At 35.4% G+C, this 252,855-nt stretch overlaps 13 protein-coding genes, 2 long non-coding RNA genes and 2 pseudogenes across 41 annotated transcripts; 8 read left to right on the plus strand and 9 right to left on the minus strand.

The window, feature by feature from the left end:
• The first annotated feature begins 6,944 nt into the window (after positions 1–6,944).
• On the plus strand, positions 6,945–8,040 carry LOC126699743 (disease resistance protein RPM1-like; annotated as a pseudogene).
• Positions 8,041–14,363: 6,323 nt separating this feature from the next.
• Positions 14,364–64,848, plus strand: LOC126700175 (disease resistance protein RPM1-like). Of its 5 annotated transcripts, none has more exons than XM_050398211.1 (5): positions 14,364–14,893; positions 15,770–15,849; positions 19,754–22,591; positions 22,995–23,088; positions 23,818–24,068. In XM_050398211.1, exon 3 carries the CDS (start codon positions 19,891–19,893, stop codon positions 22,570–22,572), a length of 2,682 nt encoding a protein of 893 aa, XP_050254168.1. In that variant the 5' UTR covers positions 14,364–14,893; positions 15,770–15,849; positions 19,754–19,890; the 3' UTR covers positions 22,573–22,591; positions 22,995–23,088; positions 23,818–24,068. The 5 variants fall into 5 exon arrangements, with proteins under 5 accessions (XP_050254168.1, XP_050254169.1, XP_050254167.1 ...); XM_050398212.1 differs by having other exon boundaries at positions 23,040–23,088; XM_050398210.1 differs by lacking the exon at positions 23,818–24,068 and adding an exon at positions 64,817–64,848 and having other exon boundaries at positions 14,365–14,893; positions 23,032–23,088.
• Positions 24,911–25,707, minus strand: LOC126700192 (uncharacterized). Its single transcript, XR_007647068.1, has 4 exons — positions 25,571–25,707; positions 25,417–25,489; positions 25,217–25,338; positions 24,911–24,990 (listed from the first exon to the last, which is right to left on the minus strand). It is a non-coding gene; the product is annotated as an uncharacterized LOC126700192 (long non-coding RNA).
• Positions 27,251–32,182, minus strand: LOC126700191 (uncharacterized). Its single transcript, XR_007647067.1, has 3 exons — positions 32,146–32,182; positions 27,768–27,833; positions 27,251–27,670 (listed from the first exon to the last, which is right to left on the minus strand). It is a non-coding gene; the product is annotated as an uncharacterized LOC126700191 (long non-coding RNA).
• On the plus strand, positions 47,995–50,695 carry LOC126700178 (disease resistance protein RPM1-like; annotated as a pseudogene).
• LOC126699745 (disease resistance protein RPM1-like) lies at positions 60,884–63,574 on the plus strand. Its single transcript, XM_050397713.1, has one exon. The coding sequence runs from the start codon at positions 60,884–60,886 to the stop codon at positions 63,572–63,574; it is 2,691 nt and encodes an 896-aa protein (XP_050253670.1).
• Positions 64,849–71,808: 6,960 nt separating the features above from the next.
• On the minus strand, positions 71,809–188,138 carry LOC126700170 (phospholipase SGR2). 18 transcript variants are annotated; one of them, XR_007647061.1, is made up of 22 exons: positions 187,494–188,133; positions 185,573–185,673; positions 185,155–185,346; positions 183,290–183,445; positions 182,811–182,882; positions 182,569–182,721; positions 182,130–182,180; positions 180,287–180,457; positions 179,000–179,149; positions 176,971–177,036; positions 176,316–176,873; positions 176,162–176,234; positions 175,961–176,082; positions 175,662–175,734; positions 174,905–175,007; positions 174,008–174,101; positions 173,862–173,924; positions 170,128–170,176; positions 169,599–169,702; positions 137,934–137,980; positions 135,883–136,551; positions 71,809–71,958 (listed from the first exon to the last, which is right to left on the minus strand). XR_007647061.1 is itself a non-coding variant. In XM_050398190.1 (22 exons), exons 1-22 carry the CDS (start codon positions 187,669–187,671, stop codon positions 136,311–136,313), a joined length of 2,817 nt encoding a protein of 938 aa, XP_050254147.1. In that variant the 5' UTR covers positions 187,672–188,135; the 3' UTR covers positions 135,871–136,310. The 18 variants fall into 18 exon arrangements, 16 of the variants coding, with proteins under 16 accessions (XP_050254160.1, XP_050254159.1, XP_050254147.1 ...); XR_007647062.1 differs by lacking the exons at positions 71,809–71,958; positions 137,934–137,980 and adding exons at positions 166,858–167,441; positions 168,813–168,859 and having other exon boundaries at positions 135,871–135,970; positions 187,494–188,135; XM_050398190.1 differs by lacking the exons at positions 71,809–71,958; positions 169,599–169,702; positions 170,128–170,176; ... (4 more) ...; positions 175,961–176,082; positions 176,162–176,234 and adding exons at positions 138,704–138,807; positions 139,240–139,288; positions 141,748–141,810; ... (4 more) ...; positions 144,012–144,084; positions 144,166–144,353 and having other exon boundaries at positions 135,871–136,551; positions 176,504–176,873; positions 187,494–188,135.
• Positions 72,085–81,634, minus strand: LOC126699746 (uncharacterized). The gene is made up of 5 exons (XM_050397714.1): positions 80,446–81,634; positions 77,443–78,899; positions 75,089–75,230; positions 74,656–74,759; positions 72,085–72,249 (listed from the first exon to the last, which is right to left on the minus strand). Exons 1-5 carry the CDS (start codon positions 81,632–81,634, stop codon positions 72,085–72,087), a joined length of 3,057 nt encoding a protein of 1,018 aa, XP_050253671.1.
• On the plus strand, positions 105,628–163,862 carry LOC126700172 (disease resistance protein RPM1-like). Of its 4 annotated transcripts, XM_050398206.1 has the most exons (7): positions 105,628–105,994; positions 106,108–106,189; positions 116,325–116,471; positions 122,738–124,518; positions 124,909–125,594; positions 127,076–127,133; positions 127,857–128,120. In XM_050398206.1, exons 4-7 carry the CDS (start codon positions 122,889–122,891, stop codon positions 127,865–127,867), a joined length of 2,385 nt encoding a protein of 794 aa, XP_050254163.1. In that variant the 5' UTR covers positions 105,628–105,994; positions 106,108–106,189; positions 116,325–116,471; positions 122,738–122,888; the 3' UTR covers positions 127,868–128,120. The 4 variants fall into 4 exon arrangements, 3 of the variants coding, with proteins under 3 accessions (XP_050254163.1, XP_050254161.1, XP_050254162.1); XM_050398204.1 differs by having other exon boundaries at positions 122,738–125,594; XM_050398205.1 differs by having other exon boundaries at positions 106,140–106,189; positions 122,738–125,594.
• Positions 113,284–116,490, minus strand: LOC126699749 (ethylene-responsive transcription factor 12-like). Its single transcript, XM_050397718.1, has 2 exons — positions 116,323–116,490; positions 113,284–113,870 (listed from the first exon to the last, which is right to left on the minus strand). The coding sequence occupies exons 1-2, from the start codon at positions 116,488–116,490 to the stop codon at positions 113,427–113,429; spliced, it is 612 nt and encodes a 203-aa protein (XP_050253675.1). The 3' UTR covers positions 113,284–113,426.
• A 1,124-nt stretch (positions 188,139–189,262) lies between the features above and the next one.
• LOC126699281 (uncharacterized) lies at positions 189,263–196,024 on the plus strand. Of its 2 annotated transcripts, none has more exons than XM_050397009.1 (7): positions 189,263–189,674; positions 190,176–190,486; positions 190,581–190,766; positions 190,896–190,997; positions 191,082–191,156; positions 191,257–191,373; positions 194,476–196,024. In XM_050397009.1, exons 1-7 carry the CDS (start codon positions 189,401–189,403, stop codon positions 195,724–195,726), a joined length of 2,316 nt encoding a protein of 771 aa, XP_050252966.1. In that variant the 5' UTR covers positions 189,263–189,400; the 3' UTR covers positions 195,727–196,024. The 2 variants fall into 2 exon arrangements, with proteins under 2 accessions (XP_050252966.1, XP_050252967.1); XM_050397010.1 differs by having other exon boundaries at positions 191,082–191,153.
• A 2,081-nt stretch (positions 196,025–198,105) lies between these two features.
• LOC126699098 (tubulin-folding cofactor E) lies at positions 198,106–207,372 on the minus strand. Of its 2 annotated transcripts, XM_050396676.1 has the most exons (16): positions 206,946–207,372; positions 203,986–204,156; positions 203,089–203,135; positions 202,704–202,850; positions 202,368–202,442; positions 201,982–202,091; positions 201,686–201,825; positions 201,535–201,596; positions 200,404–200,511; positions 200,286–200,320; positions 199,636–199,698; positions 199,066–199,157; positions 198,907–198,983; positions 198,746–198,823; positions 198,394–198,499; positions 198,106–198,263 (listed from the first exon to the last, which is right to left on the minus strand). In XM_050396676.1, exons 1-15 carry the CDS (start codon positions 207,256–207,258, stop codon positions 198,401–198,403), a joined length of 1,617 nt encoding a protein of 538 aa, XP_050252633.1. In that variant the 5' UTR covers positions 207,259–207,372; the 3' UTR covers positions 198,106–198,263; positions 198,394–198,400. The 2 variants fall into 2 exon arrangements, with proteins under 2 accessions (XP_050252633.1, XP_050252632.1); XM_050396675.1 differs by having other exon boundaries at positions 198,106–198,499.
• Positions 207,373–208,040: 668 nt separating this feature from the next.
• Positions 208,041–218,279, minus strand: LOC126700327 (uncharacterized). Its single transcript, XM_050398422.1, has 21 exons — positions 218,121–218,279; positions 217,610–217,725; positions 217,120–217,187; positions 216,690–216,794; positions 216,100–216,156; positions 215,941–216,011; positions 215,593–215,692; positions 214,901–214,971; positions 214,687–214,787; positions 214,497–214,600; positions 214,356–214,409; positions 213,696–213,751; positions 213,462–213,500; positions 213,188–213,332; positions 212,213–212,391; positions 212,058–212,125; positions 211,519–211,591; positions 211,369–211,430; positions 210,366–211,293; positions 208,921–209,211; positions 208,041–208,513 (listed from the first exon to the last, which is right to left on the minus strand). Exons 3-21 carry the CDS (start codon positions 217,180–217,182, stop codon positions 208,249–208,251), a joined length of 2,832 nt encoding a protein of 943 aa, XP_050254379.1. The 5' UTR covers positions 217,183–217,187; positions 217,610–217,725; positions 218,121–218,279; the 3' UTR covers positions 208,041–208,248.
• A 17,090-nt stretch (positions 218,280–235,369) lies between these two features.
• LOC126699750 (probable serine/threonine-protein kinase WNK11) lies at positions 235,370–236,269 on the minus strand. Its single transcript, XM_050397719.1, has one exon. It carries the CDS (start codon positions 236,267–236,269, stop codon positions 235,370–235,372), a length of 900 nt encoding a protein of 299 aa, XP_050253676.1.
• A 1,568-nt stretch (positions 236,270–237,837) lies between these two features.
• Positions 237,838–238,221, plus strand: LOC126699751 (uncharacterized). The gene has a single exon (XM_050397720.1). It carries the CDS (start codon positions 237,838–237,840, stop codon positions 238,219–238,221), a length of 384 nt encoding a protein of 127 aa, XP_050253677.1.
• Positions 238,222–242,601: 4,380 nt separating this feature from the next.
• Positions 242,602–244,578, minus strand: LOC126699753 (uncharacterized). The gene is made up of 4 exons (XM_050397722.1): positions 243,970–244,578; positions 243,701–243,856; positions 243,048–243,086; positions 242,602–242,889 (listed from the first exon to the last, which is right to left on the minus strand). The coding sequence occupies exons 1-4, from the start codon at positions 244,576–244,578 to the stop codon at positions 242,602–242,604; spliced, it is 1,092 nt and encodes a 363-aa protein (XP_050253679.1).
• Positions 244,579–246,862: 2,284 nt separating this feature from the next.
• LOC126699754 (bZIP transcription factor 53-like) lies at positions 246,863–247,222 on the plus strand. The gene has a single exon (XM_050397723.1). The coding sequence runs from the start codon at positions 246,863–246,865 to the stop codon at positions 247,220–247,222; it is 360 nt and encodes a 119-aa protein (XP_050253680.1).
• The last annotated feature ends 5,633 nt before the right edge of the window (positions 247,223–252,855 follow it).

The following is a 252,855-nucleotide window of genomic DNA, read 5'->3' on the forward strand; positions in this document are numbered from 1 at the left end:
GTTCACATAGCTGATTACAATTTGCCTTTATCTCTATCTAAATGATGAGCCTTATCATTATCATGATGGTGTGCTGCATTATCCTTATCAATAGGGGTGTTCACCAAATCGCATAAACCACACAAAACGCAAAAACTGCCTGCAAAATGGCATAATTGCACCGCACCACAAGTAATAATGCATCACACCGCATGGTGTGGTACAGTTTGTGATTTTATAATAAGAAAACCGCACCGCACCGCACTCTCTCTATATATTAATATATTTATTTTTTTAATATTAATTATATAATTAATAGTTTAATAACCATAGTTTTCAAAAAAAAAAAAAAAAGTTTAACAACCCTAACAAGTGTTGATTAGGAAAGCCAACTCAAAATAAAGAAAAACTAGCACAATAGTTTAAAACTTTGCCCAAAACAAAGGAAAAAATTAGTTTTGGGCTGGGCAAGAAAAACCCAAAATTTGAAAAATTGACTGGCTTCAAACTATTCAAACTGAATCTTATATAACTCACCACACATGTGATTGCAAAAATGAAGTGCAGTATAATTATGGTTTTAGCTAAACCGTACCACACCGCACCGTACCACGAACACCCCTACTCATCAATAAGTAAGCATTCCCAACAATGCTTGCTATTGCTTGATTGCTTGGAGTTTGATTTAGTTTCCATCTTGGCATAAACACATCAAGTTTCTTGAAATAGAATGAATTAGCTTCTGGGTCCTCTCTCAAAATACTATGTTTTATATGTATTTTGGTGTGTGCATGTATGAATGTGTGTTTGTAGGCGTGTTCTGTATGTGGGCAATGCTTGCCATATGTGCTAGGAAAGTCCTCTATGAATGATGTGTGATTGGGAGAGATAAAAGATGGTGACTTATGTAACCCCAACTTTTTTTGGATTTTTTCATTATATGTCCTTCATGCATGTCAATAATCCAAATCTTTGATAATTTTCAACTGTATGTATAGAGGTTTCTTAGTTTTGGTTTGGTTAGGATGTCTTATTCGTGATTTGGAAATGATTTTGTCTGTTTTAATAAGCCACATGTTAGCCCATATTATTTATATATATAAGTTTTACTAAAAAGTTTTATATGTCTGTGAAATGCTAGATATATACATTGTTAGACCACTTTATAATATCATAATTTTTTATGAGTGAACCTTGACAAAATGTACCATCTCTCTATTTTTTTTGTTTTATTAGTGGCAGAATCATGCTGAAGATTATGAGTTTGCCTTGTTTGCTTCAAAAAGATATTATTTTGTTTGGAGTTCCAATTCTAAGTATCATTTGGATATTATGTTTTATTGTTCAATAAATTAATACTCAAGACTTTCTTTCTAAATTGTTTGTAACAAATTTAAAAGTTTGAACTCTAAGATACCTTAGTGGCAAAGTTGTTAGAAGATTCTTATTGGTTCAATGGTGGAATTTGCTCCTCTTCACTGTGTTGTATGTAATTTAGCTTGCGAAAATGATTAACATCCCTATTAATTGTTTTCTATTGTTCTAGTGAGTTTTGTAGTTCTTCTGTTCATTTTTCTTTGATGTGTGTGTAGATTAAATCCACCAACTCTATGAACCCGATCCAACCCAATCTAAACCAACGCCTAGGGTTGGTATTTTATGGGTTGAAGGGTTTGGTTGGGCTTTTTAGTTTAGAAACTTGGGTTGGATCAGCTTTGAGTTGGCAAAAATTTCAGGCCAAGTAAATCCAATTCATGCTCTTACTTAATAGTTAAAAAAACATATTTAGTTTAAATTTGTTATTTTAAATTATTTTGATTTTTGTAACTAGTTTAGATGAAATTGTAATTCTTTATTTGAAAGTGGGCTTAAATTGTAGAGTGAAAACCAAATTTTTTTTACTAGGCCTGGCAAAATTATTTCAACCCAATAACCTGACTCAACCCATCGTGTTTCTTACAGATCAAGATGGGTGGTCTTTATAGAACTACATGAGTTTAGTTAGGTTTGGAGATTTCTCAATATGTGAAATTTATGTTGGATTGAAAAATACCCTAAACCCCTAATCCGTCCTCATTTATGATTATAATTAAGTGGAAATTACATTTGGTCTAATGATTATTTAACACCCTATCTTCCTCACCCCAAGCCAAACTATTCAAATGAATTGAATAATACTTTTCGTGAACCCATTTTCATTACCCTGAGAGTGAGTGAGCCAAGCCATAAAGGGATTATGTGCTGCCACTACTTATGCTTCAAAGTATTACATCTCATTACTATTTTACACTCTTGTAGTCTTCTAGATGTACTCCTTTCCTCATATAAACTTCCATACTGAGATTAAATTATGGGGAAAAGAAGTTTGAGTGGATATGTTAATGGCATTGACTTCCTTGACAAATTCAATGAGGAAGACAGAGCCGCCATGATTATTCTTCACATAAAGCATGCCAAGCTGGATGAAAAAATTGCCATAGCTTTGCAAGAAATCAAAAACCAAAGAATTAGGCATAACCAACATGTAGCAAATATAGCAAGCCATAACCTATCGGCCTCATAGGAGCATGTTTTAAGGCCTTTGAGAAGCAGTTGATATCTAGCGATGTAAGGGGTGACCAAAGCAAGCTGTCTCTGAACAAACTAGGTGTGGAAAACTTTCTCTTGCCATTGCTAAACAAGATTGAATTTGTTGATAATGGAATTCCTGTCACTGTGTGTGACGTGACATAAAAGGTAGACAATACCCAATGGCATTCAAGTTTTGGGGGTCTAAGGTATTCAACAATGTGGCTGCATTAATCAATAACATTGTTGAATTTAATTGTCATCAAAGGAAGATAGCACATTTGAGCTACATTAGTTAATATAGTAACATAGTTGAATTTAAATAGAGAACTTAAGGTACAACATATAAAGAATTGTATTTAAATATTAATTATAATCCCTACATATTAATCAATATTAGCTAGATATTTTTAGTGCTAGGAAAGGGAGTTTGCATTAAGTATTATATTAGCTAGATATTATATTCTTCTACTTCTTCTTCTTCTTCTCTTCTTTTTTATTTTTTTATTTATTTTTATTTGGCAGTAGTAAACTAGTAAGTACTGGAAAGAAGTGGATTTGACAACATTTTATTTTTTTTTATGAAAATGTGGGTTTGACAACATTGCAATAGTACATTTTGGAATGATAATAAACTCTTTTTTTCGTTTGAACCATGATTGTTATTCTCATGACTTGACCATGATTTTGGAATGCACAAATCGGCCTCAGTGGGTTCGTAGCTAGGATTTATACCTAATTGCCATTTACCAATCATCTTACGCAACAACTTGCTAAACCTTATTTATCAATCTGTTGGCTTGTAGCAAAATATCAATATGATTAAATAGTATTTCAATATAATGAATTGATTGTGAAGTTACACTCCGCTTCAATTTTCCATTTGATAGCTAACAAAATCACCACAAAAGTTATAATTTTATACAATAAAGCTAAACATTTACACCATCTTTTGCAATTCTTATCACCCAAAGAGAGAGAGAGTTCCATTAACACTTTTCTATATCATTCTCTTGTGTCTACATGTTTCTTGAACAACACTGTACACTATTTGTATATTTCAAAGTTTGAAATAGTGATTTATTTCCTTGTAAATTGTGATATGCGGTATAACGTTGAGGACAAGAGCATCAGTGGGATATAAACGCTGTCGTATTTAAAAGGACTGAAGAATAGGAAATTAACTTAAGCTTGCTTTCCTCACACGATTAGCACGTGTTGTATTTAAATATTTGTTAGCTTAGCTGTACTATAAATATTTGTAGCCTATTATAATTGTGATTTTACTTGCGCAATATACAATCAACAGTTCCACTCATTTCCTCTCAAATTTTCTCTCTAGAATTCCAGTCCAGATTACTCCGTTCTGTTCTTTCTTTTTCAAAACAGAGTAATTATTCATTCTTTTTTTCAAGATTGAAGGTCTTCTGAATCTGTAGCTTGATCAATACACTAGACTTCGCTTCCTTCTGATAAGGAGCGACAGTGGCTTTATTCAAAGCGCCATAAAATCTTGTTCCATAGCGTTGAAAACTGTGTTTGTTTAAAGCAAATTGTTTTAGCTACCATCTTGTCATAAACACATCAAATTCCTTAGAAATAGAACAAATCAGTTTTTGGGTCAGACTCAAAATTCTGTGTTTGTATGTATTTAGGTGTGTATGCATGCATGAATGTGTGGCTTGTATGCGGGTAAATCAAGCTCACCATATGTTTGAGGAAAGTCCTCGATGGACTTTACTGGATTATCTAAGCTTGCATGTGGTTTTCAATTGTATGTACATAGTTTTCTTAGATTTGATTTGGTTATGATGCCTTATTTGTGGTTTAGAACATGTGTTTGTCTGTTGTAATTTATTTATAAATATTTGTGTTTCCCACTTCTAATTGCTTACTTTGCTTCTTGAATCAATCATCATGAAAAGGGTTGACTAAAAAGAGCAATTGGTCACAATATCTCACATTGGTCGAAGTTTCACATGATGATTAATTATCAAATTAAACCAAAATTAAAGTGTGTTTTTTATTTTTTATACTTTCAACCAAAATTAAAGCAGATCCAAAATATTTTCATTATTAATAAAGGATGAGTTATTGTTGGGTAAGGCTTGGTCAATTAATTAACATCCAAAATGTATACTTTAACCAATAAGCTACAGTTTATCTAAATTTTCTGTGTTTTATGCTGCTAACAATTGTTGACTACATCTCATCTTCTAACAGATTTGAAAATATATATCTTGGATGTTAATTGAGGAAGTCTTACCTGACTAATAGTAAATAAGCTACACCCTTTTTGAGAAGGTGAATAGCTTCATGCGTTATACTTCCTCCAATAAGTCATAGCATCCATTCTATTTCTCTTCATTTCAGCAGTACTTATATTTAGAGAATAAGAAAGAAATGGGATATTAGAAAGGACGTGAACCTCAAAATCCAGCAACAGGACATGTTTTATTTCATTTTTTCATATGCAAATGATGTAAGATAGAGCCAAAGTTTAATTTCAAAGTATTTGGGATACATCCATGCTCGAAATTTTGATTTTATTTAATAAGTTGATATCAGAGCAATCTCTCTATGTTCATTAGCTATATAATTTTTTTAAGAATCATTTGATGTTATGGGCTAATCATGTTACTGAACTATCACATTTAAGGTTTGCTCTCCCGTTTAAGCTTAGATGATTGGTATATTTCACTTTACTTAAGAAAACCCATTCTATATAATTTTACATTTGCTAAATCCATGAAGATATACTAGTGAAGGAAATTAAAAGTCCTACGTGAAGTAAAAATAACAGAATTTGAAGAATTAACATAACATATTTGGGTCCAAACACATTTTAACCTTTCAGTTTAAGTGGTGTTTCTATATCTTATATTAAGGTTTCGGAGTTAATAAAAATAAATTGGTCCCTCATTCAAACTTTATTTAATCCTAACAATGAATCAAGAAAAGTTATAAAACAGATCCATTTAACTTAGTCTTGTTAATGGTTTAATTTCAACTCAAACTACTCCTTTATGCAAAAATTTATATTTTGATGGTGTGTTTTAATAGCTTTGTAATTGTTTGTTAATGACAGATTTAATTGGGGATTTGAATGAACTCAAGTTCACCTGTGTAGTGCCATTGGACCATAAAGCTCTTGAGTCTTGAAGAAAAATTGTGAACTCAAACATAGCTGATTTGTACTGCTACACATTTTTGAGAATAAAAATACCTTCATCCAATATATCTCTCACCTTTATTCTGATTGTGTAGGTCTCCTATGAACAACAGTCGAGCAACAAGTCAAAAAGCCTATCATTTTCTTTCCCTTCTTTCCATTAATCCATTTTGATATTGTAAATACATGATTGGAAGAAAGGGAGAGTAAAACTCAGTGACAAAGCCAGAAGGAAATTTAAAGGCAAAAATGGATTCGGCTGTAGTAAAATATTTGATTAACAATATCCTTTCAGTGCTTGCAACTGAAGCATCATTGTTATGGGGGGTTCGTGATGCAATTGGCGATGTCAAGGACGAGTTGATAAGTATGCAATCTTTTTTAGTAGATGCTGATAAGAAGGGAACAAGCAATGAAGGAGAGAAAACTTGGGTGGCAAATGTGAGAGGCTTGGCATATGAGGTTGAAGATGTTATTGATCGGTTCATGTATCACATCATTAGCCAACAAACTGGAGGTCGATCTGCCAGGTTCCTTCACCAAAATATTTATTTTCCAAAGAATCTATGGGTGAGACATCAAGCCACCACCAAGTTACAGAAAATCAATAAGGCAATCAAGACCATTGCAGAAATGAACCAGAGATATGGTGTTAATCATATAGAGGGTACAAGTTCTAATGATAATCATAAATGGATCATGCGTCGTGGTGAATCTTCTTTGTTTCTTAAAGAAGATGAACTTGTAGGGATTGAAAATAAAAGGCAATTGATAATGGGTTGGTTCATGGATGGAGAACCTCATCAAACTGTCATTTCGATAGTCGGGATGGGAGGTTCAAGCAAGACCGCACTAGTTGCCAACACCTACAACAATGATGATGTAAAGAAGCATTTTGACTTTTTTGCATGGATCACAGTTTCCCAAGCATATGAATTAGAAGACTTATTGAGGAGCTTGATTGGAATTCTATGAGTCTAGGAAGCAAGCAAATCTTTTTTTTTTTTTTTTTTTGAGAAACCACCCCAGAAAGAGGGGGGAAGAGACAATTCATTAAGTAATTTCATCAGAGTACACAGATACAATCTCAAGAGGAGTTTCCTCCATCCAGACCTGGAAAGGCGGAAAATTACAAGCTGATCTAGCTAAACTGTGCGCTACCCTGTTTCCTTGTCTCCGAGTATGACAAAAAGATACACAATGAAAGGCTGAGGAAAGTGCTATGATGTCCTGGATGATATGCCCGAAACTTGAGGAGCTCATACCACCTTTAGAAAGAGCCTTGAAAATAATCTCCGAATCACCTTCGACTTGCACCTGGTTCAGACATAGTTCATGCGCAAGACCAATGGCACTGCGTGAAGCCAACACTTCCACCATCTCTACTGATGTAGGCAGAAGCAAGCAAATCTAGTAGACTTGAGTTCCATGAACTACAGATTATTAGTAAAAACACTGGTGAACTATTTAGAGAAGAAAATGTATCTACTTGTCCTAGATGATATTTGGGAGACAAACTTGTTGGATGAAATAAAAGTATTACTTCAAGATAGCTGTCTTGGGAGTAGAATCATCCTTACAACTCAAAGGAAGATGTAGCTTGCTATCATTTGGGGGGTAAACATCACATTCATCATATTCAACTCCTGCAAAAGGAAGAGGCTTGGGAACTCTTTTGCAAGAAAGCATTCTCAAGCCGTCCCAATGGAAGTTGTCCATTGGAGTTTAAATCTTTTGCTCAAACACTTGTGGGAAAATGTGAAGGCCTACCTCTTGCAATTATAGCTTCAGGAAGTCTTATGTACTCCAAGAATTTGTCTCAATGGAACAAAATTTACAGCAACTTGAATTGGAGTCTAAGTAAAAATCCTAAGCTAGAAGCAGTGAACAAGATTTTGTTGCTTAGTTTCATTGATTTACCATATCATTTGAAGCATTGTTTCTTGTATTGCTCCCTTTTCCCAGAAGATCATGAGATTTGAAGAAAAAGGCTCATTAAGCTTTGGATGGCTGAAGGATTTGTAAAACCGATTAAAGGGTGCACTCTAGAAGAAGTAGTAGAAAGCTATCTAGTAGAACTCAATTTCTGTAACATGCTTCTAGTTATAAAGAGGAACGAATATGGAAGGCCAAGGACATGTAAAATGCATGATCTTCTACAGGAGCTTGCTCTATCTTTATCAAACAAAGAAAAGTTTGCTGCTGTACATGGTGATGGAGGAGAAATGAAAGAATGCAAAGCACGACACATTTCAATTCACAAAACCCATGGAGAACTTGAACCATTTACAAGTATGTCAAAGCTTCATTCTTTTCTTGTTTTTAACAAATCGTTGAAAACATTGCCTTCCGGAAGTAAAATGTTAAGGGTCCTAAATTTGGAGGTCGCCCCCATTGATGAATTTCCTGATGAACTATTCAAATTATTCAACTTAATATATTTGAATTTAAGGGGAACTTTAGTAAAGAAGCTTCCAAATTCCATAGGGAGGCTCCTTCATCTTCAAACCTTGGATATTAGGCACACACAAATAGAGGCCCTTCCTCATGGAATAGGAAATTTGGAAAACTTGCGGCATCAAATTATGTATCGCTACACTGGGAATTGGAATGACTTCAAATATTTATAGGGATGCAAGCGCCATCAAATATCAGGCGGTTAAAGAATTTGCAAACTATATGCACTATTGAGGCAAAAGGTGGCTTGGTAAGACAAATTCGTAGCATGACCCAACTCACCTCGATTGGTATAGGCAACGTGAAAGAAGCAGACGAGATGGACTTATGTGTCTCAATTCAAAACATGCCACATCTTAGGCTCATGTCAATCGAGGTAAATAATGAGGAGGAAACTCTCCAAATGGATGCTCTCTCATCCCCTCCTCCAAACTTCAAAAGCTTTATTTGAATGGAAAACTGGAGAAGGTGCCACAGTTTTTATGTTCACTTCAAAGCCTCAAAGATTTGCAATTGCATTGGTCAAGGATGGAAGAAGATCTACTCCCTTACATTGCTGCTTTGCCCATTTTGGGACGTCTTTCACTTATTAAAGCCTATGTTGGAAAACAGCTATGTTTCATTACAGGCTTTCCCAAGCTCACAGAATTGAGGATCCGTAATTTCCCTCAGTTGAATGAGATAATAATAGAAAAGGGAGTAATGCCAAGTGCGCAATTTCTATGGATTGACAGCTGCATGGAGTTAAAGACAGTGCCTAAGGGCATTGAATACCTTAATCTCCAAAAACTATTTTGGACATATGCCTCAATGGAACTTAAAAGTTGCATTGAAGGAGAAGGTAGCATGGATTTTCCAAAGGTGCGGAACATCCCAAAGATCTACATAAGGTTGTAATTCGGAATGCTTCATGAAGGTGGTTTTTTAATTATCTGTTTTCCTTCTTTTAATAGTCAAATGAATGGTCATTGCACTCATTTTATCTGTCATCTTTAAAAAACAAAAAAATTGCATCATTTAAGCTATTTCACTAATAAATTTATATATGCCTGTAACATGCTTGATTTATATTATTAATTCACTTTGAAATGGCTTATGTTTTTGGAACTAATGTTTTCTAACATGATAAATAAGTAATCTTTTCTAACGGTTAATTTTACTTTACCATATCAATTTTTTTTTTCTTACTTGTGGTAGAATCAGGCTCACTAATGCTTTCTACTGCTTGATTGCTTGTAGACTTGTACTTTGTTTTAGCTACCATTTTGGCATAAGCACATCAATTTTCTCGAAATAGATCAAATTAGTTTCTGGGTCTGACTCATAATGCTGTGTTTATATATGTATTTAGGTGTGTATGCATGTATGTTTGTGTGTTTGTTGGTGTGTTCTGTATGTGGGTATGTCAAGCCCAAGATATGTTTGAAGAAAGTCATCTGTGGACATTATGTGATTGGAAGATACAAGATGGTGACTTATGTAACCCCACGAATTTTGCTGGATTTTTTCATTATGTGTCTTTCATGCGTGTTGATTGTCCTAAGCTTGCATATGATTTTCAATTGTATGTACAAAGGTTTCTTAGATTTGGTTTGGATATGATGTCTTATTTGTGGTTTGGAACATGTATTGGTCTGTTTTTATAAGCCACATGTTAGCCTGCAATTTGTTTATATATAAATATTTGTGTTCCAAACTTATAAGTGTTTACTTGCTTCTTGTATAATATGAGAACTAGTCCTCGTGAGAAACTTTGATTAATAATTGCTTTTTTTTTCTTTTTTTTTAATGACATTGACACTAGGATGTTTGAATGCTCAGTGCTCACATTGTTAGTCTCCCACACTATGGTGGTAGGTTTATTGTCTAATTTAAGATAGGATGTCTTTTGTACTTGCAATTTAGCTTGACACAAGCTGCAAGTGTCTTTTCATTGATGCCCTTTTACATACTATTATTTTATCCATTTGAGAAGCAGCATTTAGGTTCAGAAATAATTTTCTTGACTTTATAAATGTTTTCCCCTCATATTTTCCTCACAGGTGTTCCCCTCGCATTTATGCTGAGGCATTGTTGTTTTGAGGAGATCATGTATGGGAGGGGGGACTAGTGCCTTGTTTCTGGGAAGATGCTCTTATGTTGTACTTTCTTTTTACATTGTCTCTTAGCCTTAGAACCCAAGAGATGCACAAACTACTATCCAGAAGATGCACAATTCCCATCCATTTCTATACCCATGCCTGAAAAAGTGGTTGTATCAGGTTAAGAAAAACGTTTTCAGTTTTTGTTTTACACCCTATGCTCTTTAATTTGCAATTCCTTTGTAAATGAGGTGTGATTAAGGTTTATTTATACATACAAGCAATGTGATTAAGGTTTATTTATTTTTGGAAAGTATTATCATAGTTTAGTTAGTTGTACTTTATTGAGCACCTTTGGCTATTAACCTATGGTTCTTGAGTCTTAGTTAAAAATCTTTGACTTGCATAAAAATTCTTAAATGAGGTTTCCAGTAGAATTTTTTTTTTTTTTTCCTTCTCTTGGGTATCAACTATCAAATCTCTTGCTTTAAACTGTATTTTTACCGCATTCCTTATTTCTTAGGTTGTCTCATGAAGAGAAATTAGTGCTCAAAGTCATGATATCCAAGTACTAAGCGATGAGGGTTAGCAAAAAAAAAGTACTACATGTTGAACATTTTTGTCTGTCTTCTTTTTTGTGATTAGAAATGCAACTTGATAATTTGTGTTACCTAAGTTAACAATATCTACTTGAATTTGTGAACATAATAATCTTAGTCATAACTCATAAGTTGCTCTCTTGTCATTCGTTGTTGGACATGTATATACTAATGTAATAGCCTCTTTGTGCAGTTTTTCTCCTCTATCATATGCAACTCTTTCTATCTTGTAATCATTTTACAAAGGAAGAAGAACTGATGTCTTTTCTTTTTGCTTTCAAACATGATTGCCTTTTTGTTTACTCAAAATGTAGTTATGGTTAATTTTGTTTAAGTTTTACAAATAAATAGTGTTTTATATTGCTTTGCAGTGTGAGTGAAGAAACTTCATAAATTCCTTTTCTGACTGTTCAGAAAGCATATCTAATTTCAAAATTAATGAGAAAATGCTATGGGAACCTCTAGCAGTCCAAGGCTTTCTGGAATGCAGAAGCAAGTACTTGAGTCTATATAGAGGTTTTTTGTGAGCAGCTCATTCCAAATCTGCTAAAGATCGACATAAGATTGAATCAATTGGGTCAGCTGAGTTATGTTGTAATTCCAAGCAAGTAAATTGTGTACTTATTTCTCCAAGGTAAGAAACAGTTGGATCAGCTTAACAGTCCTGATTTAATTGGGTTGTCGTCATTAAATGCCAGTGTCTTTGAAACCATAAATCCTAAGCCTTGAACAAAGACATTTATTTAATTCTTATTCTGTTTTGAAGCTGAAATTTGTTTTATTCACTAGTTAAATGATTATTTGATGAAAAGGATATCTTGCTTTTTGTATTTTTTTTTTTTTTTTTTTTTTTTTTTTTTTTTTTTTTTTGCAAATATACTAACTTAGCTTTTTTTGAAATAAACTAATTTTCAGCTTTTTTTTTTTTACACATTTAACATAAATTGATAAAAGTTTTCAAAAAATACATTTTTTATTAAACACCACAAATAAATTACTGAAAATAAGCTATTCTAAGATGGACATCAAAACTTCTAAACTTGTTGGGATACAAGTTGGAAGCTGTAAAAGCTATTTTTGTTTGAAATACCAAACATTGCCTCGTATTGGCTGATCTGATGATGCAGATTCAAAATCAATTGTTCAGTCCGAGTGATCAATACCAAACCTTCGTCAAAAAAGCCAAGATTCAATCACAATTATTTTAAAAGTCTCATGCGAAAAGTAATATAGGATATAATTGTCTACGTTTAAGTGGGAACGTGGTGACATGTTTCTCAACATTATAATATGATGGCTATTGAAGACTATCTCAAATGGTAAAAGGCAAGTGGACCTATTATCTTTTTCCTAAATAAATGTAAAAATAAAATGTGAAGCACTAATCCAAAATTTAATATAAAAAAAGCTGCGTGACAACTATAAATCAAAAGGCTGCAGACAATCCATTTGGGAGATTAAAATTTAAAAGAATAAGAGGAAAGCGAGAGGAAAAAGCCAAGTGAAAACAAAAGAAGAAGAGTGTTCGACAAGGGCTACTTCAAGTCTGTAAAGGTCTACTCATTTTCTGTTTTGCTGAGAAGAAGGAAAAGTCTTGGGTATCAATTTCAAGCAGTGGAGAGTGGAAGTTGGATTTCATTTATTTATTAATTTATTTTATTAATTTGAAGATTGTAAATTGTTGTTCAATTCTACTTATCTCTATATCATATGTTTATTCTCTATTAATTATTGAGAACACACTGAAATTTTATCAATTACTTATGTGAGTATTTCATGAGGAATAAATAACGGTGTTCTATTTTTTTTTTTTCACTGGGGGAAATCACTTGATTTTATGTATTACCATTTTATATTCTATCTGTTGGTCACCTATCTGACCGTGTTGGTTGTATTTGCAAACTGCAATGCTTTTATAGTTTTATTATCAAAGAAACATATTGTTTGAAAAGAAAAAAGGCCAAACTCTTTGATCAATTAATGATACAGAGGAATATTGTGGAACACTCGAAACAAATTGGTCCCTAATGGAAACATGACTATGGTTTTTTTAATATAGAAAAAATTAGATGTAATCCTCATGGAAAATTAAAATGTAAATTGTAAAGAATCTCTTAAAGACTTAAACATGTCAAATTAATAAAAAATGTCAAAATTTTGGTTCATAAACTATATAATTTTTAATAATTCTTTTGATCAAATATCGGTTAATTCATTGTAGTCCTTAAATCTTTATAAACATTTATTGGTACCCTTGCCTTCCCTTACCATTATTATGCAATAATAAAAAATAAAAAGAAGAAGCCTAATGTAAAAGACATGCACCCATCCTTCCAATGTTGACCAGACAAATTAGACAACGAGTTGGTCATAACTCATAAATACAAACTATATTGAGAAGATGATATTTTAATTATTGAAAATGTCGTCAGCAACAAATAGAACAATAATATTTCTCATTGTTGAAATATATTTTTCCTAAAAAAAAAAAAATCTATTTTTTTGAGAAAGAAAAGAAAAGAAAAAATCATTGTTTAATTTAGATAAATACAGAGACCATAGTATTTATGGAATTCTGATACTTATGACATTTGCTAATTAAGTAAAGTCAACGCTGATGAACGAAATCTATGCTGATGTATTCCAAAAAATCTTTGGGTGAGGTGTCAAACCACCACCAAGATACAAAAAATTAACGGGAAAATCAAGGGCACCATACCAAAGAGAAACCAAAGATATGGTATTGATCGTATGATATCCTTATGATACACATTTAGCCTATCTAAATCGAACTTAAGAGTGTATATAATTTTATTTATTTATCTTCAATTTGTGGAAATTCGAGGCTGGGCTCGATCCGTGAGAATTGAAGCCCCGGAGAGACTGAGCAAAAACCAAAAACAAAAGCTTTTATTAACTTTAACGTATTGAGTATCAACTGAGAATTGCTCGATTTTTTAAAAATGAGTTCAATAATGAAGGTTTCATGCATTTTTTCTTTACCTTTTAACCAATTATTATTAAAAAGAAAAAGAAAAAAAAAAAGAGGATTTGAACCCATTAAAGTTTCTGTTGGAAATATTAGTTTTGCCTTTGGAAATTGTTGAGAAAAGTTTTGCTTTTTTGCTTTTTGTCTCATTTTTTTTTTTCAAATATTCTAACTTTTAGATTTTTTGAAATAAACTAGTTTTTATTTTTTTTGTAACATATTTAACATAAAAATTACTAAAAATAATATCTTTTGATAAACATTAAAAAAAGAGTTACTGATAATAAGCTATTTCCATACGAACATAAGAACTTCTGAACTTGTTGGGATACGAGTTGAAAGTTACAAAAGTTATTTTTGTTGGAGATACCAAACATTACCTCATATTCGCTGATCTAATAATGCAGATTCAAAATCAATTGTTCGGTCCAAGTGATCAATAATTCAATACCAAACCTTCATCGAAAAAGCCAAGACAATTATTTCAAAAGTCTCGTACGAAAAAGAATATAGTGGATAATTGTCCATGTTTAGTGTGAACATGGTGACAATCTTTCTCAACATTATAATATGATGACTATTGAAGACTCTCTCAAATGGTAAAGCAAGTGAGCTGTTATCTTTTTCCTAAATAAATGTAAAAATAATATAAAAGGAGCTGTGTGACAACAATAATTCAAAAGGCAGACAAGTAGTTGAAGCAAAAGTCATAAAGTGAAGCAAAAATCATAAAGTGAAGATTCCTCAGACCATGAAAATCCATTTGGGAATAAAATTACAAGAGGAAACAGCCAAGTGAAAACAGAAGAAGTAGAAAGTGGTCAACAAAGGGCTACTTCAGGTCTATCAAAGGCTTCTCATTCTCTGTTTTGCTGAGAAGAAAAATAAAAGGCTACTCATTCTCAAGTGAAAAACAGAGGGGAGAAAAACCATCTTGATATTATTTCTCATTTGCAATCCTCCCTATTTGTTATTCTTTATCCCCTTCAATTGTAAACTCCCCTTGTAAGCTCTCGAAGTATACAATTCTTCTGAAGAAAATATTCAAGTAAGTTTATTCTTTAAATATTTCTCATTTTTCACCACTGTATTTGCATATTTTAAATATTCAAGTTTAATTTTCAAGTGAGTTTATTCTATTAGCATTTGTTTCAATATTTGATGATTTGTTCTTTTGGATCTCCTAGTTTCCTACATCTATCTTCAAGTTGAATATCATATGGTGTAAATCTTGGGTATCAATTTGGAGTAGTGGATTCAGGACTAGAGGTTGGAGTTGAAATTTTTATTTTTTATTTTATTAATTTGAATATTGTAAATTGTAGTTCAATTCTACTTATGTTTATATCATATATAAATATATATATATATATATATATATATAAAAGCTGAAATATGGCATTTATTATTGCTACGTTCCTGTTAAGCTATCTCATCCTGCACGTCATTGCTACGCCATTATTGTTTTCTATATTTATTTTTTACCTTAATTTTTTTTTACAATATTAAATATATAATTATATTGACTTTACAAATTCATTTTAAGTGGTTTTAACATTATATATTCACCAACTTTAATTTTGATGTTATAACTAAGTATTGTCTATACATATTCCTCTTAGACAGTTTTAACTTTATATATAATTTTGCACATTTATCTTCCTTTATTTTGGTTCTTCTTATTCTCATTCTTTTACTATAAATTTGTCACTCTCCCATTTTATTCATATTATTCCCACACAAAAAGGTTATTTCTCGCTCTCTCTCTCTCTCTCTCTCTCACATTTTTTATTGGATTTTTTTATGAAGTTTGTACTCCCATTTTTTTATCATTTAATTTACAACACAAAATAGTCTTAATGTTGTTGACCAAATTTAGAGAAAAATCATATTATAATATGTCAATATTTTGTGTTGTTGTCAGGTTTTAGTTTATTTGGAAAACAGCAAGATAATCTGAACAATACGATGAAGAACAGTTAATGCAATTGATCGAAGAAAATGGTATTTGTGCAGTTTCCTTTCACTTTTTGTAAATATTTTGTTTAACAAACTAGCAGCAAAATATTATGTCTTTATTATATGATATTTTTAGATACTTGAGTAATTGTTTTAAGCATTTACGAATATTTTGTATTTCTCATTTCCTTATCTCATTTGTGTATTATTTGAGATTTTTAAGAAAGCAAATTCAATTTTATGTTTAAAATTATTTATTTATCTATTCATTTTTCATATGTTGGATTAGATGTTAGATGAGATTATGATAATAATAACACAATACTTTTTTTTTTTAATCTCTAAATTTTTCCCCTTTGTACTCTTGGTTACAATCATTACATATAAAGTTATAACCAACACATTTTTCTTAGGAATATTGACATATTTCTATTGCGTCACTTCAAAACCTTATTAAAAATTTTGAATTTGATTATGCATTGGATATTTGGCTTGATCACATCACATTAAAATTTTTTTACATATTCAGAAGAAGAAGTTTGACTTTGATGTGATTTTTATTTTTCCTTTTCTTTTTTTAAATTGTAGTTTTTATTGATTTTTTTTAATACGTTTTTTGGTGTTTTAGATTGTACAGTAGATACAATTGGATTTGAAAAAGTTTGTTTAAAAATAAAAAATAAAAAATTCAAATTTTATACATTTTTTAATGATACAAAAAAAGTTATAAATAATTTTTATTAAAAAAATTAATATTTTTGCTACCTTTTGAATTCTTGAGAAAAATTGTATTGTTTTCATTTTGGTACGACAAAAATTTTATATATTACATTTATGATTGTTCCTATAATAAATGAAAATATGATTATAAAATACATTACTATTTATTAAATTAGTCCAAATTGCAAAAAATAAATTTAATGGGACTATCCTAAAAATATTATCACGTACAACGCACGAGTTCGCGACTAGTTCTTTATTAATTATTGAGACCACACTTCATGAGGTTAGGGTTGTTCATGGGTTGGGCTGGGTTGGGTTTGTGCCCAACCCAGACTTGACTCGACATTATCGGTTGGGGAAGATTTCAACCCGCTACCGACCCGAATGAAGTTTTAGATTATCTAGGTTGAGTCATATCGGTTTTCGGGTGTGAATCGGTCGGTTTCGATTTTTCCAATATTGCCAGATTTTGGCCAAAATCTGGCCGGATCTCGTCAAATCTGGTCGGATCTAACAAGATTTGGCCGATATTCCTTCAAATCTATGGAAATCTAGCCGAGATTTAAGAATATCGACAAAGTTAGAGTCAGGCTTACTGAAGTTTTAGTTGAATTTGAGTAGATATAAGCAAGATCCAACCAAATATTGCCGGATTTAAGCATATTTGAGTGAGGAAAAGAGTAGATTTTGGCTGGATTTGAGCGAATTTGAGTAAAGGAAGGCCAAACGTGGCCAGATCGGAGCTGAGGAGTGCTAGATCGTAGCCAGATCTAGGTAATTTTCGGCCTTCTTTGAGTTTTTGTCGGGTAGGTTGGGTGGCTCGGGTTTTTGAGGATGAAACCCGCCACTCGACTCACCAAAGTTGGTTTCTAAGGGTTGAAACCTGTCACCAACTATCAGAGGTGTTAGATCTGGCTGTGACGGGTCGGTTCTGGTCGGGTTGGTCGGTTTTGTTGGGTCTCCGGTTTGCATGGACACCCTTACATGAGGTTGAGGTTAAGGTTGGGTTAGTTTGAATTTTTAATTTTTTTTTATGGGAGTTTGAATTTCTAATTGTTCTGCTTTTAATCAATTAGTTTGTCCTTTTATTAGTAATTTTTTTTTTGTAAGTGTGGCCTTGTGGGGCTATTTCATGAGGAATTAAATAAGGGTTTTATATCTTTGTAGTTGGTGGAATCACTTCATTTTATGTATTAATATTTTTTATTCTCTCTCGTTGGTCACGTATTGTCTAACTGTATTTGGTTTAAATTGCAAATTGCAATGCTTTTATTATCAATGAAACTTATCGGTTTGAAAAAAAAAGAAAAAGAAAAAAAGGCCAAATTGTTTGATCAATTAATGATAAAGAGGAATAAAAACCCTCGATCATGTTTTGGGTATTCCATTTTATGTTCCACCAATTACATACTATAACATGGTTTTTTTTCCCCTCTCATTTTCAAGTAACCAAAGTATATTGTTTTAAAAATAAAAAATCAAACACATTACATATTATAATTGATGAAGTATAAACTATAAAGTGAAACACTAGAGTAGGACATGAGACTTTTGTTTAAGAATAAGAAGATTCAAAACAATTAAAATAAATTGGTCCCTTATGGAAACATGACTCTATGGTTTATTAATATAGAAATAATAGATCAAGGAAAATTGAAATGTAAATTGTAAAGCATCTCTTAAACATGGCAAATCAAACAAATGTGTTAAATTTTTCTCCAAAAAAAAAAAAAAAACCAAATGTGTTAAGCTTCATCTCTTATTAATGATTTAATTGTCACTTGAACAAGTTTAATATGTGAAAATTTATATTTTTGTTGATGTCTTTTACTGTCTTCACCTGAGAATAAATGTAATTATTATCATGTAATAATTTGTTTAATAGTTTTAATTTTTGTAATAAGATAAGAATGATATTTTAGAAAGACTCAATTATTTTGTTTTCTAAAGAAATAAAATTTTTTTTTTTTAAAAAGTCAAAATTTTGGCCCATAAATTATATAATTTTTTAATTCTTTTATCAAATTATCGTTATTTCATTTTAGTCCTTACATATTTTTTTTTAATTTTTTTTTTGAGAATCTTACTCCTTAAATCTTTATAAACATTTATTGGTACCTTGCCTTCCCTTGCCATTATTATGCAATTAAAAAAAAAATCTAATGTAAAGATTAATGTACACATCTTTTTTTTTTTTTTTTTAAGTTCATGAATCACATCCTTCTAGCATTGACCAGACATATTAGATATCTGGTGTCATAAATACAAACTGTAGGGTCACGTTTTTCAGGCCAAGCCCATGATGCATGTGACCTTAGACTAGTGAGCCCGATACAATGAATTTGTAGAGAGTGGGCCAAAGAGCTGGGCTTTAGTGTATGGACAATGATCATCACGGTGTTCCTCATGGGCAGTGTTTACCAAACAAATTTGGTCCTCGGCATGATCTGAGGAGCTTTTCTTGGCCTCCCTAGTACGTTGGGAGGGGGAGGATCCCTTTTCTATTTCTCTTTATCCCCTTTTATAGTCGTTTCCTTTCTCCTGAATGGGGTCCCTAGGGTATGTACTTGTTCCATCAGCCTCTCCCTTCAGTTGTTGGGAGTGGTTGTAAGGTCAGAGAAGTATGGCTCTGTCAGGCACAAGGCACTGAATGCAATAGTGGCAGCCTTTCCCTTAGACGTTTTCGTTTTCTCTGTTATCTTTTTCTGCTTTAGTGCTTTTCCTGCCTTGTGAAACGATCTGAAGTGTCGTTACTGGTGTTCTGTTGCCTCTTTTACCCTAGGTTATATCTCAGCCAAGGAGGATTCTCCCATGGCCGAGGAGGGGTCTTCCTTGGGCCGGGCCCCTAGCCCAATGTAGACATCTACGTGGGCCTATTAGTCTTTTACCCACCCCCCCCCCCCCCCCACAAACCATATGGAAACAATGATATTTTAATTATTGAAATGTTCTGTTTAAAAAAAATGAAAATGTTGCGAGCGACAAATAGAAATATTTCTCCGTTTAATTTAGATAAATACAACTATCATTGTTTAATTTAAATAAATATAAAAATCATTGTATCTACACCACTTATCCCCCACCCCCCCCCCCCCCTCCCCCCCTCCCCCCCCCCCAAAAAAAAAAAAAAATCATTCTGCAACTTAACTGACGTACTGGTACACTTATTGAGAATTAGAATACTTTCTTGCATTATGTTTCTCACCTCTATTCTGTGGTTGTGTAGGTCTCCTAGCTAGGATCGGTGGGCAACAAGTCAAAGCATTCACCCTCTTTCTCACTGATGTGATAGAATTGGAAGAAGGGGAGCCTAAAAACTTGGTCACTATGCTAGAAGCAGGAGTTTGAACTGTGAAGTTAAAAATGGATCAGGCTGTAGTGAAACTCTTGACTGACAATATCATTTCAATTCTTTCAACTGAAGCATCGTTGTTATGGGGGACTCGTGATGCAATTGAAGATATCAAAGATGAGTTGTTAAGCATGCAATCGTTCTTACTAGATGCTGATAGGAAGGGAGTAGGGAGTGAAGGAGAGAAAACTTGGGTGGCAAATGTGAGAGACATGGCGTATGATGTTGAAGACATTATTGATAAGTTCATGTATCACATGAATCTCCAACGAATTGGGGGTCGATCTTCTTGGATCCTTAACCACACCATTTACTTTCCAAAAAATCTCTGGGTGAGGCGTCAAACAGCCACCAAGATACAAAAAATTAATGGGAAAATCAAGGGCGTACCAGAGAGGAAGCAAAGATATCGTACAGAGGGAACTAGTTCTAAAGATAATCAGAAACGAGTGGTGCAGCATGCTGAATTATCTCTTCTTTTTAAGGAAGACGAACTTGTAGGGATTGAAGAGAAAAGGCAATTGTTAATGGGTTGGTTGATGGATGGAGAACAACACCAAACTGTCATTTCGATAGTTGGGATGGGAGGTTCAGGCAAGACCACACTAGCTGCCAACACCTACAACAATGATGATGTAAAGAAACATTTCAACTACTGTTGTGCATGGATCACAATTTCCCAAGCATATGACATAGAAGATTTATTGAGGAGCATGATTAATCGATTTTACAGGTCAATGAAGGAAGTGGATCCTACAAACTTGAGTTCCGTGAATCACATAGAGCTAGTGAAAATGCTGGTGGGCTTTTTAAAGGATAAAATGTATCTACTTGTCTTGGATGACGTGTGGGACACAAATCTCTTGGATGAAATAAATGTATTACTTCAACATAGTAGTCTTGGGAGCAGAATCATCATTACAACTCAAAAAGAAGATGTAGCTTGCTATCATTTAGGAGGTAAACATTATATTCATCATATTCAATTGCTGCAAAATGAAGAAGCCTGGGAACTCTTTTGCAAGAAAGCATTTGCAAGTAGTCCTAATGGAAGTTGTCCACCGGAGCTTAAATCTTTTGCTCAGGAACTTGTGGGAAAATGTAAAGGCCTACCTCTTGCAATTGCAGCTTTGGGCCGTCTTATGTATTCCAAGAATATGTCTCAGTGGAACGAAATTCACAACAACTTGAACTGGAGTCTAAGTAAAAATCCTAAGCTAAAAGCAGTGGAGAGCATTTTGATGTTTAGTTTCAACGATTTACCATATCAGTTGAAGCATTGTTTCTTATATTGCTCTCTTTTCCCAGAAGATCATGAGATTCGAAGAAAAAGGCTCATTAAGCTATGGATGGCAGAAGGATTTGTAGAACAAGATAAAAGCTACTTGCCAGAGGAAGTAGCAGAGAGCTATCTATTAGAACTCATTTTACGAAGCATGCTTCAAGTTGTAGAGAGGAATGAATTTGGAAGGCCAAGGAGATTCAAAATGCATGATCTTCTGCGGGATTTTGCTTTATCAATATCAGAGAGAGAGAAGTTTGGTGTTGTACATGATGGAAGAGAAGAAATGGAAGAATGCAAAGCACGCCGCATTTCAATTCACAAAACCAATAAAGAACTCAAATCATGTACAATTATGTCAAAGCTTCGTTGTTTTCTTGTTTTTGACAAGACACTGAAATCATTGCCTTCAGGAAGTAAATTGTTAAGGGTTCTAGATTTGGAGGATGCCCCCATTGATGAATTGCCTGATGAAGTATTCAAATTATTCAACTTAAGATATTTGAATTTAAGGAGAACTTTACTTAAGAAGCTCCCAAATTCCATAGGGAGGCTCCTTAATCTTCAAACCTTAGATATCTTTGGCACACAAATAGAGACCCTTCCTCATGGAATAGGAAAGTTGCAAAACTTGCGATACCTATTTATGTTTCGATTCACTGGAAATTGGAATGACTTCAATTATTATATAGCAACGCAGACACCATCAAATATTGTACGTTTAAAGAATTTGCAAGCTGTGTGTTCTATTGAAGCAAACGATGACTTGGTATTACAAATTCGGAGCATGACTCAACTAACCACAATTGGTATTTCAAATGTGAAAGCAGCAGATGAGACGGACTTATGCATCTCAATTCAAAACATGAGACTTCTTAGGATCTTGTCTATCAAGGTAACTGATGAGGAGGAAACTCTCCGAATGGATGCACTCTCGTCTCCTCCTCCCAACCTTCAAAAGCTTCTTTTGACTGGAAAACTGGAGAAGGTGCCACAGTGGTTTCGTTCACTTCAAAGCCTCACATATTTGTATTTGCATTGGTCGAGACTGGAAGAAGATCTACTCCCTCACATCGCTGCTTTGCCCCATCTGGGACGTCTTAAACTTACTAATGCCTATGTTGGAAAACAGCTACGTTTCGTTACAGGCTTTCTTAAGCTTACAGTGTTGTGGATTTGTAATTTCCCTCAATTGGACGAGATAATAATAGAAAAGGAGGTGATGCCAAATCTGAAATCCCTATGGATTGACAGCTGCATGGAGTTAAAGACTGTGCCCATGGGCATTGAATACCTTCAAAATCTCCAACAACTGGATTTGACATCTGCCTCAGGGGAACTTAAAAATCGCATTCGCAACGAGGATATTCTAAAGGTGCAGCACATCCCAAAGAGGTACATCTGGAAGTAATTCAGAATGTTTCACAAAGGTAGCTTCTCAGTTCTATCTATTTTTTCTTCCACTTTTAACCTTTAAATGAATGGTTGCATTCATTTTATCATTTAAGCTATTTCTTTGAACGAATGGTTTCTGACATTATAAATAAGTAATCTATTCTAAGCTTGCATATAATTTTCGATTCTATGCATAGAGGTTTCTTAGATTTGGTTTGGTTGTGATGTCTTATTTGTGGTTTGGACCACGTATTGTTTGTTTTAGTAAGCCACATGTTAGCTTATGATTTGTTTATATATCAAAATTTGTGTTTCAAACTTCCAAGTGCATACTTTGCTTCTTATATAATTTGAGAACTAGTCATCATGAAATACATTGACCAATAATAGCTTCTTCTTTTTATCATTTTACTTTTATTCTTTTTCCCTTGATAATAGGATGTTTTAGCTCTTAAGTGTTCACATTGTTATCCAGTGTTGCAGTGCATCCAAAGATCTACATCTGGTAGTAATTTGAGAATGTTTCATGAAGGTAGCTTCTCAATTCTCTCTGTTTTTCTTCTTCTTTTTATCTTTTTTCATGAATGGTTATTGCATTTAGTTTTATCTTTCATCTAACCCACCCCACCCCCCCCCCCCCCAAAAAAAAAAAAAAAAAAGCTTTGCTTCATCTAAGTTATTTCACTAACAAATTTATCTATGCTCGACTTATATTATTTATCCACTTTGTAATAGCTTAAGTTTTTGAAACTAACGGTTTCTGACATGATAAATACGTAACCATGTTCATGCCCAACAATGCTTGCTATTGCTTGATTGCTTGGAGTTTGATTTAGTTACCATCTTGACATAAACTGATAAACACGTCAAATTCTTTGAAATAGAATAAATTAGCTTCTGGAACCTGTGTCAAAAATACTATTTTTAATATGTATTTTGGTGTGTATGCATGTGTGAATGTGTGTTTGTAGGCGTGTTCTGTATGTGAGTAATGCCCACCATATGTTCCCAGAAAGCCCTCTATGAATGATGTGTGATTGGAAGATACAAGATTGTGACTTATGTAACACTGACTTTTTTTGGGTTTTTTCATTATGTGTCCTCCATGCATGTCAATAATCATAATTTTGCTTGTGATTTTCCATTGTATGTACTGAGGTTTTTTAGATTTGGTTTGGCTATGATGTCTTATTATTTGTGGTGTTGGAACATGAATTTGTCAGTTTTAATAAGCCATATCTTTTTTTTTTACTCTTGGTAGAATGATGCTGAAGATTATGAGTTTGCCTTATTTGCTTCAAAAGGATTCTATTTTGTTTGGAGCTCTAATTCTAAGTATTGTTTGTGTATTCTTGTTGTTGTTCAGTAAATTAATTCTCAAGACTTTGTTTCCTATTTTTCTGTAATAAATGTAAAAGTTTGAACTTCAAGATGCCTTTGTGGCAGTTTGTTGGAAAATTGTCACTAGTTCAACCGTGGATTGTAATTTGTAGGTAATTTAGCTTGTGTAAACCATTAACATCCTTGTGAATGTTTTTCTATTGTTTTTGAGTTTTATAGTTCTTTTGTTTATTCTTCTTTAACAACTTGATGAACCTGATCCAAACCAACATCAGGGTTTGTTTTTTGTGGGTTGAAGGGTTTGGTTGGGTCCTTATATTTTTGAAATTTGAATTGGATGGGGTTGAAAAGTTGACAAAATTTTCAATCCAAATAACCCGATCCAACCCCGCTATTAATTAATACTTTAAAAAAATATAAATGTATAAACTCTTTAATTTAATTTATTTTAGATTTTATATACCTATCAAAAAAATTTAATTTATTTTAGACTTTATAACTTACTTTAAATTTGTTAGTTCAGACTATCTTAGTATTTTGAGATTTATTTTAGATGAAATTTTAATTATTTATTAAAAAAAATGGGTTTAAATTGTTGAATAAAAACCAAATTTTTTTATTAGGCCTGACAAAATAGTTCCAACAACCCAACCCAACCCTACATGTTCCCTATGAATCAGGTTGAGTTGAACATTTCTCAACATGTGAAATTGTTGGCTTTTAAAAAAACACAATGCAAAATCCAACCTATTCCAATGCATTCGCACCTCTATTTTCTTTTTTCATAAACAATTTTGCTCTTGCAACTCTATACATCTTATGATTGATGATAATAATAAAATAAAGTTTTCATTTTATCTAAAAATTATTTAACACCCTACCACCCCTCTTCATAGCAAAATTGTTAAAATGAATTAAATAATATTTTTGGAGAACCCACAAATTTTTTCATGGATACAATAGTGAGCACACAATTTGAATAATATTCATGCACCCATACATATACATATTAACTCTTACCAATGCCAATACGAATATTACGAAGGGCGAGGAATACTCCAAGAGGCGATCCAACTGCAAAGAATGTGTCAACCTGATGTAAAAGATTTTAGTCATATGAGAAAATATACCCATTCCAAAATATGAGCAGATCTGATTTGCAACTAAACATAGAACCAATTTCATTCTTCTTCAGAGATGCAAGCATTTACTTTTGAAAATCCACAAGCACTAGATAAAGTAAAGAACAAGGTACTCCATTATGCAGAAAGGAAAAAAGAAATTGCACAATAAAGGATCCAGAAATGTCCCTTCTTTACCTTAAATTCAAGCTTCGTGTACTTAATATATGGGGTGTAATTCATTGGTGCATCATCTTGCCCAGATGGCAGCTTCTCATCTATGTGTTTCTCTTGAATAGTTGTAAGATCCTCCTTAGTTCCTGTATATTTTACACATCAAAACTCAGACATATAAACACAAAAAAGGGGGAAATTTTTATGTGAAGATTGGAGGTCACCTTGATGCAACCTTGTATCTCCACCACCACATTGCTTTTCCAATTCCACTATTTTGGTCTTTAACGAATCAATCTGAAGCAGCAAATATTACATGTTATACAAAAGGTTCCATAGAAACCCATGAAGAAAAATGATCATTTTTTATAGTCACACCTCTTTCTTCAGCAATTTGATTGCTTTTTTTTTTTATTGCCTTCATCTTCACACATGTCCTCAGTCATTTTCTCCAAACCCTCAATCTGGATGCCAGAATCCATGTTCGTAGTTTCACTCAAGGTATCCCTCTTCTGAAAAAGCAGGGGCCGGAGCTGTGTTGAAGGGTGGGGGGCCATGGCCCCCCCAAAATTTTGAATATATATATATATATATATATATAAATATATAATCATTTTAATGTTTTCAAAATTTAGTCTATAAAAATAAGAGTTCCCCCCAAATATTTGAATTAGTCCAATGATACTCTTAAAAAAAATAATTGGTCTAATATATATATATATATATATATATAATGATAGGTAAAGCATAAAGAAAATCCAATTAAATTTCTAATTTTACGCCATATGTCTCATCTAATCTAAATGTTAGAATTTTGTGCCAAATGAGTTAATTTAGGTAAAAATTGAATTTCAATTACAGTTTAATTTTGCACCACGTGTCCTATCTAATCTAAATTTTTAAATTTTTGTGCCAAATTAGTTAATTTAATGTAAAAAACGAGGAGTCCAATTTAATAAACCATAAAAAACATAATCATATAACTAAAAAAATTCAAATTTATAAGTCATATATATATATATATATATTAATAGCTAAAGTAGAGAGAAAATTTAATTAAATTCTAAATTGGAGTCTAATTTTGTGTCACGTGTCATTTAATTTTTAAATTTTTGTGTCAAGTAAATTATTAGGTGCAAAAAACAAAAGGTCTAAATTCAATTAGATTTTAGATTGAATTTTAATTGGAGTTCAATTTTGCGTCATGTGTCCCATCTAATTTGTTAATTTTTGTGGCAAGTGAATTATTGGGGGTAACAACCGAAGAGTCTAGATCCAATTAGATTTCAAATTATATATATATATATATATGTAATTACGATTGTTTTTAAATGTACTCGTGTATTTGCACGGGGTTACACACTAGTAGTAATAAAGATATAACTTTATTTTTCGCAATTTTATTTTTTATTGTAAAATGTGCTCTTATATCTGTTAAATATTTGATAAAGTTTGACATCAAACATGTTTGAATTTATCTTTTTTAACCCGTTATGTGACGATTAACAAGTCATTGACTCATTAAAAAAAAGTTGTCATTAAAACTATACATGAAATGTGTCTTTAGTTGCCACATAATAGGTTAGAGCAAGGTAGCTTCAAATATGTTTGGAGACTAATTTAGTCCTCCAAGTATTGGATCATTCGTATTTTTGAAAATTTCATTAGTTCAATTGAAAGATTTTTTACTTACTTTAGTATAAAATTTGATAATTTGTATTTAAAATGAAATTTTCTAAGAATTTCACTATGAAAATGGAAAAAATGAATTTCATTTTATGAAAGATCACCATCAAACATAATTTTGATTGAAAATACTAAACTCTATTTTTTTTTTTTTTTGCTTGGTGTGTGTATATATATAACTTATCAAGTAAAAAAGTGTGTGTATATATATATATATATATATGTGTGTGTGTGTGTGTGTGTGTATAATTAAAAAAAAAAACCGTGTGTGTATATATATATGTATGTATATATGTGGGGTTGTCTTGATAAATATATTAGTGCCGCAACTTGGCCCCCTTCAAACAAAAATTCCTGACCCCGCCCCTGAAAAAGTATGTCACTAGAATCACAAAGTAATTCATCAACATCTTTCTCACCACCTGGTTGCTTGGAGTCCATAGCCTTTGCAGTAAGTTCATCTAAATCTGAAGTGATAGGACCCACAATTATTGAGGAATCTGCAGCATCTCCTTCCTCGTTTTCAGCATCTAAATCTGTTTGTGAAGTAATCTTGTCCTCAAAGTGATCCACCCTGTCCTCAGTTTCATTAACAACCGAGAAATCTTTATCCTCCAGCTTTGTCATAGAGTCACACAGAGAAGACTGGTTGTTCACATCAGGAGATGATTCTTCATTTCAAGCATGTTCTTTGTATATCCAATCCATTGGAAATTGGGAGGATAAATTCTCCTGATGACAGAGAATATCATAGGAAAGGACACTTCCCAACGAATGCCCATATATTGAAACCTATATAAATGTTAGCATGATTCATATCATTCTATGCACATAACTTATATTTCATTTTAAAAAATTAGAAAAACCAGGGATGCATTCCGCTGCAAACCTTTCCATCATAGCCTGGATTCCTCTTCAGAAACTTCAAGTATAACCGATTTAATTGGATGGATACCTGGAGGAGGAAGTATTTTTATCAATTCAAGCACTAATCATGCTGTTACCTCCAATGTCCTTAATAGCTTGAGTTGGTCAAATTTAATTTTTCAAAGCAACAGCTAAAGTTGCTGAGGAAGAAAATAAATAGTTATAAAATATTTAATACAAATATATCTATTAATTTCATTTCAAAAAAGACTACAAATCAATGTAATCTTATATGCTCAAGATATCTCCAACAAAAGGTAATGCATGAAGAATTCCTTAATCAATAACTATGATCAGCAAATCCCTTGCAACTGTTGCATATGTATACATATGTAGGCATAAGAATCCTCTAATGATCCTCTCATTGATCATAACCAAATTCCTATGAGAACAAACCCAGAGCACATCTTCAGTGTACACCTTTTACCCAAAAAAATCCTACATGGCTGAAAAAAAAAAAAAAAAAAAAAAAAAAAAAAACAAACAAACAAACAAACTTTTTATTAGTCTTCTAAGCGCCTGATGAACACAGTTTTTTTCTTTTTTCATATGATATCTGAAATTTAAGACTTAAAAAATCTCTTGTGCCTCTAGAGCCTAGAGACCCAAACTCTTATACCTCTCCCTACCTTTTGCTATAATCTGTTTCTTTATTGTAAATCTGCCTCGTCATGACTGGTATTGCATCAGCTTTATGCTGCACCAGCCAGTTCTTTCTTTCTTTCTAATCTTATTTACCTACAGTCATATGGTGCAATTGATACCCATTTGACACTTGGATGTTAGAATATCATGAATACTCTTAAATTGATTTTAATCTGATCACTGTCCCACTTGGATGTTAGAATATCATGAATATCACTCTTAAATTGATTTGACACTTGGATGTTAGAATATCATGCATATCAGAGCATCCACACTAGATGTGCCAAATGTGCCAAATATTTGGCATCTGGCATATTTAGCACATCAAACACCAAAAAACCCCATTTATCAGATGTACCAAATCTCATAAATTATGCAACATGCTACAGTATCCTCACAAATTTGCCACGGTACGGACGAAATGTGGCATATGATTTTTTATTTTTTTATTCGACTTTTCTCTCTCCTCTAACTTCTTTAATTGATTTTTTCTCTCTCCTCACAATCTGTCTCTCACTCCCAACTGATGTTCTTTCCTCAAATCGAACCCAAAAACCTTCTTTCTTCTCTCTTTGCACCTCAAATCAAACTCCAATTCCCAGTTCAAAACGAAACCCAGAAATGGAATCATCATAAACCCAGAAAGAACAAAGGAATCGGCGATGGAGGCGAGGTAGAGCTTGGTGCCAGGGACGGCGAAGCCATGAAGATTGGCTTGCAAGCAGTAAGCGAGGTTCGTGAGGACGAGGTCCGCCGCCAGAGTATTCGTCACGATCATGGGATCGGAATCGACGTGGGCATCGACGTTGAGGTGAGATCGGAATCGATGTTGAGGTGAGATCGGAGTGTTTGTCACTATCGTGGGCATTAACGTTGAGGTGAGATCAAAATCGTGGGTTGCCGATGCTAGTGGGTTTTGGTTGCCAGTGCAAGTGGATTCATGGCTTTGGGTTGGCGGTGCTAGTAGTTTCGTGGGTTTGGGTTGCCGGTGCTAGTGGGTTTTGGTTGTGTTTTCTGGGTTTGAGTTGCTGTGTTTTCTGGGTTTGGTTAAGTGTGTTTTAATGGGTTTTGTGGTGGGTTGTTGATGACGGTGGTTGTGGTGGTGGTTTTGTTTTCAGTTTTTTTGTTTTGTAATGGATTGTGGCTGCCACGGTGGTGGTGGCGGCGGCGGCAGTGACAGCTGCAGCAATGTTGTGGTTGTTATTGATTGTGTTAGATATATTATTTTATTGTGTTGTTTATATTATTTTAATGTATAGTAAATATTATTTTAATGTATATAATTGAATGATAAAACATCTGATAAATGGGATGTTGTAAAATGATGTGGTAAAATAATAAAGTAGGTCTTTGGTGTGGCAAAATGGCATAAATTATACCACAGTTGTTGTAGATGCTCTCATGAATACCCATTCCCAAACAGTTTTTTTGTGACTACAGCTTTGGTGGTGTTGTTATTTTAAGAAAGCCCTAACATTTGTTTATCATGGTATTGTAGAACTTGCTGTATGATAATGTAGACCAACCTTCCTTAGAGCATCCACATCAGTCCGTTTAAATTTTCTGTCTATTTTACACGAAAAAACCTACTTTTTCTATTTTACACATCCACTTTTACAAAACACCCACATTAGTTTATCTATTCTACATATTTATTCAATAAAATATTCATTCTTTTACTATTTTTTATTATTTTCTTCACATCCCTCTCACTCACTGCCTATCTCTCTCTCACAGACCAACCGCCATCACCAAGCAACCAACCTCCACCATCATCAACCCATCCAGCCAAACATCATCAACTCACCCGGCCATATCGACCCACATACCCGAAACCCCATTCAACCCAAAAGAAAGCCAAATCAACCTAAATACCCGAAATCCCATTCAACCCAAACGAAAGCCAAATCAACCCCATTCAACTCGAAACTCACTGATCAAACAACCAGAAATAAAGGAAAGCAATCAGATCGGTGGAGCAATCAGCAATCGGTGGTGGTGGCAATCAGTTGGTTCGCTGTTTTGATCTGATGGAGAAAACGAAAGAGGGTGAGAGACAAATAGATCGAAGTTGGTCGACTCGATTGGAGGGTATGATGAAGCATCTTCGCTCATGGCGGCAAGTGTGATGGACTTGACCGGCGGCAGTGGAGGGTTTGATGATCGGTGGCATTGGAGGCATGGTTTGACCGGGGGCATTGGAGGCATGGTTTGACCGACGACAGTGGTGAAAGTGAAAGCAAATGAGGAAAATGGGGAGTAAGGTGAGGTGAGAGCAAAGACAAGGAGAGAGTCAGGTGAGAGTGAGAGTGAGAGTGAGAGCAGAGACGAGAGAGAGAGAAAACTATTAAAAAATTAAATACACATGCTACAGTGTCCGTGTAAATTTACACGGGTACTGTAGCTCGTTGAAAAATTTAAAAGACTTTACACATTTTTAAAGGGACTGATGTGGGTGTTTTTTGGTTCAAAATGTGTAAAAGTTGTACTTTTTTCTATTTTAGAAGACTATAAACGGACTGATGTGGATGCTCTTAATAGTCTAATAATAAAGGAATATAAGGTTTCAATTTTTTCATTTTTTTTTATAGGTAATGTTTCATTATTTTCATGGAATGAAATTTCCTCCTCTCCCCCTACTTAAATAAGAATAATTGCCCAAACATTAGGGTTTTTTTTTTTTTTTTTTTTTAAGGAAACCCCAACAGTTGTTTATCATGGTATTTTAGTTTTTTTTTTTTTTTTTGAGAGAGTTTCAACCTATGGCGTTTGCTCTTGATGATAGCTCTTTATCATCAGACCAAAACACCAATCAGTTTTTGGTGTAGGCAGGGATTCAATCCCAGATCTCTTATTCAACCATCAAAGTTCTTACCAGTTGAGCTAACTGGAACCCACTGTTATTTTAGTTCTTGATGTATGATCATGTACGCTAACCTTCCTTTTAATAAAAGAACTAGTCAATAACCCATGTAATGTAGAGAAAAATAAAACAAAATATAATTCTCTCTCTCTCTCTCTCTCTCTCTCTCTCTTTTCACTAACTATGAAATTTGATATTTATGGTAGCTATTAATAGGAATTTATTAGTATGGTGTTTCTATATAGAACTATATTATACTATTTAAAGAAAATATAATGTGGCAAGATTTTACGGAGGATGTAAATAAAGAAGGTTTGTAAAATTTAAATTCAATTTAAAATATATATTAGAATAATGACAGTGAAAAAAATGTAGACTTTCAAAAGTTTGAGTTTCATTATTTCCATATAATGAAATCCCCCCCCCCCCCCCAACAATTAAAATGAAGTAAGGAACTAAGTTAATGTACCTATGTATTAATATACTAATGAATTAACCTTCCTTGTACTGTTTTAGAATATTAATGTACTAATGAATTAAGCCTCCAACAACTTAACTCAATACATGAATTCCTATGATATAGACAGATTAATAGAAATAAAATATCCCTGATAAAATATGTATTATGAAGATGCTTAAGAATTGCCAACAGTAAACATGATATCTCCAACAGAATATTATAAAATGGACGGATAGTTAGAAGTGCGGAGTTGAAAAAATCCTTTTCCAATAAGTGATGATCTCACTAAAATTAAATAGATTCAACCTAATTATACATAAAGAACTAAAAAATAGAAACAGAAATGACTACAAGAGTACGCAGGAGCCAAACCGAGTCAATAATATCCTGTCAATAAACGGGGCTCATGTAATATAAGACATCATGAACAGTTGCACTAAACGTGACACGCAAACCTTGAACTCCATCTAAAGTAATTTTGTCAACTGCAGCTTCATCACTAAGGCCATGTTTGGATGCATATTTTTCATCACTCAATTTCTGTCACTCATCACTTTAAAATACTACACCCGTTTGGCACCATCACTCAATATTTTTCACACATTTATGGGCCCCATACCTATCACTCGGTGCAGCTTTTTTTTTTTTTTTTGTATCACCGAACCCAGTAAAAAAAAATTAAAAAAAAAACATCAAATCAGATCACCGAACCCAGTGAAAGAAGAAGAAGCCACCTAGTGTGAAAGGAAAAAGAAAAAAAAGAAGATGAAGAAACGCACGCACTGAACCCAGTGAAGAAAAAAAAAAGATGGTCAAAAGTTGCGGCTAAAGTCTGACAGTGGGTCCCTCCATGTTGTGTTATTTACGAAATATTTAAAGTCTGACAGTGGGTCCCTCCATCATTTTTGAGTTATAAGTTATGGAAACAGAGATATAAGTTATGGAAATTGATGAACCAAACACCCACTAAGCTTTAAACCCTTTCTCCACTAGAATACAAATACCATCAAGTTAGTTAGAGTACATACAAACACCAAATACTCCAATTAACAAGATATACACCCCAACCCAAGCACTCAAATCTTTCAAAAAAAGAGACAGAAGAACCATTATCCTTTTTGAAAACAATTTGAATTCCTTACAACTTGCACCACTTAATATAGGGTACTATTCTGTTAACAACTTTATTTAAAGAACTTTTCTTGCTTTAAAACATTGCAAATTCTTTCCTCCAAAGATTTGTTTAAAAGCAAACCCAAAAATACTTTCAGCTTCAATCTACTTCTTGTGCTGCTTCTATATTTTAGAAAATTGTTTAAACATGCTTACACCAATAGATTGCTAGGACCATTGTTATCAATGTTTGCTACAATCAATGAATCAATTTTTTTTCCTTACAGGAATAGCTTAAATATTTAGGGACCATGTTTTCTATTAATTGCATAGTCATCTCTATGAAAATAGACAACTAATGGTGAATCTGTTGACGGCATAAATCTCTACAATAAATTTAAAAAACAATGCCCAAGACAAATTGTAGAATACTACAGAGCAATAACAAGTGACCTATAATAGAATTTGCAGCTTAAGAAACCCTTATAATTTGATGATAAATGTGCTATAATGCTCTAAGTTGAACTAGAGTGCTTCCACTTTTTCAATGGCATAATAGTTTGAGAAGATTATAAGCACATTCACTCCCCATTCATCTTTTTTATTTTGAGAGTCCACTCCCCATTCATCTCAAATTACATGACTGATTCAATATAGTCTTAACATTATGATAATCTCACATTTACCCACCAAAGAAAGAAAGAAAGAGAGAGAGAGAAATTGAACAGCTTTGGCTCAAATTGCACATCCTCCTCCACAAGAATGGGTGGACTGGAGGGTGAGTTTGTGAATTCAAAATCCACAGGGTTTTAAATTACCAATAAAAAAATTTTGAAAAAAGAAAAAGAAAGGAGAAAGATAGTTATCACTATAACAAATAGCTTGTCTAGCCTCATCCATACATTCATATTTTCTATATCCTATTTTCATCAAATAAACATAGCTTGATCTTGTCAATATCACAAGAAACTAAGGGGCATTTGGTACATGTGTTTAAACTTTAAACACATGTTTTCAGTTTTTAAATAACACTAGTCGCTAACCCGTGCGATGCACTAGATATTTGAACGAAAGTTATACACATTCACTTTTATTGGTGAAACCAATCAAATTTGATAATTCTAATTCAAGACAATCATTGAAAATATGTATAAATAGATTAGTCAAATAAACAACATTAATCTAAAAGCCACAATGATATGGTTCAAGCATGTTCCAATAAAAAACCATTTCAAATAATTACAACATATCAATTTCTAGAATGAAACCTCGTCCCCAAGAAATAATGAGCTATCCACATCAAACATTGTAATACTTTCTCTTTTTAAAATTATCCAGATAAAAAGAAAAAAAAAAGAAGCAAACTCCATACTACCTAGAAATTATTACTAATTATCACAATAAAAAATGATATGACTGAAAATAATGGTGGATAAATACTAACAAAATTATATAAATCACAACAATGAGCTATTATACATTTATAGGATTTGAATACAACATGATTTAAAAAGAGGTTGAATTTAAGAGTAAAGTAATGATCCTAGACCAATTAAATATTTTATTAAGCCACTCTACCACTCTCTATGTCCTCAAATTACAAACAAAGTCCAATAAACACTCAATTCAAATTCACTAATTCCAAAGAATTTCCAAGTATTATTTTCTATACTACAAGCAACATGTAACGTCTTATCTACTTTTGACTTCCATCAAGTGTAACAATTTGTATTTTGATAATTACTGAACAAGTGCAACAGAATCAAATTTTACAAAAATATTTCTTCTTGATAAATCTTTTGATATTTATTCCTTTTAATACAATGCAAACTATTAGGCTCTCTTAATTGTTAGACAATATGCCTTGAATTTAACTTGTGTAAAGATTCTAGTTCCACACGACATGTGTTTATTTAACACAAAAATTATAGACAACTTTTAGCCTATGAACACGACATCACCTATTCTCATCCAAAATATATGTATGTCCATAGTCTTGGCATAAATTACAAACAACTTTTAACCTTTGAACACAACATCATCTAATGTTAGTTGGTACGAGAGAAGTCTTTTTCTTCAAGAATACAATCGACAAAAAAAAAAAAAAAAAAAAAAAAAAAAAAAAAAAAAAAAAATTCCCACACAAAGCATAAGTCTTGAAATAATCAATTATATGTTGAAGAAAATGCAATCACTCATTTTTCTTGTTTTATCGCAACTCTCACCTCCAAGAAATAGATGTTGGACCAAATGATCTAGATGAATGTCATATTTCCATTTTCCTTGTCTTTTTGTTTTTCTCTTGTCAACTATCATTTGGCCAACCCTCACAATTTGAGTTACTTCCCTAGTCACCTCTTTCCCTTTTTATCATAGTTTAAATTAAGATTATATTATATTTACAATGGGAAAAAAATTAAAGATTATATAATATTTACAAAGGGAAAAAAATCATATAATGAGCCAATGAGGTTTAGGCTTTAGCTCAAATGACACTTCCTCTTCTAGTAAAAGCAAGGTGATGCAAATGGAAATTAAATAAAGAACTTGAAAAATATTGATTCTTTTTATGAAGAGAAAAATTTTCATTTATGTTAAATAGAGTTCAATACAACAGTGGCAGTTGGAGTTGGAGAAGAATTTTCAATTATGTTGCTCTCTTTGCATCTCGGATAATTACTCCAAGACTTCCTTAAAGAACACTGCACATTAAAGTTTGCTTTTACAACATTGAATTTATAAGTTTTCCAACTCAAATTGAACTCAATTTTTAAATGTATGATACTATTGATATATAATAAATTAGACATTACATGATTTTTTTTTCTCTTGTGAAGTGTGAAATTGCCTAGAAAATATTTAAACCATTTAATCATCTGCTTCAATTAAATTTAGAGAGTTAGAAAAAAATTAAATAAATAAATAAAAGGAAACATTTTGAGAAGATTTTTTGCTTCAGCTTTTCTTTGAGTCAATAACCTATTGCCTTATATCACAAAACAACAAAGGCAAAATTTTAATAAATAAAGTAAGAATATATAGCTACAAACATTGAGAGAAAATATGAGTTTCAATTTTAATATATATTTTTCAAGAATGTAGTTTTACTGTTTTAGACAACGCTAATGAGCTAAATCATATAATAACAGGCATAATGCATAACCTTATCATTGTCAACATTATAATAAAATTAATAAATTTTTTAATTAAGATGGATAAGAGGAAGCTTGACTAAGTTCTGCCTAAAAGCTCTCTAGCTTCAAATTTTACATGCCAATTCAGGAAGAGAAATTAATGGGTTGATAGAAAAACAAAGAATCAAGTCAACCCATCAATTGACTTCAAAGGGGGGAAAAATAAAAGGCTGAAGAATTGGAGTTTAATAAAATATAATGCGAAAGGATGCTCGTAAAACTATTAAAGAATGATCATTTGAAACATAACTCCTACAAAATAATATTAAAATTTTACGTTTAGTAATATCGGAATTGATGCATTGTTGAAAAGAATAATATATATATATATATATATATATATAAGCATGGAGGTGAAAGCTTTGAACTACATATTATATTAAACCTTTCTTTTTTATTTATTGAAAATGATAGATTTTTATTATGTAAATAACAATGTACAATGGTTCAAACAAATGTGCTAAGAAAGGAGGGCAACCCATCCAAACACCCTCCACTTTGTCAACCATATTTGCGCTTAACCTGAAGATGTATACAAAAGCAAAAGTTCTAAACTGAGAATTGAACAACCAAACCAAGGTAAGTGAGATTCGGGAGATTGCTATCGAAAGCCTGAACTACTCTTTGATTATCACCTTTATAATAATGTTCCTTAGCCCAGTTCAGATTGCCAATTGAGCTACTTCCCTCATCACCCACCCAGTTGCCATCACTGCTTCTATTTTCCCTAGAAGAGCTTTGTTTATGGGAAATAAAACACACCAGAGTGATCCTTGGCCACGATTCCTATTATAGTCCATTTTTACCACATTAGTGACACATCAGAATGACATATTTGATGGTTCCAATATTCTAGTAGGTCCTTAGAGTACGTAGGGGTTATTTCATTGATGGTTGTAGGTCAACACTCTTCCCCTGCATATGCAAGGATGCAAAGTTTTTTTTTAAAAAAAAAATCAATCTAGAGGTAGATCTTCATATCTATATAGATATAACAACCATCATTAATTAACCAAATCAACTAACATGTGTAACCCAATTCACGAAGGCCCCTTGCTTATGAAAAAGGTGGGGTTGAATACCTAATCTTCTTGCAATAATTGTTTCTCTGGTGTATTAGTGATTCAATTGGAACAATTTTGACTTTCCATGCTTAATTTATTTCAATATGGGAACATTGTATTTTGGGAAAATGAAAAAGAAGGAAACAAAAAATAGAGGAAATCTTACTACACAAATGGTGGTAAGCTTTTCACACCATGCAAATCTCTTAGAGGCCTTTGGTCAAAGACAACAGATATAGCCATTTGATTTTCTACACAATCTTTTTGCACAAATGGGGTAAGTTTTTAACACCTACAATCCATGAACTATGGCATAACAATTAAATTGAAAAGGTTAAATGATAATGTTAAAAAAAAAAAAAAAATGATGTTTGGAGCTTTATACAGCAAATTGAACATTAAGTTGTAAGTCTTCTCCAACATGCCACTCCAAAATCCCAACTACTGTCTTTAAGCTTCTCTTCTCCTACGTTATGTTCTGTTCTTCCTGATCAATTCCACCCACTTCTTTCTGTGAACTCGAGTTCAATAGATTTCTAAATATAATATACTGATTGAAAGTGGAACAATACCATGTTTGTGCTGCAATTATGGGAGATGGACACAAACTGTCTCTAAATTACTTCAAAAGTAACTTTCATCTGAAACTCTCTGTCATAACATTGAATTTTCTATGGTTCTACACTTTCAAATTGATTTATTTAGTAACAGAAACTTAAGGGCAAACATCAGGACAAGGAAGGACACTGAAAAGGCACAATTAATACTAAATAGAGAGATAGAGAAAACAAAAAGTCCAAGTTGATTCGTTGAATTTGAGGTAAAGAAAGAGGGAAAAAAGAAAAGAAAAAAGAAGTATGATAGGGTTGCTGATGTGGCTCAACAGGAATGTAACAACAATAAATACTCCACTTCAGCTTTATATATATATATATATATATAAATGGAATTCAATTTTAGTTCTTTTATTGGACAGGTCGGGTTGAGTTTATTGGAAATTTGGAGCCCATATTAAAATAAATAAATAAATATTCTTTTTAAAAACCCTCACTGTTTAATGAGCGGGACTTAAATGAGATATTTACTGACTTAAAAATTCTTGCACAGTGACTTGAGTTTCACGAATTTGATAAAAGAAATTCACAAATTCTTAAAATTAAAACCATGAATATTAAACTATGTCTAAACCAAAGACCATGATAAACACAATTATGCAGAAAAATTACTGCAGAAAATTCAAACACCAGGAAAACAATTTTCTTTGATTCTAAAACCTAATCAATATGTTATACAATCATGATATTGAATTAGGCTTTGATACTAATTGTTGGTTTCGCATCTCATACCAAACAAACAATGGAAGCAAACACCACAGCACTACACTAATAAATCAGAGTCACACTAAGTCGAAATCACACACGATAAGACCCAACAATCAAAAATTCAACACATTAAGAAAAATGACTTATAAAGTAATTAAATTCAACATAACAATCATCCACACCACAGCACGAAAGAGGCAGTAAAAAGGAAAAAGAAAAAAAAAACATCATGCAAAAGAATAGAGCACAAAAGAAACTTGGATTTAGAGATACCTCAATTGAATCGTCTAGCTGCTGTCAGTATTTATATATTGTAAGGAGAGGAAGACAGGAAGGAAAACAGAGAGGCTGCCGTTAGAAGGGAGAGAGGCTGGTGATGATTAAATGTGAAACCGTAGAACAGAGAAGGTGGGGAAGGGGAAAGAACTAAAACGTGAGAGACAGGAAATTAAAATCGTGTGCAACAAAAGGAAAGGAAAAACAAAAAAGTTGAAACCGTGAAAGCAAAGGGTTTAAGTTGAAAAGGCTTTGGGTTTGGGCTTTATGGATATTAAATTTGTAAGAAGTGGGCATTATGGTGAAGATAGGGATGATAATTATTTTATAATTATCTGTATTTAGAATTGATAAAAACTATTTTAAAATTGTAAGACAAATTTAGAAAAGATGATAGAAATGACATGGTTGCTGATGTGGCTCAATGTAAGAGTAGTAACATTAAATGCTACGCTTCAACTTTTAGTAATATATAGATATAGATTACACTTATTTTTACACACTTTTTCACCCACATATATTTCTAAAAAATACAAATAACATTACTAGTATAACGTTACCAAACGGTCCTAAATGCGTAGGAATTCTTTATTCATGTAACAAAAAAATATCCACAAAATAAATTGGCAGCATTTACCCGGCATGGGATGAAAAGGACTCTCTGAGTGCCACGTTGGTGTGAAGTAAGGTGCCGTTCAGCAAGACTTGATGTGACATGGCGAAAATTAGTAACATCATCAACCAAATTAGACTTCTCCAACCTTTGACCAATACCATGAATCATAAAAACTAAGGTCAGTTTAGTAAAGGAGTTTGAGTAATGTTGTTTGGGTGTTTTTGATATACGTATGGGTAAAAAAATGTGTTGAAATGTGTGTAAGGTTATTTAAAATGTGAAAATATGTGTTAGAACTTGCTCACCAACACTCATTATTCCCATTAATCCCAACACTCATCTTTGGAGTCTTCTTATAATTTTTAATCTCATTGGACTTCTTCTTACAGGTACTGTTTGGTAATATTATTTTAGTGACATGGTTTGTATTTTTAGAAAATATGTAGAGATAAAAAAATGTGTAAAAATACATGTAACGCTGAGCTTTGTGGAGCCTAATTTTGTTTGATCCATTTCAACAACTCGACCTGACCTGAATAATATTGTGTAATTTTTAATGGGAGATTTACTGAGGCTTAGTCCATGGAGCGAAGGCTTGGGCCGATAGGCCTAAGCCGGAGCACTTATGGATTAGGGTTTGATTAGGGTTTTATTGGCCCATTTTATATAATAGAAACCGACTTTGATTAGGGTTTTATTGTGGGTTGGTTGCCGTGTTTTTATAGAGAGAAAATATTGTAGCCGCATGTTGTACTCTGTATTCTTCCCTAATAATAGTGATATCCCTGCAACTCCATGGATGTAGGCAAATTTCCGAATCACGTAAATACTGTCTTGTGCGTGTGATTGTTTTTCTTTGGTGTGTGTTTTCTTTATTTTTTTTGTTTCTCACAAATTGGGAATTTCGGCTTAATTCCCTACATGTAATATTCTTTAAATATTGTTGATCATTTCAAATACACTTTTGAGCATTTTAAACAACATTTCACACATTTTTACACATTTTTTTACCCATACATATATCAAAAATTCCCAAACAATATTACTCAAACTCTTCTACCAAACACCCCTTAAAAAATGTTGTTTAAAATACACTACCAAACAGAACAAGGTTGCTCGTTGCTATGTTGAGTTTTCTCTCTAGGAAAACTTCCTCCAGAACGTAGCATTGTCATCCCTTCCCCGGAAGGTGAGTGTGTCCCTTGTAGTAACCCTGTTACTGCAAGGCCAATGGTTTGTTTTTTAGGGACTTAGGAAACACTCAGTTAGCATTTAGGATTCTGTTCTTAGCATGGAAGACCTGACAAAACATTGGAGTTCGCTATCTCTTTCGGAGTTAGAGGGCCCTGGTCTAAGTCTGAGAAGCGACCAAGCCATCATTGAACATGGTATCGCCGCAAGATTCCTAACCAAACATCTGTTAAATATAGAAGCCATCGCCAATACTTTCACCCCGCTCTGGAGATCCAAATCGAGCTTCAAGATCAAAAATATTGGCGACCATCTTATCCTTTTTTTGTTTGATAGTAAGTCAAAAGTAGAACATATTCTCTCCGCGAAGCCATGGAGCTTCGATAAGCACATTATGGTTCTCGCACGTTACAACAAGGACATCACGATCAAAGCTTCTGAATTAACAAAGGTTCCTTTTTGGATCCAAATTTTTGACATCCCACTATGCTTTAGGCACAAGGAGATTGCAGAACAAACCTGCCAGCCTTTAGGAACGATTCTCCCTCCTAACGAAACGATGGAGTATTACAGCGGCAGCTTCATACGAGTCCGAGTGTTGCTGGACATTTCTCAGCCTTTCTGCAGAGGTAGGCTCATTACACTGGAAGATGGTAAGAATCATTGGGTTTCTTTCAAATACGAAAGGCTCCCCAATCTCTGCTATTGGTGTGGTTGTCTCACACATGGAGACAGAGATTGTGCAACCTAGATCGAAAGCGAGGGAGGCCTTAACTCCGAAGATCAGCAATTTGGTTCTTGGCTCTGAGCTTCTCCCTACAACTCAGTAAGGAAGAAAGTGGTCTCTATCCCTAGTTTTTTTTGCAAAGAAGAAGGCGACCAATCCCACCACTCCTATCACAGACCCACCTCCCAACCCACCAGTGACGGTGCACCTAGCCACATTGGGACTCAATCCTCCTTCCCCAAAAGCATTAAATGAGAACCCTAGGAATCAAGGGATAGAATCTGTCAGAGTATCAATCCCCATTCACCAAGATGCTTTACAAAAATCTGAGAAGGGTTTAGCGCCGATTTCCTCGAAACCTAGTGACTTTCAGAAGACACTTCAAGATTTGGATAGAGATATTCACGGTTTTGAAAAAGGCACGGAAGATAATTTGATTTCAAAAGACTTTCTTCCCACTACTGTCCAAACCCACTCGGCCCAAACATCTCTAATATCTGGCCCAAGTTCTAGGACCCCCCCAGTTCAGCTCACTAAGCCCATCCCACTTAATGACCGATCAAATATGGTCTTGGATCACAATGACTTCAAAGCCCAATCCGAAGGTAAATGGCTTAGAATTCAAAGGCCTATCCACTCCAATGAAAATAATATCTCTGAAGTTGTCTTAGGTAAACGCTCTCCACTCATCTCTCTAGAATCATCCACTCCATCTAAACGTAGAGCCCTCACTAGCGCTGCTCAAAATGAAAATGATCCACCATCAGCGAAGGATGTTCTTCAGCCCCGCCGGGGAAGATGAGTTGGCTCTATTGGAATGTGCGTGGGCTTGGGAACTTGCACACACTCCGAGAGCTCGAGGTAGTGACTCAAGCATAAGACCCCGCTGCCATGTTCCTAGCCGAAACATGGGCAGAAGATGCTAGGCTTCGTTGGTTGTGTGCTGATCTGAAATTTGATCACTGCTGGGTTGGTCCAAGCGCGGGGAAAATGGGTTGTCTAGTTTTGTTGTGGAAAAGCTCAGTATGTGTTAATGTTGTTTCGTCATCTCCGAACCACATCGACACCTTAGTTGGTGTTAACCCAATTGACCAGTGGAGATTCACAGGGCTTTATGGCTTTGCGGATTCTTCTAGGAAACTTGAAACATGGTCTCTTCTCCGCAGCCTTCACCATAGGTCCTCCCTGCCTTGGATGTGTGTCGGTGACTTTAACGAGCTTCTTTGGGCTCATGAAAAGCTCGGCCTAGCTCCTAGACAGGATTGTAAGATGAAAGAATTTCATGACGTATTAGATGAATATGGCCTCATAGACCTCGGATATGTTGGGGATAAATTCAATTGGCGGGGTAAAAGAGATGGAGGTCTAGTTTTGGAAAGACTTGACAGGGCGATTACCTCCAATGGGTGGTTCTCTCACTTCCCAGGCTCTAAGGTCCAACACCTCTGCACCCACTCCTATGACCATAAGGCTAATCTAGTCAAACCGGATGGTATATCTCCTAGGCCAAACCGCCCTTTCAAATTTGAACAAATGTGGCTTAGGGAGGGTAGTTGTAGTGACACGATGGTTAAGTCGTGGGGATCATCTTCCCATAGTGCAGATATGCTTCAGGTTGTTGGGAAAATTCAAGCTTGCGGGGAGAAGCTCACAGCTTGGAGCCAGCAGTCTTTTGGCAGCATTAAGCATCAAGTTGAAAAGAAAAGTAAGCTTCTCTCCAAAGCCGAATTTGATGCTACAATTGGGAAACTCGACTATGAGTAGGTCAAAGTTCTAAGAACAAAGGTTAACGATCTCCTGGACAAGGAAAGCCAAATGTGGCAGCAAAGGTCCAGAGCCCTTTTCCTCAAATGTGGGGATCGAAATACAAGCTATTTTCACAGCAAGGCTTCCCACAGATTTCGTAGAAATAGAATCTCAGGTTTGAGAGACTCTTCCAATTTGTGGTGCACTAAGGAAAACATGATTAAAAATATTGCGTGTGATTACTACCAATCCCTATTCACTTCATCCCAGCCTTTGGATTTTACAGGGGTCTTGGATGCTATCAAACCTTCGGTTTCTAAGGAGATGGATGCCCAGGTTCTTAGACCTTTTCTCAAAGAAGAGGTGGAGGTGGCTATCAAGCAAATGAAACCTATCTCTGCCCCGGGCCCTGACTGTATGCCTCCCTTGTTCTATCAATCTTTCTGGTCTTTAATTGATGAGGATATTTGCTCTGCTGTGCTAGATTGTCTAAATAACTGTAAAATTCCTCTAGAAATTAACAGTACCAATATCACCCTGATTCCTAAGGTTAAATCCCCTGAGCTTATCACGGACTTTAGGCCGATCAGCCTATGTAATGTTGTGTACAAAATAGTATCAAAAGTCCTTGCCAATAGACTTCGAAATGTTCTCCCCTCGATAATTTCTGAGAACCAGAGTGCCTTCCAGGCTGGTAGGGTCATCACTAACAATATCCTAATGGCCTTTGAAATGCTCCATTACATGAAACACCATCAATACGGCAAATCTGGCTCCATGGCCCTGAAATTAGACATGAGCAAGGCCTATGACGGGGTTGAATGGGCTTATTTAGAGGCGATTATAAAGAAAATGGGATTTGATGTAAAATGGGTTAATCTTATCATGGAGTGCATTACAACTATCAGTTATTCCATCGATATCAATGGCGAACCCTCTCCGATCATTCATCCTTCTAGAGGCCTTCGACAGGGTGACCTACTGTCACCTTATTTATTCCTCATATGCTCTGAGGGTCTCCACAACCTTTTACAGTAGGCAGCCAAGGCCAATCAGATCCAAGGTGTGTCTATTTGCAAGAAGGGCCCTCGTTTGACCCATCTATTTTTTGCTGATGATAACGTGATTTTTTGAAGAGCTTCCCTTGTTGAATGCCGTAGAATTCAAGAGTTATTGGAGTGCTATGAGAAGGCATCGAGGCAGCAGCTGAATCGCAGTAAAACCGGCCTTTTTTTCAGCAAATCAATGCCCCCACTCATCACAGAACAGATCAAAGTTGCTTTGGGTGTCCAGGAGATAAAACAGTACGAAAAGTACCTTGGCCTTCCTTCCCTAGTAGGCAAAAATAAGAAAGCAGGTTTACTCTACATCAAAGAAAGGGTCGAGGCTAAGCTCCAAGGCTGGAAAGAATAGCTTCTCTCCCAAGCGGGTCGTGAATTCTCCTCAAAGTTGTGATTCAGGCAATCCCCACTTTCGCCATGAGTTGCTTCAAGCTCCCAACCACTCTTTGCAATGATATTGAGGTCCTGATTAGGAAGTTTTGGTGGGGTCAGAGAGGTAATCAAAGAAAGATACACTAGACCAAATGAAGCTCTCTTTGCCATCCAAAAAGCCTGGGGGGTATGGGTTTTAAAGAACTTCAGAAGTTTAATGATGCCATGCTAGCTAAACAAGTTTGGCGGCTGCTGGACAATAAAACCTCTCTATTTCATAGGTTTTTTAAAGCAAAATTCTTTCCAAACGGATCCATTCTTGATGCCAAAGAAGGCAATGGTTCTTTCGCCTGGAAGAGCATTTTGAAGGGTAGAGAGGTGATCAAGAAAGGTGTGCAATGGAGAATGGGTACTGGGTCCTTGATTCGGATTTACCATGAAAACTGGCTCCCTGACCTTTATAACAAAAGTGTGGCATCTCCCTTGGCAATGATGCAAGGTCTCTGTGCTAATTGATAAGGATCATTGTTGCTAGATGAAAGAAACAATTGATAACATATTCTTGCCCCACAAAGCTGCGTTAATCCTATCAATTCCACTCAGCCTTAGAACTTGTGAGGATCAGTTCTTTTGGCTGCATAACCCAGATGGCTCTTACTCTGTCAAGTCAGGGTATAGATGGCTCATGGAGGAAGAGCTGAAAGAAGAGCCATCAACCTCAGATTTGACAATGTAAGGTTGAATTTAATCAACCATCTTGTTGGCTTTATTCCGTGCCAAATTTGCTTGTACTTCAGCATTTAGTAACCCTATATTTAGGTGGGATTGTTGTAAGGATGGTGAGTGAGATAGAGTGTTGAAATGCTCAAGAGTGTGCAAGAAAACAGAGGCTCACGACTTGATCTCGCGGGTGACTCGCAGTTTTAAGCCGCCAGAAGTAGCACACGTGCCAAGCATGCTAGAAGTTGAAGCGTCATGCTAGCTGGAGCACTACAGGACAAAATAGGACAACTGGCCGTTCTGTTATCGCGGGGCTGGATCTCGTGACTCAGTCAAGCCGCGAGGCCAAGCTGCGAGTCACCCCTGTTTTGAAAAACCTGACTCTTCACATTCCATTCTCACCCCAGTATAAATACCCCTTATACCCACATAAGAAAGAGAGCTTCTAGAAAGAATTTTGAGAGAGAAACCCTAGAGTAAAACAAGATTGATTCATCTACAATCTTTACATAAGAGTCTATTCAAATTCCTCAACTCTCTTCCTCTCCATTGCTAAACCCTTAAGAGGTCTTTTTACCAAAACCTTTTCTCACCATATCCATTACTGTAAGGGGGCTGTTTGGTGTTCTGGGAAGCAGTTAGGAAGGAACCAATCTACATTGGTTGATGCTATGGTCAAGTAGCGGAATTCGAGAAGTTAGAAAAGAAATAGGTTCGGTGCAACCTCGTTGGAGCAAGAAGCTTGGAGGGCTTAGGTACACCGGGTAGATTAGGCTTGGAGGTTCTATTACTGTTCATGTATCCCAACTATATTTTCTAGTGGATTACTTACCGCTTGGAGGGCGGCGGAGAGGTTTTACGCCGAGCACTTCGGTTTCCTCTTCGATAACATATCGAGGGTTATCTTTGCGTTTGCATCTTCCTTCCCTCTATCTTTGTCTTTTATTTTCTTTTTTGGATGTGATTTATAATTGGCTTAGATTGATTTCCAATTCTGTTTATAGCTTATGTTCATTTTCCGCACACTAGTTGTTTGTTATAAAGCTTGAATTGGTTATTTTGTATTTGGGGGTCTAAACATTCAAGGGTGTTTTATACACTATTTGAACTTTCAATTGGTATCAGAGCGGGTACACTTATAGTGGGTTTATTACCATAGTGTGATCCTTGACTCCCTATTGAGATGGATCGGTTACAATCCCTAAATGCACCTCTATATTTTGATGGTAGTAATTATGCTTTTTGGAAGGTTCGCATGAGAGCATTTCTATGTTCCATTGATGAATCAGTTTGGGATGATGTTGGTATAGGTTGGACTAGGCCTGAGGAAGCCAAATCCACATGGGATAAGGCAGCACTCGCTGCATCTAATGCTAATAGTAAAGCACTTAATGCAATTTTTTGTGGTGTGTCTCCAGATGAGTTTCATAGGATTTCTCACATTACCGTTGCCAAAGAAGCATGGGAGATATTGGAAACCACCTATGAAGGAACGAAGAAAGTGAAAGATACCAAGCTGCAGATGCTGACCACTTGGTTTGAGGAGCTAAAAATGAGTGAGGATGAGTCATTTGACTCTTTCTATAGCAAGCTGAATGAGGTGGTTGTAAGCAAGTTCAATTTGGGAGAGAAAACGGAGGATTCTAAAATTGTAAGGAAGATTCTTCGATCATTGTCGGAAAGCTTTCATGCCAGAGTGACAGCGATTGAAGAGAGCAAAGACTTTGATGACATCAAAGTCCAAGAGCTGGTTGGTTCTCTTCAGACTTATGAAATGTCGCTGCCCAATCAACGGAAGAGCAAATCTCTTGCTCTTAAGATCATTAATGAGAAGGTGGAGGTTCATGACTCATCGGATGAAGATGTGGTTGACAAAGATGTTGCATATCTTGTGAAAAACTTCAGAAAATTCTTGAAATTCAAGAATAATGGTAAATTTAGTGATAAAGGAAAATTCCAAAGTTCAAGAAGGGAGAAAAGGGAATTCAAAAAAAAAAGATGGAAAAGAATCCCAATCTACACAAGGTGTCACTTGTTTTGAATGCAACGAGCATAGACACTTTAAGAAACAATGTCTGAATTATTAGAAATCGAAAGGCAAAGTGTATGCCATGACATTGAGTGACTCAGATTCATCCGACTTAGATTTTGAGGAAAGCTGTGACGGAGAAGGGAATTACTCAGCTTTTATGATTATTGCCCATGTTGAGTCTTCAGATGAGTTGAATTTGCTTGTACGAGAACTTGGAGAACATAGTGATGAAGAATCATTGGGAGTTGTTGAAGAATCAGATGCTGAAGAAGATGAAAGCGCGGCCAATCTTCAAGAGAATTATAACTCACTCCTAGAGAAGTCGGGTGAGTACACAAGGGTGACCAAGGCAGCTGTGAGAAAAATGAATTCTTTTTTAAATGAAAATGTTGCCAATGACAAATAGAAATATTTCTCACTGTTCAATTTAGATAAATACAACGATCATTGTTTACCACTTATCCCCAAAAACAAAATCATTCTTCTACTAAACTGACATACTGGTACACGTTTTGAGCATTAGAATACTTTCATGCATTATGTTTCTCACCTCTATTCTTTCTTTTTCTTTTTTTGTGCAGGTCTCCTAGGACCGGGAAGCAACAAGTCAAAGCATGGCATTCTCTTTCTCTTTGGATGTGATGTAATTGGAAGAAAGGGAGCCTAAAAACTTGGTGACTAAAGCTAGGAGGGAGTTTGAATTGTGAAGTTAAAAATGGATCAGGCTGTAGTGGAACTCTTGACTGAAAATATCATTTTAATCCTTTCAAATGAGGCATCTTTGTTATGGGGGCTCGTGATGCAATTGAAGATATCAAAGATGAGTTGAAAAGCATGCGATCGTTCTTAGTAGATGCTGATAGAAAAGGAGTAGGGAGTGAAGGAGAGAAAACTTGGGTGGCAAATGTGAGAGACATGGCATATGATGTTGAAGACATTATTGACAACTTCATGTATCACATGAATCACCAACGAATTGGGGGTCGATCTTCCTGGATCCTTCACCACACCATTTACTTTCCAAAAAATCTCTGGGTGAGGCGTCAAACAGCCACCAAGATACAAAAAATTAATGGGAAAATCAAGGGCGCCATACCAGAGAGGAACCAAAGATATGGTATTGATCGTATAGAGGGAACTAGTTCTAAAGATAATCAGAAAATGGGTGGTGAGTCATGCTGAATCATCTCCTTTTTTTGAAGAAGACGAACTTGTAGGGATTGAAAAGAAAAGGCAATTGATAATGGATTGGTTGATGGATGGAGAACCAAACCTGACTGTCATTTCGATAGTCGGGATGGGAGGTTCAGGCAAGACCACACTAGCTGCCAACACCTACAACAATGAAGACGTAAAGAAACATTTTAACTGTTGTGCATGGATCTCAATTTCCCAAGCATATGAATTAGAAGACATATTGAGGAGCTTGATTAAGGAGTTCCACGAGTCAACGGAGGAAACAAATCCAGCAGACTTGAATTCCATGAACTACAGACTGTTAGTAAAAACACTGGTGAATTATTTAGAGGAGAAAAGGTATCTACTTGTCCTAGATGATGTTTGGGACACAAACCTCTTAGATGAAATAAAGGTATCACTTCGAGATAGTTGTTTTGGGAGTAGAATCATCCTTACAACTCGAAAAGAAGATGATGTAGCTTGCCATCAAATGGGAGGTAAACATCACATTCATAAAATGGAATTGTTGCTAACGGAAGAGGCTTGGGAACTCTTTTGCAAGAAAGCATTCTCAAGCAGTCCTAATGGAAGTTGTCCACCGGAGCTTAAATCTTTTGCTCAGGAACTTGTGGGAAAATGTGATGGCCTACCTCTAGCAATTGCGGCTTTGGGCAGTCTTATGTACTCCAGGAATATGTCTGAGTGGAACGAAATTTACAATAGCTTGAATTGGAGTTAAGTAAAAATCCTAAGCTAGAAGCAGTGAAGAGCATTTTGTTGCTTAGATTCAACGATTTACCATATCAATTGAAGCATTGTTTCCTATATTGCTCTCTTTTCCCAGAAGATCATGAGATTCGAAGAAAGAGGCTCATAAAGCTATGGATGGCAGAAGGATTTGTAGAACAAGATAAAAGGTCCATGCCAGAGGAAGTAGCAGAGAGCTACCTATTAGAACTCATTTTTCGAAGCATGCTTCAAGTTGTAGAAAGGAATGAATTTGGAAGGCCAAAGAGATGTAAAATGCATGATATTCTGCGGGAGCTTGCTCTGTCAATATCAGAGAGAGAGAAGATTGGTGTTGTACATGTTGGAAGACAAGAAATGACAGAATGCGAAGCACGCCGCATTTCAATTCACAAAACTGATAGAGAAGTCAAATCATTTACGAGTATGTCAAAGCTCCGTTCTTTTCTTGTTTTTAACAAGATGTTGAAAACATTTCCTTTTGGAAGTAAAATGTTAAGGGTCCTAGATTTGGAAGATGCCCCTATTGATGACTTGCCTGATGAACTATTCAAATTATTTAACTTAAGATATTTGAATTTAAGGGGAACTTTAGTTAAGGAGCTTCCAAAATCTGTAGGACGGCTCCAAAACCTTCAAACCTTGGACATCCGAGACACAAAAGTAGAGATCCTTCCTTGTGAAATAGGAGAGTTGCAAAACTTGCGGCATCTAATTCTACACCAATACACTGGAAATTGGAATGATTTCAAATTTGTTAGTGGGCCGCGAACACCATCAAATATCTGTAGATTAAAAAATTTGCAAGTCGTGACATATTTAGAAATAAAAGGTGACTTGTTGAAACAAATTCGGAGCATGACTCAGCTTACCACAATCGTTCTTTCAAATGTGAAAGCAGCAGATGAGGTGGACTTATGTGATTCAATTCATAACATGAAGCTTATGCGCTACTTGTGTATGGATGCACTTTCATCTCCTCCTACCAACCTTCAAAAGCTTGTTTTGGTTGGAAAACTAGAAAAGGTGCCACAGTGGTTTCATTCACTTCAAAGCCTCACAGTTTTGTATCTGCATTGGTCGAGACTGGAAGAAGATTTACTCCCTCACATTGCTGCTTTGCCCCATTTGGGACGTCTTGAACTTACTAATGTCTATGTTGGAAAACAGCTATGTTTCAGTACAGGCTTTCTTAAGCTTACAAGATTGAGTATTAGTAATTTCCCTCAATTGAATGAGATAATAATAGAAAAGGGGGTGATGCCAAATCTGAAAACCCTACAGATTGACAGCTGCATGGAGTTAAAGACAGTGCCCAAGGGCATTGAATACCTTAAAAATCTCCAACAACTGTATTTGGAATCTGTTTCAATGGAACTTCAAAATAGCATTGAGGGAGAAGGTAGCGTACATTTCCCAAAGGTGCGGCACATCCCAAACATCCGCATCTGGTAGTAATTTGAAATGTTTAATGAAGGTAGCTTCTCAATTGTATCTGTTCTTCATCTTCCTTTTATCTTTAAATGAATGGTCATTGCATTCATTTTATATTTTATCCTAAAAAAGAAAAAAAAAATTGCATCATTTAAGCTATTTCACCAATAAATTTATATAAGTGCGTAACATGCTTGATTTATATTTTATTATTAATTCACTTTGAAATGGTTTATGGTTTTGGAACTAATGCTTTCTGACATGATGAATTAGTAATGTTTTCTAATGATTAATTTGACTTTACTGAATCTTTGTTTTTTGGTTTTACCCGTGGTAGAATCAGGCCAACTAATGCTTTCTACCGCTAGATTTATTGTAGTTTGTTTTAGCCACCATCTTGACATAAGCACTTCAATTTCCTTGAAATAGATCAAATTAGTTTTTGGGTCTGACCCATAATGCTGTGTTTATATATGTATTTAGGTGTGCATGCTTGATTGCTAGTGTGTTTGTGAGTGTGTTCTGTATATGGGTATGTCAAGCCCACCATATATTTGAGGAAAGTCCTCTGTGGAGGTTGTCTGATTGGAAGATACAAGATGGGTGACTTAGGTACCCCAAGACTTTAGTTTTTTGGATTTTTCATTATGTCTTTCATGCATGTCGATTATTTTTGAGCTTGCAACATTCAATTGTATGAACAACGGCTTCTTAGATTTGGTTGGGTTATGATATCTATTTGTGGTCTGTGGAACATGCGTTTGTTTTAATAAGCCACGTGTTAGCCCATGATTTGTTTATATATATATATATATATATTTGTGTTTCTAAGTGCTTTTTAGCTTCTTGTATCTGAGAACTAGTCATAATGAGAAACTTTGATTAATAGTAGGGTTTTTTTTTTTTTTTTTTTTTTTTCAGAAAATTTATTGATGAATAAACACATTACAAATAAAGAGCAAAAGCTCACAGCTAGCAGAGTACAACCACTCTGATACACACAAAAAGTCCTTCATAGACCACCTAACTGAGATCTGAGATTGCTAGCCTACAAATCAACAAGACTAACAATTTGACACCAATACTATTAAAGCCAGGCTATAGACAGGGATAGTTTCTAGGATCTGCCAATGACAGTTCCACCGGATTGGAAACATCTTAGGGCCTAATTAACACCAACTGCTTTCAACATAGAGCAGCACCTGAGGCAATCATCAACTTCAACCAACCATCTTTGAATATTCTTGAGCTGGACAGATTCCTTCATGTCCCAGTTACATCATAATACTCGATATTGGATAGAATCATAGTTGGAGCCTTTGCTTTCAACTCTAGGCCTGGCATCCTTGTTAGCAAATTTGACTATCTGTTCTAATAGCTTTTTTCCTTTACATTGATAATAAGATGTTCGATTGCTTAGTGGTCACGTTGTTTGTGTTACACACTGTTTATAGATTTATGGTCTAATTTTAGACAGAATATTAGACTTGTCTTCTGCACTTGCATATCAGCTTGGCACGTGCTGCCTGTGTTTTATCATTGAGACCCCTGTACGTACTGCTATCCATTTGAGATGCATTATATAAGACCAAAAATAAATTTCTTGATTTATACTGGTATTTCCCTCATATTTAAGCTGAGACGTGGTTATTTTGAGGAGCATATTCACTAGTGCCTTGTTTCTAGGAAGATGCTCAGAGGTTGAACCTTCTTTTTGCATCCTCTTAACCTTAGTACCCAGTAGGTGCATCAACGATTAGCCAAAAGATTCTTTCCCCTTCCATTTCTGTATTAGCACATGAAAAGTGTTTGTGTCAAGTTAGGAAAAAAAGGTTCCCAGTTTCTGTATTACACATTATGCTGTTTAGTTCACAATTCATATATAAATGAGATGTGATTAAGGTTTATTTATTTTTGGATAAGTATAATCAGAGTCTTATTATTTTAACTTTATTAATGCATCTTTGGCCATTAACATATGGTTCTTGAGTCTTACTTTTAAAAATCTTTGACTTACATATAAATTCTAAATAAGATTTCCAGTAGTCCTTTTTTTTCCCCCTCTGTTTTTTCCAATTATTCTTTTGGGTAGAAAGTTCTTGCTTTAAACTGTATTTTCACTGCATTCCTCATGTTCGGTTGTCTTAAGCTCATGAAGAGAAATTAGTGCTCAAAGTCATAATATCCAAGTACTACCTGTTGAAAAATTTTGTGTGTCTTCTTTTATGTTATTGGGAACGCGACTTGATCATTTATGTTACCTAAGTTAGCAATATCTATTTAAATTTGGGATTGTACTCATATAGTCATGACTCATAAGTTACTCTTTTGTTATTCACTGTTGCATGTCCATATACTTATACAATAGCACTTTATGTAGTTTTTCTCCTCTATCATATGTGTGGAGGGACGAACCTCTCCCTTAGAAGGTATTGTCCGCTTTGGGTGAAGACTCTCACGGATTTGATCAATCCCACATCGGGGAGAGACGCCTCCAACCTTCAGCTTATAAGCGTTGGGCCTAAGTGAAGGTGTACTATCGTGTGTGTGAAAGCAGTAGATGAGATGGAATTATGTGACTCAATTCAAAACATGAAACTATTTCACTACTTGTTTATCATGACAACTAATGTTTTGTGAAGGTAGCTTCTCAATTCTGTGTTTTTCTTCTTCTTTTTATCTTCTTTCATGAATGTTTATTTCATTCATTTTTATCTTATATCCTTCTAAAAAAAGAAACTTGGAATAAACACACCAAGTTCTGGGTCTGACTCAAAATGTTGTTTTTATATTTGTATTTAGGTATGTATCAGTGTATGCATGAATGCTAGTATGTTTGTAGGTGTGTTCTGTATGTGGGTAAGTAAAACCCATGATATGTTTGAGGAAAGTTCTCCGTGGATGTTGTGTGATTGGAAGATATAAGATGGTGACTTATGTAACCCCAAGACTTTTGCTGGATTTTTCATTATGTCTTTCATGCATGTTGATTATCCTAAGCATGCATATGATTTTCAATTGTATGTACATATGTTTATTAGATTTGGTTGGATATGATGTCTTATTTGTAGTTTGGAACATGTATTGGTCTGTTTTAATAAGCCACATACTTGCTCTTTTTTTTATACACATAAATATCTGTGTTTCACACTTCCAAGTGCTTACTTTGCTTCTTGTATAATTTGACAACTAGTCATCGTGAGAAAAATTGATTAATAATAGGTTGGTACATACATGCATACTGTGTCTTTTCATTGATTCCCTTGTGCATGCTTCTAGCCATTTGAGAAGCAACATGTAAGTTCAGAAATAAATTTGTCAACTTTATACATGTTGTCCCTCATATTTTCCTCACAGATATTCCCCTCCCGAAGCTGAGACATGGTTGTTTTTACTTTTTAGGAGATTTAAGTGTGGGGGACTAGTCCCTTGTTTAAATGAGATGTGATTAAGGCCTATTTACTTATTGATTAGTATAATCATATTTTAATTTCTTCCCTTTAATAATGCATCTTTGACCATTAATCTATGGTTCGAGTCCTCATTAAAAATCTTTCACTTACATATAAATTCTTAATGAGATTTCCCTTTTTTTTTCCTCTGTTTTTTTCCAATTCTTCTTTTGGGTAGCAAGTCTCTTGCTTTAAACTGTATTTTTACTACATTCCTCATTGTTAGGTTGTCTGCTCATGATGAGAAATTAGTGCTCAAAGTCATAATATGAAACTAATACATTTTGGAACAATTTTGTTTCAGTCTTCTATTATGTGATCAGAACTGCAACTTGATACTGTGTGCTCCCTAAGTTAGCAATCTCTATTTGAATTTGTAATTATACTCTTAGTCATGCCTCATAAGTTACCATTTTATTATTCATTGTTGCATGTGCATATACTAATTTAACAGCCACTTTGTGTAGTTTTTCTCCTCTATCAGACGCATCTCTTTCTTTTTTGGTAATCATTTTGATAGTAAGAACTAAGAAGTAAGATGTCTCTTCTCTTTTCTTACAAATATGCTTTCCTTCTTGTTTTCCTTATAATGTATTTATGGTTATTTTTGTTTAAACTTTATAAGCCATGCGGTGTGGGTGTAGGAAGTTAATAGATTCCTTTTCTTGCTGTTCAGAAAGCATATCTAATTGCATACTGAATGAGAAGATGCTATGGGAGCCTGGTCCAAGGCTTTCTGAAATGCAGAAGCAAGTACTTTAGACTATATAGAGGGAATTTGAATGCAGCTTGTTCCAAATCTGCTGAAGATTGATGTAAGATTCAATCAACTGTGTCAGCTGAGTTCTGCGTAATTCCGAGCAAGTGGTAGATTGGGAAATTTTCTTCTACATTGAGTACTTACTTCACCATGGTAAGAAATAACCGGATCAGCTCAGGAGCCCTGATACAATTGGGTGGTTGTCATTCAAAGTCAGTGTCTAAAATCATAAATCCTAAGCCTTGAACTAAGACATTTATTTGATTCCTATTCTGTTTTAGAGCTGAAATTTGTTTCTTTCATTAGTTAAATCTCCTGTCCCAAATTCTTAGTATTTGTAAATTAAGATATGGTATACTGCTTTAACAGTTGCAAATCTTTTTTACTAGCGATTTCCCTTTCCTCTTCATGGTTGGCATATATTATAGATGAACGTTATTACTTATACCAGTTCTTTTTTTTTTATGGTTCCCTGTTTTGGCATTGGTAAATATTGCCACTTATTGCCTGTTCGTGCTCTTCAACACATGCTTACTTCAAACCTAGATGTCCAATGCTTTTCCTTTGTGTTGCTTATGACATGATAGACAATTTGCCATTCAGCCCTTTTTTTCTATTTTTTAAGGCTTAAATATATTGTTGGTCTCTAAAATTTAGCATTAGTGATTTTAGTACCCAAATTTTGAAGTAATTGTTTTTACTTTTTAGTCCCTTGAATGATATGGCCAAACTAGAGAGTAGAGACTAATATGTCATCTCTCCATAGGGACTAAATGCGATCACTTTAACTTTATTAGGCACTAAAATAGATCACTTAAATTAAGTTTTTTAAGGACTCAAAATTATCACTTCGAGTTTATTAGCGACCAATAGTTATCACAACTTTAGGGACTAAAATGACTCATGATTTAAAAGTTTAGAGACCAACAATTTATTTTGGTCTTTTTTTAAATAAAATAAAAATAAACGGTAAATTCCACAAACCACCCTTGAGGTTTGTGATAATACCAACTAAGTTCATAACATTTTAAAACCTACCAATTTCATCCAAAAAGACAAGTTTGTCCCTGAACTTAAAAAAAACCTAAACACCGTTACTTTTTTTTTTTTTTTTTTAATTTCCTCAATTTCCACTCCCCTTCTCTTCTCTGAGTTTCTCTATCTCAAAACCCTCTCTCTCCACAATGCCAAGGTCGTGAAGGACCTCCAATCAAAGTCAAGCTCGAGGCACTGTGGACCGAACCACGACCTCCATGGTGAACGGGCTGAGGAAGAAGCTGAAGGATTCGATTGAGAGTTTCAATAATCTCCGGCAACAGATCTCGTCGGAGTATCGGGAGATTGTACAACGTCAGTACTTCACCGTCACCGGCAAAAATCCCGACGACAAAACCGTTGACCTTCTTATTTCCACAGGTCACCTTTTGTTTTAGACACATTTCGAATTTTCTGTTGAGATTTTTAGGAGATTTCATTGGGAATTTTCAAAGGGATTTATGTGTGTTGTTTGGTTTTTTTTGCTTTTTTTTTTTTTTTTTTGGGGGGGGTGGGGGTGGGGGGGCGGTTTCTATTGGTTTTGAAAGAGATTTTTATTGGTGGTGTTGTTGATGCTCATGACCAAGTCATGGGCTTCACCGTGGCTAAGGTTCCATTACAGATAGAGTTCTGAGATGGAGAACTCAGAGAAGAGAGGGGGAGAGGAAATAAAAAAAAGTAAGGCGTTTATTTATTTATTTTTTTTAAGTTCAGGGACAAAATTGTCTTTTTGGATGAAATTAGTAGGTTTTAAAATGTTTTAGACTTAGTTGGATATTATCACAAACCTCAGGGGTAGTTTGTGGAATTTACCCTAAAATAAAATAATAGAAGGCAATAAGAAAGAAATATGAGGGACTCTCCAACTACATCATTGCCAGTTCAGTCTCATTAGCAACCCAACAAAGACTGGGGATCAAATCCCATTTCTTATTTGAAAAGCCAAGAGACAATGTCCAATGACAATTACTTACTGATGCCTCCAAAAAAGAAAAAATATAGGAGATTATTGCTAAATGCCGTCTCAACAACTCAACGTTGGTGTAGACCGTGACATCTTTCTCAATATAATATGATGATGGCTATTGAACACTAATTAAAAGGGTCAATTGTTTGGGCCTGTCATATTTTTTTCTAATAAATATACAAATGTGCAGTAATAATCCAAAACAAGCCATGTCACAGCAATAATTAAAAAAAAAAGCAGGTACTTTCTCTCAACTTTGTCCATTTTTCTCTTTTATTGTGTAGTTTATATTATTTTATTGTATTGAAAGTTAAAATAAAACCATTAATATTGAGTGTTTGGTAAAGTAAGAAGGTAAAATAAATAAAATAGCTTTTTGTGGTGCCAAATAGCTAAATTTATAGCTCCCCCAATTTGGATACTCTAACTAGCCAATCATTCATTTCCTTAGTAACCACTTTTGGTATATGTGCAATAACTTGTTCAATTGCACTCGGGTTTGAAGATTGGAAAAGTGCAAAAATTATTGGGTAATCACCCTCTAAATATCACTTTGTAATGGTGCTCATTGATTTTCTGAATCATAGTGAAAAATAGAAAAGCTGGCTAGCTATTCTATCATGCTTTGAGTCACTATTAATCTTCTGTTGCCCAAAAAAACCAATATTACAAAGGAGATAATATATCATCTATTGAGTGGACCGTCCGCTAATGGATACTATAATTTCACCAATACAATGGATCAATTGCCTACTGCATTAAAAATCAAACGAGTAACGAAGTAGTGATCAAGCTAGCAATCACCTTTCTCTGTTTTTCATTAATAAAATTTAGTTTTTTTTTGGGAAGTAAAATTCAGAATATTGAAAAACACCATGTCATAAAACTAAACCAAATTAAATTAAAGCATTAATATAGATCCAAAATATTTTTATGATAAATAAAGGATGAGTTGTTGTTAGGTAAGGCTTGGTCAATTAATTAACATCCAAGATGTATACTTTAACCAATATGCTACAGTTTATTTAAATTTTTTGTTTTATGCTGCTAACAATTGTTGAATACAGCTCGTCTTTATTAGTTATGAAGTACATATTACATGAATTGTTTTCTGCAATAAAAAGAAACAGAGAAAAAAAAAAAAAAAAAAAAAAAACGAAGTCAATGATTACTACAGCTCATTTTCAATCATTTCTGAAAATATATATCTTGGATGTTAAGTTGTTAACTGAGGAACTCTTACCTGACTCGAAGTAAAATAAGCTATACCAGTTTTGAGAAAGTCATAGCAGCCACTCTATTTCTTTTCATTTCAGATGTCCGGATCCTTACAGTGTTCAGCTTAATTTCAGGTATATTAAAAAAGGTTTTGCTTTCTGCTTTCTCTATTTTGCTGAGAAGAAAGAAAAGACTACTCATTCTCATCAGTGTTCAGCTTAGTATTATTTCTCATTTGCAATCCTCCCTATTTGTAAACTCTCTTTTAAGCTCTCGAAGTCTACAAGTTTACTGAAGAATATATTCAAGTGTAATTTTCAAGTAAGTTTATGTTTTAAAATATTTCACCACTTTATTTTGCCCATTTTAAATATGTTAAAGCAATAATTTGTATTTGTTTCTATATTTGATAGTTTGTTCTTTTGGTTCTCCTAGGTTCCTACATATATCTTCAAATTGAATACCATGGTGCAAGTCTTGGATACCGATTTCGAGTAATGGAGGTTGGAATTGAAAACTTTTATTTATTATTTTATAAATTTGAAGATTGTAAATTGTTGTTCAATTATACTTGTGTCTATGTCATATATTTATTCTTTATTAAATATTGAGACCACACTTCATGAGGTTGAAGTTGAGGTTGGTTCAGTTTGAATTTCTAATTGTTCTGCTTTTTAATCAATTAGTTTGTCCTTGTAGTGTGGGGGTATTTCATTAGGAATAAATAAAGGGTTTTCTATCTTTTCACTTGGTGGAATCACTTCATTTTATGTATTACCTTTTCTATTCTCTCTCATTGGTCACCTAATTATACGGCAACTGTATTGGTTTAAATTACAAATTGCAATGCTTTTATTATTAATGAAACATATAGTTTGAGAATAATCAAAAAGGTCAAATATTCAGTAAAAAAAAAAGGTCAAATTGTTTGACCAATTAATGATAAAGAGGAATGAAAGTCCACAATAATGCTTTGAGTGTTTCCACTTTATGCTCTACCAATTACACTATCACACATTTTTCTCCCACTCATTTTTAAGTAACCAAAGTATATTGTTTTAAAAATAAAAAATCAAATACGTTATATATTATAAATGATGAAGTATAAAATGAAACACTAGAGTAGACATGAGATTTTACATGAGATTCTTGTTTAAGAGGGAGAGCATTGAAAACAATTAAAATAAATTGGTCCCTTAAGAAAACATGATTCTTTCTTTATTAATTATTGAGACCACACTTCATGAGGTTGAGGTTGGGTCAATTTGAATTTCCATTTTTTTTTAATGGCATTTTGAATTTCTAATTGTTCTGCTTTTAATCAATTAGTTTTTCCTTTTGTTAGTAAATTTCATTTGTAAGTGTGAGGGTATTTCATAAGGAATAAATAAGGGTTTTCTGTCTTTTTAGTTGGTGGAATGACTGAAATCACTTCATTTTATGTATTAATATTTTCTATTCTCTCTCACTGGTCATCTATTGTCTAACTGTATTGGTTTAAATTGCAAATTGCGATGCTTTTATTATCAATGAAACTTATCGTTTGAAAAGAAAAAAGGCCAAATTTTCTAATCAATTAATGATAAAGAGGAATAAAAATGGTTATGTTTTGGGTGTTCCACTTTATGTTCCACCAATTACATACTATCACATGGTTTTTTTCCCTCTCATTTTCAAGTAACCAAAGTATATTGTTTTAAAAATAAAAAATCAAACACATTACTTTTTTTTTTTTTTGATAAGCCAAACACATTACATATTATAATTGATGAAGTATAAACCGTAGACATGAGACTTTTGGTTGAGAAGGAGAAGATTCAAAACAATTAAATAAATTGGTCCCCTTATGGAAACATGACTCTATGGTTTATTAATATATAGAAATAATAGGTCAAGGAAAACTGAAATGTAAATTGTAAAGCATCTCTTAAACATGGAAAATCAAACAAATGTGTTAAACTTCATCTCTTATTAATGATTTAATTTTTCATTTGAACAAGTTTAATATGTGAAAATTTATATTTTTTTCGGTGTCTTTTACTGTTTTTACTTGAGAATAAATGCAATTATTATCATGTAATGATTTGTTTAAAAGTTTTAAATTTCGTAATAAGATAAGAATAATATTTTAGAAAGACTCAATTATTTTGTTTTGAAAGAAATTTTTTTTTTTTTAAAAAGTCAAAATTTTGGTCCATAAATTATATAATTCTTTTATCAAATTATTGTTATTTCATTTTAGTCCTTAAGTCTTTTTTTTTTTTTTTTTGAGAATCTTACTCCTTAAATCTTTATAAACATTTATTGGTACCTCGCCTTCCCTTGCCATTTCATTCTAGTCTTCTTTTTTTTTTTCTTTTTTCTTTTTTTAAAAGTTTACGAATCACATCCTTCTAGCGTTGACCAGAAATATTAGACATCTGGTGTCATAAATACAAACCAAATGGAAACGATGATATTTTAATTATAAAAAAGTTCTGTTTAAAAAAAATGAAAATGTTGCCAGCGACAAATAGAAATATTTCTCTGTTTAATTTAGATAAATACAATGATCATTGTTTAATTTAAATAAATATAAAAATCATTGTATCTACACCACTTATCCCCCCCCCCCCCCCCCCCCAAAAAAAAAAAAAGAAAAAAAAAAATCATTCTTCAACTTAACTGACGTACTGGCACACTTCTTGAGAATTAGAATACTTTCATGCATTAGAATGACAATTATGAATTATTCTTCGGTTGTGTAGGTCTCCTAGCTAGGACGGGTGGGCAACAAGTCAAAGCATGCACTCTCTTTCTCATTGATGTGATATAATTGGAAGAAGAGGAGACTAAAAACTTGGTCACTATGCTAGAAGCAGGAGTTTGAATTGTGAAGTTAAAAATGGATCAGGCTGTAGTGAAGCTCTTGACTGACAATATCATTTCAATTCTTTCAACTGAAGTATCGTTGTTATGGGGGACTCGTGACGCAATTGAAGATATCAAGGATGAGTTGATAAGCATGCAGTTGTTCTTAGTAGATGCTGATAGAAAGGGAGTAGGGAGTGAAGGAGAGAAAAATTGGGTGGCAAATGTGAGAGACATGGCGTATGATGTTGAAGACGTTATTGATAAGTTCATGTATCACATGAATCGCCAACAAATCGGGTGTCGATCTTCCTGGATCCTTCACCACACCATTTACTTTCCAAAAAATCTCTGGGTGAGGCGTCAAACAGCCACCAAGATACAAAAAATTAATGGGAAAATCAAGGGTGCCATACCAGAGAGGAAGCAAAGATATGGTATTGATCATATAGAGGGAACTAGCTCTAAAGATAAACAGAAACGGGTGGTGCATCATGCTGAATCATCTCTTTTTTTTACAGAAGACGAACTTGTAGGGATTGAAAAGAAAAGGCAATTGATAATGGATTGGTTGATGGATGGAGAACCACATCAGACTGTAATTTCGATAGTCGGGATGGGAGGTTCAGGCAAGACCACACTAGCTGCCAACACCTACAACAACGATGATGTAAAGAAACATTTTGACTGTTTTGCATGGATCACAATTTCCCAAGCATATGAATTAGAAGACATATTGAGGAGCTTGATTAAGGAATTCCATGAGTCAAGGAAGGAAACAGAACCAGCAGACTTGAATTCCATGAACTACAGATTGTTAGTAAAAACATTGGTAAATTATTTAGAGAAGAAAAGGTATCTTCTTGTCCTAGATGATGTTTGGGATACAAATCTCTTGGATGAAATAAAGGTATCACTTCAAGATAGTTGTATCGGGAGTAGAATTATTCTTACAACTCGAAAAGAAGATGTAGCTTGCTATCATTTGGGAGGAAAACATCATTTTCATCACATTCAATTGCTACAACACGAAGAGACCTGGGAACTCTTTTGCAAGAAAGCATTCACAAATTGTCCCAATGGAAGTTGTCCATTGGAGCTTAAATCTTTTGGTGAAGAACTTGTAAGAAAATGCGGAGGCCTACCACTTGCAATTGCAGCTTTGGGCAGTCTTATGTACTTCAAGAATATGTCTCAATGGAATGAAATTAAGAGCAACGTGAATTGGAGTCCAAGTAACAATCCTAAGCTAGAAGGACTGAAGAGCATTTTGTTGCTTAGTTTCAACGATTTACTATATCAGTTGAAGCATTGTTTCTTATATTGCTCTCTTTTCCCAGAAGATCATGAGATTCGAAGAAAAAGGCTCATTAAGCTGTGGATGGCAGAAGGATTTGTAGAACAAGTAAAAGGGTCCACTCTAGAAGAAGTAGCAAATAGGTATCTGGTAGAACTCACTTTCCGGAATATGCTTCAAGTTGCAGAGAGGAATGAATTTGGAAGGCCAAAGAGATGTAAAATGCATGATCTTCTACGGGAGCTTGCTCTATCAATATCGGTCAAAGAAAATTTTGGTGTTGTACATGGTGGAGGAGAAGAAATGAAAGAATGCAAAGCACGCCGCATTTCAATTCCCAAAACTGATGGAGAACTCAAATCATTTATGGGTATGTCAAAGATTCGTTCTTTTCTAGTTTTCAACAAGACGTTAAAAACATTGTCTTTAGGTAGTAAAATGTTAAGGGTTCTAGATTTGGAGGATGCCCCCATTGATGAATTGCCTGATGAAGTATTCAAATTATTCAACTTAAGATATTTGAATTTAAGGGGAACTTTACTTAAGAAGCTCCCAAATTCCATAGGGAGGCTTCTTAATCTTCAAACCTTGGACCTGAAGAACACACAGATAGAGGCGCTTCCTCTAGGAATAGGAAAGTTGGAAAACTTGCGGCATCTAATTATGTATCGCTATACTGGAAATTGGAATGATTTTAGCTATTATATAGGGATACGAGCACCGTCAAATATCGCTCGATTAAAGAATTTGCAAGCTGTGTGTTCTATTGAAGCAAACGATGACTTGATTAGACAGATTCAGAGCATGACCCAACTGACCTCAATCAGTATTTCAAATGTGAAAGCAGCAAATGAGACTGATTTATGTATCTCAATTCAAAACATGAGACTTCTTAGGATCTTGTCTATCAAGGTAACTAATGAGGAGGAAAATCTCCAAATGGATGCACTCTCGTCTCCTCCTCCCAACCTTCGAAATCTTCTTTTGACTGGAAAACTAGAGAAGGTGCCACAGTGGTTCCATTCACTTCAAAGCCTCACATTTTTGTCTCTGCATTGGTCGAAGCTAGAAGAAGATCCACTCCCTCACATCGCTACTTTGCCCCATCTGGGACGTCTTTTTCTTCTTAATGCCTATGTTGGAAAACAGCTATGTTTCAATACCAACTTTCTTAAGCTTACAAGATTGACGATTCGTAATTTCCCCCAATTGAATGAAATAATAATAGAAAAGGCGGTGATGCCAAATCTAAAATCCCTACTTATTATTAGCTGCATGGAGTTAAAGACAGTTCCCATGGGCATTGAATACCTTCAAAACCTCCAAGAACTGTATTTGATATCTATCTCAATGGAACTTAAGAATCGCATTCGCAACGTGGATTTTCTAAAGATGCAGCACATCCCAAAGAGGTACATCAGGATGTAATTCAGAATGTTCCACGAAGGTAGCTTCTCAGTTCTATCTATTTTTTCTTCCACTTTTAATCTTTAAATGAATGGTTGCATTCATTTTATCATTTAAGCTATTTCTATGAACTAATGGTTTCTGACATCATAAATAAGTAATATGTTCTAATCGTATCTCTATTTTTTTACCCATGGCAGAATCATGCTTAATATTGCTTGGAGTTTGTTTTATCTACCATCTGAGAAAAAAAAAAAAATACTCGCAATAGATAAAATTAGTTTCTGGGCTAGACTCAAAATACTGTTTATATATATATATATATATATATATGTATTTAGGTGTATTCTTTTTATGGTATGTCAAGCACACCATATGTGATTGGAACTGCAACTTGATACTTTGTATTATCTAAGTTAGCAATATCTATTTGAATTTGTTATCATGCTCTTAGTCATAACTCATAAGTTACTCTTTGTTATTCAGGTTTGCGGTGCATCCCAAAGAGCTACATTTGGTAATGATTCAAGAATGTTTCATGAAGGTAGCTTCTCAATTCTCTCTAATTTTCTTCTTCTTTTTATCTTTTTTTTTTATGAATGGTTATCACATTCATTTTTATCTTCCATCTAAACCCCCCCCCCCCCAACCCCCCCCCCCCCCCCAAAAAAAAAGACTTTTCTTCATTCAAGTTATTTCACTAACAATTTATGTACGTAACGTGCTCTACTGATATAATTTATCCACTTTATAATAGCTTAATTTTTTGGAACTAATGATTTCTGACATGATAAATAAGTAATCACATGCATGCCCAACAATGCTTGTTATTGCTTGATTACTTGGAGTTTGATTTAGTTACCATCTAGACATAAACACATGAAATTCCTTGAAATAGAATGAATTAGCTTTTGGGTCCGACCTCAAAATACTGTATTTTGGTGTGTATGCATGTACGAATGTGTGTTTGTAGGCGTGTTCTATATGTGGGCAATGCCCACCATATGTTCCAGGAAATTCCTCTATGAATGATGTGTAATTGGAAGATACAAGATGGTGACTTATGTAACCCTAACTTTTTCTAGGTTTTTCATTGTGTCTTCATGCGTATTAATAATCCTAATCTTGCTTGTGATTTTTAATTGTATGTACAGAGATTTCTTAGATTTGGTTTGTCTATGATGTCTTATTATTTGTGGTTTGGAACATGAATTTGTCAGTTTTAATAAGCCATATCTCTGTGGTTTTTTTTACTCGTGGCAGAATGATGCTGAAGATTATGAGTTTGCCTTGTTTACTTAGGATCCTGATTTGTTTGGAGCTCCAATTCTAAGTATTATTTGGGTTTTCTAGTTATTGTTAAATAAATTAATACTCGAGACTTTATTTCTTCATTGTTTGTAATAAATGTGAGAGTTTGAACTCCAAGATGTCTTTGTGGCGTTTTGTTGGAAGATTGCTACTAGTTCAACCATGGATTTGCTCGTTCTTTTATGTGTTGTATGTAATTTAGCTTGTGTAATCCATTAACATCTGTGTTAATTGTTTTCTATTGTTTCTATGAGTTTTATAGTTCTTTTGTTTATTCTTCTATAACAAATTGATGAACCTGATCCAAACCAACGTCAGGTTTTTTTTTTTTTGTGGGTTGAAGGGTTTGGCTAGGGCCTTATTTTTTTTTTTTTGAAATTTGGTTGAATCAGATTGAAGTTGACAAAAATTTCAATTCAAATAACCCGATCCAACCCCACTATTATTTAATACTTTAAAAAATATGTATTTTAAACTCTTTAATTTAATATATTTTAGATTTTATATACCTATCAAAAAATTTTAATTTATTTTAGATTTTATAACTTAGTTTAAATTTGTTAGTTCATACTATTTTAGTATTTTGAGATTTAGTTTAGATGAAATTGTAATAATTTGTTTTTCAAAAATGGGTTTAAATTGGTGATTGAAAACCACCATTTTTTATTTGGCCTGATAAAATAGTTCTAACGACCCGACCCAACCCTACATGTTCCCTATGGATCAAGTTGAGAGTTGAAAATTTCTCAACATGTGAAATTGTTGCCTTTTAAAAATAAAAACATAAAAAATAAAAAATAAAAATCCAACCTATTCCAATGCATTCACACCTCTATTTTCTTTTTTTATTAACAATTATGCTCTTGCAACTATGTACGTCTTATGATTGATGATAATAATAAAATAAAATTTCCATTTCATCTAAAAATTATTTAACACCCTACCTTCCCTCTTCACAGCCAGATTGTTCAAATGAATTTAATAATATTTTTGGAGAACCCACAAATTTTTTTAATGGATATAATAGTGAACACACAATTTGAATAATAGTTTGATGAACCCTTTTTCATCCTATTACTATATTACACTCTTGTAGTCTTGTAGACGTACTCCTTTTGTTATATAAACTTCCATACTGAGGCTCTAAAAAAAAAAACTTCCATACTGAAATTAAATTATGGGGAAAATAAGGTTGAGTGGATACATTAATGGCAATGACTTCTTTCACAAATTCAATGAGGAGGACAAAGCTGCCATGATTCTTCTTCACGTTAAGCATGCCAATTGCTGGATAAGAAATTTGCCATAGCTTTGCATGAAATCAAAAACCAAAGAATTAGGCATAAGAAACATGTAGCAAATACTAGCAAGCCAAAACCCATTCAATGTTTCTAAAGAAAACCATGGTTATTAAGCCTGTCCATGAAAGCCTATTCCTGCAAGTCCCTGGATATCCTACCATTCCCACGCCTCAACAGCCTCATAGGAGCATGCTCTAAGCCTTTTGAGAAGCAATTTACATCTAGTTATGTTAGGGGTGACCAAAGCAGGCTATCCCTAAACAAACTAGATCTTGAAAACTTTCTCTTACAATTGCTAAACAAGAACGAAGTCATTGATAATGGAATTCCTGTCATTGTGTATGACATAAAAGGTAAGGAATACTCAATGACATTCAAGCTTTGGTAGTCTAGGGATTATGTTGTTAAGGAAGGGTGGAACACATTTTGCCAAAAACATAGCCTGCGTGAGCATGAAGATTTTGTGATAGTGTTGATGTTCCACCATGTTCAAACTAGGGAACTATGCTTTTCCATCTCTTCGAGAAGATTTAAGTTAAATAGTTGATTTTTTTTTTTTTTTTTTTTTTTTGAGAAGAAGTTACATGGTTAAATTTAATTGTTATCAAAAGAAGACACATCTTACAATATCTAATGAATTGTATTTAAGTCTTAAATATGAACCCTAAAAATCAATCAATATTAGCTAGATTTTTTTAGTGTTAGGAGGGAGTTTGTATTGAGTGTAGAACTGTTAGCTATAGTACGAAGGTTTAGCAAAAAAATTTCCACTTTGTCAGTAGGAAGTACAGTTCATAACAGCCAATATTGGAAGGCTATGGCTTGATTGCTTGGAGTTTGTTTTATCTACCATCTTGGCATAGAAAAAGAAAAATCCTCGCAATAGACAAAATTAGTTTCTAGGCCCGACTCAAAATACTATATATGTATGTATGTATGTATTTAGGTTTGTATGCATGTATGAATAAGTGTTTGTAGGTGTATTCTGTATGTGGGTATGTCCAACCCACCAAATGTTTGAGGGAAGTCATCTATGGATGTTGTGTGATTGGAAGATACAAGATGTTGACTTATGTAACCCCATGACTTTTGCTAGATTTTTCATTATGCATCTTTCATAGGTGTTGATTATCCTAAGCTTGCATATAATTTTCAATTCTATGTATAGAGATTTCTTAGCTTTGGTTTGATTATGTTGTCTTATTTGTGGTTTGGACCACATATTGGTCCGTTTTAGTAAGCCACATGTTAGCCTGTGATTTGTTTATATATAAATCTTTGTGTTTCAAATTTCTAAGTTATTATTTTCTTTTTATTTTTTTCCATTGATAATAGGATGTTTTAACTCTTAAGTGCTCACATTGTTAATTTGCCACACCGAGGTCATAGATTTATAGTCTAATTCAAGATAGGATGTTGTCGAGGACATTTTTGCAACAAGGGTCGAAAATGCAAGAACGGCCCAAATCTCTCCTTGGGTTCTTTAGAAGTGTTTATTGTGGAGAATCAAGCCCAAAATTCCAAATGTATAATGAACAAAAGGCTAATGGTGCTTTAACAAGAGAGAAATCAAAATGCCATAATTTGAAATACAAGAAAAATGCAGAAAGAGTATACAAGTCCTAAATTTCGACCCACAGTCAGTGAGAAGAGAAATTGAGAGAAGTTATGAGGAAGAGAGGGAAGGTTCTCCTGTACCCATATTTCCACCCCTATGCTTTAGAATTGCGAGAATGTTAGCTGGCTGAATGGGCTTAACAAAAGTGCAGAAAAAGCATGAAAACATAATAGGTTTGAAAGTTCGACCCATAGTCAACAACAAGAGGAAATTGAGAAAGGTTGTGAGGAAGAGAGAGAAGGTTCCCATGTACCCAAATTTCTACCCCTAAGGTTCAAAATTGTGAGAATGTTTCTTGGCTTAGTGGGCTTTCGCTCTCAAGTTTCAGCTCTATGGGGAAAACGTGGTTGGTTTTGTTTTGAACTGAAGAGAGAGTTTTATATAGAATTTAGGGTGTTGCTAATGACTGGTTTTCGAGTAGTGGAAGAGGCTTTTATCCCCTATGATACTAATTTGGTGTTTTGGCTTGGGTTGCTTTTGTTTAGGGAAGACTTTGGTATCCTCACCTAAGTGAGGGCTAGTAGATGGAGTTGGCCAATGAGAGCCAACTGATAGGCCAAAAAACATATCAACCCCTTGTATTAAATTAATTGGAACTACAACTTGATACTTTGTGTTACCTAAGTTAGCAATATCTATTTGAATTTTTTATCATACTCTTAGACATAACTCATAAGTTACTCTTTGTTATTTAGTGTTGCGGTGAATCCCAAAGATCTACATCTGGTAGTAATTCGAGAATGTTTCATGAAGGTAGCTTCTCAATTCTCTATGTTTTTCTTCTTCTTCTTCTTCTTCTTCTTCTTCTTCTTCTTTTTCTTTTTTCATGAATCGTTATTGCATGCATTTCTATCTTTCATCTAAACTCCCCTCCCCCACCCCCCCCCCCTAAAAAAAAAGCTTTGCTTCATCTAAGTTATTTCACTAACAAATTTATGTATGCTTGACTTATATTATTTATCCACTTTGTAATAGCTTAAGTTTTTGAAACTAATGGTTTCTGACATGATAAATAAGTAACCATGTTCATGCCTAACAATGCTTGCTATTGCTTGATTGCTTGGAGTTTGATTTAGTTACCATCTTGGCATAAACTGATAAATACATCAAATTCTTTGAAATAGAATGAATTAGCTTCTGGATCCTGTGTCAAAATACTGTTTTTAATATGTATTTTGGTGTGTATGCATGTGTGAATGTGTGTTTGTAGGCATGTTTTGTATGTGAGTAATGCCCATCATATGTTCCAGGAAAGTCCTCTATGAATGATGTGTGATCGGAAGATACAAGATTGTGAATTATGTAACGCTGACTTTTTCTGGGTTTTTTCATTATGTGTCCTCCATGCATGTCAATAATCCTAATCTTGCTTGTGATTTTCAATTGTATGTACAGAGCTTTCTTAGATTTGGTTTGGCTATGATGTCTTATTATTTTTGGTTTGGAACATGAATTTGTCAGTTTTAATAAGCCATGCCTCTGTTTTTTTTTTTTTTTTTTTTTTGTTTTTACTCGTGACAGAATGATGCTAAAGATTATAAGTTTGCCTTGTTTGACTCAAAAGGATTATGTTTTGTTGGGAGCTCCAATTCTAAATATTGTTTGGGTATTCTGGTTATTGTTCAATATATTAATACTCAAGACTTTGTTTCTTATTTGTTTGTAATAAATGTAAAAGTTTGAACTCCAAGATGCCTTTGTGGCAGTTTGTTGGAAGATTGCTACTGGTTCAACCATGGATTTGCTCATCTTTTGTGTTCTAATTTGTATGTAATTTAGCTTGTGTAAAACATTAACATCCGTGTGAATTGTTTTCTATTATTTTTGAGTTTTATAGTTCTTTTGTTTATTCTTCTTTAACAACTTGATGAACCTGATCCAAACCAACATCAGGGTTTGATTTTTGTGGGTTGAAGGGTTTGGTTGGGTCCTTATTTTTTGAAACTTGAGTTGGATCAGGTTGAAAAGTTGACAAAAATTTCAATCCAAATAACCTGATCCAACCCGCTATTAATTAATAATTTAAAAAACAATATATGTATAAACTCTTTAATTCATTTTATTTTAGATTTTATATACCTATCAATTTTTTTTTTTTTTTTTTGAAAATAATAAGTGTTTTAACACATACACATGGAGAGAGGGGAGAAGGTCTTAAAGAAACTGATGGTGGTGTATATCCAAAATAACCTAACTCTTGGATACATAGTACAGATTTTAAACCTCTTTAGACTTTATAACTTACTTTAAATTTGTTAGTTTGGACTATCTTAGTATTTTGAGATTTATTTTAGATGAAATTGTAATTATTTATTTAAAAAATGGGTTTAAATTGGTGAATGAAAACCAAAATTTTTATTAGGCCAAACAAAATGGTTCTAACGAACCGACCCAACCCTACATGTTCCCTATGAATCAAGTTGAGTTGAACTTTTCTCAACATGTGAAATTGTTGGCTTTTAAAAAAACACAAAACAAAATCCAACCTATTCCAATGCATTCACACCTCTATTTTCTTTTTTCATAAACAATTATGCTCTTGTAACTCTGTACATCTTATGATTGATGATAATAATAAATAAAGTTTCCATTTTATCTAAAAATTATTTAACATCCTACCGCCCCTCTTCATAGCAAAATTGTTAAAACGAATTAAATAATATTTTTGGAGAACCCACAAATTTTTTTAATGGATACAATATAGTGAGCACACAATTTGAATAATAGCTTGATGAACCCTTTTTCATCCTATTACTATATTAGACTTGTAGACGTACTCCTTTCCTCATATAAACTTAGATCCTGAAATAAATTATGGGGAAAATAAGGTTGAGTGGATATGTTAATGGCAATGACTTTCTTCACATATTCAATGAGGAAGACAAAGCTACCATGATTCTTCATCACATAAAGCATGCCAATTACTGGATAAGAAATTTGCCATAGCTTTGCATGAAATCAAAAACCAAAGAATTAGGCATAAGCAACATGTAGCAAATACTAGCAAGCTAGAACCCATTCAATGTTTCAGAAGAAAACCATGATTATTAACCCCGTCCATGAAAGCCTATTCTTGCAAGCCCCCAGATATCCCACCATTCCCATGCCTCAACAGCCTCATAGAAGCATGCTCTAAGCCTTTTGAGAAGCAATTGATATTCAGTTACGTAAGGGGTGACCAAAGCAGGCTGTCCTTGAACAAACTTGTCGAAAACTCTCTTACCATTGCTAAACAAGAACGAATTTGTTGATAATGGAATTCCTATCATTATGTATGACATAAAAGGTAAGGAACACTCAATGACGTTCAAACTTTGGGAGTCCAGAGTTTATGTTCTCAAGGAAGGGTGGAACACGTTTTGCCAAAATCATAGTTTGCGTGAGCATGAAGATTTCGTGACACTATGGATGTTCCGCCATGTTCAAACTATGCCTTTCCATCTTTTCAAGAAGACTAAGTTACACAGTTGATTTTTTTTTTTTTTTTTTTTTTTTTGAGAATCTAGTTACATGGTTAAATTTAATTGTTATCAAAAGAAGATGACACATTTTACAATATCTAAAGAATTGTATTTAAGTCTTAAATACAAACCTTACATATCAATCAATATTAGCTAGATGTTTTTAATGTTAGGAGGGAGTTTGTGTTAAGTGTAGGTATTAACTATTACTGTTAGCTAGAGAAGGGAGGTTTAGCAAAAAGATTTTCAATTTGTCAGTAGGAAGTACAGGACATAACATAACGCCCATGTTGGAGGGTTTGACAACATTATAATAGTACATTTTTGGAATGATAATAAACCTTTTTTTTTTTTTTTGTTTGCACCATGGATGTTATTCCCATGACTTGATCTCTTTGCAATGATTTTGTAATGCACAAATCGGTCTTGGTGGGTTCGTAGCTAGGATTTATACCACTACTAGTTACTAGTCATCTTAAGCAACAATTTGCTCAACCTCATTTATCAATCTGTCGGCTTGTAGCAAAATATCAATATGATTAAATAGTATTTCAATATAGTGAATTGATTTTTAAAGTTACACACCACAACAGTTTTCCATTTGATCACCACAAAAGGAGTAATTTTATACAATAAAGCTACAAATTTACACCATCTTTTGCAATTCTCATCACCCAAAGAGAGAGAGAGAGAGAGAGATAGTTCCATTAACACCTTTCTATATCATTCTATTGTGTGCCACTGTCTACATGTTTTTTTGAACAACACTATACACTATTTCTATATGTCCATTTGATTTCACCTAAATCCCATAGGGATTAGTTTCAATTATACATCCACTTAACCAACTGCTACTCTGCTACATAGCACAACTAACCCACTCCCATCATTCTCAATCAACATTTCAAGGGTGAGCCCTGGTGTGGACAATGGCATATCCTTTTCATTGTAACTTTGACTATCATTCCCATCGCAGCATGACACAATCATAAATTTCAGGACTTTCTGCAATGTTAAAAGTATGAGATAATTTGGCCTAGAATGCAGTGATATGATAATAACAAAAATTGCTTCCATTGTCATCAATTGCACTTGCATGATGCATCTAAAGGCGTGTCGCAAGAATTTGAATATTGCTGCTATCATCAGCGCTTCCTCTAAATCTTCTTGGCTTTTCTTGAAAAATTTCTAACCATAACTATGTTAGAGAATGTTAATGGAAGTTCTTCATCAACAATCTCGATACAAGTGTTTTAATATGAAAAGAGCGGTATCATGATCCCTCCAATAGTTTCTGTATACCAAGATTCACAAATTAAAAGAAGATCAAGGTACAAAAGCAACACAACATGTAGACTCAAGTTACTTGTCTGTTACTATATTCCCCACTACAAAGAATGGGGATAAAAGAGAAGAAAACTATTAAATTTTTAAACCCCACAATCAAACCCCCAAATCAAACTCAAAAGGCCCAAAGTTTAAAGTGATATCATTTTAAAAGTCCAGAGTTCAATTTGAAACTAACAAACCTATAAGTTTTAATTTGTAACAATCTTAAACTTCACGATTTAAATTGAAACTTTTGAAATTATAGGATTTATTTTGAAACCACAATTATTGGGTTTGATTTGAAAGAACCCCGGAAATATATGGTGTAAAATGTAATTATCCCTAATCTTTTTCTCCAATTCTGCAACTTAATCTCTTTCTTTCTTACTGAAATTATGCATTTGCGACAATTTTTGTTGCCTACGGATTTTGCTGTTGTATTCATGTTATTAATTCAAGCCGGTGCTGCATCTGTTCTTTGTAGTGTTATTAATTCAGTTTCTTTAGTCATAAAACAAGATTATTATTAGAAGTATATAGTTAAGTGATTAAATTTACCATATCCTAATAGCTTAATCTTTTCGGACAATCGGTAATTTAACATGGTATCAAAGTGGGAAGTCCTAAGTTTGATCTCTGTCTCCACCATTCTATCTCCGATTTAAATTACCATGTGTTGGGCCTCACCTATTAAAAGGTAGTTTCGGCCCACACGTGAAGCGGAGTGTTAGAGAAGTATATAATTAAATGATTAAATCTACCATATCTTAATAACTTAAGCTTTTGGAACAATCAGTAATTTAAAAATTACAAACAGATGAAAAAGATTAGTGTAATTTACCAAATGATTACGAACAAATGAAAATAAAAAGTTCTAAGAACATAAATATCCTAAACTCAATCCGACATTTTGTTAAAATATTTTAACCCTTATGTGGTGTAAGAATAAGAAAGAGAAACGAAAAAAGAAAACTTTTTAGCAACTGCAAGTATATAGTAATCATTGACATTGTGAAAACCTTATGGTTGGCAGAAACAGATTATAAGATAAAAACCAAATAGGATAGCTTGAAAAAATGCAAAAAGGGCCAATAAATGTAAACACATAAGAAGAATCATAGTGATAGTTGTCGCTTAAACATGGTTTGGTGGGATCAGATACATTAATCATTACATACTAATTGCATGAACATTTTGTGCCAAATGTTCAGACGAGAAGTTAATGATGGAAGGCAGATGATAATAGTTGCACACAATGTAGATAGTGAGTACTTGCCCAATAACAAGCAATACTTGACAAAACCAAAATTATGTATAAAATGACTTTTTTTAGAAAGTATAAAGCGGAGTACTTATGTATGTGATCCAAGGGCTTGTAAGTATGGATGCTCAAATGTTTTATCCTGCACGAACAACATCAAACTATTATTGGAAAAATATATTTCAACATGCAAATGCAACTCAAGTTCAACTTAATCTTAATCACAACATTGATATCAGTTACATGAGTCTTAATACTACCCACGTATTTTTTTAATCCCCTTATCGGCTTACCCTTAACACTCCTCCCACCTATATCAACTTTTTTAAACTAGTGCATCTGTAGATCTTCATTGCACATAATGAACCATCTGAGGTGACTCCCGCATCTTATCCTTGATTGATGCGCCAATCTTTGCATCAATATCTCAACTACTCATTTGATTTTCCTTATGTTGCGAGTCATCCATCTGAACCCTCTTAACATTCACATCATGTCATTTATCTTAATGCTGCCATGTCTAAGACCTACGTGTGCTGGGTACACAGCACCATGTCCATATCCTTGTTTTAAGATTAGCATGCAACAAGGTGGGGATAAATACAAAGAATCTGGCAAGAAAGCTGCTCCAATGATCAGGTTAGGTCCTTTTATGTTGAACTGGTACCACCTTATCCATTTTTAATGACTTCTAACAAGTAACCCATGCAAGAAGCTAATCCCAGTTATCATTAGAAATATATGTGCAGTATCAGTACGTGCATGTGCATGACCATGTACATGGTTGTAAGATTTAGCATCAAATTGGTAAGACAACACACTTGAAGCATGTGATCAATCCGTCCTTCTTCACTTCCAGTTAATCTCTGAATCATAAGAGAACCATATGATCTCCCCTCTTTTTCTTGGGAATCCTCTCCCTCTTCTGCAATATAAACATTAAAATTTTTACATGTATTAATAATATAGATCAAAGAATATAAGATTGATTAAAATACTTCTCCACACAGCCGTAGATAGGCTTAAATAGCAAAAAATGGATTTCCATAATAAATGCCAATTAGTTTGAACCACCACTCAGTGGAGCTGGATTATAGTATCAAAATTATGTTTTGGTCGTGGGGTAACAGTTTGATTTACTTTTCTCTGTTTTTCTTGTTTCTTATTTGTAAAATAAGCAGGGGCCTGGGGGTTTGATGTGGATACTTGGAAGAGGACCACTCTGTTAAGATATATTCCATCAATCCTCCTTACCTTTATGAACAGAAGGAGGAGAATATGAAGTGACAATGAAAGGGGGGAAACAGGAAAAGTAATGCAAAACAGAAGGGTGAGAGATTATGTTACCTTCAAGGCTATCCATGCTTCTGGATTGGCAAACTGTGAGTACATTGACCTGTTTAAACAGCATACAGCTTAGAACTTAACATCTTGCTTGAGTAAAAAGCAAACACCACACACATAATATGGTAAAATGTAACTGAGCGATTGATGGGCCCAACTGAAGCTCAACGTCACTTAGTACTATAAATGAATATGAGAACAGTTAATCATAAACTGAAACGATATGAGATTATTTATATTTACATGATTACTTATTGAGCTAGCATTCTATCCTCCCAAACTGGAAACCAACCCAACCAGTGTGGTCAATTTGGATGTACATACACACTACTTCATTTAAAGTTGAGAGAAATGGGAACCTGACAATGGCCATGCTAAATTATGGGTCAAGCCAAAATCAAACCCACCAATCAAGTAGAAGCTTTAGTATATGTGACAATCTTAAGATAATTTGGAAAATATTTCAACTTCTAGGATTAGAAGAGGACGAATGTTTACTTTTAACTATTTAGCAAAAATAAACTATTTAGAAGTGACATACATAAGTATATAAAAGTGGTATTTCCAGATTAAGGCATTTCTTCCAGATTTAAATTTATAACAAGTGGTGTACAAGTGCCATTGTACTTGAAACCAACAGATTCAAGAGCTCAAACTCCAACTTTATTTTTATAAGTGGCAAGTTATACATACATCTAGTGGATTTCAAAATCTGTCCACCCCATTCTAAGGGGCAAGGAAGTGCCAATTGAGCCACAGCTCATTGGCAAATCCACCTTTAAATTTCACCAAATAGCATAGCCACAATTTCAAAGAAATGAAATGCCTCCCCCAGGCACATGCCCCTTTAAAATTACTAAAGAATACTCTATTTCATTTTCAATCTCATTTATCTTCAAAGAGACATTGGATTCCCCACTAATAAGTTGGGAATTATAATCCCAGTTATTGATATTAAAAAGAAAAAGAAAAATGCAAAGGGAAGGTTAAACTAAAGCAACCTTCCCCCATCCAAAGCTTTCCATATCTAGATTCTTTTTGAAGCCCCACTTAAAATGTTGTCAACTCCTTTATGAGCCCTTTTTCTTACTCCTCTCTGCCAACTTCATGTACAAGAACCATTTAACCTATTTCCATAATGCAGGTACCCTAAACTGTAATTTTAACCTAGTAATATGTCTAAAGAGAAACCATATGATCACCTAAAATCTGCTTGCTCAAAGCAGGCAAAAAGGATAGAAAACTTGATCAAAAGGCAGGTGCTGATCAATCACCAAGAGAAATAAAACCAAAGTTTCAGACGACAATTAAGATGTTAGCAAAAAATTTGGAAGCAGAAGGGAGCATCTCCAAACCATAGCCACATATCTACTACAATATTCTTTATCTTCCACTATTAATTTATAATCAAGGAAGTTATATTATCTTACAGCTCTTTAGAATGTAATGTTACTACACATTTGAAATTAAAACTTGTGGCTGACATAAAGCTTAGAAAAGAAGTTAAAGAATGTGAGTAAAGGTCTTGTGACCCTGATAAAAAGAATTATGTAGAGAGCACAATCAAATTTATTCAAAGTTTATTGTCAAATTACCAATTCTCCCAAAAGTTTAAGCTATTAGAAAATGACGAATTTAATCATAATTCTAATACTTCCCCTCACATGCAGGCTTAGAATCCCCCTTGATAAATGGGACCCAACATACGGGATTTTTAAAATTTTAAATGGAAGGTACAATGGAGACAATGATCAAACTTAGGACCTACTTCTCTAATACCTTGTTGAATTACTAATTCCCCAAAAGTTTAAGATGTTAGAAAATGGTTAATTTAATCATTTATTTATTACAAATATTTTCTTATTTAAGATACAAGATTTCATTTTTGAATTTTGAATTTTTAAATTTTGGCTTTAATTTTGTTGAGGATTTCAAGGGATGTAATTGTAACATGATTCAAGCCTTGAAGCCTATTAAAAGGAGACTCCAAGAATAGTTTGAGACAGTTCAATTTGAATAAATAAATAAATAAATTTGAGTTAGAGTTTTCTCTACAAGTTGGTGGTGATTCTAAGTACCCTTAGGTGGTGAAGTCTAGGATTTTTTTTTCCCTTTTATTTATTATTCACGAAAATCCGTTCTGCATCGAGAACTCTCAAAGAAGAATGGAATCACATGCCAATTATGACACAGGACTTGCATATTAGACTCATTCTTTAAGATCTATATCTATTTGCCAATACTTTGGATACCACCCTACTAACCACATTGCTCAGGCTAATAGGGCGATAGTCCGACATAGATTGGGGGTCCTTTTTCTTTGGTATGAGTAAAATATGGGTGAAGTTCATCTTGGTTAAGATATGGCCTGAGTTTAAGATAGAAAGAACTGCCTCTGTGACATCCCCTCCAACCACATGCCAATATTTCTGAAAGAAAAAAGGCGACATGCCGTCTGGTCCCGGCGACTTCGACGGGTGCATTTGGAACAGGGCTAGCCGAACCTCTTCACCCACAAACGGTTTGAGAAGGGATTGGTTCATCTCTTCCGTCACTACCTCGTCTACCATGTCCAGAACCCTATCGACATTACTTGGGTTTGACGTAGCAAAGATATTTTTGAAATACTCCTCAGCTATCTCACCCACGTTCTGCTCACCCGTCCTCCAAACCCCTTCTCTATCCATCAACCCCTCTATCTGGTTTTTTCTTCGGCGCTGGCTGGCCCGTTTATGGAAAAACTTTGTGTTCTTGTCGCCTGTAGGGAGCCATATTGCTCTAGAACGCTGTCTCCAAAACACTTCTTCCTGGTGTAGCAAAGTATTTATTTCCTCCCATAGTCTGTTAATTTGTGCCAGGTTGTTTCCGTATCCGGTGTTGGCCATAGCCGTGAGTGCATCTTGTTTTTCCTCAATCCGAATTTTAGCATTGCCAAACACCACACGGCTCCATGCCACCAGTTTCATTCTGCAATGCTTAATCTTCTCGAAGAGCTTGAACATAGGGCTTCCATTGGGTGGTTGGTAGCTCCATGCATCCCTGATCACCTCCTCACATCCCTCGTGTGTCACCCAATGTTCCTCAAAACGATGGAGGCGCTTACGCCTAGTCTGTCCCTGTTGAGCAAAGCATTGAGTATTTAGCATCAGAGGGTCATGATCAGAGTAAGATACCTGCATGTGAGCTACTTTTGCCGATGGGAACACGCTCTGCCACTCCGACGATGCGCATGCTTGATCCAATCTTACTTCAACAAAGGCGTCACCGGGTCTACCATTACACCAAGTGAAAGGGTACCCAAGGTACCCTAGGTCTTCCAGCCCACAGTGCAACAAGGTTTCTTTGAAAGCCAACATAGGCGCTAAGGGTTTTGGGGTACCTCCGTTCTTCTCAAAAGAGTGAAGTATTTCGTTGAAGTCACCTATGCAAACCCATGGCAAGGAAGCTCTTGCATGAAGGTGTCTAAGGATTCTCCATGATTCATGCTTTCGGTGCCCTTCTGGTCGCCCATAGAAGCCCGTTATCCTCCAAGGTGGTTTATCGATAGACCTGATGTGCGCATCGATATGGTTAGGAGAGAACGTCTGAATATGAAGGTCACACTCAGCCTTCCAAAATAAGCCCAAACCCCCACTTTGGCCATCACTCGGAACAGCCATGACTGCTTGAAAATTCAGGTCATAGCAGAGTTTACGCATTTCAGTGATAGACCGCTTTGTTTCTGAAAGTTCAAAAACGTGTACAAAAACACTTTTGAATGTTTAGACCCCCAAAAACCAACTTAACCAACACAAGCAATATGTCAAACAACAAGTGTGCGGAAACTTAACATATGCTATAATATGAAATTGGTTAAACAACTATCTAAGCCATAACAAAATAAACCACAGCAGATAATGTAAAGGCAGAGATAGAGAGGAAGGAAGATGCAAACACAAAGATAACACCCGATGTGTTATCGAAGAGGAAACCGAAGACCTCGGCGAAAAACCTCTCCGCCGCCCTCCAAGCGGTAATCAATCCACTAGAAAATACAGTTGGGATACAAGGACAGCAATAGACCCTCCAAGCCTAATCTACCCAGTGCACCTAAGCCCTCCAAGCTTCTTGCTCCAACGAGGTTGCGCCGAACCTTTTTCTTTTCTAGCTTTCCGGATTCCGCTACTAGACCGTAGCATCAACCAATGAAGATTGGCTCCTTCCTAACTGCTTCCCAGAACTCCAAACGACTGTCTCATAGAGATGATAATGGTGAGAACCAGGTTTGGTATAATGCCTCTCAAGGATTTGACAATGGAGAGGAAGAGAGTGAGGGAATTTGAAGAGACTCTAAGGTATAGATTGTGGGTGAAACAATCTGGTTTTTCTTTAGGGTTTCTCTCTCAAAATTCTCTCTGGAAGCTCTCTTTCAATCGTGGGTTAAAGGGGTATTTATACTGGAGTGAAGAGGAATGTGAAACGTCAGGTTTTTCCAAAACAGGGGTGGCTCGCGGCTTAACCTCGCGGCTTGACCAAGTCACGAGATCCAGTCGCGAGATAACCGTATGGCCAGTTGTCCTGTTTTGTCCTGTAGTGCTCCAGCTAGCATGACTGTTCATCTTCCAGCATGCTTGGCACGTGTGCAGCTTCTGGCGGCTTGCAGCCGCGAGTCCACCCGCGAGTCCCAGCCACGACACTCTGTTTTCTTGCACACTCTTGAGCAATCTTCACTCTATCTCACTCACTACCCTTACAACAATCCCACCTAAATACAGGGTTACTAAATGCTGAATTACAAGCAAATTTGGCACGGAATAAAGCCAATTAGATGGTTGAATAAATTCAACCTTACAGTTTCCATAAGGAACAAAACGGTGGGTCCTTTACTTCTCACCATATTAGTGAGTACATCCACTGCACGTTGGTTCCCAAGCCCCCGGCAGTTCCAGCTTATAATAATCATTGTGATCGGCGGGACTGCTTCGCAGCCTCCACCGTTGGTGAGGTTGGATATGGAGAGCCCACATCCAATCTGGTTTTCTTTTCTTTTCCCTGAGTTGCATCGTCGATCTCCACTCAACTCTCGGCCCACTCTCTCTTGAAGCCCACCTTTATTAGCGTCTCACTTTCATGTTCCATGACTTCCTGATACGGTCCTCGTGCAAGTCTAGTCCATGTTGTTTGCTTTGTTTGAGAGTGTGGCTTAGAAACCACGTGACTTGCATGTTCACTAATAATACTCCCCTCCACGTGAGTTACATGGTTCTTTAAGAATTGTGGCTTAGTACCCACGTGACCTGCATGTTCACAACTCATGCTTCCTTCCCCACCATGCATGTCCGTTGGTGCTTCGGTAATGGGTAATGGGTCAGTGAGGTGCTCAGACACTTGACATGTAGCGGGAGGTTTCATACATAACTGTGGAGTGGTAGGGATAGGCTCCGGGATCGTGGACGTAGACTTGGTAGGAACCTCGTATTTTTTGGTTACCATATTCTCCATACGATCTTGTTTTGCTGTCAGGTTCACCTTTCCAAGTGGGTACACAGGTTCCGAAGTCGGCGATGTGACCTGTGGGTACACAGGTTCCAAAGTTGGCGACGTGACCTGTGATGTAACCGTAGCTGAGACTACGGCTGAGCCCCGAGATTGTGCTGGCTGCCTAGTTGGTTCAGGTTCACTTGCTGAGTCATCCCATCGATGTGGTGGACTAGTCGTCTTATTATCAGCGGGGTCCCCACGACGTCTTGCACCGGCTTTCATCCACTCACCATACGGGTTGGGTTGTTGTTCCGGGTTGGGGTCATACAAGGTGCAGTTTTTCTTCTCATGGCCCAAGTGACCACATGCGTAACAAAGGCTCACCAATCTTTCGTATTTGAATGCCACCACAAATCTGTCACCTTCTGGGTTAGTAACCGGACTTCCTCGCCGGAGCGGTTGGTTGAGGGGAATGCTAATACGAATGCGTAGGAACCTTGCTTGATCAGACTCAAACGGCTTGCTATCCACCATAAGCACGGTCCCAAGTACTGACTCGATGTCCCTAGCAGTTTCTTCTGTCATGAGATCGAAGGGTAAACCCCAGACTTGGACCCATAGTGGGACATGCGTGAAAGCAATGTTATGCGCCGCCATACCGATTTCCCATCTCCGCGTCACCAGAAGGTGATTATCGAAACTCCAAGGGCCGCTATCCTGCACCCACTGGAGCTGGCTTTGAAGTTTAAAGCGGAATAGGTATAATCCCTCACCCACGTCAACAATCTGGAGATCGTTACCGAGTTTCCATGCGGAGCGCAGCAGGTTCTTCGCCGCCCTATGGTTGACGTCTCTCATCATAAGAAAGCGACCAACAAGGCTGAGAAAGCAGTTGTCCAGTGTCTGTGTTCTGCGGCTGGGATTCAGAGCAATCGCCTTGCCCTCTGTCTCAGTGAGTGAGATACTTTGGAGTCTCTCGATGACCTCGGAATCCATGGGGAAAAAGGTTACAGGGGTATACAAAGAGGGAGTGGGGGGTAGTGTGAAGAGGGAAGGTGAGAAACGTATCCTTGTCCGTTAGCTCCTCTCTTGAAGACGTGCCAGGGAGAGATATGGCTGAAGAGAAAACTGTAACCCACCCTCTAGGGTCTACGTATTTTAGTGTTTGTTTGTTTGTTTTTTTTTTTTTAGTCAAATAGTTGGACCCACCACCGATTCACTTCGGTCAAGGCTGTCTGGGTCCACCCCTGTAGCAGTTTATGAGCAAGGTTGAAGATGAGCTGAGTGGGTAGTGGGATGGGTTTGCTGGGGTTGGATAAAATAAGGGTGGTGAGGTCCACTGCCGACGACCAGCGCCTCAGTGGAAAGAAAGAAACTCGCCCCTGGTGAGAGGAAAAGCTCCTACGAGAGCGAGGAGAAAATTTTATCGATATTTTAGTAGCTACTTAAACGGTTAATACTTTATGTGTCTCTCTCTTAACCTTAGTAACCAAGAGATGCACAAACTACTAGCTAGAAGATTCACAAGACTAACATATAAATTCTTAATGAGATTTCCAATTTTTCTATCTGTTTTTCCAATTCTTCTTTTGGGTAGCAAATCTCTTGCTTTAAATTGTATTTTTACTGCATTCCTCAACGTTAGGTTGTCATAAGCTCATGAAGAGAAATGAGTGATCCAAGTCATAATCTCCAACTAATACATGTTGAAAAATTTTGTTTTTCTTCTTTTATGTGATTGGAACTACAACTTGATACTTTGTGTTACTGAAGTTAGCAATATCTATTTGAATTTATTATCATACTCTTAGTCATAAGTCATAAATTAGTCTTTGTTATTTAGTGTTGCAGTGCATCCCAAAGATCTACATCTAGTAGTAATTCGGGAATGTTTCATGAAGGTAGCTTCTCAATTCTCTCGGTATTTCTTCTTCTTTTTATCTTTTTTCATGAATGGTTATCACATTCATTTTTATCTTTCATCTACACCCCCCCCCCCTCCCCCCCAAAAAAAAAAAACTTTGCTTCATTTAAGTTATTTCACTAACAAATTTATGTCGTAACATGCTCGACTTATATTATTTATCCACTTTATAATGGCTTAAGTTTTTGGAACTAATGATTTCTGACATGATAAACAAGTAATCATGTTCATGCCCAACAATGCTTGCTATTGCTTGATTCTTTGGAGTTTGATTTAGTTACCTGCTAGGCATAAACTAATAAATATATCAAATTCTTTGAAATAGAATGAATTGGCTTCTGGATCTGTGTCAAAATACTGTTTTTAATATGTTTTTTGGTGTGTATGCATGTGTGAATGAGTGTTTGTAGGCATGTTCTATATGTGAGTAATGCCTACCATATGTTTCAGGTCGGTACTCTATGAATGATGTGTGATTGGAAGATACAAGATGGTGACTTATGCAATCCCGACTTTTTCTGAGTTTTTTTCAGTATGCGTCCTTCATGCATGTCAATAATCCTAATCTTACTTGTGATTTTAAATTGTATGTGTGGGGCCCGGCCCAAAATAATGGGCTAGTCAAACTACGGGCCCATCCGAGAAGCATCCTGTCCGAGGAGAAGTCACAGCCAAAACCTTATTCAAGCCCATTACGAAGTTCGGACGAAAAGCTCGCCCCAACCATTGCAGTTCATCCTCCAAGCATATAAAAAAGAATAAAACCCAAAATATCTCATGGAAAGCTGCCACCACCACATTAAATGTGTCACAACCACCCTCTTGGTCGCATTAATGAGAAAAAGACCCTTGAACAGTACTACCTTGACCACTGCAACTCACAAGGGAGTGATAAGAGTGTCTGATAGGACAGGTGCTCAAGTGGGGGCTTAGATGATCAACAAGTGTAAGGTTCAGATAAGAATGAGAGAGCTATATAATGTAGTGAAGTCCCTCAAAGAGGGGGACGAAGAAATGTATTGGGCATTCAGGAAATAGAATCTTCTGTTAGATATCCATTCTTGTGTTTTTATTCCTGCAATAATATTGTCCATGCATCAGACCGACTAAGCTCACTGAGGCTAAGTTCTTTGACCCATCCTCTACAAATATTTATTGTGTGTTGCGCCTCGGGCCAAGGCCTGATCAATAGGGTTTGGACCAGGAAAATCGTGCAACTACAATTGGCACCGTCTATGGGAAGAACTAGGGCATCAGCTAGCACAATGGTCGAGCATGGCAGAACTAGGTCCACACCAGGAGAATCCTCACCAGGCTAACTCCCAACAGACACAACCCGCCGAGTCCCAGGGGCAAAATAACCCCGCCAACCCAGGCGGCAGGGGGAATCGTGAGGGGAGTGTGCATACTATCCAGACGAGCCAGAGTCACACTCAGATAGGTAGTCACGTGTCCCAGAGGCGAAATAGTCATCAGGCCATGCAGCGAGAGATAGATGACCTGAAAAGGAAGTTACGATGTGTGCAGCGAAAACGATCTCCCTCTGACTCAGACGAGTCTTCTAATACGGAGGATGCGAGTTACCGACGGAGGTCAAGGACCCCCCCAAGTGAAACCTTTTCCTACGAAAGGGAACCACGCCCTGTACGGAAGTATGAGAGCCTATCCAGCAAGGGTTCGGGGAACGATGCTATGAAGAAGGCGCTGGACCAGGTTTCAAGGTCACCCTTCACGTATAGAATTGAAGGGGCTAAGCTGCCTCGACGCTTCAACCAACCGGCGTTCACTATCTATAACGGCCGAGCAGACCCGGTAGAGCATGTGAGTCAGTTTAACCAGAAAATGACAATCTACTCATAAAATGAAGCCCTAATGTGCAAAATCTTCCCATCCAGCTTGGGATCAATGGCGATGAGGTGGTTCAACAGTTTGAAGACAAACTCCATAGGCTCCTACAAGCAGCTCACTCAGGCTTTCTGCTCCCGTTTTATCACAAACACCAAAGTCCCTCGACCCCTCAGTTCGCTATTGTCCTTATCCATACATGAAGGAGAAACCCTGAAAGCATACTCGGATAGATATTGGGAGGTGTATAACGACTTAGATGACAACCATAATGATGTTGCTATCAGCACGTTCAAAAGCGGTCTCCCCACCAAGCATGGCTTAAGGAAATCCCTCACTGGTAAACCAGTTACCGACGTTCATTAGTTGATGGATAGGATCGACAAGTACAAAAGGGTGGAGGAAGATCAGCTGCAAGGAAGGGGAAAGGAGAAGGTCATCCCCCCCAAAGCAAATGATTTTAGGTCGGAACGGTATAACCCTAGCCAGCCGAGGAGAGATTTTTCACGACAGGCTGGACAGAGCAACCCACAAACAGTGAACGCCGTATTCAGGGAGCCAGTACAACAGGTGCTGGAGAAAGTAAAGAACGAGCCCTATTTTAGATGGCCAGGAAAGATGGCTGGAGATCCTTCCAAGCGTAACCAGAACCTGTACTGCCACTATCATCAGGACCATGGGCATACCACCGAGGATTGCAGGAATCTATGGAATCACCTAGATCAGTTGGTCCGAGAAGGGAAGTTACGTCACCTTTTACACCCCTCGAGCGGCCATCCCGGTCAAGCAATACAAGAGTCTCGAAAGGATGTGTCCTTAAGACCCCCCGCCGGAACGATACATGTCATCCTCGCCGCACCAGGAAGAACTGAGCCACCCATCCCCAGGGTACTGGCTGTTGATCGGCTCCCTTCCGAGGACAGGCAAAGGGAACCAAAAAGGTCAAAAAAGCGAAGCTCTTTGATACTGAGATTCTCGGACGAGGATAAGAGAGGAACTATTCAACCTCACGACGATGCCTTGGTGGTTACGTTAAGAATTGGAGGCTTCGATGTGGAAAGGGTGTTAGTAGACTCGGGAAGTGCGGTAGAGATAATGTACCCCGATCTATACAAAGGGCTGAACCTGAAACCGGAAGATTTGACAGCCTATGACTCCCCCCTTCTCAGCTTCGAAGGGAGGATTGTTACGCCAAAGGGACAGATCCGACTACCCATACAGACTGGGTCGGAGGTGGTGGAGGTAAATTTTATCATGGTCGACGCTTACTCACCCTACACCGCAATAGTTGCCAGGCCATGGATCCACGCCCTAGAAGCCGTATCCTCCACACTTCACCAAAAAGTAAAATACCCATCCAGAGGACAAGTAGAAGAGATTCGAGGAGATCAGGCCGTGGCCAGGCAGTGTATGGTGACCGCCATCTTACATCGGCCCCGTGCCGAGTCCTCGGCCCCTGAGAGCTTATAGCAACCAGCCACCTCGGCAAAGCAAGGCGATGGGCTAGCCGAGGAGATAAGGTGTGAAAGTTTAGATAAGATTGCTGTCAACAACGACCCGAAGAAGTTTTTTCAGGTCGGCTCTGAGTTGCCTTTTCAAGAAAAAGAGGAACTGGTCAGATTTCTCAGAGGGAATGTCGATGTGTTTGCATGGGACGCCTACGACGCCTCGGGAGTTGATCCTAGTCTTATTTGTCACCACCTGAATGTTAACCCCTCTTCCACTCCGAAGAAGCAGCCACCCCGACGCCCTTCAAAGGAACATGCTAGTGCCGTGAGAGACGAAGTGGCAAAACTGAAAAAAAACAGGGGCTATTAAAGAGGTCTTTTACCCCGAATGGCTGGCAAACACGGTGGTGGTAAGGAAGAAGACAGGAAAGTGGAGAGTCTGCGTGGACTTTACGGACCTGAACAAGGCGTGCCCAAAGGACCCATTCCCCCTTCCCCGAATCGACAGATTGGTGGATGCAACCGTGGGTCACCCTCGAATGAGCTTCCTGGACGCCTTCTAAGGCTATCATCAGATCCCCCTTGCGCTAGAAGTCCAAGAGAAGACGGCTTTCATGACACCCATCGGAAATTATCACTATAAGGTGATGCCGTTTGGGCTGAAGAATGCAGGCTCAACCTACCAAAGGATGATAACCCGGATGTTCGAGCCACAGCTGGGCAAGATCATTGAGGTTTACATAGAAGATATGGTTGTGAAGAGTAAAAGGGTGTCCGAGCATGTGAAAGACCTTGAAAAAATCTTCGCTATCTTAAGGGAACACCGGTTGCGGCTGAATGCTTCCAAATGTTCATTCGGGGTCGGGTCTGGGAAATTTTTAGGGTACATGGTAACCCACAGGGGAATAGAAGTAAGCCCCGATCAAATCAAAGCAATTAACAACCTACAGGCTCCTCGGAATCCGAAGGAAGTGCAGAAGCTCACTGGCATGATTGCAGCATTAAACCGGTTCATATCGCGATCAGCAGATCGATGTCGACCTTTTTACCTCCTAATAAAGAAGTGGAAAGGGTTTGAATGGTCGGAGGATTGTGTTAGGGCTTTCCAGCAGCTTAAGGAATACCTGTCTCGACCACCCATCATGTCCAGCCCTGAGGCAGACGAGGTGCTGTTTGCGTACGTCGTTGTAGCTCCTCATGCTGTAAGCCTTGTACTGATACGGGATGATAATGGGGTGCAGCGACCGGTTTACTATGTGAGCAAATCATTACATGAGGCCGAGGTGCGATACCTACCTTTGGAAAAGGCAATTCTGGCGATAGTACATGCCACCCGGAAGCTCCCTCATTACTTTCAGGCGCATACGGTCATCGTTCTAACTCAGCTCCCCCTTCGAGCAGTGCTTCGAAGCGCTAACTACACAAGAAGGATCGCCATGTAGAGTGCGCTTTTGGGGGCCTTCGATATTAAATATATGCCCAGATCCTCCATCAAAGGTCAGGTCCTCGCAGACTTGGTAGCGGAGTTTGCTAAACCCTCTGTAGAAACAATAACCGAGCAAAAAGACATGGATGGAAAGTTGGTTGGCACAATTTCAGCAGGAGGAACCTTGCATTGGAAGGTCTATGTGGATGGCGCAGCCAACCAGAGAGGATCCGGAGTCGGAATAGTTTTAGTATCGCCAGACGGTGCTGCCATTGAAAAATCACTAAGGCTCGGGTTCTCGGCTACGAACAATGAAGTCGAATACGAAGCCTTACTTCAAGGGATGACGATGGTTCAAAGATTGGGCGGAAGAGTGTAAACACCCATGCAGACTCACTGGCCACTCTCGCCACGTCCTCGGCGCATAATCTGCCGCGAATGATCCTTGTTGAAGATCTAGTCCAGGCAAGTCCCATTAGAAGAAACCCGGCCCAAGTCCATCAGATCAGAAAGAGTCCCAGCTGGATGGACCCCATAAAGAACTTCCTCCAAAACGACATCTTACCGGAGGAAAAATTAGAGGCCAGGAAGATACGTAGAAATGCTCCTCGGTTCTGGCTATCAGAGGACCACAAACTATATCAGCGCTCCTACTCTGGACCGTACCTACTCTGCGTACATCCAGAAGAATCCGAGTCTCTACTTGAAGAGTTACACGAGGGAATTTGTGGAAGTCACACCGGAGGAAGGTCGCTGGCGCACAGGGTACTCACCCAAGGATACTAGTAGCCGAACATGCAAAGAGAGGCCCAAGAATACGCTAAGAAGTGTGATCAGTGCCAAAGATTTGCCCCAAATATCCACCAACCCGGAGGGGTTCTCAACCCCCTCTCTAGCCCATGGCCGTTCGCACAATGGGGTCTTGATATTTTCGGACCTTTCCCCAAAGCTGCGGGGAACAAGCGATACATAATAGTCGGAACCGATTACTTCACTAAATGGGTGGAGGCTGAACCTTTGGCCAACATTAGGGACGTGGATGCCCAGAAATTCATCTGGAAGAACATTATCACCCGCTTCGAAACTCCACGTACACTCATTTCCGACAATGGTCTTCAATTCGACAGTAAGAGCTTTAGGGAGTATTGCCGCGAGTTTGGGATCATTAACCGATATTCCACCCCCGCCTACCCCCAAGGAAATGGGCAAGTCGAGGCCGTGAACAAGGTCATAGTGAACGGACTGAAGAAAAGACTGGATGAGGCAAAGGGGAGATGGGTAGAAGAGCTCCCGCACGTCTTATGGACCTATCGAACAACGCCGCGACGGTCAACCGGTGAGACCCCCTTTTTCGTTGACTTATGGGGCTAAGGCCGTGCTCCCAATCGAGAACAACTTTCCCACACTGAGGTCTAACTCGTTTACCCCAAACGGTAACGACGAGTTGTTGGGAAGAAGTCTAGACCTAGCCGAGGAAAGAAGGGAAAAAGCAACGATCCATATGGCCTATTATCACCAGAAGTTGAGACAAGGGTATGATGCCAATGTTAAACTGCGACCTCTAGGTCCGGGTGATCTCGTGATGAGGAAGATTCTCGGCAGCGCAAAAAACCCCTCTTGGGGCAAGCTGGGGCCCAGTTGGGAAGGACCATACCGTGTCACATCCGTGGCCGGGATAGGCACCTACTATCTAGAAGATTTGGATGAAAAAACTGTACCTCGACCATGGAATGTAAATAACCTCAGAAGATATTATTATTAAGAAAGTGGCTTAGCCCATGTTTTGTTTCGTAATTATCCTCTCCCTACTAGTCTATTTACGACTATTCATAGTTTTAAACAGAACCTAAGTCCTGCATGGCTCCTCGGACCACAGACATAGGGGAAATTATTACTCATGACAATTTCTACAAGTTTTAAACAGAACCTAAGTCCTGCATGGCTCCTCGGACCACAGACTTAAGGGAAATTATTACTTATGGCAACTATTCATAGTTTTAAACAGAACCTAAGTCCTGCATGGCTCCTCGGACCACAGACTTAGAGGAAATTATTACTCATGACAACTTAGGGGAAATTATTACTCATGACAATTTCTACAAGTTTTAAACAGAACCTAAGTCCTGCATGGCTCCTCGGACCACAGACTTAGGGGAAATTATTACTCATGACAATTTCTACAAGTTTTAAACAGAACCTAAGTCCTGCATGGCTCCTCGGACCACAGACTTAGGGGAAATTATTACTTATGGCAACTATTCATAGTTTTAAACAGAACCTAAGTCCTGCATGGCTCCTCGGACCACAGACTTAGAGGAAATTATTACTCATGACAATTTCTACAAGTTTTAAACAGAACCTAAGTCCTGCATGGCTCCTCGAACCACAGACTTAGGGGAAATTATTACTTATGGCAACTATTCATAGTTTTAAACAGAACCTAAGTCCTGCATAGCTTCTCGGACCACAGACTTTTGGGAAATTATTACTTAGGGGAAATCATTTTAAGGCGTGCGCGCAGTCTAGCACCATTGCAACCCTCATTCAAATTCGCTTCCCAGCATCCTTTTTATCTCGACCGTTTACATTTATTTATGTCGTTGCAAACGTTAAAAAAAAAAAAGAGGGAGCGGTACTAGCATACATCCATAGAAAGCAAGGTAAACATTCTATATTAATATTCCGAGGTCAATACAAAGAGAGGTCTTTACAAAAGAGCGCAAAAACAGGACGACTCTCATTCAAAAAAAAAAAAAAAAAAAAAAAGGGAAGGGAATACAGAAATTAAAAGCTTGAAGACTAAGCCTTAGCAGGAGGATCTTCTTTCTGCTCTGGCTGAGGAGGAGGAGCCTCGATGGTAGGGTCCGTGGCAGGATCCTTCGCTTTATCAGGCACAGGGACAGCATCAGGCACCGCCAGATCCTGCTCTGAAGCCGTTTGGGCGCCATCAGGATTCTCTCGGATCTCCTGAGGATAGAAGATGTTCTCGGGCAGTCTCAGCGCCGAATCAGTAGGAATTCCTGCAGCATCAAGGGCATGAGCCCATGAGATGCTGCAGTAGTCCCTGCACACCTCGGGGATCTCCTCGGATAGCCTGGCCTCCGTTTCTTGGACCCCGAGCTGGCGAGAAGCACTCTTTTCAGCATCTGCAGCCTCTCGGATCAACTGAGCCTCCTCTTTGACCCGCCGCAGCTCATCCTCGACTTTCTGCAGGGCAACCTTGAGATCCAGCACTGCCTGCTTCTTAGTGGCAAGGTTGATCTGGATTGAGTACAGCTCTTTGCGCTGATCCTCCGCCTGGGTCTCAGCACTTTTCAAACCGGCCTCTGCACTCTTGCGTCGTTTCTCCGACTCCTTGAACTTCTCCGTGAGTTCAAGGTGATCGTGCTTAAGGGACCCCAAGGCTTTCTCCATCTCCGTCCGAGACTGGGTCTCAGCCTCAGCCCGACTGCGATTATCACGACAAAACTCCTCCGCCACAAATACCTGCTGAGTAATCTGCGAACGAAACAAGATTGGTTTAAAATTTGACGGGGTTAAATAAATTAATAAAATAGTAAAAGGGTCACTTACCATTGCGAGATCCCTTTTGAGGGATAGGAAAATCTCGGGCTGAGAGAATCGCCTGTAGGCCTCCATATCCCGAGGAAGGAGTAGGGGTTGCTCCAAGGCATTAGCTACGTACCCTGCTCGGCCCTGGTTATACTCTCGGATTGACGCATTGTAGGGAATGGCAACCCCATCTAGCTCCAACTTGGGGCTCCATGTGCGCGGGGTGGCGCGCACCTCAGCACGGTTCTCCTCATCCCGACTTTCCGCAGAGTCACCCCTTCTGCTCCTTGGCGCCCGGGTGGTCTTTTGCTGCTTGGTCGGCTAGGCAACCACCTCACCCTCCTCAGGAGTGTCAACCGGCCTTTTCTTCTTCAGGTCCGGATTAACCTTAAGGCCTAGGTCCGAGGGAATCTGAGAGACCACAGGGGGAAGGGTCTCGGCCTGTGACTAAGTTGGTCCTTTTGATGACTGACCTTTTGATGATTGACCTTTCCCTCGGGAGGCCATCAACTCCCGTAAAGTTTTTCCCTTCCCGGCCATGGGTTCTATCTCTTCGTCCGAGGGGTCGTCCGAGCAAGTTATGATTATGGGAGCACCAACTGCGGAGTATTGGTCCTGCTCTCCTTCAGGATCAAAAAGCTCAACCAAGGGGGCTTGCTGAACCTCCTCCTTGAAATAAAACTCGTCTATCTCTTCCCCAAGGGAAAGACGAGATGATTCGGCTTCCCCTTCAACCAGAATAGCAACGCCAGGCTCGTCTAGCGGAGGTAGTTGCTCTACTAGATAGGGATCTCGAACGCCGGGTAGTATGACTGGTGGAAGATCACGTTGAGCTAGGAACCCGGTCTTAGACACGTCAATCCTAGCTAACCTCGGACTACCAGCCCTTATGGCGTGACCGATAGCTTGGAAAGAGCGGCTTAGAGGTTGATAGCCTAGAACCAGATGAGCCGCATGTAACTGTCCGTCCTCGGTAACGTAAATTTCCGACCTTAGAAGGTAGTTCAACGCCGGCACATTCACGAGGTTTAGCCGAAGAGCGACATGAACTTTATCTACAAACGTCCAAGAAAAGTGGGATTAGTTCATGAAATTTTCCAATTGTAAAGAAAGCGAGAAAAATAAAACCCCCAATACTAAACCCTTTCCCGAAAAGGATTGGTCCTAAAGACGCCGCACCTGGGATTCCTGCCCGAGTTGGACAATGAATACCATCGAACCACTCCCCCGAAGCAATAAGGAAATCATTCTTCACGGTCTTATTGGATATTGGGAGACAAGAGATCAACCTAACGACCTCGGATCGAGATTTAAGATAATACCCTCCGTTCTCGATGTGGTGACACTCGTACAGATAAACCACATCGTGCCAGGTAAGGCCTAGATTCATCCGCTCGTCTAGGACATCTACACAGCCTAGTATCTTGAACATGTTTGGGGCACACTGATGCGGCGTCAACCTATGGTTGAACAGGTATTCCCTTGTAATCCTACGCAGGGAAGTGTCATCCCTCCCTCTATGAAAGCAATCATGGGGATAACAACTTCTCCCTCGCCTCTATCTGTCAATACTCCTTCAAGAGGACAGTACTGCAGCCCCACCCTCGGGGGAATGTGGTATTTTGCCCTAAAGGCCTGCCAGAGTTTTTACTAGTTTTTCGAATCTACCCATCTGAGCTGAACTGGAGGAATGAAAATAAAGACCGAGGAGAAAAGTAAAGTTCGAGGAGGGAATCGGAACGGTGAAATGAACGAAATTTATTGATATCTTCACAAAACGCTCAATGGGATGCCTGGAAAACTCTCTTGGAGGAGACGCTTCACGAAAAACGGCTATAGAGGCTTAGCGGACGCAAGTATTTGTAGATCTCTGGAGTTCGATGGAGTTCTCTGGAATCCTCGGGGGTTTATGAGATGCAGATAAAAAGAAAACTGAACCCCTCTGACATCTTATATAGTCGGGAGGAGAGAGAAAAGATCGCTCCTGCCTAAAAATTCGAGAAAAAATGATGGCCGTTCAATCCACGCCTCACCGTTGGATGAAGGGGACGGAAAGCCTCCGGAAGTAAATGGTCGTGCCTCGTAAATTGTAGCGCGTCCAAAGTAACTGCCCGCACGCGCGCCCCAAGCCCTCCTTACTTCCATCCTCTCACTAACATCAAAACCCCGCTTTTCTCCTCGGAAGGAGATAAAAACCGGAGTTTTGAGGGGCTATTGTGGGGCCCGACCCAAAATAATGGGCTAGTCAAACTACGGGCCCGTCCGAGAAGCATCCTGTCCGAGGAGAAGTCACAACCAAAACCTTATTCAATCCCAATTGCGGTAAAAGAAACCTGTCCGAGGAGTAACTTCTCCTCGGACATTACGAAGTTCGGACGAAGAGCTCACCCCAACCATTGCAGTTCATCCTCCAAGCATATAAAAAAGAATAAAACCCAAAATATCTCATGGAAAGCTGCCACCACCACATTAAATGTGTCACAACCACCCTCTTGGCCGCATTAATAAGGAAAAGACCCCTGAACAGTACTACCTTGGCCACTACAACTCACAAGGGAGTGATAAAGGTGTCTGATAGGACAGGTGCTCAAGTGGGGGCTTAGATGATCAACAAGTGTAAGGTTCAGATAAGAATGAGAGAGCTATATAATGTAGTGGAGTCCCTCAAAAAGGGGGACGAAGAAATGTATTGGGCATTCAGGAAATAGAATCTTCTGTTAGATATCCATTCTTGTGTTTTTATTCCTGCAATAATATTGTCCATGCATCAGACCGACTAAACTCACTGAGGCTAAGTTCTTTGACCCATCCTCTACAAATATTTATTGTGTGTTGCGCCTCGGGCCAAGGCCTGATCAATAGGGTTTGGACCAGGAAAATCGTGCAACTACAGTATGTATAGAGGTTTCTTAGATTTGGTTTGGTTATGATGTCTTATTTGTAGTTTGGAACATGAATTTGTCAGTTTTAATAAACCATATCTTTGTTTTTTTGTTTTACTCGTGGCAGAATGATGCTGAAAATTATGAGTTTGCCCAGTTTGCTTCAAAAGGACCCTGTTTTGTATGGGGCTCCAATTCTAAGTATTGTTTGGGTTTTCTGGTTATTGTTCAATCAATTAATAGTCAAGACTTTGTTTCTTAATTGTTTGTAATAATTGTAAAAGTTTGAACTCCAAGATGCCTTTGTGCCAGTTTGTTGGAAGATTGCTACTAGTTCATCCGTGGATTTGCTCATTTTTCTCCTTTTATTTTATTTTATTTTTTTATGTAATTTAACTTGTATAAACCATTAACATCCGCATTAATTGTTTTCTATTGTTTCAGTGAGTTTTATAGTTCTTTTGTTTGTTCTTCTTTGATGTGTAGATTCATTAAATCCACCAACTTGATGAACTTGGTCCAAACCAATGCCTGGGTTTGTTTTTTTGTGGGTTGAAGGGTTTGGTTGGGTCCTTATTTTTTGAAACTTGGGTTGGATTGGGTTGAAGTTGAGAAAAATTACAATCCCAATCCAATCCACATTGTTAATTAATATTTTAAAAAATATATGTATTTTAAACTCTTTAATTTATTTTATTTTAGATTTTATACACCTATCAAAAAATTTAATTTATTTTAGAATTTATAAACCCATAAAAATTTTTTAATTTATTTTAGTATTTTGAAATTTAGTTTAGATGAAAATTTAATCATTTAATAAAAAAATGGGTTTAAATTGGTGAATGAAAACCAAATTTTTTTTGTTAGACCTGACAAAATGGTTCTAACGACCCAACCCAACCCTAAATGTTCCCTATGGATCAAGTTGAGTTGAAAATTTCTCAACATGTGAAATTTGTCGGGTTTAAAATGAAAAAAAAAAAAAAAAAAAAATCCACCCTATTCCAATGCATTGACACATCTATTTTCATTTTTCATGAACAAAAATGTTCTTGCAACTCTGTATGTCTTATGATTTATGATAATAATAAAATAAAATTTCTATTTTGTCTAAAAATTATTTAACTCCCTACCGCCCCTCTCAGCCAAATTGTTGAAACGAATTAAATAATATTTATAGTAAACCTACAAAATTTGTTTTGGATCCAACAGTGAACACGCAATTTGTGAATTATAGTTTGATGAACACTTTTTCATTACCCATTAGGGATTATGTGCCGCCACTGCTTATGCTTCAATGTATTACACCCCATTGCCATATTACACTCTTGTAGTCTGTAGCACGTACTCCTTTCCTCACAAAAACTTCCATACTGAAAATAAATTATGGGGAAAAGAAGGTTGAGTGAATAAGTTAATGGCACCGACTTCCTTGTCAAATTCAATGAGGAAGACAAAGCCACCGTGATTCTTCTTCACATAAAGCATTCCAATTTGGATGAGAAAACTTCCTTGGCTTTGCTTGAAATTAAAAACCAACGAATTAGACATAAGCAACATGTATCAAATAATACTAGCAAGCCAAAACCACCACAGTTATTAAGCCTGTGCAGGATATCCTATGCCTACAAGCCCCCTAATTTCCCACCAGTCCCAAGGCTCAATAGCTTCATAGGAGCACGCTCTAAGCCTTTTGAGAAGTAATTGACATTTAGTTATGTAAGGGCGTGAGCAAAGCAGGCTGTCCTTGAACTAAATAGATTTCAAAAACTTTCTCTTACCATTGCTAAACAAGAACGAAGTTGTTGTTAATGGAATTCATGTCATTGTGTATGACATAAAAAGGCAAGGAATACTCAATGATGTGCAAATCTTGGGAGTACTCCTGTAGGGTTTATGTTCTTAAGGAAGGGTGGAACACGTTTTGCCATAAACATAGCCCGCGTGAGCATGAAGATTTCATGATAGTGTGGATATTTTGCCATGTTCAAACTAGGGAACTATGCTTTCCATCTCTTCAAGAAGATTAAGTTACATAGTTGAATTTTTTTTTATTTGAAAAGAAGTTACATGGTTAAATTTAATTTTTATCAAAAGAAATTGACAAATTTTACAATATCTAAAGAATTGTATTTCGGTCATAAATATGAATTGTAGGGACACGGTTTTCAGCCCAGGCCCAAAATGTATGGGATACTGGCCCAGTGAACCCAGTACAATAAATTTGTAGAGAGTGGGTGGAAGAACTAGGCTTTAGTGAATGGGATAGCAGTTATAATGAGTCTCCAAGGCAATCAAACGGAAACGAACCAAGTTTGTACAAGAAAGTTTGTCCTCGGCACAATCCGAGAAGCTCTGTTCTAGTATATATTGGATGATAATGGTTACAGGAGTTCTTGAGATTTCTACAGTGCTTTCTCTCTTAATCCCCGGGCCCCTTCTCCATGGTGAGTCTCTCCTATTATATAGTCCCCTTTGAACGATCTTGGCCTTCCACTTGTTGATCATCCAAGCCTATACTTGAATGCCTATCCCATCAGACACCCTCTCTGGCGTTCTGCGAGTTGCGGTAACCGAGATAGCACTGTTCAAGGGTCTTGTCCACATAAATGCGATGTTAGCAACTTTCCCTTAAATATTCCTGAGTTCCTATCCTTTAGAATTTCTTAGAAGGTCACTCTGACTATTTAGGACTTATATCTGACCGTGCTTTAGCTGGTCCGAGGATATATTCCTCGTCGGACTTGGACTACCGCGCTCTCGGCCAAAACCTCACGCTTCATTGTATGATTTTTAGCCCATGACCCCACAATAGCCCCTCAAAATTCCGGTTTTTTCCTCTCACCAGAGGAGAAAAGTGGGGTTTTGAATTTTTTTTTAAGAGTTAACTCTACTTGATCCTTTGATTTACACCCGTGGGAGTGCCATTTCACGCGACCTATATTTGTACTATAAATTGCACATTTCAGAGCTAAAAATCTGAAGAGTCGGTTATAATCTTGGGTCCGTCTTGACATTTAGTGAGAAACAAACAGATATCATGGAACGTTACTTTCCCCAAAGTATATGGTCCAAGGAGCCAGACATGACTAAAGTTCTGTTTAAACACCTGACAAGTCGTCATGGAATGTTAACCTTCCCGCATCATCTGGTTCGAGGACTTATGCATGGCTAAGGTTTCTACTTAACACTTAGCAGGAGGTATGATAGACCCAACATACCCAAGGTTCTTCTTAGCAGGAGGTCTGAGAGACCCGACATAGCTAAGGCTTTTCTTAGTAGGAGGTCTGAGGGACCTGACATAGCTAAGGCGCTGTATAACGCTTAGCAGGAGGTCTGAGGGGATCCAACCTAGCTAAGGTTCTTCTTAGCAGGAGGTCTGAGGGACCCGACATAGCTAAGGCTCTATTTAACTACTTCTAAAGATGTCAATGCGTGATAATTTCCCCTTAGCATCTGGTCCGAGGACTACATGCATGACTAGGGTTCTATTTAACCACTTTCCCCGAGTGCCTTATAAGGCTCAGCCCCGAGTGCAAAGATGTCACTGTGTGTTAATTTCCCCTTAGCATCTGGTCCAAGGACTACAGGCATGACTAAGGTTCTGTTTAACCACTTTCCCCGGGTGCCTTATAAGGCTCAGCCCCGAGTGCAAAGATGTCACTGTGTGTTAATTTCCCCTTAGCATCTGGTCCGAGGACTACAGGCATGACTAAGGTTCTGTTTAACCACTTTCCCCGGGTGTCTTATAAGGCTCAGCCCCGAGGGGAGCCCCTTGAAGGAGTCTATGGAATTTGCTCTTAGACCATCGAACCATCTCACCGCCACGGGTCCCAGACTCTACGTTGCTCCTTAGAGATGTGACTTCCAACTCGAGAGTGGCTTTTGCTTGTATGCGTAGTATACACGCTGCCCTCTCGATTCCTCCTACGCTCAAGGTTAGCGAAAGAATTTTCACGTTGGGACGCCGTGGGCTCTACCTGGTGAGGACCCGAACCCACCATAGTTGACCGTTGCACTCACTATCACACAAGCTCTTCCCACAGACGGTGCTAATTGTAGGGACACGGTTTTCAGCCCAGGCCCAAAATGTATGGGATACTGGCCCAGTGAACCCAGTACAATAAATTTGTAGAGAGTGGGTGGAAGAACTAGGCTTTAGTGAATGGGATAGCAGTTATAATGAGTCTCCAAGGCAATCAAACGGAAACGAACCAAGTTTGTACAAGAAAGTTTGTCCTCGGCACAATCTGAGAAGCTCTGTTCTAGTATATATTGGATGATAATGGTTACAGGAGTTCTTGAGATTTTTACAGTGCTTTCTCTCTTAATCCCCGGGCCCCTTCTCCATGGTGAGTCTCTCCTATTATATAGTCCCCTTTGAACGATCTTGGCCTTCCACTTGTTGATCATCCAAGCCTATACTTGAGTCCTGTCCCATCAGACACCCTCTCTGGCGTTCTGTGAGTTACGGTAACCGAGATAGCACTGTTCAAGGGTCTTGTCCACATAAATGCGATGTTAGCAACTTTCCCTTAAATATTCCTGAGTTCCTATCCTTTAGAACTTCCTAGAAGGTCACTCTGACTATTTAGGACTTATATCTGATTGTGCTTTAGCTGGTCCGAGGATATATTCCTCCTCGGACTTGGACTACCGCGCTCTCGGCCAAAACCTCACACCCGATTGTATGATTTTTAGCCTATGACCCCACATGAACCTTAAAAATCAATCAATATTAGCTAGATGATTTTAGTATTAGGAGGGAGTTTGTATTAAGTGTAGGCATTAGCTATTTGTCAGTAGGAAGTACAGGACATAACCGTCCATGTTGGAGGGTTTGACAACATTATAATAGTACATTTTTGGAATGATAATAAACTTTTTATTTTTTTTTTCATTCGTACTATGAATGTTATTCCCAGGACTTGATCTCTTTACCATGATTTTTTAATGCACAAATTGGCCTTGGTGGGTTCATAGCTAGGATTTATACCACTACTAGTTGCCAATCATCTTAAGCAACAACTTGCTCAACCTAATTTATCAATCTATTGGCTTGTAGCAAAATATCAGTATGATTAAATAGTACTGAACCCAAGGAGAGAGAGAGTTCCATTAACACCTTTCTATATCATTCTATTCAATTGTGTGTCACTGTTTACATGTTTTTTGAACAACACTATACACTATTTGTTTATTTCTGTTTGATTTCACCTAAATCCCATAGGGATTAGTTTCAAGTATTCTTCCATTTAACCAATTGCTATTCTGCTACATAGCACAACTAACCCACTCCCCTCATTCTCAATCAACATTTCAAAGGGTAAGCCCTGGTGTGGACAATGGCATATCCTTTTCATTGTACCTTTGACTTGCATTCCCATCACAGCATGACACAATCATAAATTTCAGGACTTTCCGCAATGTTAAAAATATGAGATAATTTGGCCCAGAATGCAGTGATATAATTAATAATAACAAAAATTGCTTCCATTGTCATCAATTGCACTTGCATGATGCATCTAAAGGCATGTAGTAAGATTTCGAATACTGCTAATACTATCAGCACTTCTTCCAAATCGTCTTGGCTTTATTTGAAAATTTTCTAACCATAAATGTGTCAGAGAATGTTAGTGGAAGTTCTTCATCAACATTCTCTCTTTGATCAGACCAGCCTAACCACTTTCTTCTTTTGAGTTGCCCTCACAACTAGCAGTGGCAGCTCCAAGAATTTTTTTGAGAGTGGTCCTTAAGAAACTTAAATTATACGAAATCTAATAAAAAGAGAATTTCAAACATTGACCCAAAATAAATAAATAAATAAATAAAAACACACACACGCACATAAATACATAAAATTTTACAATTTTCTTGTACAAATCTTTTTATTTTGAAATCGTTACATGATAGTCTTATTATCAATGTTGCAAGTTACATCTCTTTAAAAGTTTAGTTAAATAAAAATTTTCTTGGACTTTTATTTTTATTTGTAAGGACTTAATATATTGTTAAGGAGACCAAAGTTTAAAAATAAAATTTGGCTACAAAATTTGTTGTAGTCACTCTCACTAAATGAATTAACATCGTTACATATTTTGAACATCTAATCGATGAATTGCATGTTCTCTATATTCTTAAAACATATTTAAATTTCATGCTAATCGGATGTTATTTGTCATTCGATCTATAAAATTATTTTCTATGTATAATTTTAGATTACAAAAACTTGAAATTTAAATATTTGATTGACGACATAGCTACTGATCTTTTAACTTCTTGAAATGTTGCAAGTATGAAGGTGTGGGGCCCGGCCCAAAATAATGGGCTAGTCAAACTACGGGCCCGTCCGAGAAGCATCCTGTCCGAGGAGAAGTCACAGCCAAAACCTTATTCAAGCTCAATTGCGGTAAAAGAAACCTGTCCAAGGAGTAACTCCTCCTCGGACATTACGAAGTTCGGACGAAGAGCTCGCCCCAACCATTGCAGTTCATCCTCCAAGCATATAAAAAAGAATAAAACCCAAAATATCTCATGGAAAGCTGCCACCACCACATTAAATGTGTCACAACCACCCTCTTGGCCGCATTAATGAGGAAAAGACCCCTGAACAGTACTACCTTGGCCACTGCAACTCACAAGGGAGTGATAAGGGTGTCTGATAGGACAGGTGCTCAAGTGGGGGCTTAGATGATCAACAAGTGTAAGGTTCAGATAAGAATGAGAGAGCTATATAATGTAGTGGAGTCCCCCAAAGAGGGGGACGAAGAAAGGTATTGGGCACTCAGGAAATAGAATCTTCTGTTAGATATCCATTCTTGTGTTTTTATTCCTACAATAATATTGTCCATGCATCAGACCGACTAAGCTCACTGAGGCTAAGTTCTTTGACCCATCCTCTACAAATATTTATTGTGTGTTACGCCTCGGGCCAAACCTACCTTTGTATGTGCTCTCATAAAATCAGGACCAAGCCATTGCCCTGCGTCCAAGGTCATGCCTTTCTAAACCCACTCTCTATAAATCATATTGTTCGGGCCCTTTACATACGAGCCCAACGTGGTCGTTAAAAATCGTGTCCCTACAATTGGCGCCGTCTGTGGGAAGGCTTGCGCGTTGGCGCAGATGGCGGTGGAGTCAAGCCTCTATCAGGCAGAAGTTCGTGAAGTTTCCTCCATCTCCAGTGACATGCAGTTGTTGCCCCAACATAAACTTCAGCTAGGGGCTACACCTTGCAGTGCCAATGGCGCGGGCAGCCCTAGGGGCTTTCGGCCTCAAGCTAACTCTCCCCGCCCTGGTCTAGGGGCTAACCTTCGAAAAATAAATAAATACAGAGAAAAAACTACTTAAAATTACAAGTTTTGGACAGAACCAAGACCTTGCATGGTCCTCGGACTTAAGCCTATGGGGAAACCAAATACTCAAAAGAAAAATTACAAGTTTTGGACAGAACCAAGGCCTTGCATGGTCCTCGGACTCAAGCCTATAGGGAAACCAAGTACTCAAAAGAAAAATTACAAGTTTTGGACAGAACCAAGGCCTTGCATGGTCCTCGGACTCAAGCCTATGGGGAAACCAAGTACTCAAAAGAAAAATTACAAGTTGGACAGAACCAAGGCCTTGCATGGGCCTCGAACTCAAGCCTATGGGGAAACCAAGTACTCAAAAGAAAAATTACAAGTTTTGGACAGAACCAAGGCCTTGCATGGTCCTCGGACTCAAGCCTATGGGGAAACCAAGTACTCAAAAGAAAAATTACAAGTTTTGGACAGAACCAAGGCCTTGCATGGTCCTCGGACTCAAGCCTATGGGGAAACCAAGTACTCAAAAGAAAAATTGCAAGTTTTGGACAGAACCAAGGCCTTGCATGGTCCTCGAACTCAAGTCTATGGGGAAACCAACTACTCAACAGAAAAACTGCAAGCTATGGACAGGACCTGGACGTTATATGGCCCTTAGAATCTACCCCGGAGAAGAGTTCCCCATTGATAAGTGGGCTAATCCCAAAGCTGCATGGATTCCCCAGCCTACCCTCGGATTCTCGGTACCAGGGGAATTGGTGCAACTGCAATATAGTGCCATACGTTGTCAAAACGCAGTTAGTCCCTCACTGCTCGGCTACCCCCTCGGATGAATCATTTAGAGTTTATCATTCTCGGATGGTCTCCTCGCACGCATTACGGAGTATTCAACTGTTATCTCGGTTAGTTTCATGAGTTTAATTTACTGGGAATTATCATTATTATGCCTGGTAATGTCGGTAAATTAGAATTAGTCGGATTATGTTTCAAGGTTTCCTGCTCTAAGTATCATTGAAGAAAAACACACATGGAGCACACCCATTCACAAAATAGTTGTTTCAGAAAGGAAAAATATTTAAAACAAGTAAATAAATTCATCTTTTATTAAGACGAAGAAACAGTACAGTGTACAACGAAGGAGCTTAAATAAGCTCACACTGAAGCTAACTGCAAAAAGCGAAAAGAAAAGATACAAGGGAAAAAAGAAAAAGCCGAAGAGGAAGTGCAGAGAGGAGACGTGCTGCCGCTTCAAAATTTCGTCTAAGGAAGCCATTCCTCAATACTTTTACGTGCCTGTAACTTAGGCAGCCAAAGAGCCCAACTTAGGGCCTGCACCGTTGAAGAAAAGGCGCCGGGAGCCCGACTTCGGGCTAGCACAACTGAAGAAAAGGTGCAGGGAACCCAACTTGAGGCCAGCACCGTTGAAGAAAAGGTGCAGGCAGCCGGAAGTTGATGGGTCTCCACGGAACCACGCCTGCGGTATAGCAGACGGCGCTGATGGCGGAAAACCTTTCTTCTGACACACCAAAAATCTGGTATGACCAGAACCTGCTTTGGATTTTGATTGAAAGAGGTGGGGGTATCGTTCCCACCTTATCCAAGCGGGAGGATACTTAAATCTGTGCCTCCCCTGCCCAGACCACACCACCTTAAGTCTTGGAAGGGTCCGATGCCTCTGTGGCAGGTGAAGTTCCTCCACCTCCACCCAAGCCTCAAACATATTGCACTAAGGGAAGACGACACTGGATGTGAGAACTGGTTATAGATCAAGGGTTATGATTTTGAAGAGGGCAGAAGGGTTTATATGCCAGGAGAATAACCACCTATCCCGCTTATATAAAGGGTAAGGTAGTGTCATTTAATTTGAGCAGATTCCCAAGAAACGCTGCGGACAAGGCAGCTCTGGCACAATTTCCAACACTATCCGCCACCACAAGATTTAAAGGTCCTCGTGAAGGCGCGCCTCGAATACTGAAACATCAAAGGACACTGCATGGGTGAAGAATAAAGTAATGCCTATTAATTCGGCACATCTCCCATGCAAATGGAAGAACACAAACAGCAATAAGGTGCGGAACTTGAGCAAACCGCGAGGCGGGCCCAACATCACCAAAACCCTCCTTCCCAACTAAAAAGTCGGGAAGCAGGATTTTGAGGGGTTATTGTGGGGCCTGAAATTCGAAATCCCAACCCACTTCACATTAAAGGCCCAAGACCTAAGCCGAGGAGCCCTACTGCCGAGGACGTATGATGAAAGCCCCTTAATGGCCCAAGAATGTGGCCGAGGACGATCTCACGCTCAATACTCCTCCAAGAGGACAGTACTGCAGCCCCACCCCCAGGGGAATGTGGTATTTTGCCCTAAAGGCCTCCATAGCGGCCGGAGTTTTTACTAGTTTTTCGAATCTACCCATCTGAGCTGAACTGGAGGAATGAAAATAAAGACCAAGGAGAAAAGTAAAGTCCGAGGAGGGAATTGGAACGGCGAAATGAATGAAATTTACTGATACCTTCACAAAACGCTCAATGGGATGCCTGGAAATCTCTCTTGGAGGAGACGCTTCACGAAAAACGGCTATGGAGGCTTAGCGGACGCAAGTATTTGTAGATCTCTGGAGTTCGATGGAGTTCTCTGGAATCCTCTGGGGTTTATGAGATGCAGATAAAAAGAAAACTGAACCCCTCTGACATCTTATATAGCCGGAAGGAGAGAGAAAAGATCGCTCCTGCCTAAAATTTCGAGAAAAAATGATGGCCGTTTAATCCACGCCTCACCGTTGGATGAAGGGGACAGAAAGCCTCCAGAAGTAAATGGCCGCACCTCGTAAATTGTAGCGCGTCCAAAGTAACTACCCGCATGCGCGCCCCAAGCCCTCCTTACTTCCATCCTCTCACTAACATCAAAACCCTGCTTTTCTCTTCGGAAGGAGATAAAAATCGGAGTTTTGAGGGGCTATTATGGGGCCCGGCCCAAAATAATGGGCTAGTCAAACTACGGGCCCGTCCGAGAAGCATCCTGTCCGAGGAAAAGTCACAGCCAAAACCTTATTCAAGCCCAATTGCGGTAAAAGAAACCTGTCCGAAGAGTAACTCCTCCTCGGACATTACGAAGTTCGGACGAAGAGCTCGCCCCAACCATTGCAGTTCATCCTCCAAGCATATAAAAAAGAATAAAACCCAAAATATCTCATGGAAAGCTGTCACCACCACATTAAATGTGTCACAACCACCCTCTTGGCCGCATTAATGAGGAAAAGACCCCTGAACAGTACTACCTTGGCCACTGCAACTCACAAGGGAGTGATAAGGGTGTCTGATAGGACAGGTGCTCAAGTGGGGGCTTAGATGATCAACAAGTGTAAGGTTCAGATAAGAATGAGAGAGCTATATAATGTAATGGAGTCCCTCAAAGAGGGGGACGAAGAAAGGTATTGGACACTCAGGAAATAGAATCTTCTGTTAGATATCCATTCTTGTGTTTTTATTCCTGCAATAATATTGTCCATGCATCAGACCGACTAAGCTCACTGAGGCTAAGTTCTTTGACCCATCCTCTACAAATATTTATTGTGTATTGCGCCTCAGGCCAAACCTACCTTTGTATGTGCTCTCATAAAATCAGGACCAGGCCATTGCCCTGCGTCCAAGGTCATGCCTTTCCAAACCCACTCTCTACAAATCATATTGTTCGGATCCTTTACATACGAGCCCAACGTGGTTGTTAAAAATCGTGTCCCTACAGAAGGATTTAAGAAGAAAATGTAATTAAATGGTGGATTTGTTAAAATTCACATTCAATTAAAAAATATTGAATAGAGTTGTAGTCTTAATCTACAACCATGCTTCTTGCCAAATTTTGTCCAGAATTTAATTATATTGGGTCTAAAAAAAAATTTAGGATGGTCACAAAGTTTTTTCATAGAAAAAAAAATCATAAATTTTTTAAATTTATAAAAAATAATTGTATTTTTTTTCAAGTTAGGGTGGTCTTGTGACCACCTTGAACTCTATGTAGAGCCGCCCTTGACAACTAGATTCCACAGGTGAGGTGGGGTCTTCAGGTATATCTTTCTACAAGTGTTTTATTATGAAAAGAGCAGTATCATGATCCCTTTGATTGTTTCTGTATATCAAGACTCACAAATTAAATGTAGATGAATGTACAAAAGCAACACAACATGCAAGCCCAAGTTACATGTCTATCGTTATTTTCCTCGTTGAAAAGAATGGGGATAGAAGACAAGAAAAATACTAAATCTTTAAAACTCCATAATCAAAGCCCCAAATCCAACTCAAAAAGACGAGAATTTAAGGTGATACTATTTTGAAATTCCAGATTTCAATTTGAAACTAACAAAAAGTATGAGGCTTAATTTGTAATAATCTAAAACTTAATGGATAAGTTTTAAACTTCCCTTAAAAAATCACGAATTCCCACTTAAATGTGAAACAATAATTCAGATGAAACCAAACCGTGGGACCACAACAATTAAAAGATGCGGACGACCCATTTGAAAACAAAATAGATGATGCTAATGTGACTCTGTAATAAGTGGTCGAGAAGGGCTACTCCATTAAGGCCACTCTGTAAAATTATCTAGATATAAAATTATCTAGATATTATTTTCAAGTCTCCTACGAAAAAAGGAATATAGGAGATATTTGTCAATGTCAAGTGTGAACTGGAGAAAATAAAATAAGAAGAAAGTGGTCGACTGGTCAACAATGGCTACTTCAAGTCTGTAGTAAAAGGCTTCTCATTCTCTGTTTTGCTGAGAAGAAAGAAAATGCTACTTATTCTCAACTCTCAAGTGAAATACAGAGTGGAGAAAAACCATCTTTATATTATTTAATTTATTTCTCTCATTTGCGATCATCCCTATTTAGTATTTCTTTATCGCCTTCAATTGTAAACTCCTCTTGTAAGCTCTCGAAGTCTACGATTCTTCTCAAGAAAATATTCGAGTTTAATTTTCAAGTAAGTCTATTCTTTCAAATATTTCACCACTGTATTTGCATATTTTAAATATTTAAAAGCATTAATTAGCTTTTGTTTCTATATTTGATCATTTGTTCTTTTGGATCTCCTAGGTTCCTACATCTATCTTCAATTTGAATATCAGATGGTGTAAATCTTGGGTATCAATTTCGAGTAGTGGACTCAGGACTGGAGGTTGGAGTTGAAATTTTTATATTTTATTTTATTAATTTGAATATTTTAAATTGTAGTTCAATTCCACTTATGTCAATATCATCTATTCATTCTTTATTAATTATTGAGACCAACCAATAATTCAAATACTTTTGAGGAGTAATTATAAATTTGTATGGTCTTTTTTGGGGGGCATTTCTGGACTGAATAAATTTTTTTAAGGAGTTACGACCTAAATTCTAAATCTAAGGGGGCCAATAAGTGCATTTTTTCTGTGACTTGTAATTATTTATGTGATTTTCATACTACCTATAATGGAAAATTGAAAAAGTCAGGGGCCATGAATCCCCACTAGCTTCAACGGTGCATTGAAAGTCCCATCTTTTTTGTGCGAAGTTCTGTGTGAACAACCGAATAGATCGAATTAGTTTGTGCTTCAAACAAAGAACCAAAATTCATATAAGAGAGAGAGGATTGCTTTTGAAGTATTGCATAATTTTCCCAGTCAAATCAAAATTTGTGGCGAAGATAAAAGCCCAAATATTTAGAAGATTTGGAATCTAATTACAATCAGTTACGGTTAAAAAGGTTGCTCTAAGATTCCAGGACTCTTTCTTTTGCGGCGAAAAACACATTTTGGTGTTATTGCCAATAAAAGTTGAATGAGAAGACTCATACAATTTTTTCTCTCTAGACTTTGGTGAGGTCTGGGGGTGAAAACTTTTTGCCTTCAGGCAACTTCTTTCTCCGTTTGTCGGTAGAACTTAGTGCTTCCTCAGATGGAGGCAATCACAAACAAATGGGCAAAACTCAAACTGTCGGAAAAAGAGGGATGTGAAGTAGATATAGACCCCCCAGGGGTAAACCAAGGCTTGGTGTTGGTTGGGAAGTTCTGTACCAAACGAAGAGTCAATCTAGAAGCCATAGGGAGGGCGTTAAGATCAGTATGGAGAACAAAGAGTGATTTCGAGGTTAGTGATATGGGTGAAAATAGAGTGCTGTTTTTGTTTCAGGAGAAGGAAGATCTGGACAGGGTGTTGCTGCAAGGACCGTGGTCCTTCGACAAATACATCATTCTGCTGCATAAGCTTGAGGTGGGAGAGTCAATATCTGCACTAACATTTCAAGAAGCTGCATTCTGGGTTCAGATATATGGCTTACCCACCTTGAGTCAGACAAGGGAAGTGGGTATAAGGATTGGTGGAAGTCTAGGGAAGGTAGTCAAGGTGGATGTAGGGGATAAAGGTTTTAGTATGGGTTGCTACCTAAGAGTTAGAGTAATAATTGATGTCTTGCAGCCATTAAGCAGGGGCAGAATAGTGCGCGCTGGGGGATCGGATTCAAGGTGGGTCGAGTTCAAATACGAACGCTTACCGGTGTTCTGCTATTTGTGTGGCAGTTTGGACCATGATGAGAAGGAGTGCTTAGTGGGGCTGAGCAGTGCAGTTCCGATCACTGCAGAGAACAAGCAGTTCGGTCCGTGGCTGCGCGCCACCCCAGACCGGCTGCAGAAATCGCACGTGGTGCTCGGACAGCGCGCTGGGGAGAGTTCAAGACCGGGCCAGTGGGGTGCGAGGCTGCCGGAACGTGAACTGCAACCGAAACAGCAAATGGTGGATTCCGATGTGCGCCACCAACCAAACAAAGAAACAGAGACCAACGATGATGGGATTGATGTGGAAAGCTGGACACGGGAAAGCGAGAGTTTCAAGGAAAAGGTGCCTGGGGAAACAGAAAAGCCGAACTTTGAGGAGCAGCTAAGAGTACTTGACGCAGAAATCTCAGGCAAAGCTGACATAGGATGTAACAGGGAGAAGGTTCCCATGACAAGGAAATTGGGTTCCGAGGTAAAGAGGTCAGCGAAACAGATGGATGGAAAAGGTGGAAAAGCTGGATTAGATTGTCAAGTTGAGGAGGTTATCATGGAAAGGGAACTGGGGCCTAAGGTAATGATGTCAGAAAGCAAAAAGGAAGTTACAGTAGGGGAAGACCACACACAGGGGGTTGGGAGTGGGCTGTTGGAGAATGGGCCGAATAGAGGAGTGGGCCGAACAGAAGAATATGAAATAAAAGATAAAGGACCGAATGATGGGCTGGACCGGTTGGAAGGTATAGGGATAGTTGATAATAAATGTGGGCCTAATGGAAAGCTAGACCGAATTGGGGGCCATGGGTCTGCTGAGGGAGAGCCAAAAATATTCCAAGCTGGGCCTAAAGATTCAAGTGACACGGAGCAAGGAATGAATAAAAGAACTAAGAGCCCAAACCGGAGAAAAACTCATGCACGTGCAAGCAAGACTGGGAAAGAAAATATGAGAGGGGATATGTCCAAGGCGACGGAGAAGAAATCTATGATGGAAATAACTTGCATGGAGGTGGAGGAGGAAAATGCAGGTGCAAAACGGAAGACCCGTGTTCCATTGGAAGAAATCACAGAGAGTGTGGAGGTGAGGAAAAAACCTAAGCTAGAGACGGAAGTTGCTAATTTTGGTAAGTTGCTAGCCACACAAATGGGATCGGCGGCGGCTGCGGTGCAGCCCCGCCGGGAACAATGAGTGCCATAGCTTGGAACTGTCGAGGGCTTGGGAACCCTCGAACAGTTGGAGCGCTCCAAAAAAAGGTTATGGAGGAAGATCCCAGCTTGGTTTTTCTCATGGAAACCAAGTTTAATGTTGAGGAAATGATTGAAATTAAGCGTAAGTTGGAAAGAACTCAGGGCATGATTGTTTCTAGTGTTCGTAGGAGTGGAGGCTTAGCGCTCCTTTGGAAGGAATCGCAGACAGTTGATGTGCAAACTTTCTCTCCTAGGCACATTGATGCAATTGTTTCGGAAGACGGAGGAAATAGGAAATGGCGCTTCACCGGTTTTTATGGCAATCCTGAAACCAATAAAAGAGAGGAGTCTTGGGCGCTACTTGTGAACTTGAGCACAAGGAGTGCGCTCCCCTGGGTCTGTATGGGAGATTTTAATGAGATATGCCATAGGGGAGAAAAGGCAGGGGGTGGAGAGAGACCGGAATGGCAGATGAGGGCGTTCTTCTCTGCCATCAATAAAAGTAAGCTCCGAGACTTGGGATTTGTGGGGCCGGAGTTCACATGGAGTAGGAGATTGGGGGCGCGAGGATGGGTGCGGGAGAGCTTGGACCGGGCCTTAGTCTCTACAAACTGGACTTCTTTGTTCCCTCAGGTAAGACTCTACAACGTGGCCACTCACTCATCAGATCACAATATGCTAATCCTGAAAGCTATCCCCCCTAGGAGTAGAAATAAAAGAAGGAAACGGTTGTTTAGGTTTGAGGCGATGTGGATTAAGGAGGATGAATGTGATGAGGTAGTGAAGAACGCTTGGGAAAGAGGTCGGATCCTTGATAGCCAGAATCAGTTTGGGGGATGTTTGCTGGAATGCCGCTCCTCTTTTCAAAGTTGGAACAGTACAAAATTTGGCCACGTAGGCCGAAATATTGCTTCTCTCTCAAAGAAGCTCCAATGGCTTGAGTGCTTACCAGGGGGCGAGCTCAACATGGCAGAGATTCATGCGACAAAAGTGGAGCTAAATAAGTTGTTCTCAGCAGAGGAAGTGATGTGGAAGCAGCGGTCAAGGAATTGTTGGCTACAATCTGGGGATAGAAACACTTCCTTTTTTCATGAGAAAGCCTCAAAAAGGCACCAGCGGAACTCCATCACTAGGCTAAAAGACGCTAATGGTATCTGGCAGGATGAGGAGGAGACGATGGGCCATATTCTAGTTGAGTATTTCCAAGAGCTGTTCACGTCCGCTGACCCAACAGTCAGTGATGAGATGCTGGAAGCTATTCAACCTAAAGTTACGGACAGAATGAATGAGGTCCTTATGCAGGAATTTCGGGCGGCAGAGGTTGAGAAAGCCCTTAAGCAGATGCACCCGTTGAAGGCGCCTGGTCCTGATGGTATCCTCCTTTATTCTTTCAGCATTATTGGCCCACTGTTAATTCTGTAGTCATTCAAACTGTTGTTGATTTTCTTAATCATGGTGTTGCCCCCCCTAAATTTCATGAAACTCATATTGTGCTCATTCCTAAGACAAAAAACCCCTCGAGAGTCACCGACTATAGATCGATCAGTTTGTGTAATGTGGCTTACAAGCTTGCCTCCAAGGTGGTAGCCAACCGAATGAAGGTGATATTAAAGGACATTGTATGCGAGAACCAAAGCGCATTTGTTTCGGAAAGGCTCATTACGGATAATGTCCTTGTGGCCCATGAACTAATGGATCATATCAATAAGAAGAGGAAGGGTAAGGAGGGGGAAATGGCATTGAAGCTAGACATGAGCAAGGCTTATGACCGGGTAGAATGGAGGTGTCTGCGGAAAATCATGGAGAGGCTGAGTTTCAATGAGCGGTGGATTCACATTGTAATGGAATGTGTATCTTCGGTAACATATGCTATTAGACTTAATGGCCATCCTTTTGGGACGATCATCCCATCCCGTGGCCTTCGACAGGGAGACCCCCTATCCCCATACCTCTTCCTCCTCTGTGCGGAGGGTTTGTCGGCATTGTTGCATAAGGCAGCGCTGAGAAATGCTCTGAAAGGAGTGGCTGCCTCGGCTAGGGGTCCGCGTGTTTCTCACCTATTCTTCGCGAATGACAGTCTGATATTTTGCAAGGCATTGGAGAAGGAAGGGGCGGAAGTGCAGAGAATTTTGCAAGTCTACGTAGCATCTTCGGGGCAGCAATTAAATAGGAACAAAACGGCTCTCTTTTTCAGCCGAAACACTTCCACTCAGATCCAGGAGGCTATTAAGGCTAGGTTTGGGGCCCAGGTGATCAAACCTCATGAGTCCTACCTAGGCCTGCCTTCTTTGATTGGTAAGTCTAAGAAAAACACCTTTGCTCAGATGAAACACAAGCTTGCGTCTAGGCTTGCAGGTTGGAAGGAGAAGCTTCTGTCTAATGCGGGTAAGGAAGTTCTGATTAAGGCAGTGGCACAGGTTGTTCCCTCGTACACTATGAGCTGTTTTAAGCTCCCCAACGGACTCTGTGATGAGATGACCAGAATGGTGAGACAATTTTGGTGGGGGCAGGTCAAGAATGAGAAAAAAGTGGCTTGGATGAGCTGGGATCGCATGTGCCTTCCGAAGGAAAATGGGGGTCTGGGATTCAGAGACTTAAAGTCCTTCAATCTGGCTTTACTAGCTAAACAGGGCTGGCGTCTTCAAACGAATTACTCATCCTTGTTTGCGAGGGTTTATAGGGCCAAATACTTCCCCAACGGGAATTTTGTGAATGCTGAGGTTGGAAAGAAAGCGTCCTTTGCTTGGAGGAGCATAATGGCTGCTCAACATCTGGTCAAACGGGGCTTGAGATGGCAAGTTGGAGACGGTCGGAGTATAAGGGTGTGGCAGGACCAGTGGCTTTCTACCCGTAGTACCTACCGGGTTGTCACTCCAGAGAGACCTGGGAACCAAATTGTCATGGTTAAAGAGCTGCTGAGGGAGGACGGTTTGGAATGGGATGCAGAACTGGTGAGGAACCTCTTTTTTCCACAAGACGTGGAGGCAATCCTTAGTATTCCGATTAGTGTGGCGCCTGCAAGGGACAGAATGGTATAGGCTGAAGAGAAGAAAGGAAAGTTTTTTGTTAGGAGTGCATATAGGTTGGCTCGTGAGTGCATGGCAAAGGGGGACAGCTCTGGCTGTTCGGACCAGTCTATGGTGCATGGGGTTTGGAAGGGGGTGTGGAGCATGAAATTGCCAAACAAGATTAAACATTTTGTGTGGAAAGCATGTAACGGTATCTTGCCAACTAAAGATGCTCTCTACCGTAGGAAGATCACGGACACTAAAATTTGTGAGGCTTGTGGTTTGCAAGAGGAAACTGCCATGCATGTGCTCTGTTTTTGCAACCGTGGAACAAAGGTTTGGAAGGAAAGCAAGCTCTCCCTACCCTGCGTTATCCAAAAGTCGTGGAGCTTTGTGGACACCTTTAACAGACTGAGGACTAGCTGGGACGCTCAACCGGGGTTATTGGAGAGATGGGTATCGATCTGCTGGGGCATTTGGAAGAGTAGAAATGATGTAAGGCACGGGGGAAAAATCAGACCGGGTCGGGTTATTGTGAGGAGCTCTTTGAATGCTCTTGATGATTTCCTTGTAGCTACGGAGAAGACGTGCAGTTCGAATGGCGTTCACCAGGCCAGTGTTGAATGGAAGCCTCCACCACCGGGTTCGTTCAAGGTAAACGTTGATGGCGCTCTGTTCTCAAGATCGAAACAGGTTGGCGTGGGTGTCTTGGTGCGTGACGAGAAAGGTTTGGTGATAGCTGCCATGTCCAGGAAAATGGACCTACCTCTCGGAGCGTTAGAAACAGAGGCGAAAGCTTTGGAGATCGGGGTAAGTTTCGCTGATGACGTGGGGCTTAGGGATGTGGTGTTCGAGGGGGACTCGCAGCTGGTTATCAACGCCATCCACGGCATTGCTGATGCAGAGGCGTCGGTTCAGAACATCGTTCTTGGAGTGCTGAGGAAAGCTCAAGGCTTTAGAACTTTTGATTTCTTACATGTTAAAAGGCAGGGGAATGCCCCTGCCCATTTGCTAGCTCAACATGCACAGAATGTTGAGAATATGGAGGTTTGGCTGGAGGACTGTCCCAGTCAAATAGCACATGCTTGTGCACATGATGTACTAGCCTTACATAAGGTTGAATGAAAGTTTAGTATTTTCCAATCAAAAAAAAAAAAAAAAAACACATTTTGGTCCCTACATTTTCGCACGATTCCTACTTTGGTCCCTAAATTTTATTTTTACCGCTTTTAGTCCCTGTTTAGAAAAACGCCTTTTATTTTAGTCCTTTCTGTCAGTGCCGTTAGGGCATTGACCTACGTGGCAAACGAAATTATTAAAATAATAATAAAAAATGCCAAGTCAGCATTTAAATTTTAAAAAATAATTTATTAAATTTAACTAAATAAAAAAATAAAAAACAAAAATAAAAATAAAAAATCACACTAATTAAGATTAAAGTGTTCTTGAAACCCAGAACAACAAGAACTCATACACAAACCCAGAAATTAAAATTCAAAAATTAAAATTTGGGTTCAAAATATACATTTCTTGAAACTTTTTGTTTTCACGTTACTACTAATCTAATACTACTAGACTCAGATAGTCTCAAGAAAAAGAGAAAATAAATAAAGACAAAGGAACTAATTAAAGGGGTGAAAAACACCGTCATAATAAAATAGGTCAGACCAGCATTCATTTCATTCATTCATGTCATTCAAAGCCACAAAGAAGGCGGCTCGTTGAGATCGACAGGCAAACCACGCCGCACGAGACCTAGAAACGACGCCGTGGCGGAGCTCTCAAGGACATGATGTGTGGGTCTGGCGGAAGCGACAGTAACAGCAGAGGCGGAAGCTTGAGGTTCTCGCTTAACTTGATACGAGGAAGACGGGTCAGACTCGGTGGCGACACAATTGATGTCTTTGAGAACGCCGGTGTGTAAAAACTCGCCAAGTACGAGTCTGTTGGAGGAGGGAAGGTTGAGATCGAGAGGGAGAGGAAGCCCACCGCCGCCGCCTACGGTGGTTGGAACTGTTGGCGGAAAGTTCGTCTTAGCTTTGGCTCCACGGAGCGAACGAGCGGCACCGTCGTAAGCGAGTGCAGCTTCTTCGGGTGTATCGAATGTACCCAACCAAACCCTAGTCTTCTTCCATGGGTACTTAAATTTTTTTTTTTGAATCTATATCTGGGTTTGCTTTTTAAAGTTTAAAGCATTACTGGGTTTGAATCTATGTTCTTGTCATGTACAGTGTGTGTTTGGGTTGTTTTTGCAGTTTATTTTGTCTTTCACGTGGCCCCGATTGGAACATTTCCAAACTTTCATGTGTATGTGATGATTTTGAAAATTTTAATTTTTGAATTTTAATTTCTGGGTTTGTGTATATGTTCTTGTTGTTCTTTGTTCTTGCTCAAGAACACTTTAATCTTAATTAATGTGATTTTTTTATTTTTTTTTCTGTTTTTTTTATTTTTTTTATTTAGTTAAATTTAATAAATTATTTTTTTAAATTTAAATGCTGACTTGGCATTTTTTAATGACAAAATAAAATTTTTTATTATTATTTTAATAATTTCGTTTGCCACGTAGGTCAGTGCCCTAACGGCACTGACGGAAAGGACTTAAACAGAAGGCGTTTTTCTAAACAGGGACTAAAAGCGGTAAAAATAAAATTTAGGGACCAAAGTAGGAATCATGCGAAAATGTAGGGACCAAAATGTGTTTTTCGCCTTCTTTTGCCCGTAATTTCTCAAAAACATAAATATGGTGAAGAGGGTTTACATATTATAGTGTGTTAGTGATAATAATTCACTAAAAATATATCAAAAATCTCTCTCCTATCCGAAATTGTTAGTTCTATTTAGAAAATTCAACTTTTAAGGGAACATCATTTAATGTATTTTTTTTTTTGCTTAAAAAGCTACAAGTTCCAAAACTGCTCAAATTTATTTAAACTCTAGAGAAAAAAAAATTATAAGTATTGACTTTTTAAAATAAGTTAGTTAGGCTAAGAATCAAATACATAATTTATCCAATGTTAAAAGACTATATTACATATTTCTCCCAAAAGACTATATTACATTTTTTTTTTTTTTTTGGTTGAGAAAAGACTATATTACATTTAATCCCAATAAATCAAATATATTCACATACATATACTTAGATTATTCAAATATTTCATTCCTTTAGTCAAACTGAAACAGTCTCAGGTACGAAATTGATTCCCTTGGAGGGGAATAAAATAAAGTTGGCTGAAAATTAATGTGTGATTCTAAATTTGATAATACTCTAACTCATCATTTACTACATTAAGTTCTCATATATTTTCATTATATTTGTCGACTAGTTGTTTAATAAAATAATAATTTAATATTAAAATGCTCTAATAGAACAAAATCATTATTTTTTAGAAAGAAAAAATATCAATTAAAGATATAAAAATAAAAAATAGAACAAAACCAATCAGGCAAAAGCATTGGAAAGTTCAATATTTTTTATGAGAGATTCAAGAACTTTGCAGTTAGCAAAACTTACAAACCGGTGTAGTAGAACTTTTATTTGACTTGTCCCTCCATGATAAACAGTCCAACTTAATTGTCGTGTAACATAAGCTAATTCTGCACTAATAGCTTCTACCAAATAAAGCACATTTATTTGCCAACCAAATAAATACTGTTGGATTATAACATTGGGTCTAGATTCTTTTCTTTGGCCAAATGCTAAAGAAATGCATATTCCAAGCTCAATTGCTAAGGAAAACCTATCAAAGAAATGAATATTCTCAAGTGAAAGACCAAAAAATCCATCAAGACATATTTCTCATTTGCAATCCTCCCCATTTGTAATTCTTTATCGCCTTTTATTTGAAAATTCCTCTTGTAAACTCTCTTAAGTATACAATTCTCCTGAAGAAAAAAAATTCAAGTGTAGTCAATTCCAATTAAGTTTATCTTCTAAATATTAATATTTAGAAGATAAACTTAATTGGAATTGACTACACTATTGAATATTTCACATTGTATAGTGAAATATTTCACTATTGAATTTTTCATATTGTATATATTTAAAAGCATTTCATTAACATTATTTTTTTTCCCTATATTAGATAATTTTGCTCTATTGTATATGGTGGGTTCGTACATCAATCTTCAAATTGAAAATCAAGTGATGCAAGTCTAGGCCCTAGGGAACCATTTTCGAGTGTTGCATGTTGGAGTTATAAAATTTGTATATTTTTATTATATTAATCTGAAGATTGTAAATTGTTCTTAATTATACGTGCTATTCTTTATTAATAATCTGGATCAGATTTTGTCGGCTGAGGTTGGGTCAGTCTGAATTTTTTTTTTTTTTTTTCTTCCTAATGGTTTTGCTATTTAACCAATGAGATAATCCTTGTTAGTGTCTTCTAAATCTAATTGCTTTGCTGTTGAATCAATGTACTTGTTCCAAGAACTAGTTTGTTCAACAATTTTAATAATGATATTTTAGGAAGTCTTAACCTTTATCTTTTATGTTTAGAAGAAAATAAAAATGTCAAAATATGATTTTGGTTCTTCAAGTTCCTATATATATAAATATATATTAAGAGAAGAAGTTGATGTTATATCACAGGGGAATCTTCCATCCAAACAACTTCATCTGCCAGATTTGTGGCAAACTTAGCCAACGAGTGAGCTATAGAGTTTCCAGTCCGGCCGCTTAATACCAGACACAGAGGCAGAGCTGACCCTGAAATTAAGCTGTTGGATCTCGTACCAGGTACGCTCAAACTCCTCATGACATTCACACTATATTCTTTTTCCCAATTCAATTATCGAATTATCAGTTATTTCATTTTAATCCTTCGTTTGAAGTTTTGATAATACCTAATGGTTCCCTCGCTTTGCCATACTACTATTATGCAAACAAAATTTGCTAATTTAAAAGACTTTTTTTGTACAGTTCCTAATAATGCTTACATGATACATTGGACAACATGCTGGTCTTATAATCACAAAACATATATGGAAACAGTGATATTGTTATTTTAGTATTGTACTTTAAAACTCTGAGAACATTACTCCTTCGCTCATAGTATTATAGCAAGTCCTACTAATTAAGTTTTTGACATAATTCTGAGGGTGATTGCCCAACAATTTACTTGGAACATCCATTTCTTTTAAGGGGTTTTCTTTAAGCAACTAAGCTTGGAATATGCATTTCTTTATCATTTAGCCAAAGATAAGAATCTGGACTTTGAACCCAATGGTATAATGAAAAAACAGTTTCATTTTTATTTTTTTATTTTTTTTTTTTTTATATCTATATAGATATTTTATTGTTGTTTTTATATTGGGGGATGTTGCAAACTTGCAAATAGGTCTATTAATGTAAGATTTATTCAAGATTACTTAATTAATTCAGCTATGTGGTTACTTTATTAAAAAAATACACTTTCATCCCATGAGAAAAATCCTTATAGTAGAATCTTAAAAGGAGAACTTAAGGAATAATATCTAAGTACTGTACATAAATCTTGTCTAATAATTATAACCCACTTTTTTACATAAATATTATACTTATCATTGTCACGGTGGAACTTTCTAAAATTAAAGACTTCTAGCTCAATGGCAATACTTAGTCTTCTTTACAAGGGGAACCAAGGTTAAAATAAATTTAACAATTATTTTTTAATTAAAATTAAAATGCACCAACATAATGCAAAAGAAGAAATTTATTAAAGCATAAAATGATAAAACATTATAATTTGCAACGACTAATTACTCAGAAGGCAATATTAAAAAAAATGTAACTGTTTCCTTATACCATTGGGTCTAATTTCTTATCTTTGGCCAAATGCTAAAGAAATGTAAATTCCCGGCTTAATTGCTAAGGACAATCTATCAAACAAAGGCATATTCTCAAGTGAAAGGCTGGAAAATCCATTAAGATACATTTCTCGATGAAATCCGCCCCATTTGTGATTCTTTCCGACCTTTATTTGAAGTTGGATTTGTAAAATTTGTATATTCTTATTATATTAATTTTAAGATTGTATAATTGTTCTTAATTTTTACTTACTACTATATCATATATTTATTCTTTTTTAATTACTGGGACCGGATTTTGAGGCTAAGGTTGGGTCAGTTTGAATTTCAATTTATTTTCCTAATTGTTTTGCTATTTAAAGAATACCATAGTAAAGCCCCTGAAACTTAAAATATTAACAAAATGCCCTTGAAACATAAAAAATTATCAAAATAAGTCTGAAACCTAAAAAATGACCAAATTACCTTTAAAACCTAAAAAATGACTGAAAGACCCTAGAAATCTACCAAATGACCAAAATACCCCAAAAACATTTATTTGCAAGACCAAAATGACAATAAAATTTTATATAACCACTCCACTTGCTTTTCCCCCCTAAAATTTTTCTTTTGTCATTAAGTTGTTGTATACTTATTGAATAATATATTTAGTAGTTAGTACCATAACTTAGTGCCCTAGTGTTGGCCTAAACCTTATGATTTTAAATTTTTTTAAGTTTTATTTTGAAAATTTCGCAAAAAACTTAATGTTGTGTCCTAATAGACATCTCAAAGATTTATTTACAATTTCATTAAAAGAGAGATCATAAGATTTATGAAACACTAAACAATTTCTAGTCTTTTATGTTGTTTGTCCTATGTTACGATTCTGCATTTACAGTTTACTAGTTTGAGCTGAGGAAACTTTGCAAGAATATGGTTTTTTGCCATATGTTACACTTTCTGGTCTAGGCATATCAACCTTTTCCCCCTTTTAAGCAAAATACCCTGAAATTCTTTAAAATTATCGGAATGCCTTAGAACCTAAAAAATGATCAACATCACTTCTAATCGTACTTTTGTCACTTTCAATGGTATTTTTTTTTTTTCCTCACATTTGACAATTCCATTGTCACATTGGGCAGTACCAACATTATTTTTGATTGTACGTTTGTCACATTCGGTGGTCCATAATTTTTTTTAATCACATTTGACAGTTCCATAGTCACATTGAGAAATACCAACATGACATCTGACCTTGCTTTTGTCATATTTGGTGGGATCATAATTTTTTTTCCTCACATTTGACAGTTCCATTGTCACATTGGACAGTACTAATATCACATATGACCGTACTTTTGTCATATTCAATGGGTTTTTTTTTTTTTTTTTTTTAACTCACATTTGACAATTCCATTTCACATTAAACCGTATTAACATTACATATAGGCGTAGCCAACCCAACCCAACCCCACCCCATTGGATTACCTAATAATTGACGAATATATATATATATATCAAAAATACTCTTAAAACCTCTAAAATTTCTGAAATTCCCTTAAATATACTAAAATGACCAAAATGCATCCTAACACTTTAAAATAACCAAAATAACCTTGAAACTCTCAAAAATTACTAGGATATCCTTAAAACCTAAAAAATGACATAAATGACCCTAAAACCTAAAATTGATTGAAATATCCTCTAAATCTAAAAAATAATTGAAATACCCTTAGATACTAAGAAAATGACCTAAATGACCATGAAACCTAAAAAATGACTGAAGTGACCTTGTAACTTGAAAAGTGACTGTAATGCCTTAGAACCTAAAAAATGATCAAAATACCCATAAAACCTTAAAAATGACCGAAATGATCCAAAAACCTTAAAAAATTTCAAAATACCCTCGAAACCTATAAAATAACCAAAATACCTAATAAAACTTGAAAATGACCAAATACCCTTGAAATCCTCAACAATTACCGGAATGCCCTTAGAACCTTAAAGATGATCAAAATGCCTTTAGAACCTAAAAAAAACTTGATCAAAATATCCTTATAACCTAAAAAATGACCTAATGACCCTAAAGCCTCAAGCATTGACCAAAAATACCCCCTAACACTTGAAAATGACCAAAATACCTTCGAAACCCTTTAAAATTACCAGAACAACCATAGACCCTAAAAATTAACTGAATGACACTGGAACCTACAAAATGACCGAAATGACCCAATAACCTAAAAAATTACTTAAATACGCTTAGAACCTAGAAAATGACTGTAATGCCCCTAAAACTTTGAAACTTATTGAAATACCTTTGAAACCTAAAAAATGTCCAAAGGACCTTTGAAATCTAAAAATGACCAAAATGCCCCTTGAAACCTCTATTTGCCAAACCATAATGACAATAAAAATTTTATACAACCACTCTATTTGCTTGATTTGAAACCTATTGATTTTAAAATTAATGGATTTAAAAAGCCTTGATTTGAAATCCATTGATTTTTAGATTCCTTGTTTAGGTCTTTTGTACCATGAAGGATTTGAAATTTCATTGTTTAGATACTTAAATTTGGATTTGGATTTGGATTTAAGATCAATAAAATATTTTCCAATTATTATTTTTCTTAAACCTTCTACATTTTAATTTTAGTAACATTTTTTAATAAATATTAAATATATGAGGTAATGAAAAAGCCATTGAAAATCCAATTGACAAGATGATGACTACAAATCTGTCATCATAGCCAACTAATTTTTATTTTATTTTTTGCTAACTATTGACAACTAAAATGTTTTATATCAATATAAAGAGAGAACCCAAATGCATGAGTTTTTTCACAACATTTAAAATCTCAAACTAAAAAATTGTTTCAAAGTTCTTAACAACTAAAAAGTTGTATTTCAAGAGAGACGATAAAGTTTCCAAAATATGTGTTTTTTACACAAAATTCAAAACAAAGAAGCCATTGATAGACCAATTGGCAAAATAATGACTAAATATCTTCCATCATAGCCAACTAAAACAATTTTTTGCCAACTCTTGCCGACTAAAATATTTTAGAGAGAGAAAGAGAGTACCCAAAATACATGGGGTTTTTTTTAACAACATTCAAAATCTCAAACTAAAAAATTGTTTCAAGATGGATCTTTTCTACTCTTTTTTCTGTGGCAAGGCTCAATTGCATAACTTATTGATACCAAATGTTGTGCATAGGAGAATTCATCACTTTTCTCCTTCCTCAGTCATTACTTCAACAACATCGTCCATATATCTTGTACCAACACTAGTAGCTCTATCCCTCCCACACAAGATCTCAATGTCCTCCAATTGTCAATAACTTTGTTTTTATAAGCACATACTTTTGTATATTTCTAAGGAGAAAAAAAACAAGCAATGAGTTAACTTCAATACAATAAATTGGACAATAAACCAAAGGAAAGGGGAAAAATAGAATAAAAGCAGGACATTAGTGATAAACTTATATTTAATAGCTAACAATCTACACCCACAACATAGTAAGCACATCAAAAGACAAGTTCATTTATAAGTGTGGGCGTTATAGTTTTTTCATTGAAGTTACTTGGAGTTGGAGAGACTGGATTTCTTTAGTTTTAGCAATCAGATAGCAGGGTGCTAATCCTACCAGTAAACTATTAAATACACCAAATAGCATCATTAGAACCGTCAAACTGCACTAATTGAATATAGAAGACTACAATGCGATTCGCTCAAGTTTCAAAAAAATATTTAAAAGATTCTAGATTATGAAACTTGACTGAATAATGAAAAAGTTAAGGCAAAATGAGTAATGCTATTTTCAGTGGGTTTCTCACTTGTAAGATAATCCTCATTCAAGCAAATTTTTCACTAGGAATTGAATTTCATGGGAAAGGAAGGGGCAAAAAAGTCTAAGCAATAATACCCAATAAATTTTTTAAATTATAGAAATCAATACATTGCATGCAAAAGATAGAGTATTTTAAACCAACATACAAGTCTGCATAAATGTCCTCAATGTCCTCTCCATCAATCCCTGCAATCACTTTGAGTAGGCCTTGTACCACAACAGCCAAGTGAGCACTATTCCCAGAAATGAGCCAAAATTTTTAATTCCTCCACCACTCTTCTAATCCAATACCAGCCCATTTCACCTCTAGGATAGCAAGTGAGATAAGCCATATGGTTATGATAAGCACGTAGACCAGGAAGGTCACACTAGTTTGCACAATGAAGGGGCCAGAGAAAAGTGAGAGTGCAGGGAGGAAACAATAGACAAGGAGGAATCCATACCAATATTAAGGTAAGCCATGCGTTGGAGAAAATTGAGTTTCCTGGAGTCTAGCAAAGGATATTTTCTAGAGAAGAAAATCTACCGCTATTAACAAGCTATAGCCAAAACATATAGTATTAAAAATGAACTTTCATTCATTCACAAGTCACAACCATTCACAGAAAATATATACATTCAACCCAATATCCGTTTGGATAAAAAATCTAAAACAAAAGCTCAATCGACAGAAGTAAAATTTTCATGTAAAGAAAATACATGATCAAAGTAGAATAATCATACACAGCTCAAACAAAACACAAGCAACCACCTAGCTTAGACAAACAAAATACTTCTGAGAACCCAGTAACCTTTGTAGATGGAGAAAGAAATCAAAGTCATCTTTAGTCACATCAAGCACTTAATGGTTTAGATTTAGTTTAGGTGGGTATCGTACCCAAAAAACGAGGGGTAAGGTAAAATAACCCCTCTTAAACATGGCAAATCAAAGACATGTATTAAACTTCATCTTTGTTAATTATGATATAATTGTCACTTGAACAGTATGCTAAAATTTATATTTCTGTCAATGTCTTTTAATATCTTTACTTGAGAATAAATGTGATAATCATAAAGTAATAATTTGTTCGTAAGTGTTAATTCTTAATAATCAGATAAGAATGATATTTTTAGAAATGTTCAATTACTTTGTTTCGAAAGAAAAAAAAGATGTCAAAATTTTGGTCCATTGACTATATAAATTTTTTTTTTTATCGGATTATCAGTTATTTCATTTTAGTCCTTAATAAATCTTTATAAGCATTTACTGGTACGGTACCCTCACTTTCCTTCCCTTATCATTAATATGCAATTAAAAAAAAGAAAAAAAAGAAGCTAATATAAAAGACTAGGGAAAATTCCTTCATTCATTTATTTTAGATTCTTATTTTAGATTCTTATGCCGTAGGTCTCTCGTCTGGCGAGCAACAAGTCAAAGCATGGCCCTCTATTTCTCTTCTTTCCACTCACCACTATTATCCAAGTTCCAACGTACATGATTGGAAGAAGGGGAGCCTAACAATTCAGCGACAGAACTAGGAGCGAGTTTGAAAGCGAAAATGGAGTCGGCTATAGTAGAACTCTTGATTGACAATATCATTTCAGCTCTCGCAACTAAAGCGTCGCTGTTATGGGGGGTCCGTGATGCAATTGCAGATATCAAGCATGAGTTGACAAGCATGCGGTCTTTATTAATAGATGTAGATAAAAGGGGATCAAGCAGTGCCGGAGAGGAAACTTGGGTGACAAATGTGAGGAACACAGCATATGATGTAGAAGATGTTATTGATATGTTCATGTATCATGTCAATAGCCAACAAATTGGGGGTCGATTTGCTTGGTTCCTTCACCATACAATTTACATTCCACAGACTTTTTGGGTGAGGCATAAAATAGCCTGCAAGTTACAGAATATCAATAAGACAATCAAGACAACTTCAGAGTTAAATCAGAAATATCATGTTGATCCTATAGAGGGGAAAAGTTCAGAATATTTTCACAAATGGGTTGTGCGGCATGCTGAATCATCTTTGTTTGTCGAAGAAGATGAACTTGTAGGGATCAAAGATAAAAGAAAACAATTGATGATGTGGTTGATGGATAGAGAACAACAGACTGTCATTTCAATCTTGGGGATGGGAGGATCTGGCAAGACCACACTAGTTGCCAACATCTACAACAATGACGCTGTAAAGAGACATTTTGATTGTTATGCATGGATCACTGTCTCCCAAAAATATGATGTAGAAGACTTATTGAGGAGCATGATTAAGGAATTCTATGAGTCAAAGAAGGAAACAAATCCATCAGACTTGAGTTCCATGAACTACAGACTGCTTGTAAATATGTTGGTGAGCTACTTAGAGAAGAAATCATATCTAATTGTCCTAGATGATGTTTGGGACACAAATGTCTTGGATGAACTAAAAGTATCACTTCGAGATAGATATCCTGGGAGCAAAATCATCCTTACAACTCGTGAAGATGATGTAGCTCACCATCCTTTTATGGGTATACCTTATGTTCATTGTATTCAATTGCTAGAACCGGATGAGGCATGGGAACTCTTTTGCAAGAAAGCATTCTTAGGCAGTCCAAATAGAATCTGTCCACCAGAGCTTAAATCTTTTGCTCAGGAACTTGTAAGAAAATGTAAAGGCCTACCTCTGGCAATTGCGGCTTTGGGCAGTCTTATGTACTCCAAGAATGATACGTCTCAATGGAATCAAATTAATAGCAGCTTGAATTGGAATCTAAGTAACAATCCTGAGCTAGAAGCAGTGAAGAGCATTTTGTTGCTTAGTTTCAATGATTTACCATATCAATTGAAGCACTGTTTCTTATATTGCTCTCTTTTCCCAGAAGATTATGGGATTCAAAGAAAAAGGCTCATTAAGCTATGGATTGCAGAAGGATTTGTAGAAAAATTTGAAGGGTCCACTCTAGAAGAAGTAGCAGATAGCTATCTATTAAAACTCACTTTCAGGAACATGCTTCAAGTTGTAGAGAGGAACGAATTTGGAAGGCCACGGAAATGTAAAATGCATGATATTGTGCGGGAGCTTGCTCTATCAATATCAGTCAAAGAAAATTTTGGTGTTGTACATGATGGAGGAGAAGAAATGATAGAATGCAAAGCACGCCGCATTTCAATTCACCAAACCAATGGAGAAGTCAAATCATTTACGGGTATGTCAAAGCTCCGTTCTTTTCTTGTTTTCAACAAGAGTTTGAAAGCATTGCCTTTGGGATGTAAATTGTTAAGGGTTTTAGATTTGGAGGATGCCCCCATTGATGTATTGCCTGATGAAGTATTCAAATTATTCAACTTAAGATATTTGAATTTAAGGAGAACTTTAATTAAGAAGCTCCCAAATTCCATAGGGAGGCTCCTTAATCTTCAAACCTTGGACATTAGGGACACACAAATAGAGGCCCTTCCTCATGGAATTGCAAAGTTGCAAAACTTGCGGCATTTAATTATGTATCGCTTCACTAGAAATTGGAATGACTTCAGATATTTAACAGGAATGCAAATACTACCAAATATCAGTAGGTTAAAGAATTTGCAAACTGTAGGTATTGTTGAAGCAAAAGGTGACTTTATAAGAAAAATTCGGAGCATGGGGCAACTCAACTCGATCGGTATTTCAAATGTGAAAGAAGGAGACGAGAAGGACTTATGTGTCTCAATTGAAAACATGAGACATCTTAGGGCATTGACTATCATGGTAACTAATGAGGAGGAAACTCTCCGTATGGATGCACTCTCATCTCCTCCTCCCAACCTTCAAAAGCTTTTTTTGACTGGAAAACTAAAGAAGGTGCCACAGTGGTTTTGTTCACTTCAAAGCCTCACATATTTGCTTTTGCGTTGGTCAAGACTGGAAGAAGATGTACTCCCTCACATCGCTGCTTTGCCCCATCTGGGAGCTCTTATACTTACTAATGCCTATGTTGGAAAACAGCTATGTTTCAGTACAGGCTTTCTTAAGCTTACACAGTTATGGATTCGTAATTTCCCACAATTGAATGATATAATAATAGAAAAGGGGGTGATGCCAAATCTGAAAAACCTAGTGATTGACAGCTGCATGGAGTTAAAGACAGTGCCCAATGGCATTGAATACCTTCAAAATCTCCGAGAACTGTTTCTAACATCTGTCTCAATGGAACTTAAAATTCGCATTGGCAACATGGACATTCCAAAGGTGCAGCACATTCCAAAGAGGTACATCTGGTATAATTCAGAATGTTTCACAAAGGTAGCTTCTCGATTCTATCTATTTTTTCTTCCACTTTTATTCTTTAAATGAATGGTTGCATTCATTTTATCATATAAGCTATTTCTTTGAACTAACAGTTTCTGACATCATAAATAAGTAATCTGTTCTAACAATTAATTGTACTTAATCGTATCTTTGTTTTTTTTTTTAACCACGGCAAAATCATGCTTGCTATTGCTTGATTGCTTGGGGTTTGTTTTATCTACCATTTTGGCATAGAAAAATTAAATAAAATAAATTCCTTGCAATAGATAAAATTGGTTATTGGGCCTGACTCAAAATACTGTTTATATAAATATATTTAGGCAAAAATGGCCCATTACCATCAATTTTCAAAATAATTTGCCCAGAAACACTGTTTCCAAACTATATAGGTATATACCACTTTTTTAGGTACTTGAGCTTGCCAAGCTCGAGTACCATGTTTTTTTAATCCACTGTCGCCCCATATTCAAGGAGCCATATAGTGGCGTTTTTAAGCCCTATAGTGACGTTTTCGGGCCCTATAGCGGCGTTTTCCTGCAAAATTTTTTTTATAAGTCCCCATAACAGGTTCAAGGGGCCCTATAGTGGCGTTTTTAAGCCCTATAGTGACGTTTTTGGGCCCTATAGCGGCGTTTTCCTGCAAAATTTTTTTATAAGTCCCCATAACAGGTTCAAGGGGCCCTATAGTGGCGTTTTTTGGCCCGAAAACGTCACTATAGGCCTTAAAAACGCCACTATAGGGCTCCTTGAATATGGGGCGATAGTGGATTAAAAAAACATGGTACTCGAGCTTGCCAAGCTCGAGTACCTAAAAAAGTGGTATATTGCTATATAGTTTGGAAACAGTGTTTCTGGGCAAATTATTTTGAAAATTGATGGTAATGGGCCATTTTTGCCAATATATTTAGGCATATTCTGTTTATGGGTATGTCAAGCCCACCATGTGTTTGAGGAAAGTCCTCTGTGGATGTTGTGTGATTGAAAGATACAAGAAAAAAGTTATCAGTTTCTATTTTAGACCTTATGCTCTTAAGTTCACAATTCCTATATGAATGAGATGTAAGGATTATTTATTTTCTGATAAGTATAATCCCAATTTAATTATTTCCCCTTTATTGATGCATCTTGGCCATTAACCTATGGTTCTTGAGTCTTAGTTAAAAATCCTTGACTTACATATAAATCCTTAATGGGATTTCCAGTTTTTCCAATTCTTCTTTTAGGTAGCAAATCTCTTGCTTTAAACTGTATTTTTACTGCATTCCTCATTTTTAGGTTGTCATAAGCTCATGAAGAGAAATGAGTGATCCAAGTCATAATTTCCAACTAATAAATGTTGAACAATTTTGTTTCTATCTTCTTTTATGTGATTGGAACTGCAACTTGATACTTTGTGTTACCCAAGTTAGCAATATCTATTTGAATTTGTTATCATACTCTTAGTCATAACTCATAAGTTACTCTTTGTTATTCAGTGTTGCGGTGCATCCCAAAGATATACAGCTAGTAGTAATTCGGGAATGTTTCATGAAGGTAGCTTCTCAATTCTCTCTGTTTTTCTTTTTCTTTTTATCTTTTTTCATGAATGGTTATCACATTCATTTTTATCTTTCACCTAAACCCCCCCCCCCCCAAAAAAAAAAATTTGCTTCATCTAAGTTATTTCACTAACAAATTTATGTATGCTCAACTTATATAATTTATCCATTTTGTAATAGCTTAAGTTTTTGAAACTAATGGTTTCTGACATGATAAATAAGTAACCATGTTCATGCCCAACAATGCTTGCTATTGCTTGATTGCTTGGAGTTTGATTTAGTTACCATCTTGGCATAAACTGATAAACACATCAAATTCTTTTAAATAGAATGAATTAGCTTCTGGATCTTGTGTCAAAATATTGTTTTTAATATGTATTTTGGTGTGTATGCATGTATGAATGTGTGTTTTAGGCGTGTTTTGTATGTGAGTAATGCCCACCATATGTTCCAAGAAAGTCCTCTATGAATAATGTGTGATTGGAAGAAACAAGATTGTGACTTATGTAACGCTGACTTTTTTTTTGGGTTTTTTCATTATGTGTCCTCCATGCATGTCAATAATCCTAATCTTGCTTGTGATTTTCAATTGTATGTACAAAGGTTTCTTAGATTTGGTTTGGCTATGATGTCTTATAATTTGTGGTGTGGAACATGAATTTGTTAGTTTTAATAAGCCATATCTCTTTTTTTTTTTTTTTGGTTTTACTCGTGGCAGAATGGTGCTGAAGATTATGAGTTTGCCTTGTTTGCTTCAAAAGGATTCTGTTTTGTTTGGAGCTCTAATTCTAAGTATTGTTTGGGTATTCTGGTTATTGTTCAATAAATTAATACTCAATACTTTGTTTCTTATTTGTTTGTAATAAATGTAAAAGTTTGAACTCCAAGATGCCTTCATGGTAGTTTGTTGGAAAATTGTCACTTTTTCAACCGTGGATTGTAATTTGTATATGTAATTTAGCTTGTGTAAACCATTAACATCCGTATGAATTGTTTTCTATTGTTTCTGAGTTTTATAGTTCTTTTGTTTATTCTTCTTTAACAGCTTGATGAACCCTGATCCAAACCAACATCAGGGTTTGTTTTTTGTGGGTTGAAGGGTTTGGTTGGGTCCTTATTTTTTTGAAACTTGAGTTGGATCGGGTTGAAAAGTTGACAAAAATTTCAATCTAAATAACCCGATCCAACCCCACTATTAATTAATACTTTTAAAAATATATATGTATAAAATCTTTAATTTAATTTATTTTAGATTTTATATACCTATCAAAAAAATTTAATTTATTTTAGACTTTATAACTTACTTTAAATTTGTTAGTTCGGACTGTCTTATTATTTTGAGATTTATTTTAGATGAAATTGTAATTATTTATTAAAAAAAATGGGTTTAAATTGGTGAATGAAAACCAATTTTTTTATTAGGCCTGACAAAATGGTTCTAACACCCAAACCCAACCCTACATGTTCCCCATGAATTAGGTTGATGTTAGGACATATGTGATTCATGTTAGGAACATATGTCAACATTTTATGTAATTGGCTAATCCTTTGACAAAACGCACTTTACTTGTAATTGGGTAGATCTAGGATGTGTTTAATACTTCAAGGAACAAGAGTTCAAGTCCAAGTATTGAAGCCATGCAAATCTATCCAAGATTCAAGTGTTGAAGTGCAGGATTTTAAAGCTCGACAGTTAGTATCTATTGAGGTTTAAAAGAGTTGTTTCAGCCCGAGGCTTGATAGCTGCTCGATAGATAGGGTATCTGTCGAGGTTTATGAAGTTTAGTTTTTAAGAGCTAATTTTCATTCAATCCGTGAGTGAATATTTGGGCTTTCTTTTCTCACAACCCTAAACATATATAAGGATTATTTTAAGGGTTTTCACAGGTAGAACAGTTGCACAAGAGCACAATTCCACAAGTGTGAAGAAAAGTGTGACCGGAAACCTAGTATGCCCTAGTTCATCTTGAAGAAGCTGCTGTGTTTGTACACCGTAGGGTTTTGTGACCAAACAACTTCATGATCTTCATCGGGTGATGAACTAAAGAACTTTGCAGCCAACATCCTTCTCAAGTTGGTGATAAAGTTGTGTATTGGGATCCGCGCATCTATTGGTTAGTCACGTACTGGGAGCCGTGCAATACAAGGAGAGATTGTCACTATAGAACAAGTCCAATTGGGTATTGGGGTAAGGGTTCAACTGTAGGTTGGTATAAAGTACTAATATTCATTTACTTGTAACCGCTTGTTTTGATAATAGTGAATTCTCGGGAGTGGTGACCTTAAAATCACCCGGTGGGGTTTTTGCCTCGAAGGTTTTCCCCATTCGTAAACAAATCACCGTGTCAAATTTAATTTCCGCTGCATTATACTTTATTTGGTGATTTGTTTGTGCTACCACGCTCATTGCATGTAATTGAACCTAATTAATTCACTTGGCTAATTAATTGGTTAATTCACCACAAGGGGTCAATACGTTTTTGGCCTATCAGTTGAGTTGAACATTTTTTAACATGTGAAATTGTTGGCTTTTAAAAAAACACAAAATAAAATCCAATCTATTCCAATGCATTCACACCTCTATTTTCTTTTTTCATAAACAATTATGCTCTTGCAACTTTGTACATCTTATGATTGATGATAATAGTAAAATAAAGTTTCCATTTTATCTAAAAATTATTTAACACCCTACCGCCCCTCTTCATAGCAAAATTGTTAAAACGAATTAAATAATATTTTGGGAGAACCCACAGATTTTTTTCATGGATACAATAGTGAGCACACAATTTGAATAATAGTTTGATGAATCCTTTTTCATCCTATTACTATATTAAGTCTTGTAGACATACTCCTTTCCTCTATAAACTTAGATATTGAAATTAAATTATGGGGAAAATAATGTTGAGTGGATATGTTAATGGCAATGACTTCCTTCACAAATTCAATGAAAGGAAGACAAAGCTACCATGATTCTTCTTCACATAAAGCATGCCAATTGCTGGATGAGAAATTTGCCATAGCTTTGCATGAGATCAAAAACCGAAGAATTAGGCATAAGCAACATGTAGCAAATACTAGCAAGCCAGAACCCATTCAAAGTTTCTGAAGAAAACTATGGTTATTAGCCCTGTCCATGAAAGCCTATTCCTGCAAGCCCCCGGATTTCCCACCATTCCCACACCTCAACAACCTCATAGGCGCTTGCTCTAAGCCTTTTGAGAAGCAATTGACATTCAGTTATGTAAGGGGTGACAAAAGCAAGCTGTCTCTGAACAAACTAGATGTCGAAAACTCTCTTACCATTGCTAAACAAGAACAAAGTTATTGATAATGGAATTCCTCTCATTATGTATGACATAAAAGGTAAGGAACACTCAAGAGTCCAGGGTTTATGTTCTCAAGGAAGGGTGGAACACGTTTTACCAAAAACATAGCCTGCGTGAGCATGAAGATTTCATGACAGTGTGGATGTTCTGCCATGTTCAAACTTCAAACTAGGGAACTATGCTTTTCCATCTTTTCGGGAAGACTAAGTTACACAGTTGAATTTTTTTTTAGAAGAAGTTACATGGTTAAATTTAATTGTTATCATAAAAAGATGACACATTTTACAATATTTAAAGAATTGTACTTGTCTTAAATATGAACCTTACATATCAATCAATATTAGCTAGATGTTTTTAGTGTGAATATGTGAGGAGGGAGTTTGTATTAAGTGTAGGTATTTATTATTATTGTTAGCTAGAGTAGGGAGGTTTAGCAAAAAGATTTTTAGTTTTAGTAGGAAGTACAGGACATAACATAATGCCCATGTGGGAGGGTTTGACAACATTATAAAGTACATTTTTGGAATGATAATATACCTTTATTTATTTATTTTTTCATTTGAACCATGGATGTTATTCCTATGACTTGATCTCTTTGCAATGATTTTGTAATGCACAAATCGGCCTTGGTGGGTTCGTATAGCCAGGATTTATACCACTACTAGTTGCCAATCATCTTAAGCAACAATTTGCTCGACCTTATTTATCAATCTGTCTGCTTGTAGCAAAATATCAATATGATTAAGTAGTATTTCAATATAGTGAATTGATTTTAAAGTTACACACCCCAACAGTTTACCATTTGATAGCTCAAAAAATCACCACAAAAGGAGTAATTTTATACAATAAAGCTACAAATTTATACCATCTTTTTGCAATTCTCATCACCCAAAGAGAGAGAGAGAGATAGTTCCATTAACACCTTTCTATATCATTCTATTGTGTGTCACTGTCTACATGTGTTTTTGAACAACACTATACACTATTTGTATATGTCCATTTGATTTCACCTAAATCCCATAGGGATTAGTTTCAAGTATACTTCCATTTAACCAACTGCTACTCTGCTACATAGCACAACTAACCCACTCCCCTCATTCTCAATCAACATTTCAAGGGTGAGCCTTGGTGTGGACAATGGCATATCCTTTTCATTGTAACTTTGACTATCATTCCCATCGCAGCATGACACAATCATAAATTTCAGGACTTTCCGCAATGTTAAAAGTATGAGATAATTTGGCCCAAAATGCAGTGATATGATAATAACAAAAATTGCTTCCATTGTCATCAATTGCACTTGCATGATGCATCTAAAGGCATGCAGCAAGAATTTGAATAATGCTGCTATCATCAGCGCTTCCTCCAAATCTTCTTGGCTTTTTCTTGAAAAATTTCTAACCATAACTGTGTCAGAGAATGTTAATGGAAGTTCTTCATCATTAGTATCTCTTTTATCAAACCAGCATGTGGAACCACTTTCTTCTTTTGAGTTGCCCCCACTAGATTCCGCAGGTGAGTTGTGGTCTTCAGGTATATCTTGATACAAGTGTTTTAATATGAAAAGAGTGGTATCATGATCCCTCCAATAGTTTCTGTATACCAAGATTCACAAATTAAAAGAAGATCAAGGTACAAAAGCAACACAACATGCAGGCTCAAATTACTTGTCTGTTATTATATTCCCCACTACAAAGAATGGGGATAAAATAGAAGAAAACTATTAAATTTTTAAACCCCACAATCAAACCCCCAAATCAAACCCCCAAATCAAACTCAAAAGGCCCAGAGTTTAAAGTGATACGATTTTAAAAGTCCAAAGTTCAATTTGAAACTAACAAAACTATAAGGTTTAATCTGTAACAGTCTTAAACTTCACGATTTAAATTGAAACTTTTGAAATTATAGGATTTATTTTGAAACCACAATTATTGGGTTTGATTTGAAAAAACCCTAGAAATATATGCTGTAAAATGTAATTTTCCCTAATCTTTTTCTCCAATTCTGCAACTTAATCTCTTTCTTTCTAACTGAAATTATGGATTTGCAAAAAATTTTGTTGCCTAAAGATTTTGCTGTTGTACTCATGTTATTAATTCAACCTGGTACTGCATCTGTTCTTTGTATTTCTGTTATTAATTTAGTTTCTTTAGTCATAAAACTAGATTACTGTTAGAAGTATATGGTTAAATGATTAAATTAACCATATCCTAATAGCTTAATCTTTTGGGACAATTGGTAATTTAACATGATATCAAAGCAGGAGGTCCTAAGTTCGATCTCTGTCTCCTCCATTCTACCTCTGATTTAAATTTCCACATGTTGGGCCTCACCTATTTAAAGGTAGTTTTGGCCCACACATGAGGGGGAGTGTTAGAACTATATGGTTAAATGATTAAATCTATCATATCCTAATAACTGAAGCTTTTGAAACAATCAATAATTTAACAATTACAAACAGATGAAAAAGTTCTGAGAACATAAATATCCTAAACTCAATCTGACATTTTGTTAAAATATTTTAACCATTCTGTGGTGTAAGAATAAGAAAGAGAAACGAAAAAAGAAAAAATTTTTAACAACTACAAGTATATAGTAATCATTGACATTGTGAAAACCTTATGGTTAGCAGAAACAGATTATAAGATAAAAACCAAATAGGATAGCTTGAAAAAATGCAAAAAAGGCCAATAAATGTAAACACATAAGAAGAATCATAGTGATAGTTGTTGCTTAAACATGGTTTGGTGGGATTAGATACATTAATCATTACATGCTAATTGCATGAACATTTTGTGCCAAATGTTCAAACGAGAAGTTAATGATGGAAGGCAGACGATAATAGTTGCACACAATGTAGATAGTGAGTACTTGCCCAATAACAAACAATACCTGACAGAACCAAACTTATGTATAAAATGACTTTTTTACAAAGTAGAAAATGGGTACTTACGTATGTGATCCAAGGGCTTGTAAGTATGGATGCTCAAATGTTTTATCCTACATGAACAACATCAAACTATTATTGGAAAAACATATTTCAACATGCAAATACAACTCAAGTTCAACTTAATCTTAATCACAACATTGATATCAGTTACATGATGTTAGGTTCTAAGGATTTAGGATCTAAATGTATTAGAACTTCAATGTGTAATGTTGGCAAACCATGATCAAAACTTAGAGTCTAGAATTAGGCTGCACAAAGTATGTTTATTGTGAAATTGGAATTGAGTAATTGCAGAAAATTACTATTCACTTTCTGTAAGGCTCGATCGATCGAAAATTAGACTCGATCGATCAAAGCTCATGCAGATTGTTTTTCTGCAGAATTTTCCAACTCAGCCCAAGCCCATATGACGTGTAAGGTTTTATGTTTTGCCTTAAGTATAAAAGGAAAAACCATAGCTACGTTTTGAAGTTGTTGTTTATGCTTTGTGTATGAATCTCTTGTGAGATCTAGAGGTGTTTGCCTTCATACATACTTAAGGTTATCAAGATCGAGATTGATGTCGAAAGCTTGGTGATCGCTTCAGTTGCTGCATAAAGAGCTTAAAGAAAAACACAAGTGGGAGTACTTGTGGTTGATGTGAATCCAAGAAAGAAGTAGTTAGTGGACTCAGAGCTGTCACGTGGTCGTGGTAGAAAGTTTTCTACTCAAGGTAGCAATAGGATGTTAGTGGTCTAAGTCGCTATTGTAAAACTTCAATTCTTTCATAGTGGATCTATTTTACCTTGAGGATAGCTAGGTTAAATCCTCCTCAGGGTTTTTATCGGTTTGGTTTTCCTAGGTTATCATATCATTGTGTTCTTTATTTTCCACATTATTTACATGATATGATTTACTTGTATTAACCTAGATTTGAATAATTTACCTAAGTTAATCACTTGGCTAAATAACTAGGTTAATTTGTTTGTGTTTAAGGGGTCTAAAAATGTACAAGTGGTATCAAAACGGGTTAGCTCTAGTATTTAGATCTTTTGATCTAAGAGTTGATCCTTGACCCCTATTGTCATGGAACACAGTCACTCTCTTGTGATCCTACCTCACTTTGATAGGAATAACTATGCCTACTGGAAAGTAAGGACGAAAGCATTCCTGAAATCTATTGATGAGAAAGTCTGGAATTCCGTTGAATACGGATGGGAGAAACCCATTACTCCTGTTAGTGAGTGGCAAACTTTTGAGAAAGAAGCAGCCTCTTTTAATAGCAAAGTTATGAATGCTATTTATAATGCTGTTTCTATGGAGGAATTCAAGAGAATCTCTAATGTTGAGGTTGCTCATACTGCATGGAATATTCTTCAAACTGTGCATAAAGGCACAAAGGCAGTTAAGATTAACAAACTACAGCAGTTAACTACTAGGTTTGAAAGTATTAGAATGTCTGATGATGAATGTTTTGATGAATTCTATTCTAAAATGAATGATATTGTTAACTCTGCTAATAATTTGGGTGAAATCTATGATCAACCTAAAATTGTTAGAAAGATACTTAGATCTTTGACTGAGAACTTCAGACCCAAAGTGACTGCCATAACTAAAAGCAAGGATGTGGACTCCATCCCTGTTGATGAACTTATAGGATCTCTCCAGTCCTATGAGTTAGACCTACCCAAGACAAACAAATTCAAACCAAACACCTAGTATTTTGAACTTTGAAATAAAAAGTGTTTTTTGCCATCTGAAAGTGCAAACAAACGGGCATATAGTACCAAAAAGTGCAGTGGGGCCCATGAATAGTAGCAAAAATAAGCTGAATAGTAAAATAAGTTGGTTTTTTAATTTTTGCCAAACACACACTAAATCTTAAATATGAACCTTACATATCAATCAATATTAGCTAGATGTTTTTAGTGATAGGAGGGAGTTTGTATTAAGTGTAGGTATTAACTATTACTATTAGCTAGAGTGGGGAGGTTGAGTAAAAAGATTTTCAGTTTGTCAGTATGAAGTACAGGACATAACATAACACGCATGTTGGAGGGTTTGACAATATTATAATAGTACATTTTTGGAATGACAATAAACCTTTTTTTTTCGTTTGAACCATGGATGTTATTCCCATGACTTGATCTCTTTGCCATGATTTTGTAATGCACAAATCGGCCTCGGTGGGTTCGTAGCCAAGATTTATACCACTACTAGTTGCCAATCATCTTAAGCAACAACTTGCTCAACCTTATTTATCAATCTATTGGCATGTAGCAAAATATCAATATGATTAAATAGTACTTCAATATAGTGAATTGATTTTTAAAGTTACACACCACGACAGTTTTCCATTTGATAGCTAACAAAATCACCACAAAAGGAGTAATTTTATACAATAAAGCTACACATTTACACTGTCTTTTGCAATTCTCATCACCCAAAGAGAGAGAGAGAGAGAGAGAGAGAGAGAGTTCGATTAACACCTTTCTATATCATTCTATTGTGTGTCACTGTCTACATGTTTTTTTGAACAACACTATACACTTTTTGTATATGTCCATTTGATTTCACCTAAATCCCATAGGGATTAGTTTCAAGTATACTTCCATTTAACAAACTACTACTCTGCTACATAGCACAACTAACCCACTCCCCTCATTCTCAATCAACATTTCAAGGGTGAACCCTGGTGTGGACTGGCATATACTTTTCATTGTAACTTTGACTAGCATTCCCATCGCAGCATGACACAATCATAAATTTCAGGACTTTCTGCAATGTTAAAAATATGAGATAATTGGCCCAGAATGCAGTGATATGATAATAACAAAAATTGCTTCCATTGTCATCAATTGCACTTGCATGATGCATCTAAAGGCGTGCAGCAAGAATTCGAATACTGCTGCTATCATCAGCGCTTCTTCCAAATCTTCTTGGCTTTTCTTGAAAAATTTCTAACCATAACTGTGTCAGAGAATGTTAATGGAAGTTCTTCATCAACAGTCTCTCTTTGATCAGACCAACCTGTGGAACCACTTTCTTCTTTTGAGTTGCCCCCACTAGATTCCGCAGGTGAGTTGGGGTCTTCAGGTATATCTCGATACAAGTGTTTTAATATGAAAAGTGCGGTATCATGATCCCTCCAATAGTTTCTGTATGCCAAGATTCACAAATTAAAAGAAGATCAATGTACAAAAGCAACACAACATGCAGGCTCAAGTTACTTGTCTGTTATTATATTCCCCACTACAGAGAATGGGGATAAAAGAGAAGAAAACTATTAAATTTTTAAACCCCACAATCAAACCCCCAAATCAAACTCAAAAGGCCCAAAGTTTAAAGTGATACGATTTTAAAAGTCCAGAGTTTGAAACTAACAAAACTATAAAGTTTAATTTGTAATAGTCTTAAACTTCATGATTTTAATTGAAAATTTTGAAATTATAGGATTTATTTTGGAACCACAATTATTGGGTTATATTTGAAAGAACCCCCGAAATATATGGTGTAAAATGTAATTTTCCCTACTTTTTTTCTCCAATTCTGCAACTTAATCTGTTTCTTTCTGACTGAAATTATGGATTTGTGACAATTTTTGTTGCCTACAGATTTTGCTATTGTACACATATTATTAATTCAAGCTGGTGCTGCATCTGTTCTTTGTAGTTATGTTATTAATTCAATTTCTTAGTCATAAACAAGATTACTGTAGAAGTATATGGTTAAATTATTAAATTTACCATATCCTAATAGCTTAAGTTTTTGGGACAATGGTAATTTAACATGATATCAGAGCGGGAGGTCCTAAGTTTGATCCTTGTCTCCTCCTTTCTACCTCCAATTTAACTTCCCACGTGTTGGGCCTCGACTTTTAAAAGATATTTTCGGCCCACACGTGAGGGGAAGTGTTAGAAGTTTATGGTTAAATGATTAAATTTACCATATACTAATAGCTTAAGCTTTTAGGACAATCGGTAATATAACAATTACAAATAGATCAAAAAGATTAGTGCAATTTATCAAATGATTATGAACAGATGAAAAAAAAGTTCTGAGAACATAAATATCCTAAACTCAATCTGACATTTTGTTAAAAATGTTTTAACCCTTCTGTGGTGTAAGAATAAGAAAGAGAAACGAAAAAAGAAAAACTTTTTAGCAACTGCAAGTATATAGTAATCATTGACATTGTGAAAACCTTATGGTTAGCAAAAACAGATTATTAGATAAGAACCAAATAGGATAGCTTGAAAAACTGCAAAAAAGGCCAGTAAATGTAAACACATAAGAAGAATCATAGTGATAGTTGTTGCTTAAACATGGTTTGGTGGGATCAGATACATTAATCATTACATGCTTATTGCATGAACATTTTGTGCCAAATGTTCAAATGAGAAGTTAATGATGGAAGGCAGATGATAATAGTTGCACACAATGTAGATAGTGAGTACTTGCCCAATAACAAGCAATACCTGACAGAACCAAAATTATGTATAAAATGACTTTTTTTAGAAAGTAGAAAGCGGGTACTTACGTATGTGCTCCAAGGGCTTGTAAGTATGGATGCTCAAATGTTTTATCCTGCACGAACAACATCAAACTATTATTGGAAAAACATATTTCAACATGCAAATACAACTCAAGTTCAACTTAATCTTAATCACAACATTGATATCAGTTACATGAGTCTTTTTCCACTTCAACACTTCAAAAGTCATGTTCTTTGCTAACTCTTTGGAAATCTTCTTACTACTACCCACGTATTTTTTTAATCCCCTTACCGGCTTACTCTTAACACTCCTTCCACTTGTATCAACTTTTTTAAACTAGTGCATCTGTAGATCTTCATTACACATAAAGAACCATCTGAGGTGACTCCCGCATCTTATCCTAGATTGATGCAATGCCAATCTTTGCATCAATATCTCAACTCCTCATTTGATTTTCCTTATGTTGTGAGTCATCCATCTGAACCCTCTTAACATTCACATCATGGCATTTATCTTAATGCTGCCATGTCTAAGACCTACATGAGCTGGGTACACAGCACCATGTCCATATCCTTGTTTTAAGATTAGCATGCAACAAGGTGGGGATACATACAAAGAATCTAGAAGAAAGCTGCTCCAATGATCAGATTAGGTCCTTGTATGTTGAACTGGTACAACATTATCCATTTTTAATGACTTCTAATAAGTAACAAATACAAGATGCAAATCCCAGTTATCATTAGAAATATATGTGCATGTGCATGACCATGTACATGGTTGTAAGATTTAGCATCAAATTGGTAAAACAACGCACTTGAAGCATGTGATCAATCCGTCCTTCTTCACTTCCAGTTAATCTCCGAATCATAAGAGAACCATATGATCTCCCCTCTTTTTCTTGGGAATCCTCTCCCTCTTCTGCAATATAAACATTATAATTTTTACATGTATTAATAATATAGATCAAAGAATATAAGATTGATTAAAATACTTCACACAACCGTAGATAGGCTTAAATAGCAAAAAATGGATTTCCATAATAAATACCGATTAGTTTGAGCCACCACTCAGTGGAGCTGGATTATAGTATCAAAATTATTTTTTGGTTGTGGGGCAACAGTTTGATTTATTTTTCTCTGTTTTTCTTGTTTCTTATTTGTAAAAAAAGCAGGGGCCTGGGGAAAGGGGGGTGGGGGTTGATGTAGATACTTGGAAAAGGACCACTCTGTTAAGATATATTCCCCCAATCCTCCTTACATTTATGGACAGAAGGAGGAGAATATGAAGTAACAATGAAAGGGGGGAAACAGGAAAAGTAATGCAAAACAGAAGGGTGAAAGATTATGTTACCTTCTAGGCTATCCATGCTTCTAGATTGGCAAACTGTGAGTACTTTGACCTGTTTAAACAGCATACAGCTTAGAACTTAACATCTTGTATGAGTAAAAAGCAAACACCACACACATATAATCTGGTAAAATGTAACACAGCGATTGAGGGGCCCGACTGAAGCTCAACGTCACTTAGTACTATAAATGAATACAAGAACAGTTAATCATAAACAGAAACGATATGTGATTATTTATGTTTACATGATTACTTATTGAGCTAGCATTCTATCCTCCCAAACTGGAAACCAGCCCAACCAGTGCAGTCAATTTGGATGCACATACACACTACTTCATTCAAAGTTGAGAGAAATGGGTACCTGACAATGGCCATGCTAAATTATGGGTCAAGCCAAAATCGAACCCACCAATCAAGTAGAAGCTTTAGTATATGTGACAATCTTAAGATTAATTTGGAAAATATTTCAACTTCTAGGATTAGAAGAGGACGAATGTTTACTTTTAAATATTTAGCAAAAATACACTATTTAAAAGTCAAATACATAAGTATATAAAAGTTGTATTCCCAGATTAAGGCATTTCTTCCAGATTTAAATTTATAACAAGTGGTGTACAAGTGCCATTGTACTTGAAACCAACAGATTCAAGAGCTCAAACTCCAAATTTATTTTTATAAGTGGCAAGTTATACGTGCATCTAGTGGATTTCAAAATCTGTCCACCCCATTCTAAGGGGCAGGGAAGTGCCAATTGAGCCACAGCTCATTGGCAAATCCACCTTTAAATTTCACCAAATAGCATAGCCACAATTTCAAAGAAATGAAACCCTGCCCCCAGGCACATGCCCCTTTAAAATTACTAAAGAATAATCTATTTCATTTTCAATCTCATTTATCTTCAAAGAGACATTTGATTCCCCACCAATAAGTTGGGAATTATAATCCCAGTTATTGATATTAAAAAGAAAAAGAAAAATGCAAAGGGAAGGTTAAACCAAACCTTCCCCCACCCAAAGCTTTCCATATCTAGATTCTTTTTGAAGCCCCACTCAAAATGTTGTCAGCTCCTTTATGAGCCCTTTTCTTACTCCTCTCTGCCAACTTCATGTACAAGAACCATTTAACCTATTTCCTTAATGCACCCTAAACTGTAATTTTAACCTAGTAATATGTCTAAAGAGAAACCATATGATTACCTAAAATCTGCTTGCTCAAAGCAGGCACAAAGGATAGAAAACTTGATCAAAAGGCAGGTGCTGATCAATCACCAAGAGAAATAAAACCAAAGTTTCAGACGACAATTAAGATGTTAGCAAAAAAATTTGGGGCAGAAGGGAGCATCTCCAAACCATAGCCACATATCTACTACAATATTCTTTATCTTCCACTATAAATTTGTAATCAAGGAAGTTATATTATCTTACAGCTCTTCAGAATGTAATGTTACTACGCATTTGAAATTAAAACTTGTGGCTAACATAAAGCTTAGAAAAGAAGTTAAAGAATGTGTGTAAAGATCCAGTGACCCTGTTAAAAAGAATTGATGTAGAGAGCACAATCAAATTTATTCAAAGTTTATTGTCAAATTACCGATTCTCCTAAAACCTTAAGCTGTTAGGAAATGATGAATTTAATCATAATTCTAATACTCCCCCTCACATGTGGGCTTAGAATCCCCCTTGATAAATGGGACCCAACATACGGGATTTTTAAAATTTTAAATGGGAGGTACAATGGAGACAACGATCAAGCTTTTGACCTCCTTCTCTAATACCATGTTGAATTACTAATTCCCCAAAAACTTAAAGATGTTAGAAAATGGTTAATTTAATCATTTAACCATAATTCTAACATTTATTTATTACAAATATTTTCTTATTTAAGATACAAGATTTCATTTTTGAATTTTGAATTTTAAGCGTGCGTTTGGGAACCGATTAAAAATTAAAATTATTTTACTATTCAACTTATTTTTGCTACTATTCATGAGCTCCACTGCATTTTTTGGTACTATTCATAGACCCCACTGTACTATTTCACCTAACTTTTACCTTTATCTATAGTACTTTCAACAATAAGTTTTCAGTATCAGCAAAATAAACAGTATCCAAAATTTGGTTTTAATTTTGTTGAGGATTTCATGGGATGTAATTGTAACATGATGTAAGCCTTGAAGCCTATTAAAAAGAGACTCCAAGAATAGTTTGAGACAATTCAATTTGAATAAGTAAATAAATAAATAAATTTGAGTTAGAGTTTTCTCTACAAGTTGGTGGTGATTCTAAGCACCCTTAGATGGTGAAGTCTAGGATTTTTTTTCCCTTTTATTTATTATTCATGAAAATCCATTCTGCGTCGAGAACTCTCAAAGAAGAATGGAATCACATGCCAATTATGACAGAGGACTTGCATATTAGACTCATTCTTTAAGTTCTATATCTGAAAAATAAAACTCTTGCATGCAAGAAATTAGAGAGATATATTAACTTTGAAACAGTTAATAGAGCCCACCCTTATGGAGTGTAGATGATCCATGATTGCATGAGAACGAGTTGCCAAATCTTCAGTAAATTCCTACACCACAGACCATGAGCATATTAAAAACAGGGAGAGAACGAGACTTTAATCCACATTTATGTGTTGTTAAAGAGCCGTACCTGGAATCCAATATGCAACCGCCTTCCACCCTTGTGGTAAGGTATAAGAACGGGCCGTTTATTGGTGTATTCTTTGCAGACAAGTGGTTCTATTCTGTAAGAAATTTCAAAAAATATTCTTTAATGTGTTGTAATGTTGCCATAGATTACCAAATTCAAATAAATAATATAAAAGGGAAAAATGGTAACAACAATAACAAAACTTATAGCTGATTTATACCACCATGGTTTGATGTGTATGTTTGTGCAAAGTAAAAAAGGGGGTAGGTGTGCGTGCGTTTGTATCAGTTTGTAGAAAGAGCAAGAGAGTGGAGGAGGAAAGGGGGCCCTTCTCCATTTCCAGCAGTATGTCTTGCTTACATCATTTTCCCTTAAAAGTAAGTAATGCAATGCCTTACATGCACCATTTTCTCTTTTCTTTTGTTAATATTCAACACGAGAAAACTTGTAATTTTACTTCATAAATGATACATAAAAGAGAAGGCAGCCACTCTGGAGTTAAGCTCACACAATCTTTTTATATTCTCTCCTCTCTAGCCATCAACACTACATCTTTTACGCAGATCAAATTAAAAGTACTTACCAAATAAGTTCATTGGAAGGTTGCAAGTTGCAACTCAAGTACACATCTAAGTATGCAAGAGGAATCAAATAATGATGAATAAATCAATAAAAATGGAGCCAGAAACTAGCACACAGAAATCAATCCACCAACAAAATCAAGAAGAGGAAAGAAAAACTAGCTGGTTGAAACCACATCCGGCCCTTCATACACCCAATTCTAACAAAATACAATGTCTACTAAGCAAATGAAAACAAAACAAAAATGAGAAACATCAATGTAATAGAGGAACTATGACTGACCTGTATGCCACAGGATCAAACGGGTGAAAAATGTTAAACATTTGCCGACAGGCTGGCATCTCTTCACTTATATTTTCTTCTTCCCAATATCCCTTTCCTTTTCCTGGGATGAAGACGAAAAGCAAGTCATTAAATCTGGAAAACATATCTGAAACTACTTAATTTTATAAAAGAGTGACAGAAATTCAAAACTAAAGAAAAAGACAGCCTAAAGCTACAAAGCAAATTAGCAACCCCAAGAGAAAAGACTGACACCTACCAAAATTCACCAAATCCTGAACAAACCTATGCCCATTACTAGGAGAACACAAATCACAAACTCATTTATAGATAACTAACTTTCCGCACAGACCTCTGCATATTTATCAGGTAGATTACATTTAAATAAAGTAAAAAAATAGTCAGAACCCAACTCAAAATTAAGAAATACGGAAGCTCCTGTCCACAAATAAGTATTTGAATGAACATTGATTAGAAACTTTGAGCATCAAGTTCGGTTACATTTTAGTCTCTAAAAAAGCAGAAATTTTACATGGAAGTATAAACACATGATGTTAAACACTTTAGCTCGTACTAGAAAAGAAAGTTATACTATCAGGACGAACTAAATATCTAGACTAGTTAATCATAAGATAATTATAACCATTTAAGAACTTTGGAAGATTTCAGAGAGATATCAACACTCTTAGTAAAAAGGATATTCATGCACCCATACACATACAGGGTCTTAAATCCATATGCATATTAACTCTTACCAATGCCAATACGAATATTTCGAAGGGCGAGGAATACTCCAAGAGGCGATCCAACTGCAAAGAATGTGTCAACCTGATGTAAAAGATTTTAGTCATATGAGAAAATATACCCATTCCAAAATATGAGCAGATCTGATTTGCAACTAAACATAGAACCAATTTCATTCTTCTTCAGAGATACAAGCATTTACTTTTGAAAATCCACAAGCACTAGATAAAGTAAAGAACAAGGTACTCCATTATGCAAAAAGGAACAAAGAAATTGCACAATAAAGGATCCAGAAATCTCGCTTCTTTACCTTAAATTCAAGCTTCGTGTACTTAATATATGGGGTGTAATTCATTGGTGCATCATCTTGCCCAGATGGCAGCTTCTCATCTATGTGTTGCTCTTGAATAGTTGTAAGATCCTCCTTAGTTCCTGTATATTTTACACATCAAAACTCAGACATATAAACAAAGAAAAGGGGGAAAATTTTATGTGAAGATTGGAGGTCACCTTGATGCAACCTTGTATCTCCACCACCACATTGCTTTTCCAATTCCACTATTTTGGTCTTTAAGGAATCAATCTGAAGCAGCAAATATTACATGTTATACAAAAGGTTCCATAGAAACCCATGAAGAAAAATGATCATTTTTTATAGTCACACCTCTTTCTTCAGCAATTTGATTGCTTTGTTTTTATTGCCTTCATCTTCACACATGTCCTCAGTCATTTTCTCCAAACCCTCAATCTGTATGCCAGAATCCATGTTCGTAGTTTCACGCAAGGCATCCCTCTTCTGAGAAAGTATGTCACTAGAATCACAAAGTAATTCATCAACATCTTTCTCACCACCTGGTTGCTTGGAGTCCATAGCCTTTGCAGTAAGTTCGTCTAAATCTGAAGTGATAGGACCCACGATTATTGAGGAATCTTCAGTATCTCCTTCCTCGTTTTCAGCATCTAAATCTGTTTGTGAAGTAGTCTTGTCCTCAAAGTGATCCACCCTGTCCTCAGTTTCATTAACAACCGTGAAATCTTTATCCTCCAGCTTTGTCAAAGAGTCACACAGAGAAGACTGGTTGTTCACATCAGGAGATGATTCTTCATTTCTAGCACGTTCTTTGTACATCCAATCCATTGGAAATGGGGAGGATAAATTCTCCTGATGACAGAGAATATCATAGGAAAGGACACTTCCGAACGAATGCCCATATATTGAAACCTATATAAATGTTAGCATGATTCATATCATTCAATGTACATAACTTATATTTCATTTTAAAAAATTAGAAAAACCAGGGATGCATTCCGCTACAAACCTTTCCATCATAGCCTGGATTCCTCTTCAGAAACTTCAAGTATAACCGATTTAATTGGATGGATACCTGGAGGAGGAAGTATTTTTATCAATTCAATCACTAATCATGCTGTTACCTCCAATGTCCTTAATAGCTTGAGTTGGTCACTACTAATTAAAAAAATTTACTTTTTCAAAGCAACAGCTGAAGTTGCTGAGGAAGAAAATAAATAGTTATAAAATATTTAATACAAATATATCTCTTAATGTCATTTCAAAAAAGAATACAAATCAATGCAATCTTATATGCTCAAGATATCTCCAACAAAAGGTAATGCATGAAGAATTCCTTAATCAATAACTATGATCAGCAAATCCCTTACAACTGTTGCATATGTATGCATAAAAATCCTCTAATGATCCTCTCATTGATCATAACCAAATTCCTATGAAAGCAAACCCAGAGCACATCTTCAGTGTACACCTTTTACCCAAAAAAATCCTACAAGGCTGATATGAATCTGTTTATCAGAAAAAAAAAAAAAAAAAAAAAAAAAAAAAAAAAAAAAAAAAACCCCTGTTTATTAGTCTTCTAAGCGCCTTATGAACACAGTTTTTTTTTCTTTTTTCATATGATATCTGAAATTTAAGACTTAAAAAATCTCTTGTGCCTTTAGAGCCTGGAGACCCAAACTCTTATACCTCTCCCTACCTTAAGCTTTAACTTTATACCTCTCCCTACCTTTTGCTATAATCTGTTTCTTTATTGTAAATCTGCCTCGTCATGACTGGTATTGCATCAGCTTTATGCTGCACCAGCCAGTTCTTTCTAATCTTGTTTACCTACAGTCATATGGTGCAATTGATACCCATTTGACACTTGGATGTTAGAATATCATGAATATTCTTAAATTGATTGGATCTTAATCTGATCACTGTCCCACTTCTTAAATAGAGAATAATTTCCCAAACAGTTTTTTTGGGACTACAGCTTTGGTGGTGTTGTTATTTTAAGGAAGCCCCAACATTTGTTTATCATGGTATTGTAGAACTTGCTGTATGATAATGTAGACCAACCTTCCTTAATAGTCTAATAAAGGAATATAAAGTTTCGATTTTTTCATTTTTTTTTTATAGGTAATGTTTCATTATTTTCATGGAATGAAATTTCCTCCTCTCCCACTACTTAGATAAGAATAACTGCCTAAACAGTAGGGTTTTTTTTTTTTAGGTAAACCCCAACAGTTGTTTATCATGGTATTTTAGTTCTTGATGTATGATCATGTACACTAACCTTCCTTTTAATAAAAGAAATAGTCAATAACCCATGTAATGCAGATAAAAATAAAACAAAATGTAAATTCTCTCTCTCTCTCTCTTCACTAACTATGAAATTTTATATTTATGGTAGCTATTAATAGGCATTTATTAGTATGGTGTTTCTATATAGAGCTATATTATACTATTTAAAGAAAATATGATGTGGCAAGATTTTAACAGAGAATGTAAATAAAGAAGGTTTGTAGAATTTAAATTCAATAAAATATATATATTAGAATAATGACAGTGAAAAAATTGTAGGCTTTCAAAAGCTTATGTAGCAACATTAGAGTTTCATTATTTCCATATAATGAAATCCCCCCAACAATTAAAAGGAAGCAAAGAACTGAGTTAATGTACCTATGTATTAATATACTTATGAATTAACCTTACTTGTACTGTTTTAGAATATTAATGTACAAAAGAATTAAGCCTCCAACAACTTAACTCAGTACGTGAATTCCTATTTACCCCCCACTGGAAGGAGAAAAATTCCTATGATATAGACAGATAAATAAAAATAAAGTATCCCTGATAAAATATGTATTATGAAGATGCTTAAATGAAAGTTCAAAAACGTGTACAAAACACCTTTGAACGTTTAGACCCCCAAATTACAACTTAACCAATTCAAGCAATATGTCAAACAACTAGTGTGCGGAAACTTAACACATGCTATAATATGAAATTGGTTAAAAACTATCTAAGCCATAATAAAATAAAATCCACAGCAGATAATAAAAAGGCAAAGATAGAGAGGAAGGAAGATGCAAACACAAAGACAACACTCGATGTGTTATCGAAGAGGAAACCGAAGTCCTCGGCGAAAAACCTCTCCGCCGCCCTCCAAGCGGTAATCAATCCACTAGAAAATACAGTTGGGATACAAGGACAGCAATAGACCCTCCAAGCCTAATCTACCCAGTGCACCTAAGTCCTCCAAGCTTCTTGCTCCAACGAGGTTGCGCCGAACCTTTTTCTTTTCTAGCTTCCCGGATTCCGCTACTAGACCATAGCATCAACCAATGACGATTGGTTCCTTCCTAACTGCTTCCCAGAAATCCAAACAACTGTCTCACAGAGATGATAATGGTGAGAACCAGGTTTGGTATAATGCCTCTCAAGGATTTGACAATGAGTAAGGGAATTTGAAGAGACTCTAAGGTATAGATTGTGGGTGAAACAATCTTGTTTTTCTTTAGGGTTTCTCTCTCAAAATTCTCTCAGGAAGCTCTCTTTCAATCGTGGGTAAAAGGGGTATTTATACTGGAGTGGGAGAGGAATGTGAAACGTCAGGTTTTACAAAACAGAGGTGGCTCGTGGCTTGACCTCGCGGCTTGAATAAGTCGCGAGATCCAGTCGCGAGTTAACCGTATGGCCAGTTGTCCTGTTTTGTCCTGTAGTGCTCCAGCTAGCATGACTGTTCATCTTCCAGCATGCTTGGCACGTGTGCTGCTTCTGGCGGCTTGCAGCCGCGAGTCACCCGCGAGTCCCAATCGCGAGTCTCTGTTTTCTTGCACACTCTTGAGCAATCTTCACTCTATCTCACTCACTACCCTTACAACAAACCCACCTAAATACAGGGTTACTAAATGCTGAATTACAAGCAAATTTGGCACGGAATAAAGCCAATTAGATGGTTGAATAAATTCAACCTTACAATCTCCCCCTTTGGCTATTCCGTGACAAAACCCTAAAACAGACTCTAGACTTAACATGTGAGTTGGGAACAGTTGAACAAAACTCACTCACACCTAACTCTAGAAGCTGTGAAGCACTTGAATCATATGAACATAATACTCCTGAAACACAACAATACACCATGATCATTGTAAGTAGAAAATTATAAATGCATATGAAACAGGCAATATGTGATCAAGCAAAGATGGAGTTAATAATCAGACCATGGCTTGATCACCCAAGTGAACACCACAAGGTAGTGATCACAGTGCTCATTCACACTTGGAATGAACACAAGAACATACAAGTTAACAAGCACAAGGCAAGACACTTGTATGCTCAACACTCAACCAATGCATAACACACAAGGCATATGCATCTAGGAACAATCCTACAAGGGCACAAGAGTGACAGTATATAAACCAAAATGCAGAACATTTAGATTAAAGTATTGATTTCAACAAAGCATAAAGGCTGCATTAAGCAAGGTACATACCATAAAGCCTACAAACTATGCATAAAACAATAACCCTAAAAGCTTACAAAAGCACATGGGTACAAACACAAAAACATCCTGAATAACATCATCAAAATATATTAAAGTTTAAACCAAGAGTATAAGTTATGAATTAGAAATAGCTATACACAAAATACCCAAAAACATAAGCATATATAAACAAAGTTTCTGAATTTGATAACTTTGACAACTCCCCCTCAACACATTACTCCCCCTTAAGATTTGCTTTTCTGCTTTACATCATCAATGACATCTCCCCCTTTTTGACCGGAATGGCCAAAGGGTCACTGGTCATGCTGAGTTGTGAAGCTGTCAAGTTTTGCAGACAAGACATCAATCTGGTCTTGCATGGCTCTCATCCTGTCAGAGTGCTCAGTTTGGACTGCCCTGATCCCATCAAGTCTTTCCAGAATGATTTGGAAAGCATCTGGAGGTGTATCTGCAGAAGTTGAAGCTCTGGGTCTTTTGCCACTCCTCCTAGGTGTTGAGGTTGATGCATGCCCTGCTGCCTCTGCTTCAGTCTCCATTGGGACACCCTCTCCTTCATCACCTTCATCTTCTTCTCCCGGAAGCCTAACACTTATCCTTTTGTAGGTAAGCTTGTTAATTGCAGAGGGTGTGGACATGGGACTGATGTCTTGAGGGATTGGAACACCCTTCCTTCTAAAAATCCTCATTAGCAAACTGGGAAAGATCAATTTAGGCCTAGAGGTTGTTCTTGTCTCATCCACAATGGTGTCATATATATGGGAACTTATGTCTATGAAATTCTTTTCTTTGAGGTCCATCAGAAAAACTGCTCTAGCACAATTGATTGTAGTCAGTTTCTTAATGGGATAGAGGTTAAACATCATGATTATTGTTAGACACCTCATATCCACTGGAAAGGCAGTGGTATTCAAACATTTCCCTTCTCTCTGCCCACCTATCCTTTGTTGAACAGTTTCAATAGAAACACTCCTATCCTTGTAATTGATAAATTCCTCATCATCTAATCCTTCAAGCCCTAGTACATCATCTATGACATGAGCATCCAAAACGAATTCTTTACCTCTCACCCAGCAACTTAATTCATTCTCCTTTATCACAGCATTTGAGTAAAATTCCCTAATCAGGGGTTCACACACAACAGGGAAACCACTCAGAAGCTTTTCCCATCCTCTTCCTTCAAAACAGCTGGGAATAAAGGTTTGTCTTAAGTCCTCCAAATCTACAAATCTTTCTTGAATGATTCCTGCATTCAAGAAGTTATCCTTGTATCTCTTAAAGTGATGAACTGACCTAAACAGTTTAGAATCCATTTTTAATCTTTTGTCAGCCTTCTTTGCAGTAGATTTCTTCTTCTGAGGTGAGGGAGCCATCTGTGAACAATCAGAAAAGGCCACAACAGCAGAGAACAATATATGTGCAGAACCAGTCAGTACTATGTAATTATCAAAGAGATATCATCCATACAAATTAACTTTGAACACTTAAACAATAAGCTACTTAATCAATCACATGGATAAACCAAGCCTAAGATAGGAAACACATGAACAACATGGAGAAACTATCCTAAAGGCAGATATATGTCATTGAGACATATAATGAAAAAAAAGATGATATGACACACAATCAGTATTTTGAGATTAACAGAAGCTCCCAACAGATTAACACAATAAAATATGCATATTTAGCACAGTAAAACTCACAGCCTCAAAAGGAACAAATAGAAACAACTCAACAGCTCAAAGTTCAGATTAAATAAAAGAAACACTTAGCTAAGCACAAGATGAAGAGCAATAAGGATACGACTATCATCAACACAAACATTAGCAACAGCATCCACAAGCTAAGCATGAACAAGGAGCAAAAACCGAAACACAAACCCATTTCTAAATCACAAACATATGCGAAAAATCAAAGGGGAAAAGCACAAAATCAAGTAGAAAAGAGTGCAAAACTGAAAACCCATACCTGTGACTTGAAGATTTTGAGCTACAAGAATGCAACAATGGAGATTGGAAATGGGAGCACGGAGTGTTTGGGAGGGAGATAGTTTAGAGAGAAGATGAACAGTCACAAAAGTTCGAGGGAAAACTGAAAAGAGGTTTAAAAATTGCTCCTATTTCTGCAAAACACGCGTTTTTCGCGACTTGATTAAGTCGCCACACAGTCGCCAGCTCAAGCCGCCAAAGCACTCAAGAACAAAATTTTGAAAAATTTTTCTAAGTGTTTTTCGTGACTGGAAGGTCTACCCGCGAGTGAGTCGCGAGCTGAGCCGCGAAAATCTCTGAGTGAACCTCGCGACTGGACCTTCCACTCGCGAACAAGTCGCCAAAAATGACCAGCGAAGATGCGACTGAGGCTCGCGACTTGACATACCCGCGACTGAGCCGCCAAAACAGGGCAAAACTGGATTTTTGAAATTTTCAGATTTTTTAAAACAAAATACTTTCCAAAAACACCTAAAACACTCAAAAATCTTTTTGTGCTTGAATTAACAAAGATTGAGCATGTGAAAACACATTTCATCAAGTACAATCACACAAATGAATATGGCATTTATTGAACATAAACTTGTGTGTTGTGTGTGGATATCAACAATGAGATAGTCCTTCGTCTAATGTGAAGCTTCAATGATCAATTCAACCAAGGCATACACAATTAGCACTAGATCATGTGACCCATCTCAATTATAGAAATATGTATATATGACCTCCCACACAACTTGATAACATAACTTGGAGCTTATCATTTGACTCCACTTTCAATCACAACATTTGATCTTTTTGATCTTTTGAGGCAATCATCTCTCATTGTGAGAGTGATATATGACATTTCACTTTAAAGAACAGGCCTTTGGCCTTTTTGAATAAAGCATTCACTTTAATATAAGGTCGCTTACCCTTTTTCCTAGTCAAATACTAGAATGTGCGACAGGCTTTTGCAGCTCAATATCTCTTTTCATTTGGAGATTTACATTTGGTGAGCTCTTTTTAGCAAAAACAAAAATAAAAAGTGGGAAGATATATAGACACAAGTCTATGCATGTCTCAAGATCAACATAATCATTCACTAATCATTCATGACAAGTTTGAAGATCTATTTACAACAATCACATAGATTTCAAGATTTTTCCCACAGTGATATAAGTGCATGAAAACAAGCAATGCTCGAAAATGCACAAAGCCATTAGCACAAAGGTACAAGGCAAAACAAGTTTTGGGACAAAACTCAACAAAGTCAATCAAGCTTTTTGATTTTCTAATTTTTATGTGATTTTTGGATTTTTGACACAAGAAACAAAAAGGTTGATAAAACAAAATTAAAAATATTCACAAGTAGACAAGCAAACAAACAACATCAAAAACAAAAAGCAAACCAAACAAACATTGTCACAAAGCATAGGAAGTATTAATGCATGGACATGTTGTAATGCTTATGCATGAGTACCCTTTTTCACCCACACGTCACTTGCGTTTGGGGTGATTTCCTTATAGGATTGGGTACGGGAGTTAGGGTTTTCAAACCTTCGTGAGAAGCTTTCCAAGCAGTTGGTGAATGCACCAATCATCTTCATCACGTTCATCATTCCGGGATCTCCATTTTGATCTCTAGATTGATCACCTGCCTAAATTCTCCTATCATTTCTAGGTCCTCCTGTCCTTTGAGGAGTTGCACTGTTATTTGCTCTCAGCTTTTGGCAATTTGGTCGAGTATGCCCTTGAAGTCCGCAATAATGGCACACATAAGTTCCTCTAGGATCTCTTTGTGGTCGTGGACGTGACTTGGCACGAGATTCAGACCTGCCCACAGACTGATTACGGGGATTCAACATCCGTTGGTTCACCACATTCTTCTTCTCCTCCACCTCGAGCTTCTCACCAGTAAGGTCAGCTACAACTGGATCTTTGGCCTTTACAAACTTCACTTCTTTAGTGACATTTCTAGATGAACTACTTCCTCCGGTATATCCCAATCCGGATTTGTCTGAAAAGCTCTTTTGAGATGATATAACATCATCTAGCTTCTTGGTGGTGACCCTCTCTATTTTAGCATTCGCTTACACAACCTCATTCTCAAGAAATCTCACTTTTGTGTAAGTTTCGGACAACTCACCATTCAGTATTTCTATCTCACATTTGGCCTCCCTATATCGAATTAGGAGACTTTTGTAGTCCTCCTCAGCCTTCTTCATTTTTCTCACAGCTACCTTGGCCACCCTTGTGTACTCACCCGACTTCTCCAAGAGTGAGTTATAATTCTCTTGAAGATTTGCTGCGCTTTCATCTTCTTCAGCATCTGATTCTTCAACAATTCCTAGTGATTCATCATCACTATGTTCTCCAAGGTCTCGTACAAGCAGATTTAACTCATCCGAAGACTCAACATGAGCAATAGTCATAAAAGCTGAATAGTTCCCCTCTCCATCACAGCTCTCTTCAGATTCTGAGTCAGACGAATCCGAGTCACTCAAGGTCGTGGCATACACTTTGCCTTTCGATTTCAAATAATTCGGACATTCCTTCTTAAAGTGTCCATGCCCGTTACATTCGAAACAAGTGACACCTTGTGTGGGTTGGGATTCTTTTCCATCTTTCTTTTTGAAATCCCTCTTCTCCCTTCCAGAACTTTGGAATTTTCTTTTATCATCAAATTTACCACTATTTTTGAATTTCAAAAACTTTCTGAAATTTTTGACAAGGTAGGCTACATCTTTGTCAACCACATCTTCTCCCGATGAGTCTTGATCTTCCACCTTCTCATTAATGGTCTTTAGAGCAAGAGATTTACTCTTCCGTTGATTGGGCAGCGACATCTCATAAGTCTGCAGAGAACCAACCAGCTCCTGTACTTTGATGTCATCAAGGTCCTTGCTCTCTTCAATTGCTGTCACTTTAGCATGAAAACTTTCCGGCAATGATCGAAGGATCTTCCTTACAATCTTTGAGTCCTCCGTTTTCTCCCCCAAGTTGAACTTACTAACAACCACCTCATTTAGCTTTCCATAGAAAGAGTCAAAAGACTCATCCTCACTCATTTTGAGCTCCTCAAACCGAGTGGTCAGCATTTGTAACTTGGTGTCTTTCACTTTCTTCGTGCCTTCATAAGTGGTTTCCAGAATCTCCCATGCTTCTTTGGCAATGGTAATGTGAGAAATCCTGTGAAATTCATCTGGAGACACACCACAGAAAATAGCATTGAGTGCTTTACTGTTAGCATTAGATGCAGCAAGTGCTGCCTTATCCCATGTGGATTTGGCTGCCTCAGGTTTGGTCCAACCAATCTCAACAGCATCCCAAACGGATTCATCAATAGAACACAAAAAAGCTCTCATGCGAACCTTCCAAAAAGCATAATTACTACCATTAAAATATGGAGGTGCATTTAGGGATTGAGACCTATCCATCTCAAAAGGGAGTCAAGGATCACACAATGGTAATGAAACCAATAGCAGTGTACCCGCTCTGATACCAATTGAAAGTTCAAAAACGTGTACAAAACACCTTTGAACGTTTAGACCCCCAAATTACGACTTAACCAATTCAAGCAATATGTCAAACAACTAGTGTGCGGAAACTTAACACATGCTATAATATGAAATTGGTTAAAAACTATCTAAGCCATAATAAAATAAAATCCACAGCAGATAATAAAAAGGCAAAGATAGAGAGGAAGGAAGATGCAAACACAAAGACAACACTCGATGTGTTATCGAAGAGGAAACCGAAGTCCTCGGCGAAAAACCTCTCCGCCGCCCTCCAAGCGGTAATCAATCCACTAGAAAATACAGTTGGGATACAAGGACAGCAATAGACCCTCCAAGCCTAATCTACCCAGTGCACCTAAGCCCTCCAAACTTCTTGCTCCAACGAGGTTGCACCGAACCTTTTTCTTTTCTAGCTTCCCGGATTCCGCTACTAGACCATAGCATCAACCAATGAAGATTGGTTCCTTCCTAACTGCTTCCCAGAAATCCAAACAACTGTCTCACAGAGATGATAATGGTGAGAACCAGGTTTGGTATAATGCCTCTCAAGGATTTGACAATGGAGAGGAAGAGAGTAAGGGAATTTGAAGAGACTTTAAGGTATAGATTGTGGGTGAAACAATCTTGTTTTTCTTTAGGATTTCTCTCTCAAAATTCTCTCAGGAAGCTCTCTTTCAATCGTGGGTAAAAGGGGTATTTATACTGGAGTGGGAGAGGAATGTGAAACGTCAGGTTTTACAAAACAGGGGTGGCTCGCGGCTTGACCTCGCGGCTTGACTAAGTCGCGAGATCCAGTCGCGAGTTAACCGTATGGCCAGTTGTCCTGTTTTGTCCTGTAGTGCTCCAGCTAGCATGACTGTTCATCTTCCAGCATGCTTGGCACGTGTGCTGCTTCTGGCGGCTTGCAGCCGCGAGTCACCCGCGAGTCCCAGCCGCGAGTCTCTGTTTTCTTGCACACTCTTGAGCAATCTTCACTCTATCTCACTCACTACCCTTACAACAAACCCACCTAAATACAGAGTTACTAAATGCTGAATTACAAGCAAATTTGGCACGGAATAAAGCCAATTAGATGGTTGAATAAATTCAACCTTACATTAAGAATTGCCAATAGTGAACATGATATCTCCAACAGAATATTATAAAATGGATGGATAGTTAGAAGTGTGGAGTTGAAAAAATCATTTTCCAATAAGTGATGATTTTACAGAAATTAAATAGATTCAACCTAATTATACATAAAGAACTAAAAAATAGAAATAGAAATGACTACAAGAGTACGTAAGAGCCATACCGAGTCAATAATATCCTGACAATAAATGGGGCTCATGTAGAATAAGACATCATGAACAGTTGCACTCAACGTGACACGCAAACCTCGAACTCCATCTAAAGTAATTTTGTCCACTGCAGCTTCACCACTAAGCTTTAAACCCTTTCTCCACTAGAATACAAATACCATCAAGTTAGTTAGAGTACATACAAACACCAAATACTCCAATTAACAAGATATACACCCCAACCCAAGCACTCAAATCTTTCAAAAAAGGAGACAGAAGAACCATTATCCTTTTTGAAAACAATTTGAATTCCTTACAACTTGCACCACTTAACATAGGGTACTATCCTGCTAACAACTTTATTTAAAGAATTTTTCTTGCTTTAAAACATTGCAAATTCTATCCTCCAAATATTTGTTTAAAAGCAAACCCAAAAATACTTTCAGCTTCAATCTACTTCTCATGTTGCTTCTATAATTCAGAAAATGGTATAAACATGCTTACACCAATAGATTGCTAGGACCATTGTTATCAATGTTTGCTACAATCAATGAATCAATTTGTTTTCCTTTCAAGAATAGCTTAAATATTTAGGGACCATGTTTTCTGCTAATTGCATAGCCATCTCTATGAAAATAGATAACTAATGGTGAATCTATTAATGGCATAAATCTCTATAATGGAAACACAATGCCCAAGACAGATTGTGGAATACTACAGAGCAGTAACAAGTGACCTATAATAGAATTTGCAGCTTAAGAAACCCCTATAATTTGATGATGAATGTGCTATAATGCTCTAAGTTGAAGGAGAGTGCTTCCACCTTTTGAATGGCATATCAATTTGAGAAGATTATAAGCACATTCACTCCCCATTCATCTCAAATTACGTGACTGATTCAATATAGTCTAAACATTATGATAATCTCACATTTACCCACCAAAGAAAGAAAGAAAGAGAGAGAGAGAAATTGAACAGCTTTGGCTCAAATTGCACATCCTCCCCCACAAGAATGGGTGGAGGGTGAGTTTGTGAATTCAAAACCCATAGGGTTTTAAATTACCAATAAAAAAAATTTGAAAAAAAAAAAGGGAAAGGAGGAAGATAGTTATCACTATAACAAATAGCTTGTCCAACCTCATCCACACATTCATATTTTCTATATCCTATTTTCCTCAAATAAACAAAGCTTGATCTTGTCAATATCACAGGAAACTAAATGCCTAGGAATTCTTTATTCATGTAACCAAAAAAATATCCACAAAATAAATTGGCAACATTTACCTGGCATGGGATGAAAAGGACTCTCTGAGTGCCACGTTGGTGTGAAGTAAGGTGCCGTTCAGCAAGACTTGATGTGACATGGCGAAAATTAGTAACATCATCAACCAAATTAGACTTCTCCAACCTTTGACCAATACCATGAATCATAAAAACTAAGTGTTGAACAGGTACCTAGAACAATTTCAGTCAGACAAAGATCATTTAAATGATATGGTAGTTTATTGTGTTGAATACTAAAGAGGAAGATGAGTTTCTGGGTCCAATACATGAAATCTAGTTATGCATATGGAGTTGTCCCTTAACACACCTGTCTCAACAAAACAAGCCGGTAACACTTGCATGGAACATGTCTTTGGACATGGTTGCCATACCATGGATCCAAAAGAAGAAAGGAAAAGTTGAAACAGAGAAAATAAATAAAAATAAATAATGTTATCTTTTCCCTTTTTGTCTATCACAGAAGAGTTATTGAAGGCTGCAACTGAGTCAAGCCATTTGCAAACAACTGATGCTCAGCTGGTCTCATTTCATATAAAAAACATGCAAATCCCAAGCTCAATAAAAGCAGGTCAAACTCGAACATAGTACAACTTCGCTTGTGAACCCGCTCTTTTAGGACATAAATAGTCACAAGCAAGCCCCAGATTAGAAAGTGACACTGAAAGCCCAAGGAAACCCAATAGCTCAAGCGATCACAAGGTCCACTTAAACCTGCTAAGGAATGGCTAATTCAATCTTACTCTTTCCTGATCAGGTTAGAATCATGCAAAGATGTAAAATTGTGGAAGCTCTCAAACTACCTTCCCATATACCCCCCAAAAAAATATGAAGTACCTAAGCGAGGTTCTATCCTCTGATTCTTAAAACTTCTGTGCTTAACCTAATCCCCGCCCTACTTATGTGACCCACATTGACCAAGAGCAGATAATAGGGGGGTGACACTTTCTTTAAAAACAGATAAATACTGGAAGAAAAAATTCTTAACCAAATTCCCTTCGGTGACATGGGCCCCTAAATGGTGACTGAACCTAGCTGGAGCTTAAGTTGAAGTGTTCAAGTGGAGCTCGAGCCTAGCTTAAACAAGAAGTTCAATCAGCTCCATTACAGCCTACAAAGGAAGATCAGGCCATCTACGAATAAAAAACATCAAGCATGGTGTACTGCCATAATCAAATATTTGGCTTTCTAATTTGAAGTTGCTTTTAATAATTGAAACAGACCTTACCTTCAAATTAAAGAGACAATACAAACAGCCCTCCAAATATGCTGTAGAACAAATTAAGCCCAAGATAATATTCTTTACAAAATATCTCTTAAAATTATAATTTTATGCAACAATTGTGGAAAAACACAGACGAAACTATCTAATAGCCAAAATGTAAGTTGATTATAAGGTTCTGGCCACATAACTTTATGTTACATTGGATGGCCCAAATTATTAGATATGCAGCCCACAGGTTTAAAAATTGTGTTCAACATCTAATCACATTAACTATAAACATGCACAGTTTCTTTAGTTAGAAACAAAACACTAGTTGCTTAGCTACCATGGTAACACCACACCCAATTCATTGTCCATTCGCAAAAAAAATAAAAAATCTGTTGTCCATTGAACTGAGGAAATGCTTAAGACTACTTAAAAGATATCACTCATATATTTATCCTCCCACACCTCATATTTGTAATATCAAAACCGTTACAAGATTCTTAAAGTTTTAATGAAGACAACATGTCTAAATTAGAAGAGGGGGGAAAATATAGGGACAAACATACAAATTTTACAAATAAAGTACATTAAAAAAAATGAACATACTAATAACAAGAAGAATGCTATGGTGCATACCTGTGAGCAGTAATCATCCATTTCCTCCTCCTTTTGCTGACGTAATTCATCCTAAAGAGAAACAACTGTTCCCATATACATGCATACAAGCATAACATATGTGGGGGTTTTTCCTTTTGTTTTTGTGTGTGTGTGTGTGTGGGTGTGTGTGTTGTGGGGGGGGTGGGTGGTTGTTTGCCGATGTCTACTAATGTACACATCCTCCTTTTTTTTTTTTAATGAAAGTTCACGAATCACATCCTTCTAGTGTTCTATTTAATGTACAAATCACCTATTAGACAACATATGGTGGCATAAATACAAACCATGTGGAAACGATGATATTTTAATTATTGAAATGTTCTGTTTAAAAAATATATATATTGCAAGTTTCTTAAAAAAAATGAAAATGTTGCCAGCGACAAATAGAAATATTTCTCACTGTTTAATTTAGACAAGTCAACGATCATTGATTAATTTAAATAAATACAAAAAATCATTGTTTTCTACACCACTTATCCCCCCCAAAAAAATCATTCTTCAACTTAACTGACGTACTGGTACACTTTTTGAGAATTAGAATACTTTCATGCATTATGTTTCTCACCTCTATTCTTTTTTTGTGCAGGTCTCCTAGGACTGGCAAGCAACAAGTCAAAGCATGGCATTCTCTTCCTCTTTGGATGTGATATAATTGGAAGAAAGGGAGCATAAAAACTTGGTGACTAAAGCTAGAAGGGAGTTTGAACTGTGAATTTAAAAATGGATCAGGCTGCAGTGGAACTCTTGATTGAAAATATCATTTCAATCCTTTCAAATGAAGCATCTTTGTTATGGGGCGCTCGTGATGCAATTGAAGATATCAAAGATGAGTTAATAAGCATGCAATCATTCTTAGTAGATGCTGATAGAAAGGGAGTAGGGAGGGAAGGAGAGAAAACTTGGGTGGCAAATGTGAGGGACTGGGCGTATGATGTTGAAGACATTATTGATGAGTACATGTATCACATAAATCACCAACAAATTGGCGGTCAATCTTCCTGGAACCTTCACCACACCATTAACTTTCCAAAAAATCTCTGGGTGAGACGTCAAACTGCCACCAAGATACAAAAAATTAACGAGAAAATAAAGGGCGCCATACCAGAGAGGAAGCAAAGATATGGTATTGATCATATAGAGGGAACTAGTTCTAAAGATAATCAGAAATGGGTGGTGCGTCATGCTGAATCATCTCTTTTTTTTAAAGAAGACGAACTTGTTGGGATTGAAAAGAAAAGGCAATCGTTAATGAAAAGGTTGTTGGATGGAGAACCACATCTGACTGTCATTTCGATAGTTGGGATGGGAGGTTCAGGCAAGACCACACTAGCTGCCAAAACCTACAATAATGATGATGTAAAGAAACATTTCGACTGTTGTGCATGGATCACAATTTCCCAAGCATACGAATTAGAAGACGTATTGAGGAGCTTGATTATGGAATTCCACGAGTCAAGGAAGGAAACAAATCCAGCAGACTTGAATTCCATGAGCTACAGACTCTTAGTAAAAACACTGGTGAATTATTTAGAGGAGAAAAGGTATCTACTTGTCCTAGATGATGTTTGGGACACAAAACTCTTGGATGAAATAAAGGTATCACTTCGAGATAGTTGTCTTGGGAGTAGAATCATCCTTACAACTCGAAAAGAAGATGTAGCTTGCTATCATTTGGGAGGTAAACATCATATTCATCATATTCAGTTGCTGCAAAACGAAGAGGCATGGGAGCTCTTTTGCAATAAAGCATTCATAAATTGTACAAATGGAAGTTGTCCACTGGAGCTTAAATCTTCTGCTAAAGAACTTGTGCGAAAATGCAACGGCCTACCTCTTGCAATTGCGGCTTTGGGCAGTCTTATGTACTCCAAGAATATGTCTGAGTGGAACGAAATTTACAACAGCTTGAATTGGAGTCTAAGTAAAAATCCTAAGCTAGAAGCAGTGAAGAGCATTTTGTTGCTTAGTTTCAACGATTTACCATATCAATTGAAGCATTGTTTCCTATATTGCTCTCTTTTCCCAGAAGATCATGAGATTCGAAGAAAGAGGCTCATAAAGCTATGGATGGCAGAAGGATTTGTAAAACAAGATAAAAGGTCCATGCCAGAGGAAGTAGCAGAGAGCTACCTATTAGAACTCATTTTTCGAAGCATGCTTCAAGTTGTAAAAAGGAATGACTCTGGAAGGCCAAAGAGATGTAAAATGCATGATATTCTGCGGGAGCTTGCTCTATCAATATCAGAGAGAGAGAAGATTGGTGTTGTACATGTTGGAAGAGAAGAAATGACAGAATGCGAAGCACGCCGCATTTCAATTCACAAAACTGATGGAGAAGTCAAATCATTTACGAGTATGTCAAAGCTCCGTTCTTTTCTTGTTTTTAACAAGATGTTGAAAACATTTCCTTTTGGAAGTAAAATGTTAAGGGTCCTAGATTTGGAAGATGCCCCCATTGATGACTTGCCTGATGAACTATTCAAATTATTTAACTTAAGATATTTGAATTTAAGGGGAACTTTAGTTAAGGAGCTTCCAAAATCTGTAGGGCGGCTCCGAAACCTTCAAACCTTGGACATCGGAGACACAAAAGTAGAGGTCCTTCCTTGTGAAATAGGAGAGTTGCAAAACTTGCGGCATCTAATTCTACACCAATTCACTGGAAATTGGAATGATTTCAAATTTGTTATTGGGCCGCGAACACCATCAAATATCTGTAGTTTAAAAAATTTGCAAGTTGTGACATATTTAGAAATAAAAGGTGACTTGTTGAAACAGATTCGGAGCATGACTCAGCTTACCGCGATCGCTCTTTCAAATGTGAAAGCAGCAGATGAGATGGACTTATGTGATTCAATTCAGAACATGAAGCTTATGCGCTACTTGTGTATCATGGTTACAAATGCGGAGGAAACCCTCCGTATGGATGCACTTTCATCTCCTCCTACCAACCTTCAAAAGCTTGCTTTGGTTGGAAAACTAGAAAAGGTGCCACAGTGGTTTCATTCACTTCAAAGCCTCACATATTTGTATCTGCATTGGTCGAGACTGGAAGAAGATTTACTCCCTCATATTGCTGCTTTGCCCCATTTGGGATGTCTTGAACTTACTAATGTCTATGTTGGAAAACAGCTATGTTTCAGTACAGGCTTTCTTAAGCTTACAAGCTTGGATATTAGTAATTTCCGTCAATTGAATGAGATAATAATAGAAAAGGGGGTGATGCCAAATCTGAAATCCCTAGAAATTATGAGCTGCATGGAGTTAAAGGCAGTGCCCGAGGGCATTGAAAACCTACAAAATCTCCAAGAACTGATTTTGAAATCTGTCTCAATGGAACTTCAAAATCGCATTCGCAAAGTGGATTTTCCAAAGGTGCAGCACATCCCAAAGAGGTACATCAGAATGTAATTGAAAATGCTTCATGAAGGTAGCTTCTCAGTTCTATCTATTTTTTCTTCCACTTTTAATCTTTAAATTAATGGTTGCATTCATTTTAACATTTTAGCTATTTCTTTGAACTAATGGTTTCTAACATCATAAATAAGTAATCTGTTCTAACGATTAATTGTACTTAATCATATCTCTGTTTCTAGGCCTGACTCAAAATACTATCTATATAAATGTATTTGGGTGTATTATGTTTATGGGTATGTCAAGCCCACCATATGTTTGAGGAAAGTCCTCTGTGGATGTTGTGTAATTGGAAGATACAAGATGTTGACTTATATTACCCCACGACTTTTGCTAGATTTTTTATTTTGCATCTTTCATGGGTGTTGATTATCCTTAGCTTGCATATAATTTTTGATTCTATGTATAGAGGTTTCTTAGATTTGGTTTGGTTGTGATGTCTTATTTGTGGTTTGGACCATGTATTGGTCTGTTTTAGTAAGCCACATGTTAGCCTATGATTTGTTTGTATATAAATCTTTGTGTTTCAAACTTCTAAGCGCATACTTTGCTTCTTATATAATTTAAGAACTAGTCATCATGAAATACATTGATTAACAATAGCTTCTTCTTTTTACTTTTTTATTTTTATTTTTTTGCCATTGATAATAGGATGTTTTAACTCTTAAGTGCTCACATTGTTAGTCTGCCACACTATGCTCTTAAGTTCACAATTTCTATATGAATGAGATGTGATTAAGGTTTATTTATTTTCTGATAAGTATAATCACAATTCAATTATTTTCCCTTTATTGATGCATCTTGGCCATTAACCAATGGTTCTTGAGTCCTAGTAAAAAGTCCTTGACATACATATAAATTCTTAATGAGATTGCCAATTTTTCTCTATTTTTCCAATTCTTGTTTTGGGTAGCAAATCTCTTGCTTTAAACTGTATTTTTACTACATTCCTCATTGTTAGGTTGTCATAAGCTCATGAAGAGAAATAAGTGATCCGAGTCATAATTTCCAACTAATACATGTTGAATAATTTTGTTTATGTCTTCTTTTATGTGATTGGAACTGCAACTTGATACTTTGTGTTACCTAAGTTAGCAAAATCTATTTGAATTTGTTATCATACTCTTAGACATAACTCATAAGTTACTCTTTGTTATTCAGTGTTCCAATGCATCCCAAAAATCTACATCTGGTAGTAATTCGAGAATGTTTCATGAAGGTAGCTTCTCAATTTTCTGTGTTTTTCTTCTTCTTTTTATCTTTTTTCATGAATGGTTATCGCATTCATTTCTATCTTTCATCTTAACCCCCCACCCCCCAAAAAAAAGCTTTGCTTCATCTAAGTTATTTCACTAACAAATTTATGTATGCTTGACTTATATTATTTATCCACTTTGTAATAGCTTAAGTTTTTTAAACTAATGGTTTCTGACATGATAAATAAGTAACCATGTTCATGCCTAACAATGCTTGCTATTGCATGATTGCTTGGAGTTTGATTTAGTTACCATCTTGGCATAAACTGATAAACACATCAAATTCTTTGAAATAGAATGAATTAGCTTTTGGATCCTGTATCAAAATACTGTTTTTAATATGTATTTTGGTGTGTATGCATGTGTGAATGTGTGTTTGTAGGCATGTTCTATATGTGAGTAATGCCCACCGTATGTTCTAGGAAAGTCCTTTATGAATGACGTGTGATTGGAAGATACAAGATTGTGACTTATGTAACGCTGACTTTTTCTGGATTTTTTCATTATGTGTCCTCCATGCATGTCAATAATCCTAATCTTGCTTGTGATTTTCAATTGTATGTACAGAGGTTTCTTAGATTTGGTTTGGCTATGATGTCTTATTATTTGTGGTTTGGAACATGAATTTGTCAGTTTTAATAAACCATCTCTGTTTTTTTTATTAAAAAAATTTATTTTACTTGTGACAGAATGATGCTGAAGATTTTGAGTTTGCCTTGTTTGCTTCAAAAGGATTCTGTTTCATTTGGAGCTCCAATTCTAAGTATTGTTTCGGTATTTTGGTTAATGTTCAATAAATTAATACTCAAGACCTTTTTTCTTAGTTGTCTGTAATAAATGTAAAATTTTGAACTCCAAGATGCCTTTGTGGCAGTTTGTTGGAGATTGCCACTGGTTCAACTGTGGATTTGCTCATCTTTTGTGTTGTAATTTGTATTGTGTAAACCATTAACATCTGTGTGAATTGTTTTCTGTTGTTTTTGAGTTTTATAGTTCTTTTGTTTATTCTTCTTTAATAACTTGATGAACCTGATCCAATTCAACATCAGGGTTTGTTTTTTTTGTGGGTTGAAGGGTTTGGTTGGGTCCTTATTTTTTTGAAACTTAAGTTGGATTGGGTTGAAAAGTTGACAAAAATTTCAATCCAAATAACCCGATCCAACCGCGCTATTAATTTTAAAAAATATATATGTATAAATTCTTTAATTTAAATTATTTTAGATTTTATATACCTATAAAAAAAATTAGTTTATTTTAGACATTATAACTTACTTTAAATTTGTTAGTTCAAACTATCTTCATATTTTGAGATTTATTTCAGATGAAATTGTAATTATTTATTAAAAAAATGGGTTTAAATTGGTGAATGAAAACCAAAATTTTTTAATAGGCCCGACAAAATGGTTCTAATGGCCCAACCCAATCCTACATGTTCCCTATGAATCAAGTTGAGTTGAACATTTCTCAACATGTGAAATTGTTGGCTTTTAAAAAAACTCAAAACAAAATCCAATCTATTCCAATGCATTCACACCTCTATTTTCTTTTTTTCATAAACAATTATGCTCTTGCAACTCTGTACATCTTATGATTGATGATAATAATAAAATGAAGTTTCCATTTTATCTAAAAATTATTTAACACCCTACTGCCCCTCTTCATAGCAAAATTGTTAAAATGAATTAAATAATATTTTTGGAGAACCCACGAATTTTTTTCATGGATACAATAGTGAGCACACAATTTGAATAATAGTTTGATGAACCCTTTTTCATCCTATTACTATATTAGTCTTGTAAACTGTGTGTACCCAAAATATGGCTACTGGGCTCAATCACTACATGGGCTCACAATCTTTTTGTATTGTGGGCTTTGGATTTCCTACTATAGATGGTCCTGTGCTTAGCAACTCAAATACACTTCTATTCCCTCAAGCCTTTCTCTCCTCCTCACAGAATCGCTCCTTTGCTCTCTTTGAGTGTTTGCTTACTTCCCTTAGTGTTCTTCCTAGAATTGCCAACCCTCCTTCCTCATTCTCATCTCTTATTTATAGCTCAAGATTAGTGGAGGGGTTATGATTATTTTTGGTTATTAGTGGGCATGGAGGTCCAATTCCATTGCTTTTAAGTGGTTGTTTAGTTGGGAGTGGGAGTAGTGGCTTTGGAATTGGTTCCCACCTCAAGGGGGACGTTCGGCAACGATATTTCCCAAGGCAATACTGGGCAGCCGAGATATAGCATCCCCGAGCAATTGCATTCCTGGCTAGGACATGCTGGAAGGTCAAGTCCCTAGCTGTGAACCGTGAGGTGTACTGTTCAAGATCGCATGCCTAACTAGCCTTGGGTCAGGCACAGCAGCATGGATCCCGGGCCTATGGCCTTAGCAGGCTCAAGGCCCGACTTGAAAAAAGGGGTTGGAACCATGGGCCGCACTGTAGGGGAATGAAGTTTGTGGCCCAAGTGAGCCTGGGGACCATTGTGCCATACATAAACGTAGTCCTTTCCTCATATAAACTTAGATACAAGAGTTAAATTATGGGGAAAATAAGGTTGAGTGGATATGTTAATGGCAATGACTTCCTTCACATGATTCTTCTTCACATAAAGCATGCCAATTGCTGGATGAGAAATTTGCCATAGCTTTGCATGAAATCAAAAACCAAAGAATTAGGCATAAGCAACATGTAGCAAATACTAGCAAGCCAAAACCCATTCAATGTTTCCGAAGAAAACCATGGTTATTAACCCTGTCCATGAAAGCCTATTCCTGCAAGCCCCCAGATTTCCCATCATTCCCACACCTCAACAACCTCATAGGAGCATGCTCTAAGCCTTTTGAGAAGCAATTGACATTCAGTTATGCAAGGGGTGACCGAAGCAAGCTGTCCCTGAACAAATTAGATGTCGAAAACTATCTTACCATCGCTAAACAAGAACGAAGTTAATGATAATGGAATTCCTATCATTATGTATGACATAAAAGGTAAGGAACACTCAATGACGTTCAAACTTTGGGAGTCCAGGGTTTATGTTCTCAAGGAAGGGTGGAACACATTTTGCCAAAAACATAGTCTATGTGAGCATGAAGATTTCATGACTGTGTGGATGTTCTGCCATGTTCAAACTATGCTTTTCCATCTCTTCGAGAAGACTAAGTTACACAATTGATTTTTTTTTAAATTTTTTTTTTTTTTTTGAGAATCTAGCTACATGGTTAAATTTAATTGTTATCAAAAGAAGATGACACATTTTACAATATCTAAATTATTGTATTTAAGTTTTAAATACAAACATTGCATATCAATCAATATTAGCTAGATGTTTTTAGTGTTAGGAGGGAGTTTGTATTAAGTGTAGGTATTAACTATTATTGTTAGCTAGAGTAGGGAGATTTAGCAAAAAGATTTTCAGTTTGTCAATAGGAAGTACAGGACATAACATAACGCCCATGTTGGAGGGTTTGACAACATTATAATAGTACATTTTTGGAATGATAATAAACCTTTTTTTATTTCTATTTTTCGTTTGAACCATGGATGTTATTCCCATGACTTGATCTCTTTGCAATGATTTTGTAATGCACAATCGGCCTTGGTGGGTTCGTAGCCAGGATTTATACCACTACTAGTTGCCAATCATCTTAAGCAACAATTTGCTCAACCTTATTTATCAATCTGTCGGCTTGTTGCAAAATATCAATATGATTAAATAGTATTTCAATATAGTGAATTGATTTTTAAAGTTACACACCACAAAAGTTTTCCATTTGATAGCTCAAAAAATCACCACAAAGGAGTAATTTTATACAATAAAGCTACAAATTTACACCATCTTTTGCAATTCTCATCACCCAAAGAGAGAAAGAGAGAGAGTTCCATTAACACCTTTCTATATCATTCTATTGTATGTCACTGTTTACATGTTTTTTTGAACAACACTATACACTTTTTGTATATGTCCATTTGATTTCACCTAAATCCCATAGGGATTAGTTTCAAGTATACTTCCATTTAACCAACTACTACTCTGCTACATAGCACAACTAACCCACTCCCCTCATTCTCAATCAACATTTCAAGGGTGAGCCTTGGTGTGGACAACGGCATATACTTTTCATTGTAACTTTGACTAGCATTCCTATCGCAGCATGACACAATCATAAATTTCAGGACTTTTCTACAATGTTAAAAATATGAGATAATTGGCCCAGAATGCAGTGATATGATAATAACAAAAATTGCTTCCATTTTCATCAATTGCACTTGCATGATGCATCTAAAGGCATGCAGCAAGAATTCGAATACTGCTGCTATCATCAACGCTTCTTCCAAATCTTCTTGGCTTTTCTTGAAAAATTTCTGACCATAACTGTGTCAGAGAATGTTAATGGAAGTTCTTCATCAACAATCTCTCTTTGATCAGACCAGCCTGTGGAACCACTTTCTTCTTTTGAGTTGCCCCCACTAGATTCCACAGGTGAGTTGGGGTCTTCAGGTATATCTCGATACAAGTGTTTTAATATGAAAAGAGCGGTATCATGATCCCTCCAATAGTTTCTGTATGCCAAGATTCACAAATTAAAAGAAGAACAATGTACAAAAGCAACACAATATGCAGGCTCAAGTTACTTGTCTGTTATTATATTCCCCACTACAAAGAATGGGGATAAAGGAGAAGAAAACTGTTAAATTTTTAAACCCCACAATCAAACTCAAAAGGCCCAGAGTTTAAAGTGATACAATTTTAAAAGTCCAGAGTTTGAAACTAACAAAACTATAAGGTTTAATTTGTAACAGTCTTAAACTTCACGATTTTAATTGAAACTTTTGAAATTATAGGATTTATTTTGGAACCACAATTATTGGGTTATATTTGAAAGAACCCCCAAAATATATGGTGTAAAATGTAATTTTCCCTAATCTTTTTCTCCAATTCTGCAACTTGATCTCTTTCTTTCTGACTGAAATTATGGATTTGTGACAATTTTTGTTGCCTACGGATTTTGCTGTTGTACGTATGTTATTAATTCAAGCTGGTGCTACATCTGTTCTTTGTAGTTATGTTATTAATTCAGCTTCCTAGTCATAAACAAGATTATTGTTAGAAGTATATGGTTAAGTGATTAAATTTACCATATCCTAATAGCTTAAGCTTTTGGGACAACGATAATTTAACATGGTATCAAAGCAAGAGGTCCTAAGTTTGATCCTTGTCCCTTCCATTCTACCTCTGATTTAAATTCCCACGTGTTTGGCCTCACCTTTTAAATGATAGTTTCGGCCCACATGTGAGGGGGAGTGTTAGAAGTTTATGATTAAATGATTAAATTTACCATATACTAATAGCTTAAGCTTTTAGGACAATCGGTAATTTAACAATTACAAACAAATGAAAAAGATTAGTGCAATTTATCAAATGATTATGAACAGATGAAAAAGAAGTTCTGAGAACATAAATATCCTAAACTCAATCTAACATTTTGTTAAAAATGTTTTAACCCTTCTGTGGTGTAAGAATAAGAAAGAGAAACGAAAAAAGAAAAACTTTTTAGCAACTGCAAGTATATAGTAATCATTGACATTGTGAAAACCTGATGGTTAGCAGAAACAGATTATTAGATAAGAACCAAATAGGATAGCTTGAAAAAATGCAAAAAAAGGCCAATAAATGTAAACACATAAGAAGAATCATAGTGATAGTTGTTGCTTAAACATGGTTTGGTGGGATCAGATACATTAATCATTACATGCTAATTGCATGACCATTTTGTGCCAAATGTTCAAACGAGAAGTTAATGATGGAAGGCAGATGATAATAGTTGCACACAATGTAGATAGTGAGTACTTGCCCAATAACAAGCAATACTTGACAGAACCAAAATTATGTATAAAATGACTTTTTTAAGAAAGTAGAAAGTGGGTACTTACGTATGTGCTCCAAGGGCTTGTAAGTATGGATGCTCAAATGTTTTATCCTGCACGAAAAACATCAAACTATTATTGGAAAAACATATTTCAACATGCAAATACAACTCAAGTTCAACTTAATCTTAATCACAACATTGATATCAGTTACATGAGTCTTTTTCCACTTCAACACTTCAAAAGTTGTGTTCTTCGCTAACTCTTTGGAAATCTTCTTACTACTACCCACGTATTTTTTTAATCCCCTTACTGGCTTACTCTTAAGACTCCTTCCACTTGTATCAACTTTTTTAAACTAGTGTATCTGTAGATCTTCATTACACATAATGAACCATCTGAGGTGACTCCCGCATCTTATCCTTGATTGATGCAATGCCAATCTTTGCATCAATATCTCAACTCCTCATTTGATTTTCCTTATGTTGTGAGTCATCCATCTGAACCCTCTTAACATTCACATCATGGCATTTATCTTAATTCTGCCATGTCCAAGACCTACATGAGCTGGGTACACAGCACCATGTCCATATCCTTGTTTTAAGATTAGCATGCAACAAGGTGGGGATACATACAAAGAATCTAGCAAGAAAGCTGCTCCAATGATCAGATTAGGTCCTTGTATGTTGAACTGGTACTACCTTATCCATTTTTAATGACTTCTAACAAGTAACAAATGCAAGATGCTAATCCCAGTTATCATTAGAAATATATGTGCAGTATCAGTGTGTGCATGTGCATGCCCATGTACATGGTTGTAAGATTTAGCATCAAATTGGTAAAACAACGCACTTGAAGCATGTGATCAATCCGTCCTTCTTCACTACCAGTTAATCTCTGAATCATAAGAGAACCATATGATCTCCCCTCTTTTTCTTGGGAATCCTCTCCCTCTTCTGCAATATAAACATTAGAATTTTTACACGTATTAATAATATAGATCAAAGAATATAAGATTGATTAAAATACTTCTCCACACAACCGTAGATAGGCTTAAATAGCAAAAAATGGATTTCCATAATAAATACTGATTAGTTTGAGCCACCACTCAGTGGAGCTGGATTATAGTATCAAAATTATTTTTTGGTCATGGGGCAACAGTTTGATTTGTTTTTCTTGTTTCTTTTTGTAAAAAAAACAGGGGCATGGAGAAAAGGGGGTGGGGGGTTGATGTAGATACTTGGAAGAGTACCACTCTGTTAAGATATATTACCCCAATCCTCCTTACCTTTATGAACAGAAGGAGGAGAATATGAAGTAACAATGAAAGGGGGGAAACAGGAAAAGTAATGCAAAACAGAAGGGTGAAAGATCATGTTACCTTCTAGTCTATCCATGCTTCTGGATTGGCAAACTGTGAGTACTTTGACCTGTTTAAACAGCATAAAGCTTAGAAGTTAACATCTTGCATGAGTAAAAAGCAAACACCACACACATATAATATGGTAAAATGTAACAGAGTGATTGAGGGGCCCGACTGAAGCTCAACGTCACTTAGTACTATAAATGAATACGAGAACAGTTAATCATAAACAGAAACGATATGAGATTATTTATATTTGCATGATTACTTATTGAGCTAGCATTCTATCCTCCCAAACTGGAAACCAGCCTAACCAGTGTAGTCAATTTGGATGCACATACACACTACTTCATTCAAAGTTGAGAGAAATGGGAACCTGACAATGGCCATGCTAAATTATGGGTCAAGCCAAAATTGAACCCACCAATCAAGTAGAAGCTGTAGTATATGTGACAATCTTAAGATTAATTTGGAAAATATTTCAACTTCTAGGATTAGAAGAGGACGAATGTTTACTTTTAACTATTTAGCAAAAAAAAAACTATTTAAAAGTCACATACATAAGTATATAAAAGTGGTATTTCCAGATTAAGGCATTTCTTCCAGATTTAAATTTATAACTAGTGGTGTACAAGTGCCATTGTACTTGAAACCAACAGATTCAAGAGCTCAAACTCCAACATTATTTTTTAAGTGGCAAGTTATACGGCATCTAGTGGATTTCAAAATCTGTACACCCCATTCTAAGGGGCAAGGAAGTGCCAATTGAGCCACAGCTCATTGGCAAATCCACCTTTAAATTTCACCAAATAGCATAGCCACAATTTCAAAGAAATGAAACCCCGCCCCCAGGCACATGCCCCTTTAAAATTACTAAAGAATACTCTATTTCATTTTCAATCTCATTTATCTTCAAAGAGACATTTGATTCCCCACTAATAAGTTGGGAATTATAATCCCAGTTATTGATATTAACGCTCTGTTTGTTTTGATGTAAAATATTTTCAAGAAAATATTTTCACATTTTACGATGTTTGTTTTGGAGTAAAATGTTTAGTCAAAAGTAAAATATTTTCAGTCAATGAAACCACCCAAGGCAAATTTGTGTAAAATATTTTACGCTTAAAATATTGGTAAAATATTTTACATTTGTTGCACTCTCTGTGTCCTGACTCTCGATACACTGCCTTTCTTTGTCATCTCAAGCTTTCTTAGTTTTCTCCACAACCCAGCCCACCGTCAGCCCTTCTCTCCCACCCATCACCAGCTCCATCCTCTTCAGCACCACCCAACACTGGCTCTCCTTTCACCAGCGCCGCCCATCACCACTAGCTCCATGTCATCGATGCCACCTTCAGTTCTCAAGTTCGATTTCTCATTTTCCTAACTGATTTTCGTTGTTCTCCATCTCTCCTTTCACTGTTTTTTTTTTTTTTTTTTTTTTTTTCGGGCGCCACTATCAATCTTGTTTAGCTGGATTTCTAGAGATTGAGTTGTGGTGGAGCTTGCTTTTAGTGGGTCGAAGGTGGATTTGGAGATTGAGATTGGATAGTTTTTGGGTTGATGGATTTTGGGTCTCAATTGTTTGAAGGATTTCAGGTACGGTTTGGGTTTCTTGACGACTTGATGGCGGCAGGATGTTGGTGGCTTGATGGACGGCGTGGGTGGGTTGTTTTTCATGGGTCTTAATTTTTCATTTTGGTGGCAGATTTCAGTTGTTTCTCATGGGATGATTGTGGTAAATCTTGATTATTTTTTCCATGGGTTTGTGGCTTTGGATTTACCAGTGATCCTCTTGTAGCTCCAAATAGACTATGCTTTGGATCCTTTGCAATGATTGCGGTAATAAATCAAAGGTACAGTTCCATGTTGTGGCTCAGAAATGCTTGAACTGCAAATCTAATTACACAGGGCTGAGCAAGTGGCTATGGCCAGACCGTTACAAATTTACAATGAATCTGAAATGGTAATGACAACTGCAAGTGTTCTCAAATTGAATGCATCTCTTACAGGGATTTCCCTTCACTGCTTCAATTACCTGAGTCATATTCATGGATAGAGAGAATTGTGGTCCTCCCTTTAGTGGTACTGATCTTGTTATCTGCTGGGAATCTCTCACAATCCTATCCTGCAGCCCGTTCTCTGCCAGAAGATCCCACAAGATCCACTTGCAATCCCCTGTTATCCTACGCATTTGTCCCCCCATATTGTTCTCTTGTATTTAAAGAATGCCATCTATGGTTTGGATATGTATTGATCCGGTGTGTTGTGAGTTAGAATGATGTTCACATTTTACATCAAACAAAACTTGAAAATGATTTTCCTTGTATGCAGTCAAACAGGGTAAAATGAAAATATTTTCAGTAAAATATTTTACTTCGAAACAAACGGAGTGTAAAAAGAAAAAGAAAAATGCAAAGGGAAAGTTAAATTAAAGCAACCTTCCCCCACCCAAAGCTTTCCATATCTAGATTCTTTTTGAAGCCCCACTCAAAATGTTGTCAACTCTTTTATGAGCCCTTTCTTACTCCTCTCTGCCAACTTCATTCACAAGAACCATTTAACCTATTTCCATAATGCAGGTACCCTAAACTGTAATTTTAACCTAGTAATATGTCTAGAGAGAAACCATATGATCACCTAAAATCTGCTTGCTCAAAGCAGGCAAAAAGAATAGAAAACTTGATCAAAAGGCAGGTGCTGATCAATCACCAAGAGAAATAAAACCAAAGTTTCAGACGACAATTAAGATGTTAGCAAAAAATTTTGAAGCAGAAGGGAGCATCTCCAAACCATAGCCACATATCTACTACAATATTCTTTATCTTCCACTATTAATTGGTAATCAAGGAAGTTATATTATCTTACAGCTCTTCAGAATGTAATGTTACTACGCATTTGAAATTAAAACTTGTGGCTGACATAAAGCTTAGAAAAGAAGTTAAAGAATGTGTGTAAAGATCCAGTGACCCTAACAAAAAGAAGTGATGTAGAGAGCACAATCAAATTTATTCAGAGTTTATTGTCAAATTACCAATTTTCCCAAAAGCTTAAACTATTAGAAAATGATGAATTTAATCATAATTCTAATACTCCCCCTCACATGTGGGCTTAGAATCCCCCTTGATAAATGGGACCCAACATACGGGATTTTTAAAATTTTAAATGGGAGGTACAATGGAGACAACAATCAAACTTAGGACCTCCTTCTCTAATACCATGTTGAATTACTAATTCCCCAAAAGCTTAAGGTGTTAGAAAATGGTTAATTTAATCATTTAACCAGAATTCTAACATTTATTTATTACAAATATTTTCTTATTTAAGATACAAGATTTCATTTTTGAATTTTGAATTTTAAATTTTGGCTTTAATTTTATTGAGGATTTCATGGGATGTAATTGTAAAGTGATGTAAGCCTTGAAACCTATTAAAAAGAGACTCCAAGAATAGTTTGAGACGGTTCAATTTGAATAAATAAATTTGAGTTAGAGTTTTCTCTACAAGTTGGTGGTGATTCTAAGCACCCTTAGGTGGTGAAGTCTAGGATTTTTTTTTTCCCCTTTTATTTATTATTCATGAAAATCCGTTCTGCGTCGAGAACTCTCAAAGAAGAATGGAATCACATGCCAATTATGACACAGGACTTGCATATTAGACTCATTCTTTAAGATCTATTTCTGAAAAATAAGACTCTTGCATGTAAGAAATTAGAGAGATATATTAACTTTGGAAGGGTTAATAGAGCCCACCCTTATGGAGTGTAGATGATCCATGATTGCATGAGAACGAGTTGCCAAATCTTCAGTAAATTCCTACACCACAGACCATGAGCATATTAAAAACAGGGAGAGAACGAGACTTTAATCCACATTTATGTGTTGTTAAAGAGCCGTACCTGGAATCCAATATGCAACCGCCTTCCGCCCTTGTGGTAAGGTATAAGAACAGGGCGTTTATTGGTGTATTCTTTGCAGACAAGTGGTTCTATTCTGGAAGAAATTTCAAAAAATATTCTTTAATGTGCTGTAATGTTGCCATAGATTACCAAATTCAAATAAATAATATAAAAGGGAAAAATGGTAACAACTATAACAAAACTTATAGCTGATTTATACCACCATGGTTTGATATGTATGTTTGTGCAAAGTAAAAAAGGGGTAGGTGTGTGTGCGTTTGTATCAGTTTGTAGAAAGAGCAAGAGAGTGGAGGAGGAAAGGGGGCCCTTCTCCATTTCCAGCAGTTGAGTTAAATTTATTAAATAGCACACTGAAATATATGTCTTGCTTACATCATTTTCCCTTAAAAGTAAGCAATGCAATGCCTTACACGCACCATTTTCTCTTTTCTTTTGTTAATATTCAACATGAGAAAACTTGTAATTTTACTTCATAAATGATATATAAAAGAGAAGGCAAACACACTGGAGTTAAGCTCACACAATCTTTTTATATTCTCTCCTCTCTAGCCATCAATACTACATCTTTTACACAGATCTAATTAAAAGTACTTACCAAATAAGTTCATTGGAAGGTTGCAAGTTGCAACCCAAGTACACATCTAAGTATGCAAGAGGAATCAAATAATGATGAATAAATCAATAAAAATGGAACCAGAAACTAGCACACAGAAATCAATCCACCAACAAAATCAAGAAGAGGAAAGACAAACTTGCTGGTTGAAACCACATCCGGCCCTTCATACACCTAACTCTAACAAAATACAATGTCTACTAAGCAAATGAAAACAAAACAAAAACGAGAAACATCAATGTAATAGAGGAACTATGACTGACCTGTATGCCACAGGATCAAACGGGTGAAAAATATTAAACATTTGCCGACATGCTGGCATCTCTTCACTTATATTTTCTTCTTCCCAATATTCCTTTCCTTTTCCTGGGATGAAGACGAAAAGCAAGTCATTAAATCCGGAACACGTATCTGAAACTACTTAATTTTATAAAAGAGTAACAGAAATTCAAAACTAAAGAAAAAGACACAGCCTAATGCTACAAAGCAAATTAGCAACCCCAAGAGAAAAGACTGACACCTACCAAAATTCACCAAATCCTGAACAAACCTATGCCATTACTAGGAGAACACACACCACAAACTCATTTATAGATAACTAACTTTCCGCACAGACTTCTGCTTATTTATCATGTAGATTACATTTAAATAAAGTAAAAAAAATAGTCAGAGCCCAACTCAAAATTAAGAAATACGGAAGCTCTTGTCCACAAATAAGTATTTGAATGAACATTGATTAGAAACTTTGAGCATCAAGTTCAGTTACATTTTAGTCTCTAAAAAAGCGGAAATTTTACATGGAAGTATAAACGCATGATGTTAAACACTTTAGCTCATACTGGAAAAGAAAGTTATACGATCAGTACGAACTAAATATCTAGACTAATTAATCATAAGATAATTATAATCATTTAAGAACTTTGGAAGATTTCAGAGAGATATCAACATTCTTAGTAAAAAGGATATTCATGCACCAATACATATACAGGGTCTTAAATCCATGTGCATATTAACTCTTACCAATGCCAATACGAATATTACGAAGGGCGAGGAATACTCCAAGAGGCGATCCAACTGCAAAGAATGTGTCAACCTGATGTAAAAGATTTTAGTCATATGAGAAAATATACCCATACCAAAATATGAGCAGATCTGATTTGCAACTAAACATAGAACCAATTTCATTCTTCTTCAGAGATGCAAGCATTTACTTTTGAAAATCCACAAGCACTAGATAAAGTAAAGAACAAGGTACTCCATTATGCAAAAAGGAAAAAAGAAATTGCACAATAAAGGATCCAGAAATCTCCCTTCTTTACCTTAAATTCAAGCTTCGTGTACTTAATATATGGGGTGTAATTCATTGGTGCATCATCTTGGCCAGATGGCAGCTTCTCATCTATGTGTTGCTCTTGAATAGTTGTAAGATCCTCCTTAGTTCCTGTATATTTTACACATCAAAACTCAGACATATAAACACAAAAAAAGGGGGAAAATTTTATGTGAAGATTAGAGGTCACCTTGATGCAACCTTGTATCTCCACCACCACATCGCTTTTCCAATTCCACTATTTTGGTCTTTAACGAATCAATCTGAAGCAGCAAATATTACATGTTATACAAAAGGTTCCATAGAAACTCATGAAGAAAAATGATCATTTTTTATAGTGACACCTCTTTCTTCAGCAATTTGATTGCTTTGTTTTTATTGCCTTCATCCTCACACATGTCCTCAGTCATTTTCTCCAAACCCTCAATCTGGATGCCAGAATCCATGTTCGTAGTTTCACTCAAGGCATCCCTCTTCTGAGAAAGTATGTCACGAGAATCACAAAGTAATTCATCAACGTCTTTCTCACCACCTGGTTGCTTGGAGTCCAAAGCCTTTGCAGTAAGTTCATCTAAATCTGAAGTGATAGGACCCACAATTATTGAGGAATCTTCAGCATCTCCTTCCTCGTTTTCAGCATCTAAATCTGTTTGTGAAGTAATCTTGTCCTCAAAGTGATCCACCCTGTCCTCAGTTTCATTAACAACCGTGAAATCTTTATCCTCCAGCTTTGTCAAAGAGTCACACAGAGAAGACTGGTTGTTCACATCAGGAGATGATTCTTCATTTCTAGCATGTTCTTTGTACATCCAATCCATTGGAAATGGGGAGGATAAATTCTCCTGATGACAGAGAATATCATAGGAAAGGACACTTCCCAACGAATGCCCATATATTGAAACCTATATAAATGTTAGCATGATTCATATCATTCTATGCACATAACTTATATTTCATTTTAAAAAATTAGAAAAACCAGGGATGCATTCCGCTGCAAACCTTTCCATCATAGCCTGGATTCCTCTTCAAAAACTTCAAGTATAACCGATTTAATTGGATGGATACCTGGGGAAGGAAGTATTTTTATCAATTCAAGCACTAATCATGCTGTTACCTCCAATGTCCTTAATAGCTTGAGTTGGTCACTACTAATTAAAAAAATTTACTTTTTCAGAGCAACAGCTGAAGTTGCTGAGGAAGAAAATAAATAGTTATAAAATATTTAATACAAATATATCTATTAATGTCATTTCAAAAAAGAATACAAATCAATGTAATCTTATATGCTCAAGATATCTCCAACAAAAGGTAATGCATGAAGAATTCCTTAATCAATAACTATGATCAGCAAATCCCTTGCAACTGTTGCATATGTATGCATAAAAATCCTCTAATGATCCTCTCATTGATCATAACCAAATTCCTATGAGACCAAACCCAGAGCACATTTCAGTGTACACCTTTTACCCAAAAAAACCCTACAAGGCTGATATGAATCTGTTTATCAAGAAAAAAAAAAAAAAACCTGTTCATTAGTCTTCTAAGCGCCTTATGAACACAGTTTTTTTCTTTTTTCATATGATATCTGAAATTTAAGACTTAAAAAATCTCTTCTTGTGCCACTAGAGCCTGGAGACCCCAACTCTTATACCTCTCCCTACCTTTTGCTATAATCTGTTTCTTTATTGTAAATCTACCTCGTCATGACTGGTATTGCATCAGCTTTATGCTGCACCAGCCAGTTCTTTCTAATCTTGTTTACCTACAGTCATATGGTGCAATTGATACCCATTTGACACTTGGATGTTAGAATATCATGAATACTCTTAAATTAACTGGATCTTAATCTGATCACTGTGACACTGTCCCACTTCTTAAATAGAGAATAATTTCCCAAACAGTTTTTTTGGGACTACAGCTTTGGTGGTGTTGTTATTTTAAGGAAGCCCTAACATGTGTTTATCATGGTATTGTAGAACTTGCTGTATGATAATGTAGACCAACCTTCCTTAATAGTCTAACAAAGGAATATAAAGTTTCAATTTTTTCTTTTTTTTTTTTATAGGTAATGTTTCATTATTTTCATGGAATGAAATTTCCTCCTCTCCCACTACTTAAATAAGAATAATTGCCCAAACAGTAGGGTTTTTTTTTTTTAAAGGAAACCCCAACAGTTGTTTATCATGGTATTTTAGTTCTTGGTGTATGATCACATACACTAACCTTTCTTTTAATAAAATAACTGATCAATAACCCATGTAATGCAGAGAAAAATAAAACAAAATATAATTCTCTCTCTCTCTCTCTCTCTCTTCACTAACTATGAAATTTGATATTTATGGTAGCTATTAATAGGCATTTATTAGTATGGTGTTTCTATATAGAACTACATTATACTATTTAAAGAAAATATGATGTGGAAAGATTTTAATGGAGGATGTAAATAAAGAAGGTTTGTAGAATTTAAATTCAATTTAAAATATATATTAGAATAATGACAGTGAAAAAAATGTAGACTTTCAAAAGCTTATGTAGCAACATTAGAGTTTCATTATTTCCATATAATGAAATTACCCCCCCCCCCCCCCACCACCCCCCAACAATTAAAAGGAAGCAAGGAACTGAGTTAATGTACCTATGTATTAATATACTTATGAATTAACCTTCCTTGTACTGTTTTAGAATATTAATTTACTAATGAATTAAGCCTCCAACAACTTAACTCAATACATGAATTCCTATCTACCCCCCCACTGGAAGGAGAAAAATTCCTATGATATAGACAAATTAATAGAAAAAAGTATCCCTGATAAAATATGTATTATGAAGATGCTTAAGAATTGCCAACAGTGAAAATGATATCTCCAACAGAATATTATAAAATGGATGGATAGTTAGAAGTGCGGAGTTGAAAAAATCCTTTTCCAATAAGTGATGATTTTACTGAAATTAAATAGATTCAACCTAATTATACATAAAGAACTAAAAAATAGAAACAGAAATGACTACAAGAGAACACGAGCCATACCGAGTCAATAATATCCTGACAATAAATGGGGCTCATGTAGTATAAGACATCATGAACAGTTGCACTCAACGTGACACGCAAACCTCGAACTCCATCTAAAGTAATTTTGTCAACTGCAGCTTCACCACTAAGCTTCAAACCCTTTCTCCACTAGAATACAAATACCATCAAGTTAGTTAGAGTACATACAAACACCAAATACTCCAATTAACAAGATATACAACCCAACCCAAGCACTCAAATCTTTCAAAAAAGGAGACAGAAGAACCATTATCCTTTTTGAAAACAATTTGAATTCCTTACAACTTGCACCACTTAACATAAGGCACTATCCAGTTAACAACTTTATTTAAAGAACTTTTCTTGCTTTAAAAAACATTGCAAATTTTGTCCTCCAAAGATTTGTATAAAAGCATACTCAAAAATACTTTCAGTTTCAATCTACTTCTTATGCTACTTCTATATTTCAGAAAATGGTTTAAACATGCTTACACCAATAGATTGCTAGGACCATTGTTATCAATGTTTTCAAGAATCAATGAATCAATTTGTTTTCCTTGCAGGAATAGCTTAAATATTTAGGGACCATGTTTTTTGCTAATTGCATAGCCATCTCTATGAAAATAGACAACTGATGGTGAATCTGTTAATGGCATAAATCTCTACAATAAATTTAAAACACAATGCCCAAGACAGATTGTAGAATACTATAGAGCAGTAACAAGTGACCTATAATAGAATTTGCAGCTTAAGAAACCCCTATAATTTGATGATAAATGTGCTATAATGCCCTAAATTGAAGGAGAGTGCTTCCACCTTTTGAATGGCATATCAGTTTGAGAAGATTATAAGCACATTCACTCCACATTCATCTCAAATTATGTGACTGATTCAATATAGTCTAAACATTATGATAATCTCACATTTACCCACCAAAGAAAGAAAGAAAGAAAGAAAGAGAGAGAGAGAGAGAAATTGAACAGCTTTGGCTCAAATTGCACATCCTCCTCCATAAGAATGGGTGGAAGGTGAGTTTGTGAATTCAAAACCCATAGGGTTTTAAATTACCAATAAAAAAATTTTGAAAAAAAAAAGGAAAGGAGGAAGATAGTTATCACTATAACAAATAGCTTGTCCAACCTCATCCATTCATTCATATTTTCTATATCCTATTTTCCTCAAATAAACAAAGCTTGATCTTCTCAATATCATAGGAAACTAAATGCCTAGGAATTCTTTATTCATGTAACCAAAAAAATATCCACAAAATAAATTGGCAGCATTTACCTGGCATGGGATGAAAAGGACTCTCTGAGTGCCACGTTGGTGTGAAGTAAGGTGATGTTCAGCAAGACTTGATGTGACATGGCGAAAATTAGTAACATCATCAACCAAATTAGACTTCTCCAATCTTTGACCAATACCATGAATCATAAAAACTAAGTGTTGAACAGGTACCTAGAACAATTTCAATCAAACAAAGATCATTTAAATGATATGGTAGTTTATTGTGTTGAATACTAAAGAGGAAGATGAGTTTCTGGGTTCAATACATGAAATCTAGTTATGCATATGGACTTGTCCCTTAACACACCTGTCTCAACAAAACAAGCCGGTAACACTTGCATGGAACATGTCTTTGGACATGGTTGCCATACCATGGATCCAAAAGAAGAAAGGAAAAGTTGAAACAAAGAAAATGAATATAAATAAATAACGTTATCTTTCCCCTTTTTGTCTATCACAGAAGAGTTATTGAAGGTTGCAACTGAGTCAAGCCATTTGCAAACAACTGATGCTCAGCTGGTCTCATTTCATATAAAAAACATGCAAATCCCAAGCTCAATAAAAGCAGGTCAAACTCGAACATGGTACAACTTCGCTTATGAACCCACTCTTTTAGAAGGACATAAATAGTCACAAGCAAGCCCCATATTACAAAGTGACACTGAAAGCCCAAGGAAACCCAATAGCTCAAGCGATCTCAAGGTCCACTTAACCCTGCTAAGGAATGGCTAATTCAATCTTACTCTTTCCTGATCAGGTTAGAATCATGCAAAGATGTAAAATTGTGGGAGCTCTCAAACTACCTTCCCATATACACCCCCCAAAAAATATGAAGTACTTGAGCAAGGTTCTATCCTCTGATCTTAAAACTTCTGTGCTTAACCTAATCCCCACCCTACTTATGTGACCCACATTGAACAAGAGCAGATAATAGGGGGGTGACACTTTCTATAAAAACAGATAAATACTGGAAGAAAAAATGCTTAACCAAATTCCCTTGGGTGACATGGGCCCCTAAATGGTGACTGAACCTAGCTGGAGCTTAAGTTGAAGTGTTCAAGTGGAGATCGAGCCTAGCTTAAACAAGAAGTTCAATCAGCTCCATTACAGCCTACAAAGGAAGATCAGGCCATCTACGAATAAAAAACATCAAGCATGGAGTACTGCCATAATCAAATATCTGGCTTTATAATTTGAAGTTGCTTTTAATAATTGAAACAGACCTTACCTTCAAATTAAAGAGACAATACAAACAGCCCTCCAAATATGCTGTAGAACAAATTAAGCCCAAGATAATATTCTTTACAAAATATCTCTTAAAATTATAATTTTATGCAACAATTGTGGAAAAACACAGATGAAACTATCTAATAGCCAAAATGTAAGTTGATTATAAGGTTCTGGCCACATAACTTTATGTTACATTGGATGGCCCAAATTATTAGATATGCAGCCCACAGGTTAAAAATTGTGTTCAACATCTAATCACATTAACTATAAATATGCACAGTTTCTTTAGCTACAAACAAAACACTAGTTGCTTAGCTACCATGGTAACACCGCACCCAATTCGTTGTCCATTCGCATAAAAAATAAAAAATCTGTTGTCCATTGAACTGAGGAAATGCTTGAGACTACTTAAAAGATATCACTTATATATTTATCCTCCCACACCTCATATTTGTAATATCAAAACTGTTGCAAGATTCTTAAAGTTTTAATGAAGACAACATGTCTAAATTAGAGGGGGGGGAAAATATAGGGACAAACATACAAATATTACCAACAAAGTGCATTAAAAAAATGAACAAACTCATAACAAGAAGAATGCTATGGTGCATACCTGTGAACAGTAATCATCCATTTCCTCCTCCTTTTGCTGACGTAATTCATCCTAAAGAGAAATAGAGGGGGAAGATCAAATGATTGTTAAAAGAGATAAAGGCGGGGGAGGCAGGGGGTAGCAGCCATTACATAAATGGAAACAACTGTTCCCATACACATGCATACAAGCATAACATATGTGGGGGGTTTTCCTTTTGTTTGTGTGCGTGTCGGGGGGGGGGGGGGGGGGGGGGTTGGATTTGTCGATGTCTGTGTTTGTTTGTAAAGTATAAACACAACTCAAACCCCCATACAGGAACCCTCCACCCTTATTTTCAAGGGGGAATGAGTCCAAACACCATCGGCATAAGCCATATATGTTGTACAAACATATAATAGGAAATAAAAAGGAAGGCTATAAAGTTTCTACAAAACTAAAGAGGAGAAAATTTAGAAACCTGGGTAGGTTTTGGTGAGTGAGATGTGGAATAGCCACGCCTTATCTTAATTCCACTTCCACTAAAACCCATTACACCAGAAAAACCAGAAGCATCAACATTGAGCCAAGCCTCCCAAGTATCATCTTCTCCAGTAAAAAGTGCATGCAACCACTACAAGAACAGCCCCAAGATGTATTCATGCACCAGATATTAACAATGAGTTAAATGGGACTCTTGCTTTACAAAAACAATACACATACTGGGGTAGAGCCTTGCAAATCAACTCGAGCTGCAAAAAGACCCGATGGTTGAAATGTTCGACGGTGCCAAACCTGGATACAAGAAATTCATTTTTATCATCTGTTTATAACTTAATAAACAAGATAATAAAAAAATAAAAAATAAAAAACAAAAAACAAATCTCCGCTTAACCAAAGGGTGCAAAGATCTTATATTAACTTTAAACGTTTTAAAATTTTACTAATCTTTAAAAAGGAATATGCGGACTGCAACAACTGAAAGCTATACCATGGACCTTAAATTATGTACTCTTTAGGCTTAAAGAAGAAAACACAATCTTCAACATCCACGTAAATTTCAAATTTTCTTACTCTAGTGTCGTACATATACATGGTTGAACATAACAGACAACTAGTAGTAATGAATAAAATACATATAAAATCCTTGTAGTCAAAAGACATAATAATCCAAAATGTCAAAACCCAGTATTGTAGCAAACCTGGCTACGATATGCAATCTCTAGTTGTTCAGCTACGTCTTCACGAAGTGGAAGCCAATCAAGGCCCCCTTTACGGGCAAACCAATGACCTCTTAAAACACGCCGATCTTCTCCATTCCAATAAACAGGGAAACAATGTCTTTTCACTAAATCTACCTGCATAAATATTGTAATTTCACTTTTACAAACAATGATTTAAGTTAAACAAAAACAACAAAGTTCTTCAAAATGCCTATAAAACCATAGGATATCATTTCTAAGAAATTTTTCAGACACTAAAATAAATACATCAAAATTGTAAAATTAACAAAAGGATCAAAGAAGATATATGATTTAAGGTAATTGCCTATTATTACCAACAAATAATATACGAAACAAAATCAGATTCAGAGTTCGGGGGAGGCTGGTGGATGCTACAAATTATATAAGAAACAAATTCAGACTCAGAGTTGAGGGACGGCAAATGGTTCTTGAGAGGATCCTGTTGTGAACCTTGCCATAGACAGTTGGCATTAAGGAAGCCTATCACACCAATTTTAAAGTTTGAACTGGACAGAACAAAATAGAAAATACAACTAATATAACCAGCAGAATCCACCACAATTCCCCATCGCTAAGAATGGGTCCAGACGAAGCTCATTTAAAAAAATGTAACTGCATACACCTCTGAAGAATATGGTGACCTGATGAACCCTATTGCCCCCATCCTAACCCCACCAAAAAACAAAACTGCAGTTGGGAGCAGGTACTTAATTTAGTAAAATGTATAAAGGTGGCCCAAGGCAACCAATCAACAGGTTCAAGGGTTCCAAACAAAATGCTCGTATAATATCATCATGACCTCAAAGTGGTGAATGTGAGAGCTGCATAAATTTACAACTATACCTAAAAAGCTTAGGCTTTAAAAAGCTTTACCTAGCCAAATAAACGAATAAGCTAAAAATAAGTTTAGTAAAACAAAACCTCAGATCCTTGGTCCTGATTCAAGGAAGGTACAGCGGTTCCACCATATATCAGTCCTCTCTTCTCCTTGGCATTTAATAGATCTCCACTATATAACTCTTTGATGATTGCTAATGACATAATTACACAAACCCAAATTTGATTTCAATTATGAATTAAAAAGGTCACTCTGTACTCAAAACAGTGTTACAAAAGATGGCCTTGGTCACTTCAGTCAACCACCTTCCTCTAAGCATGAGCACAAAACAATTTTTTTGTGCTGACTTGTGAGATTTATGAGTCTCCACCTCTACAGAGATTCATGAGGGTTTGAATTATAGATAAAAGTTCAATTGAGCTCAAAAGTGACAACTATCAACTATCACCAAATAAGATACAGGCCAAGTAAACAAAGCCTTTGTCATCTAAAAAGGCACACTGACATATTATAAGGTAGGCACACTGACATACCATAAGGTAAAACAATCTTCTGCATGATTTTCATTCCCTTTCCCCCTCCATTTTTGCCATTTTCCCCAAGAGCAACATGGTTTTCTCAAATGTTAACAAAGCATTAGACCTGAATTGGTTTTTTCTGATTTTCTATAGGATCCCTTCTGTAGGTCTTAAATTTTCTTCATCGAGAGAGGTGCTAAGAAATTAAAGACTCGGACAATCTTTTCCTCTTTTTCAATCATTCTATTAAGTTCTCATCTATATTGATCAAAGAACAAATATATGCATCAAATTTAGTAGTTGTCTCAATTCAAAATGGAATTTTCAAAGAAGAAGTCACCTGAAAAAGAAAACTATTAAGATAGATTGCTTACTGAAACTATATATATATATATATATATATATATATATATATATATCGAAAGATAGAATATCTTAAAGCAGAAACAATTCTTTTTTAAAGATACCTCATAGAGTCCTCCCTTTACAGGGACACCAACTCTCTCTTCTTCAACTTCATATAGTTGGGCTGATCGAGCACCCCCCGAAGAAGATCCACTTTGTTGCTTATCCACCTTACTAGAGCTGGGTCGTCCTCTTGGACCTTCACTACATTCTGCATATTCTTTCCACCAACTAGAGAGCAAGTCTTCTTCTTGCTGTAAATGTATATTCAAGAAGTGATTCAATTAATAGAGAAAATCATTTAGATTAGCTGCCAACTCAACAAATAACAATCATCCGGCTTAAACCAATCACTATCAACAGATACTATTCAGCATTTTTTTCCTATGTCTGTAGTTTCTTAAAGATATCCAGCAATCCAAGATGAACATGAAGGGAGAAGCTTATTATTAAACTAGCTAAAAAGTCTAAAAAGGTTACCTGCAAGAAAGATGCTTCTATCGCAAGAGAATCCCTCATCCCAAAACGAAAATAATCGCTCTTGCCCACTATCTCAGTGCGAGGGACTGAGGCAGCTAGCTCTGTAGAAACAAGAGCACCAGAATGTCATCAAGATGTATACTTGACCTTGATGTGCTAATGCTTATAAAGTACATTAAAGAAGGAACGAAATGAAAATATATATACAAAGAAGTGTTAAGGCTATTAAGCAAGCAATGCAGTTGTTTGATCATAAATTAGCAGAGAATAACAGGGAGAAATATCAATCTTCTCATGAATTTGTAAGCATCATGATTATTTCTCTCCTTTTTTTCCTAAGCATGACTAGTGAATTTGTGTTAAACAACACACACACATATACTTTTTTATTCCAGACATACAGCAGAATGAGTTATGTTAAAGGGACTCCTACCACACTATTCTCCCACTCATTAAGCAAACAAACCTGGATTAATATGTATAGGTCATATCAAACAAAAGCAAGGCACTTGCACAGGAAAGCATAGAGAATTTTTCAGGCAATTTACAAGCATACTATGAGGAATTTTTAGCTTATAGCATCTAATGTGAGTTCTAGTTAGCTCAATTGGTAAAGTCCCTAGTCATCGAATAAGGTAGAGGAACTAATGCACCAGTAAGAAATAGTGAGTTTATCAAAGTTGAGGGAACAAAAAAAGGTGGAGGAAGATTAAAAATCACATTACCAGAAGTAATAAAAAAGGATATGTCAATTAAGAGAGTAACATATAATATGACTTTAGATAGAGTAGAATGGAGACAAAGAATACATATGGCTGACCCTAACTAATATGTTGAGAATCCATACCCGACCCCAAAATGAGGATCCATACCATCTTCTTATAGGTAAATACAACAAAATGATATTTCAGTGCTACATTGAGCATCAAAGATTAAACTTGCTAGTAATTGAAGCCAATCAGCTCCTACACCTGCCATGAAACTCGAAACTCCAACGTCATGCAAGGATTAAACCGTTAACATCTACAGCATGCCATAAATCTACCTTATACTCGAGATATTCTGAACATGTCGCCTTTAATTTTTCATTTCTCTTTTCCCTTTTTTCTTTTTTAAGTAAACAAACCCTTCAACTTAGATAAACTGCGGAAAGAATTTTGCTTATTAAAAAGTTGCAGAAGCTACAACTTTGTAATTTTGCACTTAAGCATATAAAGACTCGCGCAAAGCTATTTCACAAACTTCAAAATTTTCCACAAACATTCTCCTTCAACTTTATCCCTTTTTTCAACCAACATTAATTCCACTCTAAGAACCACCAAATCAGATGGCAAGTAGAACCACCTCACGTTACTTTCTTAACTGTGTTAAAAAAAAAAAAAAAAGAGAGAGAGAAATAACACAGTCCAGCTCATATCTCTCAGTTTGCTCATTTCACCAAGCAACTGAGGAACTAGAATGAATATCAAATTTTAGATGTTATTTTTTGCATTGTTAAACGTTTCCAAGAAATAAACGGTACATGAAATAAGGAAGGTAATGAACTACAAGTAAGATTCTTAAGCCTAAATTTCTTTACATCTTTTTCCATTGGTAATTAAACACATTAAGTGGATCCCCACAACCTCACCCTCCAACCAGTTATTATGGGAGAAGAAAATACCAGTTGCTATAGCTCATTGACTATCCTCCACTAGTGATGTCATATGAGCTATAGTTCATATGCCAGGTAAGTTTGTTATCACTATCTTCTTACAAGGAGAGGAGAGGATGTGCATTTGCCCATTTGAGCTAGAGCTCATTGACTTTAAGTTCTTTACATTTTCTAATCTTAACAACAAAATCAAGCACTTTGGGCTCTAACCATGCACCAGATAAACCATATGCTTCCAAAATTATTTGAAAATAAGAAAAATCTCACCATTCTCAGCCAAAGGGACCTTGCAAAAGTACCACCGAACATCACCTCCATCGGAAGGACTCCTAGTCTGCGCAAGATACTTCTGCCTGCCCTTACTGTGTTCAATCTCAACCTCCAACCTCTTAATATTTGATGGGGTATTCCTCAACAAATCAGGGTGTGCCTCAGAACTCGCCATGATTACAAAGCAACTACTCTAGGTGTTGAAACGCAAAATTGGTCAAAAATATCCAAAAGGGTCTTCTCCTATGAACTCCCAACTGAGTTTGCCACAAAAACAACCATCAAAACCATTCTAAACCAAGAACATGCATTCTCTTAGGCAATTTATCAAATGGGTGGTTTTCAAAATGGCCAAAATCCAATCTTGGACTAAATTTTGTGAGAATTAGAGGAACCCCACAAAGAAAAAAGAGGGTATGGAAGAGAATTGTAAATGGAAGAAAGTAAAACTCGAAAAAAGCAATGATTTTGGGTAAGGAATAGAAGGGAATTTGGAGAACCGAGATTGAAAGTAAAGGTCTTTTTTAGAAAAACCCAGAACCCAGACGAAAGGAAGAATTGCTTTGAGATTGAAGAATGAATGACAGCTTGGTGTTGAATGTCAGGTAGGAAATAAACAACCACCACTTCGAAATGGCGGTTGCTGTGTTTTCTTTTTGGTTTTTACTATCTTTTATATTTTTTTATTATTATTATTTTTTATTTGACTATTTAATATTGAAAACCTCTAAGCTTACTCAATGCGTGGGATTTACATGAAAACAAGCCGTTGTGGCAAAGGATCTCTTAAATAATATTCTTTCTTATTAAACAAATCTCTTAGCCAAGAGTCACGTTGAATGAAATACAAGATTGATAATTTTTTTAATTAAAAAAATATTATATCTAATTAACTCAAAGAATATAATTTTAATTATAACTTATTTAATAATTATTAACATAATTTTTTTAAAATGATTAAAAAAAAGTCATGGTGTTGTCATGGTAAATAATAACTTGATCATGTAACTTATAACAATCTCAAACTTATTCTATAAAAAATGTGATAAAAAACATAAAACTTCTATAGTCGCACCTTCTAATAAAAATTAATATCGTTAGAAAATATTAGAGTTTCCCTTCAACCTCATTTCCTAAATGAAAATTCTTAGTTTAAACTTGTGGCACTTCCAAACTCTAACAAAATATATCCTTTGGAACTCACTTGAATTCTTGAGGACATTTTCATAATTTGTAAAAATTTTAGGTTCATTTATTTTGTTAGTGAGCTATTAAATGCAACAGAGTTGATTTAGGTTATTTAGCTCTTGTTAGTGTTAAAAGAGAATAAAGACTAAAGAGATCATTGTTTAGCTTGAAGAATTTTCCACATTTTTCTTTCCCATTGTAAACCGAGACATTGAATGAATAAATATATCTATCGTTTTTTATTTTTTTTTTAAACCCAAAATATGTTTGGTAATCAAAAAACAATTTAAAAAAAATCTGTAAAAATAATTTTTTAGTATATAACTAGCAACAGTCCCATACATCCATTCAAGGCCCAATATTATGACTAATAAATGGACATTTTCAGAAACCGAAACAACCAATCTAATGGGACCCAACAAAAGGCCCATTAAACCATATCCATACCCACAACCCGCAAACCACAAACCCATCCCCAATAACCCTAACCCTAAAAAAAACAAGACAGACAAGAATTGGGGTCTCTTTCATACACACAGAAAAATATCTCATTCTTATATATAAAGCCTTAAACCTCTCTCAAATCTCTCGTCTCAGTCTCGCTCTCCCAAAAAAAAAAAAACTCACTCGCTCACTCAATCACTGACACGCAAGCACCAAAAAAAATCATCAAAGAGAGCTAGCTCAGGTAGCACAGAGTTTCCGTGCACCCTATAATGGCGGAGGAAGGATTTGTTGTTGTTGGTGGCTCGGAGGCGGAGGAGGTGGCCGACCCGAACCCGAATTCGCAGCCGGATCACCACAAGCGGAAGCTTGAGGATCTGGAGCTCGGAGCTCCGGAGCACGGCCACATCGCCGATTTGAATGCCGACCCCGAAGACGTTCCGGCAGACGGCGTCGACGACGACGAGGATGATGAGGACGATGACGGTGCTGACGTGGCGGAGCCCGTGAAGCGGCAGCGACTTGATGAGAAATCTGACGGCTCAGGTGTGTTGTTGTTGTTGTTGTTGTAATTAGGGTTTTATTAGGTTTTGGTTTTTGTGTGATTTTTTTTTTCTTTGGTGTTGAATTTGTTCTCTTTTTTGTAATTAGGGTTTTTTCTAATCAATGTCTGTGATTAATTTTTTTCAAAGATTTGATTTTTAAATTTAGTTTGTATTTTTTCTTGAAGAAAAAAAAGATTACATTTTGGTATTTTAAGCTGGAAAATCAATGTCTCCCAATTAGATTAAAGAAAAATGAGATGGGAAAATTGTTGGGTAAAGTATATTCCAGTTTAGGAAAATGAAAGGAAATGTAAGCACACTTTTCAAGAACTTAAGAAAGAAGCAATAGAAAAAAAAATTTTAAGAGAGAAAGAAATAAGAGAAAATTTAGCTCAGGTAGAAAATGGAATTTTTTTAATGTGTTTTTTATACAACATTTTTACTGTGGGTGAATTTGGTTTTGTGTTTTCGATTAAGTAATGCCCAAATTTTCGTGTTATAGCTAATGAAAATGGGTACCAACAAAAGGAAGAGAATGGGGATGAGCCTGTTGGTGAGAACAATGAGGAACCTAATGTGGAGGGTTTGCAGTCAGAGGATGCCCAACCTCTTGCTGAGGAAGTTCCGGAAACAGTGGCCGATGGTGATGAAGCACCCTCTGTGGAAAATCCTGAGACGGGTGATGCCCAACAACCATCTGTTGAGGATTCTGTGACGGAAAACGCTCAAGAACCGTCTAAAGAGCAGAATCAGGAACCATTTACAGAGGGTGCTGATACTACATCACGCAAAATGGAGGTGCCTAATAATAAGGTTTGTTCACTAATCATGCATCTTCTGAAAGATAGCCCTCCAAAGAGTTGAATAAGTTTCTGACTGATATATTGTATTATGCATGCTGGTGCAGGTTGGAGTTCTTATTGGAAAGGCTGGGGATACTATTCGTTATTTGCAGTACAATTCAGGGGCAAAAATTCAAATCACAAGGGATGCTGATGCTGATCCACAATCTGCAACAAGGCCTGTGGAAATAATAGGAACTTTGGATAGTATAACTAAGGCTGAGAAGCTTATAAATGCTGTCATTGCAGAGGTTTCCTACTGTCTGAATTTTAGTTTTATTTTCCCATTGTTACTCCTTTTTCATCTCACAATGTGCAATATTTTGGGATTTTGGTTGTTTCTTTTGGAGATTGCTTGATTTTGATGTGTTTTTCTGCAGGCTGATGCGGGGGGTTCTCCTTCCCTTATAGCCAGGGGCCTCACTACTGCACAGGCTGCTGCAGCATCTGAACAAGTACAGATACAAGTTCCAAACGAGAAGGTTGACAGTTAGTCTTTTGATGACTAATGTGTATTAATTAATTTGAACCATTATTTATGTAAGCCACAAGCTTTCTTGGTACAGGTTGGCTTAATAATAGGCAGGGGTGGAGAGACTATTAAAGGTCTGCAGACGAGAACAGGAGCACGCATCCAGGTAGTTGTAGACTAAATGGGGGTGTGACCTATTTCTTTATTTTGTTGAAGTTTTGTGATGCAACATGTGTGCTGATGGTATTTTTTCTGTTTTCTCCCTTTAGTTGATACCTCAACATCTTCCAGAAGGAGATGAATCTAAAGAAAGAACTGTACGAGTGACTGGTGACAAGAAGCAAATTGAAATGGCTAGAGAGTTGATAAAGGAAGTTATGAGTCAGGTTTGTTTTTTACCTTATGCTTTTCTCTAGGGAAAGAAATGCAGTTAAATTGTGTTTTGATTCTATAATTGTTTTCACTGATATTGGTTGTTCTGCTCAACAATTACCTTTGTAAATTATCCTTCACATCTCCTTTTACTGAAATCTCCAGGCAAGCCAATGTAAGAAAAAAAAGTATAAACATTTTGGAAAATATAGTAATAGTATACGCATGTATTGAGGGAGATTATGCTGGTCATTTTCTAACAATCAGTATTGCTATGTATATAAATTGTAATACTACTTGAAAGGCTGTCAAGTGGAGTAGCTGGGATAGTTACTTGACTTTTATGCAGAAAGCTGCTACATATTAAGCCTGCATAGTTGTACAAGAAGAATTTTGCACATTAAGTTCTATTGATGTTTCGGTTAATCTTATATTATTACTTCTTAAGTAGTTGAAGATGGGAAGAATTAAATGATTATGGTGGTGCTGTTGTTATTGTCATCAACCTCTGTTGTCCTGTTTTTCTTTTGAATAGGATCTAGTAACTATCAATAGTGCCTGTTCATGCCTTGTTTAGGTTAGTGCGGATGTGTTCTTCTCACTGGACTGCTTGAGCAGCATTTCTGTATCTTCAAATCTGGCAAAGCAACATATACTGTGGTCTTGACATGATTATCTGTCCAAACAACTGAATTTGCATGTCTGTGTCACCTTTTCATTTATTTAGGCTAGAATTGTTTGATAATTTTGCCATGGGAGTGAGAGATTGATCACTTGAATAGTTCATAAGAGTTTGCGATATTGATGAATGATCCATGCCAAGGTCACTTGAATGCTGTTAGGAAGATCATATATTCAATCCAAGATGTCGGTTGCCATGATTTATTTATCTTGAAGGTGCCGATTTCGAATTGGTTGGCTTTAAAAATGCAGATTTGGCTATTGCCTTTTCCATGGGGTCGGCATTGCTTTCGTGGTGTAGCAATAGACAACCACTCTTCACTCTCAACCATGAAAGAAAGGTATCAGGCATTAAATCTCAAGATTCCAGGATGTTAATAGTTGGTAAGACTGCTTTGAGACTTGAAAGTTAAAAAAAATCATAATGCAGTAAAACTATATTATATTAACCTTAGTGCTCATTAGTGAGACCCATGTTCTATGCATGAGATGTGTTGGAAGAAAGCAGCATGTTTGGTGAAGCTTCATAATGATTAAAAATGCGTGTGGGAGAGTACCTCAGAACTTGTGTCTAATTCTATGTTTGAAGAATATGGTACATGTCATTTGATATTACATTAAGCTGCAGTGTAAATGCTAAAAGCATGGCCATTATGTTACGTATAAGACCTGAGCTGAATTAATGTTGAACATCTAGGATATATGTGTGAATGTTATTTAATTATAATTGTCTGGGAGACCTTGCATCTAACCAGTGATGTATCTGTGTTGATAAACTTGGAATTTTGAAGGTGCATTAATTGCTAATGTCTTGTCTTTTTGAACATTTGATTAAGTTATGAATGTTATGATCATGATTGCTGTTTATTATTATCAAATTTGAGATGTCATCTGAATGACTTGGTGTTTTGTACTAGTTGCATAGTAATAGAAGTATCTTGTTTTTTCATTTGTGCCCTTTTATTTCATGTAATCATTCTAGTATTCACTTTAATGATGTGATGGAGAGCGACATGGTGTGATGTTTTTAGTTTTTGGAGTATTATTATACCATTTAGGAAACTAGAATTAGGTTACGGAATATGATTATACCATTTAGGACGCTAGAATTATGCAAGATGGGAAAGTATACTTGGATTGTTTTACAAATTTGTTGATCCTTAAGAGAAAGCAACACAGAACATTCAAAACTTGTGGAGTTCACTTTGATATCGTTGTTGACAATACACTTTAATATGTTCAGGTATAGTTGATAATAGTTGTTGTTTCATAAAAACTACTCTTTCCCCCCTCCCCCCTGTAAACTTCTATGGACGTTCTCTTCCCATTAAACCATGGCTATGATGTCATCCTCAATCACTCTCCAGATGAAGGTAAATATATTTACCCTCTCATATTAGCATATATATGTTAGACTAATAGCAATTTAAATCACTCTTTAACCGGGAATGATCCTTGAATGGATGGACAACAAGGTAAAATGATGAATAAGATTAAACATATAAAGAATCGGTAGTGTTGTTGGTAGTTGTTGCTTGACTTTTATTTAGAAGCATGATGATTCTTTTCAGGACCAAGTTAGCATTGGCTATTGATGTATAATTTTTGCATATTTTGAAAAAACGGATTATGGTTTTGCTTTTTAGATGTGTGACCAAACCAGCCATTATGTCCTCAAAACATAGGAGTCTCATATTCATGGAGGTCCTGGCCTTGTACAATGAATAGAGGATTTCCATTGATGAGTGGGAGTGTTGATGGACTGATTAGTCTGGTTGATGAATGTCTATGGTCAGGTTTAAATCTAATGGATGCAAGCTTAAAATTGATTGAAGCAGAGCCCCTCCAACCCCCTTCCCCCCAACTATTTTTTTTTTCATATTATCTTCATGGTTGAAAAGGAATAATTGTGATAGTTTTACTATTGGTTTTAAGGAAATTTTGAAATGGTATGTTCTTTGTAGCATTGCAAAGTTTAAATTGTCTGGAAAATGTAAAATGTAAAATGTGATTTGTTTTGTTATATGTTTGTATCTTGTTCTTGGCCTACTGTATCTCTTATATTTGATTTCTTTTTATAGTAATATTCATATATTCTTCAATGAACATGTGTCTTGCTTGTTATAGTACCTTCTCTTTCAAAGTAGCTGTTGTAATTATAATATTAGGAGTACAACTCATAGCACAGTTTTTTTCTTTTGTGTTGTTGTCTTTGCTCTCCTTTTTCTCTCATTTGATTTTCCTTAATGACATGTGATGCATATATATATATATATATAATTATTCTCATTCAAACAAAATGATTCCAACGTCTTGAACAGGAGATTTGGTTACCAAGCTCAAGCAGCAGTTTTTCATTACCTTCTACCTTGTTAATGTTCTTAATTTAACTGTGAATGGATTACTAATTTTTTATTTCTTTATGCTTGGAATAGCCTGTGAGGCCATCATCTTTCTCGGGTGGTTTCAATCAGCAGGCCTATCGGCCTCGTGGATCTACTGGACCACCTCAATGGGGTCCACGGGGTCCTCATCCTGCAGCATATGATTACCAGCATCGAGGACCATATCCAAGTCATAACCCACAGTATCCATCTCCAGGATATGGGAGTTATCATCAACAAGCCCCTCCAAGGGGCAACTACAGTGGTGGTTGGGAACAAAGGCCTAGCATGCAGGGTCCACCCTCACATACTGGTGGTTATGATTACTATGGCGGACAAGGAGGCCACATGTCTGATGCCCCAGCATCTGCCCAACATTCTGCTCCAATTCCTTCACATGGTCATGGCCCTTCCCATGCTGCTGCTATGGGTCCACCATCATCCCAGGCAAATTACAATTATGGACAACCACAGGGGCCAGATTATGGACATACAGCTCCTTATTCTCAGGCAGCACCTCACCAGCAGAGCTATGGCCATGGATATGATGAACCAAAATATGAAAATCATGCTCCAACACAGCATCCCTATGGAGGACATGGAAGTTCTCAGCCAGTGTACTCACAGACTCAACCAGGTTATGCTGCACAGCAGTATGGTAAGCCACAGCCATACGGACAGGGACCACATCCCCAATCCTATGCCCCTCCTAGAGCCACTCAACCAGGGGAAATGCCTTACCAAGGTTCTGCTCCTGCTCAATCATATGGCCCAAATGCAACTCCTCAACAACCTTACCCATATCAATCCAGTGGGCAGATGCAGCAATCATATCCTCCATATGGTTCTGTACCTGCTGCTGATGCTTATAATCAGCCACCACCTGCATCTGGTCCTGTTTATCCACAGCAAGGAGGGCAGCCAGGTTATGGTCAGCCTGGTGCACAGCAGGCACAAGGGTATGCACAAGTGGGTCCTACTGGGGGTTATGGCCCATACGCAGCTTCACAACAAGGTTACCCAGAGCAGGCAGCTCCTAACAATGCAGCTTACGGTTACCAAGGACCACAAGATCCTGCTTACAGTGGTGCCCCTGCTTCAGCCTATAGTGCACCACCAAGCGGTCAGCCAGGTTATGCTCAACCAGCTCCAACTCAACAAGGTTACGACCAGTCTGTCCCACAATCAGGAGGTTATGGAAGTGCACCAGCAACTGCTCCAGTTGCTTATGGCAAAACTGTGTCACCTCAGCCTGGTTATGCTCAGTATGACTCAACTCAAATGTATGGTGCGCCTCGTTGAAAATTTTTAGTCAGTGTTCTGTTGAGTTCAGCGTTTATTGTATTAGGTATTTTACTAAGTATTTGCTCAGTGTAATGTTGAGTTTAAGGCGGTTATTGTATTAGGTATTTTACCTAGTATTATAGCTTGGTCATTTAGGTCTGACTGTCTATGCAACTTCTGTCATTGCTTTTTCTGTTGTAGTGCTAATATTTGTGATTGAATATTATGAACATTTTAACAAAAGAATTATGAAGATGACGTCTGGTAATGGCTTTTGCCATGGGATCCAAGACGTTGAATCTTGTTGGATCTTGAATGCAGTGCAAGGTGTGGAAAATTTTAGGTTTTGTTTTAATTTATTTTGAAGAAGGGTATTTCAGTGTTTTAACTTTATTCTATTTAAGCAAGAAGCATGTGCTTGTCACATGTAACAAGATTCTGTTAAATATAACAACAAAAACAATACCGGGGTATAAAGTGTAATAAATGTGATAGTGTAGGGTGTAAAGTGTGCAATCAAATAGTTTATGGTGCAAAGTGTAATTTAATACATAGTTTAGGGTGGTAAAGTGTAATTTCACTTGTAAGTATGGCCATATAACTTTATGCCACCAACTATCTTCTTCTTTTTTCTTTTTTTCTTAATTGCTTTTTAGTTTTAGTATCTTTGGTTTTTTTTTTTTTTTTTTTTTTTTTTTTTAGTCGTGTATAGTGTGAGTGTGTTTTAGCTGACTTTAACTTTACTGACAAATATAAATTAATTCATTTTTTTTTTCAAATGCTATTGGTTATGAAATATTGATTTTCAATCATAATGGTGAGTTTAATTTAGGCATATGCCTCTTTTTTTTCTTTTTCTTTTTTTAATTTACATATTCAGGTTATGATTTCTTAAACTTTTTTTATATATTTAATTTTTTGAATTCTTTTATTTGACACTGCAATTCGATCAATGACACACTAGTTGAACCAGTGACCTAGTGACATAACTTATAGATCGAGTCAATATCCAGTCGGGTTTAATAAAAAGGCAACACAACTGGCTGTACTATAAAGCTGAAACGACTAGCAGCACCACAGAGTTGAGAACAAAAAGACTAAAAGCCTCCACTTTTTCTCTAGCTAACAAATGAAGTTACAGGTAATTATAGAGGAAAAGACCAAAAAGTGGGGAATAAGCATCGACCAACTCTGTGCCGACAAAGACCAAAAAGTGTTCCAAGCTCCAACGTTTTTTTTCTCAGCTCACATATATCTGTAGGAGCAACAATGTAATTTTACCAATCTGTTGAGTCTCTACCGTTTTAAGTTTTTTAGTATCGTTTTGCCAAACACAAGCAGCTCAACTGTCCTTTTTTATATAGAGTATAGACTCTTTTAGCCTACCCATGTACTTAAAGAGTGAAGATGGTAATTTAACTAAAAATGCAACACAGCTGGCTGCACTATAAAGCTGAAACGGCTGGCAACACCACAGAGTTGAGAATAAAAAAACTAAAAAGCCCCCACTTTTTCTCTAGCTAATAAATGAAATTACAAGCAACAAAGTAATTTCCACCAAATGTGTCAGCAGAAAATTATAGAGGAAAAGACCAAAAAGTGGGGAATAAGCATCGGCTAACTCATAGCCAACAAAGAACAAAAAGTGCTCCTAGCTCCAATGTTTCTTTTCTCAGCTCACATATATCTGTAGGAGCAATAATGTAATTTTACCAATCTGTTGAGTCTCTACCGTTTTAAGTTTTTTAGTGTCATTTTGCCAAACACAAGCAACTGAACTGTCCTTTTTTAATATAGAGTATAGATAAAGGAGAGTATAATCTTAATCATCTTCCAACCTGCAGTTTTGTTTTTACTCATTCTAGTAGTAGCCATGATCAATTCTGTTCCCGTTGTGCTCTGGGATTGCTGTTGGGCGCATGATCTAAACTACGCCAAGTGGAATGGCCTAATAGTTTTTCAGGCTGGCACATATGGCTTGCTGGAAATGCCTATATTTTTTGTCGATAAATTGTGTCCCTGAGGGATTGTATTAATTGGGCCCTAACCTTCAGATTAGCCAATATATACGCTGGGTTCCTCCTGATATTTTCATTAAACTTAAAGTTTGATGGAACGTAAAGTGTTTTAGGAAATCTGGGATGGGCTGGAGCAGGAAGGATAGTTAGAGATAGGACGGATGGTAAATTGATAATAGGATTTTCTATGGAAATTGGTATTACCATAAATAATGCAATTGAACTATGTGCTGTTTGCCAAGGGATATCTTCTTGTTACAAATTGATAACAATAATTTATACTGGATCCTCAGATTCTTAGTTCAAAATGGTGGATGTATCCATATTTAAAGAGAAACTAATTGGTTGTTTGACTATGCTGATCTCCAGCATAAGCAAGTTTTTGAGTAAGCTGCTTCATGTTTGTAAATTCAACCTGCATCTAATCATCGATATGCAGACTTTCTGCACAATTCTGACAATACAATAGAACACCATGATACCAGCTTTTACAGAGACATGTTCTGTCTGGTTATGCAGACTTTCTGCACAGAACACCTATCAAAGTATAAACAAATTTTTTTGAGCAAACCATAGTATGCATTACATGCATCAACAAGTGGAGAAATTGCAGAAATTCACATAAAGTAATATTCTCTCTATAAGTATATTAATTGTGCGACATTACTTCTTTGTCAACTCTCTTCATCAATAAGAATGGTTGACCCATTCCCAATTCCAAGGTCCATCAAAGATTCCATTTCATCGTCAAGCAATATCGGTAAAGGAGAACCCTGAAAATTCAGGAACACAACTTATTAGCAAAAGACATTAGTTGCTGATGTACAAAATTCTCTTGGTTCTTATGCTTCTGAAGCACAGGAGGCAGTGACCAAGGCATGTGTATTGATATTTCCAAAATGTCATCTTTTGGACATATATTTGAATAAGAATCCAAATCCAAAATGTGTAACTTCTCCATATATGGTGTAGTGTTATTATCAATGATATTCAAAAAGCAAAAGACGGAAGGGACAAACCTCTTCTTGAAGAAACAATTTAAGCTTGATAGACTTCAACTTGAAAAAGCTTTCAGATAGACTCTTTAGCTTCCCAACCTAAAGTAAATGAAATCATTTTAAACGTAAAATCCTAAAATTCATCCAACCAGACACAATTCAGATAAAGGTTGGAATTCAACCGTGGTGGTTGCTGGCAATTTCTTAGTCAATGGAGGCTTCTCGCCCATGGTTGCTCCCACACATTTCAAAGTGATAGCTACATGAATATGTATAGACCAAATGATTAAAAATATTGTAAGAGCAAAAGAGAAACTGATATCAGAATGTTGGATTCATACATAATAGTCCTGAAGCCATTTTTTGTAGGCTTGCTACTCCAATGGATGGCCTTTCATCCTCAATTCCATGAAAAATTTTAAGCTCAGCAAACCTGTAATTTTAGAGCAAGAAGTCCATATCATGAAAGTTTACAATGTCAAAACAAAATCAATTTTTTGTAAGCCCATGTGAAATCATATTAGGAAGTAATAGTCCATAAGGTGAAACTTCCCTGGAATTTACATCAAGATTGGTGTTCTATTCTATTAAATCTACCCATAGTTGCTATCCCCGGAATAAGACATGGCAACAGAATCTGAACTTTTCCTAAACCATCTGAATTACTTTGTTTAATTTTTTGTGTTTCAAGGAGGAACACTAAACAGTTAGTTAGACTTGTAACAGAATGGTTTTTTCATTGTAGATAAACCTAACGCTAATACCTTTACATCAAAATGTTCAGAAAAGTTCAGGAAACAACATACATATCTTAGGACACAAAATATTTAGGTATTCCATACCTATTTACAACCCTGCTCAATAACAAAACCCTGTAAAGGTTAATTGGGCAAACACTTGAGTAAATTTACCTGGGATGCACTTGTTTGATTTCTTGAGGATCATGCAACTTGGACATAATTAAACGAACATACCTGCAAAAGAGATCATGAGTAAATTATCTTGTGAAAATAATCTGCAATACACCTTACCATACCATCAAAGCCTAGTTTCTCTCCACCACTCCCATCAGAAACCACAAATGTACGAAATTTCGGGAACCATGAATCATGTGTATTTTCTTTGTTAAACATCATATAGAGCACATAATGCCATATAAATAGATAACCCTGTTAAACTGAAAAGAAATTATGGTATTCAAAAGATTTCTCAAAATCAATACATAGCCAGGGGTTTTTTTTTTTTTTTTTTTTTTTTAAGACCATAAAATTTAAACATTAAACGTACACCAGTCAAGTAATACAGGCAAAGCAGTAAAAGAAAACATCCCTGCCGTATTTATCCACTCAAACAGGCTCTCTTTATATTATAATTAGAAGAATGCTTAATATTTATTAAAATAAAAACAGTAAACCATCAAAAGATCAAGAAACTATAACACACAAAAGAAGATCACTTGTTATAAATATGAAAGAGAGCAAAGGTGAGGATAATTGCCTATATAAATGCATGCCTTTAGTGCAGAAAAGGTAAACTAAAGGATTGGCTAGGAAAAACATACCGAATCTCAGAGTCTTTCCTTTCACGAGGGCTTACCTGAAAAATAAATTAGACAAGAGTACATTAGATAAACTTCATAAAGAAAGCAATGTTGAATGCATAGAACTTCAACAGTTTACCTCACTCCCATTTAGTATTTCAACTTTAGCTAAACGTGCAATCAAAACAAATCTTGGAATTCCTCCTCTTCCGGGATCAGCTACTGGATTCTCGGAAAGCCTGATATCCTTTGAATGTAACCCAAAAGAAAAAAATAAAAATAAATAAATAAATAAATTTTTTTATATATATATCAGAACAGTAGTGATCAGAAAGGAGTTTGCTCAAGCACAGAGGGGAAAAAGAGAATCATTTAAGATTTTGTAGTAAACCATTGAGACTTTAAAGTATTTTGAAGTTCATTAGAATCAATATCATATAGTTCAACTTTAGCAAATTATTTAGTCCTCCAAATTGGCAGAAGAGGCCTAGTTTTCAGTTACAAACAAGAGATGGAATATGCCATCAAGTTCATGTATGCCCACCAACATAACTTACATAATATATATATATATATATATTGATAATTACAATGGGGAGGGGGGATTTGAACCTTGGATGTCTCCATTAGTAACACCAAGAAGTGCCAACCAATTAAGCTACAAGGCTCTTGGTTTACATATATAAAACAAAATAAAATTGAAGCTTGTACTATACTCCATGCATGAGGGTCTAGAAAGCTTATACATAGATTTCTAGGTTCTGAATTCTATCTAGTAGCTTCTTCAAGAAAATGCTATCTGAGAGATTCTTCTTGAATTGGATCAAGGTTATTATGTAACCAGAGTGATGCAGTAAGCACAACTAATCCAGCTGGAACAATTTATAGGGAAAAAAAAAGGCCTCAGCCTTGCAAGAAAAGAGTCAGTCAAGAGAAAGAATTAAAAAGATCATTGTATGCTACCTAATTGACAAATGAGCCAGTCCTAAGATTTCCTATTTATCCTTTTCTTTTTTTATAGGTAAAAATAAATTTATTGATAGGAGACTACCTTGTGAAAATAATCATGAAGTGGCCTAAAGAATTACAAAAGGAAAACTATCTACATATGGATTGATTCTATTTGTGCTTGATACAGGAGTGTAATATACATGTAAGCTATTTTCTGGGTACCTAGAAAAAAGGAGTCTGAACAGCATGTCAAATGTACCTAATCGGATATTGAACATGTTTAATGGCATAACAGATGATTATCATAACAAAATCTTACCACCAATTTAGGAAATGAATTTAACGCGTCAACAGAGGCGAGATCCTCGATATTGTTACCTCCTGAAGCATGCAATGTGTAAGCCAACAAATCAAGAACGCTTATAAGAGAGTCAAATAAAGTCAGGTGTTTACTAGTTACATATATTTACCCAGAAGAAGACAACGCAAATTTGTGAATAGCTTTCTTTCTTTCTGTGATTCATTACCACCAAGAAATTCATGTATTCTAGTGTTATGAGGATAGTAGATGCGGTTCAAATTGTTCTTGTTCAAATGAAGCTGCTCCAAGCTGAAACAACATTGCAACAGTCCTCAAGAAAACTTGGTAGCTCAACAGAAGATTAGATGTTGAATCGAGAGAAATTTAGATAGTAAAAAGTTTTTTTTTGATAAGTAAATTTAGATGGTAAAAAGTACCAACAGAAGAATACAAACTTCACTTTACCCTCTTATCTGAGAAAGCTTTAAGATTTCATCCCACTCAGCTATACAATTATCTTCCAAATTCAGAAGCCGCAGAGAATCAAATCCCTGAACTACAGAGGATGATGTAGGCTGCAAAGCAAAACGGAAATAAAAACAGGGCTGTAGTGTCTAAAAAATTATTTTCTTTATGTAGGTAAAAAAACATAAAGATACAAAGATTAGAGGAACATTCTATAGTATATGAGTATATCCATAACACAACACCATAACCCATAACAAAAAAGTTTATAAAAAACAATGATAAGTACATTTTATTTAATAATATCCAAAATATGACCTAGTAACTTCATTTAAGATTACAATTTGAACAAATTCAACAGCATCATAAAAGGGAATATAATGTACCTCTATTGTGCTGATATTATTCCCCATTAGATGTAGTTCTTCAATTGCTGGGAGTGAATGTTTAAGTTTTTCAATCTGCCATAGATAATAAAACAACATATATCACATTGAGGGAAGAAAGGAGTACTTCTCCTTATATAAGTTTTTGAAAACAATATTTTAAAAAGAATTGTATGTCTCATGGCCAGTCCCCGGAGGTAATGGCAGCAAAGCTAGACCACAAGGCTATGGAACATGAGACCCCAACATTGACAGAGGAACTCCCCAAAAAAGGGAGGACCATCAACATCAACAAGCATTTTTATGTGACAAGAAAAGGAGAAAAAATCAAGGCACCTGTGTCCACTTTATGCCAGTATCGTTTAAGACTAAAATACGGATGCTTTTTAGCTGTGCCAGCCCACAAATATCTAAAGACATTAAATTGTTAGATAAGTTGAGGGCTGCAAGAGCTGGTAACTGCTCACAGATGGTGCTAACATCCTGCAAGAAAATAAGAACCCACATGAGGTCCAGAACTGAAATCAAGTAGCACTTAATAATAGTAAATTACAAGGAAGAATTAGAAACAATCAGAATGTAGTAATAAGTATACAAATAACTTGGTAACATAAATGCAATGTGCAATGACAAATTGTTTAATCTAGAAAGCTCTACTGCACTCAAATTTAGCCTTTGGCGGACAAAAAGGGGCAGTTGATCAGTGTTTTAAAAAATGTACCTTCCATTCTGATAGCAAATTTCCGGTCAAGTCAAGCTCCTTTAAATCTGAGATAAGAGCATTATAAATTAATAACAGTACAGGAATTACCTGGATGTAAAAATTTTATAGTAACAGAAACAAAAAGGTCAAATCCACAATGTAGATTTATTGTTGACTGACTGGTTTTAAGGCCTATTAGTAGAGGAGAAACAATAAAAAATATAAATAAATAAAATTGTTTATTGTGAATTTAGCCTTTCTTTTTAATGTCCTAAAGATGTGCAAATCACAAGGACTATTCCTGTGCAAACATGGATGCTCAAGCACATGCTCACACGCATTTTTAATAAACAGAATAGAAACTTGATCTAGCTTATAAAATCCTCACCAAAAATAAAAATAAAACGAAGTGCTAAGTTCATATAGCAAGCATGGGAAGGGGATTCAAGGATCAACACGAGGCAGCTAGTGGAAAACCTCCGAAACAAAGACTCAAAAGAGTATAATGATCATGGATATTGGTTTCAGTATGTTACCTGAACTTAATGAATCTGAACCTCAAAAGTCAGATAGACCAATTTAGTATAAATATACTCAAGCATAGGAAGTTACCTCAATCTAGTCATCTAATAATTTGATTCTGACCAAAGCCATTTTCATTTAAATATTTTTATTTTTATTTTTGGCCTCAATAAGGAAAGAAAAATCAAATATATCAAGGAAAAACAATCTTGACCAATTTCTCTATTAAAGACAAGAAGCTCTGATTGCTTTCTGCTCAAGCTAAATTTTGGTAATGTGGTAAACTGCTAATCAGCTATATAAGTTGCCCAGATTTAAAAACAATTGCATAAAGGTAAACCCAGGTATCCAGGGAACATAAATCTCAGGGAAAGGAAAATAAAACCAACTTACTTGGCACAGCGGTACCAATCTGACCAGGGTCTCCAGGAGTACTAACACCCAAATAAGATAGTGATGCACCAGTTAACTCCTCAAATCGACTTAGCTTGTCTTGAATTTTATCTTTACCAACCAGTTGAACTGATACACGCTTATTGCTAGCTGAAAATACATACATTTCATCTGCAACACAACAATCAACACATATTCAAAACAGAATTTTTAAAGTTTTCTAAATGTTACTTATATCCAACAAATCATAAGCTTCTCATGTCTTTAAACTTCCACCAAATACTTCACATTGCAATTTTTCTAAATGTCACATGATTATAAATCTGAATCAGGTTGGAAACGTAAATCTGAAATGAGAAAAAGAATTGATAAAATACTTTGCCAAAAAAAGAAAGAGAGAGAGAGCATAGTGTATAGATCCAAAACTAGAAGTAACTTAAACTCACTTAATCTCAAAATTTTAGCAATGCCAAACGATTTAACAACTTCATACACTGTAGCATAACTTGCATTCGAAACCAAAACTGAAATCAACTAATTTCTCTTCCTTCCTTTCTTTCCCACTAGTTTCTTAGCAACCAAACAGAAACCAATACAATAAGAATAGATTTAGAGCTAAGAATTCACTTCATACACTGTAAAGATTGTAACTTGCATTTTTTATACTAAAAATGAAATCAATTTCCTCTTATGTCCACTATTTTCTCAGCAACCAAACAGAAACCAAGAATATAATCCATTAGGTACATCTAACTTAAACTAAGAATCCACTTCATTCAATGTAAAAAAAATAGCTTAACCTTACTAAACAAACACAAAAATCTCTTCCTTTTCTTTTTCACTATTTTTTCTCAGCAAGACAGCAACCAAATAGAAACCAAGATAATAATAATGCGTTTGGAGATCAAAACAACTTTAAACCAAGAATTCACTTCAAACACTATAAAAACTGTAACTTGCATTTTTGAAACCAAAAAATGAAATCAATTTCCTTTCTTTTCCACAAATTTCTCAGCAACCAAACACAAACCGATAAAACAATAATGCATTTAGATTTTTTTCATACAATTATAATGCATTTAGATATATCGACCAGCTTAAACTAACATCCACTTTATACACTGTAAAAACAATAACTTAACATTCCATAACACACACCCAAAATAAATTTCAAGCACTCATTTTCCTTTTTCTTTTCCCACTATTTTCTTAAAACACAAACCGAACCAATAATACTACATTTAAAGATATTGAACACCTTAAAAATTCACTTCATACACTGAAAAGACTGTAGCTTCCATTTTTTGAAACCAAAAAAAAAAATCAATTTCCCTCTCATTTTCCTCTCTTTTCCACTACTTTCTCAGCAACCAAACACAAACCGATAAAACAATAATGCATTTAGAGATATCGAACCACTTAAACCAAGCATCCACCTCATACACTGTAAAAACAATAACTTAACATTCCAAAACAAACACAAATGCATCAATTTTAAGCTCTCCAATTTCCTTTTCTTTTTCCACTATTTTCTTAGCAACCAACACAAACCAAGACAATAATACTGCATTTAAAGATATATCAAACAACTTAATGATTCACTTCATACACTGTAAAGATCATAACTCCTATTTTTTCAAACCAAAAATGAAATCAATTTCCCTCTCATTTTCCTTTCCCTCTCCACTACTTTCTCAACAGCTGCACACAAGCCAATAAAATAATAATGCATTTAAAGATATCAACTAACTTAAACCAAACTTCCAATGAACTCAACATTCCAAAACAAACACACAAAACACAAGCACTCCATTTTTCCTTTTCTTTTTCCACTATTTTCTCAGCACCCAAACACAAACTGAACCAATAATAAAGCATTTAAAGATATCGAACAACTTGATAATTCACTTCATACACTGTAAAGACCATAACTTTCATTTTTTGAAAACCAAAAATTAAATCAATTTCCCTCTCATTTTCCTCTCTTTTTCACTACTTCCTCAGCAACCAAACACAAACCTAGAAAACAATATTGCATTTAGATATATCGACTAACTTAAACCAGAAATCCACTTCATACACTCTTAAAACAAGAACTTATCATTCCAAAACACACACAAAATCACATTCAAGCTCTCCATTTTCCTTTTCTTTCCACTATTTTCTTAGCAATGAAACGCAAACCAAGACAATAATACAGAATTTAAAGATACCGAACCCCTTAAAATTCACATCATACACTGTAAAGACCACAGCTTTCATTTTCTGAAACCAAAAATGAAATCCATTTCCTTTTCCTTATCCACAACTTTCTCAAACACAAGCTGAGAGAACAATAATGCATTTAGAGATTTCAAACAACTTAAACCAAGCATCCACTTCATACACTCTAAAAACGATAAATTAACATTCCAAAACAACAAACGGGCAGTCGGGCAGACACACACTCAAATCAATTTCAAGTTCTCCATTTTCCTTTTCTTTTTCCACTATGTTCTTAGCAACCAAACACAAACCGAGACAATAATACGGCCTTTAGACATATCAAACAACTTAAAAATTCACTTCAGACACTGTAAAGACCGTAACTTGCATTTCTGGAAACCAAAAAAGAAATCTAATTTCCCTCTAATTTTCCTTTCCCTTCTACCACTTTCTCAGCAACCAAACACAAACCAAGACCAAAAAAAAAAAAAAAATCAATTTCAAGCTCTCCATTTTCCTTTCTTTTCCACTACATCGTCAGCATTCAAACACAAACCGAGACAATAATAATGCATTTCGACACATCTAACAGCTTAAACCAAGAATCCACATCATACTCTTGTAAAATCAATAACTTAACATTCCAAAATCAGAATTTCAAGCTCTACATTACTATTTTCTCAGCAACCAAACACAAACTAAGACCAAAAAACAACAATGCGTTTAAACACATAACAACAACACACACTATTTACCTTCCTCTTCTTTCGTCGAATCGGTTCGGTACCTGAGCTCCAGAGCTCTTACCACCGAAATCCCCGGGCTAATCACTTTGGCCCGAACAAACGACCCGGACCGATCAGACCCGGCCTGAAAGTATCGGATCCCGTTGACGGATCCGTCGTGCTTGGCTTCTCCGGTGTCCCAGTCCACCCCGACCCACTCGCCAGCGTGGCCCTCTATGGTCCCCACGTACTTCACCGTTCCAATTCTTCTTGGATCGTTCGCTGAGTGGACTCGCTGGCCCACTCGGAACTCGGGGCTCGACACGGCCGAGTCGTCCTGCATTTTCTTCTTCTTCTTTCTTCTCCGATGAAAGCTCTTAACTGAACAATTTATTTCATATTCGTTTCATCAGTTTACTCTCAACGGAAGCGTCGTCGTTTTGGGGATTTTTTTTATAAGGTAAAGTGAGTCAGAAGTTTTAAATTGTTATGACGAGTGACGACTCTGTTGTTACAATAAATTTTTTTCTTTTTTTAAGTTTATCAATTTACTATTTTTGAAACTAAATTGATTAATTTGTTACATTCCTAAATTATATGGACAGAATGTAATTTTATAAAAGAAAAAAAAATTATTTGAATTTTTAGAGATGTAAAAGTTGGAAGACAAAATATTATAATCCCATAAGAGAATGAATGAGGAAAATGTAACTAATAGTAAGAATTTGAAAAGAATTTATTTGACCTTTGGCTCTTTATTTGTTTATTTGAAGTCTTCTTTTTATTTTATTTGGAGGGTTTTCTACTTAATACCATTCTTCTTCAAATTGAGGCTATATTTATCGGTCATTGTTTCTATTTATTATATTTGATCACTAATGAATGGCAACTCTACCTATATTTGTGCTTAATGTCATATATTTAGTCCATGGCCAGCTCCAAGCTCGAATAAAGAAGAAGGGTTGCAGTAGGTTGACAGTCAACATAAAATTTAATCAGTCTTATGATCACTAACTCACTCTGTTTATATTTGTGCCTAGTGTCTTTTTTTTTCTTTTTTTCTGCTAGTCCCAAAGACCCAAACCCAGACACAGGATGAATGTTCCAACAAGTTGACAGCCAATATAAAATTTAATAACTTTTCATGAATGGATCTTATTAAAATAGAAAAGTTGTTATATGTTTGGTCACTAACAGGTAAACAATTTGTTATGTAAAATTGAAAGTCCAAAAATGCAGTAACATATTAGATGATTACATCTCAATCAGGCTTGTACTTCTACACCCTTTAATTAAATTACAATCTCATGATGAAAAATAGTTGCCAATAGAATCACAATCTCTTGCAGGTGTACTCATGAATAATTTGTAGCAAACTTTTAGCAGATTCCTCCTTTGGCAACTTTAGAAGGCGTGCAACTTTCTCAAACCCTGCATGGTGACTATGGTCCTGGCTTGCTTCAAGTCTGAACTCCGTTTTACTGAGCTTCGGCTCTGACAAGGCCCACTGCATTGACCATATGGCCAATGGCCGCATGTAAGAAAGAGCTCTGTACTGGTCGTTGTTGTTCCAGCCTTCTGGTGTTTGAAAAGAATAACTGTAACAAGAACTAGAATGTAAGCGAACTAGAAAGTGGGGATACAATAAGATGTATGTGACTATGCAGATGCAGCATTACGAGATAGATTGAGGGTAAGCATAGAAAAGAAGAATGAGCTTTCTGCAGTGGTAAATGGTAGCATGACGCCTTGAGTTAAGATTATAGTATGTCAATGTGGGAATCACCATGGATAAATAGAAAAATAAGTATAAAATATTTGGAAAATAGAGTAATAATAAGTCGAATGTAGTGAGGTAGAGTAATGTAGTAAATTTCCAAAAATCATTATTACTATGTATAAATTGTAATACTACTTGAAAGACTGCCTAGTGGAGTAGCGGACTAGCAAGGATAAATACTTGACTTTTATGCAGAAAGCTGCTCAATAGGAAAACTTTACTTACCCAAGACCTTCTTGGGACCAGGCTGTTTCATAGACACCAACAGCAGTCTGAAATGCCATTTCCAGCATTTCCTCTTGAATCATTGTAGCAGCAAGAGAATATGTAACTCCAGACCAAATTTCTCTTGATTGCATTGCAGACAAATCAACCTTTCCATTTGGCAGCATCCCATTAATTGCTCCACGCATTCCTCCCTTCACCTTTAAGACATTGTAATTATAAATCTTTTCAAGTGCAGTCCTTCTCTTGCCTTCGTCAACAATTGGAGAAAGACCACATGCTGCAGTGAACCTATAATATTATGTATAATGAGTCCATAGCCAATTTTCAAGAAGTTGAATTCACAATAAATTTACACACTAAAATATGTTTGCTTTCTGATGAAGAAATTATACAGTTATAGTGATCTTTGAATTTGATCATTAATATGCAATAATTTTATAAGAAAGTCAATACTCAATAACATCTTAGGGATACTGCTATGTTTCTGCCCTGTTGGTTTTGATGATGAAATACAAGAGCCCATGCTATTTTAAAAAATAGATCTTTTACAAGAAGATTGGCTGGAGATTTCTTTTAAAAACACTTGCCCCTTCGGTTCATGCATAAGATGAAACAGTGTAACAAGTTTGTTATGATAAGTAGGAAGGTATGTCACTGAAAAGTTCACATAACAAGAAATGGAAAAAGTTATTCCTAAACATACTTTCTTATTACACCAAAGGATGACTCCCACCAAATTCAATTTTTAATTAAAACAAGCTATGAACTTTTTGGTCAATCTTTTAAAAATGATCTGTACACCGTGTGGTCTTTCTTGAAGCCAACAGTCTAGGGTTCAAACCTCAATATATCTTCATAAAGTAGATAACATCAGAACAAGAGGCCAGTGGTAGATCAGCCATGATTTATTTAACAGAATATGAGCAAACATAAAAATTCAGAACCACCATAGCAAGGTGAGCATATCAGTTGATTAAGAAAAAAATGATTGGAACTTAGGATAGAAATATGAAGGCAATATAGAAATAAGTGACTAGGAAGATTTAGATGGACCACTAGTGATACATTAGGAATAACGAGTTAGGGTGTGTAAGATGCAGTAAAGAGGAGCAGCGAGAAGGACAGTCTATGCAACATGTGAAGGACACATTATATTTTAAGGACAGTACTAAAGTCCCATGGTTTAATTTAGGACATGACTTACTAAAATATGGGAAACTATTTTCTTGTTACCAATCCCATGTGTTTTGTAAAAGGCACTGGATAGTGGATACACTGCCTTCCCAGTGCTGCATGGTGATACTTGGATTATGGATGAAACCACTGATATAGCCAATTCAACAGCTCACACACCTCATATTATCACCAATATGACGTTTGTTCTTTGTGCTTTTGAATGTCTACTTTAAATATAACATAAAGAATGAGTAATATGTACTCACCATTGTCCAGCTAATTGATCGGCCTGAATAGATGCACTTGAACTACCACCACTATTGTCATAATTGAAGTAAGAACCATTCCATAATGTGTCATATACAGCTTTTGCCTTTTGATACTTAACCCAAAAGTGATTAGCAGATGCCTTATCACCTACTTCATATGCCATGGCTGAAGCAGCCTGGAGGGCTGCCACCCAAAGCCCACCACTATATGCACTCACACCCTTAACGGACCACGCATCATAAGTCTGATCAGGGAATCCCTCATTCTCAATCATCCCATCTCTATCTTTATCAAACTGATCCATATAAGCCATTGCTACAAAGACCGAGGGCCAGACAGCTTGTGCAAAATTTTTATCACCCGTAGCTACCATATCCCTGTAAACTTGGAGAACAAACTTAGAATTCAAGTCTTTCCACCTAGATGAATTGAACAAGTTATAAGCATTTATTTCGAACCAAGGGTCATTGAGCCCAATATCATGGGGTACAGAACCAAGAACCTTTCTTGGAACCCACATTCCATCACTCATAATTTTCATCCTTTCAGGATCATGCATCATTACTGCTGCTGCAAAGTCTCTCTGGATGCTAAGTTCAAGTTTTGGGAATAACATGAGTAGTGCAAAAGACGAGTAGAAGTGGACATCATAAGTGTTATACATAAGGTATTCTGTTCCCTCAAGATAAAGAAACTGGCCAATATTTTCCTCTCCATCTAGGAGCAAGTAGGTTCCAAAGGCTGAATTTGATGCTACTGGAGTATGACATTGCTCGAGTTTGGATGCCATCCTTTCAAGGATATCAACAGCAGTGTCATTTTGATGGGACATATCAACTGTATTTGTACAATTTGATTTGCGACTATCAAGGCAAAACTTCCTCTCACCAATGGTTCCTAAATTCTGTATTGGAGGTAATCCATCTGCAGAAAGGAAAATATGGCCTTTAATAAAAAGATTGAAGCACATTTTGAATAGATTTTTAGTTCCATAAGTACCTGTCCATATTGTCCCCCCTGTATTGAGATAATAGAGCTCATTGAAGAGAGTGATTGGGTACCTGGGGATGTACATCTAACCATTCAGAATTGGTCAAAAAAGCACAGATTTTGTATTCTTTCTCCAGCACAAGTTTCATTTAATCTCACCATTCAGGAAGCCTTTTGTCTTCAAGAATTGGTCTTTGCCATGCTTCAATTTGGGATTCCCAATGGGCATGCTCTAATTACAAAGAAGAACAAACGTATTCAATCAAATGTGTTCCTTTCACTGTCAAAGTACACTACCATTGTCATTTTTTTCTTGGTTGAAACTGCAAAAGGTAATTCTATATCAATAACAAAGATTTGAAAGAACTTAACGTGTTCTCTTTGTGTAGAAAATTGATAAGAAACAAGGGTAATATAAAAAAAAAAATGGCTAGATGATTACAAAATAATATCAGGCATTTCCAGAGAAGAGGTATTTTGTTGGTTAGTGAATATTCCTACAAAAGGAAAATTAATACATCTTGAATTTTAAGGGTTATTTTCATAATTAAAGGTCAGTCTTGATAATATCTGCAAACAATTTACTAGTTCATGAACTCTAGTTACATCAACAGAAAGGTAAATTTTTCCCTAGAGAATACATATGTATGTTAAAATACTATATACTCAGGAAAATTAATGAAGCTGTATAGACATACCAAGAATAGCATCATGAGCAATACTTGCTGCGGCATCCCCATGAGTGCCATAAAATCGGGTGTAGCGCCTGGTATTAAAATATTTTGTTAAAAAGATTAGTATACTTTAAGGACTAGGTTTCCACACAAGTGTTTTAAGGGCTGGGATAACCTACCTGTGGTAAGTCTTTTGACTAAACCTCAATTCTGGGCAGTCCCATGACAATGAAAACGTGACAGTACGGATGGAATCAGAAGGTATTGTTACAGAGGCTGCTATGGCTGCTCCAATAGATGATCCTGGTTTTGAAGGCATTGGAGTTTCAACGTGGTCAAGGTGATCAAATGACCCATGCTATAAGAATAAAAGTAAAGACATCAAGATTTTGGAGGATAAAAATATTACGATTGTGCTGAATTGGATTTTAACCCTACAATAGATTTGTTTTAATAGAAATTCTTGCTCCTCTATAGTATGTGTATCTCTATAGCATGTGCATTATTTGGTTTTCAAGGTTGCAATTCACAAAAATCACATCAAGGTGAAGCATTCCTTTCTCATTTCAAATTGAAGGAAAAATTATGTTATTACAAAGTCCCCTCCTGGTCTCTATTGGGATGACAAATAACCCCCATCCTTGATCTGTTTATGTGCCCAATAGAAGCCCTTATAGGAACCAATATATTTCTCATCTAATACTATTCTTAACAAAAACTCTGATGAGGTAAAGAAATGAAAGAGTTGCAAAAACATTTAATAGGACTGCAGGTAGCCACTATTACGTAAACATTCAACCTTGTTTAGAGAAACAGTGGTGGAGCAACATTATTGGAACAAAACTTAGCAAGTAATTAATTCTCAATATCCATATCAAATTCAACCTAGACTAAACCCTCTCAAATGCCTAAATTGTGTACACTAATGTATTAAGATAATAGGTCAAACTTTGAAAGTTTGTATCTGACCGAAATACTTGGAATTGATACTGGTAAACATTATGGAAACAATGAGTGATAATGAGAAGAGCATAAAAGTTTTTTTTTTTTTTTTTTTTTGTCTGGATACATCAAGCTAACAAGAAACAGAGGATCCTAAAACAAATAGTTCCTCTCTGTTGATTGTTAAAGCAAAAAAGAGAAGGTTATCTAACCTTTTTAATTTCATGCCACATGTCTTTAGCCGTGATGCCATGGGAATCACCAGAAATCAAAAAGCAAGGACACTCAGAGACATGAACACCATCTGTTTCTTGTGCAGCAATTGCAAAAGTAACTGGAGGTTGATCATTTACAGCCCTGAAAATTTATATACTTCGTTTTAGAGATAATCAGACATCCAGCCATGATATCAGTCGCATAAAATCTATGTTTGAACTGATGTACGCAGAATCAAAACTATCTTCTAGAGTAAATGGAGAGAATTACTTGTGGTGTAAAAGTACTCCACGCACTCCATCTTTCGCCCTGGTAGGAGTTAAGTAACAGTAAATGGCTAAATTATTAAGATAAATTAAAATTTAAGTAGAATAGCACATAAATAATATATGGTGTATTAGAGTAGGAAGTTTCTTCTGCCAGAAAAACAAATTCCATTTTCTGTGAAAGCTACTTATACTTAAAAAATCAGACATTTATAAAAGTCCACTATTTTGTTCTTACACCATCTTTGAGTTGAAGTGATGACCAGAAAATCCAGAGTTCCCACCTACAGAATTCTGAAAATTCAGGCACAGAAAGTTCAGATATCAGAAATTTTTATAAATCATGCCAATCTGATAACTGGATGAGGAATCCATACATCACAGTTAGACTATGGAATATTGTAAGATAACTCTATAGGGATTAATTTTGCATATTTGCCCAGATTTTAACCATGTTTCACATAAAAAAGGGCACAAAATTGCTAGTACAGTCTGAGAATCCCATGATTAGGTTGGAAACCACGCAGTGAGGAGTTATAAACGCATATTCAGGGGAAGGAAAATTGCATAGTTTTGGAGTTTCTTGAATTCAGACTAGAATATCAAATGTAGTACTCAGATCATTATGATAGTTTGTGATTATCCCAAAAAAATCTCATAAATTATGTTATTTTGATAAGAATTATTTTTAACTTGAGGAATGCATTCAACTCCGAGTGAAACCTAGTGTAGTATAAAAATATGTCATTGTGTCAGCTTAATAACTAAGCCTTCTTTTATTTAAAATATTGAAGAACTTTTCCCCATTCTATGAAAAACAGCTTCTAGATTATCATTACTAAAAGAAAGCAACTAAAAAAGGGTCAATGGAATATGCAGCTGGAAATTATTAACTTACAGCCCATGTAAAGACCAAGGTGACATCTGCAGAAGTCCTTCCTTTATTAGACAACTGAAGAAGGCATAAAGCACTACCTTAGAACTGTGGCAATGTGATCAATTCTAATATAAATGAAATTTCTTGCATTCTCTTTCATACCGTATAAGTAAATACTGATACTGGGAAACTGCTCTCCTTATAATTGTGGGGAATAAAAGGTGAAATTTGTCGAGAAACAATTGTAAGTTCTGGGTCAGGTTCACCTGCTTCGACAAATCCACACAAAATACAGAATGTTGTAAGTGATATCAAAAATTTGAACTGTTTCCAGTGGGAGCAAAAAAATTACCCTCATAGGTTGTCCAAGCCCTTGGAAACAAAGCATGGTATGTACACTTCTCGCCATTCAAATTCCAATCCCAAGTTTCAATACCAGAAGCAGTGTCATCTCTACATAGTGATTGACAAAGCAATAATGTGATGTCTCACTCACGGTTTTGGATGGCATATACTAATTTCAAAAAAATTAGAGAAACGCAAGTCCTGGATAATAAGTTACTTACTTGGGTACCTTTGGGCTTTCAGTGCATAATACACTTGAGAATTTTCCACCATTTGGGCGTGAAACAAAAACCTAAATGAGTAAAGGAAACCTAGAGATTCACTACTGCTTGATAAGAAGTACTAAAGATAAATCTATAGCATTTTTATTCATTCAACCAAAAAATATAATTTTGAAAGAAAAAAGGACAAAGTTTGTCCATGGTAAAATTCAACAGCATGGTGTTAACATATATATAAAACCTAAGTGCAAATGGATAGATGCATAGTTGCTGGCTGATTGATTCCTTCTTTTCCAGTGATTGGTGGATTAGTTTATGCAATTCTCATTTGCCATTTCACTATTTTTACTAATATCCACTTGTGCTTATCTTGTTTGGAGTAATAGTGATAACATAAGGGATAAACCGTCCTTATAATCTATTCAAATCTGTAAATGATCTTCTAATCACCATATCTGAGCTTGTCCATCAAACTTCACTGTTCCAAATAAAAATTATTCTTCTATGTCATACCAATTAATATATCTCACAGAAATATTTTCAGCAACTAGTGGCACTTCTATAAATGAAAACCTTTTGTTTATGATGTTCAATTTCACCCCAAAACATGTGAACACATTCTGGTGCCCTGAAATAGTTTCCATTGTTTAGGGGATAAGTAATAGATATGGCTTCAGTAGCTGCGAACTCACAGAGAATTGATTTGCTAAAATGGGGCTTTCTTCACATATTCTAGGGAACAGTTGAAAGCGTTGAAACTGGCCTCTGTAGCTTCTTCCAATGCTTCCTGCACTAAAATCATGCTTTCAAACATAAAAATGATATTGAAAGAACAAAACAAAATAGTTGTATTCATATATGCTTGAACTACTAGATTTTTTTATTATATATACTTGAGCTACTAGATAATTGCAGTTCATTTCAAATAATAATAGCTGATAAAATTTCTGATTCACCATATATATATATAAAAATGTACAGTGTCCAACATCACTTATCAACATAAGTCTATTTTCAGTTGTAAAAATTTGACCACATACCCAATACCACCTAAAGAAACACCATGATGACCTGCAATGGTGCGCCTACTGAAAAAATCAAATATTGCCATCTGATTGAAGGACAAGTGGTTGTAAGAGAATAGGGGGAAAAATCACCAAATTCATAAAGAAGAAATCATTTGAGGTAAGATATATTACTCTTCCTTTTGCTGCTTCTTCCTTGGCATGACGGAATAATCGAATGCCTATAGGAGCCTTCAAAACCACATAACAACAATGAGAAAGATTATAATTTGATATCTACTATTCTCATCCAGTGACTTCACTTCCCTATGTTATTTATTGGATTTCAATTTAATGATATAAGGTGTGACTTTATCTAACGTTGTTTTGACCACACAATACATCATTTAGTTGGAGAATAAAGCATGTAGCAAATGCTACTTCTGCATATAATTGAGAAAGAACAGTCAGAACCTTTTTTTTCTTATACAGGTAAGAATAATTTTATTGAAGAGAGGCTACTTCATGCATAAAAAACACAAAGAAGCCTAAAGAATTACAAACATAAAAAATATCTACATACATAAGGACTCTATAAAGGCTTGAATGGAGTTACAATTTATAAGAACTAATTTTATGATAACTTCTCCAAAGAAAACATGTATGTTTCTCAGTTCTCAATCTGTTCTGTGACAATTGTCATAAGCACAACTTAACTTATAATTGAAACTATCTCATCCACAAAATTTTGGAAGGTACAAATATGGTTACAGTTACAGACATACCAAATGCAATTTCTCTTGTAATGTCAATCCAAACTGTGAAGGAACATTTCCTAGATAATTTAACTTCCGTTGCCAAGTCAGTGGAGCTGGTTTCCCTGGGTCAACCTAATAATAGAAAGAACAACAGACTTAATAAAAGAAAGAATTCAAAGGTTGATTTATTCATGATTCCCAGAAAAAAAGAATTTTTTTAGATAAAAGTTTATAGACATTAGTACATTACAATATATCATAGTTTTGTTGACTGAATAGTGTTTAAGCAGAGAAAGAACAAGTTAAAACAAGTCAACAAGATGGATTGTATTTAGATTTGAGATACCCCAAGACATCAAGTTGAGTAAGGACAGAGATGCACATTTGATTCAATGCATAATTGACTGACCATTGTTGATTTGCTCTTGTATGTTTGTGCTATGCAATAATAGCATACCTTGCGCTGGGCAAAACTGGAAGGAGGCTCCGTTTCATGTTCATATTTGAAACCATTCTCCATCTTGGCTAAGGAAAAAAAAAAAGAGGCAGAATATGAGTTGCCATAGCAATCTAACAATTCAGATATAGAAGTACATCAACAAATCATTATAGGCATGACCCTTGATCTGACCTCCCAAATGGAACATGATATCTGTCATATGACATCATGCCTAAAACAGCAATAACAAAGATATACCCAAAACCAACATTGAATATGACATCATCTTCCAACCATCAAAGACGATTCCTCTCCATTTTAAATGGTTTAATATTTTAAATGACATGATACTCTGTACACAATTAGATCAAAATAAAAAAATCCTAACCATGAAATTGACTCTCTCTCCAATTCCAGTGGAATGGAGAGGATACTGTTCCCTCACACCCCCCCTCATAATATATACAGGAAACTGGGTTTAAGTACAAAATAAGAGTGGATCACGTACTTTGAAACTTCCTTGAATTGATCTTGTAATTCAAAGTGTTTCCTAGAATAAAACACAGTCCTCAACTCTAATCCTTTTTCTTCTCACTAAAGCTGCGTATGAGTATATATGTCAACCTGTAAAAATCATCATAAACCATTGTTCACTGAAACAGAGGAAAGTTTTGCCAAACAGTCTATCCAAGAATTACTTTCTGTAGAAACAAACATTAATCATTAATGTGACTCAATGTCTCTCATCAAGCTTCAATTTTTCATGTTGTGCGAAGGCAATACAAACCCAGATTCTATAATAGCCTTAATGCATTGATGTGAGTCAGTATCTCCTTTCAAAAAAAGATTTTTCTTCATCAGGTTCACAAATAAAGACATTTGAAAGGCTTAAACTTTAATGGGTATCCTAATTTTAAGGATTTTCATTAAAAAAACAACAACAATAAAAGCAACAACAAAAGAATTATTAATTAAGACAAGATTATTAAACCAAGTTCTGAAAATGAGAAAAGTCTAACCTGGAAGAGTGAAACTAACTCCTTTGGCAAAGACAGAGAGAGGCTCTAATTTATAGATATCTCTGTGGTTTGAAAGCTAAGAATAAAATGGTGAAGGTTGTTGAATGTTGAAAGTTCTGTTAGAATAAAAAGATAGTCACGTAGAATTGGCTCATTTTGCATATAAAAAAGTTTTACTTAAAAATAAATAAATAATGATAGTTTCCTTATTTTTAAAGCATTCGGTTTGAAAGGAATCAATAGAAGAAAATATTTGAATCCAATTAGATTTGATTTAATTTAATCTAAATTTAGTTGTTTAAGAATGAAAGGAACTATTTCGATTTCATCAAAGTTGGAGAATTAAAGAATTTATCTTACCGAGGAGGCTAATTATAGAAAGATTAATTGATATGACCCAAAGGTCAAAAAAACTCAATAATCATTATAGGATAAAAATAGAATAACCACCTATTTTGTGTTATGTGTATTACATAGCAGGTACAATCAAATAGGAAAATTCTTTATGCAAAAATTTCAGGTACAATCAAATAGGAAAATTCTTTATGCAAAAATTTCAGTCTATTTTAATATAAGAAATTTTTTTTTTTTTTTTTTACTCAGTTTTCAAAATATAGCTATTTATTTTACACTATATTTTATTAAAATATTATTTTTTTAATTTTTTTAATTGTTTATATTTTTTCACACATAATAATTATAATTCACTCTCTTCTTTCAGTCTCTATTATAAGAAAATAAAAATTTATTTATTTATTTTTCTCCACACACCGCAGTCATCATTTAATCTCTTTCTTCATCATACACGTGTAAAGAAATAATAAAATACTAAGAGTCTGTTTGGAAACAGCTTATTTAGCTAAAACTAAAAAAATTTTACTAAAAATATTATAGATAAAGCTAAAATGTAGCTAAAATAGTATAATAAGACTCATAAATAGTACCAAAAAATGCAATAGAACTCATAAATAGTAATAAAAATAAGCTAAATAGTAATAAAAATAAGCTAAATAACAATAATAAAAGTTGACTTTTTAAGCCAATGTCAAACGCAACCTAAATACAAAATTAATTGTATCTGACACCTATATATTTTTACACAATATGACCTCATCATGATGGATTTTAAGTTTTAATCGGCTAAAATGTGGTGGTTTAGAGCGGTGAAAATGATTGATTTTATAATAATTTAATCAAGTTGTCTTGAAAGTAACGTAAATATAAAAAAGAGTGGGAGCTTTTCAAAAAAAAAAAAAAAAGAGTGGGAGAAAAAAATCGTGTTAGTTAAGATTCTCTCATGGTCCCATTGGATTCTTAAAAAAATAAATAAATAAATAAAGGTAATAAAATTTTATTTGATACAAATTATTTTAATACATACAAGATATGATGAAAATATATTGTGCAACTCTTAAACTAGGTTGGTATTTTAATCTGATGATAAAAAATAATCATGATGAAGTAAACAATATATATATATATATATTAAAATTACATTATATCTATTAAAAACTCTTGTATTGAGTTGAGCCGTATTCAAAGCACGCATGGTATGTAAGACTCATATTTAATTATTAACACAAAAAAATATGAAAAATTATTATAATAATTTAAAATGAATGATGAGACTTCTTTTGAAATTTGATAACAATTTTGATAATTGATTTTAATTAGAACTATAATTATTCAGAATTACAAAATATTTAAGTTTTGGTTAGAGTAATAATTTGACACAGCTACAATTTATAGGAGCCATTTTTTTTTTTTTGGAGAAAATTAATCCATTTGTTTTGTTGCTAGGTTTTAGACAAATATAAATTCTTTAAAATATGGGTACTCTTCTCGCAAAGTGATGCAACTATAATTTTTAATACCCAATTTTTGTTATATCATATATGGTTTGATACAATTTATATTTTAGCTATTTGAAAATGAGGTTATATAAATATATAACTTAAAAATAAATAAATAAAAACAATAACCTGTTTGGTACATGTGTTTAAATACATATTTTCAGTTTTTAAACAACATTACACATATTTTTATACACCATTTTACCCAATTGTATTTTAAAAAAAAAAAAAAAACTAAAAATTATTATTTAATCACACATACTGAACGGCCTAATTATTGTAGTTTGAAAAACGGTTGTGACAAACAAGCACACCTAGTAGGTAGAGTGCGGCTGCTCATCATGATACGTGTCGTGGACCATGTGTAATCTGTGTCTTCATGAAAAACTACTCCTTTGGCACAGAAACAGAGGCTCTGTACTGTGGCCTGTGGGGTTGAAAGCTGGGAATAAAATGAAGAAGGTGGTTTCCCTTCAATAATATTTCCCTTTTAAGCCAATAAAAAAAAAATGGAGAAGGTAGTTTCCCTTCAATAAATGTTGAAAGTTCTGCTCTTATAAAAAAAAAAAAAAATCACATAGAATTGGCATATTTTGCATATAAAAAAGCTTTATTTAAAAAATTGATTAAAACTTTTTTTTTTAAACAAAAGTTTAGTTACAAAATTAGTTGTAACTTAAAATTATAACTTTACTCAATAAAATAAATATTACTATATATTTTAAAAATTCAACTGTTGAATTATATATTTTTTACGCTCATAATACATATGTTAAATTTTGTATTAATGGGATATTATTTACTATATGATCTATAAGCTTATATTTTATGCATAATTTTAAATTACAAAAACTTGCAACTTAAACAATTTATTGATAACATAGCTATTAATCTTTAATTTTCTAGAAATTTTACAAGATGGAGGATATAAGTAAAACGTGTAATCCAACGGTAGATTTGTTAAAATTCACCTTTAATGAAAATATATTGAGTAAGATTGTAACCTAAGGCTATAACCAATTTTGCAATTAAACTTTGTCTTTTTCTTTTTCTTTTTTTAGAGCATTTCATTGGCTTTTGCAAAAATTCCATTCTATTTTAGTATAATAATTTACTTTTTATATTCAATTTTCAAAACATTATTATCTATTTTATACTATATATTTCATTAAAATGTAAAGCTTTCTTTTTATTTTACTATAATAACCTATTTTTATATTCAATTTTCAAAACATTATTATCTATTTTATACTAAATTTCATTAAAATATTAAACTTTCTTAATTTTTTTTAGTTGTTTTTCTTTTTTCATACACAACAATCATCATTCACTTTTTTTTTTATCATCAATATGTATAAAGAAATAATAAAAAAAAAAACTAAATACAAAATTAATGGTATCAGTGTAATGTAACAATTAACAATCATATATTTTTTTTACAACTCTGTATAAACAGATGTGAGTGAATTTTAAGTTTAGCATGCTAAAATGCGGTGCTCTAATAAAGTGATGAAAATGATTGGTTTTATAATTCTTTGGTCAAATTGTCTTGTAAGTAACATCAAAATAAAAGGAATGGGAGCGAAAAAAAAAAAAAAAAAAAAAAAAAAGCGTTTGTTAAGATTCTCTCATGGTCCTGGTCCCATTGGATTTTTAAAATAAATGAAAAATAAAGGTAATAGAATTTTATTTGAAACAAATTATATTAATTATTTTAAAATGTTGGAAATATGGTGAAAACACATTGTATAACTCTTATAATAAGTTGGTGATTTGGCCTAATGACATAGAACAATTATCATAAAGTGGATGGTATATGTTATATTTATATCATATTTATTAAAAACTCTTATATTGAGCTGTATAGAGCACGCATGGTATGCAAGACTCATATTTAATCAATAAAAAAAAAAGTATAAAAGTTGATTAAAATAATTTAAAAAGATTGATGAGACTTCTTTGGAAATTTCATAACAATTTTGATAATTGATTTTATTAGAACTACAATTATTCTAAAATTTTAAATATTTAAGTTTTGGTTAGAGTAATTATTTGAATTTCTTAAAACTTAGTGAAAACCGAGTTTTCACTTGACACAACTACAACTACAACTTTTAGGAGCCATATTAATCAATTTGGGTTTTTTTTGGGGGGGGGGGGGGGGGGGGGGGGAATTAATTCTTTAAAATATAGATACACCTGACACAAAGAGAGGGTGACTATATCGTAAATAATTTACTTTACCCCTTATATCGTAAATAATAAGGGGTTGGACTGAATAGCGGGTTGAGATATTTTTAACCCATCACAATCTTACCCACCTGCCTATATATATATATATATATACACATACATACACTTTTTTCATGTCAAAAAACTCTATCTTACATATGCACCTATTTGATTTTTCTCATCTTTTTCTTTTTCTTTTTCTTTTTCACATTTCTCTTCCCTAATAGACTCCAACGGCTCACTCAAAGCTTTTGTTGTCATTCTTACTCTATGTACACCTCTAATTTTGCATTCTGAAATGTTTTTCATTTTTAGTGTGATAAAATTTCAGTCATTCTAATAAAAATTATGTAGTATTTGTAATTGTTTTTAATAAAAATTGCAAATCTTTTTTTTATTTGAGAGAGTAAACAATTATCCAATTTAATTTAAATAATTTCATCTAGTCAATTGAAATTGGCAACCCGCCCAACCCACTCAACCTGCTAAGTTGAAACCATTAAGATTTTCAACCGACCCACCGGATTTATAGATTGGTGGGTTGGCAGCAGATTGGAATTTTTTCAACTTGTCATTAGCGGGTTGGTTAAAAATATTGCTCTCTACCCGCCCAATTTGACCCATGCACACTCTCTAACTAAAAGTGGGTGAAAGTACTTTATTATAGAAAAAAATGACACTTAAAAGATTGTACAAAAGAAATAAACTACCAAAAAAAAACCCTTATAAACCAAGGAGTCATTAATTTAAATTTCTCTTCTTTCGTTGGACGAAACTGAAATATCTTGCTAGTTTTCTTGTTATTTATTTTGGTTACCAAAAGGTCCAAAACTCTTCACACACACACACGACCAAAAAAAGAAAAGAAAAAAGAATTGACTCTTCATTTTATATTGATTGACTGTAACTTTCCAGATTCTAATTTGGAACCGGTCCAGAAGTTGATTAATAAGCTTCCACATGAGCAGAAGTCATATATGTATATATATACACACACATAAAGCCTAGATATATAAGTCTGCATATAATGTTGTACAAGTCATGAGTCATGACATAGTCATTTTCAGCAAAGCCCCAAGAGAGGAATTTCAATATCCATGGTTTGCGCAGTTTCATTATTTATTGATCAAACATATCTCCATTTGGACCGCCCTGATGTTTCTATAGGCTATGGCATTTTAAATGGGATGTTTCTGAGTAGACAGGACAGCCACGGGCCCACAGGGGCTAACCAGAAACTTCTATTTAGTTAGGTTTTTATTTTATTTTATTTTTTTTTATGGATGCTTTATTGTAATGAACAATTGTAGGCTATGATAAGGAACTTTTTATGAGATTTTGGTTGGATGAAAGATTGCAATGGGTATCTATATGTTTTCACGAGAGTCTCACACCATTCATTATATATTGTAAAAGAGACATAACAAATTACTGATAAAATAATAAATTTAATTATTTAATTTGTCGTATTTGTATTAGTAATACAAAGTTAAATGGAAATTGTTTACAAAATAATTGAAGATTTTATCAAATCGCAATACGTCGATATATATAAAGATTTATTGTAAAGAGAGGCCCAGGGCTCAAAGAGGGCAAAGACAACAATGAGATAATCGACTTATCAATATCCTTAAAAAAAAACCCACCAAGGAATGGAAGAGATAGGAAGGGTTCTCCAAGATGAAGAAAAAGAAACCCAATCTGCTGAAAGATGAACAATCTCTTTAGATGATTTGTAATAAAATTTGTAATTTGCAACTAAGAAACAAGGAAAGAGGTTGCAAATGTCAAATAAGATGGGGGAGATTTCTCGTGGAGGATCAAAATTAGAGCAAATAATAGAATCCATGACCATAGCATCACCCTCCAAAAAACAAACATCACCTCTAGCTCTAGTTTGTTTTCATAATGCATATGATTATTATGCGATCTGTTTTATATACTGCTTGCAATTTAAATACTAAATATGCTCTTTGAATGTTACAAGATGGTATAACATATCTTTGATCAACTATTACAAGCATTTATGATTTGAATAGTATGGTTGAGTGTAATGAGATGATATCTCACGGTCTCATAAGACCATTCTTTCACACAAGGGGCCACAAATCTTAGTCCATCTCATAAGTCGGAGAGAAATTCCAAAGATGTGGCCTACATAAATGCCTGATTGCATGACTAGTCCGGGCCGTAAATCTAGACTAGACAAAAGTTTGTTTTATTTCATTGTGTGGTCGAAAACAAAACTGTTACAATTAGTATTTCTCCTATATGTTATTGTGCGAAGGAAGCAACCTCAAGTAATTTTATTGAAATAGACTACACATCCATCATGGCTTTTCAATGCTACTTTTGCTGTCAAAAGTTGTAAGAGATTCCAATACATCCATCATGGCTTAGAAGGTAAGGTCAGCTTGTATAGGTGTATACAAGGAACCTTTTCCTATTGTCATAAACAATCTTATCTTAAATTGAACTGACTTAGCCAGAAAATTGTCCTTAGTGCTTAATATGATTATTTATTTATTTATGAAAGCTTAATATGATTATTAGATGAGATGAGTAGGTATTCTTTTTAGTATATACAATTCGGAATATGTATATATAGATATATAAAAGAAGTATTATAAAAATAATTCAAGATAGAATTGAAATACTTTACAACTTAATATATGTAATGCAAATAGTATATCTATTAAAATCGATAAACTTGAATTAAGGATGGATAAAAAGATTTAATTTTTTTTATCTCAACTATTATTATTAAAGTACTAGATATGTTAAAAAAACTCATCTCCATCAAGTGAAAAGACTATTTTTATTTGTTTTTAAAAAGAGAAACAATCATGGAAGGAAAACAAGGAGTATAATCATTCAAATAACTAGTCGCTAACCCATGTGATGCATGAGAAAACTGTTAAATATGATTTTAAAAAATATTTTTATTAATTTGCTTTTGCTATTGACAATATTTTCTATTGTAATAGTTTGAAAATTTATTATAGGACAAAGTTTAACATAACTACATATTTTGAAAATCTAATCGTTGATTGGAAGTTCTTTATGTTCTTAACACACATATCAAATTTCATACTAATTGGATGTTATTTACTATTAAATCCATAAACTTATTTTTTATGCATAATTTTAAACTATAAAAAACTTGAAATCTAAATATTTGATTGATGATATAGTTATTGATCTTTGATTTTCTGAAAATTTAGCTATTATTCATATTTTTGCACTTTCTTGATTCCTATGCACTAAGAAGCTTTCTTTGTTATCCTTAAATTTTCATCAATAAAGTTCCATTACTTACCGCACAAAAAACTCAAAGTTTATGAGCATATTCTAACATAAAAAGCAAACCAAAAATTAGCCTTTAAGTTGTGGAAACTCATTTACCACAAACTAAAGCATTATATATACTTCTTCATCAAAAAGTCAACCTTTTGTAATACTGTATAAAAGATTCTCAAAGCATTGTCCCAAAAATGCCAATTTGATATAAGTCTAGCAAATAAAAAATTTGGATATCCTATTGCAGGTCTATCAAATAAAAAATTTGGATATCCTATTGCACTTCTACCAGCCTTACCTAATTTTGTAAATTCAAATCTTTGCATAAAGGTTTAATTTATGCCTTTTGATTTCTCAAGAATCTATAAATGCATTCATGTACCAACAATCACTATCACATATGCTTTGACACCAAATAGTCTTAATTAATTTGATTTCACTTCTCTACAAATTCAAACTTATATTCACCAAAGACCAAAAAATATTTATATGAAAATCAGCATTTATACTACTTTCCATAGATCACAACACTATAACTCTGAATTTTCGAAACTATTTTTTGTCAATAAAACTCAAGCAAAACCTTAGAAACCCAAAAATGCACAACCTACTAAATGAAACAAAATTGTTCCTGAATCAAATATTATAATATTCTTTTGTTTCTCACCAATTTTGAGCTCCAAAGTATAGACATCACAAGTATTTTCTTTTAATGTTAGCTAAAAATAAGAATTATAATGCAATAGTAATTGATATAGTATATTTCTCTAAATATTTAATCACTATTCAATAAATCATATATATATATATATATATATATTTTTTAAAAGCTCACTATAACAACATAGAAACATGCAGGGGAAATCTTAGAAAAAGTTTTTGTAGGGATAAAGGCCCAGGATAATATGTTGGGCCTTGAGCTTTTGTCCGAGGACACTGAATGATCTAAGGAGGGGCAAATAGTCATTTAGGGTCCCAATTTAAAGTCTCATGAATAAGGAACGAATGAAAGGTGGCCCGAGAAGGAATTACTCCTCAAATGTGGCATGTGCAGCTCAAATATGTATTCCAGCAAGTAGAATGACCCTCTAAAAAGCTGCAATGATAGGAACATGCTTCATGAACATACAAGAAGACAGGAAGCCCAAAAATATCTAGGGGAAAGCTGCTGCCACCGCATTAAATGCATGACATCTACTTTTCTGGCCGCATTTATGTGGAGAAGACCTCTGAACAGTGTTAACTTGGCTACCACAACTCACAAAAAGCCAGAGAGGGTGTCTGATGAAACAGGTACTCAAGTGGAGGCTCAGATGATCAATAAGTGTAGAATTAAGATGTCTCAGAGGGAGCTATATAATGTGAGAGACCTTCCCTGAGAGAAGAGGGAGAGGAAAACAAGACTGTAACAATCTAAATTGTTTTTGTATTTAATTGTGATCAATATATACAAGTGTGACCTCCTCAGACTAAAAGTCTATTGATACCAGAATCTCTTATTTAGTGTTTGATTGTCATTTAATTCAGCATTAGCCATTGTTCAACTCATTAGAGCCTAGTTCTTTGACTCACTCTCTACAAATTTATCGTATTGGGCTCATTGGGCCAATATCCCATACGTTTTGGGCTTTGACTGTAAATCGAGACCCTACAATTTTATTGATAAACAATAGAAAAAAGTTTATTGATAATAAACGTGTCTTACAGGGTATTGCTAAGAATGGGAGGAAGTTCCTAAAAGTTCAAATAGCGTATAAAACATTATGAATGTTTAGACCCCCAATTGACAAATTACCAATTCAAGCTTAATATCAAACAATTAATGTGCGGAATATGAGTATAAGCTTAATACAGAATTGATAAACAATCTAAATCAAATAAAATCACATCCACAACAGAAATTAAATGGCAAAGATCAAAGGAAGAGAGATACAAATACAAGGATAACACAACAATGTGTTATTGAAGAGGAAACTGAAACTCTCGACGTAAAACCTCTCCGCCGCCCTCCAAGCGATAAATAATCCACTAAAAAATGTAGTTGGGATACATGAACAGCAGAAGACCCTCCAAGCCTAATCTACCTAGTGTACCTAAACCCTCCAAACTCTTACTCCAACGAGGTTACGCTGAACCTATTTCTTCTTTAGCTTACCGGATTCCGCTATAAACCATAGCATCAACCAATATGAAATTGGCCCCTTCCTAACTGCTTCCCAAACACCAAATGGCCTTCTCACAGATATGGGTATGGTGAGAAAAGTTTTGGCTAATGAACCTCTCAAGGATGTAACAATGGAGAGGGTGAGAGTAAAGGAATTTGAAGAGTCTCTTTGTGAAGATTGTGGATAAGTTAATATTGTTTTTCTCTAAGATTTCTCTCTCAAAATCCTCTCTAGAAGCTCTCTACATTTCGTGGGTATAAGTGGTATATATACTAGGGTGAGAGTGGAATGCAAAGAGTCAGTTTTTCAAAACAGAGCTGGCTGGCGGCTTGGTCTCGCGACTTGACTGAGCCGCGAGTTCAAGCCGCGAGGTAACTGAATGGTCAGTCTGTACTTTTTGTCCTGTAGTGCTCCAACTGGCATAACGCTTCAACTTTTGGCATGCTTGGCACGTGTGCAACTTTTGGCGGCTTGCAAGCCACGAGCCATCCGCGAGATCCAATCATGAGTCCTTGCTTCTTTGCACAATCTTGAGCATTTCTTCACACTCTCTCACACACTACCTTTACATGATTCTCACCTAAATACAGGGTTACTAATTGCTAAAATATAAGCAAATTTGGTACGGAATAAAGCCAACAAGATGGTTGATAAAATTCAACCTTACAATTCCCTTTGCCACGTGTTCTGAATAGAGTATGTATATGTTGCCATCTGTTTTGCTCCTTTGTTTCTGTTAACTGATACAACATGCCACCTCACATCTTAGAACTTGGAAATCACTTCTCTTGCTTCCTCTATTAGGTGTCCATAGGGAGTAAGCATGGGCGGAAGGAGAGAGTGGACACTTGTGCGTTAGGTTTAGGGTTGAAGCATAATTCAGGTTTTGTCAAACATGGAAAAAAGTAAGAAGTCCATCGTTGGAGACAGGAGAATCTGGCTACAGAGTCCCCTTACGTTTAGGGTTTATAGATTTATCGGGCAAAAACCCAAATAAAAAAGTAAAATTTAAATGTGGAAAATTGTATATTTATTTAAGTAATGCTGATGTGTACAATTGTGAAGAGGTCAACTAAAAGTGGAATTTTATTTAGATGTTATAGAATTTTAGTTGAAGTAAAATTTTCAAGCTCTTGAAACATATATCTAATAGAGTATTACTTAAACTAAACTATTGTAACACTGATAAGATAATTACAAGTTAAAGAGAAATAATAAATATATAAGATATAAAGCCTAAAATAAAAATAAAAAGAAAATAGTGTTGATGTAGAAAATTGTGAGAGTTTCAGAGGTTTCGGTTATATATATATATATATATATATATAGATTAAACATTGCACCGATAGATTCATATCTGATATTATATTTAATCAATTTAATTTGATATTTTACAAAGAATAAAGAAATCTATATTTTTTATTTATATACTTCCATGTGTGCCTAAAAAAGAAAACAAAATGTTGTTTGTTTGCATCTACTATATTCTTTTTTTAAAGAAAATAGTGCATCATTGACAAATGAGTTGCTTTTTTAAAGCTTGATGTACTCGTTGACGATGAGAGAACTTAGAAGAATACGAAGAATGTTTCAGCAAAAAAAAAAAAAAAAGAATACGAAGAATGGGAAAAGGCCAAGGGAAGAGTTGGAAAAGAGAGAGAGGAAGGCGTGTTCCTTGATGTCTTGGCATCAAATATCCCGGTCCATAGTTTTTATCAACCCCATTAATCGTAAGCAAGTGACTTGTTTTTTTTTTTTTTTTTTTTTTTTTTTTTAATAATATTATATGCTCATTATAATATATGAATGTATAATTAATTTAAATAATTAATAAATACAGTTGTTGTGGTAGGCTGTCAACCAATATAAAATTTAATCACCTTATTAAAAATGAAAACTATACAAAATTTTGAGACTATGGTTTTGTTGTTATGGTACTATTATTTATAAGTCTATCACTTTTTTTGATAAATAGGATAATAATATAATAATACTTCAACTTATGGTGTCCGCTTTTTAATAATTATTCATTATCATTAAGTTAAGATACCAATTAGAGTTTGGTGTATGTAGAATTTGAACCCAAAATCTCTTATTAGAATTATAACTCTATTTTAATAAATATAAGCAACTTAAATTTCTTAAGCCAAAATGGGGGTATACCCCTTTCAAGCAAAATATGTAGCAAAATGTTCCTATTCTGAAACTATTTAGAAAAATGCCCTTGTTTTAAACTCAATTTAAAAAAAAAAAAATTGAGTTTCAATGAAAAACTTAGTTTTTTAAAAATCGAGTTATAGGCAATCAAACTTTCAAAAATAAAATAAAATAAAATGCATGGAACTCAAGTTCTATGCAATTTTTTTCAAGCAACTTGATTTTCGCCAAATTGAGTTTTTCTTTAAAACTTGATTTTTTAAAAATCGAGTTTCAAAACAGGAGCATATCTCTAAATAGTTTCAGAAATAGGACATTTTGCTAGAACTTTTCGGCGAAAGGAGTATATCCCCATTTTGTCCAATTTTCTTATAATTAAAAAGTGTATATTTTAGAAATATATATCAACTTTAATTGGGATTTGAAGGGTTATAATTTTATTTTGATGTTCTTTATGTATGTATATACATATATAAATATAATTTTAAAACTTTGGTGGCCATGCCGCCAGAGGACTAAAACCTCTTCTTTTTTTTTTTCGTAAATGGCAACTCTTTGTGTGGTGGGTGATACTGGTGGGTGTCCTCAGCTTGGCCTACTATAAGATAACCACAAAAACTAGATAGATCAGTGTATGTACACTGACTATTTCATAACTCACGTCACGACAACCCAGAAATCTTCGGTATTTTGTTGCTTGTCTTCAAAGCTAAACTATAAGTGGTGCCCTCTGTCATAATCAATGTTCCCAATCATGCATCTAAAATTCTAAACTTGAGAGCATTCAAAAAAAAAAAAAAAAATTCTAAACTTGAGAATTAAAGGGATCAAATTTCTCTGTACTTCTTTCTCAAAAAAAAAAAAAAAAAAATTCTCTGTACTTGCCCTTAGGAGGTGTGACTACTGACTAGAACCCATTCTATTTCTAATAAGGTGGCTGAGGCTGAGCATTCAAGGAATTTATACTGGTATCAGAAATTTTCAATTAAATGGGAGGGGAACATTGTTGAGACATGAGTTTTAAGTCTAGCTGGCTGTGTGTTAGACTATGAATGGAAATTTTTTTTGGAAGTTTTAAACCAGCCAGAAGCTAATGGGTTGAGTTTAATAAGAAATTAAATTATAAAATGCAAAAAATGGAGAGAAAGTCTATAAATACAAAAATATGACAATTATTAATGTGATAAATTATTAACGGTAAATAAAAATGATGTCAATGGCGAGTTAGATAAAACTAATTCTTCTTAAAAAAAAAAAAACTATCAAAACTTTGTCAACAACTATTGCGATTTTTTTTTTTTTTTTGTTTGCTTAACCTATAGCATTGCTCCATTACGAAAGGCTGTCCTCCAAATATATATGTACTCTTTTGTTTGTTAATGTATTTCATGACTTATGACAAGACCCATTACCTAAAATTGACATTGTCTTGCATGTCTTGTCTTTATCTGTGCCAAATTAAATAATTTTTATTTATCTTTTTAAACAAATTTTAATGAATTGTAATATAGTACTTTATTTCAGACACAAAAAATTATGAATTTGGTATTGTAACGCATACCTAATCAGCTAATCTCGTGCTTAAATAATGGATTTATGGTATCAAGTATCGACAAACCTATACTATAGTTTGATGGAAAATAACAAAGTGATAAGAGTTTTTTATGAATGGAAGGATTGGGAATTCGATATTCTTTGAGGCAGTAACGACATTATAAGGAGCATTCGCACCTTATCCCTTCTATGCGGTAGAGTTATTGATTGATTTGGTAAAAGTTGGTATGACAAAGTTAAGCATTATCGCTTTTTATATGCTAAAAGTTGGATTCTTCTAAAGAAAAATGTTACAATTTGGATGGAGCGAAATGCAACAAAACTTTGATTGATTGGAACATGGAATAGGAAAAGTATTTGTGTTTGTGAAATGATAAATTAATAGGAATTGGATAATAAAAAAATGGGGGTGGGGCTGGGGGGAGAGGAAGAGATGTCACATCTGACATCTATGGTATAACTAATAAATAGTGAGATTATAATATAAAACAATTATATGGTTGGAAAATGTTTTTTCATTTTAAGAAATGTATTATAGGAATAAACAAAAGAGGATGAGGTATATTATGCGACGGATGCATGATATGTTTTTCCACAAAAGAGAGGGGCAGACGTAAAATCCATATGGAAGGTTTTTTTTTATAATTTTTTTTTCATGGCATTAACTTTTAATAAATACTTAAGGAAACTTTTAATTAATATTTTTTTAATGATAATTTGATAGTAAAAAATGGGAGAATTTAAATTTTAGACATTTTCATTAGAAACACCAAATTGCATTTGTTAGATTACAAGGCTCTTAGATTTTAATATATAACTGTAAGGACACAGTTTGAACCCTGGGCCCAAAAGTTAAAAGGACCTAGGCCCAAAGAGCGCAATACAATGAATTTGTAAAAAGTGGGTTGAAAAATTAGGATATAATGAGTTGAGTAGCAATTGTAGTGGATCCAAATGACAATAAGGTAGAGATAGTTTGGTTTTTACTAAAGAAAAATAGTCTTCGGTACAATTCGAGGAAATCAATTCTTATATATATTTCTTGAATTTGATTACAAGTACAGTTCCTTAGTGCTACAATATTCTTTTCTTAAAATTTTGATCCCCCTCTCTCATGGCCTCCTTCCTATTTTATATTATCCTTTTGTCTTCATCTTTGCCTCCACGTGTAGATTAGATTGTTAGTGTTGATCTCTGTCACATCAGCACCTTCCTGAAGTCTTTGGAGAGTAACTGTAAGGCTGAAAAACTACTGTTCAAGTATCACTTCCTCATTAATGTGACTAGAGGGTTAGCTGCAAAGCATTCAATGCGGTGGTAATAGCTTTCCCTTAGATATTTCCCACCTCCCAGTTGTCCTATATGTTCATAACGTATATCTTTATCAATAGAATTTTCCGGAATATCACCCTGAATGAAAGAACACTCTTTTTTATCTCTACTTCGTTTAGCCAAGGAAACACTCCTCCTCGGCTTACCTTCCTCAGTATTCTCATTCGTAGCTTGCTCATGGAGTTTTGAGTCTTACATATTCATTACTGTTTATTTGTCTTCGAACTACAAAATGTCCTCAGATAAGGCCCAAGGCCTAACATATGTTCTTGGGCACCTTATCCCTACAATAACAAAACTTGCAAATTTTTTTTTTTTTTTTTATAATTAACAAAAATTACACTTTGCATTCTAAAAATTATGAAAATTTACTACAACCAACCACATAATATATAACAAAACTTGTCAACTGCACTCCATAGGGTATGAATAAAAATCTTTTATTCCACTTTGAGTGTTCCTCATGTTCTATCGATCGGAGTTTGTCTTCTTGCTTTGTAAAATAACTCCCGTTAAAAAATGCATATATAATTAAATACATGATATTATGTGATTGAAGAAATATAGTGTAGAACATTAAAGATCTGACAGATAATTCTTATTTGGATGGACAGATGCAAGTCACGTGCGGTTTGCATGTAATCAATAGTTTTTAAGCTGTAAATCTATCTACAATGTGAAATTCATAAATTTGTTATAATTGAAATGGTTAATACCAGTTTTGGTACGAAGTGCAAACACCCTGGGGGAGTTTGCTTGCTTTTTAAATTTTTTTTTAATCATTCTTAGCATAGTTATAATCAGTGCTACATTTTTTTTGCTAGGTACCTTTAACTTTTTTTTATGAATAAAGGTACTATTAATCATTACTTAATAAATAATATTTATTTATTTTGCTTTTGTTAAACTGGTGCACTCAGAGGAATCGGGAAATTGAGTGGTGAAAAAATCAAAAAATTTTCCTAAGAATATTTTGAGGGATTTGTCAATTGCCTTTTCTCAAAACAGGGCAAAAGTAGATTCTCTTACAATCTGTAACTAAAAGAAATCAAACAATAATAATAATAATAATAATAATAATAATAATAATAACCCAAGCAAATGATTGAACGTTCTATGAAGTGCACATTGGTCTTTGAGAGATTAGATTGTTAATTTGTTAGTAAAGCCTTTGTCAATTCTAACTAAGGATCCTCACGAGTCATGAACAGATAGGCAAAGATAAATGTTGAGATAGGTGGAAGTGGAACAATCGAATTGATTGATTAATCGTGAGATGGATAAGAGGGGTTTGATAATGCTACAAGGGTTATTATTTTGGTTACACAATAACAAAATTCTATGGCCCAAGGTCTGGGCCCAAATGAAACAACCAAGTACTAACCCAACACAGAACTATGTAAACGACCTGACCCAATTACTTATTATCATAAGATCAATTAAAAGATAAGTAAAATAAAAAGCATTAAAAATTAATAATAATATTTTTGCCAAAAGGCTAAACTTTTAGGCTTGAAGGATTTTATCATTTCAATGATACCATAATAACCAGAAGGTCCAGAAAAAGTTAACAAAAAAGAAGAATGGTTGTTGACAACAACAACAGTTGTTGTAGCCAAAGCTTAACCCTCTACTACTGAGGATGCAATCTCTAGTAAATCTGTTCTTAATGTTAAGAGTGAGCCCAACCATTAAACTCTAGCAAATTCACATTCAATAAATAAATGATCAATAATTTTCCCTTATTGCAAAAAAGTGCAGCACTTGTACAATTGTCCCTTGGAGTTTCCACAAAATTCTCTAGATTTAGGGTTTAGGAACTTGGACTCCTTCAAGCTAAGGATAGGCTTGATTCAGCAGCATCCAGTAAACTTTAGTCACCAAGAATGCACCAGTTTATTCACAAGGCCACACCATTAATCTGTACTCATTAAATTTTGAAATTGGGAGGTTCACTATTGAAGATGCATAATGTGGATAGTACACTTTCTTTACCAAAGTAATATTCCATTGTGAGCTGATTCATGATCCAAATTCTTTTCAATTGATGTTTCTGGTGGCTTTCTTCTCCTAATACACAGTTTTGGCCAAAAGTCATTATTAGTAATATGTATTAAAGATAAATTTCTTAGGACAGAATGCAAAAAGATCCCTAGGGTTTGGGTCTGTACTATCAATTCTACGTTATTAAATCTAAAGGTTTTAAGAATTGTCTAATTAAGTTGACTCATCCATCTCAATTTTATTGACTCTAATTGATAAGAATCGATGTATGTACTATTTAAAAATATGATATTTTATAGTAAAATAGTTATATACACACTATGTGACCATTTGAGAAGGGTGAGGTTTGGGTTGCATCACAGAGACAATAAGAGACAATCAACACAGAAAAAATATATACCTAAATTCAATTCCACGTAATTTTTGAAGCAAGAAACTAAACTACCAAGGAAATTAAGCACAAGTGCATAGAAATAACAATTTATATCTATTCATTTAATCCCCTTTTTATAATACATGAAACTGTGTACTAGGAAATAACTTAATTAATATACAGCCTGCAAGAGTATAGAAATAATAAGTGATCTCTATCTATTAATTCATTATCAATCCCTTGTTTAGAATACATGAAAACTGTGTACTAGGAAATAACTTAATCACATATTTCTGAAGTAGCAATATATAAACTAGTACCATAGTTTTCATCATTATCATCATCATCAAGTCCATCAAAGAATGAATCTTGGAGGAGCTCAGTGGCAGATGGTCTCTCAGACACTGGGGCCAGGCACTTCTCAATGAACCCCTTGATCTCCAAATCTTTCACCTTGCTCATTGCCTGTGGTTTCACACCTGAGGTCACCTTCTTATATATCTTAGCCACACAATCACACTCACTATATGGTATCTCCCTTGTCAACAACTCAAGCACACACATCCCAAAAGCATATATATCCACCTTCTCTGTATAATTCTCATCATATAGTTCCGGCGCCATAAACTCTGGCGTCCCAAGAATTGAATGTGCTACATGCTCCTTTTCCATCGCTGCTGCTAACCCGAAATCTCCAATCTTAACCTCACCAGTGTTATTATTGATAAACACATTGCTGCAATTAAGATCCCTATGAATTATGCATGGCTCATGCAAATGTAAATACTCCAAACCCCTCAGTATTTGCCTAGACCACTTCTTCAAGGCCTTGGTTGAAATACGCCTGTGTTTCTTCCTATAATCCCTCAAATTCCCAGATGTGCACACCTCAGTTATGAAATTCAAAGCCATGCGGTCAACATCTATCCAAGCACTAAACAATTTGATGATATTATCATTCTCTAAAATTTTCAGCAACTGAACCTCTGAATTTAACCTTTGTAACATGGCCTTGTCATCGGTGAATCGGTTCAAGAAAACCTGATTCCAAGCCACCTCTATACCTTCTTGTTGATCAAAAGCCCTATAAACCTTCTTCACTGCTCCTACACCAAGCTTGTCACTGTATCTCCCATACCGACCTGTTGGATCAACCTCTTCAAAGAGCTCAAAGTCCATGTTTGATTATATATCAAACAAAAAAAAAGTCACACGCTGAAACCCTTTTGAAAGAAAGTAATCAAGAACTAGGAAAACAAAAGCACCCAGATGGGAAAAACACACGGATTCTTGAAAGAAAGGACTAAGAACGGTGATCATATAAAAACCGAGGCAGAACAAATCACTAAGAAATAAGCCGTACGAGCTTCTTTTAGGTATAAAGTGTGACAAAACATGTTTACGATACTCTTAAGAGAGAGCAAAGTGAGCAAAGTGATCAAAGCAAAAAGAAGGCTAAACAGAATGATGAAGAAATTTTTTGATGTGAAGCTTTTGGGAGTGGGAAGCGATCAAAGGCAGCGTTTATATATGAAAAGGATTTAGGATTAAGATCAACTAGGGTTTTTAGTGTAACTCTATCCTAAAGTTACTATAATCCCATCCATCCATTTTAAATGAATGGATTAGATTTTACCACATCATTAATAATTTTGATAAATACTAGAATTGTAATAGTCAAAGTTTATAACTTTAGAGGATTAGTAGGGTATTATTTTTGCTTTAGGATTACTAGGTTGAGTTATCCTAGGATTTGTTGTATTTACACCGTCAAATCCGGTGCTAATTTGGATGTAAAATCGATTTTCATAAGGATTATTCTAAATTTATTTATAATATATTATTCTAGTAATATGATACTAAATTGAATTTTCATTATATTATCTCGTAAGATGATTCCCTTAATTCACTGGTGATTTTTGTTTCTCCCTTGCGCTATAGAATCTGTCTAAGATTCTAATTTTTTTTTTTGATGGAATAACTTTTATTAATGAATTGGCATAATTAATTTTAATATGTTGCCCTATTTTTTTATTTTTTTATTTTTACAGTTTTATATATATTTATTTATGGAGAGAAATCTGAAAGTTGACTTTACTTTAATTACTTGGGGGAAAAGAGTAAAAGGATAAGGATCAAAAAATACCTAAGGAGCTACGTGTAAATCAAACTTCCACATCATGGTAAAAGAATTAAAACTATTTATTTTTTTAAACCGGCATTGTATATATAGCTTTTAAATGCTATTAAATTTATGACAATTCTTGTTCCCCCCCCCCCCCCCCCCTCCCCTCTCTAGATTTTTTTTTTTTGATAAGACCCCCTCTCTAGATTTGATTGCCAACTAACTACAAATACGATTCTAAAAAAAAAAAAAAAAAAAAAAAACTACAAATACAAATACTAGTAGCTAGGATTAAGCTTTTCTTTAACCGACTATCTCAAAAAAAAAAAAAAAAAAAAAAAAAAAAAAATCTTTAACCGACATTATACATAAGAATTAGTATAAATAAATATTCCTGTCCTCAAACCTTCAAACCCACCATCATATTTTTCTTTTTGCTCCAAGTCTCTCTTTTTGCGTTCATATTTTATTTGGCTTTTAGAGTTCTTCCTTGTGCTTAGTCATGAACTACTGTCAAATTCTTATCATTCTCTTATTGCATTCTATATCTGTATTTTTATTATATTTTTTTCTACATCTACTCTTGAACTTTCTTAATTCTTTCAAATTTGGGAGAAAATTCATGTCGTCAACACTAGAAGTAAGTTTGGGGTCTGAAGTTGATGAATTCATGGATGAGAAAAAGGACGAGAGAGCGCTAGCAAATAGAGAAGCGGTAAAGCGTTCACGTATAAAGAAAGAAAAGGAGTGGGAGGACATTGTCAATGAAAAGAGCATGCTATTAGAGGATATAAAGAACAAAAAAATTGACATTGAAAACTATGAGAACGACCATTCTACGACGGAGAAAGATAATAACTCTTTGAATGCTGATAATTTGATTTGGAATCAGTATCTGAATTGCATGAACTTGTACAAGGAAAAACTTGGGATTTCAGACCAGACACTCGAGACTCCGGCACCTATGTTCAATCATTGCGGCAGTCCCAGTTTCGACACTGATTAGTTTGCTCTAATTTTAGTCTAAATTTAGTTGGAAATTTGAATGTTTATGGAATAAGTTTGCTTGACACAAGTTTGTGTCTTTAGGTAGATAGAGTCGATTGGAATGTTTTAATTTGCAGTAACTTTAGTCTTTTTATTCAAGTTGGTAGTGTCTAGGTTATCTTTCAGTAGCCTTTTATTAAGGTCTATTTTCGTCTTAATAAATTCGTTTCTTTGTTACATTAATTGCAAGTGAATTTTTATTTGGCCATTTTTTTTTTAATTGAGAAACAAACACACACGGAGAGGAAAAGAGGTTCTAATATAAAGACACACCACAATTTCACGAAAAAGCCATGGTAACTAATTAGTTATAGCATTATGCTACAATTTTACTCAATATTTTTTTATTAGGGATAAATTTTGATAAATCTACTATTGAATTATATTTTCTTCTTATATTCTCCATACTTGCAAAATTTCTAGAAAATTAAAAATCAATAGTTATGTTATCAATAAATTGTTTAAATTACAAGTTTTTGTAGTTAAAAATTATATATAAAATATAAGCATATAGATCATATAGAGCGTAAAAAACATACAATTCATCGGTTAAATTTTTAAATTATGTAACTTAATTTATCTTTTTTATTTTGATTGTTTTTTGCTGAATAATTTCAAGTGATATAATTGAATTGCCATCTGGGTTGTTTTCCAAATTGCATAAGCCCTTAGTACACAGGCAACAGGCAAAGCTTGCTTGATAAACGGCTTCAATGGCCCAAAAGGTTGTGATATGATAGCCACTAAATATTCAATATCTGGGTTCATCAAACTCCTAGAATTTTGTAAGAGAATGCAAACCATGTAACAGTTCTAATTATTATAACAAAATATTGAATCTGGAAACAAATTCCAAAATGAATGCCTAATTTTCCACAGAATGGCCTACATTTCATCTTTATTCATGATCAATTAATATATAATGAGAGGAATTAAAATTTGTGAGTGTCTTGATTTGATAATAAATAAATATTATCATTAGGAACAGACACTATAGGTTGAAACTCTTTAAAAGGCGTTCCCAACAAATAAATAAATAAAGTGTTGAATGTATTGGTTTTACAATGTAATGTGATAATGAATTTAATTTGGTGCCACTTTAACTATATAGTATAAATCAATTTCTTAATTAATTATTATTATTATTTTTTTGAATTCAGGAATTGACATTATGTATGGCGAAAATACTAAAAGTAATAACACATGATGATGAGGCAACAGGTGTATACGATCTAGGCTTGTTGTTTTCTCGGCATTTTATTGTTTTTTTTTCGGTTTAGTCGAGAGCTAGCCAAGTCTTCTCTCTTTCTTTGTATTGCTACTGCCTAGCCTGGGAAGTATGCCCAGGTGCTTTACTTTGTATACGGAATACGTATTTTTTCAGAATACAATTTTTCTAACTGTTATCTCAAAAAAAAAAAAAAAATTACTGAAAAAAGAACTTATAAATTAATATATTAATGATTAAGAAATTTGAGACTCAATCCTCCTACATTAAAAAACGATTGGTGTTTTGGTTTGATTCAACTTGTACTACTATTCCTAGTGATAGTTCCTTGGATATCAGTAGGTTGACAAGTCTCGAACGATGATGATCTTTGGGCTATATCCTGTAAAACAAGAACACTGAATCAGAGGAGACTGGTGGGGACCGGCCAAAAGTCCTCTGATGATGAAATTAGTGACTTTGGAACTCTCTGTAAGGAAGGAGTATTTTCTTAAGTAAAAATGTCTGAATCCCTTACCCTTCATCGAAGAATCCTTATATAGTATTTGTAGAACGGTTATATGTTTAATAATCGTTTCTAATGTCGAGAAGTCCGGAGAATTGGGAGTAACTTCCATAACCGCTATGAAAGTTACCTAGGTTGACCGGCCCATTCCATGGTGAACTCGTCCATCTTTTATTAAAGACGGACGAGACCATCTAGGACAGCTCGTCCACTGTCCAAATGATGATGGGTAAGATTCCCACGGGACCTCATCCGTCCAAAGACGGACAAGTTTAGCCAGGACGCTTGGGAGATCACTTAGCCTGTTTGGTTTGTCCTAGCTTGTCTTTTGTTGGACGGTCCATATGGACGAGTTCAAGAGTTGATGTTTTTTATGACACCATCACCTAGTATGCCAACTTTTAGAATCCTACATAAGTCTTAGTCCTTTTGTGTGATTATTTCTTCTATTTTCTATTTCTATATATTTTACATATCTCCACTATCTTTAACTTTACTACAAGAAATAGGCATCAACTATCAAGGCTTCAACTAACTCTTTTATGATTATTTCTTCTATTTTTCTATCTTTATTGCCCATAAACTCACTATTTTGTAACTACACTCACAGCAAATAGTATCAAGGCCCCTGTTGTCTCAACATGCATGTAAGATTGAGAGAAAGTCATTAACATTTGACTTTCAAGATTGCATTAGAAGCTATTATTGCCACTTATAAGAATTTAATTCCCCGTAAAATAAGTCAAGGGACTTGAACCTAGGTTCTTTATTTGAAGAGAATTAATGTATTTTGCAATTTCATAGAGCTATATATAAGGTTCTAGGCCACTTATAAGAACATTAATAAGTAATCCTTCAAAAAAAAAAAACATTTATAAATAATGAATGTGTTAGTATATATTAATTCGATTCTTTTGGGATATTTAAAGAAGAATAATGTTAGAGATACAAACTATTTTACAAAAAAATTTACAAACTGCTGATGTGGTGAGTGATTATTGGTAAATGAAAATGTGATATTAATGGTGGGCCTAAATAAAAATCAGTAAAAGTTGACCACATCAACAGTTTATAAAAATGTTGTAAAATAATTTATGGCTGTAACATTACTCTTAAAAGAAGGTTATTGTTGTTCTTTTTTTATTTTTTATTTTTTTTAATTTATTGTAGAACTACCGTAACATGCAATAAAGGAGAGGAATTAATAAGAAAGTTGTATGAATCACCACAACTACATGCAAACAAAAATGTACAGAAATTAATAAGAAAGTTCAACAAAGATCAATTTATATTGGCAATATTGGTTGACATTGCGAGCCAAACAATGGTTTGTATCATTGATTATTTGTTAAAAAACAACCAAGTCTTGAATCTATTGGAAGATGTGCAATCTAGCAAAGTTCGCTTGAGCGAAACAGTTTGGCCACTCGATCGAGCAAACTTCATTCCCACTCAAAATGAATAAATTAAGCAACTTGAAAGTTTCATATATCTTTCTCGAACAAGAAAGTCATAAATTGTTTTTTTTTAAACACGACTTGTTGACCAAGATGTGCAAAGTTTGTGACTTAATTAGCTTCTATCACCCCCTTGGATTTTACTCTTGCTCTTGGAATTGCACTCTTACGGTAGCAGTATATATTTGACAAAAAAAACTTCACGAATCCATTTTTAAAGAAATTACAAAGTTCCAACATGAAGTGAATTCATATAGTGCAAGTTCACAAGCTCACTATGGGATGACCTTATAGCAATGGTGGCTCCAGGAATTTCTCTGGGTGTTCCTTAAAAAACATAAATTATACAATCTAATAAAAAGAGAAATTCATATATTGACAATAATAACAATAAAAAAACACGCAAATACATAAAATTTATAATTGTCTTCTACGAGTTTTCATATTTTAAATCGTTGCATGATAGTCTCATTATCAATGCTACAAACTATATATATCTTTTTCAATGTACACAACCAAGCAATCATTCATCCACTAAATATAGAACAAATTATGGAACAAAATTTAATTTTATTGGCATAAAAAAACTAAGGGTGTTTCCAAATTTTTTTTGATGGGTAGACAAATAATTTTTTTTAAAATTATTATATATATATATATATATATAAAAAAAAAAAAAAAAATTCAAGTCAGGGTGGTCCTAGGACCACCCTGGCGCTGCCCCTACCTTATAGTAATTTCCTATGAAGCTCTTTTTTAGTTTTCCAATTTGTTACCAAATCTCTGAAATATTATCTTCATTACTTTGATAGATTGGGTATATTTAATTTGATTTTTACATATCTGTGATATCAAATATCACAACTTGATTAAATTTTTAAGGGATAAGTTATATTAGGGTCTAAATAGAAATTTCACAAGATCATCATGCACTTAAAATTAAAAATTAATTATGAATGGCATGGCAGAGTCACGAGATGTTACAAAATTTGCAAATCTCAATGCATGGCATATATGTTTTTGCAATTTTTTAGAGAAAACCAAGAAATCAAACTAAATTTCTCTCCCCCTTAGGGTCCAAATCCCACTTGTTACAATGAAATAAAACTAAAATCAACTTCTAAATTCACATTTCAGCACAAATTGAACTTAACAATCTATCAAATAATTAATCCCTGGATGTGATTCTGCTATTTTACAGGCAGCAACAACAGCTATTTGCCATCTTTTGACAAATTCTGCATAGTCCTCCGATAGTGCTATATTTGGATAAACAGTATCAATGATAAACGTCTTAAGTGAGACCGCGATGTCAAGTAAATCCTTAGCAAAATCAACATGACTTCCACTTCCATCAAACCCAACCCATTTAATCTTCTTGAGACATTGATGGGGATGCTTTGAAGCCTTCCATATGTTGTAATTTTCCACTAGCTTCTAATAATCAAAATATATTGAAGTAAAGTAAGTAATTAATTGTTTGAGTTAAGCATGATCATTCACAAAAAAAAAAAAAAAAAAAAAAAAAAAAAAGAGATGAGGATCAAGAACATATATAAATAGTGAACATAGTAAGGACTGAATGGCCATCGTACCTCATTTTCAAATGGTTTATGACTATAATCCATTTCCAACTGCCACATGCAAAAAAAAAAAGAGATATTAATATGGATCAATCATATTATATTTCTGATTTTTTATTATATAAGTAGATTACATTCTTTATGTCAAGGTATTCTGTCAATTTAATATTGTATCAACAGCATAAGGATATAAGTTGTCTCATTTAACAAAACACAGCACAAATCAAACAATCATGGAATAAAGCATACAAATATCTTGATCCTAGTTGCAACTCATATTAACATGATAAGTACACATATCATTGTAATAGCATGCAATCATGTGAGTATATTGAAAAATCAGCATGCCAACCTGATTTTAACCATAATTAATATTAAAGCACAAACTAAGTTAATATATTATAGAAAAAAAACATACAATAAATATCTTGATCCTACTCAAAACTCAAAGTATACATATATCACTGTTATAGTAATCATGTGATTATGTATTAAAATCAGCATGCAATTTGATTTAAAAGATATAATTAATATTAAAGCACAAATTAAGTTGTATATATACATGCACAAATATATACTACCGTAATTTATATGGCACTCATAACTGTATAATTATTCTAACAATATACACTTCTCAATTGTGGGCTGCAAAATAAGAAACTAACCTCCAATGAAAACATCTTCAACAAAGGAGAGGCAATTATAAGAGCAATTAACGGATGGAGGCTTTGACCTAGATAAGTGTAAACCTTCAATTCCACTTTTTTGAGGTTACAAAATACTGGAAGCTTGTATGGGAACAATGAAGTTCTGTCAACTACCTAATTAAGAGGAAAGAAAAAACACATTCAATATACGTAAATGATATTCCAAATTAAAGGAGAGGTTAGGAAAAAACAAAATGGGAAGCGTTATAAGAAAACTTTTCACTAACCTCTTTGGTAAAATATAGTACAAGCTTCTTAAGTTGAGAGAGATAGCTTGCATGTTGGTCAGAATCAAACTCAATTGATTCACAATATTTCCCTCCAAATGCTACCTTTGAAAGAAGAGGTACATGCTTTAAAGTCATATTTTTAATCTTCGGTCCATCGTACCCAAAAGAGACAAGATTTGGTGCTGAAATTTCAAGATTTTCTAAATTTGAGCAGTGAGCTACTTGAAAGCTACTCAATTTGGGTGGCTGATCAACAAGCCTCAGATTTACCAAACTATTGGAGCTACTCACATATAGTTCCTCAAGAAATGGACAATTTGATACATAATGCTCAAGAACCTCTCCAATGACATTTACTTCAGTCAAAAAAAGTTTTGTTAGAGGAAAATCTTTCATGACAGGGAATTTTTTCTCAATAGTGTAATATTGTTCCAAGTTCAAATCAAGCATCTTGACCCAATTTTCCATTGCAAAGTTTATCCACTCATTAACATCACGAGATGTTGTTCCATCGTAATCAAGTAAAATGGTCAGTTCTTGTGAAGGGTTATATGTACAAAAAACATCAAGGATGAACCTACACTTTCTCACAGGACGCAATTCCATTTCAGGTGATGACATATAATCCTTGATTATTAGACTAGGGACATATGTCCATAGATTTTTCCATCTACGTGAAAGAACACTAGTCCTTGCTGCTTCTTTGACTGGCAAGAGATATAAGATATTTGTAAGAATCTCGTCCGGTAATTGGCTTATTCGATCCTGTAATTAGTCCTCGTAGTTAGCATGGAAACAAAGAATTCAGAACACATGAAAAGCTACCATGTCTTCAAATTTATAACCACCTATTCTAATATCATGATAATCTATGCTTCATTTAAAATTTAAACTACCATCATATCAATAGCCACCACATGTTTTAAAGTAATTAAGTTCTTACAAGATATGAGTCAATATGATGATAATATATAGAAGAATGAATATTGTACCATATAAACTAGCAATTCTATCTAGGAAAAATGTATTTTATTATAAGACAAAATCTCTTTCAAAATATATGTGGAACTCATGTATTTTAAGAGGTTTGAGACAGGCTTGTATGATAATCTCTCTGATTAAAGGTATGAAAAAGAAGGGAAAAAAAATAAAAATAATAAAAATAAAAGCTAATTAGATCAACTTAAATAACCCTAGGTACCTAAAGGTTATTTTTGCATGTATTGCACATAGACCAAACCAATATATACAGTTTTACCTAAATTTGTTTATTTATATAGTACAACATGTAAATTACAATGATGGCCACACGGCCGACACTATACATATATAGCAACAATGTTCATGAAACATGAAGTAAATGCATCACAAATATAAGTAAAATTTGCATAACGAACTAAAAGTATTACTTTATCCATAAATAATTAAAAATAACTAAAAAGAAATTGATGATAAGGAAGTTAATCGATGACAACCTCAATTGTATTGAAAAGAAAAAAAATATTTGATTTTTAATCTGTGAATTTACCTTTAGTCGAAGAGATATGATCCGAGAATGACAGATTCTTCTTTTTATTGAATCCCGATTGTCCATTATTCAACTAGCTGTAAAATATAACCCAAAAAAAGGAAGAGCAATATTTTCAATATCAATCACCATAGAGAGAGAGAGTAAAATATAAACCAAAAAAAGGAAGAGCAATATTTTCAAGAGAGAGAGAGAGAGAGACTAGTCAAGCAACCATGAGATTCTAGCTAGCTTACCTGCTGAATAGGCTTAAGAACGTCACAAACAAAACCGTGATAAATATCCAAGAACACCACACAGAAACACAGAGAATAAGAACCTTCTTTCTTGTTTGTAATCAGGGACACAATGTTCTTGCATGAGTTTTCAAGAATACCTTTTATTGACAAAAAACAAAAAAGGTCAGTGGTCAATTATATAGGTTTTTTTTAACCGACCTCGAATAAATAGGAAGGCCAACTTACACTTACTAGTTCCACTAGTAGGATTAGTAATCTAGATAAATATTACGGAAATTCTTGATAAAAAAACAAAGACAAGTGGTTCATTATATAATTTTTTTTAACCGACATTGAATATAGTTTGTTAATTCTATGAGAAATTTATTATCTATGACAATTCTGTACGTAAAAAAACTAACTTTTGCCTACAAAAAATAATCTAATTTTTAAATTTCGTAGAATAGATAAAATTGCCAACTACTAATATAATATATTATGAATCTAAAAGAAAACTAGTATATTTATTTATTTATTTTTATAATTCGAGAGATAGGGATCAAAATATACCTAACGAGCTACGTGTAAATCAAAATTCTATCACCATGCGGTAAAAGAAAACTTTTTTTTAATAAACCGACATTGTATATAGCTTTTCCAACTACAAATACAAATACAAGTAGAAATAGGAATAGGATTATTATTCTTAAAAAATAAATATTTATGATAATTATTGACAAAAAATACAAAGACAGGCCATGGTACATTATAAAGCTTTTCTTTAACCGACATTATACATAGGAATTAGTATAAATATTCTTTGTCCTCAACCTTCAAACCTACCATCATATTTTTCTTTTGCTCCAGTTATTCTCTCTCTTTGCATTCATATGTTATTTGGGTTTTAGTGTTCTTCCTTAAGCGAAGTCTTCATATTTCCATTGTTCTAAGTGATATCTCGCTAGAACCACCTCAGTTCTCTCGAGTTGTTTAATGAACTACAGTCATATTCATACCCTTCTCTTATTGCATTCTATATCCGTCTTTTTATTATATTTTTACTACATCTACTCTTGAATTTTCTTTTACTACTTTTATTAACACCTTTTTGAGTTCATCTTCTTTCAAATTTGGGAGAAAAAACATGTCGTCGGGGCCTAATGTTGATCGATTCATGGATGAGAAAAAGGAGAGGAAAGCGCTAGCAAATAGAGAAGCGGCAAAGCGTTCACGTATAAAGAAACAAAAGGAGTTGGAGGGCATAGTCACTGAAAAGAGCGTGGTATTAGAGGATATAAAGAACAAAAGAATTGAAATTGAAAACTATGACAATGACTATTCTATGACGGAGAATGAAAATAACTCTTTGGATGCTGGAACTTTGATTGTGAATAAGTTTCTGAATTGCATGAGCTTGTACAAGAAAAAACTTGGGATTCCAGACCAGACGCTCGAGACTCCGGCACCTACGTTCAATCCTTGGCAGTCCCAGTTTAGACACTAATTAGTTTGCTCTAAATTTAGTTGCTAATTTGAATGTTTATGGAATAAGTTTGCTTGACACAAATTTGTGTCTTTAGGTAGATAGTTTCTGTTGGAATGTTTTAATTTGCAGTGCCTTTAGTCTTTTTATTCAAGTTGGTAGTGTCTTGGTTATCTTTCTTTAGCCTATTATTAAGTTCTATTTGCGTCTTAAGAAATTCGTTTCTTTGTTATATTAATTGCAAGTGATTTTTTTTTTTTTTTTTGGGGTTTTTTGCTGAATAATTTCAAGTGATCTAATTGAATTGCCATCTGGGTTGTTTTCCAATTTACATAAGCTCTTAGTACACAGGCAAAGGGCAAAGCTTGCTTGATAAACGCTTCAATGGCCCAAAAGGTTGTGAACTTGTGATATGATAACCACCGTGTATTCTACATTTAGCTTTAGGTCAATCGATCAAACTAATGTAAAGAAAGAATGCCTAATTTTCTATAGAATGGCCTTCGAAGGCATATTAATTATGATCTCATATTTATTCATGACCAATATATAACGAGAGGAATTAAAATTTGTATGTCAAAATATCATTACTATGATTCCTCCATGCCTTTGTCATCGCACTTGCAACGAAAGGGACAAAACACTACAACAAATATGTAATCAACTAATCATGACTTGTCATAGTTTAATTTGTAATATTCGGAACTCTATATATATATATATAGAGAGAGAGAGAGAGAGAGAGAGTTTAATCAATACGTGTTTTATACGTTTAATTATAAAAAATAATGTGTATTTGCAAACTATTTTTGTTTTATTTGGTAAATGAGAATTTTTTTTTTTTTTCCATACATACGTATCTACATATAGTCTATATTTATATATATAATATCAAACCGAAGTGTTTTACCATTTGTTGAACTTATAATATGTTGACACATGCTTAGGAAGAATTATAAAACAAGGGTTGGAAGCTTTTTTTTTTTTTTTTTTTTCATGGTGTTGATTTATACTTTGTTTTTTTCGCTTGCGATTCACAAAAAAAAAGATTCTAGCCTGTGCATATATCTCTATTGGTTTTGAATTTGGAGTATTCATAGTCACCACCGAAGACCTTCTCATCAAGCAACACATTTAGGACATTGTAGTCCCAATAAAGATAGCAATTATATATGTCTTTACATTATTTATTAATTTGGAGTATTAATAGCGATTATTTATTGATTTATGCTACGTCCTTGTATGATTTATATCTATTTTTTAGAATTATTTATTGCTATGAGTCATTAGGATTAATTTTCTCATGCTCATCCTGCAAAATATTTATTAAGAAAAAAAATTATTGATTTATCCCTCCAATGTAAAGAATTATATGCTACAAGCTTCGTTTTAACCATTAAAATTGTTTTCACTTTTTTGTTAAATCAGATAACTTTTACGGTTGGTATTATATAGTTTTCAAAAGGACATGGTCAAACTCCCTGATGGAAAAAAAAAATTGTATGTTTTCGATACCAAGATTTTATATGATTGAATCTTATATAATTAATTTTTGTTGTCAGGGATACAAATTTGGTTTAAACACAAATTTATACATCAAAATTTTTTCTTTTTTCAAAATAAATAATGGAAAAAAAAAAAAAAAAAACCGGCCCTAAGCAAATGATGGTCTCTTAAAAGATATCCACAAACTCTAATGTAGCAAGATTTCTTCCGTCACCACTCTCATTTAACTTTCAAAACTCTCTTCCTTACGATATTATTAACCTAGATTTCTTTCCTTCTGTGTGTACATTACCTTACTTTCCCTTCAAAATTTAATAATGAATCATGATGATATATGATTTAAAGCACCCACCTCTATTTGTCCGCTCCGGCTATTTGGTCCTATATATTCGGTCTATGTCGGTCCCATTCAATCTACTTTAGTTCTATTCGGTCCTATTTTGTCTACTTTAGTCCTATTTGGTCTACTTTAGTCATATTCAATCCACTTTGGTCATATTCATTCTGTTCATTTTGGTCCATTTAGTCCACCTTAGTCCTATTCAGTCTATTAGGCTCTATTCAGTCCATAATGGTCTTCTTTGGTCCATTCTGTCCACTCTAGTCCTATTTGATCCACTATGGTCTATTCAATTTGGTTCATAACTATTCAATTGTGTCAATGTGGTCCCTAGTATTTTAGTGTTGTGTCAATTTAGTCCATATTGTCAAGATTGTTAAAATCGGAATCTTATATAGGATCGTAGAAGATTGGTGAGATCGTGGATTGTTGGATGAATTTTTTTTTTTTTTGTTTGAAAAATAAAAGCAAAAAACACATTGATAGTGGTTTTATGTTGAATAATCTCGTACTGTACACATTCATTCATTAAAAAAAAAAAAAAAAACAAACAAACAAACAAAGATTTGCATCAACATTATGCCATATTTATACCATGAATTGCAGCGTGATTTCCGTGGCTACTGCTATATACCTATACTTTATACTAATGAAACAAATATTTTTGAATTTTAACCCAATGTATCCAAAAATTTCACCAAGAGTTTTAATTAGCCATCAAGTGCCATAATAACTATTATAAACACAATTAGAAAATATTTTCCAACTCTAAATTCCAAGTTCAAAATCCAAAATAAGTTTGCAAATGACAACTAGCAAAGTAGCTAACTATCGTACAAAATCCAAAAGAAAAATCCAATTGGAGAGGACGGAGAGAGTGAGAGTGCTGTCAAGTTGATTTTAGGGGTTTAGTGAATAAGTTTTTAATTTAAGGTGAGGTTTGTTTGTTTTGTTTTTTTTTTTTTTTTTGGTAAGTATAGTGCATATTGGGTTGTTTCTATCCATTAGGCTAATTGGATTTTTTTTTTTTTTTAATACCAACTCAAAGCATATTTGGGTTTTTAATTGGATAGTTCAATATTGTAGGATCAGTACAATCCTATTGATCCCACGATCCTACATGGGATCTTGAAAATTGCATGATCCTATTGTGATTTGAGTTGTTTTGACCTAGCTAGTAGGATCTTAGGATTGTACAAATTGCAAACATGACAAAGCTCCAAAAAAAATAAAAAGTTTATTGTTATATCAACGGAAACAAATTTTTTTATTTTAGTCATTTGTCACGTTAGCAATTTTCATCTAAGAGATAACGGCAAAAACTAAATTGACACAATACTGAAATGTTAGGGACCAAATTGACACAATTAAGAACTAAATTAAAATATGGTGTAAAAGATAAAAACCAAATATATAGTTTATCTACACCGAAAACTGATTGATCTTTTAGTTTGATGATAAAGAGCTATCATCAGGAGTAGACATCATAAATTAAAACATTCTCAAAAACAAAATAAATACATAGTTTACCTTATATTTTTTTAACTGACATTGTATAATATTATATGAAATTTTTGACAATTTAGTATGTAAAAATATAATTTTTTTTCCCAACAAAAAAATAAAAATCTAATTGTTGAATTTCGTAGAATAGATAGGATTGCCAACTACGAATTATGAATTATAATACAAAGTATAATTATGAATCATCTATTAAAAAAAAAGAATATATTATGAATCTAAAAAAAAAAAAATACTAGCACATTTTATTTATTTATAATTTGATAGATTGGATTGCCAACTACTACTATTAGTAGGATTATTAATATTTATTGTGGAAGGACTCAATTTGTAACGACCCAAAATGATATTGGGTTCGCACGTAAAAAGGCCCAAACAATATCACTTGTAGAGCGTGGGTTTGAAAGGCTAGGCCTTGGTCACCGGACAGTGGTTAGTCGTGGTGTTCATACAGAATTAAACCGTGTTCGCTTGATGAGTCTTTCTCCTTGAGGCGGTCTGGGAGGCTCTAGTTCTTGGCCTTTTTTCCTAGCCCCTTCTCCGGATTGCTTGCTTCTCCTTTTATATTAGCCTATATCCCTTCTCCTACGTCCACGTGTAGGATCGACTTTCTAGGACTGATACTTATCTCATCAGCCCATACCCAAAGTGTTTGGGGGTGGTTGTAAAAATTGAAGAGCATGGCTCTGTCAGGTGCAGAGTATTCAATGGCAGTAATGACAGCTTTCCCTTTGTCCTTGGTCGTTATACTATCCAGCGTTCCCTTCTCTATTGACATAGATATTTTAGATTTTTTCCAAAACTGTTCCTATACCGTTTTTGCCCTTTCTTTCAGGGGGACCTCGGATATGCCAAGGACAGAATTATCCTCGACTATGTCTCAAGACTACTTGGACTTTTATTACACGTTCTTGGCTATACCCCTCATCGGCTCGGGCCTTGGGCCCCAATGTAAAAATGGGCCAGGACCACAAATTCTTGGGCCCCACAATAGCCCCTCAAAATCCTGCTGTCCGACCTCTTAGTCGGAGAGGAGGGTTTTGGCGATGCCCATCCTTTATTACAGTTCGTTCGGCTCTAACCTTCATTAGTGTTGGTGTCCCTTCATCTATTTAGTAAATGCGCTGGGTTACGAGACATTCGTCTAGATTTTCACACTGGGCGTTCCCGCCGTTTCAGTGTACGAGGTGCATCTTTAATAGATTTACACTACGAGGCCGATCAAATCTGACGGTTATAGATGACATTGAGGAGTTGAACAGACACTACCTCATTTGCAGATCTTCTTGGAAATCTGTACGGATTAAATGCCACTGAATTTACCTTCCATATAAGAAGCTAAATGAGAGGGTATTCCCTTCGTGTAAAGACTCTTTAACCTTCCTAAAGCCTCAAACCTCAAGCTGTGCTCAAAGTCTTCCTTATCAGCATAGCCAAAGCTTATAGTGTGACATGTTTGAAGTAAAAGCGGGGATGAAAAGATCACATCCTTCTCAGAAGCGTTATGTCCCTCCGAAACTTAAGATGGCTCGGTTGGGGTAGGGTTGGCAGAGACTCAAGATGCTTCCCATCCTCCTTCAGCCAAAATCCGAAGCAGGTGCTTGTCGCATCAAGCATTTGGTGCGATTGAGCTAGGGTTATCCATTATCAGTACCAGCCGCTCTCTTATGAGCATAGCTAATATGGCACCAGCGTGTTAGGAGTCAGGGCTGACGCAGGGACTAAGTATCCCTACTTCTTCCTCTGTTCCTTCACTAATGCCCCCTTTTGCCTCCCCTTCTTCTTCTTTCCCATCACCAAATCCATCCTGGTGCTTTTCCTTCTTCCTCTTCTTCTCCTCATCCATCAAAAGAGGTCATCCTCTCAATATGGTAGCTACTAGAGCAGAATTTAGCAAGACTTCTTATTTTTGTTGCTTTTTTTTTTTTTATTCTAGTTCTTGTAATTTGTTTCCTATATAGGCTTGTTTAAACCCTTCATTGTACGCTGTACTACTTCTTTACATTAATAAAAGTTGTCATTGTTTTATTCTATGTATTCTTTCTTTCTTGCAATGGTTATGCCGTGAATGGACGTACTACTGTATGACTTCTTTTCATTTTTATACTCTGAACGATGCTTTAGGGCCGAAATCCCTATTAATAAAAAAACTTTACTCTGCGCTTATTGAAACTATCTAGCATAATAATGCCGATTTGAACAAATGATACTTAGGGCAGAAACCCTTACTAAGAAAAAAGAAAAAGAGATTATTATGAGCTTATTAGAGCTGTCTAGCATAATAATG

Source organism: Quercus robur, chromosome 9 (genome assembly GCF_932294415.1).
Source record: "Quercus robur chromosome 9, dhQueRobu3.1, whole genome shotgun sequence".
Lineage (NCBI taxonomy): Eukaryota > Viridiplantae > Streptophyta > Magnoliopsida > Fagales > Fagaceae > Quercus > Quercus robur.

Coding starts and splice junctions, on each gene's coding strand:
- LOC126699749 (XM_050397718.1), bottom strand. CDS start 116,490: ATGAGGAGTTTGAGCGTACCTGGTACGAGATCCAACAGCTTAATTTCA. Junction 113,871..116,322: donor TTTGGATGGAAGATTCCCCT/GTGATATAACAT, acceptor AAAAAATTTAAG/TACCCATGGAAGAAGACTAG.
- LOC126699098 (XM_050396676.1), bottom strand. CDS start 207,258: ATGCAGGACGACTCGGCCGTGTCGAGCCCCGAGTTCCGAGTGGGCCAG. Junction 202,443..202,703: donor CTGGCATAAAGTGGACACAG/GTGCCTTGATTT, acceptor TATCTATGGCAG/ATTGAAAAACTTAAACATTC. Junction 200,512..201,534: donor ATTCATTTCCTAAATTGGTG/GTAAGATTTTGT, acceptor TTACATTCAAAG/GATATCAGGCTTTCCGAGAA.
- LOC126699746 (XM_050397714.1), bottom strand. CDS start 81,634: ATGGATTCCGAGGTCATCGAGAGACTCCAAAGTATCTCACTCACTGAG. Junction 75,231..77,442: donor CTATTAGCCTGAGCAATGTG/GTTAGTAGGGTG, acceptor CTGTTTAAACAG/GTCAATGTACTCACAGTTTG. Junction 72,250..74,655: donor GGATTGATCACATGCTTCAA/GTGTGTTGTCTT, acceptor TTAACATTGCAG/AAAGTCCTGAAATTTATGAT.
- LOC126699751 (XM_050397720.1), top strand. CDS start 237,838: ATGTCGTCAACACTAGAAGTAAGTTTGGGGTCTGAAGTTGATGAATTC.
- LOC126699745 (XM_050397713.1), top strand. CDS start 60,884: ATGGATCAGGCTGTAGTGAAGCTCTTGACTGACAATATCATTTCAATT.
- LOC126699754 (XM_050397723.1), top strand. CDS start 246,863: ATGTCGTCGGGGCCTAATGTTGATCGATTCATGGATGAGAAAAAGGAG.
- LOC126700175 (XM_050398211.1), top strand. CDS start 19,891: ATGGATCAGGCTGTAGTGAAACTCTTGACTGACAATATCATTTCAATT.
- LOC126699281 (XM_050397009.1), top strand. CDS start 189,401: ATGGCGGAGGAAGGATTTGTTGTTGTTGGTGGCTCGGAGGCGGAGGAG. Junction 190,767..190,895: donor TAAATGCTGTCATTGCAGAG/GTTTCCTACTGT, acceptor GTTTTTCTGCAG/GCTGATGCGGGGGGTTCTCC. Junction 191,157..191,256: donor CAGGAGCACGCATCCAGGTA/GTTGTAGACTAA, acceptor TTCTCCCTTTAG/TTGATACCTCAACATCTTCC.
- LOC126700327 (XM_050398422.1), bottom strand. CDS start 217,182: ATGGAGAATGGTTTCAAATATGAACATGAAACGGAGCCTCCTTCCAGT. Junction 214,601..214,686: donor GGCTTGGACAACCTATGAGG/GTAATTTTTTTG, acceptor TTGTCGAAGCAG/GTGAACCTGACCCAGAACTT. Junction 214,410..214,496: donor TATCAGTATTTACTTATACG/GTATGAAAGAGA, acceptor TGCCTTCTTCAG/TTGTCTAATAAAGGAAGGAC.
- LOC126700172 (XM_050398204.1), top strand. CDS start 122,889: ATGGAGTCGGCTATAGTAGAACTCTTGATTGACAATATCATTTCAGCT. Junction 125,595..127,075: donor ATTCAGAATGTTTCACAAAG/GTAGCTTCTCGA, acceptor TTTGTTATTCAG/TGTTGCGGTGCATCCCAAAG.
- LOC126699753 (XM_050397722.1), bottom strand. CDS start 244,578: ATGGAATTGCGTCCTGTGAGAAAGTGTAGGTTCATCCTTGATGTTTTT. Junction 243,857..243,969: donor TACTATATTTTACCAAAGAG/GTTAGTGAAAAG, acceptor CCTCTTAATTAG/GTAGTTGACAGAACTTCATT. Junction 242,890..243,047: donor ATAAACCATTTGAAAATGAG/GTACGATGGCCA, acceptor TTTGATTATTAG/AAGCTAGTGGAAAATTACAA.
- LOC126699750 (XM_050397719.1), bottom strand. CDS start 236,269: ATGGACTTTGAGCTCTTTGAAGAGGTTGATCCAACAGGTCGGTATGGG.
- LOC126700170 (XM_050398191.1), bottom strand. CDS start 187,671: ATGGCGAGTTCTGAGGCACACCCTGATTTGTTGAGGAATACCCCATCA. Junction 182,883..183,289: donor AGATTGCATATCGTAGCCAG/GTTTGCTACAAT, acceptor TCTTGTATCCAG/GTTTGGCACCGTCGAACATT. Junction 144,724..144,820: donor ATCCAGGCTATGATGGAAAG/GTTTGTAGCGGA, acceptor ACATTTATATAG/GTTTCAATATATGGGCATTC.